At 40.5% G+C, this 256,592-nt stretch overlaps 14 protein-coding genes and 3 long non-coding RNA genes across 28 annotated transcripts in view; 8 read left to right on the top strand and 9 right to left on the bottom strand.

Moving 5' to 3' along the window:
• Positions 1-15,807: 15,807 nt before the first annotated feature.
• On the top strand, positions 15,808-24,430 carry LOC127371972 (bactericidal permeability-increasing protein). Its single transcript, XM_051415241.1, has 16 exons — positions 15,808-16,011; positions 17,512-17,619; positions 17,699-17,813; positions 17,898-18,029; positions 18,120-18,275; positions 18,407-18,470; positions 19,668-19,728; positions 19,808-19,899; positions 19,992-20,168; positions 20,253-20,312; positions 20,393-20,560; positions 20,643-20,710; positions 20,815-20,857; positions 20,937-21,000; positions 22,229-22,305; positions 22,466-24,430. The coding sequence occupies exons 2-16, from the start codon at positions 17,517-17,519 to the stop codon at positions 22,505-22,507; spliced, it is 1,422 nt and encodes a 473-aa protein (XP_051271201.1). The 5' UTR covers positions 15,808-16,011; positions 17,512-17,516; the 3' UTR covers positions 22,508-24,430.
• cdk5rap1 (CDK5 regulatory subunit associated protein 1) lies at positions 22,339-29,208 on the bottom strand. Its single transcript, XM_051415240.1, has 13 exons — positions 28,547-29,208; positions 28,358-28,461; positions 28,242-28,276; positions 27,660-27,760; positions 27,370-27,580; positions 27,108-27,228; positions 26,748-26,978; positions 26,519-26,616; positions 26,347-26,402; positions 25,577-25,707; positions 25,310-25,459; positions 24,471-24,611; positions 22,339-23,430 (listed from the first exon to the last, which is right to left on the bottom strand). Exons 1-13 carry the CDS (start codon positions 28,830-28,832, stop codon positions 23,281-23,283), a joined length of 1,815 nt encoding a protein of 604 aa, XP_051271200.1. The 5' UTR covers positions 28,833-29,208; the 3' UTR covers positions 22,339-23,280.
• A 1,192-nt stretch (positions 29,209-30,400) lies between these two features.
• ghrh (growth hormone releasing hormone) lies at positions 30,401-33,502 on the top strand. Of its 2 annotated transcripts, none has more exons than XM_051414010.1 (6): positions 30,401-30,583; positions 30,793-30,880; positions 31,675-31,779; positions 32,913-32,981; positions 33,115-33,234; positions 33,340-33,502. In XM_051414010.1, the coding sequence occupies exons 1-6, from the start codon at positions 30,418-30,420 to the stop codon at positions 33,350-33,352; spliced, it is 561 nt and encodes a 186-aa protein (XP_051269970.1). In that variant the 5' UTR covers positions 30,401-30,417; the 3' UTR covers positions 33,353-33,502. The 2 variants fall into 2 exon arrangements, with proteins under 2 accessions (XP_051269970.1, XP_051269969.1); XM_051414009.1 differs by having other exon boundaries at positions 30,403-30,583; positions 32,877-32,981.
• A 3,334-nt stretch (positions 33,503-36,836) lies between these two features.
• rpn2 (ribophorin II) lies at positions 36,837-44,652 on the bottom strand. 2 transcript variants are annotated; one of them, XM_051414002.1, is made up of 18 exons: positions 44,546-44,652; positions 44,014-44,207; positions 43,791-43,886; positions 43,406-43,581; positions 43,221-43,296; positions 42,969-43,103; positions 42,701-42,877; positions 42,493-42,611; positions 42,057-42,162; positions 41,483-41,574; positions 41,273-41,387; positions 40,856-41,050; positions 40,659-40,745; positions 40,450-40,545; positions 39,909-39,984; positions 38,636-38,765; positions 37,951-38,050; positions 36,837-37,484 (listed from the first exon to the last, which is right to left on the bottom strand). In XM_051414002.1, exons 1-17 carry the CDS (start codon positions 44,556-44,558, stop codon positions 37,999-38,001), a joined length of 1,935 nt encoding a protein of 644 aa, XP_051269962.1. In that variant the 5' UTR covers positions 44,559-44,652; the 3' UTR covers positions 36,837-37,484; positions 37,951-37,998. The 2 variants fall into 2 exon arrangements, with proteins under 2 accessions (XP_051269962.1, XP_051269963.1); XM_051414003.1 differs by lacking the exon at positions 37,951-38,050.
• A 501-nt stretch (positions 44,653-45,153) lies between these two features.
• Positions 45,154-51,785, bottom strand: mybl2b (v-myb avian myeloblastosis viral oncogene homolog-like 2b). Its single transcript, XM_051414004.1, has 15 exons — positions 51,613-51,785; positions 51,089-51,185; positions 50,922-50,993; positions 50,729-50,821; positions 50,418-50,638; positions 50,140-50,272; positions 49,986-50,045; positions 49,599-49,811; positions 48,557-48,829; positions 48,326-48,468; positions 47,950-48,049; positions 47,737-47,847; positions 46,454-46,552; positions 46,225-46,356; positions 45,154-46,108 (listed from the first exon to the last, which is right to left on the bottom strand). The coding sequence occupies exons 1-15, from the start codon at positions 51,630-51,632 to the stop codon at positions 45,980-45,982; spliced, it is 1,896 nt and encodes a 631-aa protein (XP_051269964.1). The 5' UTR covers positions 51,633-51,785; the 3' UTR covers positions 45,154-45,979.
• A 713-nt stretch (positions 51,786-52,498) lies between these two features.
• Positions 52,499-53,557, top strand: LOC127371291 (uncharacterized). Of its 2 annotated transcripts, XR_007886387.1 has the most exons (3): positions 52,499-52,632; positions 52,728-53,369; positions 53,464-53,557. It is a non-coding gene; the product is annotated as an uncharacterized LOC127371291 (long non-coding RNA). The 2 variants fall into 2 exon arrangements; XR_007886386.1 differs by lacking the exon at positions 52,499-52,632 and having other exon boundaries at positions 52,643-53,369.
• On the bottom strand, positions 53,538-57,699 carry ift52 (intraflagellar transport 52 homolog (Chlamydomonas)). Of its 3 annotated transcripts, none has more exons than XM_051414005.1 (14): positions 57,495-57,699; positions 56,959-57,128; positions 56,778-56,865; positions 56,501-56,630; positions 56,317-56,392; positions 55,336-55,407; positions 55,125-55,251; positions 54,952-55,035; positions 54,788-54,856; positions 54,546-54,700; positions 54,382-54,469; positions 54,129-54,237; positions 53,884-54,029; positions 53,538-53,803 (listed from the first exon to the last, which is right to left on the bottom strand). In XM_051414005.1, the coding sequence occupies exons 1-14, from the start codon at positions 57,558-57,560 to the stop codon at positions 53,762-53,764; spliced, it is 1,422 nt and encodes a 473-aa protein (XP_051269965.1). In that variant the 5' UTR covers positions 57,561-57,699; the 3' UTR covers positions 53,538-53,761. The 3 variants fall into 3 exon arrangements, with proteins under 3 accessions (XP_051269965.1, XP_051269967.1, XP_051269966.1); XM_051414007.1 differs by lacking the exon at positions 57,495-57,699 and adding an exon at positions 57,249-57,488; XM_051414006.1 differs by lacking the exon at positions 57,495-57,699 and adding an exon at positions 57,263-57,488.
• Positions 57,700-58,572: 873 nt separating this feature from the next.
• acot8 (acyl-CoA thioesterase 8) lies at positions 58,573-64,457 on the bottom strand. The gene is made up of 6 exons (XM_051414008.1): positions 64,232-64,457; positions 62,837-62,973; positions 62,444-62,669; positions 60,230-60,387; positions 59,906-60,097; positions 58,573-58,880 (listed from the first exon to the last, which is right to left on the bottom strand). Exons 1-6 carry the CDS (start codon positions 64,429-64,431, stop codon positions 58,762-58,764), a joined length of 1,032 nt encoding a protein of 343 aa, XP_051269968.1. The 5' UTR covers positions 64,432-64,457; the 3' UTR covers positions 58,573-58,761.
• A 5,401-nt stretch (positions 64,458-69,858) lies between these two features.
• Positions 69,859-73,275, top strand: LOC127371782 (uncharacterized). The gene is made up of 3 exons (XR_007886453.1): positions 69,859-70,301; positions 71,105-71,180; positions 71,283-73,275. It is a non-coding gene; the product is annotated as an uncharacterized LOC127371782 (long non-coding RNA).
• Positions 73,276-73,555: 280 nt separating this feature from the next.
• On the top strand, positions 73,556-126,117 carry phactr3b (phosphatase and actin regulator 3b). Of its 2 annotated transcripts, none has more exons than XM_051415465.1 (13): positions 73,556-73,804; positions 94,164-94,322; positions 94,456-94,530; positions 94,685-94,825; positions 96,487-96,717; positions 96,799-97,006; positions 97,910-98,100; positions 100,203-100,356; positions 121,940-121,995; positions 123,729-123,790; positions 124,005-124,145; positions 125,018-125,094; positions 125,568-126,117. In XM_051415465.1, the coding sequence occupies exons 1-13, from the start codon at positions 73,696-73,698 to the stop codon at positions 125,581-125,583; spliced, it is 1,620 nt and encodes a 539-aa protein (XP_051271425.1). In that variant the 5' UTR covers positions 73,556-73,695; the 3' UTR covers positions 125,584-126,117. The 2 variants fall into 2 exon arrangements, with proteins under 2 accessions (XP_051271425.1, XP_051271427.1); XM_051415467.1 differs by lacking the exon at positions 73,556-73,804 and adding an exon at positions 89,050-89,269.
• LOC127372096 (uncharacterized) lies at positions 112,332-120,170 on the bottom strand. The gene is made up of 2 exons (XR_007886538.1): positions 120,092-120,170; positions 112,332-112,826 (listed from the first exon to the last, which is right to left on the bottom strand). It is a non-coding gene; the product is annotated as an uncharacterized LOC127372096 (long non-coding RNA).
• A 1,262-nt stretch (positions 126,118-127,379) lies between the features above and the next one.
• ppp1r3db (protein phosphatase 1, regulatory subunit 3Db) lies at positions 127,380-132,677 on the bottom strand. 2 transcript variants are annotated; one of them, XM_051415468.1, is made up of 2 exons: positions 132,373-132,677; positions 127,380-132,173 (listed from the first exon to the last, which is right to left on the bottom strand). In XM_051415468.1, exon 2 carries the CDS (start codon positions 132,151-132,153, stop codon positions 131,272-131,274), a length of 882 nt encoding a protein of 293 aa, XP_051271428.1. In that variant the 5' UTR covers positions 132,154-132,173; positions 132,373-132,677; the 3' UTR covers positions 127,380-131,271. The 2 variants fall into 2 exon arrangements, with proteins under 2 accessions (XP_051271428.1, XP_051271429.1); XM_051415469.1 differs by having other exon boundaries at positions 132,427-132,677.
• Positions 132,678-133,739: 1,062 nt separating this feature from the next.
• On the top strand, positions 133,740-151,576 carry LOC127372223 (solute carrier family 41 member 1-like). 3 transcript variants are annotated; one of them, XM_051415728.1, is made up of 10 exons: positions 133,740-133,868; positions 141,743-141,850; positions 142,847-142,918; positions 143,912-144,056; positions 144,156-144,302; positions 144,671-144,815; positions 144,985-145,064; positions 148,390-148,524; positions 149,291-149,439; positions 149,561-151,576. In XM_051415728.1, exons 1-10 carry the CDS (start codon positions 133,740-133,742, stop codon positions 149,738-149,740), a joined length of 1,290 nt encoding a protein of 429 aa, XP_051271688.1. In that variant the 3' UTR covers positions 149,741-151,576. The 3 variants fall into 3 exon arrangements, with proteins under 3 accessions (XP_051271688.1, XP_051271686.1, XP_051271687.1); XM_051415726.1 differs by lacking the exon at positions 133,740-133,868 and adding an exon at positions 138,447-140,158; XM_051415727.1 differs by lacking the exons at positions 133,740-133,868; positions 148,390-148,524 and adding an exon at positions 138,447-140,158.
• Positions 151,577-151,675: 99 nt separating this feature from the next.
• On the bottom strand, positions 151,676-172,109 carry LOC127372224 (carbohydrate sulfotransferase 11-like). Its single transcript, XM_051415729.1, has 3 exons — positions 171,626-172,109; positions 160,768-160,847; positions 151,676-153,124 (listed from the first exon to the last, which is right to left on the bottom strand). Exons 1-3 carry the CDS (start codon positions 171,717-171,719, stop codon positions 152,279-152,281), a joined length of 1,020 nt encoding a protein of 339 aa, XP_051271689.1. The 5' UTR covers positions 171,720-172,109; the 3' UTR covers positions 151,676-152,278.
• A 9,820-nt stretch (positions 172,110-181,929) lies between these two features.
• On the bottom strand, positions 181,930-196,196 carry txnrd3 (thioredoxin reductase 3). 2 transcript variants are annotated; one of them, XM_051414699.1, is made up of 16 exons: positions 195,840-196,196; positions 195,112-195,172; positions 193,169-193,278; positions 191,440-191,547; positions 191,139-191,211; positions 190,847-191,029; positions 190,624-190,766; positions 190,006-190,121; positions 189,143-189,368; positions 188,904-188,996; positions 188,334-188,410; positions 186,985-187,141; positions 186,796-186,903; positions 185,628-185,723; positions 185,387-185,521; positions 181,930-183,169 (listed from the first exon to the last, which is right to left on the bottom strand). In XM_051414699.1, the coding sequence occupies exons 1-16, from the start codon at positions 195,954-195,956 to the stop codon at positions 183,107-183,109; spliced, it is 1,866 nt and encodes a 621-aa protein (XP_051270659.1). In that variant the 5' UTR covers positions 195,957-196,196; the 3' UTR covers positions 181,930-183,106. The 2 variants fall into 2 exon arrangements, with proteins under 2 accessions (XP_051270659.1, XP_051270660.1); XM_051414700.1 differs by having other exon boundaries at positions 190,910-191,029; positions 195,840-196,193.
• A 2,139-nt stretch (positions 196,197-198,335) lies between these two features.
• bin2b (bridging integrator 2b) lies at positions 198,336-211,840 on the top strand. 2 transcript variants are annotated; one of them, XM_051415509.1, is made up of 12 exons: positions 198,336-198,803; positions 200,628-200,708; positions 201,801-201,855; positions 202,297-202,391; positions 204,532-204,627; positions 204,764-204,871; positions 204,960-205,045; positions 206,240-206,315; positions 206,410-206,492; positions 206,665-207,340; positions 209,320-209,412; positions 211,290-211,840. In XM_051415509.1, the coding sequence occupies exons 1-12, from the start codon at positions 198,711-198,713 to the stop codon at positions 211,398-211,400; spliced, it is 1,653 nt and encodes a 550-aa protein (XP_051271469.1). In that variant the 5' UTR covers positions 198,336-198,710; the 3' UTR covers positions 211,401-211,840. The 2 variants fall into 2 exon arrangements, with proteins under 2 accessions (XP_051271469.1, XP_051271468.1); XM_051415508.1 differs by having other exon boundaries at positions 198,338-198,803; positions 211,287-211,840.
• Positions 211,841-222,468: 10,628 nt separating this feature from the next.
• LOC127372480 (integrin alpha-5) overlaps positions 222,469-256,592 on the top strand; it is a 43,880-nt gene continuing 9,756 nt past the window's right edge. Inside the window, exons 1-19 of the mRNA XM_051416213.1 lie at positions 222,469-222,885; positions 232,346-232,470; positions 234,388-234,488; positions 235,815-235,938; positions 236,684-236,745; positions 236,894-236,939; positions 237,128-237,253; positions 238,459-238,503; positions 238,828-238,871; positions 239,080-239,136; positions 242,691-242,743; positions 244,549-244,757; positions 245,539-245,730; positions 245,822-245,867; positions 245,955-246,068; positions 247,849-247,904; positions 248,517-248,674; positions 249,904-250,041; positions 253,373-253,440. Of these exons, the coding sequence (XP_051272173.1) occupies positions 222,686-222,885; positions 232,346-232,470; positions 234,388-234,488; positions 235,815-235,938; positions 236,684-236,745; positions 236,894-236,939; positions 237,128-237,253; positions 238,459-238,503; positions 238,828-238,871; positions 239,080-239,136; positions 242,691-242,743; positions 244,549-244,757; positions 245,539-245,730; positions 245,822-245,867; positions 245,955-246,068; positions 247,849-247,904; positions 248,517-248,674; positions 249,904-250,041; positions 253,373-253,440 (1,964 nt within the window). The 5' untranslated portion in view covers positions 222,469-222,685. The remainder of the gene's footprint in view (positions 222,886-232,345; positions 232,471-234,387; positions 234,489-235,814; positions 235,939-236,683; positions 236,746-236,893; positions 236,940-237,127; positions 237,254-238,458; positions 238,504-238,827; positions 238,872-239,079; positions 239,137-242,690; positions 242,744-244,548; positions 244,758-245,538; positions 245,731-245,821; positions 245,868-245,954; positions 246,069-247,848; positions 247,905-248,516; positions 248,675-249,903; positions 250,042-253,372; positions 253,441-256,592) is intronic.

Genomic DNA, 256,592 nt, shown 5'->3' with positions numbered 1-256,592 from the left:
ACACTGGCACTATAGGACCTACATGTTAAAGCAATAACAACCTTTTAAAAGCATTTGCTATTTCTGTCAATTTACAGTATTACTCAGATGATGACCTGTTTACACTAAGTTAGTGATTTTCTAGAGAACGGCCTAGCTGGCAAGTCAGCTTGCGTGAGCAGCCTTGTTGGGTTTAAAGCTAAAGAGGTTTATTTACAGCAGCCTCTAGCCGGATGATTCAGAATTACTTTTATGTTGCTTTATCTAACGGGAGCTAACTGGCCAATTCTGGCAGCAGTTGTTGAGCTTGCTGGAAAGCGAGAGGTCAGTGACAACACCACTGTCATGAAAAATAGAAACAGTATGAAACCGACTTTAAAAAGTTCATTTTGAAATAAAAATATTGATAATGAAATAAAAATATATCCAATAAATCCAATTATTATGAAAATGAATGATGAACATTATGCAATAAGTTGAGTTTTAACGATTTCTTCAATTATTTCACAAATTCCCAGTTCATTTGTAGATTTTACACAATAAATTCACATCATTATTTCATAATCTATGTTTTATGTATCTAATATTGAATAGTGAAGCCAGCTCTTTGGTAATTTACTCTCTTCTCATTCTGTGCTGCCTGTTTTATGACGGCAATTGTTTGAAGCCAGAATAAAATCTAATCAAATAAAAATTAATAAGCTTTCAAATGTTTTGCTGTTTCATGAACTCACCGTTTTTCATTCTGCCCAGTGGCAAACTGTATTCGCTTCAGATAAGATGTCACACAGGCCAGGAATCAAATCTGGGTCCTTCTGGCTGTGCACCTTCCTGCTGAGCCACCATGCCTTGAATAGCATCATCTCTCCAGGATATTAACTCCACTTGAACGGTCTCTATTTAGTTATGCAGAATATCCATAAAAGAGCTGTGTTTTGCATAGCACCTGGGAAAATATCCCATTTTTTGCCAGCATTCTCGCTGCTACCATTTGGCACTCAGTCCATCTGTTTATGTAAAACAGTCACATCCCATACAATTTTCCTCCCTATGTGACAAAGTCTGCCGTGAAATGATAAAATAGGCCCGTCCAAGTGATTTACAGTGTTTTTGAAAAGAGCTGCAGCATCCTGTCTCTTCACTGTCTGATCCCTTTACCCCGCCGTCCCCCCTGCTATCTGTTGGCCAGGACACGGCTACTTCCTTCTCTTCATTTGTTCCATCACCACATGACCTTTTCTGTGGTGGTGGAAGGTGCTGTGGCTAAAATGCAAGCTTAAAAGGTTACATTTCAAGTGCAGTCATGAAAATGAAGGAAAAACAAACAACTCATTAATGGGACATACAGTGAGTGTCGACTAATCGTTTTTGTCTGTCAAGAATCATTTGGCGGCTGCTTTTATGCTTGTACAGGTCTGATGGGTTTCAAACAACCAACAAAAGAATATGAGATCCATACTTTGGCAAAATGATTGATGGTATAACATTAAAGCAAATGAGATTCTTTTTAGCCCTTCAAAGGAAGCCTTTGACTGATAAGAATGATACAACTACAAAGCAGATCTTCTGTATTTCATAGATAATAAAATTTGACCTTCAAGACATTTCAAACAGACCTAACAACCTGAAATTAAATGTAATTTTAAAAGGAAATTCAAATATTAACTTTGGCATGAATTGTCTAAAACTATAGTTTTCCATCTCTGCTCATTTAACCAGACAACACTGAGATGCCCAAGTGTTGATTTCCTGTTTATTTTGGGGGCTAAACTTGCTGCATTTTTATTCTTGTGCCATCTGTAGCCTCACCCTACACGTATCTGTGCAACATCGAGGGTCAGAGGGGAACCCGCCTGTCATGCTCCACCACGCATGTGTGTCTGGACAGGTCTGATGATTGCAGAAGGCAGCACAGCTCCCTCGCAGCTGCACAGGAAACCAGCCGTGGCATCCTGAACCTTGCGACCCCTGCCCACATATGGCCATCACAACAATAATAACAACAGTCTGTAGACTCCAACAACATCTTCACTCTCCACGGACATTTTGAGGCACCAAAAGAGAATATTCACAGTATGACAGCTTTCTCAGCAGTAGAGGATGTTTTGGAAGTCATAACACAAAAAAACAACAACACACAGAATCAATCCAACATGGACCTGCAAAAACACAATCTATAAATTGTACATTTTTTACATGTTTACATGTGTTTTTAAAAATTGTAATAGAATCAAATCGGGAGCTGTTCCAAACTTTATCCCCAACATAATGAAGGGATTTAGCTCCAAAATTATGCTCAAACACCTGTACATAGTCAATTCCTGGCCATTTAGGCATTTGTATACATGATTCTCTGAAAAATTAAACCCTGTTGTCAGTGTTGAAATTGAAAATGTTTAATATTTCAGTTATATTTTGTTTTCTATTAAAAACATTTTAGACAGACACTAGACTTCTATCTTCTAACTATGGAGTTACCAGATAAGTTTTGATCTAGTAAGTAAATCTAGGTTGTTGAAGGGTGGCGTTTTTTATCGTAACAGAGCAGCAGGTGACCACTCCTGGATCTGAAAACCTGCCTACCTATCTACACGATTATTTAGGTAAGATTTCAACCAGCTACTAATTTATCACGCCCTATAGCCCCCAATCTATCACAAAAGACTGATTATGTACTGTAATCTTTGAGATAGTAGTAAATGTATGTAAACCCATCAGTAATTGTGTTGGCACATAAAAAATATTATTTTGTAACTGAAACCATTTGACCTAGTACATCTGAAATGAGATTACCAAGTCAAAGTTATTTAACTAAAATAGTCTTTCATTGCACTTTTTCGAAATATACTGTATATATAATAGGAACAAAGATAATGTATAATGTGAATGAACAATAAAGTGTACATAAACTGTCTACATGCTTGGGTAACGCCTTTCTTTTCAGTTTATGACCATGTGTGTACTGGCTGAGGGATAAGTGATCTGATGAGTCATGTATTTACATACTCTCTCTCTCTCTCACACACACACACACACACACACACACACACACACACACACACACACACACACACACACACACACACACACACACACACACACACACACACATTTAAGAATTATGGTTGAATTTTCGCAGCACAAACGCTTGAGTGAACTGTGTGTCCCTCTAAGTGCTTCTTTCTCTGCATTTGCTCCCACAGAGTCTGACTCATATTAAGAAGTCAATGGTAATGTTGTATGTAATAAATGTCATAATTATCCTCATACGTTTATTAGTAGCTTTCTCATTTCAATGTTAGTCAGGCACAGGCTCGTTTAATACATCTGAATTGAGAGGGGGAAGGGCATTTCATGATCTGAAAACCAATTTCATTCCACTCTTTTCATGATGAGGTCCTCACAGTAGCATTTGTATGGTACTGCTTTTTGACCATTAAAAGAGTACTGAAGATTGAGAATTGCACTCCTACAGCATTGTCGGACTCAAGATGGGCAGTTTGATTTTCTTTATCCCACACTTTCTTGTTCCTTGTGAAAACCTGGTCCCTCCATCACCCACACTGCAACGTGACTACTGGCAGCTCAGTCAGCGGTTCAGGTGTGTTATTCTAGTAGCCTAATGTAGCCTTGACCCTCAAGCAGAGATGAGTAGCGAGCTACAGAGGTTTCTAACTCAGGGATTTTCATTTTAAGACTTGTAGTCTTCAATGCTGACTCAAGTGACATCACTTGAGTCAGCGTAGGTAACGCTATTGCGAGCTTGTTAGTATACAATTCCTCGCTTTACACATCTATCAAGAAGGAAGCAACATTAGTATTTGGAGTCATGTTTCTGGCCAACTGTCCATTATTTTCTGCTTTTTGATATGTGTTGATCTGCAACCCCTCTAGGGAGAACATCTGGCTCTTTAGCCTGCTAATGTTCTATCTGTTCACCAGCTAGTAGCTAGCTTCGTCTGTCTGCTGATTGGTGCAGGGCGGGGAGTGCACATAGGACTGTTTTTTAACTGACAGCAGCTGCTTTCTGCAGCTGGAAACATGGTTGATGAGAGTGTTTATGGGCAGGGAAAACAAAACAATAAACTAAAAGATTCTAAAACTCTGTAGTACAAAGAGGAACTGGGAAACTCAACAATTTCGTGGGGGGGGGGTACTCAGGCTGTGAAAACAGTTGGAGCTATAATGTTTCCTGTGGATCTTTGTCTAATTGGGAAATTAACCCTGATGATGTAATCAGGGATATCTCAGTTTGAGCTTGTAGACTACAAAGTTATAACAGAAAGCCTGTGTTACAAACTGGGCCTGTGGAGTTGAGTTGCATTGTAGGAAACATAGGATCAAGCCTTTTTGGAGCTTCACCTATAGGGACTAAAAGTCTGCTGAACCAATTTTGACCATTCTGTTGTTTGCTTGTTCGCCTAAAGGCCTTGTTCTAGTCCATTTGCCTAAGTGTTTTTCTTCAATGAGACAGACAGCAAAACTATTTGAAGTTGCATTTGATCTCAGACTCACCATAACCATGTTCGTATTTGTCTTGTCCCAAACAAGGAACAGCTTTTGTTTACATCTGTGTCAGTGTTTTTCAAAAAGGTTTCCACCCCATTGCACTACCATACCACAGAAGAGATATAGGGAATAGCGAAGAATCTAATATGTAAGATCAAAATCCATATGTGTCCTAAAGTGGACTAAAGAGGTCTCATTGTATGTGCTATTGAGCATGAAGCCCTGTGGTCACAAGAAAGCCCCTGCCCTGCCTCTCATTCTGCAAATACTCAGAGATTTCACACGATAAACGGATGAAACAACTGTAAAAATTCTGGATACAAAAATACATCTCCCCCTGCTCTTGCCGCTCGACTGGGCTCATGTAGCAGCCTTCGTAGAAACAGAGAGCAGTAAGTCAAACATGGGTTAGAAAGTTACTGACTCATGAGCTGACACATGTCATTTGCTCTTTTGCTCTAAACTCTGGCCCCTCTTCTCAAAAATCATCTATTACACCTCATAAAACACCTTACACATATAACAGTGCATTGCAGTAGCAGATGTATTTCCAGTGCAGTCCTCTATGGAAATAATTTTACAGCTCGCAGTGTTTTGGCCATAGAGGGAGGACTAACAGTGTATGGAGCAGGGGGCATGGATGGGTGCCCGGGTCCCACAGCTGCATGGCGCTGGGGCACAGACAGCCCTTCTCTCTGGGGCACATTGCTCCTTTTATGCCCAACACACTGAACCATTGATCTGAGGCTCCCTCGTCTCCGCTGCACCAACACAGCTCAGGTCAGCACAGGCTCCGGCAGGGCTCAGTGAACACAATATCTGACAACATCTCGCATGCAAACATTCATTTGCTTAACGCCTGTCAAAGAAATGAGTTATTGGGGATGTGAAAGTTAAAAACGTTACCACTGTAGCTTCTAGGATTTCATGAACTACATTTCAAGAGGTAGGTTATTTTAGCAACCATGCATAAATTAGGGAACATTAATATCAATGCTATTTATGAGCTATAGATGATTTGTTATGATACAAAATCTAAAATCTTTGATAAAGTCAGTGAGATGCATGCATCCATTCTGACTGTTGGGTGTGTACACCTCTGAATGGTATGTTTTTTGAATGTTTTCAGGCCAAAAATAAAGTGCTATAAGCCCACTGTACGCTACCTGCCCAGCACTAAACTATAGTAGACACACAAAGTTAGGAAGTGAACTTGTTAGAGCATTTAGCAGCTTAAGAGCTAGATATTTCCCTTCAGGAGTCCAAAAATGAGCTAGATTGAGAGTCAGTATTGGATTTATTCATCAGGTAGCTAATGTGCAATGTGTAAATAAGCAACTACTTGTTCACAAGTTAGTTTGTTCCAGTGTCTAGTCAAAAAGTCAACACAGCTTTAAGTGAGATTTAAGATCTTAGAAATGTTCTCTCTGATGTATTTGTTGGAAAATAGCTTAATGTCCACAAGGGTATTAAAAATATACTTTATATGAGGCCTAAAAAAGCAATCACACTATTTCTGCTTTGTAGTCACAATTTAAAGCCACAGTGTGTAGAATTTGACTATTTCAGACTTTAGCAGGTGCGTTGCTTCACCCTCCACTTCCAAGCATGAAAATGCAAAAACCCCTATTTAAGTCAGTGTTAAATAGGGGTTAAATAGCCCCACAGTTGCTGTAGATAAAAACAGCTCATTCTAAGGTAACAAAAACACAATTCCTTTATTCAGGTAATTATACACTAATGAAAACATACCTATGAATAATATATTCCATTTCTGACAATAGATCCTCCTAAATGTTACACACTGGACCTTTAATGGATCCAACACATACAGTAAGACTTGTTGCCATTACAAGAAAGAAGAAAATAAGCAGTAATTTTAACCATTTTCATGAATTTTCTTTTGGATTTTATTACAAATATTTATTACTAATATACTACAACTGACTCAGTAATGTCAGTTAAACAGCAATCGCTATGTAGTTCATAAACAGCTAACCTTAGCCACCATAAGCTATTGGTTATACCATGTGAGGCTTGGGCACCAAAGCCCCCGGTTGCATTAGGAATTCAACTTTTTGTTTGTGAGAAGAATGATTTAGTTCTTCTTTAAAAAGTCACATAGTCTGACTTTAAGTGTGAGTATGTAGGCCTACTATATCCCATCCCTGCCTAATGTGTTGCGTTCATCTTCACAGACACACTGAACACTCTCTGATAAATTATTGAAGAGAAAGTGAGGGGGCCTTGTTACCAGATTGTGGATTAAAAATAAAAATATAATTTATAACAGTTGTCCAGAAAATCCATGTTAATCAGCGTGTGCATAACTGTTTATAGGTCTATGCAATAACTGTAAAACGTTATTAGCTGTAAAACTACACATGGCAAACTATCCAATTTGGAAGTTGGTCAATTCTCTACAGGGCTGGCATATTCCAAACTGTTTCCGATTTAAAAAAAAATCAATCCACCCCCCACCAGTCTTTCTTTCTTTATGCGTTTGTTTCTCTCTGTGGTCAGCTATCACTCTGCTGGCTCAGAGTCGGCTGATTGATATTCACTGCACTTCTCTGCTGGCTAATGCACTGACCAGTTTACAACCTCAGTGGGAGGAAGCCTGTCAATACAAGGCTGACACTCTTTTATGGTTTTGGAAAGCAACTTTTCTAACTCCACTATTTTGTTGTCCCTACAGTGTCCTCCACTAATGTGTGAGTGGGTGGAATTAGTGAGGCTTGATTTAGCTCTTTAACAACTGAAATTTTCTTTTGATTCTTACAGTGTGTCATGATGTTTTAAAATAGTGAAACTGAGACCTGATCACATCTAGTTATTCTGAATTAGAATCACTGCCAGGAGAAAAACACGCACATTAAATTCAATATCGTAGGTTCAGCAAGTACTACAGCACGGGATAAAATATTAAGTGACCTACATGGTGCAAAAGGTAATTCAAGACACAACACATGCATTTAAAATGATTCACATGTGTGATTATAAAATACACTACATTCAGGTCATACAGATAGCTCACCTGGCAGAGCTGGAGCCCCATGTGCCGGGGCTGAGTCCTTGCTGATGCAGTCCAGGGTTCATATCCGACCTCTGGCACTTTGCTGTGTGTCATCACCTCTCTCTCTCTCTCTCTCTCTCTCTCCTTTCCTGTCACTATTGATTAAAGGCAATAACCACCGCCCTTCCCAAAATAAAAAATAATACACTACAATTAGCACTAATGCTCAGTGTCAGTGTGTCCGTCAGTTCTTTGCTTGGTCCAGCACTTTGATCTAGACTGAAATATTTCAACTATTGGATGGACTGCCATGAAATTTGGTACAAACATTCATGGTGCCTAGAGTCTCCTCTGAGTTTTCATCTAGTGCCAGAAGAAAGACAAAGTTTTCTCTTATCCAGTGAAACATCTCAATATCTACTAGATTGATTGGCACAAACTTTTGTAAAGACATCCATGGTTCCCACAGGATGAATCAGATTGTCTTTGGTGACCCGCTGACGTTTCTTCTTCTAGCACCATAATGCGGCTGAAATTTGTGGTTTTTGAGTGAAATGTCTTAACAACTATCAGATAGGTTGCCATACAATCTGGTACATACATGATTCAAGATCAATAATCAACTAATCACTGTGTAATCTTTTTATCTAGCACCATCAGGTCAAAATTCGTCCGATACTTAAGTCTAGCTGTACTTTGTGTTTAATGCAAATTAGCAAATGTTACACGATAAACTACGATTGTGAACATGGTAAACATTAAACCTGCTTAACATTAGCATGTTAACATTATCACTGTGAGTATGATGGCATGCTGCCATTAGCATTTTGCTCAAAGCACCACTGTGCTTAAGTACAGCCTCACAGAGTTGCTAGCATGACTGTACTCTTAGGCTACGTTCACACTGATCAGCACTCAATTCGGATTTAATGCTCAGGACTGATTTTATTTGTTTGGCTGTGGCCCATATCATGGTTCGTGCAGTTCACACTGTCATGAAAATTAAACTAATCTGATCCGTCTCACATATGAGACATAATAAGAATACACTGGTCTCAACAGGGGTGTGACTTCGTAAATGTTCTTTTTCACTTGCCCAGTTGGACACATGGGTCAGGAATCTACTTGCCCGGAGTCAATTTTTACTTGCCCCTATACAAACCGTTCTATTTATTTGCGGTTATCAAATAACAACAAAGACCCTTTTAGCTGCCAATCAAGTGAGATTGCTGTCTGCTCTCGTTGTGGCGCTTTTTAGGAAACTTTGAAAAACTCTCCTATTTTATCCACTTGCTCTCTAACTTGCAGCAAATACATTACATAGTTGGAGTTTCGCCCACATCCTCTAATGGTAAATGGACTGTACTTGTATAGAGCCTTTTCTAGTCTTCCGACCACTCAGAGCACTTTTACAGTACATGCCACATTCACACACATTCAGCCCCGAAACTAGCTCATTCATTCACATTCATAGTCTGATGCACAGCATTGGGAGCAATCTGGGGTTCAGTATCTTGCTCAAGGATACTTCAACATGCAGCAGGGAGAAGCTGGGGATCGAACCGACAACCTTTTGATTGGTGCACGACCTGCTCTACCTCTGAGCCTCAGCTGCCCAATGCCACCCAACTAAACTCCTGTTTACAGGATAATTGAAATGCTTGTTAGTGCTTCAGCTCATAAAGTCTTTCTTTACCTGCCAGCATATTCTAGCTTTACTAGATAGCTCGCTGCGTAGCTACTTCCAACATCATCAAAAACAATGTGCTTCGTCGTTCTTACTCACCCGATTGGGCAAATGAGTTACTAGCCTGACGTTGCAGCCCTTATTGCTGAGCCCTGATTATTAGTTAATAGGAACTCTTTGACAAATGGGAAATTAAGATTAGAAATGTGAAACATCAATCCAAACTGTCTCCTGCACAGCAGTGAGCAGGCATTCTGTTTTGAGAAAGACAAATTCATTCATGTTAAAACTTCCCCTCTGGCATCTTTTGGTGTTAAGCCATCAAGGGTGGTAATCATGAGCACGCTGTGTGCATTTTACTGATCCCCCACTGCATGATTTCAGGATACAGTTTGAATTAATTCTCATTGCCATTTGGAACCATTCATTTAAGAGGTTACCAAAGGAGAGCAAGTGGAAAGTGCTCATTTAAGCATTTCCCAGTGTTAAACCTCTACCCTTGAGTTATTACTGGATAACTCACACGACTCATTAACCAGTAGAATGAAATGAAATCATCTCAACTGTTAGTTTCAGTGGCGTATAATTGCTGCTAAGTGAGTCTTGCAGTTAAACATGGAGATTTTCTGGGATAGTGTTGATTCTGTGTCACATTCTTGCACTGAACGAGACTAAATAAAACTGTTCATACAGTCAAACACTGACTGGTGACCTGACACAGCAACTTTTTTATGGTTTCATGTGAACTTGTAGTCTGAAATGACTCAGCACAGACAGGTTGCTTGTGTCGTATTGTTACTTGTGTTTAGAAAAGAAAAGAATGTGTGGTCGAACATCCTTGAGGCTCTTCCATCCTCAAGGAAAGAGTAATGGATTTGCCCACAGTGTGACCACAGGGTGCCAAGGCCATCTGAGTCATCCCATTAGTTGACTGCCAGAGCATATACAATGTCTCGTGTCCTTGGTTTACCTTTAAAAAGGTCTAGTGTGTAAGATTAAGGGGGATCTTCGGCTGTAATGGCATATAATATTCCAAGATATGTTTTCATTGTGTATAATCACCTGGAAATAAGAATTGGTTTTTTTTGTTACCTTGAGCTGTTTTTATCAACAGAGGGAGTGGATCTTCTTCTACAGTGGCCGCCATGTTGAACCGCCATGTTCCTGCAGCAAACACTGACTCTAGATAGGGCCTTGTGCCATGCAAACACAGTTTCTTCTTCACACTTGCAAGTGGAGGGTGAAGCGAGTGACTTGTTATCTGCAATTACACCGCTAGATGCAAATAAATCCGACACACCTTTAAGATACAGAGTTCATGGAAAATGTAAAAAAAAGAAAGTCAAATAGGTTTGTTCTAAGAGTGTTATAACGTACAAATGCAAAATAGATCTTTTAAAACAAGTCAAAGCAGCTGCTCTCAGTATTCTTTGTTTTTATGAACACATTTGCAGCTGGTCTGGCTGCACACTGCAGCAGAAACGTGCAAATCTAAACAAACACAAATATTATCTACTGCAAATCCAAGCTAAAGTCCAACAGAGCTTTTAATTAATCCTTTTTTAAATCAAATTGATTTGTTAGTTTGTTTTACTGTTTATTCTGAGTGCTCTGTGGGAGGGTTATTTTTGTTGCATGTCTGATTTTATTGTTATTATCCTGTGTGCTTTTGATTGCTTGCTTTTATTGTTTTTATCATTTGCTTCTCGTCTTGTTTGTGTTTTTTTCTAGTCAGCTCTGTGAAGCCCTTTGGGTTGCCTTGGGTATGAAATGAGCTTTATACAGTAATTCGCCTTGCCTTGCCTATAATCCTACTTGTTTATTTGGATATATTGATTGCTGGAAAACAAGAAAATGTTTTTTATAATTTTTCAAGGTCTGCATTTTTTTTTATGTCAATACTTTAACTAAGCAAGCAATCAGGTTACCAAGGAGTTTTGCATCCAGCTTCTGCTCAGCCCTATATTATATATAGGTCTATATGTGATAATAAAAAATTCATCACCACTGGGCCCATAAAACAGCTTCCTTATTGTTTGTGTGCTCAGCAGCTCTTGATTCAACACTTTGATGATAACACATTTTTGAGTATTGGACCAGTCATTCTTATTTATAATAATTTGTTGTAGTTTGCTTTTTCATGTCTATAGCAGGGTTATTATTTTTATTACCTGAGAGGTCTCCCTGGAATAGTTTGTGTGATGTGAGAGAGTAAGTGAAAAGAGAGGAAGAGATCAAATGTATGGCGACGCAAAGTGTTCATAATTAAAGCTCCAGTGTGTAACATTTAGTAAGATCTACAGTAACTGTCAGATAATATTCATAGGTATGTTTTCATTAGTGTATAATTACATAAATATAGGAATCGTGTTTTCGTTACCTTAGAATGAGTTGTTTTTATCTACAGAGGGAGCGGGTCCTCTTCTATGGAGTCTGCCATGTTTCTACAGTAGCCCAAAACGGACAAACCAAACACTGGTTGGTTGCGCTGCCCCTGTAGTTTCACCAACACGCTTGGAAGGCAAGTGGTATTCAAATGGTTGCAATCTGCAACTTCCCTGTTAGATGCCACCAAATCCTGCACACTGGTCCTTTAAGCAAATAATTAAGACATTCTGAAATAAATAATCACATGAATGAATAAAATGCGCAGTGTGAGTTTCAAATCATTTGTACAACACTCTACTGTTATAATATTTACTTTACAATACTAAGAAATGAGTAATACTTCATTGGCAAACACTAATGTCACTTCGGAGCTGAAAAAGTACTTAAAAGCTCTCACTGCAACGGTTGTCGAATTGAAAAGGGTCTTTGTTTTAAGAACAGTGAGGAGGCCCTGAGGGACACTAGACCAAAATATTAGGGGGATTTTCGCAGCAGATCCTAGAAAAGCCGGCAGCAATTGTGGTTGCGTTTCCGTAACAACACACTGTATCAGAGACAGTGGGATATTAAAGGGGCCTTCCTCTGCTCAGTCAAGCAGTCATTCTAAACTGTTGTAGTGGTGCCGCCACTCAAGCAAGTTTGATCTCCTGGATTTGTATTGTCACACAATTTGATGCCATGCTGCTTTCAGCCTCAAGGGGGCAGGAGTGCACTACTGGTGTATGTTTGAAGAAATACTCCAAACAGGTCCAGGAGGAGCTTCCGCTTGATCTCCATCTGTGGCATTAAGATGGAAACCATTAAACAAGGGAGGTGTATAGATCTACATGCTATAAAAAAGTTCAGGATGGTTTATAAAAAATGGACTGCACAGGATATAAATTTAAAACATTTTGATTCATTTTATGACCGAATTTAAAGGGTCTTATTGGAATACCAATATTTCAGTGATCGTACAAATTCAGAAGGCATAGTTAAAATTCAGTTTCGGCAGGATTAGTTAAACTCACTGCTGAAGAGAAAAAGGAAAAAGGCTCTCTGTTGTAGGTGCGTGTGTGCACAGCAGCAGAGGAGAGCATGATGATAAAATCTGAACTCTGTGTGAACTCCTCCTCGGACTACACTTCCACCTCCTCTCTAGTTAGCTGCAGAGCATCCTCAGCCTCTGTTTAACCCCCCCCCCCCCCCCCCCAAGGAGCACAGAGTGCTCTTTGTGTTTCGACAGGCATCAGGCTTTACAATGCTGTGTGTCAAATGGCCCCAACAAGTAGGAGAGATCTCAGGTACAGTGTCTGTGTGGATTAACTGACTTGCTCTTTGGTCTCACCCCAGACTATAAATGTCACAGCCTTTCGTCATTTCAGTCTGTTTCACAATGATATTTCTGCATGTAGGGACAAATATACGCACTAATTGGCACATATGCAGTGAGCTATCAGAGGTGCACTTGAAATTTGGTCAGGAAAAGGTCATAAGTGGCCCTAAAATTGAAGCTTACTTGTCAGACTATAAACAGTTATAACACCACGAGCAGGCACATCAACACCTCCCAAAAAAATCTCAAAAGAAGCAGCTGTGATTAGAACACTGATGGAAAGGGTCGTGGTTAAAGACCTTCCACACAACCGCAGGTGGTTTCCGTTCCGGCCGAACAGGTTTACCAAAGCTAACAGGAGAGAGAGGCAGATGTCAATCAAGTGCACGCCCACGCGGAGACGTCTTATTCGTCAGTGGGGTTTACCCAAGCGGCAACCTTTGGGGATCAAAAATTAGGCCAATGCAGAAGTAAGAAACACTGCACTTCCTTTAACAGTCACTTGAGGCTGGTTCCAGAGTTGAGTCAATCTCCATAAGGCCCCATATTAAAATGGCCAACTTTACAGCAGAAATAAACATGTTTACAGCCTGGTACAAAAACAGTTTTGATCTCTAAAGTTAAATTCCCTGTTGAAGACAACTGTACAGTGCATGATTTTTTAATATAAGTTACCTGTTTCAATTGTATTAAGGCTAAAGTAAAGCAGAATTAAGGGCGTGGCCACTTTGAGTGACAGGTGGGTGCATCTCAGGTGGCTTTTTTCATTGTTTTCATTCAGCCCGCCTCAGCTCCACCCACGCCTTGCCCATTTTTGGATTAGACTACTTTTCTTCTTCTAAGAAACAGAAGACGTCATTGTTACCAGAAAGTCAGAGTGGGTTTGGATTTATCACAGAAATACACTGCAATAGTTCAGGCAGCAGCTCAAACTTAAAGACTCCAATTTAAAGTTCTCTCGTTATGACATCCATTTGCTTTCACAAACAATGTGTCGATGATGCACAAGCTTTAGAAAATATGCAGCAAATCTGCTTCATACTGTATCTTTAGGGAAATAGCTGAAAACAATGTTGATTATGTCAGTGACACACATGCACACCTGGAAGCTGCCCAGTATATATATTTTTATTTTTGTTCAATTTATGAAATAACACGAAACAATGCATGAATGTTTGCTGCAAATCCTGTGTTTTGTGTTCCATACCCTCCGTGGCCGTGTCTTTTCAATGAAAGAAAATCACCAAAATGTGTTATTTGTTAGGGGGGGGGACCAGACTTTCGCATTACAACAGTAAATACTTTATTCATCCCCTGGGGAAAATTCATTTATCCAGTAGCCCAAACACTTAGTATCAAAATACAGAATAAAGACAATAAACAATAGAAGATGCTAATAACATGGGTTATGGTTATAACCCTGTTTTAACCATGTCCCCTCCATGTTTCTATCATGACCTCTCCCCAGGTGTCAAGATGGAGTTTTAAATCTTTTTTTTCTTTGGATAATAAATGTTATCTTTGTGATCATTTCTTCATGATTTTAAGAGATTAAAGTAAATTAACAGATTTATTGGTAAGTGTATCTCCGCTTACACCATAATTATTTTTTAAAAGCTACATCTGGAAATTAAAGGAACAAAGTAGATCAAAATGTACGTTTTAGTAACTCACAGGATTTTGAATGAGACAAACAAACCTATATCCTATAGAATTATACGATTATAATAATGTATAGTTAATAATAATAAAAGTATCACATTTTGGAAGTATATATTTATTCTATAGGATTGGTTTCAAAGTTTCTAAGTGGAAATTCCTTTTGGAATCCAATAGGACTTTGTGGCTAGGGTGGTTAAAGCAGAGTGTCATATAAATAAAAGAGATGAATAAAAGTTGCCAATAAAATGCACCACCCAGTTCTTGACAGATTATTGCACAGTACCTTGGGTGAGGGGGAGAGAGAGAGAGAGAGAGAGAGAGAGAGAGAGAGAGAGAGAGAGAGACATCAGCGTCATATAAGCATCCAAGTCAAAGAGAGTAAAGTCTTTATGACAAAGCAAATGCTTGATATTCACTATGGTACAGAAACTAGTCTTAGGTATGTTTACATTAGCGTATAAATAAGAATTGTTGTGTTTTCATTACCTCAGAATTGCCATGTTGAACCGCCATGTTTCTACAGTAGCCCAGAAGGCCAGAGACAAACCAAACACTGGCTGTAGAAGGGAGGTGAAGCGAGGGAGTGTTGATATGCAACTGTGCTTTAATTAAAGGGCGTGACAAAAGAGATTGAGATCTGAAATTAATATATTCAATGTTTTGAAATGTTTTAAATGTTCAGTTTCTGATGTAGTACCTTATAATCAGCTAATTGAAACACATAATAATGACAACAAGTGTGGTTTATCACCATTATGCTGTCCCTGCTGAGAGGAGGAGGCAGAGAATGATTGGATTTTCCATCACCACTTCGCTTTGTGTGTTATAATGGCAAAGACTAAAATAATAAAACACTGTGGCCTTTTATTCTCAATAGGATGGAGATCATTTTGTTCTGCTACACAGTTAAATAGCAGCAGAGGTTGAATAGCACAGTTATGGTGCTTCTAGTTCCCCTAGCAGAATCCTGCCTAATATTTGCTGTAGTTAAGATTGTCTGAAGTGTTGTTGTGGTGCGTGTTTAGCTGATTTAGCTTTTAACTGATTTAGGAACCACCTGCACTCTCACACTGATTGTTTAAAAGGAATATGTTTCCTTGTTCGGTGCTGAGTTCCTGATGCATTACACTTTACTGGAAAGGAAAGGAACTAGAATGTCCCTGTAGCTTTGTTTTTCATGCAAACAACACTCAGATAAGAACAGTTAGTGGTCTGTGATTTTGAAGAGATTATAAAGAGAGCAGGGGAGTAAAGTAGAGAAGAAGTGTGAAATAGCAAGTTTGCTGGTTGCTCTATCAGGGAGAGTCCACAAACCACGTTCAGTTCCTGATTGAGTAAGTGAATTAGATGCCATGTCCCTCCCTCCCTTCCTCTTTCACTCTGCCGTGTTGGTAGAGACTGACAGACTGACTGACTCTTCAGAAACCGCCTGCCCCTGACAAACCGCTGCTTCAGGTAAGAGTGGGTGTATAGTCACTGGAATTTACAAATATATTGTATATATTGTGGAGATTCTCTTAAGTTTGTGCTCAAAGCTTACTCTCTATCATGATGGTCCATTTAGCACTTTAATCACATTAAATTCCAGCAGGGATAAGTTGTCCGAAGTGATTGTGATGAGTTAGGTGGGAAGGATGTGCTTATCAGCTCAACTTCAACTGCAGTGTTATTTGGGTGGATATAATCTGACTTCAATAGTTCAGTTTTTCGTACACTGAATGTGCAAAAATAGTGCACGCATTTAGAAGCAGAGTTAAGAAGAAGTATTACATGTTAAGAAATTGTGCTAAGAGGTTGCGATGTCTATTGTGCATTCAAAATCTGAAGAAAAAAACACACCTTCCCCCCTCTATTGCACTTCTGAGCCACACAGAAATGTCCTTAAGCTTTCCACTGAAAGTCACATGTCTTAGATTTTGTCAGTTCAGTCTGTCTGTAGCACTACTCAGTCTGTTCTTAGACACAGTCAGAGCCTAAATATGCTACTTGCACTCGCAACATATTGATCCAAGTTCAAGCAACATCACCAGGACAAAGAAAGCATGAGATAAACCTGGTTAGATGTTTTTCATTCCTCAACCACTGCACAAGCTCTTGATTTTGGAAAAACAGCATGTGACAGCCATTAAACCTGAAATACTGCTCTTGCTATTGTAAATGTGTCTTGAAATGACTTCAAGCACGCTTTCCTTCTGTAAAATCTTGAAGATTTCCACACTGATTGAAATATCCACATTCAAAATGGACAAAAATGGCAGCCTTGCTGTTTCATCTCTAATTCAATCATGTGGTCATGTGGTTTCATGTGGCACTGACAGTCAGCTCTTTCACAAGCCTCCACTGAAGCAGGAATCCCCAGCCTAAGGCTGTGGTGAAAAAATAGGGAAATAAGGCACTTTTCACCCCATTACATTTACTTTTCATATCATGATTTTATATTTTTTAAAAATAACCCTAATCACCCACGTAACTGCGTCTCTGTGTAAACACACAGCTGGCTTAATGCTAAGAAAACAGTGCTGAATTGTCCTTGTTGGAAAGGACAAACCACTTCCACCACTTCTGTAAATGTAACTTCACTGTGGCTCTTCAAGTGTTCACGTCTTTACAGTGTTTGAGGACAGAGCATAAATCTCACATTATCCTGATCATGGAGAGCAAGTGGACAATAATTAGACAAGGAAAAGAAGGAACTGTGCTTTAAGGAGAGGCTACTGACACAAGTAAGGTGTGATGATGATCCATGAATGGTATATATCAGTGAAGAATAAGAAACCAGTAAAAGTAACTTATAATAAAAAGTAAAAACACTCTGGTAAAAGAGGAAGCCTTCATTTACTGCTTCCCAAATATTCTTTGCAGAACAGCATACAAGCAAACCAGAAACTTTTCCTGGTTTATTCTCATGGTCAATTTAAAAAAAAAAAAAATCTTGTCCTTTTTATCTCTCGACAGTCAAGATGTTCCTGTGCTGTTGGCTGGCTCTGGTGGCTTTGATCCCTACGACTGTGAGCATCAATCCCGGGGTGAAGGTCAAACTAACAGAAAAAGGGCTTGAATATGGTAAGCACCAGTTTCCTATTTTAGTTAAAAGCAACAACCTTTCAGAGATTGATCATTAAATGTTCTTGCCTCTTGCTAGGCAGAGACCTGGGGATGGCTACAATTCAGCAGAAACTCAAAACCATCAAAGTGCCAGATATGTCAGGGGAACAGAGGGTGTCTCCCATTGGCAAGGTCCACTACAGTCTGACAAAGTAAGGCTCCCCTTAATCCAACACTCCTGTCAATTCTCTCAGATACTAAAGAGTTCCTTTACAAACAAATGTTGTTTCTTCCAGTATGCACATAGTGAATGTGGGATTACCAAAGTCTGCAGTGGATCTGGTGCCAGGGACTGGTGTCAGACTGTCCATTACTAATGCCTTCATCAGTCTGCAGGGAAACTGGAGGGTCAAGTACCTCAGAATAATGTGAGTGAGAAAAGATTTCTTCCTTATGCAGCGCAGTTAAATCCATTTTGTGACATTTCTGGTGCAGCAGTGACTCCTCTCTCCCGACAGAAAGGACAGCGGCTCTTTTGACTTGAATGTGAACGGACTCACTATCACTTCAAGTATTGCCATCAAGAGTGATGAGACTGGCCGACCTGCGGTCAGCAGTGTAAACTGTGCGGCCACTGTCAGCAAGGCGAGCATTAAATTCCACGGTGGAGCCAGGTAAAAGAAACCGTGCTGTGCACTACGTTTGAATCCCCATGTGGGTGAATGGAATGTGAGTTTTCAGTTGTACTTGTCATGCTTGACGTACTGCACTCTCCCCTATTGCCTGTGTTTGCTTTTTGTTTCAGTTGGTTATACAATCTCTTCAGTAAGTTCATTGATAAGGCTTTGCGAAATGCACTGCAGAACAAGGTGAGAGCAACGCAGCCTTATACCCACTGTTTGATGATAACCATTCCTCTCTAGGGTTGCACAAGTCTCTTACTTTAACACAAGGAATCCTCCTAAATGCAGCTAAAAAGTTCCCAACTAGGAATTTCTTTTTTGGCTGATGTAAAACTACTCAATTCAAATTCAGTTGAGCTCAGGTTTGCAGAAAAATGGCCCTTGTGAATTTCATTCCATTATTAGATTGCTGACAGTGCTGCATCAATGTGTAAGCAGCATTGTGTGTTCTTTATACAGTTTAATTGTATGGTCCCGTGGTTCCCAACCCTAGATGTTGGGCTCCCTCCAGAGGGTCGAAATACAAATAGAAGAGTCCTGATACACAAATTTGTGTTCATTTTTAGGATTTTTTATTTATTTTTTTGTGAAACATTAGATACATTTACCTCGTTGGGTCTTGAACAGTAATTTAAATAAAACCATCAGAGAAATTTAGAGGGGAAATCAGTCTTTGAACTAGTCATCACAAGCCAAAAACACTGGATATCACCGGTTCATTCTTCTTCAATTTATTGTATTTATGTTATTTTAAGTTTATTGAGTGTGTTTAGTATTGAGAAGTATTTAGTAACTAGTAACTACATATGTCAGATAAATGTAGTGGAGTAAAAAGTACATTTCCCTCTGAAGTGTAGTGGAGTAGAAATATAAAGCAGCAGAAACTGTGACTCAAGTAAGGTAGTAACTCATAACTGTACTTGACAAATGCTTTCCACCACTGGCACATAGGTGTAATGCAAATATGCTCTGTGAATTACTCTTAAGACCAAAAACCTAGTAGAATCATGAAGTCTCAAATTCCTCTTAACTTGGGGAACAACTTTTTGTCTTAGGATGCTTAGTGAATACAGCCACTCCAGAAAATAAGCTGAGTGCAAAGAAACTGCAATCGTACTGATCTGACAGAAAAATTTGTCTGAATTCAGTAACATTAAACTCAGTCAGACATCATCACAAAATAGTAGTAACTGTGGATGAAACATTCTTTTAAAGGAATACATTCCCCTGCTGTTGGTTTACTGAGAACAATTTGATTCTGAAGAGCTCTGTATGTCCCTGGGGGCTTTTAAGAGTTGTTTTCTCCAGTCAGAAATGACTGTGTTACATCAAGTTTCTTCTGGACTCCAGGAATAAATGTTTCTCTGTTCTTTACTGTTGCAGATCTGCCCTCTGGTGGCTGACGCAATCTCTGATTTGAACCCTCATTTGAAGACTCTCAATGGTAAAACATTCTCTTTATGTCAAATATTGGGATGTTTCATTGATGCTGAATATCTGAGAGACTTTCTACCTTTCTGCAGTTTTAGCCAAGGTTGACCCATATGCAGAGATTGAATACTCCATGGTGTCATCGCCCACAGTTTCTAAATCTTCTATAGACTTCAGCTTGAAGGTAACAAATTGTATACTGTACATTTTATATATCCAGAGTTTGGTTAATAAAGAAATAGACAGTCATGGCACAACCTTTCCTTTGCCATTTAGGGTGAATTTTACAACATTGGGAAGCATCAGGAGCCTCCGTTCTCCCCAAAACCCTTTACCCTGGCGCCCCAGATCAACAACATGTTGTACATCGGCGTGTCTGCCTTCACCACCAACTCTGCAGCCTTCGTCTACAACAAAGCTGGAGCCCTCAGCCTGGCCATCACAGATGACATGGTGAGCTTCATCCTCTTGATTATTCCCTAAATGAATTTATTTTCATGGCATCGTACTGACCTACAACCTTTCTGGCTCTGTCAGATCCCGCAAAGTTCTCCCATCCGACTCAACACCAGAACGTTTGGAGCCTTCATCCCGCAGGTGACAATACATTATGATGGTTTTATACGAAGCGCTATCTTCTTCTGCAACCTGTCAGCTATATCTGGGCGTATTTTCAGATTGCCAAGCGTTTCCCAGGTTTGATGATGAAACTACTCGTGAAGACGGTGAAAGATCCCATCATCACTTTTGAAACCAACAACATGACGGTTCAGGCCATTGGCACAGTGACGGCCTACGCTATCCAACCCAACGCCACACTTTCCCCTCTCTTTGTCCTAAACATGGTAGGTTACACAACTGGGAAAAAAAAGGCATCTGTGTTGTTTAGAAAAATGCTAAAACTCTCTCACTATATTGCCTTTACAGGACACCAGTGTCAGCGCCCGAGTGTACGTCAGTGGAGTGAAGCTGGCTGGAGCTGTCACCCTAAACAAGTGAGTTACTAAAAAAACACTTTTTGCTCTGAGAAGAGAAAAATGGGGCCAAAAGGTCCCCGTAAAGATGAAGATCACGGTCTAATTTTGCCTAATTTGCACAGAATGGATCTGACCCTGGGGACAAGTTATGTGGGAGACTTTCAGGTGAGCAAACTCTAAACACGAGTTGCAGTGTGTACAATCTGTACCAACCTAACTGACTAATCCTAACCCTAACCTGCAGGTGGGATCCCTCGACAACATCCTCCAAATGGTCCTCAAAGTGGTAGTGATACCTAAACTGAACGGTGAGTGCTTTCATTTTCAGTTTGTACTGTCATTAAATGCTCTACTGGCAGACTTCAGTTGATTCTGAACTCTGCGTGCTATATAAAACAGAAAAGAGAGAATATGTTAAGCCAGTTGTGGTCAGGCTGCACTGGCTTCCTGTAACTCTTAAAATTGATATTAATTGATTTCTTATATTCAAAGCTCTAAATAGCCTTTGACAAAGTTTTCTTTATTATTTTATGTCGCATCACACCCTCTTTGATCATCCTCAATAATTGAATTAATTGAGTTAATTGAATAAATGTCCTTACACCCCCGTCAGAGGAAACTGGGATTGTGGCTTTCTGTAAAGCAGCTACAATAGCTACATTTATTAATAATAATAATAATAATAATGTATCAAATGACAATAGGAAAACAATGTGAAAGAGGTCACTCATAGTGTTGAACTTACACCTTCAGTAGTGAATTTCAGCTCATTGTTTAGCTGTTGGCCCACAACTTTACTGTTTTGATTCACTTCCACCTTAAGAGTTGTTTTCAGCCTCAGCAGGAAGCTGTTTTTAAAGAAGAACCCAGCGTACACTACCTGCTCAGCAGCAAACAGCAGACAGACACAGTTAGAGACTAACTGGTGAACATAGTGGAGCATTTAGCAGCTAAAGAGCCAGATATTTCCCTCAGGAGTTGGTGAAGACCAAAAACCGAGCTAAAAGAGAGTGAATATTGGACTTCAAATGAATGATAATGTTGCACTGTGACTGCTGGATGTGTAAATTAACTATAGTTTTGCTATAGTTTGTAATATAAACATGAAAGGTGATGTGTCAATGTTGCGTTCAAAACTATATTACATTTTTAATTTGTTTGAATTCAGGTTTAATTAAAAACTTTAGAAAGTCAAACTAGTCTTTTTTAACCACAATGTCTATATTTATATTGCTTTTCATCTCTTTTTTAATTTTTTCATTGTAATTAGATTGCACCAGTTTTAAACTCATTGATTCCTCTTAGATTAAAGTTTTATTTGAACAGCGTGTGTTGTACTTCCTGGTGTAATTCTTTTTTATGTTTATCCATTTAATGATTATCTTTTTATGCAAAGCACTTTGAGCTTCATGGCAAGGCATTGTTCCATGTAATTAAAATTAAACAGAAATCCCCTAATAATAATATCACTATAATGTTTGCCACATTGGATTTTTGTGACTAGTTTGACCAAATGTATGATTTTCTTCATCGCAGTTCAACTTGCCAAGGGATACCCACTTCCTACACTTGGAAAGATGAAGCTTGTGAACACTCAGCTTCAGGTCCTGAAGGTCAGAGACTGGATATCTGCCATAAAAGCCCAATTTTTTGAACAAGCTGCATTTATTATATGACATGGATTTTAATGAGGGCAGTGTAGTAGAAAACATCAGCATTCATCCTTTTCAAAGCTGTTACTAACTGCTATTGCTGTGCTGTATTTGTCTCTAGGACTATATGCTGATTGGGACAGATGTTCAGTTCACGGGTTGAATGGAATTTCTGGAATCTCCCAGGATTCATTTCTGCACTGGGGCATCCCACCATCAAGACACGATCACAGCCTGTACAGCTACCTTAAGAAACAAAAAGAAATGATGCTCTCCACGCCTGAGAAATATGTCACAGATATCCTGTTTGTATCTCCTGAGAATTTTATATCACTCTTCTGTTCTTTATACTATTTTTCTTTTTCTTTTAAATGTGAACTCAGACAAAGTTTTGTAAATATAAAATGCAGATGAGGGCAGTGAACGGGGATAACTGCAGTTGTGTCAGAACACAGTCTGGAGGACAGGGTTTGCTGTTTGTCACAGCAATCATCTTTTTGTAATAACATACTCCTTCCAAAGCAGATCACGGCACTTTCTGCTGCTGACTTTGGGCAAATTCTTTCTCAAACTTTCTGACTTTGTAGCTCACAGAGCAATTCTACAAATGTGCTGATCCATGACATTTTTACTGCAGTTTGGAGAGTCCCATGAAAAAAAAATGCCAACACATCAATCAAGCAGCCCCGCTTCAGACAAAACAAATCAGCCACAGTAGTTTGTACTAAACAAACACTATAATTTACATCATCTTAACAGGGTTCAGTTCAATACGTACATACACATAGGTAGTACTGACTGTATAAATAACACAATGCGGTTTTCATAGTTAATAAGATGACCAAACTTCACATAGAAACAGTCTCCGTGTGTCAAAGTCATTCAATAGAAGAAGTCAGCGTACTACTTTGTTTCCTGTGGTGTCAACTGCGTCAATCAGGGGCCCGTTTTAATGGCGGTCGCGTCTGAGTCCACATGTTCATCAAGCTGATGTCTGGGTAGAGCCTCATAGTGCTTCACTGTCTCTCTCAGCGAGCTGTGACTGTGGGCTCGGCCTCTCAGGCTCTGGGAGTTGGCCGACAATATCTATATTAAAAAACACAAATCATCAAAGAATGGATGAGTGGATGAGGAAAGCTTTGAAAGTGTCAGATAAGGCCTTCAAGTTACTGACTGTGACGATCCTACTGTACCACTGACAGACAGGAAACAGGCAGTTTATTAATGCTAGAATCTTTCACCTTTTTTGTGATGCTTGGTGTGTCAAATGTCAACATGAGATTTACATGATTTTATTAAAAGGCACGCCTAGACCCAAACACTTGAGCATGAGCATTACTGGATGTTTTAGAGCGATAGCAGAGAAAAATCTGATAACAAAACATCAACAAAGAAAAATGTAAAGCCACTGAAAACTTGGCCTTAAATCTTAAGTATGTATCCAGAACATTACATATTTGTGACTAAGCAACAATCAAAGTATAAAAAACATTGCTAGGTATTATTTATTAAGAGCTTATGAACACCTTAACCCTGTATAAGGAACTTTGCGTTGATTCTGGGGCCCCCTGTGAACAAAAGCGGTAGTGATTCCACCTCCTCATTTCATTGATTTCAAGGGGAATCTGAAACCCCTTGTAGTAGGTTGGAAAAACTCAGCTAATGCTTCATCAGGACTGCGTGGGTGTGGACTGATCAGCTTTGACTGACCCACCAACAAGTCATCAGAATCTGATTAAAATGTTACTCATTTTGATTGATGCATGGAAGTATGTGACATCAATTTGTCCCCACTGAGCTCCGCCCACATTACACCAAGGGCATACAGACAAAAAGAACAACAAAAACGGCCCTAACTTATTGTGTCCGTGTAAACGGTGAGACATTTTATATGTTACATTCTACAACTTATCAGTGCTCTCCGGTGGAGAAACTATGTATCAGTAACAGTTCCTACATTACCATAAACCTGTCTGCGGCATTTGTGTACTGCAGTTTCTCATTATTCACTATCAGCCAATCAATGCCAATCTATCTGTGATAAACTAATATATAGCTCTGTTTTGAATAAAAACTTAACAACGTGTTGATTCTTTAAAGATGTACTATCTATAACCAAAGCTTACCTTCACCAGCACATAGTCTCCAGCATTGACCGGTGCAGTGTTGGATTCTGCATTCTGAGCAGCAACATCCTCTTTGGGGAAAATCACTTTCATATTACCGTCAGTTCTCCCACACAGGTCCTTGGCAGATCTTTTACTTTCCTAAAAGTAAAATGGAAACCAGAGATGAACGTTGTTGCCTGGTAACAGGTTACAGTAACCCAGTACAGTTATACAAGACTACTAGCCGTATCCATGGTGAGCAGTGTTACACATTACTAAACCAATTTCGGTATATCTATAGCAGCCAATCAATCCTCCCCTCAACGATCATATCATTTTCCGGTAGGCCTAGTTTTGACTCTCTGTTATTGACTTTGGAATGATGCAGGGTTCATGATGATGTTGTACACTCCACATTAGCTCACTTTCATGTGAATCATGTGAATCTCATGGTGGCGCTCGAGGATCAACAGAGACATTAGGAATCACCCTTAGGGCAGCATTAATATATATGTAAGTTAAATGGAAATCCATCTTATAGTTGTTGAGACATTTCAGTCTGAAGCAAGGTGATGGACGACCAACACACCGTTGCTGAGCCAGGCCATCTTTAGAGCATCGCCACGGCCAAAAACAATAAAACTATGGTTATTCTTCCCTTTCTTCCATTACAGCATTCTTAAAAAAATAGCTAGTGCCATCTCAATCTGAGCTATCTTTAACACAGGCAGCTGTACAGAGAGGCAGCAGTACCCTTTTCTGGGGAAGATTAATAAAATGTGTGTTTGAGCAAACTGTCAATTCATGCATTTTCTAAGGGAGATGAAGGCTGTATCAGCCATGCATGCAGTACTCACTCCCTCCACCAGGACAAGCTGCATGCTGCCAATGAGAGCAGCGTTGACCCTCGCAGCTTCCTCTCTGAATACACGGATGCACTCCGCCAGCCTCTGCTGCTTCACCTCTGCTGGCACGTCATCTTGTAGCCGATGGAAGGCGTGGGTTTTCTGAGCGAGGAAACCAGCAGAGCAGTTACAAAACGAACTACCTGACCGACTGAAAAGAACGCTTGATAATAACAGCTTGGTTTTTATTCTAAGATACAGAACATTTTTTGTGCCCACCTTTCTCATACTGTAAGCAAACAGGAAGCCCACGTTGTAGCCCACCTCTCTGATCAGAGACAGAGTCTGCTGGTGGTCGTCCTCTGTTTCACCACAGAAGCCTGAGATGAAGTCACTGCTGAGACTCACCTCTGACGCACAGACATATTAATGTTAAACAGAGATCACACACTACTTTATCAAGTTGATAATACCAAAGCAAATGCCCTTAAAGTCAGATGTAAGGAGAAGTAATATTCCTTACTGTGTGCAAGTGCAGGAGAGCAGTGATTTTAAAAAGGAAGTCAAGTTAGAGAAGTTACTGTTAATCATAAACTATTGATTAAAGTGAGACCCATAAACAGGTTACATTCCACCTTTTAATACTGATCTACTTTTAAGATTTTTTACTTCTTCTTGAGTAAAATACTCGAGTACTCTTTCTATCTATGCAAATTAAAGGAACAGATTAAAGCTGGGGCCGGCAGCTTTTTTGGGGGCATCATTGGGCAACAATCCCATAATAACCTTTCAGCATATTGTAATTCTGAGTGGTCTGAGAAAAACCTAGACTTGTGCACCTCCTGTTGGCTCTATTTTCAGCCTTTCGAAAATCTAGCCTGTGACGGAAGACTCTGGCCAATCGCAGATCACTTCAGAGAGAGGGCGTTCCTATTGGCTGCCGTTAGAACTTGTGGGTTGAGTGGGAGGGGCTTAGCAGAGTGATACGAGGCAGAAGGTTTTGCATAGGTTTGTCCACTGCATCTATGATTCTGGTTTTCACAGCCCACCTGGCATAATCGCCTTGATGTTCTTCACCAGATCAAGGTAGGCCTCTCTCGTGTAGCTGTACATTTTATAAGAAAAGCACATGTTAGAATACTTTAAGAGACTCTTAAACAAACTTTACAGACTGAATTACTTTGGCGATTTAGTTTGGAAACAAGCATAGTCGTCTCTTACCCACGGCGCATTGCTTCTAGGACCTTGCTGCTCCCACTCTGGGCCGGAAGGTGGATCTGCTGACAAATGTTGCCTCGCTCCGCGATCAGATGCAAAACCTGTCGACACCAGCACACAGACCAGGTCAGGAAGCCTCGTTCATCCATGTTTATACAGAACTGTACACGGAAAGGGGGCCATCTATACGTGGAAATCAACACTGGGTTGCAATGAGGACTGAATCATGTACCTCGTCAGGGAAATCTTTGGGATGAGGGGAAGTGAACCTGATCCTCATGTCAGGATCGATGCGGGACACTCGGTCCAGCAGGTCGGAGAAGCGCAGGCCCCCCTGCTTAGTTCTGTAGACGGTCTTAAACCCCCGGCTGAGCTGGGTCAGGTCTGAGCTGCAGAACTGTTCTTCTGACGTGTCTCTGTAGCTGTTCACGTTCTGACCCAGCAAAGTCACCTCCTTCACACCCTGAACAAAAACACCCACCGCACACACACAGTCAATACTATTCTAGTATTGCTATCAGTGCATGTCTTATTGTATTAAACAGGTGTAGCAGTTTAGCTGACCGACTTTAGTGTTGAGGTTATAACTTGCCTGTTCCGACAGCATACGAACTTCCTCAAGTATGGAGCTGACAGGTCGACTCCTCTCTCTCCCTCGGGTGAAGGGAACAATGCAGTAACTACACATGTTGTCACAGCCTCGCATGATGGACCTGGCAGCATAAAAGACGCACACTAAGTCATCAGAGGTCATAATATAAAGACAAATGTGTTGCAGTAGAAAATAGGAGGACAGGAGTTGGTGATATAGGGTGAGTCACTTCCTAAACATAGCTGCTATGTGAACAACGTACACAAAAGCACTGCGTCCCTGAGGAGCGTGGTGGACAGGCATGACGTCAGCGTAGGTCTCCTCTAAGGACAGCAGTACGTTGCTTGCCTGTTGACCTCCGTCAGCTACAGTCAAGAGGCGGGGAAGGTCCCGGTAGGCGTCTGGACCTGCGAGAACATCTACCAGCTTCTCCCGCTCCAAAATCTCCGTCTTCAGCCTCTCTGCCATGCACCCTAGACACACACAACCACCAGTGTATCTTTGTAGCCTCCGTTGAGAGTCAAATGTGTGCATGTTTGTGAACTAACTTACCTAAAATCCCAATTTTCATTGGTGTGTGGGTCTTTAACCGTCTCTTCTTCATCGCTTTCAGTTCTTGTAGTCTATTCCAAATTGTTTGTTCAGCTTTTTCTCTGTTAAGAGAAGAGTTGGAGTCTCTCCGTTAGCTGGTGCACCTGATTTTGTTTGTGTGGTCTCATGAAAACCTTTTAAGGCCAATTTTAACTGGAAAACTGTCAAGCAAAACAGACGTTTTTCAGATTGTTGCTGAGTAGAGCTGAAACAGTTAGTCAATTAATCAATTACTTGTTGATCTTTAAATGAATCACCAAATATGTTAGTAATCAATGAATTGTCTTGGGTTATTCTTTCAGAAAAAAGCCAAAATTCTCAGATTTCTGCTTCTCAAATGTGAATATTTTCTGTTTACTTTAGTCCTCTGTGACAGTTAAGTGAATATCTCTGGGTTGGGGACAAAACAAGACATTTGAGGACGTTCGCTTGGGCTTTGGGAAAGAATGATCAACAATTTCCTGACGTCTCATAGGCCAAACAGATGCTCAACAGATGAATCTATTATGAATAGAATCGTTAGTTTTGAAGATATTCTCTTACCTTATGGAGCACGTTACCAGAAGGACAACATCTGCCTGTAGGCACAATGATTATCTGAATTAACGGTTTTGACTGAAATGATGTTACAACTGTATAAAGATAAAGTTCACCTGTACCTCGCGTAGGTCAACCGTGCGCTGATATCCCTTCCTCTGTAGGATGGACCAGGCTATGTCTGTGTCGTTTACATTCATTTGACATCCGTAGGTTTCAAAATACACTGCAATATTAAGACAGAACACAAGTTTAGCATTTGTCCCAAACAATCAAAATGAATGTCAATGCTGTCAGTGATGCAGACTAACCTTTCCTTGAATTCCCCATCTCCAAGTCCTCAGAAAGATAGCTATGTTCTTCACACTCTCCATCTGCAGCATAAGTCTTGTTATTAACTGAAACTCCTTTGATGAAATCCTGGAAGCTTGGACCAGAGGATATCTGGGACTTGAACTTGTCTACAGTTGTCCTCCTCTCTCTTGATGTCACACTGGTGTTCGCTAGATTAGAGCAATATCTGGGTTGGATACACCTGATGGGTACCCAGTGTGGGGGAATGGTAAACAGGGGTTTTAACATCCTGAGGTGTCCCATGTTTAGTTAGGTGGTAGTCTCTGTAGCTACCTGTCGGAGTTAGCTCTAACAGAGCAACCATATACTGTAGTTAGCTACTTTTAGCCTCCAAAGTGGCTAACGTTTGGTCCCTTGTTTATCTTACTGTACAACTGCTGTATGTGCTAGCTACGTTGGCTAAATGTCATTGAGGGACTGTTCTCATGTGGAGCCAAAGATAATATTAATATCAAGAGGAGTATCTCCCCGTTTCAAAGTGACCGTACAGAAACCCGGGAAAAGCGTCTGGCTCTCAAAACTACGACTGTTGCTAGGTAATAACTGGGGACAGTTGGGGTGACGATGGAAGACGTCCTACCTTACAGCAGCTAATGTACAACTACCACAACAACTACCACCACAACAACTACTACAACTACCACCACAACTACCACGGAGAGGATTTCGTGTTTCACGTTAACGGAGAGTCAGAGGCCCGTGCGTCAAACAGTTGTGACTGTTCCTTTAAACAACCACGAGCCACTTTACCCAGACGACGTTATTAGTTAGTGCACTGTTGGGTTGAATTATGAGGACCGAGACAGAAAACATCATGGTTTATTACTTCACTATGTCCCGCTCAACAAACATGGAAGTAGACGACAGATAGTCCTCTCACATCGCCGACAGTCCGTTTGCCAAACCATGTCCCCCGGTACGTCCAATTTCTCGGTCCGTCAAAAAGAAAAAGAAAACTAGTTGACGTTATGAAAAACGTTCCGGACGCGGACGCTGAGCACTTATTGGTGGGAGGTGCGGTAAACACTTATTTTTCACGTTATGGTCCAAAACTGGGTCCGAGGATGGGGGGAGATCAAATAAAGAAACAGTTCCACCATTTTATGAACCTCTCCAGATAGAAATATTCCCAGTGCCAGTCTGTGCCCCTGCAATCAATAGTCTAACAGTCAATGAAACATAATGTCTTTTCCAAAAATGTGTCAGAGAGCTGTTTATTCAAATGTATGAGTATGTATATGTAAATATGAGGCAGTCATATGTGTTTTTTCATCACTTTTGTATGTGTTCCTGTTTTGTTTTTGTTTATTTCTTTGTTTTTCCCACCAGGTTAATGGACAAAATCCTTTGAAATGAAGGTCAATAGATGTGTTTGTATTTCCTTAACAATCAGCGGCTGTAGTCACATTATTTTAAGGAACAATTTGCATACGGCTGCTAATGTAATTATGTTCTCAAAGTTACATCTAATTTAATTTTCAATACTATAAAATATTTGTTGTATATTAATTGTTTGCAATAATTTGTTTTTCTTTCAATATAGTATGTATTAGTAGTATGCCAACCTTTGTTTTTTTTGGTACCATTTTACCACCCTTTTTTCTACATTCTATATAATTATACTTATATCGTAAACCCTGTTGTTCATGCCAATAAAGCAAACTTGAATTTGAGAAAGCCAGACAAGGACAAAAAGAAAGAGAGAGCATGCAGACAGCTCAGCTCAAGGAGAGAGAGAGAGAGAGAGAGAGAGAGAGGGGAAGAGGGATAGAGAGATCATGTGTGATGTGGGAGTGACTGGGAGCTACAGGTTCAGTATAAACTGACCATGGATGCAGGGGTAACAAACAGAACTGTTCCACTGTTTCTTTTGTCCGGTCCTCTCCTGGCAGTGAGAGATGATGAGAGTGGAGGGCACCAAATAAAGAGGAACTGCAGGGGCTCTCAGAATCCACACGGAATATCTCTATCTAACTCTTCCACCACGTGTAAAGGTAATGAGTATATGAAACATTTTTCATATATTCTGTTCTTTGACCAGTTTTAATATTTTAAATGAAATGTTGGTGTTTTCCATCATGTCTCAGCCTGCTGCAACTTCAGTGCCTTGTGCAGAGCGATGAGGCTGGTTGAGAGGGGAACTGTGGTTTCAGCGTTTTTTCTAATGTAATTTCTACTCCTGTCATTTATTCTCCGGGACCAGCTGTGAGGATGGAGAAATCTGCACTGCTGCTGTTTTGTTGCCTGGTCATGTCTTTATCAGGCTCCCCGCTCTACCACCCATCCATTAGGTAAGTCTTGACAGATTTACTAAAATTCTTCATGTCGTCTTCATTTCCAATACTGATTTTTAGTCTTCGTGTTTTGCAGTGTTTTTAAAGTTATTTAAATCCTTTATGACTGGTCAACCCAGCCGTTCAGATCTGTAGACACCTGAAGCTGGCAGCAGAAATACTCAAAAGTGGCTAAAGAATATTATTTTGAATTTCTGATATTATTAATAGAATTCTGACCAGGTCAAACACACAGAATCCACTGTGTGGATTCTCTGTATCGTTAAATGTTGCTGAGCTTCTGGGAACAGCTGAAATGGTTAGAAAGCTCTAAATGGAAAACATAAAGTGACGTTAAAAGAAAGATGTTTGATTTGAGAGTTGGTTCCAGTGTTAGGGCTGAAAGAATGGTCGCATCCAACATCCGTGCACGTATCGTATGATGTTTTAAACCTTTCACTGATTACTTTGCATGTCAAAGCTGTGCCCTCTGCACTGTTATGCTAAAAAGGGTCAAGATGTCCGCATTAGTCACCATGTTACATTTACACATAGAACCTTAATCACACTGTCCTCTGCCGAAGCAGCAGAATTTCTCATTTTACAAGAGCTAGAGCATTTTGTAGTAAATTTGGGCACATATACAGTATATATATTATTTTATTTAAAACCCATCTTCACCGAACTAAAGTCTGTAATAATTAAATCACTTTCTGTTCTAGGTAGGAATTAAAATGTATTTACTATGGTATAATGTGTGTGGAGATATTGGAATATTCTACACTCATTTAGTTAACGGGGATATTTCTCAGGTTCGGCCAGAGGGATACATCCATCCTGATGACATCTTCTATAAAGAATCCAGCAGAGCAGCTGGAGGAAGACACGAGCCCCCCCAGGGAGCGAGCAGAGTTACGGTCAGTTTGTCAATAGAGAGGCTGATCTAAAATACAGCTTAAGCAGCAGTTTACCTAAATAAAAAAAAAAAAACATATTTTTTCTCACTTACCAGTAGTAGGATCTAACAGTGCAGACAGACTTGGTTTATGCCTCCAAGGTTCCTGCCTCCACCACAATACAAAGGACGTGAATGGATCTGCTTTTGTGGTGCTCACAGCAGTGAATTTACATACTAAAAGAATTCAACAGCAGCATGTCCAGTTATTCCGGATAATTCACAGACCTGACTGGGTACAGATTTTATAGGGACTGTTTATTTTTTACAAAGAAAGTTGATCACAAGAAGGTAAGATAGAAGGATATTTCAACATCTGGGCGAATAAAACCAAAATGATCTGCACATCTGGACCATTGGTTTTAAAGGACCAGTGTGTATGATTTAGTGGCCTCTAGCGATGGAGTTGCAGATTGAAATAAACTGAACACTGTTCATGTCTATATTTGACAACCTGGGAATGAGTACGAGCTGTGAAGTGTGTAGGAGAAACTATATTGGCCATGAAAAACACAAACGTGATAGTTCAACATGGCGGACTCTGTAGAAGAGGACCTGCTCCCTCTGTAGGTAACGAAAACACAACAATTCTTATTTTCAGGTGATTATACACTAATGAAAACATACCTATGAATATTATATTCCAATTCTGACAATATATCCTCCTCAATGTTACACACTGGACCTTTTAGTGAAGAAATGTGTTTTATTTTTTTATAATTTGGTGAACTGATTCTTTAAGCTGGACAATGGACCTTTTTCACAGCAGCCATTTTGACATGAAATAGTAGGGTAAACACAGGTGTTACCAATGATACTAATTAAGGTTCTATTCCATTTAGTGTAGCAGGGCTTTTTCAGCACCCTGACTCTGTTTGAATGGAACAAAACTTCAATTACTATCACTAGTAACGTATGTATGTATGTACCCTACTATTACATGTCAAAATGGCAGCTGTGAAAAAGGTCTATTGTAAATTGACTTCAATATGAGTCTTTTACTAGCGTAGTAACTGTAGACAGTTGTCGTGTAGTAAATTCTCCACCTTCTGATTTTAGCTCAGGACGACACGCTGATGCCATCTTTACAAACAGTTACAGGAAAGTCCTGGGCCAAATCTCTGCCAGGAAGTTCCTTCAGACGATCATGGGCAAACGGCTGGGGTAGGTAGCACAGGAGGAATGATATAACTTCAGTCTGCGTACCCAACAGAAGCAACGCTGCGTGTTTTCAGGGCACCGACAGGAATACACAATCAAACATACTGTATATAACTGATGTTTTTTGTCTCCACAGAGATGAAAGCTACATGAAACGTCAGTCGGATATCTATGAAGGGACCTATAAAGAAGACCTTACATCCATCCAGAGCAACCAGAGATATAGAGGCGTGCGCGGGGATGTCATGAGGTCAAGGTAAATAAATACCATACCTAACCTGTACACCGGGGAGCTAAGAGGTCCATTGAAAGCCTTCAGAAATAACAAGTCCTTCACTAACTGAGTCTTTCCTCTTTACAGGCTGCTGAGTTGAGATTGGTGGATCAAACACACTGAAGCTCCTCGCCACTGCACTATTCATAACCATCACTGCTTGTTTTCTCATACTCCCTCCGACCTGTTCTTTACACATGGAAATGATATTGTCATTTTTGTATTGCCAATAAAGCTGTGAAGAAAACCAGCAGCCCAGCTCATCACTGTGGAAGAAATGCCACTGAGGAACTTTAGTTGTGCAATCTTTCTTTAACAGACATACTGTAACTGCTGCTTAAACCTACTACAAGGTATTTTTAAGTGGTTAAGAAACAGTCTTAATTTCATACTGATACCTCTGTACGACCTACATAAACAAACAAGACCATCAGCAAGTAGATGGCTATTTCTCTATAGTTATTCTTAATGCCTGCTACTGGATCGGATTCCCCTTGAAATCAATGAACTAGGCAGTAAAAACACTACCGCTTTTGTCCACAGCTTGAGTATTTCTATTTTATGATTTACATAATAAACTACTACACCACCTTTCATAGGAAAATATTGCACCTTTTTACACCACTGTGTGTGTTTGACAGCTGCAGTTATTAGATACTTGGATGGATTAAATTAGCTGTGGGCCTCCTCTTCAGTCACCCACTTTGCACAATTAGTCAGCCTTGAAAATTTATAACCACATAAATACAATGTATTGACATTTATTAAACTACCAATGGTATACATGTGCTCCCCCTCAATCAGCAATATTGTTGCTTAGGCAGCAATGCATCAGTTATAATTATCCAGTAATATATGTAATGATGTAACACTGAATGAGCCATTCTGCACAGTATTTTTACATGACTCATTGTGGCATATTCTGCTGATAAAACATGTACTTCAAGGATAGCGTGGATATTTTAAAACCTCTGGAAACTTGGATTTGTTTATTACTACATATTTCTGAATAAATAAGGAGCAATCAGAGTTTAAACAGCATGTTATGGCTCTATTTATTAAAACTCAGCTAATCTGCTTCATCAGGGCTGTGTGTTTCTGGTTTGACTACCCACAGTCATCAGATTAGGATTCAAATGTGTTGAATTCTGATTGGTGCATGGAGGTACGTGACATCACGTTTTCCATCTGAGCCCCACCCACTTCAAACCAGTAAAAATAGCTCACACAAAAAGATACAGAATTCTCTCATGTGATAAATCCCTCATAGTAAGAGGCTGAGGAAACGTGTTTTCAGGAGCGTTACAGGTGTTCTCACTTGTGTAGGCTGATTAGACCACTCCTCAGGATTGCGAGTGCTCACAGACTGTGCTTGATATTTTCCCCTCACTCTCCTGTTAGGTTGCTGGCACCTGTTTGCAAAGAACCCCTAATTGACCTTTTTCACAGCAGACATTTTGGTTCGTCACAGCTGGAATTAAAGTAGAAGAAATAACCCCCTCTGTGCTCTCATAAATGAGAAGTTACATTCATGAGCAGTAAAACACACCCTTGCTCAGTTTAATACCCTCAGGTGTTTTACTGCTGCAGCCTGAGTTGGTCAGGTGTTTTGCTGAGTAACAGGTATTATAAGTCAGTTTGCTAATTGCTCTACATTCCACTGTTTCAGTACACTGTAAAACACGTCTGTAGACTTTACAGTGAAAAACTGTCAAATCATGACAGTAAAAGACTGTAGACTCTAAATAGATGAAATGCAATTAAGTAAGTAAAACAGTCATATCTGATGGCAAAACCTTTATCTATACGGCATTGTAAAGGAACTTTTTTTTTTTAATATTAGACGGTTAAATTTCTGTTAACAGAATGCCACCGTCTCATGGTAAAACTGCTTCTGCTGATGGTAAAAACTTGTATTTATAAGGGTAGAATATGATATTAAACTCCAACTTAAAACCAATCCCACTTCCCCGGGCACCACTGTAACACTGCTTACATATATGTTACAGATACAGCGGGTAAAATAAGTATTGGACACGTCACCATTTTTCCTCAATAAATATATTTCTAAAAAGGTGCTATTGTCATGAAATGTTCACCAGATGTCGGTAACAAACCATGAAATCCACACACGCAGAGAAACCAAAATAAATAATTTCAGAAATTAAAGTTATGTGTAATAAAATGGAATGACAGGGAAAAAGTATTTCTTTCTCTGAAACCAACTGAGAGTTTCCTTGCTTGTGTGTTTGGGATCATTGTCTTGCTGAAATGTCCACCCTCGTTTCATCTTCATCCTGGTAGATGGCAGCAGATTTTTATCAAGAATGTCTCGGCACATTTTTCCATTCATCCTTCCTTCAATTATATGAAGTTTGCCACTGCCGTATGCTGAAAAACAGCCCCACACCATGATGTTCCCACCTCCAAACTTCACAGTGGGTATGGTGTGTTTGGGGTGGTGTGCAGTGCCATTTGACCTCCAAATATGCTGCGTATTATGAGATCCAAAGAGTTCAATTTTGGTCTCATCTGAACAGACTATATTCTCCCAGTATTTCCCTTCCCTTCCCTTATTGTTTTCTTTGAAACAATTGTACCTGCTACTTCCAGGTCTTTCTGAAGCTCTCCACAAGTGGTCCTTGGCTCTTGGACAATTCTTCTGATAATTCTTTTCACTCCTCTGTCAGAAATCTTGCGAGGAGCACCTAGCCGTGGCCGGTTTATGGTGAAATGATGCTCTGTCCACTTCCAGATTATGGCCCCAACAGTGCTCGCTGGAACATTCAGAAGTTTAGAAATCCTTCTGTAACCAATACCATCAGTATGTTTTGCAACAGTAAGGCTGCCACGGTCTCTGCCATGGTTTTACCCAAGATGTTTCTTGGGACACCTTGGTGATGAGACACCTTTTTATAGGCCATCAGTTGGGACTGAACCAGCCGATATTAATTTGCACTGACAAGTGGCAGGATTGCTTTTTCATCATGTGTTCAATACCTTTTCCCTATCATTTCACATTATTACACATAACTTAATTTATGGACATCTATGGTTTGATTTCTCTGCATGTGTGGATTGTATGGGTTGTTACCGACATCTGGTGAAAATTCATGACAATAGCACCTTTAGAAATATATTAACTGAGAAAAATGGTGATGTGTTCAATACTTATTTTACCTGCTGTATGTACAAGAGTTGTTGGTTGTGCCATGGTTCTCCATACTGGCCACAAAGAGATTTCCTCCTAACACAACTGAAAAATAGGGACAACACAATTTCAGTCTGTGCAAAAATACATTCCAAATTACGCTGAAGTTTATGTGATGCTTCAGTAGTCCAAGTTATGGTCTTTTGAGTACAATATGTTACTGATGCTCCTCAGCAGCTCAGCAAGGAAACACAAAGAGGGAACTTCAAGTAATTTATAGTGTTATTGATATTTGAAGAGTCTGAATAACCTTCTTCCTCTACTGGGTCAACGATTAGATTGCGACAGATTCTCCTGTCTCCACTCAACTGTTCCAATCCCTTCAAAAGAAAAACGTTGTAGGTTTCTACTAAAGAAAAACAATATACTTAGATTCACCTCAAATTCTTTATTTCCTCTTCTTCATTACAAAAACCTCATATCCTCAAAATTGCCCATATTTTATTATTAACCATTTTTCTGGGGGGGACGCTGACGCTGTATCAAATAGGAGACTACCGCTCCTCCTACACATCTGATGCACCAAAACAGGCAAACACACTGGCATAGTGACAGTGCTGCTGCCAACGGTGTTTTACCAGCTGAGACATGGTGACTAACAGCTTCTGTTACGAGGTGAAATGGGCACTGAGCGAAAAAACAGAGGGGAATGTACAAAAAAAACCACACAAATCAACCAAAAAGAAACCTCAAACAAAAATCCCAGCTCACTTCGAAAACACTGGCATGTTGGACAATAAGAAAACAAATCTCACAGGAAGATGAAGTGCAATGATCAGTAGCTTTACAGTGCAGGGTATCTGTCAGTGAGCGTTTGTCCTCGGTAGGCGCTGCGATATCTCAATTTCTTCCGTTTTGGCAACACAGACAAACTGCACGTTTAAACTGTTGATTGGATTCTTGAACTGCCACGCCGTGTTTAAAGTCCGATTTGATGCATCGTTAAATGACTCCTTGGAAACAAAAAATGAGCTTCATCAGTGTCTTCTTTTTATTTTTTCTCTCTTATTTTTTCTCAATTCTGTGGAAGAGATAAAAAAAAAAGCAAACATTAGTTGTAACAAACATGAGATGAATTAAAAACCTTTATTTAACACCTGATCTTTGACATGAAGTCATGTAAGGGGTCGATCATGCATTTCAATGTGCACCCCCTCCAGGACAAACAGAACGGGGGACACACTCTCATGACAAATGTCTTAAGATCTGGACGATGCACACCTTGACTCATGAACACAAAACATGTCACTAATGGCACAACCAGGACCACGGGTGTTAGACCACAATGGAGGGATTAGCAAATGCTGGTATGGCTATGGCTAGCAATGAACATGGTGGGATGAGTAAGAGGCAAACTGTGGGGAGGGGGGGGGGGGCAAGTACATGTGAACACTCTGGAGTTAGAATGAGTGAGCACCACACAGCCATGCACATTGCCAGCCACTATGGAAATGCACTGTGGATGCAGTCTGTGAGGATGCCCTTACTTCAGCCTGGATGCACGACCGACTCATTTGTTACAAATGGGGGGGGGTCTATCGTAGGCTCCTATACTTTGCCAACCTACTACTTTGCTCTGCGGCAATCCTGAAAAAAGGAGTAAAGAGACAGCGAGGTGTGGATAGAGGGGTTAAAAAGACACAGGCACCAGCTGCAAGGAGACAGAGACTAGCATGAAAGAAGGGAAGTCCTCACTGGAAAAATGACATTTTGTGAAATCACTAATTGCTAAATTCTATGTGCTTAAAAGGGTTAAACGGGCTGTCGTAAGAACAAGAAGTAAAAGTGAACAATTACAGAGTGACGTCTTGAGTCAGTGACACAGGCTACAAATTGCTCACTCTGGCCCTCTGAGGGCTCTACATATTGATGGTGAAGAAATTGCCCACTTAGATCATCACTCTTGCTGATCTTGCCGCCACGCTTCTCTCGTGGTCCAAGTAGGCACGAGCTCTCCTCCTGGCAGAGAGCCTGGCATTGAAATCAGCCTCTGGGGACCAGCTGAGGAGCTACTGATATGGAAAAGGCACTCTTCCTCAGGTTTAAGGGTAAGAACTAACAAGAGGCCTCAAAGCATCCGAGTCCTCATATTCTGAAAGGGGGCTAGGCTTTCTCTCTGGGATTAAGGACTCTCTAGGAACCATTTGTGCCCGGCACCATCGGGAGACGTACCTCTTCACTGCTTTCTGGGCCAGCATGCGGTTCCCGGCGAGGAAGGTTACGCCGCCGATAATCGCCAGGTACTTCAGAGTCTGGAACATGTTCAGGTGGGTCCAGTAGACGTACATCAGGCCCAGCAAGGCTGAAATGAAGCAACAGAGTGGGTTTGAACATTAACATCTAAACAGAACAGCTGCTACACTGTCAACATATACAATCCAATGTAACATACTGTATGTCAGTGGCTGCCCAAGTGGGTGGGGTGCTTTAAGGACAGGCCAAGATTTTTCTTTTTTTAGAATTGTATATTTTTAATAATGTCAATTTTCATTAATATATTATGATTTTTATATTTTGTTTTTCGACTCATTTAGGATACAGGCCACAGTGGGCCAAAGGAAAATTAGACTGTACAGTGAAAGCTGCTTGGTTTATAGCTTTCGTAGAGAGGGGAAGCTAGCTGTCGCCTGCTAGCTGACACATCAGCTGCAGGGAAAACTATCACATGGTGCCAAGTAAGCTCAAGAGACATCTTTAGCCAAAAAATGATATTAAATACTTCAAGTCAAGAGAGGTTGAAAAAAATCCAAACAGAATCAATTAATGCCATGAAAAAGGGGATGTGATGGTTTTAAAATCGCCCCCTGCAATATAGTCTTCAGTTATTAAGAAATATTTGTGGAATCAAATTAACATTGTTGTCTCTTTTTTGTTTTTTGTTCAGGTATTACAATCTGAATATGGAGGTTTTTTGTGCCATTTTAGAGATAAAAATTACAGCAAATGAAAACCTCAGCTCTTGTGTGGAGCGATGAGGAGTAACCTTTCTCACAATAATACATGAAACAAAATAGATGGATAAATAGATATTTCATCATGTTTTCTATTGTTTGTTTATATCATCTTGTTGAGCCCTCTTCTTCTGCAATGTTTTTAAATGGCACCTACATGGAGAATTAGCCACTGACGCACCAAACCCCTAATGTTCATAGAACAGTAGTAAATGGAGACACACATTAGTTCCCCTTTTCTTTAACCACAATTTGGTCAAAAGCTTTGGATACAAACTTGGCTGTGACAAACACAAAGCTAACTTTATGTTCTTATTATTTCATATTGAGATTTTATGTGTGGAATTTCACGAAGAACGCATTGCTGAAATTGATCAAACACAATGTCACACACAGTCATTACGGCAATGCTTATCTTGGATAACAGACAGATGAGGAGGCTGTAAAGCAATCACATCTGTGATCAACATTTCACTTCAAAGACTGGGACTAACCTGCGTGTCCTACGTGGAACAGAATGGTGCTGGGAGAGAAGCTGAAGTTGGAGATGTTGGCTCCGAGCTTAAACCACTACAGAAGAGAGGGAGAATAAAAGACAATGTGATTTTCATCCCCTGCGAGAGCTGCAGACAAAAGGGCTGAAAAACTGTTTACCACCTCACACACAATGCACTGATCCACTGCAACAATAACTATTACTCAGCACTGCAAATGCCAGGGAAAAAAAATACACCGTAGCTTTTGTGATTTCAAATTAAAACAAGCATTTTATTCATTCTGTACTGGAGCCTCATTCACTGCGTACGAAGGCCTTCCACTGAAGAGCTTTTCTGGGGGGAAAAAAACTAGATCACTGTGCTTACAACAATAATATATAACAAAGCTGAATGCTCTATTGAAAAAGGTTTTAATTAATAATGGAAGTAGGTTGGTTTTTAGGTGTGCCTTTAAATAAGATTAATAGTTTCTAAATCATTTCCATAAATAAGTTGCTCTACAGTTAAGCTGATAAAAAAAAACAAACACCAATATTACCAGGATGAGCAGCAGCAGGAATGGAGACAGGATGAGTGCAGTGAAGGTATTGGAGACCACCGTGGGAGGCTTCTTCTCTGGTTCCCTGAATAAGTGCTGCAGAGACAAGAGGAGAGTTTAAACTGCTGGACTGAGAGCTACAGCATGCTGCTTTATTTCCCAGCATCAAGCAGTAATTTGGATCTAAAAAAGGAGTACACGAGTATTACCTGGATCTCTGGTTTGGGTACATAGAGAGTCTTGGGCTGAATGGTAGCAGGGGCCTCCTCATCCACAAACTTCAGAATAACATCCGCCTTTTAAAAAGAGCCGAAAAAAAACATTAGAGCCGAGTATCAACTTTTCACTGGCTGAGCACTTAGTAAATAATCTTCACTACCACCACCGAATCTGAACAGACACTCACCACATTCCACAGGATGGGATTCTCCAGGGTAGCGTCCCCAACGATAAGGTAGAGGGAATAGGTACCAGAGATGGAGTCAAACTCGGATTTCCGCTCTGCTGTGTCCAACTCAAACTTGTATAGATTCTTGCTGTCGGGTTCAGCCACAAACACAACCTCTTGGCCAGTTTTCTGATTGTGCAGCCGGACAAAAGTCTGTGAAAGAGAAAACAAATGGTGTTCTTTAACACTGAGGCCTGAGAGCTTTCTAACCGCCCGCAGTGGTTAGCTGTTTGCATTATTGTTTTGGCTAGCCAGATGTATAATGAGAACAGTTATATGGTCACAAAAGTGATAATGAAAGCAGATGAAGTAAGCAACAATGAACAGATTTTGCCACAGCTTGACATGTGTTCTTGTCCCACCCTGATTACATACCTGGTGTGGTGTAAGCTCCACTCCAGTGTTGACGTCAACCAGCTGGAAGGACATAGCAAAGTTCTGGTGGCTGTCTGCTGTGAACGGGCTCTTGGATTTGGAGGGATAGTCCACCCTGGTTCATTTAAAAGAGAAAAGCAATCAGGATTGTATTGTCATGCTACTGAGGCCCTGAGAATAGTGCTTCACTCATCAAACTTGTTTCCTAACCTGCTGGTCTTTGTGCCGATGCTCTGGTCCTTATCCACCACAGAGAGGTCCATGTTAGTGACAGCCACCTCAGTGGACACCTTCACTTTGAGCTACAGGTGGACAGAGTCACAACACAAAGTTACATCAAGTTACAGCAGCATACAAATCCCTAAACAAAGAGTGACTACCATTATGTTCAGATTGGCACAACCTCCCACATGTGACTCAACAATTGCACATTTTCATTTGCATCACTTTCTCCACCAAGGCAAATAAAGCCAAAGACACTTTAAAAAGGGATGAGTAGATGCATAAACTCACTATGTAACCCAGTTCAAGTCCCGTCACCCCTCTCTTGTGGCTGTGTTACAATATGGTTGTAGCTGTCACTCTTGGTGTCTTTACTTTCTTTGCCAATAATAACCTCATTCTACAGTTTTCTTTTTCCATTTAATTTATCCGTGCCATAAATACAATGGTTTATTTACTGTATTGTTTTTGTGTTGAAATCCCATAAATAAATCATATATTTAAAAAAAATTATTAATTTAAAAAATAAAAGTTATGTCTCCAGTACCGACCGCCACCTCACCTCAACATGATTGGCAACCAGCCGGCTATCTCCGGTCACTGCAACGGTAAACTGGTAATATCCACTGGCTGGCTGGTTGGACATGAAGTTCAGTTCAAAGACCCCACTGAAAAAAAATAATAATAATACAGTGAATGTCCTACTTAAACCAGGATGAAGAAATACTGCCAAAGAAAAAACTCCCAACTATATATATATATATAGTACATCTTGTAAAGAAACTACATTTAGTATATAGATCAACAATTAGACTTGTGTGATGTTATTATTTGCGTTAACATTCAGACTGCAATTCTGTGAACATTCTGTGGGCTGAACAATGATTTAATGAAAGCTCATGTGCCTGTATTTCTTCCAGCTTTTGGGATCATATTCAAGCGGCGGGGAAGCTGGGTAAATAACGTCAGCAAACACTTATCTCTCTAATGATACATACTCATTGAGTGTGAAAGGTGCTAGGCTGAGTATGATGCTCTTGGAGGCCACAGCGTACGCAGATTCCACCAGCACGTTGGCTGAGGTCAGAGGCTGAGACATGACGTCAGTAACGAGGAGCTGTGAATCAGACAGAGAAACAGCATCACTGCGAGGTAATGACTAAAGAGCATGCAGAGGACTGTAGCTAGGTTAGCTAACGTCTGTACCTGCAGGGTTGGCTGGCTGTGGGACACTGTGGCTGGGCCCTGAGCGCTGACAATGACCGGCACGTGGAAACGGTTGTTGGAGAGAGCGTCGGCGGCACTTGCAACACTGAAGGCTTCAGCCAGAGAGTCCCAGGATTTCTTGCTGAAGATAGAGTTCACCAGCTGGATGACCTGGTCCTGTGGGGAGAGCACATCTTCCATCAGTTTCAGGGGGAAAAAAAACACATGAAGACAAAACCTGAAAGAACCTGAGATGCAGAAACCATACCTCCTTCAGAGGAGGCTCCATGTCCACATGATCTGACAGGGAGTAAGCAGCTGTGACAAACACGGCAGTCGCCTCAAGCCCCTCTTCAAACTGGAGGTAGATGCCACCAAGATCATCCAAACGAGCTGTCAGATCCTGAGAGGAAAAAAAGCAAAACATGTGTTAAAGCTTCATTCTTCAGAGTCCAGTGTGTCTTGCTTTGAGCCAAAGAACAGAGACACAGCACCACCTGGTGGAATTTAGAGAGCTCACCTCAATTTCCTCCAGGATCCCTCCAAGGTCTGCCTGCTGGGAGAGGCGGGCTGCTGTTTGCAGAGCTAAGGTGATACTGTCCAAACAGAACATACATTGGTTGTTAATTAAACTGCTCATGACCCCTGCAGGACCCTCCACACAGAATGCAACTGCACCCCTTAACCAACACAACTAACACTTACGCCATGACGTTGTCCTCCTTGTTGATGCGACCCGTCAGGGCACCAACAACTTCCTGGGAAGCCAGAGGAAGCCCCAGAGAGCTGAGTGTGCTCACGGCCCGGTGGATCTGAGTCATGGTCGAATCTTCACTAACTGCAGCCAGGAGGATGTCCCGGGTTTCATTGGACACAGGGATCTAGGAAGTGAACGAAAATCTCATATAAAGTTTGGCACTTGAGGGTTCACATTATAATACTGCATCGTCCACTCAGGTCAAACTAATGCTCTTATACAGTTAATCTCCTATAACTGTGATCATATGCAGGATTGTTTTTAACATCTTGACCATGAGGCAGTTATGTGTAATTCAGATACCAAACAAAATGATTTGTAGAGCTTTCTTACCTCACATCCTGAAATGGCTCTACTGGTCTCAGCAGCAAAGAAGAGAGAGTCTATACTGGTTGGGTCAAGCTGAGATTTAAGGAACTGGCAGACTCCCTGCAAACAAACACACATTTAAGCAAAAGAACATGGATGATCAACATGTCATGTAATATATATAAATCTGATTATTGAATTGTCCCTAGATGCTTATTTTAATACACATTGGAGGGGGTTTGCTTACCTTGTGGTCGGGAACAGTGGCTCCAAGCTTGGTCAGACCAACAACAGAGTAGTATGCGGACTCCAGGTCGGTGAACTGTTGGCTCAGGAGGTTCTGTAGTCGGCCCACATCGGACAGGGAGAGGTAGTGCGCCGGTGTGAGCGCCTGAGCTCCAGCAGGAGCCAGGCTGAGGAGGAGGAACAACCCGAGCAGCCCTGCGGACACACAGCAAACACAAGTTAACCTGCCGGCTGGTCCAAATGTGTATTTATCTCGTACCACCGAAGAGAGCAAACAATACTACGGTTTTATAGTTCACTGTCTCTTGTGACGATAGGTACTCATTCATTGAGATAACGCTCGCGCCTCCACTGCAGCTAACGAGGCGAGCTAGCAATCGTAAGTAGGAAGCGACACACTGCACGCGCCGTGTGCTATTTTTTCCCCTAGAATTTTCAAACAAACAATTCCTTAATAACATACTAAACGTCCATAACGCCAGGAACATTCATAACTAACATTATACTAGATATTTCAGCAGTAATTCACTTACGAGACCGGTCCATGTCTTGCAGTCTAATGCAGCGTCACCAAAACCGACGAACGCTTCCGGTGTCTCAGAGAGCGAGCTGTCATCAAGAGTATCATATCCGGTTGTACAACTCACATTTCAAAATAAAAGCAGTGGTTTTTTTTTTTAAGTACACGTATACACAAATTCAGTCAATGTGCCGTTTCATAATAGTAATGGTGAGTTCATTACAATTGTATTGCCAATTTATTTACATAATTATGTTAAATGATGACGATGTTTGTTACACTTTACGTAAATCGTGATATGTAACAAATGCTCCTAATAGAAGGTTCTGAGCTTCTGTGCATTTAATCATAGCAGATAAAGTTGAGATTGATATTTCTGATAATCTCAAGCAGGCTACAGGTGCCCAAGACATGATAAAACATATTTGCCCATGTGAAGGTATTTCCTAGTTCCAGCAGGCTAATGGATTATAAAAACACCCGTTATCATTTGCAAAGATGAAATTGATAGTACACTATTAACACAGACACAAATACATAAAACTACAACCAGTCAAATGTTCAGTGATAGATATACAGTACAGTGTAAAGCTGCTTCGAGCTGTAGTAGTCAGGAGGAAATTGTGTATTGGAAATATTATTGCCATTTTATTACATCTCTTAACAAAATGTTGTAAGAAAGTAAAAACATACAACACTTAGTATTTACAAACAGTGCCAAATAACAATATAATACCCTTACCATCAACGCTGGTACACCTTCATGCCTCCATTACACCTAAACTACTTGGATAGAGTATAAAACTTTCCCAAGTATATTCATCACTGTGTAGGTAGTGTGCTGCAGATTTCCAGCAGATGTCTAATTGAACCCAGATCCTCATTTTTAATGTGTACTGAGATGTATATTATAAATCTATACACATGCTTAACCAATCTTACAAGACAATGCTCACTTAACATTTTCAACATGGACACTTCATCTCTAAATACACTACTGATCAACCTGTCTGAATTCACTCCATATTCAAGTTATACAACCTGAGTGTTTGTATTCTTCGCAACTTTAAAAAAAACTGTTACAGACACATTATGCAATGTAAAACCATGTCTTTTCAGTGATAGCAAAAGTATATAGCCGTGATTTTTTTCAATTTTACATTCATTGTTCTTTTTAAACATGTTTAAGTGACAACAATACAATTAAATGTGATCAATTGACTTGTTTTTAAAGTCTTGCCTAAGGCCACTGGAGTGGGACTACATCTAAAAGCACCATTCTCTCTCAAATTGATAGGACTGTATATTGTTTTGATTGCTAATGACTTGTTCAAAAACTGTAGTAAACCTACAGATGACATGTTCTTTTTTCCACCACAAATAGCAAACAGTAAGGGACAAACAGCAACAGCAACACTAAGTTGTGCATGTGTAACATGTTGGTGTCTCAGGACAGAATCAGGGCCCGATTGGGAGCGTGGGATTTCAGTGAGCGAAGGTAGCGCCTTGCTTTCTCCGTCATTATGAGCTGGTCTTTAGTTTGGCCACAAACAACCGTCTCCCATTCTTTTGACATCTGAAGAAAGAATTAAAAAAAACGTTACGATAGAATCAGGTCAAAGTAGAAAAGCCATGTTAGAAGACTTGATGAGGATGTTTATTCCTTTTTAGGGTTAAAAAGGTGGAACTTACCGGAATCGGGGGCACCGTGCTGGGAAATGGCACACTGTCACTAGGTCCCAGAAGGAAGCCCTGATCCAAAATATTTTCATGCTGCTTATTGCAAAATGATGGGGAGCTGAGACAAACTATCACGGGTTCTTCCTGTGGCCAAAAACAGAAGGACAAAAAGATTTAGTATGGGTCAAATCTAGGGACAGGCTAACAACACATTTATTTTTTTATTTATTTATGTTTTTACCTTGATGTTGTGTTTGGCTTCGGTTTTGAGGCATTTGCGTTTGGACTGGCAGTCATCTAGGGCCAATGACTTGCGCACTTTCTTCATAGGAGGCCGATGCTGGGAAGAAGAAAATAGAGTCTGTGTTAACAACGGCAAGTACAATTTCTGTCCAAAATAAAAGCAATAACAATAGGTGAGGGGGAAAAATGGCACAAGCAAGCAAACATTGAGCTTTAGGTTCTGTTTCATTGCTAAGGTTCTAGCAGGGAAGCTCCAGCATCCCAGTTCCAAGCATTCTTTAATGGTGGTGGCAGCAGAAGCTTAGACATTTCTGGTTGGGGGAAGTGAGTGAAGTAGAGATTTCACACTGAGTTGCTCCTGAGCCGCCGCCTGCTGACCAACAGTGGAAGACTGTCATTGTAATGCACAGCTCCAAGGTGTGAATCTGTGAAGCTGTGTGAAAACTGAAAACAAGTACTCAACATTCCCAAGCAGTTAAACAGACACACAGGCCAGTTACATCATATAAACGCCTGCGGAGAAGTCACCCTGTCCATGCTCTTTATTATTTTCTATACTAGGTCAAGCTTGAATTGTACACTAAATGTTCTAATGTGTCAGCATACACCATTACAGAAAGCCAATCCCTGGCTTCTCCTGTGGACCAGCTGCTGTTACACTAGCTTCTGTAATTCAGTACATTAGATTTTTTTCCAGTGTTCTTCCTGAAAAATTGTTGTTCCAAATATTTACTATCTATCTATAAATATATAAAATAAATGAGTGTGATCTACAGTACTTGGTATTGGAATAAAAATATTTAAGTTTGTCTTATTTTCTTATATCAGTTGGCTCTCTATGATCTCATGTGCGTGTTTCTGCAACCATGGTCACTTTTAACTCCCAAATGAAGTCCTCTGCTTCTATGAATTTTAATTTAACCACTATATTCCAACTATACACTAAATTGCATATAGCCATTAAGATTTTAATCTGGAAGTTTATTTTATAACTCGCCTTCAATTTGTCTCTACTGCGACACAAGGTCTTTATGCTTAAAGCTGCTGCAGTAAAGACATGTTGCAAAAATCAACCACATATTGTAGATAAATGGCAGCTAGTAAGATCTGCTACATCAGCCTTGAAGTAATATTAATACATTTTAAAAAGTACATCATTACTAAGGTGAATGGTAAGAACACAAGGAAGAAGAAAATTCACAGGACTTAAAAATGCAGCAACACCAACAGAGATTGAAGGATTAAAGAAGGTGTTAAATATTAAAGTTGACCCGTAGTTACCATTGTTTTGCGTCTTTGCTCAGGAGGAGTCGAGCAGACGACAACCAGGTCCATCCCAGCGTCTCTTAGGATGACCTCGTTTATGTCGTCTTCAAGGTTTGGAGTCTGGGGCTAAGATTCCACACACACACACACACATTATAGTGTTAATGCAGTGTTGATAAAGGCATGAACTGAACTCGTTGCTTTTCACTGACAGCTACAGATGCTCACCAGTGGCTGCAGAGGACCGTACTTCTCCATGGCATTTTTGAATGGTGTCGGGGTCCGTGGAGTCGTACAGAGATCGGACTTGTGGTTGGGTGTGACAAATCTACATAACAAAAATCAAATTCAAATCCAGTACTGAATCAGAATCATTTTGAATAGCTTATTATTAGGTTAGCATTTCCACATCTGCAGCTAGCTAGTGTTCACAACCTCAAAAGGAGATAGCTTGATGTATGAAATGTTCACTGAATGTATCTGACACATTCAGTGAACAGTTGTAGCCTCCTGTACATCACAAGCAACGTATTCCAAATATCCTTGACTGGATCCGAACATGAAACCAGCTATCAGAACCCATTCCTATTTCGAGTCCACTCACGCTGAGTTTTCCTTCTGAGTGAGGGGGGTCTTGTCACGCTGTAGCGGCGTAGTAACAATGGCTTTCTGGCTGCACACCGGCGTGGACGTGAGGGACGGGTTCTCCAGGTCATGAGTGTCCTGCTTGGTCCACATGTTGAGGAACTGGAACAACACACGTTAGTTGGTTAGACCGTCTCATGTGACATCGCGAGCAGCACCAAAGTCACAACGACGGGATCAAACGACTTACTTGAGACGGGGAAAAGGGCAAGATTTTGACAGGAGTGCTCTTGGGAGTCATGGAGTTATTGGCGTCGGGGGACAAGGCGATGCGTCTCCGGCTTCTGCGGTTCAGTATGGAGGGCGGCGTGACCCCTCCAGGAGAGATGGGGATGAGTTCCCCCTTGCTGCCTTTGCTCAACTCCTGCAAGGCGCTGCCCTCCAGGCGGAACTGGTGGCGCTCGGGACTCGGACTGTCCTCCGGCAGGTCAAAGGCTGCGAGGTTGCACCAGCCATCGATGTCCTGATAGCAGAGGAGACATTTTAGTTGGATGTCTAGCTACGACTACAGAATATGACACTTATAGCTGCCCTTTAAAATGCCTTTTTTGCCCTTGAATCAGTATCGGAGGGGTAAGACAGTAAAAGGTCATAAAGGTTAACTTAATAGAAAATAAAACAAGGTAACTAGTTAAAAGAAGGTTATATCATATAATAATGACAATATATTAAAACAGCACAACTGAACTGTGTATAATTCAACCAGGGATCCCATTATTTTTCAAGAAATCGTTTCCCAGGAGTTTTTCTTGACAATACAGGACTGCACTTGGCGGTCAGCCATAGATTCATCATTTATGGGACACTCCACTTCCCAATTGACTAGTTTCCCTCCAACTGTAACATTAATTTAGCCACAATGCAGGCTAAAATACAATTAAACATTTCCAGGACAACATAGATTATTTCCAGGATATTTGGTCACCCTGTAAACTTTATGTTCAACAGCACTGTCTGTCACTGGTAGAAATAAGAGGTTGCAATGCAGCAGCCAAGATGAGTAGTATGAGTTATTAAATACATAAATGAAATACTATATAGTCTTTAAGAGTTTTTAAGACCATAATGAATGCAATCTAAGACCTATCTTAAGTCCATACTGGCAAAAGAAAGTAAGAAGGATATGAAAATCACTTAATGATTGCGATACAATCAAAATTATATATTTCAGACATTTTAAGGCCTAACATTCAGATTATTGGATTTGAGACTTTTTAAGACACCCTGCTTACCCCGTCCACCATGTCCAGCACTTCCTTCAGTGCGGGGCCAGTAGGGGAGAGAAAGCCGGAGCTGTCCACCACCCAGCTGGAGCAGCTCGTTTCTCCTGTGCTGTCTGTTTCTGTCTTGGGGCTTAAACTGTCCTTTGGAGAGGACGCAGCCTTCAACGGACCCGCTTCGCTGGAGCTGACTTCACCAGAGGCTGAGATGGGCGTTTCCTGCAGCTGGTGGAAAAAGTAAACATCTATTACACTGATATTGAAAATATGATCACTGCTGTGTCATACAGATATTGCTTATGTAGACTTTATTCAAGTCAATGACAGAGATTTAATTATTCAGAGCCACACTGTGTTTAAATTGTGACATTTTTCAAAACGATGCGATTGGTTGCTTACTGGAGGTTGTGTTTTCTGATCTGATTCTTTGTCTGCACCATCCTGAGAGCAACTGGGCACCTGTGTGATCAGAAAACTGAATTATCAATACTGTTCGTACAGTTCAATACTGCATCCATCTTTAAGGAGAACGTCATCAAAAAAGACTGCCCACCTGCACGTCTTTATTGACGCGGGCCAGCAGCTCTTCAAGCTCATTTGGCTTAAAGACCTCCCCCGCATAGAAGCCCATCTCTAACTTGCGTTTGATGGTGGAATTCCAGTGATTCTTCACTGCGTTATCCGTCCTGTGAATAAATACTAGAACATGAGTCCACTAGAGAAGACAAGGCTTTATTTATACACACACACACACACACACACACACACACACACACACAACTATGAGGACAGTTTCAAACGCATCCTCTAGCGACGATGGAGAGTGTTTACCTTCCAGGGAGCAGCTTGGCGATCTCAGCCCAGCGGTTTCCGAGCAGGCAGTGAGCTTTGTAGATGACGAGGTCCTCCTCTGCCGTCCACGACGACTTCTTTACGTTGGGATTGAGGTGGTTGTGCCAGCGCTCTCTGCACTGCTTCCCGAGTCTGCCCTTCAAATGCTTGGCCACCAGTGCCCACTGTTTGTTGCCGTAGAGATTCACAAGCTCTATGACCTGAGGAATGAGGGGTACACAGCTGAATTACAACTCTGATCAGCCACACTGTTCTCAAACCCCTGCACTACTAGATAACACATCACCTACCTTCTCATCCTCCTCTTTGGTCCAAGGACCTTTAACTAATTCTGGATCCAAGACCTTAAACCAGCGGTGCTGACACTGGTGTTCAGTGTGACTCTAAGAAAAACAAAACAAGTTTAAGAAGTTTAAAATCAATGAATGGTATTATTGTTGATATATAAGCCATAAACAACAACTGAAAAGTTATCAAACTCACTGGTATGTAGCTGGCAATATATTTCCAATCATTTGGTCCCAGTTTTTGAACCAGCGCCTTGAGCTTGTCATCCTGTAAACATAAACAAATAAGCATGTTTATGCACCCTGTCCTGTAGAGCTCATTGAGACTACATGCAAATCACTGGGACAAGTCCTGGCACTCACCTCCTCTTGTGTCCACTTCACCTTCACTTTCCCACCGTCTCTCTGCTCTGCCACATCAGAGTCAGTGTCCTGATGCATGGCCTCCTCTCCATCCTCACTGAGAAACAAACAGCTGTTATGTGGACGAAGAAGGCTGACAGTGAACGCAGAAAATAGCTCCTGACCCGCCCTTGCGGTGGGGCGAGGAAAACTTGACTATCAGGTTTGTTTCTAATAGGCTCATACAGGCATAAGCGATCGTTTGACACAGTTATAAGCTGGGTACAGTGTTAGGCAGATGTATTTTATTGCTGGGAGTTCATAAAGAGAGTGTCCGGCGTTAAAACCTGATTATCGTGATTCTCCGGAAAAGGGCGGCAGAGGTCCGTGAAGTAGTCACAAGTTCCAAGATTAGGCCAAAAGCTAACATTTCACCTAAATGCCATTAATACTGTAACCTTAAATGTTAGCTTTAAGTCTGCCTCTGACTAAATAAGTATTGCTAATGCTACTGTTGATTCAGATAACAAAGCTGAACATCTTACCCGCGCGGCCACCAAGACATTTCCCTCTGTTTCTGTTGTTTACGGTCAGACGGTAATTTGTCCTAATTCCGTTGCACGTCATGTGCATGTATATTCGGTGTTCTACCGTTGTATCCCGCCTCTTTATGGTCTTTATGGAGCGGTCGGTGGCGGCGGTGGCGGTGGCGGCTCGGTGCTGTTGTATTGAATGGTAATGTTGCAGCTCGTAACCAGCTGGAGCGGAGCGCCCGAGTTGTCCGCGCTCCTGGATTTCTATCTCGCGCCCTTCTCTATCGTAGAAGCCGGAGCGTGACGTAGTGCGCATTAGATGTGCGCGTAGGGTCGAGGAGCCGCAAAGACCATTTCCGGCGGGAGCTTCAAAATAAAGCCTTGAGAAAAAAAGCGCCACTCGTAATCAAACAAAAACGGAATAGAATAGAAAATAAAATATTAAACGGATACAAATGATAACATTTATTATAAAACAATAACCATATCTTGAGATCAATTAATCCAACAACAGAAAATTTAATTAATTTTCAATCAAAATTATTAAATATTCCGTGGTTCCAACCTGTCAAAGATTAAGATTCACTGCTTTTTCCTTTGTTGATTCATTGGTTTAAAATTGGCAATTTTGAAGTGTCATCTTGGTCTCTGGAAACATTTTTGACTCTTTTATTACATTTATATACCCATTTAACAATTTATTGGAAAATAATATTCAACTTAATATAACTTACATGATAATGTAAATCTTAAAGGAAGATTAGATTTTTTGAGTGCTCTTTTATTCTAACTTTGTTTGTTAGAACAGACACTAAATATACATAGTCAAAATACCACTTTGTTTAAATAACATAGACAAAAGAAAAAGAGATCACAAATAAAAATGTGTCTGCACCTCCACCAGACTGATGACTGCTCAGCCTCCAGCTGGGTCAATTAACAAGCAGCTTCAACTGATTAAAACCCCACCTGGAGCTCAGCTGACACTCACTGGCTGAGAGGAGACAATGGAGAAAGCTTCTGTCATTAAAGGTAAGAAAACTGGTTTTAGTCTCAAAATAGATTTATTCATTTAATTCTGATCAGATGATGTGGTCACAGGTGGCATCTTACATTTTACCTTGCAGATATGAAAAGCTTTGAGTGTTCGTCTCCATCAGAGCTTGACAGGAAGTTTTTTGAGGAACAGAGTTTGCTGTCTGCTTTGTCGCTTGAACAACTGTCCACATCAAGGGCTTCAAATGACACGGTAGCTGATGGGTCTGACACCAGGCTGTCCATCCTGGCTTCTCTATGCCTGCCGTCTGACCCCATTTCTCCCCTTCAGGCCTTTTCAATGAGCAGCTTGAACACTCAGGAGCCGGACAATTGTCACCTGACTGTGCCTTTACATGGGAAGTCCTCCACTCCCCACATGCTCCTTCAAAAGCAGAAACAGGCTGCCTGTTTTGACCAGATGTACAGTGATCTCGCTGGCTCTCAAATGTCATGGGATGTGTCTTTGATTAAACCGGAGAGTAACAGCCCCAAACCCTACATGGAGTTCAGCTCACTAGAGCAAACCTGGAGTCCAAAACCCCAGTTTACACTAGAGTCTACACAACAGTCACCAGCTGAAGTTTCTCCCTGAGGTGGCCTAGAATGTCTCTCTACACACACCCAACATGGAGAGGTTTGGAAGGAAGAAATCTGGGGTGTTCAGCCGTGATTGCCTACCTCTGCACCCACCATGCATCAAGGATGGATCATTGTGAATTGTTCATGTGATGGTAAGATGTTCAGCTTAGTTAGCCATATTTAATCATCATTAAATGCTCTGGCAAACTGCAATTCCATGTTCTAGCTCTTCATTTTGTCTTACAGGACCCATCTGTGAGGATTAATGCAGAGAGCTTTGTATGCCTCAACAATGTTTTTAAAGATGTGGAATATTTAAATAAAAGTATCAGTGACTTTATTTGCTTAAGTGTTACAATTCTTCAAAAAATAAACAGTAGAAAGATACAAAATATCAACTTTATACAGTTTCTCCACCTTAGTGCCATGTTGTTACAGCAGTCCACAACTACTGTAGCAGTCCATTTACCACCTCCAGTAAATACACTCTCACACGCTTGGTCAGGGTTCAGTAAAAGGCAAGAGCTGAAAATCTTGAATCCAGTTACAATGGCGTGAACTGTACCTCAGCATCCATATCATGCTCCTGTAATGGGGAGAAATTAGTTTTTTAGTTTAGACCTTTTCGATTAACAATGTTTTGTAGGAATCTGAAAGGTGTCTCACCTGGTTGAGTTTCTTGAACTCCACAACCTGGAAGAAAATGTGTTCCAAGATGTGCTTTGCATCCCTCTGCTCTTTGTCCAACTTTGGAGTCACCCCCAGAATTTCGCCACATTTTCGCACGTAGAATTCAAGATCATCGTCTGTGCCTGTGAATGGAACGGGTTGAAAAACATTAACACAGATATAGCAGTACATTTATTTTAAGATGCGGTTAATCATTTTGTTTAGTCAAGTGCTGAACTCACATTTATTGGTGAGCTGTGCAAGGCGCACTTTCTCAGAAGAGAACGTTTCATCTAGATCGAACAGGTCCAGCATGGGTGGAGGCAAATCGCTTAACGCGGGTGGAAAGACCTTTTAAAAAAAAAAAAAAAACACCAACTTCTGGGTTTAAACTTGTGGGGCTGAATGCTTGTCCCCTTCACATTTCAGCTGCATATGAATCTTAAGTATGTGGGAAAACTTTGTCTGGGACAGGAACACAGGACTCCCACTTACAGCAGGCTGAAGCTGAGGCAGTGGGGTCTCAAACTGTGGTGTGATCAGCTGAAGGGGCTCGTCTTTGACGTTAAGCTGCTTGTAAGCACTGCAAAAAACATTTTATTATATTTAGCAGAGAAATGCAGAGCAGTGACACACTAGGGCGTATTTTGCATTCTCACCTGATAACTTGGGGTAAAGTGTCAGTCGACAAATTGAACAAAGACATATCAAAGAGCGAGGTGAAGTCTCTGGGGTTTTCATCACCCTCCTGTAAGCACACTCGGAGCTGTTCTGACAAGCACCCTGTGTCTGGCAACATGGTGTAGTCTGTGATCTGAGGGACGAAAGGACAAGTTGGATGTCAGCTAGTTTAACAAACAATATTAGTGAGGCCGTTCCCCTGTCAAGTACACTTCCTCACCTCGGGGTCCTCGGCATCAATCTGATTCAGCTGAATATTATCAGTCATGAGCCACTGGAGCACAACATCCTGGAATAAAAAGTTTAAAAAAAGAACTCAACAAATTCCACAGGAGAGCAGAATACTCATTAGCTGACTAATAATTAAATGTCAAGCGGACTCACCATGATTTTACTGTTCTCCTCTTTGTCTATGTATTGGTCACTGAACATGTGGCAGGAACCCAGCACTACCAGTTTGCCAGCCTCCTTCATAAGACACAAGACATCTTTCAACATCATCTCCCAAGTATCATATGGTCTGGGAATGAGTAAGAAAACTACATTGTGCCTCTGACCTTTCCTTGATGGAAGGCCAGGACGGGCCTGTTGAGGGGGAAGCAGACTGAGCCGGTTGAAAGAACAGCCACAGCAGGCTTTATCACACTCAGCGTGGCACCATACGGGTACACAAATGTGAGAGCCCTGCACAAATAAAGACAGAACATTTTGCATTCAAAACACTAAATGCTGTACTTAGTGTAGAAGATAGAAAAGTAAATCTCTCACTGTGCATTGTTTCCAACATTTTCATCTTCAATGATTCCCGTGACCACTTTGCCAGCAGCCCGACTGATCTCTCTAAATAAGAAAATAGAGAATTATGACTTGCACCAGCTTACAAACTGATTAAGCATAGTATATCTATCACAACTAAATTTGAATGCATATACATTAGGGATAGACCTATTATTGACTGATTAGAAAAAGGCGCTCTTTTGCCTCAGATGCAGCATCTTCTCACTGTCTGTAGTCTCAATCAATGTCCCGCCCACAGTACTATCTGACTGGTTACACAATGGTAGAGGTGGAGCTTTTTTATTTCCATTACTTAATGCTGCTTGGTAGATTAATCTATGATAATATTTCATAATTTCTATCTTGGGTTAATAATGTGAATCTGGGGCGCCCAGTTAGCTCAGTGGGTAGAGCTGGCGACCCATGTACCGAGGTTGAGTCCATGCTGCAGCAGCCCAGGGTTCGAATCTGACCTGCAGCTCTTTGCTGCATGTCATCTCCTCTCTCTACTCCCCTTTCCTGTCTGTCTTTAGCTGTATCTATCAAATGAAGGCAATAAAAGGCCAAAAAATAACTTTAGAAAATAGAAAATAAAAAAATAATGTGAATCTGCTTAATAACTATTAACTAAAGAGATCAAATAAATGCAGTGTGTAAAAAGTAGAATATTTTCTTCCAAAATGTAGCGGAGTGCAAGTATGATGTAGCATAAAATTAAAATACTCAAGTAACTTACATGTATCTCAAAATTGTACAGTACACTCCACCACTGGTTAGATCCTAATTTTTGCTGCAAATGTATGTCGGTTCCTAATACCAGATATATTTTCTTTGATTAATAGTAAGTACCTGTGCCTGCCCTGAAAAAACACATTGGTCGATCCCTAATATAAACATATATAGGCTACAAATACTCCAGGACTAATTGGAATATACTGTATAAAGTGAGTGTGTGATAAATCAACAACATACCTGTTCAAAACACCATTGGACACAAGTGCCTCTTTAGGATGGAAGTATTTGTAATACACATTCCTCACGACAGCATCTGCAGCAGTTAACGGTGAGAGAGAAAACAGACACCACAGAATTCAATACGATTGTGACAACAAACCCTGTAACTTCACAGATGATGTCAACAAACTTCAATATGCACCATTGTTGACCATTATTCCAAAGTCCTCCAGGAGAAAGTTGATATTGGTGTCATATTTCACTTCTCCTCCTTCACCAAGCATGACCAGGACATTTCCTCCTCCGTCCAGGTAGTGCTTCAGTACCTCCAGCTGAAATAAAACAGAGCGGAAACGTGAGTGCAGAATTTAAAAGCAGCACAGCAAAGGTTCATTTAGCCATTTCTACCATCTCTCACGCCATGAGCTTTTATATGGAAATGAACAAATCCCAGTTTACTTTAAGATTTTAAACATCACCTCTGATCCTGTGAACTTCTCCCTTGGGCCTGCTGTTATCCACAATCTGACACCCTTCAGCTTCTCCGAAGACAGCTCTTCCTTCATACTAGGGGAGACAGCATTTATTTTGCAACTGAGGGGTTACTCAAAATGACTGCAAAAGTAAGTATAGTTCAAATAAAAAGCCAATAACCCTCACCTTTGAATTTTCCATTGAGCTTTCAGTCTCGTCTGCATGGATTTGTAGCCATTGTTCGCAGTAAACAGCTCTCTTTTCGAAGCGTTGAAGACGACAGTGTTGTGTTGTTCTTTCTCCATCCTTGAATTAGATTCACTCACCAAAGCAGGCCCTTGTTTACATCCGTACACCTAGAAACAGGTTGTGACTCGAAGTTAGACCCGTCTGAAGTGTCTTTAACACATTATTTCTATTTTATCTAACCGTGGCTCGAGTTAGCACGGCCATTCATCGGCTATAATCGACATTACCGTGAATAACTGACCATATTAACTCGCACACGATGTCATTCTTGGTCACTGCAGTAATAATGTAAGCTAACTAGCCATGTAGCTAATAGCCAGGCGTCGTTACGTTCGAGTTCGAAGCTTACAGTTAATGTTTCTCTAATGACTCTCCATTAACGGGACATTCAATAGAGAGCAACGGTAACTGTTCGCCTGTTACATTCTGTTCTACCTGTAACGCTCTGTTATATTAACCGTTGCCCAAGTTACCTCTCGAGCTCTCCTAGCAGTGATGCATGATGGGTGGAAAGTGGTAACCAAGGGCGCTAACTGCATAACAACCAAGCGTTAATGCAGCAGTGTGGCAATAAGTAGGGGTGTTTGAAAACACCGGTTCACACAAGGCTGGTGATTTCTATCGTACACGATTCTGTATGGATTCATAAATGGCGATAACCGTTTATTGTACTGACGTTAGTTAATAACGATGTGATCACGGAACGAAAATGGTGGAACTCCTGCGACGGCACAGTGATTCACCCGGATGGTGTGCAGCGCGCACGTACTAGAGTGATCTTGTAGTTTATCTTCATGAAAGGCAAATGTTTGACAAATGTTTGGATTTATTCACGTAGTAATTCTCTTTGCATACAGACTTAAAGACTGCCCCACGTCCAGTCAGTCAGTCCTCTTGTGTAGTCTCTGACTGTTCGTTGTCCAGGCTGTCCTGCTGACTGCACTCATTTCATCTTCCATTGGTGGATCAGGTTGTACATTTCCCTAGCTGTCCTATTTCACAGTAATTTCACTCTTCACTCTCCACTGGGGGATCAGGCTGTTCCTTTCCTTCGCTGTCCTGCTCTACATCCCATTCACCGGATTATTCCTCTTTTAAAACAGACACATATTCACTTCCCATCAATGTAACTCACAGGACAGCTGCTGGTAGTAGACAGGCATACAGATGTTATGCCATCTGAGTTTCTATAGTGTGGATAGTGTTGGCCCTCTATTTGCAATGAAGCATATGTTCCATCTACCTGCCCAGGGACTACGGCTGGAAAATAGCACCTTGCTAAAACCCGGTGCAATGCATCTCTCCTTGTTGTATACAGGGTTAATGTTTTATTGTGCACTGTCCCTGTTCAAATAAGAGAAATAATAATAATAATAAAGCTCAGTGGCAGGTATTTTTTTATTTAAAATGTATTATTTTTGTGTGATGCCTTTCAAGAAGTGTGATCAAACACAATTCCATGCTTTGGATTTCTTATTTTGTCATCATGACTGTGGCACTTCTGACTATCAGAAACTTCTTAACATGTCAGAAAATGACAAGAATCATCCATTATAAGTTTTTTCATTCTTTATTGACTGGAAATAAAATTAATTTCTGCATGTTCAGAATGAAGCAATCATGAATTTGTTACTATATAACATTATATATATATATCATTTAATGTGTAAAAACCAAAGGAAATGTATATTATTAGGATTACAAATAAATTAAACAGGAAAAACAATCTCAGGAATGTGCTTATAGTTTGCTGGGCTGTGTGACAGGTTTCACTCTCAGGACACCCTCCTGGGAACACGAGGCAGCCAGCACCCCGTCTCTCCTCCACAGTCGGCCTTGAACCAGTCCCCTGCTTCCCCCTGTGGGACAAAACGTAAACCACATGTTAGGATTACAGCAGGAATGCTACTGTCCAAACTTGTGACGAGGTCGACTGAAATGGGTAATCTTTATTCTAAAATTGGATCCCAATTAGTTTTTGTTAATAAGCACATGCATGTCAAGAGGCACAAAATGCTTGAAAGTTAGAACCAATTGTACAAGTTACCCAAGTGCAACCCAATTTGTAAATGGGTGAAAATATATATTAGTAAATATAAAAGTACATTTTCAAAGTAAATATATTTTATATTTTCATTATTATTTTATGATTTTAAGTATTTTTAAGCAAATACTTCTATAGTAAATACAACACCAAAATGTCCTGATTGCTTAAGTTTCCTTATTCTAATGGTTGTTTAGCAAATGATCAAACAGTAGGTTGAGTTAAAAATCCAAAAGAAATCAAATCAAGTCCATTTACCATTTACCAACAGAGCGCTGTGAAAGCATCTGTGGCTGGGTAAACCAACAACCAGAACACTGTGGAAATACATACAATTACATGTGCTTGTGTAGCAAGTGTGACCTCCATTACTTGTAGACCTTTTTCACTAAAAGAACTGAACGACCAGTAACTTCTGCTATTGTCTCTACTGTACTCCCCCAGCTCTGTGGGTGAGTACGGGAACTTCAATTTCAGCACAGCTCAGAATGTGGTACTAAATCCAAGTTCCAGGTACTCTCAGGGGAAAGTAACAGCTAGTTTGCAACACAGCACCACAATCAATAAAGTATTTAGACAAACACCGAAGGAAGTTTGCATCAATATACAGGCCTACATGTAAACTGTAGATTGTTTGCAAGTGTTGGGGAGTATGTTAAAAGTTTATTACACAGTAACTTTCAGGTAACAGTGGTATGTTTACTCCTCTTAGCAGCAGGGCAGCACTGTTATGTTTTCTCTTGAAGGTTCAGTTTAGGAGTCTTTGAAGTTCCGGTAGTGGAAAAAGGCGTATTTGTAACAAATGAAGCACAGCAGACAGGAGGTGAACAACATACTGACCTGCCCATGGGCTCTCGCACTCATACAACATCCACTCATCGCTGCGGAACGTGCTGTGGAACCACATGGCGTGGTCTAAGGAGGCCGAGAACATGGCCCTGTAGTCGGGATAAGGCAGCAGCGCGGTGCCCAGGAATGCATAGTCTGAGACGTAAGCAGCAACGCAGCAATGCAGCTTCATGTTGCCTTCACCTACACAAACACACAAATACAATAAACAGATGGAGAATGGAATGGAAAAAGCAAGAATATCCTACAGTTACAAAGTTTAGTATAAATGCTGTTCAATATCTGTAATGTAAATGTGCATTTAATGTGTTTTACCAATATATCCTCGTGCTCGCACCCAGAACAGTTTCTTCGGCTCGGATGCAGCGAGTCTGTAGAAGTGTGGTGGGTTGACTGGCTTTATCTCAATGGGGACCTCATTAGCCAGCAGTTTGTTGAGGCCTTGTTTTGCATTCTCTGCTAGGTCTGGTTTGCTGTAAAACCGTACAAGCAAATACAGATCATGACTGAGGAAGCCCATCTGCAAAGTACTTAATAACCCTTCGTGGGACATTGGATTTGGATGTTTGCTGTTGGTGGTACAGCTCCACCTAGCATGTTCTGTTTGTTTTGTGTTCAGACACAGTTCAACCTGTGTGATTGTGTGCTCTACAGCAATCTGTGTGGAAAGCCGGATAGGTCATTATTTGTCTCCTTTTCCCTGTTGTTCGATGGTTTATACCTCTTTTAATCTATTTTTATATCACCAGCTGGTGTTCATGCATACTACCACGACAGTGTGCGTCTGCTTACACCGGTCAGATCTAAGGAAATACAGGTGGAGTCAACTTTCCGCCTCACTGTACTGAATATAAAAGGGGTTTAACACACGGTGCGGAACAGTGGGTAAAAGGAGACAAATAATTACCTGGCTCTCCATAAATCTGTAAGCCTACTCTGCTAACTCTGCTTAAATTATAACTGGAGCCAACTCATCATTTATTCATCCGATTGCTCCTTTGTCGTTATGTATTGAAAAAAATTAAATAGTTTAAAACTATTTTTCTAATAGAGCTTTGAGCTGGTTCCCACACTAGCAGAGTGTATCAGGATATCTGCATATCTTAAGGGAAACAGTAAGTTAGTTACAGTAGTAGTTATAGTAAGCTGGTACTACAATAAGGGGGTAACAAACTGCAACTGAAGGCCACAAGATGGCACCAGAGGACAGAGATGTTGTCTTTATGTGTCCCATTTGAAGAATCAAGATGAATTCACTCTTCTATATGTTTCAGTTTTATTCTTCTTTCACATCTGTATCTTTCCATTTATTAAATCTTTTGTGATTTGGGTAAACTGACCTTGTAGCATATTTTTATAAATATACATTATTATACATTACAATGTGTTCCAAATTATTATGCATATACTGTTTTGGTTCTTTTTTTCCTTAAATAGTCGACATAATTGGCAGTCAATAGGATTTTTTATTCCTCAACAATTATATCGTAATCTGGATTTTATTAAACACAATTACCAATGATGACAATGGCATTTTTTTGCAAAATAACTCAAACTGCAGTGTTCCAAATTATTATGCAAAAAAGAGTTTTTTGCAACACTTAATAGTTTTTTTCTGCATATTGCATGAAACCTGTGACTTGCTTCATAATGTGGAACAACATCCTTAAGTAGTTTCACATTAATTAGGCTCACCTGGCAAACTAATTAAGACAAACCTGTCTGAGATTGATGTCAGTGATCTAAACAGAGATGGGAAGCAGCACAATTGAAAACTTTCATTGAAAAATAAAAAATCTAATGTTTCTTTAATTAAAATCATATTTGCATAATAATTTGGAACAGTGTATATACAAAACTGTCCTCTGTTTTTGTGTTTCCCAGATATACTAAGTTCTAATGTAGCCCTCTAATCTAACCCACTGAATATACAAATTACATGTAGGCCTTGTTATGTCACTACTTTTGTGTCTTTTCAAGTCCCTTGTTCATGTTGCTTTGTAATTAATAAAATAAATGGTTATTCCACCTGAGATTAGAAATCCAACTATTTTCTCGATTAGTCGTTTTATCTATAAAATGTCAGAAAATACCCTTTAGACAGAGGGTCGTGGTGAGAGGCTGGAGCCGATCCCAGCTGACAGTGGACAAGAGGCGGGGTTCAACCTGGACAAGTTGCCAGCCAATCACAGGGGTGACACACAGGCAAACAGCCATTCACTCTCACATTCACACCTACAGACAATTCAGAGTTGCCAATTAACCTAACCTGCATGCCGCTTGACAGTGGGAGGACACTCACACAGGCACAGGGAGAACATGCAACCTCCACACAGAAGGGCCCCAGCCGGCCTAAAGCTCTGAACCTTCTCGCTGTTACATGACAGTGCTAACCATGGAACCCCTGTGGCACCAAAGTCCAAGATGATGTATTCAATTCTACTTGCAATAAGATATGATGAACATATAAACATATACATTTTCTGTTTAATAACTGATCAATGAATTGACTAATCATAGCAGCTTTACCTGAGATAAAGGTGAATAAGCTCCTCTATAGTGAGGAGGTCTTCAGGCTGAGGGACTACTGGCATGGTGAACTGGTGCTGCAGGGGGCTCTGCTGCAGCATGTGGAAGGATGCCTGGCAGATCAGTATAGGCTGTCCATGCTGGATGGCCTTCACAGAGCGTACTGTGAAACTGCGACCATCTCTTGTGCGTTCCACCTGGTACAGCACTGGAACCTTAGGATCCCCTGAAAAACACCCAAAACAAGAGCTGTGGGGACTCGGTAACTGAACTGACTGTGGCCAGTTTCCTATGTTTATGATCCAGATCATTTGCATTATCTATGAGCCCCCATTATATTATTTGGGTTGCACAATCTCTTACCAGCACCTTTGTTATGATGCTGCATCTTACCTGCTCGTACAAAGTAGCAGTGGAGAGAATGGGCATAGAGATTATCGCTGACAGATTTGGCGGCAGCTACAAGGGCCTGACCGACTATTTGACCCCCAAACAAACGCTGACTGCGGGGCACCCAGTGGTGTGTCCCTCTGGGGAAAAATAGAGAAACATTCTAAATATATGCAAAGCGGTCTCACTAGATAATGCTTATGGAGCTGTGACAGTGAGGGTGATCAATGTTTTTGAGTGGTGTACCCGTATTTATAACAATCAAATACAGTAGCTCTCCAACAGGTCCTACGTTTGTCTTTTGGTGTTTTCTTCACAGGTTCAATCTTTGAACCTTTATTGGTGTTGTATAATTAGACGTTATATTGATCAGTGTGTCTAATATTCTCTTATCCTGGTGTGCAGTGTGTGAAAATGTAACATTATAAGCTTAAGCATTATAACACTTAAGTACTTAAGCAGTAAGACGGACACTTTTACAGTTTTGAAATTAAATATTATGTATATTGGTTTAAGAGCCATAGAGGTGGAGGAAGTATGCAGATCCTTTAGTTAGGTAAACATAGCAATACCACAATGTAAAATGTCAAGTTACAATTCATAGTCCTCTATTCAAAGTTCAGCTTCATTTTAATTATATTTTTCCCCCACACAATACACCTCAAGAACAAAAGTATATAAGTTATACAGAATCGCCCCTTTCGTTCTTTTATATTAGATGTAATTATTGATGTGTTGAAACACCTCTGGAGACCTGTGGAGGCTCTTTTTTGTGATCAAACTGAATTTTGGTTTACATTAAGTGTTACTCCCTAACAAACATGCAGACCTGTTCTGTTTCTTTTTTAGTGCGTTGGTGTGGGACAAGTTATATCCTTAGCAGTCACTCACATAAATCCCAGCATAACTTTGACCAATTTCAAAAGGAGCTACAAGAACTGAAAGCACATATATCGGTGATCAACACAATCCCCCTCTAGAATATAGTTAAATATTAGTACAAAATACCATTTATTAGAAATAAATTAGAATTCAGTAATTGAATAACTACTGGTATAAGACAATGCAGCTGGACAGTGAATCATCTGGAACACAATAAAATAAACAGTGTAATAGCAACAGCTTTCAAACTCAGTGAATGCACCACGTCTTTAACCAAGTAGTTGTCGCTACCTGACTAACTAATTCCACTGTTTTCAAAACACACTAGGACAATGGTTTTAAGGCACATACGTACTGGTGAGTCAGATATATCATAGCTCAGACTCCCAGTCGTAATTACGACTTGAACACTATTTACAAGATGGAACATCTTAATTACAATACCTCCGACAGCACATGAACGCAGCATATCACCGCTGCCATAAGGTAAAGAAGTGACAAACTTGAGCCAGGTACCTGTACAGGTCCACATCCAGCTCCTCTAGGTTTAAAACGCTGGTGACCAGGACGCTCTTGAGGTCCTGGTCATACTGAGATGCAGGACTCTCCGACCTCTCAACTTCAGGTGCAGTCAGTGACACAGTACCCCCTAAATCAATACAATTATCCGCTGACCCGCTAGCGCCATTGCTAGTATCCGCTTCTCTTTCCGCCATGTTTGTTTGGCAAAGGTAACTTGTTCTTTGTTGTTCAAAATAGGTTACCTATTGAACGTTGACACTCATTACCGCCACCTACCGACTGTCAGTAGCACGTTTGTGATGCGTTTGTTCTACACTTTGACATTGTCACATACAACTATGTTACCTTTACCTACTTATACCTATTTTATGTTTTATTATTTTCTTTTTGCATTGTTATATCATAGCGTGCTCATGTGCCACGTGTACCAGAAGGGGCAGGCAACCTTAAATGGAGTGCAGCCGGTGGCACCAATGGGTGGCATCTGAGGCTGTAAATTTAATTCAGCTGGGTGGCTGGCAGTCTTTTATATTTCAGAAGTATAACAAGAAGCAACCTTATTTAAGTTTTTATTGTTTTTTTAAAGAATGGTACATGGCAACAAGAAAACTATCATTGGAGAGACAAGACATGACGTAGGAAATGAAAATAAGTCAAATAAAAAGGAGAGGCACATATAGAGGTCAAAAATCCAGTCCACAAAAAATTAAAGAAAACACGCCACAGTCAGTAACGTAGGAGTCAAAGGGACTGTTGAACCAAACCAACGACAATAATTCAATAATTTGATTGGTCTCACAGGCGTACATTCCCATATAATGTCGGAACATTCCCACTTCCATTCTGCACTTCCAACACAAATTATCTTTCATCAGTTTCATTCTATGAAGTCTTACTGTATGATAATATCTATGTAATATCTTATATTGTGTAAATCTTTTCTTCCTTTACATAGTTTTCCTGTCTTTCAACATATTTAACCATTTCCCATGTTCCAGTTGTCTTCTGAGATCTCTCTGTCAACAGTTATTAGATGAGTCATTACTTGTAAACATATACAATTTTGAAGCTGTGTGGCGTATCCAAATAATCCAGTGTGGTTGTTTTCCCTGTGGAAATAGCAGGATTGTGCCATAATGAAGAATGTTTCTGTACATAGCGACACAACTTATACATTTGGTGGAATGAATAAGAATGGGATTTTAGTGTGTTACCTGTTTAAAATGTTCTTGCAGAAAGCCTAGAGGAAGTCAGGTGACATTGTATAAAGAGCAAGTGTGATGGAGAAAAGAGTGTTTGTTATTCCCCAATGAGTATTAACTTCAAAGAATGATCTGATTTTGCATGAGGCTTCTCTCCGTGTGATAGGTGCGTTCCATCAAAACTTGATCCACAGTCCCCAGATACATTTTCCACCTGGGTGCCTGCCAACCAGTGCCAGCCCATGATTCATTGCACAGTGACCCAGTATCAGTCTAGTAATTACTACATTTTATAATTACATTCTTGTATTCTTTGTAATTCTTTGTTGTGGTAAGCTCTTACACCTCACTGTTCCATACAGTACTCCCAATTAACTCTTTTCTGTTGATGGCTCTTTGCTTCATTCCACAATCTCTAATGTTCAAACAGCAGCAGGTTGTGATGATGCTTAACAACTATTAACCTATACTACCTGTAAATGCCAAGTAGGACAACATATTAAATAGGTCAAAATAATAAACTATCATTCAGGTCATAGTTTTATAGCCTTTGGAGAGCTTACAAGTTGGCAAAGTCAACATTCTTTTGGATTCAGTTACACAATGCAAATTCACCCATATGTGTCTATTGTTCACAAAGCGGTTGGTGCACATAGTGTCATTTAATTGTTTCACAATTAACACAATTATTATGTGCCATTTCCTTTATGGATTCCACATATGGTACAAAGGGAAGGCTACTGTTTAACTGCGTTATAACAAGAATGGGGCTTTTATTGCCTTTAATGGACAGTGACAGCTGAAGTGTGGACTCAACCTTGGTACATTGGGTGCCAGCTATACCATGTGAGCTATCCGGAAAGTATTACATGGCAACGAAAAAGAGCGAAAGAAAGGAAGGAATTCAGGCCACAATGAAGTGAAAATGAATGCTGCAGTCACTGGAAATGTTTGGCTGTGTGTGCAATCTAAACTGGCACTCTATTGATCCAAAAAAAGGCCCCAGGAGGAAGTCCCATCTTCCAATCAACCTTTTAATCTACTGAGCACAGACTGGCTCCAGTCTCTACCATTTACCAGATCTGGAGATTAGGCTGTTTTCCAATGCCTCAAAATAATTCTGGAGGCTGTAATCATACCCACTATAATTACTGAAAATGCACATTTGGATATTAGTTAAGACTTCCATTCTGTACTTTCAACACAAATTTTTCATTCTGTGAAAACCTCCCTTTTCTTCCTTCACATATTTTTCGCAATCTGCCAAACATTTCCCATGATCCAATTCTCTTCTCAGATCTCTCTGCCATAACAGTGTTTCATCAGATGAGTCATTACTTGTAAAATTGATTTTAAATGTATAAAATTTGGAATCTGTGTGGCATATCAAAATAATCCACAACGTGGTTGTGTGTAACCTCAGTGAACCTAGATGTTACACAATTTCTAATTTGTTACTATTTCCAAAAAATGTTCTTTACCCTTCAGACTGAATTCATTAATTAAATCTCCAAAGGACATACATACACAGTCTTTATCTCCAATAGTGTGTATGCTGTTAGAGTACTGCTTATAGTATACAGTTGTTATTTCCTGTACAAATAGAACGATTGTGCCATAATGAAGAATTTGTATAGTGGCCCAATTTAAACATTTGCAGGATTTTGGTCCTTCCCTCCCTAGAATGAACAAGAATGGGATTTCATTGTGTTACCTGATTAAAAACGAAGCTGCATTAAGTTTCCGAGTCATGGAAACTGAAACTGACATGGATGTAATATTTCACAGCATGAATCATACCTCAGACCAGTAAGATAATATAGTATTATATCTACATAATATAATATATCATATTTTTAGTATCCCAGTTTCCTTATGGACCAACTCCATCAGGGATTTTGATTTTAGTTTTGATATTAGTCATTCAAATCATCAGATTTCTTTTAATTAAAAATCTGATTTCAGACAGCTCATAATTTTTTTGGTACAATTTTGGCTCATGTTTTCATTACATTTTAGTCGTGTTAAATTCAGTTTTTGTCATGATTATTTTTAATCATTAAAATGTTGGTTTTAGAATTGACAATTAAAATGACCTCACTCCAAGATGGTCCATCCTTTTTGGACACCGCTAACTGTTTTTACTTCCAGTTAAGGGTTTTGAATCAGACATTGCCAGAAAAGGTTATCATTTTCTTCTGCAATATTATTCAGAACCTTGGCAGAAGAGCATCTCTTGCCTCACTGCAACCTCATTAACATTTAATTTGCAGTTTAAGTGAACTGATTGTTTGTACTGGGAGGCAACTGCATGGGCTTTTGCAGTCACACCCACAACAAACAACAAACCAGAATTTGCTACTGGAGCTTAATTTGTTTCCCTGTATAATACAGTACAGTACAGTACAGTATATAAACATTGTGCTAAATTACTGCCAGGGAGGGTATGTGTTGTGGAAATCCTCCCAGCATGCACTGAGGCAACAGGTTTATGGACATAGTTTGACATTTTGCTCTATGTTGCTCCCACCTTTACTACAGGTCATCGGTGGTTATTTCAGTCATCATTAGGAGCAAATATGATTATGATTGTTGTTTGGTATTCTCAGATATGAATGCAAAAATGGTCTTTTGCTGTGCCAATCACGAATGTAAGAAGGGAATAAAGACGTGCTGATGCTCTGCTCTAACTTGGCACATTGCTGAAAGTATTTCCCTGTAATGCTATGCAGCCTAAGAATGGACCACATTTACCACTAATTTACCACAAAACTGATTTGGAGACAGATTCATTTTTATTTTATTTTTTATTATTATTTATTTTGGCATTGTGAAGAATTTCTGACTAAATCTACATGTGCTTTTATTGATGAAAATAGTGATGAAGACTTTGCCTTGCCTTGGAAGAGTATTTTTTGGTCTCCTGGAAAGGGGTTGTACGGACAAAAATGAAATGGAAATGACACTCTATAAAACAAGAAGCAATTAAAACTATAGCAGCTTATAATACGTTATATTTTTCTCTTTTCTTTTCTTTTATTTGTTTCTTTATGTTTCTTATTTTATATATTTCTGTCATGTGTTCCTTTTAACATGTTCTTGTGTTTTGTAATTGTAAACTGGCTTTATTATAAGAAATAAAGAAGAAGTAGAAAAAGAATCACTTGGAAAACATGGCTGACAGGTATGGGTGCTGAATTAAGGGGGCTGGGGGGGCTGCAGCACCCCCTAAAATCTGGCGTAACAAGAGGCATTCATTCATAGAAATGTTTAAACCTATAATGACTTTCCCCCTTTTTACTGGGATTTACGTGTGTACACTAGTATAATGGCAGGAAAGAGTTTTATCCACTAAAAGGTTAGAAATTGTGTAAAATGTTAATAACTATTACATTAAAAACAATAAATGTCATATATTTAGTCTGAAGTCATTATCAAGTCCCTGCTTACAGGGATCCTAAAACATTGTTAGAATATAAGGTATTTTTTAAATATTAAATTATTAGTTCGTCGTCATTAATAGAATACTTTATGAAATGGTTCAGTCCTGTCTGCAAACCTGGTGCGAATAGACCGGAAGGTACTCGTCAAGTCTCAGCTACTTAAAGAAAAAAAGTGGCTTTCAAAAACAAAAAGAAAGGAAAGTACTGAAGAGAGAAAAGAAAGGGCAAGAAAGAGTGTGACCTGGTTTCTCACAAAGGATGGTGGGTAACCGTGAGTGGTAGAAATTAACCTGTTAGCTTATATTGTGAAATAAGCTCCTTTTGTTCCCCTGACATTAAGTAGCTAATATTTATTAATAGCTCACTGTCAGTAAATATCATTCAGTAAGTACTAAACCGTAAGAGAATCTGCAATGGTAGACTTGATTGGGCTCTGTAGGTGTGGTGACAGCAGTTGTGCATGGTTGGCATGGCCTGGGGTGGTAGTGCCCCAATGTGAAATTCGGTTTCACTGCTATGCTCCCAAATCTTTTTTGATTTAGTACAAAGAGTATTTGAATGGTGTACCAGGACCCCCAGGTCCAGGTTATTTAGACATAGGAACTATTCTTCTTAGTTAGAACTTTAATAATCCTCTACAGTTTATTTTACTTAACAAAATAATTAAATGCAACTGATTTACTTTTTGATTTACTTTTATTTATTGATTTATTTTTATTTTAACTTTTATTTGTTCTACTTTGAGAGGATGCAAGGACTTTGTTTCCTTTCCTGTGCAGTCTCTACAACCGCACCTGCTCCAACATCACCAAGTTCGACAGTTCAACTAAAAGCGGTCACAGTTCCTAAAACCACCAACACCAACAAGTTCTACAACTCAGCCAGAAACTGACACCACAGTTACACTTCCTACAACCACACCTACTCCAACAACAACTTCTCCATTGAGACTTGTCAACTCTAACAGTAGCTGCTCTGGAAGGGTGGAGATCTTCTACAACAGCCAGTGGGTGACGGTGTGTGACAAAGGCTGGGGGACCGATTTGGGTCGATAACCTTCAGTGTTCACGACTCATCAATAACTGACTGTGTAAATCAGGGAATGGGCTCCCACAACTGTCATCATGGAGAGGGTGCTATGTGTCATCTGTGAAGGTAAACATGTATACAATCAATTTAACCTTTTAGTTTGTTAGTTTTAGGTTTAGGTTCTGACATTATACAATAAGATCAAAGTTTATCTATAGGCTGCTGAGCTTGTTTGTTCCAGTAATCAGCTCGAAGTTGGTGTGCGTTTGGGCAGCCCACGGTCATCTGGTTTGAACGCATTCTCTGGTCACTTGGCAGCCCCTTACTGTTCCCAATACAGAGTGCATAACAACACCACGGCAGGCTGGCATCTGTGGAAATGTACTGATGGTGAGATTAACTTTATTTTAACTTCATTATTTGTTTAATAAGCCTATTGATAGGCACAGATGTTTTGCTCTGAAACTCACTGTGCCTTCCTGTTAATTTGCAGGCAAATTCCTGTCTTATTGCATATTTCCATCAACTTCAGAATTGAACATAATATGCATAAATATGTTTTCATTAATGTAAAATCATCATGAAAATAAGAATTGTGGTTTTTTGTTACCTTCGAACGAGCCGTTTATAACAGGCGGAGTGGCTTCTCTTCTACAGTGTCTGCCATGTTGAACTGCCATGTTCCAGATAGGAGCCTTTTGTGCGAGTTTAGCAGCCACTGTAGTTACAGACTACATGCTCACAATGGGAGGCTGAGGCAAAGAGTGGTGTAATCTGCAACTACACTACAAGATGCCTCCTACTCACATGCTGATTTGTACTTAAACTCAAGATGACCTGATTATACAGCTGACCGGTCATTCATTCATGCTTATTCTTTCAGACCAACAACACCCATGCCATCTACTCCAACTGCTCGTTTTTCTACCCTCCAAGCACTGATGCTTTGGTTCAACCTGAGATTATTCCGTTCTCCTGTACCTATCCCTTGGAAGCCAATACCATCCTGAATATTATTATCATTAATATGTGTCAGTGACTGAGAACGGCCTGTCTCTCCGTGCTCGTTTCTCTGCCCTGCTCTTCCCTTTTAAAGGGTGACAACCCATGCATCTTCCTTCACTGCAGGCTAAGGATGTGTGACAAGAGGAGCAATTGGTCTCTCATCATTTACCCTGCTCTTACACTTACAGTTTTGCAGAATGAGGGCATATCGCTCTGTTCCCAACACAGCCGAGCTGAATCCCATCACCATTGGACCAATCACCTGTGAGTTTAAAATACAATCTGTATCAGAGCTAATGTCTATGAACTGCAAACTGTGTGGAAGTCATAACCCGGTTTCCTTTTTCTTTCGTGTTTTGTCCTTAGGGGAAAGTTGACAAGGTGGGGGACTGAGCTGAGAGACACTTTAAAATGACGCACACACATTGTTGTGTTGTTGTTTTTTTTTACATATTGTATGATTTAATCATTTAATCACACACTTAACATCAATCATATCAATATTAGTATCATCGCTATTAATACAGTATGTAGGATATTCTCAATTTTGGGTCTATTTAAGCTTGTTAGCAATAATGCTGTTTTCTCTTTTAGCCAGGATTATTTATTTTAGGAAAGGAATGTTAGTAACTAAAGCTGTCACACAAATGTAAAAAGTAAAATATTTCCCTCTGACATGTAGTGGAGTAAAAGTATAAAGCTGCCTAAAATGGAAATACACAAGTAAAGTAAAAGTACCTACCAGTACTTAAGTGATCGTTTGAAGCACTCTTACCCTAGCAGAGACTACCCCCATGTGGATTGACAGGTGTACTGCATGCTTGCACTCGACAGTGTAAAACTCCCATATTGCTCCCTAGTTAACCTCACCCTGGTGATTAAAACCTGTTCATATAGCGTATTGTCCCAGACAGATGTCTTAATTTCTTCACTAAGTTTCTCCATAAAAGCCCAACTCTTCATAAAGCCACTGTAAATAGGGTATGAACATTTCTGTAAATTGCCTCATATAATATCTTAAGTTTTGCTCCTCTTGTGAAAGTCTACCTGAATGTTATTGTTGGAAACCTTGCCTTTTCTGTGTTCCTACAAAAAGCTGTTTTGTCTCAACTAGGTTTTTTTTTTCATCATTAGAAGAAGAAGATTGTTCTAAATTGTTCTTCATCATTATATGATTACAATTATTCTTGTAAATGTTGTTGATAATGTCTGTCCGCCATTTTTTAGTGCTGGGCAGGTAATGTGCAGCTGGTTTATTGGAGCTTTTTTGCTGGAAAAAGCTGCCTGGGAGTGTTGAACCATACATTATATTTGTGGCTGTGATCCAAAACATTCAGCTAAAAGAGGCCACATCGCTCAGTTGGTTGATAATGCTCTTTAGCAAGCCTTACAAATTGCGTGTTGTCATTTGATTTGAATAATATTGTTAAGCTTTTAGCTGTAACTGAACACTAGAAACAGACAATATATCGGCTGTCTGTGAACAGGTCAAAGGCCTCCACCAGGAGTCAGTGGATGGCCGTCAAAAGTCCAGCCTTGAACAGAGACATGGTTATGTCCATATGTGACCAAAATTCCACACCTAAATCAAGTACTGACTGAGCAAACTCCATTTACTGATGAACTGCAAGCTACAGAACAAGGACCAGTGTATTGGATTTAGTAGCATCTAGCAGTGTAGTTGCAGGTTGTAACACCGCTAGCGTCCGTATCTGATGACCTGGGAATGAGAACAGTGAACTCTAATCTCAGATGAACATAGTGAAGCAATTAGCACCTAAAGAGCTTGTTATTTTCCTTAGAACACAGTAGAGAACTAAAAGAGAGTGAATATCAGATTTATTCTCCAGGTGGTGACGGATATGACTTTGAATGAATGATAAGTGTTCTGTAACAGCTGGATGTGTAATGTGTGTGTGTGTTAATGTGGTAATGATATGTCAGAGTTATGTTCACAACTTCTTTGCGCTGCCCCCAAGTGGCCAAAAAATCAGTTATTGTAAGTTTAAAGGTGCAGGGAAGACAGAGCAGAGAACCCACTGCAGTATGGTTAGGACAGACCCATTCCAGTGGGGAAGTGTCATTAAGAAAGTCCTCACTTTCTACCAATCCCAAGAGGACGTGAATACAACGCTGCCTTCAAGGGCTGTAGGACATATTGAATTTTAAAGTTGGTGTCCCATATGAGCTATCAAAGTGCGAAAGTCTCGCTTACAGCCAGAAACATTAACTGTGCAGTTCAGTAAACAGCAGATTCCTTTAGCCTGGACGTTTTTGCCTGTGTGTAGATATCGAAGATGTAAACCATTGTTGGGTCCAGCTTTCTGTGGACTCAGCACTTTTCATTTTTGTTAATTTTTAAGGTTATTGCTATTGACAATTAATACACTGTAATGATATAAAACTATGTCTGTCAGCAGCATCTTGGTCTGATAAGTTGGAAATTGCTGAATATAAATAAAAGGTAGGTATGTGTTCTACCGACATTATGAGTCTGAGTCTTTGCATTATCGGGGCAATTTTATTTTTATTTTTTAAACCAAAAACACGCGAAAAACCATCGCGTTCAGATGTTTAGAGGACAACTTTCCGAGCAGCACCTGAAGGCGGCATGATGCTGCGCGCGTAATGGATTTCCCCAGCACTGCTGCTTATCGGGGACCAGGAGCTGCAGCTGCAGCAGTCCAACCACGTTAAATCTGCTCCACCACTTGATGCCGGTGACCTTGTCTGACGGTGGTTACGCCTTTCAGTCTTGCGTTGCTCTTTTCTACCCACCATGGCATCATCGGACGGGCTGGATGAGGATTGCGTGTTGCAGCGGGGGAGATCTCAGAGTGACCCGAGCAGCATCACCGAGGTCCGTTTGGGTGAAGCGCACAGAGCAGGTAAGAGGAGATGGGGGGGCCTTAACGCATGTTGGACATCTGTCACATGCTCATTAGCTGTTGCTTCTGGCAGGTGGTTGGATGGGGGACACATGAAGATGTCGGGGCTCGCCTGCAGCCGATCACATCCGCGGTGATCCCTTTGAATTTGTATGCAACAAACGTAGGTTGTGTTGTAAACGTGCGTCATTTACTATCCCCTACATGTACTCACTGCTTTGCCTTGCTGTAGGCCGAAATTGCGCTAATAATAATGTCATTGCAATGACAGAGTGAATTTGGTGTCATGCAACATACGAGACCAACTGGTGTCAGACAGGTTTTATGTTGTTTATTTTCTGATTGTGGTCATTTGCAGGCTTACTGGTATATTACCTCCTGCCACCCACTCATTGCCCAGTTCATCAGTTCATATCATCAAGCTGTGGCAGGCATCCCTCAACAAACATTGTTATTGCCGATTATTTGCAGGTGATCAATGAAAACCCATTGACTGATCCATTTTTTGTATTTGTGAAATAGGATTTTTTTTTTTGCAGCATGGGACTACAGAATGGACAACTTGCCATCATCACACATGGACTGCAGTATGTTGAGTTAAAGCTGATGAGAGTGCTGGTTGTGTATTTGGCTGTTTCCATGGTGATCCAAATGGCAGAAGGCAGCGCTTGGCTCTCCAACTGTGAGCCGACATGGTGTTTGTCTGCTCCACTTACTGGTGGGTTTTTTTCAGTACACTCGGTGATGTACAGCAGCCAGCCATTCAAAGTGAAATGCCACTTAGGCTGTGAATCGTGTTTATTTGTGAGATGGGATTCACATTTTCACTGTGAATCCCTGGGCAGGCATTCACTGTTGCTCAACAGCTACCAGGAAGCAGTCGTAAGATATGCTGCTTTGAAAGATATTGATTGATATGAAAACGTGATAAATGACTCATTTGAACTTGCAGGGCCTTGACGCTGCTGTTTGCCAGCCATCATCGCCCACGTACTGTGGATTCAACTGGTTTAATGACAGAGTGGCTGCATGAAAAGTGAAGCAGAGAAGTTGATACTGTACAGCTGTTGTATCTGTACAAATAAGGGGCTCAGTTACTGAATCACAGTCTGATGTGCGTGGGGGTTGCAGTATAATATATGAGACAGGATTCTTGGCTTTATATTATAACACACATAGTGCACTACACTTTCATTTTCACTTGTGTGTGATGTTACAGTCTGTTTGAACATCAGACCATTCCACAGGGCCAGCTATCTTTAGACACGAGGGCCACAGCAGAACTACAGAAAGGATCTTCAAGTTGTCTTGCCAACAGTGGATACTGTTGTGTTCCTGCCGTCGGTTTCGAATCCAGTGCTTGTCACGTTGTCGTGGTTGTTATGGTTACGTAACAGCGTTGGTGTATGTGCAACTCTGAGACAACACTGGCAGGATTGCCCTGCGATGTACCGTTCATTGTCGTTTTAAACTTCACATCAGATTCCCCCAGATCTTCCTAAAGCGGCGCAGCAGATTTCCTCCAAAGCTGACGTTTCTTGTGCAGCATCAGGCAGACAGGGCAATGCAGCATTGAAAGCCTGCCTGCCCTCCCCCACCCCTCCATTCCCTCTGCTGGGTAAGGCTAACCCTTTCGTAGCCCTGGCACCCCTACTGCGTCTTTGATCCTGTCACTTGAAGAACCATCTCCATTAAAGGGGAGAAAAGAGGGAGTGACAGATCTCTGATAGTGGCATTATCATGGCACCCAGCTGGGCAATGTCACAGTGAATCAGCTGCACAATAGACTGGACTTAATATACAAATTACTTGTTCTTCTGTCAGGATGCTTTGATAATGATGTTGGAAGAAAATTAAGTATTTTCCTCTGCGGCACATGGCTACAACCTAACAGTAAAATGCTGTTAAATCAGATTCTCATGATGCTCATATTATGCCATATAAAGAACACAGAGCACTGAGGACGCTGATTTAACCTGAATACATGTTTTTCAAAACTTTCCATCTGATAGCCTGGCTGATAATGCTTTACTGATATAAATTAGAGGTATCAGACTGAGAACAAAACACTGTGCTGTCGATTAAATTGTCTTTACTGTATAGGACTACTGTAGATGGTTTCATTTGGAGCCACCTTGTTCAGCACGTACAGGTTACATCACTAGCTCTGCTAGAGATGATGCAGAACTGTAAGTGCAGCCAAAACACTGTAGCCCAAAGGTGGAACTCATGCTGCATTCAAATTTTGGCATATGCAGTAGCCGGCAAACCGGATATTCATTACTTTCAGGAAAAAGACGGCGCGGGTGCAATGTGACACTTATTAGAACTTGGCAGAATGACTCCAATTCTTCCAACCTTTACAGTCAGCTGGCAGTGAAGACAAGTGTGATTTTGAAAAATGAAGCCAAATGGGTCTATCCACATTAGTTGTTTCATCAAGCAATAACTAAAGTGTATAATGTAATAACCACAGAAGATGTACCCAATTAATGAGTTTGAATTAAACTTGAAGTTGCGGCAATCAAGCATTTTAGATTAACAATTACGTTTTAATTCAGTCCCAGTGTTTGCATTAGCATTATTTTCAACCACATGAATCAGCTGTTTTCGGTGGAAAGGCTCTGATATACCCATCAGCCAGCTGCCCAGCAACAGGACAAGGTTAGCAACTAGCTGGTGAACATACTGAAGCATTTAGCAGCTAAAGGGCCAGGCTCTTTACTCAGTAGTTGGTGGAGACCAAAATGCTGGATGTAAATAAGCAACTGTTTGCTAACATGTCAGTCATATTAACTTGCAGTTTTATGCTTACAGCTAGTTGCATTTCCCCCAAGTTCCTAATAAAACCAGTAAGCATAGGCTTAAAGGCTAATTTTGGTTTATTACAACAGGTTATAATAGCATTGTAGTCACCAAGTTAATTGCTCAAATATGCAGCGACATTGGCAACAAGAAGTCCAGTGGGATTTACAGTACATCTCAGTCCTGTGGATAATTCCATACAGTTCGTTTGGGGCTTGGTTGGTGTCAGTGTGTGGTCGAATGTACACCACCGTGAGAACCACTGATGTAACTCCTCAGGAGATGATGAGGTCGGCAGCCTATCATAAGTTGCTCTCCTGAATGATCTCGACGTTCCCAAATCACCATTAGATATATACACGAGGCTCTGGCGTGATTTGAACACACAACCTTCTTCCCTGCTATTTTAAACGAGTATCACAATAACATTTTCACCTCATTTTGACTCTTGACTCTCAACACATATTTGTGTCGCGATTTAATTCTCGTGACATATCTCTACATACTGACTGCTCATGTGTTTTACCCCTTCAGACTCGTCAGCATGTTCCAGATCTCAACAATTGATTTGGTGAGTACGATATGAATATGAATTGTAAAACCAACCAATACAAAACGCATTAGTTGTCATTAACTGGAATGTTCCTTTAAATTAACATGAAATAGATTTGTTTTTATTGCCCTAATCACTGTAAACAACAGTAAAGTTGTCTGAAATCCTCATAATATTGAAGTGTTTTAGCTTCAGTTTTAGGCCATAGCTTGAACAGAGCATCAAACTGCGGGTATCTTGCCTGGTGTTGCCTGGAGCCTGAAGGAGTCTCTTCTCTTCCTCCACTCATCTCCCTATTTGAGCTGGTGCTGTTGTACTAATCTGACATGCTGCTCTAACATCAAAGGCTTTCTCCCTGGACTCTTCCGCTGTCCTCCAACCACTGCCCCCCCTCACACCACAACGCTCACCTCTCAGCTACAGATAGGCCTTAGATTAGTCAGAGGGGGCCTTATCCAGAGATTAGTATTCCCTTTATTTGAATCAGGGTGCCTCATGTTTTATTAATCAGGAAGCCTATGCATAAGCCAGTTTGTCTCGTTCCATATTCAGAGCTGTGATTGAAAGGAGAGAATAACCAACCTGACACCTGGCAACTCACTCCTACATTCATGTTCAGCTCAGTATGGAACTACATTTCTTAACAGCAGTCATTTCACAGACACTGGTGTTAGAGATAAGATGGTATGAAAGGTGTGCATAATTGGTTACAGAAAAATGTCGCGATTGTATACAGTTGTCAGTATGGAAATGTCAACTGCAAAGATTGTCACAAAGTTTAGTCAATGCATGGCGCAGACTGGAAGCTGAAAATCTACCCTAGTGTTGTGGGGTTGTTTGGAAAAAATAAAAATGGCACCAGCTGCATACAGTTGTGATGCATCTATGGTGAAACATTTCCAGACCTTATGTGATCAGATTTAAAGTACTACACCTCTGTAATAAAAACACAGGGAGCTATAAACTATTTAAACCTGCAGTGCTGAACTTCAGCCTCCCCCTCTGGCAGAGTAATTACACAAACACTGTTGACGCATGCTTATGATGTATGCCTCCAACATACTGTTTGCCTGTTTGCTACAGTTACTCTCCGCATTAGAGAAACCATTGCTGGCCACTACCAGCAGGGGAATATCGCCACAGACAATGGATGTAGTACCTCCAGTATCCTGCAAAATAAAGACAGATTTACTTGGCGGGGATAGACTTAATCAGCATTTTGTAAACTAATTTGGCAAGGGCTTGAATGTAATTCATTTATACGTAAAAGTCACATATGTACTCGTCGCATGTAGAGGCCAGCTAATTTTCTAGCATTCTAGGGCAGTGCATTTTCATTGCATTGCATTTTCCACATTCCAAGGGTACCCATGTGCTAATTAGCACAAAACACAGTATCGCGCCATAGTCATGAACCAGTCATTTGACTTCATGCTCAAGAGGAGCAACAAAGTGTTTATAATCCATGCTAAGGTAGACAAGAATGTGTGTACCAAATTTCTTCCAGTACAGTCCACAATCCATCCAGTAGTCGTCGAGACATTTCACTAAAAATAAAAATTGTGAACCTCATAGTAGTGCTATAGATGAAAAGTCAGGGGATTACCAAAATCAGTAGGATTCATCTTTGGGGAAACATGTACTGTATTTCGTGAATAGTTGTTTTTAATTTAGTATGTATTTAGTAGTAATTTTTATGTTTTGAAGGCAGTATGAGTTTAGGGACACATATTTCACTAAAACCAACAACTGACATTGACAACAGAAGAGGTTTATGTTTTAATTTTTTTTTTTCAGATGATATATGAGAATCAGTTTGACATGGTATTATAGGATTAACATAAATGTTGGATGTGAGGTCTGCCCAGCAGAGATGAGAATTGTTGAAAGACCTGTTTAACACCTGCGCAGTAGGCTGAAAATGCTGTTAAGTGGTGTCAAGAGCAGTTGAAAGTGAATCAGTAGGTGAAACTGCCACAAGAGGGCTCTACTTGGCAGATAGATAGATATTTCATAAATGAGGTAAGCTGTCACTGTCGCAAGGAGTCCAGCACTGCAGTCACCTGACCTCTCACGAAGAATAGGGACAAATGGTTTGTCCAAGGTCGAGCTGCATATAGAGTGGGAATGGACAAACTCTTACTAAGGATTACTCAGCACTATACTGCAAGGTTTAAGATGAGTTGGACGATGAATATTCCCTTTATGCCAAATCAACCCTCAGACTGTGAGACAGGGATGAACAGTGTGCAGGCAGCAAGAAGCTTTGAAAGCTTTTGAAATTCAATCAGAGGAGGTTAAAACAGAAAATTCCACATAGAAAATCAAACTTTGCTTAACTTCATGCCCCTCTGTGGGTATTTTTAGAACTGATGCAACTCCTTCGAGTTTTTTTGGATCTCATGTCTATTTCAAAAGTGGAACATCCGAAAGCAGTGATGAAGGATTTAGCATGGACAGCATGGTGATGATTAATGTGGAACATGGTAGAAGTGATGTGACTCTAATCTCGGACTATAAATGAAAATGTGACTTTGCTGAGACGGTAATAGGTTGTTCCATCAGTGGGTTTTACCCTTGAGTCTTTGGTGCAGCATTGATTCTCTTTTATGAGCCAGCCAAGACACAGTGGTACAGTGGCTAAGTCAAAAGCACCTCATTTTTTTTGTGCCAACTCATCTCTCATGCCATTATGCACTATGCAGAGACGTCCCTGGGTCCCACTGACTACAGGGCCCCGGGGAGCAGCACACAGGCAGGACAAAACGATGACAACATGACGTCATCCTCCACCAGTGTAATGAAAGGACATAAATGGCACTATGTAGAGGCGTTCCTACTGTAGAGACAAAGCTGTAGCAACCATTTTAGAAATACTGAGATCCTGAGTCAAAATTCTTCCAAGAGAACCCCAACAACTGAAAGATTTTTTATTAACCCTGATCAAAACACAGATTTTGCTAAAAATTTAAAGTCTTGGGGAGTTGTACTGCACATGTGAAAAAAGTTGTATAAGGCATTTTGTTAAGTTTGCTAAATTGCCTCAAGTGATTTCACTTGAGGCAGCATCAGTTTGTGCTGAAGTTAATATTGCTGAGGTCAAGATCCGCCAGTCAACAATACTAAGAGATGCAGAGTTCACTACAAAATCTACTGGAACTCGTTTATTTCTGAAACATATTTATGAGCATAAGAAACTGAACGTGATACTGGTTACTTGGTTACTGATACTGATCTAATCAGCTGTATGGCAAAAAATGTACCTTCTGAGTAGCCACAACTTCCACTGGCTGCAATCAATGAATAGGCAATTAAATGATTCAGGATTTTAGCTTTTGTCAGTTTCTCTAAATATGTAGATTTCTATACATACTTGTTATAAAGCCATTTGATTGCTTGTTTTTATGAAATGTAAAATTTGTCTACAAAGTTTTACTGGACAGTTTCCTTTTAAACAGTCATTTGTAGCCTACCATGTGTTGATACTTTATGCAACACATTGTTTTCATCCTGTATTTTGGCCAATGTGCTGGTCTGCCTTGCACTGGTTGTTTTCTTGTTATCAGAGCCTGTTTTGAATATTTCTTCTGTTTCTTCATCCAAATGCTGTACAATAGCGAGTGGTGACTCTTGACTGTTTTTTTGGCATAGATATGATTAGATCCGCCCCCAGTGACTGAAATAATTCCTACAAATAACCAGTATCACGTTTCTCACATTTATAACAAACCAATTTTCATGAACATCGGTTTAGAATTAATCAAGTTACAGTTGATTTTGTTGTGCAGTCTGAATCTCTCAGTACTGTTAACTAGTGAAGATCTTGACCTCCCCAGTATGGCGACCACACAGACGCATGTCAAATTGAGGACGCGGCATCTAGGTCTCTATATCTGTGGTTTTGACAAGGAGAACTGTTAAAGAATTCCTCATGAGTCCCACAATGCTGTAGGAGTACCATGCTAAATCGGTGGAGGAAAGGTGTATATATATATATATATATATATATATGTATTTTTTATTGTTTGTAATTATTACTCTCATGTTTTGATTACATTTAAGTTATATTTACTCTGTTTCCCGCAATGTTTATGAAAGTAAAATTGAAAAATAGAAATAAAGGAGTGGTTATGATTTTGGGTTTGAAATTGAAATCCTGAAACAGAGGAACATTTCAAATGATGCCAGTCGGCTACTCGGCTGGTGCCAAAGTGTCCTCAAAATGAGTTGCTGTTGTACATTTTGTTTAGCTTTGTAATGATTTGACCATCTGCAGGAATCAAGAATGACTTTCTGTTATCATGGGATGTAATTAACATCAAAGGAGTAACGTAATGAAGTGCTAATTCTGTGCCACGGCGGGTTTTCCCTTTCAGACAACAGAGGGAAAAAATGATGATAGATAGATAGTCTTTGTCTCCTTGTACAGTCTTGATTGAATGGCAGCAACAGAAATGATGAACTGTACTACCCTCTCCCCTGCTACACACACACACACACACACACACACACACACACACACACACACACCATCTCCCCTCCCCCAACAACTAAACATGGGCTCTCTAAACAACAAGGATGTCGCACATACAGTAGGATTTAAAAATCGCTGCTCTGCTGTGTTCAAGTTCTCAACAATACAGGCAAAAGTAAAAAAGGGAGTGGTGCTGAAGCCATGGCCAAAGAGATGAATGGCTTGTGGCTTTTGTTTACTGCTCTGCATGTTATCCACAGCCAACTTACTGTTTTCTTTCCCAACAGATCTTTGCTTTTATACTCCATTGTGCTCTCTATGTGCATGATTTGTACTTGAGTAGCACTGCCTTTATAGATTTAAATGGATGTTTTTCTGCATGTGTGCCCTTTTGTCTTGTGTCCTTATGGGGTTTAATATGCTGGAATTGCAGTCACATGTTTGTAGTAGGAGTGCGTGCCCTTGTGGATGCCATAATATAATACATTTTAAGAAAGAAAGACAGTTTACTATGTATGTTGCACAGGCGGGGATCTACCCAGCGACTGGGCTAGGCATGTTGGGGGGAGCTACTTGACTTAAGCTGTCAGCCATTTACACATAATGTATCTTTTATGAATGTTTCATGTGCTGACCTAATTCCTTTCAGAGCCGAGTAAAAGCAATATGTTGCACATGAGAACACACCAGAGCATCCAGCTGATCCCTCTGACATCCTCATCCCACAACAAGGGGATAGGAAGGGCCGGACAAATGGAAACAGAGCTGTGATATGACCACTTGGATGCCCTGGGAAAGCGAGGAGAAAGGCTCTAGACCACCCCAGTCATTTGTTTTTACACAATGTACCCTGAATCCCACAGAGATAAGGAACAGAAAGAGCCTAGTGAGAGCTTTATCACAAAAAGAGATACTTTGCACTCTGTGGCAGATGTAATTAAAGCAAACGCTTAAGCCCACGAGTAGGAATGGAGAGACTGATCACTCTGACTGACTTGAATCTGTCAGCAGTGTAAAAGAAGAAAGAGGAGGGGCGAGGGCAGCAGCTGCAGAAATCTGTCTGCTGAAACTGGTTGCTGGATTTGAGGCACGGAGCTGATGTTCTGATGTGACTCCAGCTAACCCCATGAAATGAGGTGAATGTACCCCGGGTTTTGACCGCTCTGAGGAAGACTGCGTTTTCTTACTGTGCACCTTGGTCATAATCTGTGAAAAGATATACAATTAGACACAGTTATATCCATTGATGAATATAAGTGCATCGCAAAGAATGTGGAGACGGAGGCATATGGTTGTTTTTCTTGAGAGGCCATTGTGTTTAAATAGTTGTTCTGTTTTATTGTGGATTTTATATATATATTCTGCTACTTTGGCCAGGTCTCTCTTGTAAAAGAGTGAAAAAGCTTCCTCTATCAGTTTTATATGATTATAAACTGAAGATTATTTGGAATGATGGTCGCACAGAAACAAGCAATCTGAACACGTCACCTTGGGCTCTGGGAAAACACGATAGGCCTTTTTCACAATTTTCTGACATTACATAAACTCAAAGATAAATTGATTGATCAAAAAATAGTACCCTCTTGCCAAGTCCAGGCAGCACCTGGCCTCCTCCCAACCTTGAAACATCCCCTTCAGAGGAATCCCAGAGACTATTTAGCTTGCAGCTCACACACAGAGTCGAGGCTGTGTCTTCCCCACTGCTAACAGTCCCCTATCTGTCACTGTGACGCTGCATTGGCTCGCAGGCTGCGCAGGCTGTGGCTGTACCTGATGAATGATTCAGCAGATTTTAAGGGGAACAGTATACTGTAGTGAAGCAGCAGCAGGGTTTTATGAACGTAGAATTTATGCCTGTTTAGGAGTTAAATGTCAAAAACGTCACGAAAACACTGCCAGTCTCCCACTTACTGCCTGTAGAGTACCTCCGAGCCTTACATGACATCCTATCACACCCCTGGGCAATAGTCTGCGGATCCCAGCTTTAATGTAATCACTTACCCATTGGGCTGCTGTGTCTTGGGGCACATGCTTACAATATTTGACATCTTGTCATTAATAAATGTCTTGTTGGCTGCTCCAAATGCTTATTGATATAACACAACAGACATTCACTGTATTCATAAATACTGTATTTGATGAACAGAAGAGGAATGGTTTCTAGCATGAGTAGTGGCAGCCACCATGGATGAACAGCTACAGAAAGGAGTGCCACCCTAAGAGATGAGAAAGAGCATCACAGAGCAGACACATGCAGAGGGATGGTTCAGGTTGTTTGTGCGGCCCTGTCACATCCACATTTTATTATATAACTCAAGGTCTGGAGGTGAATCAAACATTGTATAATTCTAATATGATGACTTTTAGATGTAATTGCCGCAAGGGGTTTCTCACATCAAAATAATGACAAAAGTTTGATGACATTGTGAAATAGTGTGGAATCATGGGAGTTGTTGTCTTCACCATCATTGCAATCAGTTTCTCCCAGTTAGGATTTCTTCAGTGTTCGTCGTTCAGGTTCTTTCTATTGAAAGCTAAATTATCTGCAGAGGTCTCCTCCTCTCCACAACAAAGGGACCCGCTGATCAAAACCAGTAAAAACACTGAGTTCCACCTTAAAAGTCAGTGTTTCTCCGAGACTTCAAAGAATGTCCCGGAGGGGCTACCAGCCGAGCTGCTGCTAATGTTAGCTCAGCTTGTTTCTCTGATAACTTAAAGGTCCAGTGTGTAACATTGAGGAGGATCTATTGGCAGAAATAGAATATAATATTCATAGGTTTTCATTAGTGTATAATCACTTGAATATAGGAATTATTGCGCTTTGTTACTTAAATATGATGCCTTGGGGCAGTTTCCATGGATTCCACCACATTTAACTGCCATGTTTCTACAGTAGCCTAGAACAGAACAACTACTGTAGTTTCTCTCTCCTACACACTTCACAGCCCAGTCTCATTCCCCGGTCATCAAATACAGACACAAGTGTTGATCAGTTAGTTGCAATCTATCACTACCACTAGATACCACTAAATCTTACACGCTGGTTCTTTAAGATCTAGACTAAAATCCGTCATCTGGTTAAAATATATAGTTAGATCTAAAACGTAATAATGTGGCTTAGAACTGGATAAAAAGTCAGTTTATGACATTTATGATCTTTGTTGGAAACATTTGCTATAATATTATATCTATAATGCATTTATTTTAGATCATCGATGCCTGTAGTTGTGTGCCACCATTATCCAGCTTTCTTGGGTTCAGCTCTCCTCCCAGGACAGCTTGTAAAAAAACAGAAAGACAATCAAAGCAATAACATCATACCAACATGGAAAATGAATTTGACATCGCAGACAGTAAAGCGGCATGGATCACAATATGATGTGGCAGCAAAAGGCTAACAAGCAGGGATGACAAGCAAGTAAGTGAATGCCGATCTAAACAGACAGTAACTTGGCCTCAACAAGATGAAACAGAAGAAATGTCTTGCAAGCAGGCAGAACTATATAGAACAACAATTAGTGTGTGTGTGTTAACAAGAGAACGTAAAGAGAAGACAGTGAGTTTTTTGGGAATTGATGAGGTTTATGGTGGACCCAGGGTTGCTTATTCTCTTATTCTTGAGCTTTAAATATGACTTTATGCTTCCGTGGTCATTCTTTGAAAGAGAAATTTGATTGTTAAGCATAAACGTAATGATGTGTGTGCCAGTTTCAAATTCTATATGCTCAGTATCTCATAATGTTATAACTACAGAGAGTGCTTTTCTTTAAGGGTGCTTAATAGATTTTACATAAGCTGTACATTTGCAGTACCTCATCGTTCTTATACTTAATGCGTAGGACTGCAGTTTAAACCACCATTGCAGAACTACTGAGCTCTAATATGTCCAACATTAATGAACCATCTTTTGTCAATTCTGAACATTACGTCCGGCTATCCATAACTGTCCTCTGATTCAGTTACTTTGTGGCAAGTCCTAGAAACAAAGAGGCTCTCTCCACCATCACTTAGAAAGTGACAGCTTTGCGGCTGAGGTTTGCAATCAATTGTAAAGTGCTTTGGTGCAAATCGTTCCACAAATGGACTCTATAACTGCAGGTTTGAGCTATTATACTGCTGATGTAGAGCGTGTTTTCTCCATTTTCTGTCATCTCCCTTGTGACTGCAAAACACTTAAATAAATGATGCTTCAACCGCCTGAGCTAATCAAATGAGTTGTTGCAAAATTCTGTCTTAGTTTCTTTGTAATTGTACATGTAATTTCAGATTATGCATAAAAAACTGCACAAAGCATTCCTGAGCTAGGTAGCTGGTCTGCTACATGAGGCGAAATCACACAATCAAGTGTTAACATTTTCCACCATATAGTCAATTTTAGTCATTTTTTAAGCAAAAATGTCAAACATTTCCTGGTTTTAGCTTCCTAAATGGGATGGGAAGGATTTGTTGCCTTTCGTCGTCATTTATGGTTCTCGACTGTTGGTTGGGACAAAAGAAGCAATTTAAAGATGTTATACCCACTGCTGGCATTATAGTCATATGATTTCATTTGTGTAAATCAGCTTCTTTTGTTGTGTTACATATTTGTAGTGGTTCTTGATTCAAACAAACAGTGTATAGATTGTGTTACATTAGCTGAACTGATTCTTTTAGTGTAAATTGGATTTTACTGCCAGAGATGTTCGCTTTACAGTTTGATGACACCTCTGTAGTTGTTGGTTTTTACAACAACTAGGCAGTCCTTCCAGGGGGATTGTCGCAGACTCAAATGCCTGCTTTCTAATGAATTTCTTATTTGGCATTTTTCTGCAATGAAATTGCAAGAGACTGGAAAAATAGTTGGGATTAATTTGTATAGTGGATTAAAAATGTAAGGCACCTTGACCGTGTTCCAATGAGAGGATGAATGTGAGACGTTCACGGCACACGTTTGCATGGTCTGCGATTTCACAACAAAAACAAAAACTTGCACAGCAAACTCAAGTAATTGGTCAGATTTGGGTAAAAGTTGTGGTGACGGGACAAACTTGCAAGTTGGTGCGGAATTCACAGGGATTGGTTGAAGCCGCTTTAATTGTTGCGGTCACAAAATCGTAACTTCCTGGAGGGATTGATTAGGAGGCTGGTGTGAACAACTCTCACTCAGCCGCTCAGAATTATGGTCTATGTTAGGTGTGACGTGAACACAATATGAAAGCAGAGGTGTAACTAACAACATTAATGACTCAGTACCAGAGTCATTCGGATTAGTGTCCATGCCAATGAGCCTGCATGCACAAAAGCAGGCTCTGACACAAGCTAACGGGGATGCAGACATCATTAATGTCACCAATTACAGCTGTGTTTGATATAAAAAGTGTTTGCCAAGAAAATGGTCTTGTTAGTTAATGTGAATGCCAAACACTGTGCCTGTCTGGCTCTACCTACTGAGGCACTGCCTGCTCATATTATGTGAACGTTGCATTACTGCAGTCGCTACAGATTTCATCATCTTCGAGTTGGCAAGCTTGAGGTCATCTGTCAGCTTTTTATTAACTGATCACAATTTGTGCGCACACCCTCCTGGCACGCCCTCCGTCTTCGGCCATATTAAATGAAGTCTTGTAAATATTGAATGAGATTCATGTTCACCGAGTAGCCCACACCGTTGTTTATATTCTTTGCTTACTGCTTGCGTGTCCCCGAGGAGAAATCCAGCCACTGACTTTTATCATCTCTGATGGAGTTCGGCCCTTCCTGCTGTCAATGTATGAGTGGCCTTCTAGAATATCGATCTGAAACCACAAAGGGCTATGTTTACACACCAAGTAATGTTGTCTGAATAATTAATAATTTGTGCCCTGTGGCGATGGAGTGTACGCAAGTAGAGGGGGGAAATAAGTGTACGTTTTAAAAAGAAGTATGTTTTGTGTATAATCCTCTGACCGTACGTAGAGCCGGATTTTTTTTCTGTTAAATTGCTGTGATGTTTTTAACCACATCCCCTGACTTCCTCTCTAGCACAACCATGAGGTTGGTATTGGATGGATTGCCATTAAACTTGGTACATACATTCCTATCCCCCCTCAGGGTGAATTCTATTAACTCTGAGGAAGTATAAAAAGCAAATATCTGCTGATGAAGATACCTTAAAATCAATTATTAAAGAATTATGACTTTATGTACTGAGAAATTCACTTGCCAGTGCTCTCTGGTGGACAAACTATATACGCAGATGCCGACATATCTGGAATAAGCTTATATTGGCCCCAATAACATTATCTGTCTATAATGCTGATCTACAAAGCCATATGTACCTCTGTGAAGGCTTCAGTTTCTGGAAGGCTGGGCCCAGTTTGATCTTTGGGAGGAATCATGTGAATAAGTGCTTGAAGAGGACACATGCCCTATATTTCTCTTCCTTCTACACAGCTGACATTATTTATTTATTAACTAGCACCCAGTAGACTTGAATACATTCACATGTGCTGTGTTTTAAACCGGTTTTTGATAAGGAGCTTAAGAAAATGTTCTATATGAAAAATACTTTTCTTATCTCTTCAGCTGATGTTAATTTGCAGGTATTCACATTTACACTCAGCTGCCAGTTTATTAGGTATAGCTAAAGCTAATGCAGTCCAATACAGACGGGTTTATTCAACTTGAGGATCATTTTGGAGGCTGTAGGTTGTTGTTGCACTGCTAAAACAGTTAGCTGATTAATGAATAGGAAATCAACAAAGAAAGGCATTTTTCAAGAAAGTATGCCAGACATTGATTATCATCAACCTCTCAAGTGTGTATATTTGCTCTTCTTTGTCTCATGTGATGTAGATTGCATATGTTTGGGTTTTGGAGAGCTGGTTCGATAAAATGTGTAAATTCATGTTGAGAATTGTTGTATTTTTGTTACTTTACAATGAGGGTTTTAAAACCCCTTTTTACCAAGGACAAACCAACACGCCGGGCCAAGCGTTTTTTTGCAACCTCCAAGGTTTGTCCTACATATTCAAAAAGTAACTCAAATGGTTGCAGTCTGCAACTTCAGCTCTCGATAGCCAACCACCAAATCATACACACTGGTCCTTTAAACTGTGCTGCATTACACTGAGAGCTGTCTTTAACATTTTGCCCACCCCATTTTATATCAGTGATGGTAGAATGAACATTAACAGCTCTGTGAGGTACTATTCAGCACAAACTACAGCCTCAGAAATTACAATCAACCTCAAATCCAACAGGAAGGGACCTTTACTTGATCAACATCAACCAAAAACATATCATTTATATTTATACAAAATATTACCTCACCCATTATCCCCGTGTGTGTGTGTGTGTGTGTGTGTGTGTGTGTGTGTGGGCGTGCGCCACTGTACTACTACTACTTTGCAGTGGAGGATGAGTGTGTGCCAGTTTGTTTGCCCTCCTCCTGCCGTCCGGAGGGGCGGGGTCCACATGGCACATCAACACTAGCAGCTAGCCGCAGATGTTCCCCGCTCTCCGCTCACTCCGGTCGCTCCCGTCGCCCATAAACTTGTATTTGATTGGTTTCTGAGCTCGGTATCGTCCCACAGAGTGTCTTCATCCGTCTTTTTATTTCCCAAAGTCTCCGGCGGTCAGCGTGAGCCCGTCGGCTCTTTGGGGAACATATGATGTGAGTACCGACTGATAGCGATGTGTGTGTGTGTGTGTGTGTGTGTGAGAGAGTGAGATATGTGAGTGTTATTCTGAAACTTTAGCCTTCGGCTCAATAGTAGCTGATTTATTGTCCATTTGCGGCGATGTGTTTGCCCCTAACACAGTGCTGCAGATGTAATGTGCCTGCTGGGACTGGCAGGCTCTGCCTTTAGGGCCGTGTGTACTAAGTGCTGCTATTTCCACCTATATGATATCACTGTAATATTCCCACAGTGACTGGTGGTGTTCAGTAGAGTTTGTAGTGAAGATGTCTCTCTTTTAGCCGTGATGTCACTGTGATGAACTGTAATGTTACCGTGGGGACTTTGATCATGGACATTCATCATGTCCTTAAAACAGGACTTTTCCCTTGTGATATAAACTTGTTCTCGTGTCATTCAGGAGCAGTAATCTCATGGCAGGTTATAGGAAATGAGTGATGAAGGTGCTCTGTGTTTGACATCCTCAGCTGGCTCATTATGTGCAGTATTGGACCTTTGCTTTAGGTTACAGTACACTGTACACTGTCTGGCTCTTCCTGCTTGAACACATGATTCTCCCTGCATTGGCAGAAAGAAACATTTAAGTGTTCACTCAAACCCATTACACATCCGCGAATAAATATTTCAACATAACTTGCAAATTAAAAATACAGCCGCCCCCCCCCGCCTTACATTATGCATCTTTACATGCTCGGCCGTGATTGGCTGCGGCTCTCCGTTCTCTCTGTGTGGCAACAGCCTTCCCATCCACCCAGCAACTCCCTATTCCTCATGCCGTGGTGATTCTCTGCCTCCGAGGGCCTTTTCTGCAGCATCCAGCGTGGTAACCATGGCAACGGCAGCCTGACCCTGGGCGTGCTGCTACAGTTACTACAGGCTTGACCTGAATTCCTCACCGCATCCTATGCAGCCACACATGGCTTGGGCAGCTGACCCGCTTCTCATTGTTGGCGGTCAAGAAGCTTTGGGTGTCGGTGAAAGCCAAAGCGCCAATGCACCACTGTTCACGGATCAGTGAGCTCAGATATTGGCCTTGTGCTGTTAGCCGTGTCTGTATGTTTGCATCTCTTGTGCATCAGTCACGGGTCTATTCAGTTGCATTTGTAAACACAGTGAAAAAATGAGGCGCCTGCAGATGGAACAGCTGGATCAGAGTCTCTAGATTGCTGGAGCAAAAATGGCCAAAATTGTCTGGTTTTTACTCCTTTAGTGTGTGGATTTGCTGCTCTTCTTTATCGTATGTGCTAGTAAATTGAACATTTTTGGGTTTTAGACTGTTGGTTGGACAAAAAATGACTTTTAAAGACATCACTTTGGGATCATTTTTTTTTTACTGTTTTCTGACATTTTATAGACCAAACAATGAATTGATTATTAAGAAAAACAATTGTCAGATTCATTGATAATGAAAATAAGTTAGTTGCAGCCGTAATGAAAAGCCTCTTTGTGAACATTTTGATGTTGAATAGTTGCTGGCCTGCATCTGCGCTGGAAGCCAGTGTAAATATAGCACCTGCTTGATATTGACATCCCTGGCTGCTACCTGCATCACTTTTGCACAACTGGACAACATTTTTCCAATGTCAGTTAGATTTTGACCTTGTTTTTAATGTCACATTGCGAATGTGTTGCTGTTAAGTTGGCCACCTTCCACATGCCGGCACCATCGCCGTCAAATCCCTGCCAAATCCATCCTCACCGGTGGAGCGTCCCAGTATAAGGTCACAGTACACTTTTTGTCTTCTTATCATGTGACTGGGGCAGGTAATAATAAGTGTATGCAATTAGCTTCTTAAGGGATATAAACAAGCAGATGTTGTGGATTTAGACCCTGCTGACTGAAAATGAAAGTGTTCACAGAGCGATCGCTGCGCAGCCCACGGCTCAGCTGTAGGCTCCCTGAGGTGTCAGCTTGTTGTCGGAGCCAGACTGTGTGGGAGTGCCTATTTCTGTCCTTTCTCCAAGGAATCTCTCTCTCTCTCTCTCTCTCTCTCTCTCTCTCTCTCTCTCTCTCTCTCTCTCTCTCGCTCTCTGCCACTCGATGCAGAAGAAGTCGGCTCAGTCGGCCTCTGTGGTTCTTCTGCCTGTCTGTCTGTCATCGTGATGCCTCTCCTCTGCAGCTTAGCCCCGCAGACTTAAGAGCGCTTTGAGTAGTCGGACTACCAGCTCAGAGGGATAGCCAGACAGTCTTTAAGAAATCAAAGCTTCTGCACGCAGTAAGGCTGCAACTAGGGATTATTTTCCATATTGATTAATCTGTCCATAGTTTTTGTGATTAATCAATTATTTGTTTGGTCCATGAAATGTTATGGAACATTTTTCAGCCGATAATAATTTATTGTCCCCGATAATTACTGTTCATTCCTAATTTTGTCTTAAAAAATGACTCAAAATGATGAATCAGTTATCAAAATAGTTGTTGTTTAATTTATTAGCTGACTTATCGATTAATCAGCTAATCGTTGCAGCTCTAGCACGCGATTAGTCGAGTCATGTTTCAAGCAACAATGTCAAAGGTTCTCTGGTTCTGTCTTGTGTGATCGTAAACTGGATATCTTTGAGTTTTATGTAACATTTTTTGAATATGTCACCTTCAGCTTTGGGAAACTACGATGTTCGATTCTCTTAAAATGTTACTGACAAAATGGTCAATCGATGAATCAAGAAAATATTCAACAATGAAAATAATCGTTGGTTGTAGCTCTTATTGCAGACACCTGCTGTGAGTTATTGTTGAAGCTTTCTGTCAAATTGAAACACACACAGTACCAACAAAGTTCATCTGTTGGTTGTTGTTTTGATTCAACGATTAATACATCAGTTACAGTAAGGACATTCCCAGAGACCACAGGGTCATCTTCAGATTTCATGTTTGTCTGACCAGCACTCTAAAACCCAATAGGTACTCAGTTTACGAAGTTATAACAGAGAGAAAAGCAGCAAACCTGCTCGAATCAGACAATGTTTGTATGTATTTATAATAACAATGTAGCAAATGACAGTGTGAGAGGAGTCTCTGGTAGTGAGGAATCTACAGAGAACTATCAGCTGGATCTGCAGCTTAGGCTCAGTCTCCCACTGTCTGCTTTAAAGATGATGATGTGTCAATGTTGTATTCACAGCTTGTTTCTGCTGCCCCCCAGTGGCCAAAAACATCAGTTATTGCCCAAAATGTTGTTTACACAGTGAGAAAGCAGTAAACCTGATGGAACCACACTGTTTAGTACGGAAGCGTATTGCATTAACTTGATTTTTTTTTTTTTTTAGTTTGTTTTTCTGAGTAATTTCTTTTTTGGTTTGTTTTTCTGAGTAATTTTCTTTCTGTTTTTCAGAGTAATTTTTTTTCTGTTTTTCAGAGTAATTTGGGTTTTTTTCTGTTTTTCTGACACATTTTTTTTTCTGAGTTTAGAGAGCATTTGAAACAATAGACGCATTAATTCCTTTATTGAGAGCTTGATTTAACGGAAACAAACATAACCGGCTTGTTTAGTTCAGTCAAGTTTTACTTTGATCTGGGTTTCAGACACTGGGAGATAGTCCTGTCTTTAAGTCATATAGATGGTATTATCATTAGTTTGTCGACTCTCAAAATTGACCCGGTACGGTAGATAGTTGAAGATGGGGCATGTATGTGCGGGCAGGAGTCACCATAGTTCCATGGGAGTCACTTGCAGGTTGGAGGTTCTCGCGGGAGTTCAAAGTATCTCGATAATTCAGAAAAAGAATTACTCCGAAAAACAGGGAAAAAAAATTAGTCAGAAAAAATTATTCAAATGAAATAAATTACTGAGTTTTTTTTTTTCTTCAAGTGAATGCAATACGCTTCTGAAGTTTAGTGTGTTTTCTTTCTTTTTTTACTTTTACAATAAATGTATTGTAACAACTGCTGATCATTTATCTGTCAATTGGTTAATGTAGAGCTGGAACGATTAGCTGATTAATCAGTTAGTCAGCCTATAAACAATTCCAGAAAATTCTTTGGTACCATGTGGGTTCAGGATATTTCAAAATTCAATTCAAACGTGGGCATTTTTCATTGTTATCTGACATTTTAAAGAACAAAGAATTCAATAAATGAAGAAAAGAATCAGCAGAATTATCGATAATGAAGAAAAGTGTTAGTCGGAGCCCTAGATAAATGTACTATTAGTTCCAACACACACACAGAACATGTGTAGATAATAGAAAACTTTGTGTGTGTAAAGGATTTTATTTGTCAGTACCCAGAAATAATGACCAATAAAGAACAAGCAAAGACAACAAAAATAAACAATGGAGGCAGCAGGATGCTCTGAAAAATACCAGTATGTCAGTAGCAGCATATGAGATTTGTATAATTCTGTCACCACTGTATTATGTCAAATTGTGCTGTAGATTGCTGTGTACTTCAAGTACATCAAGTACGCAACCTAAAATAGTGTAATCTCAGTGGGGATTGCAGGCTGCAGATGTCTGCATTGACCTTAGAAAAGGCAGTTGTGCTGAAGCTGATTTTATTTATTCTCTGTGTGTCTTTTAAGAGGTCTTTTAAAAGCCTGCTATTGTCAGTGTGTTTGGGGCCAGGAAGGTCTGGCTGCCCTGAAACCATGTGAGTCACACACAAACAATGTGATTCTCTGTTTTCTCCCCACCGCTCGCTTCTCCTCAGAAATTAGACTGGAATCAATAAGGCATTTACAGCGGGTGACCCACATTTGCTGCTCTCACATGACGACGTGGTGTTAGTAGTATTCAGCCACTTGCGTTAGAAGTGATTTGGGAACTTCCTTCAGTCTTCGCCGTGCCGGAGCGCCGACTGATGTCACAGGGATGGATTTGGGTGCCTGTAGCCTCTTTTAAGGCAGCTCTCTGTTTCGTTTTGTGCTGTAGATGTGATGGACCAGCAGAGGGTGCTGCACTCGGGTTGCCTGGTCTCAGGGGTTCGTACGCCTCCCGTCCGCCGCAACAGCAAGCTGGCCAGCCTGGGGCGCATCTTCAAGCCCTGGAAATGGAGGAAAAAGAAAAACGAGAAGCTGAAGCCCTCGGCAAGTGAGTGTCACGTTAAGACCCGTGCTTCCATCGGTGGCGGTAAACGCGTATTGGCGTTCGCAGATCGACCCAGGCTGCTTTGCATGTTTTCATTTTGCGTTGGACCAGTCTCATAAATGTTTGTGTTGTTTAGCGGCGGAGAAGAAGGCAGCTGTACGACAGAAGAGAGATGACCTCGTCAGGAGGAACCCCGGGGAGACGGAGACAGGTGCAAAATGACAGAACACACACACACACACACACACACACACACACACACACACACACACACACACACACACTCCAGGCTGATCTCGGTTCACTTGTTTAGCCACATGATGCAGAAGTTCAGACTCACTCCTGTCCTCTTCCACTGTATGCAGAGTCAGATCTTGCTTGTGGGGGTAACGGTGAAGATCCGGACACCCCGACTCACTCCGACGGCGAGGACAGAGACGAGGAGCCCGTGGCACCTCTGGCCAGCACCAGTGAAGACCTGGGCAGCGATTTAGAAGCCTCGACAGGTAGAGTGCAGTTCTGTTGTCTGAGAAACATCCAGAAAGTAGACAAGTATAAAAAGACACAGCACTTCTTGATTTTATTTTATGTTTTAGGGTTAAAGCTGCTAAAGAATTATCATGTGACTCTGTAGTTTCTCTCAGCTTTATGGATTATTTTAGCACCTTTGAGCTCAATGTTTTGGTTATATGGCCCACAACTTTACTGCTTTGGTTCAGTCTCACAGCTCTCACCAACCTTGTTTCCAGCTGTAACAGGCAGATGCTCTGATAAACCCACTGTACGCTACCTGCCCAGCACCAAATGGGGGATTGGCAAAGTTAGAGACTAACTGGTGAACATAGTGGAGCATTTAGCAGCTAAAGAGCCAGGTATTCCCCCCAGGAAACAGAGCTAAAAGGTGAATATTTGACTTGCATTGGCCAGGTGGTGGTGGATATGTAAATAAGCAGCTGTTGGCTAAAACGCTCAACATAACCTGTTCCCGGTCGTTCCGCTGGCTGGGGATTATCCCAGCTCACATTTGGTGATTGATGGTGTACATCCTGGATGGGTCACCAGTGTATCGCAGGGCTGCCACATATTGACACTCGAGCTAGGTTGTTATATCGCTGACATAAGCTTCAGTAACAAGAAATTGACTATTTTTTGTGTTTCCTGTCAGCGACCATATCTAGTGCTAGTTTTGTTTTCAATTTTCAAATTAAATTGAATTTTTATGTTTTTATTTATTCAGTTTTTAGTATGTAGACTAGATATTGTATATACACACACCAAACACAATCAAAGGAACCCATTTAAAAAAGGAAAATAATAAAAATAGGTAAAATATGAAGTAAAGCAGAAAAGTAAAAAAGAAACAAATCAGATAAATGCATAGGAAGATACTGGTGGAGCACATCAGCTGATGCTTTACTGCTCATATTTTAGAGGACATATTAGGGATGCATCATAATTATTGGGGCAGTTAAATTATTAATGGGAACTTTATATTTTTATGAATTATCTGGATAATTGAATTACAGCCAATAAATTATCTGTCCCTAATAATAATAATAATAATAATAATTTGTATTGAATTCTAATGCAAACCCATTGATAGTGTGTATGTTCTATGAAAGCCAAAGTATGTGTGTAAAGTTTTTATGTGCTAGAAATAATAAATGAACGTTTGAAGAGTCAGAGCAATGGAATATTAAATCAGCCATGTTTGCTCACTACATCTCAGCCTTTCTTACCATCAGGTGATACAGGTTGTGAACTTCTTTTTAAAATACAAAAATGTGAAACTATCGGTTGTCTTATCAGTGTCAGCCATGAGAAGAAGATAATTATCGACATATTGTTGTCGGGGGATCCTTCATGAATAAACCGGTGGATTTTCCCTTTTAACAAACAGCCACTTTTAATTGGTGTAAATCAGGATTGGATACTCTTTATTTTATCTCCTGTTTGTGATTTGAGCTGATAAAATGATTGCTAAAATAGTAATAAAATGGGTGATTCTGGTTGCAAAAAGCTAAACTTTGACATGAATATCTTTTACCAGTGCAGCTATGATGGTGGTAGCTTTAGTTTGAGACACCATGTCTCTGATCGTCCACTAGGTGGAGACAAAGACTTCCTAATTGAACCAAAGCTTTGCATTGCTGATGTTTCATTTCAGTACAAGATATGACTGAAGACTCAAAGACAGTGGGAGATCCCAGCCAGAGTGAAGATGGAGAAGATGAAAGCACCTCGCTGAGCGACCCCAGTGACGAGCAGTCGATGGGGAAGGTGGAGGCCGTTGAAGGGAAACAGGAGGCGACAGCGGCGCAGCCTCCGAGACGAACCAGCACCTCTCCTCCACCCAAGCTGCCAGTCAAACTGCTCACCAGACTGGGCAGCCTGGACAGTGAGTTCACCAGGAGGACCCTGACGTAAAGACCCTCCATGGTGTCTGGCAGTGTCTCACTTTGATGCCTTTCCTCCACAGGTGCCCCTGCAGTGCCAGTTAAGAAGTCCCCAGCTACCTTACCCAGGAACTTCACACTTCCCAAAGACCCCCATGGCTCCCTGTTAAGAGGCAGGATCTCCACACCTACTGGGTCGCCCCACCTTGGGGCACTACACCCACAGCTGCCCCCTAGCTGCATCATTGAGGAACTGCACCGCGCCCTGGCCACCAAACATAGACAGGACAGGTCAGATGCAGAATTTTTACTACATTTACTTGAAATATTAAGATGCTTTTAGTTTTTGTAGGTGTTATCACTTTTGATATATGACATATGATACAAATTATTTTAACAAAATGATTAAAAAATCCATCAATAAATGATATGGTATAAGTCCTGTTCACAGAATATGTTAATCCAATTCCAAGAACAACATTTGTGCATACCACACACACAAAATATAGACATACATATGGACAATATGAACCAAAACAGACTGCTGATACCAACTGTTCTGTTTATCGATATTATTCTTTCCACACTTACTTTACATTAATGGATTAAATGTTTAATAAATGTCATAATATAGTGACAAGTCCCAAGTTCTGAGAGCCTCAGTCCATTTTCAGATGCCTTGGTTGAAAATTCTGTTTAAATTCCGTTTAAATTGATATAAAACACAAACCTTTGAGAGAAATGTGCCATTTTTGCTGTGACTTGATTTGTGAATTCTCTGAAGTTTTACAGGTCTATTTTCCATCATGAAAAATTCATAATAGAATACAAGTAATTCACATTTGTTCAGTCCCACCTGTGCATAACGCATGTATGTTAAAGAAGCTACTTAAAACTAAAATCAGGGCTACATCAAATGCCAGAGAACAGCCGACATGCCAAATAAAATATGTCCCTTTTTCTCACCATTGTGATCCTATAAATTGTATTCACTTATAGCATTTATTAGATTTATTATTTATTATATTTTTAATTAAATTCCGTATTGTTCTGTAAGACATTCATTTATAACTGCAAACAAATACATCATGGGTGTCAAGTTATACTGTCTGATTATTTAAAGTCAGAGTTCTCAGTGCCATGGTAATATAAGGTTGTCATTGACAGGCTTTGTTTTGTGATGTTTGATCTCAGTTTCCAGACGAAGGAGGCACGCTCGTCCCTGAAGCGCCGGCTGGACGGCCGCCTGTCCCGCACGTCCAGCACGGAGAGGGAGCCTGCCGGGGAGTCGGAGAGCAAGAAGGAGTCTGACGAGAACAAAGAGAACTGGCGTCTGGACGAATACTTGAGCGACCAGGACAGCTGGAACGAGTCTGTGATCTCCGGTGGGTCTGCTGGTGCGATATTTGCTGCACTGTTATCTGCCTGTTAATGTACAAAGCCAGCAGAATCTGGGCATCCTGTCAGTGGATAATGAAGCAGTGTAATCTCTGCTGATATTTGTTTACAGTGAGAGCATGACAGGGGGATTTACAGCGATGACGAATAGCAGCCTTGCTGGTGTTAAGTTTCAGCGGCCGTCAACATCTGCTCCGGTGGCCTAATTCTTGGCCATTCATGTGGGTCATTGGTGCACGGCCGTCTGCGGCTGACATGTCTGTGGCTCTGCGGGGTAAAAATATTTAAGGCCGTAGACTGTGAAGTTATGATGGATGCGACAGATGTGCACGCCACCAGCGCGAGCCTGACCTGATACGAACATGTGATGACCGCAAAGAGGGTAGATTTACAAAACGAATAAATGCCTTATGAGTTTACAGGACTAGAGCTCAAATTGAATTCTTTACACTCTTAAAATAGTTAGTCTAAAGTAGGTGCTGCTTATATCTGAGGCTGAAAACCCCTCAGCAGTTGCTGATGACAATCAACCAGTGACATTTTGTAAACAAAATAATCTTTTAACCCCCAAGTCTGACCATGTCGATCTAATGAAAAGGGCAGTTTAACACCGTTACATTTAAAGAAATCTTCCACTCATTAAGAATTGGTGCGCCAATGTGCCAAAAGCATGCAGTAGTGCTCCAGTGAAGAGGAGAAGAAGGAGATTGTTCGGCAATGTAATCAATGAAGGTTTCAAAACGTCCAAAAAACAGGCTTTGCAAGTGTTTTGTGAGATAAAAAATACCTTTTAAGTGTGCAAATAACAATACTCACAATTCATTTTGAGATTTTGAATGTAAACTACCCCACAAGAAAATGCCACAGTGTCCCTTAAACTGTGTATACATATCTATAACTTTATTTACATTGAATCCAAAAAAAAGAAGATCATGTACTGATGCACATGTAACTGAATTCTAGGCTCAGTGATTGGATGTTTCTGGCCAAAATGCACTGACTTTTTATCACACAAGCACATATTTTCTAACACAGTTGTTAATCTTAAGTACTAGCAATTCCATGGGGGAAAGCTTCATGCATAATTTCTGATCCAAGACATGAAAGAGCTCCAACTGTGAGTCACCTTACATTGTCTATGGGAAAAAATGAATGCGCCTGAAATAGCTCCTCCCACTTGGCAACACAATAAATGAGCTGCAGGTTTCCATGGCTGAGATGGGAGACACAACTGGGGCTTCACCTATTGTAGCTTTCTTGCAGATTAACATAAGGAGGCCATTGAACCTCTGTGAAGGTCCAGGGTAACACGGGTGCAGCAAAATTAGATGAGAGAACTGCAGTTTGGGTGAAGATTTACAGTATTTTCCAGCAAACCAACCCTAAACATATACGCATAAGCCAAAGCTGCACAATAGTGGCTTAAAATTAACAGCTTTAGAGCCCTGCAGTGGCCAGACCTCAGTCCAGAACCAGAATTTGTAGCAGGAGCTGCTGTCAAAGGTTCCTTTACAAAGACTTAAGTAGTGTGTATTCAGTTTTATGTTGTTTTTGTTTTAAAGTTGTTCATCAGTAACAAAAAGTTAAAGATCCCTTCCAGTCATGTATTAAGACATGTATACAAACAGTCTGCTTGGAACCATAATATGTGTCTGTTATGTTTTTTCTGCAAAAGTATAATTTCCACATTGAGATCCTTAAAATCAGATTTTCAATGAGCACAGAGAAACTTTCCACTTTCAGCAGATGAATGTGAAAATCCTTGTAGAGTCAAACTCTGCACAGACAGCATTCAAACAGCACGCTGTAGGAACAAGAAGAAACACTGATTTCTGACTGGAGTTACACATAAATAACATTAAATGCGATATATAAATAAGCTACATAGGAACACTCTGTGCATACTTTAAGATCTTGAAATAAGTATGTAGACGAGTATTTAATTAAAAAGGCGTTAGGTCTTATGAGAAAGCACAAAAGCACACTGTGTGGTGCTTAGCATTTGTAGGGGTTTAGCTGGTACACCATGTTCGGCAGCTCAGAAACCGCTGTGTCGTTATTGACCTTAATATGCGCTCCGCACCGACAGGGACCCTCCCGCGCAGGATGAGGAAGGAGCTGCTGGCCGTGAAGCTTCGGAACCGGCCCAGCAAGCAGGAGCTGGAGGACCGCAACATCTTCCCTGTCCGCAGCGACCAGGAGCGGCAGGAGATCCGCCAGCAGATAGAGATGAAGCTGGCCAAGTGAGTCGCTCTGCCCGCATCAGCCCGCCACCAGCCCCCCCCCCCCATCAGCCCTCCCTACCCTCCTCTGCCCCATGTATGTCTGTTTAGTCACTCAACATCACTGTCTACACGTTTACTGCTTGTTTTTTTCCCTTCCCCCATCCCCTAACAAATGCTCAGTCTTAAGACATATTACAAAGTTTTGGAATATTGTCTTGAAATATATTTTGAAAATATATATTTTCTTCAGCGAAGACACAGATTTCGCTAAATCTATCCAAATAATCGCGATATGATGTTCTTATGCACCATATTGTGGATGGGATATATTTGGTAGGGCTGTACCCAAATCAGGATTTTCCAAGTCTGCACTTGAAGCCGGCACAATTCATCTACAATAATGAATGAAATATATTATTCACAGCCTCCGCCCAGTTACAGTACAGCTCCACCTGTAGAGCAGCCGCCCCACACTAAACTGCTACAGTCTTTTACCTGTAAGACTCTCATCATATGTGGAATGAAAATGGAACTTTCCCACACAGTCAACCCAATGAAATGTGTGTATCCTGGTCATAGTTCAGTAATCTCTCTCCTGCTGCTGACAGGCTGTCAGCCAAGCTGGACGGTGTGCTGTTCTGTGTCACTCTGCCCTCCATTTCCACCGCCCCTCTCTGTTTCCATCACATTTTGTATTTTGGTCATTTTGAAACATGTCACATGTTTGTTAAAAGGTTATAGCCTGCCAGGCTGTTGATTTGTGTCCAATGACGAAGCTAAAAAAAAACAGTGCAGTGATTCGACTGACAAAATATGAGCTGACTCTGAAGCTTCCCAACCGATGATTTGAATCATCTGCATTTAAAACTAATTGTCGTTTTTACTTTTCTGTTTATGTACCGGTTAAACACACAAGCTGACAGCACGTTAATTACTGAACTTGAGGGGATTTTTTTTTACTTTGCTGCTGAGCACGTAGTGGTGCTGGAAACAGGCGTTGGCTAGAGGGAAACTAAATAATAAAGCTGCAGCCATAAAACCAAAACAAAGAAAGACAAATGTATTGTAGCTGTGTTTTTTGTTTTTGGGCTTTTATTGCCTTTTATCAATAGTGACGGCTGAAGAGTGACAGGAAAGGGCGGGAGAGAAAGGAGATGACACACAGGGCTGCAGGTCGGGTTCAAACCCATGGCCGCTGCAGCATGGATTCAGCCTTGGTACATAGGGCGCTAGCTCTACCAGGTGAGCTAACCCAGCGCCCTGTGGCTATGTTTTTTTTTTTACTAGCGTCAATGGATCAGCCTCTATAATCTATAAACCCTCTGTACATAACATTTTGTTTTCTCTCTAACTAAGATTTTGACGCATGCTGTCTAAAATGCAATCACATGTCAACGGCCTGGCGTAATAAGTGGGAAAATGTTATCATGAACCAGTTTGATATTGTTTTTCCACTCCTTTTCCTTAAATGTAGTTTTTCTGGGTCAAGCGGTCTGATTTTTGGAGTGTGGAACAGGATTTTCTGAAAGGCAGAGGAGGAATGCAACACGGAACATAATCGTATTTGTCGTGTTATGTAAAAGGCCATAGGCTGTTATTATGGTGACTTTAATAGGATTAACAGTCAAATCAGGTTTCTTTTTGAGTGAATAATACAGCGACAGGGTGTGCTGGTAGGCTTATGCAACGCTCAGAGCGGGAGGAAGGGGCCATTTACTCCTCTCTGAAAATGCAGTCACAACACCAACTGTATTGTTTGGACATACAGTAACTTTATTCTAAAGCAATGTGGCCGCCTTCTGGTGTGTGTCAGGTGTGGGCGCTGGACAGCGAAACAGTGAATAACCATTTGACTTTTTAGACTCGTACAGAGTTGAAGCTGCTTTTGTTGCCGTTTGCACTTTTCCCCCTGTAGACTATTAACACATTCAGTTGTTTTTCATACCTTTGTTAAAACAGGCAGATGTGATAATAGCCCGTTAGTGAAACATTGACACATTCACTATGTGCCGACTGCTTTAATTGGAGGTTGACCCGCTTTCACATGCCAGTGTTGGTTGAAACAGAAGCTATTCTTCTCAGAAAGTGACAAACAAACTGCAAACTTCTAATTAGCATGCATCATTACCTTAAACGACTCTCAGCTCTGAAGAATGGTAGGCCCTTTGAATTTCACATTTGCACCTACATCTGTTTATATTACATCATAAGAGTGTTTCAAACACATTAGAACTGATACACAACAGTGTATCATAAATGAGTGTGTATGACATATATTTGTGTATTTATGATGAGTTTATCAGTGAAAGCTATGCATTTATGGAATTCATAACCTAATTTGACTGCTGAAATAAAAGATGTGTTCTTCAGATTAACACAGAGGTTGGAACTCTGCAGTTGCCCTCAGTTACTTTACGGAGCATTGTAGCATATTTCAGCTCATTGTTTTGGTTTTGTGACCTCCAACTTTACTGTTTGGGTTCAGTCTCACTGCTCCTGCAGCTGTTTCCAGTAAAAATGCTCTAACAACCGTGTTTAAAAAACCGTTAACTACTTGCCCAGCACCCAGTGGCACACAGAAAGACGTGGTGGCTAGCTGGTGACATTGGAGCATTTACATACACATTTTTTACATTCGCAGTTTGAGGTTGTTGAACAAAGCTTCAAATGTCTGACCTCATTTTATCACGTCATTACCCTAAAAAAATGAATCAGTTCTAAAGCCCAAATGAACACCCCCACACCTCCACACAACCCTGCGGGGTTCAATCCTGTGCGCTGTGTGAAGCTCAGACCTGCTCAGAGAGCAGAGGAGAGAGCTGCTGTAACTATTCGTTACAGCCAAGTGTGAACCTATCATGATGTCATCCATTGGTTTGTGGAGTACCGTTTTGTGTTGTTGTTTTTTTTATTTACATATGACAGCTACATCATTACTTGCCTACAGTATATAGCCTAGCATTAGCTATCGTAACTTTGCAAAACCCCACATAGTACATTCATTGAGCGGCTCGTCAGGAGTACACGTACAAACGTCACGTCGTACCAGACTGCAACATGTGATACAGCATGTGAGGCATGAAGGTATGTAACCAGCCTTTCCATTTGCTGCTCGCATTGTGTTTGGGTTGTTTAGTCATAGTTTATTTATAGGGGAAATCACTCTCAAAAGTCAAATAAACAGAACAGTGCATTCAGTTCCTCGTAAAAGGTTTGCTTCAGGAGGTTGTCTTCCGTCGAGCTGAAGAGGAATTCACAGAATTCTTAGATAAGATATGGATAAAATGGCGGTAATAACCTCCCTTGTGTCTGTTTTTCTTTCTTCAGGCAATGGTATGAAATGCTTTCTTCCAGCATGAACGTCTGTGTGTTCATTTACAGTGCTGCACAGTGGACAGGTTGTAGTAAAAAAAAAAAAGAAAGGCCTGAAGTGTGTATTAATATTCTTAATAAGACACAGATGAAGAATCAACAGTCTTAATGAAGTATCATGTGTAGAAAATAATCTGCACTTTTGTGAAAAAAAAACACCACACTCATTGATATCTTACTTATAATGTTAATTACTGACTCTCCCCCCGTCCAGTTAACAAGAACACTTTCTCAGTGGTCCATTTTCTCTGCTCAGGACCAGACCGGTCAATGATCAGAGATACATCAGCACGAAGACAATGTGCTGATGTTTACAATAGAGTCTGCTTACAATGAGTATTTAGGATAATGGGATAATAATAAAATGTCAAAGCAATAGTTACAACTGCTTTTTTGATACCTGAAATAATATTGCTGTAGAAAGTCCTGTGTTACACAGTATAAAAGTCGTTGCATAGGTTTTTTTAGCATAAAGGTCACCACTGGAGTCAGTGAGCTCCAGGGAGATGGGACCCCTGTGTTTCCTGGGTGTGGTTTCATTACATACCCAGTACCATCACAGGTCACAGCAGCTAATTAGAGAGATGAAGACATTGAGCTGAGAGAGGAAGAGAGCTGGTTTCCTGTCCAACCACACTGCGAGGGAAACAGGGCGGCGAGTGTTTGACGAAGCCCAATTAATTAACAGCTCAGCGTTTTGCTCCCCGCTTTGTAACTTAGCTGTGAAAGATGAGTAAGGCAGGATGACATTCAGACAGGCTAAATAGTAATGCTCATGAGCTTCCTTGAGCCCGGCATCACGCTGCTCCATGTGCCTTTTTCCTACGCCCTCACCCAAGGCATTTCACAGCTGCGTGTCAATCTGGATAGCCAGGAGTAGCTGTGCGTGTGTCTGATGTTTGTGATGCTATCATAAACCAAAGCTGTTCCAAACACGCCTCGCTCCACGTGAGCGCCTATATTTGCACGTGGACAAATTCACCAGCTAATTGCAGAATAGCAAAAGGCGTAATACAGCATGAACTTAATTACTGTACATGTCAGCGAGGATGCTGGCAACATTTTGGCCTGTAGTCTGCAGGGGGCGTTACAGTGTGAGACCAAGCTACATCCCAAACACTGCACTTATGTAAACTAAACTCCTGATTAGTCTTGCATAATAAAAACAGGAAATGATCAATTATGTGTCATAAGCGGCAAGTGTGACAGTGGGATGCTGGGTTATGGACAGTGTACACACAATGCTGGTTAAGGACAGAGGTCAGAGCAGTTTCCCGCTGGTCATATAGTTCGCTCAATGTGTTACATTACTGCAGTGATTCATCCTGTGACTGGAGCATCTGTGCCAAACTGCACTTCAGTAATGAGAGATCAATAAGAAATGACATTATTTCCTGATATAGACTTTAGTGCTCAGACACACAACTGTCAAAATAAAAATCCAATCCATAACCAACAATCAATTCATCCCACTAACAAGACTTGTGTGATATATCTTAGTCCTCTCTGCCATAGAGCTCCATTGTTCAAAAACTAACTAAAAATGCACCTGTGAGCCACACTACACTGTTGCATTGGGTGACATGTTTCCGTCATCACCATGAACACACACACACACTGTAGTTTATTTAGACTCACCCCACATACACAATCCTGCTACTGTGAATACTGACTAGAGCACCAAATGTGTATTAATCTGCATCTGAAACTGGTCCCCCAAAAAAGTGCTACAAACTACAGTGGCCAGCTCTTAAGACACGACTGAGCCAGGTTTCATAAACTGAAACGAAAGGGGCTGGAAAAGACAGACGAACACATTGTCTGACTCTTAATGGGATTTGTTGACAATAGGAAAAAAGTATCCGTTTTCTTTTAAAAAGTAGCGTACAACAGTCAATGATGATATGATGACTGAAGAATTAGTGCATGAGAGGATCTCTGACAGTATGGGAAAGCAGATGTGACAGAGAATTAAAACAGTGGAGGTGGGGAGTGGGATGAAATATCAGAAATGAATTCATAGAGGAATACAGGCAAAATGACTGTCCTCATAGGCCTTCTTCACAGGAGACATTTTGAGTTGTCAGAGTAGGAAAAACACAGGTGTCACTACACATTAACAATGGCTCTGTGCCAGTAAACCCTGGCAGTGTGACAGTGAGTCAGCGTGCACAAGGATCCTGAAACTGAAGGAGCTATGGAATTCAACCATCACTGATTTTATTATTTACACCTGTGTTACTGCTGGGAAATGTGAGCTAGGGTTGGGAGATATGTTAAAATTTCGAACTGGCCACCGTCAGTCAAACAATCGATGATTGCCGATTTGTGAATGAGTGTTTGCTGTGCCAGCGTCGCCTGAGCCCCCCTAATCACCACCCCAGTAGTTGTAGCTCGGAGATGAGCGGTGAACACCTTTTAATAAACTCACCACGTGTCAGAAAGCAGTATTTTTTTGCATTAAGCAGAAAAATACCACCTTACACCTTCTAAATTCAAGTTTCTCTCTTATACTTTGAGCTATCTTAAAACCCACTTCATTCAAACTCGATAGAAACAAAATAAATCTCCCCAACCGTCTTTATTAATCTTTACATTGTTCCAAAAATCACCAACTCTAGTGTCTAACCATCTAACAAAGTTAGAGGTGAAAATATTCTTGCTTTACTCACTGTCGCTGACTGTCTGATGCCCCGACACGGATTACATTGATAAATTACTCTTATTTGCTTTTTGTTTGCGGGGCTGTTGTGGTGAGTGTGCGGCTCTCCACCGCTCTCTGTCTTGCCTCTGACCACCACACACACAGACACACACACACACACACACACACAGCACAGCAACAGAGACACAGGTAGAGGACACTGTGCACGAAGTTTCCAAAGTAAATCACCTATACTTGTCGGCATCTTCTGCTTGTTCTTCATCCTTCTGTGGCATTTAACGTCAGACTAGAGTATTTGTGGGTGTCCTACTCAACCTCTGATTGGCTGTGTTCATTGATTTGGTTGGTTAGTAAAACTTTTTAGGGTCGGGGTTATGTTGTGGTTTGGATTACTGGCACCGTTTGTGGTCCAATTCAGGCACTGGTTGTACCTCTCTTGGTCTAGGATAGAAATACAGTGAAAGAAATTCAGTCTGCTAGTGAATGTCCCTCGTGACGACTGTGAAGGTTTTTCCAGGAGTAAAAATCCAGTTCAAACTATTCAACTTCAGGCGTCCGGTTGCTTCTTCTCAGGAAATATCCCATGACACACAGATGGTGCTGTGTTCTAAGAATTAGATAGTTAGTATTTGCAGTGATAGCCACCACTGATGAACCAAAAAGAGAGCCGAATACAGAAACTGAAACTTCTAAGCAGGAAGTCCAAGTGGGAGACATCACATCAGGGGACATATCGTGATAGTTTCTTGTGATCTCTGGAAAGTACAGTCCAACAAAACTGCGACAATTGGCATCCAAGATGGAGGCCAACAAAATACTACCTCATAGCGGCATTAGGGATCGTTTTCATGCTTAAATAAGACAATATAAACAAGTGTCCCCTGCAAAAAGTGAAAGCTGTGGCGGAGTTTTGTGTGAATGTCAGTGTGGGGTCAGGCCCTGTGCCAGACGCTGTGGCTGCAGCCCGGCTCCGCTCTCTCAGGTGCTGCAGTGCTCTCGGCTCTGACTGTGACTGACGGCAGGACTGGCTGGTTAACAAGAGTCGTTCACATGAACTGACTCAGAGCTGCGGACAGCTGAGATGCCCCATTGTTCGGGGGTGACGGCACCGTGTGTTCGTCTGCCAGCGTCTCTGTCCTGCTGACCACATGGTCTGCCAGAGGACATGACGAGCCCCTCCTGGCAGCTCCGCACAGCAACAACAAAAGCTGAAGGGACCCTCTCTAAACTCTGCTCTGTAAACATCCATCCAGCACCAGTGATTGTGTACACACTGAATGAATCATACTGAATCTGTCGCATTGAATGAGTCGTGCTGATTGGAACAGAGCATTATTTGTGGAGGTGGCTAGCACGCTGTGTCCTGTCTGAAGTACTCGTGGCAGTTTTTAAGTGCTGTGGAGGGCCTTGTGTGGCGCAGCTGTTTGTACAACATCAGGAACAGAACAGCCTCCATCTCGGACAGAGAACAATCAGTTTTCGCCTTCATTTCTTTTGCAGAGCAGCAAACATGCAAGGCAACGTAATGCAGAGGCATTCATCTGGGTTACCCTGTGCAGTCATCATCAGGTGATAATGAAAGGAGGCAAATTACTCAGCCTTCAGCGGTTCATGGTCGGTCCTTTCTCTGCGAGCCTTTTGGAATGAGATTGAAATATGAGGATTTAATGTCGATTTAAAATTGAATTCATGAAGTAGAGGCTTGTTTACTGTCCATATACAATAGATCCCCTCTAGACATGTTTTACGACATATACAAATACTCTGCTTGGAGTAAGTATATAGTATAATTTTCACATTAAAATCCTTAAGAAGTCATCTACTTTTTCTCACTCGTCAAAAATGTCAGGATCTATGAATAAGTCCATTCTCAGTGGATGTGCACTGGGGTTTCTACATCACACTGTACAAGTTGCATACTGGACCAGGACTGACTTCCAGACTATTTGTGATGTCGAAAAGTCCCGTCCCTTAAAATCAGATTTCCAATGAGCACAGAGAAACTTTCTACTTTCAGCAGATGAATGTGAAAACATCCTTCTAGTGTCAAATTCTGCACATACATCATTCTGCAGTGACTGTACGGACAAGAAGAGAAGGAGATTTTTGAGTGGAGGTGGACTTAAAGGTAGTTTTTAAAGCAGCTAGATTAGAGCAAGAACAGAAAAAAATTAATTTTGTGAATTATAACTTCTATTATTAAAAGTATTTGATGACTTTTTTCAAAATATAAAATGTTCTACAGTATCAGTTGGACATATTTCTCGGGAAATGTGCTTAAAAAGTGAAATCCTTTACATACATTACATTATTACGTTATACATCTCTTTATAAACACCATTATCATAATTTCTCTCCTCCAGAGCCTCAGTAAGTGTACATTTCTGCATTGCTGCACTGCAGTGACATTCTTGGGTACAAACACTGTGTTCCACATTGTAACCATAACTTTATAAAATGATAATTTTAATCCTCAGATGGTTCTCACAAAACTTCATTATGCAGTGCTCTTTTCATTTGTGCTGTGATTCAACCCGTCCACTAATGTTTATGGAACAGCACATGGTATGTTGCATTGATGTTCAGCACTTACAGCTGCACTCTGCAGTAGAATGCAGAGCAGTGGGCTGGCCCAGGATAGCAGAAGGGAACCCTCTGTTTCTAAATTTAGCTCTCATTGGCGAAATACTGCAGCAGCAGCCATAATCAATTGCCTATCTACGTCACAGCCCAGCTTGCCTTCTCTCCTCCCCGGCCCCCGCTGCTGATGGAGAGATTGCATTTTCTCTTCCCCTGTTCCCCTCCGATTGAACCGTCCCCACTGCCCTGCGGGTCTCTTCTGGAGAGCTGGACACAGTTTACAATGATCTCCATCTCTGTTCTCTGTTACATACTTTTGTGCGGGCATCCTCAGCTCATGCCCTCAGCTGAGGACATCGTTATATAAAAATGTCACTGTAAAGACTTAAAGACTGTAAAAACACTGCTGGGATTTTGCTGCAGCCCGCCTGATCCTCTGTGGAGTTGTGAGAGGGTAGTGATTGTGCATCTGATGACTTAGTAAAAACCCCTGAAGCATCAAACCCCTGAATTTTCTGCAGAAACGTGCCTTCTATTTTTAGAAGGGCAACTTCATTCCATCCATTGTTTGTTACCTTCGACCTGTCATGTAATGGGCCTGTGGGTGAGCCTGCAGGAGAGGCTGGGGAGAGAGTGAGAGATGAGAGGAGCTGGGGCTGGCAACAGCAGTACAAAAAGAGGATAAGCAGATATTTTGAAGGTATTCTTTGTTAGCGTTTCGGTGCAGTTCGGAGGTTTAGGTTTAACTTGGTGGCAGAGCTCCTCTGGGGGGAAAGTAGTCTAACTGGGTGAATTAAAGTTAAAAGAACGAAGCCAACTACAGTTTTTAGACTTAAAGCCACTGACAAAGACAGGGTGATAAGACAAAATGTAACAAGTATTCTGAAGCCTATAGCACACTTTCTTGGCAATTTTACATGCACCTTAGTCAGTTTTACCTAAAAGTTATGACAGTCGTCCAACAAGATTGGACCAAGTAAGAAGTCTGTAACATTTTGAACACATTCGCTATGTCACAGATCACTTTCTAAAAAGGTGCGAGGCAAAACCACAATAATAATCAGACAAGCACTTTTAGCTTTCCTCATGTCAGCTGCATAAATAAATAAAAGTGAATGGTGCAAAATGGTTGCTATAAGCAACTAAAACTTTCCGCCCTCTCAAAGGTCAGCACTGTCACATGGCTTGCTGTTCGTCAACACCACAAATTTACAGTTCAGGTTTGTTAAATTTGAACTTGACTTAAGTCGTCCCATGAGCGAATTCTCACAGTGATTCCATTGGAATGACGTGAAATCACCACAAAATGTTGTCATTTTAACTGCAGGTGTGACCAGTTCTTCAGGCAGCACAATTATCTTTGCAATAAATGATTAAACTGACGAATAGAAAATTAAGTTTTAAAATCTGTCACTACTGCAGTCTGTGAAAGAACTAAGAACACTCTTACTTTTTAACTCACCGCTGCTTTTTTCTCTCTGCTTTCGGCTTCCTCTCGTGCACCAGGTGCCAAATATTGTGCACACATTGTGGATCTTTCTGTAATTGTCCCATCATGTCTGAATAAACTGCCATAGCGAACATTACTTACCTGACCTAACTAAAACTTTTAACACTTCAAAACAGCAACAACTGTGACGGTTTAAAAAAAGGATTGGAACCAGAGATACGTTTTTTATATTCCATTTATTCTGCTTCTTTGTCATAACCATGCGCCTGCATTATCCTCAATGCAATGTGACCACCAACAGTTCAGAGTTTCCAGTGTTTTATACAGTTTTCTTCACATAAGGGTAGTACTCCCTAAGACCTGAAAACAGACTTTGATGTGCAAAATGTGTAAAATAAGTGGTGTTCCCCTTTAACAGATAGATCAAGCCAAAAATGTTACCTATTCCATGTCTGATGAGGGCTTGTTAGACAGTTAACTGTAGTCTTCAGAGCTTTCAAACATGGCAACCGCTTATAGCAGGGTGTCCACAGGGTCTTAAAATGCCTTAAATAAGATTTTGCCAGGTCTTAGAAATTGATTGGATTAAGGAAGTTAAAGTTATTTGTATAAAGTTGCAACACAAATAGGCCTGAAATACAAACACACACACACACACACACACACACACACACACACACACACACACACACACACACACACACACACACACAGTGATGGGGTTTCTATCTGTGATGCACTTAGTTTCTTAACAAAATGTATGTTTTAGTGCCATTTCAAAAGTGTGAAGTACTTTTTCATGATTATAGTGATAATATCGTGTACCACAGTTTTGGCCACAATAATCGTGACATGAAACTTGCATTCATAATGGTTTCAGCAAGGTCTTAAATTTAACCAGTTGAAACCCTATATAGATACCTATATATATGGGAGTGCAAAGGTTGAGGAACAACTATTTAACAGAAATAACTGAAACCAGTTGTGTTGGTAGTTTCATTTGTGAAAGGGGTTTAACCAGATTAGCTTGTCTGACCTTGTAAGTTCAGTCTAGACATATAGCATAAAGCTATCAATGTAAGCTATCTACCATAGCTGAGTGATGTAACAAGAGTATGAAAGATCATGTTAATGAATTCAGGAATTAGACTTATATCATTGCTACAATTGTGTTTTATTGACATTTCTACTACAGTTCTTTGCAATTCGAGAGCAGCAAGAGATCTCTCTGGCCGTGCTCATTAAAGTGGAACTCCACAAACAAGACTAACTAACAGTGAAATATCTGTGTGAGTAAAACTCCAGTCAGCAAGTCTGGGGTGTTGCATGGTAGAAAGCTGCAGGAGCAATGGTAAAGGAAGAGGGAGACAGAGGAAAGAAGACACGCAGCAGTGATAATGATGATGATGATGATGACAGGAGCCTACTCAGTATTGGCCACAGTCCGCTGAGCCATGGAGGAACCAATAATTGGATATTTGTGGCACAGAGACCAATTTCTGCTGACACAGCAGCTCACTGTGCGAAGCAGGACAGGGCGACTAACCACAGCTGCTCTCCACGACCGCTATTAATAACTCAGTATTGCTCCGTCCACACAGCAGCTGACAGCAATATTAGCATTCAGAAATCCCAAAGCTTTTGAGTGCTGAGACAGATTTTCCTCTTTCTGCTAATGAGTGCTCCACAAAGGCAAGAAAGAATTGTGTCTAAAAAGTGTAGAAATGAAAGGAGGTTGGGGCTGTATTGATACTGATCATCTCACGGACTTCAAAAGGAACTGTCTCCTTACGTGTCGTTGAGGCATGATCTTTAATCCCCTTTATAGTCACTCTCCTTTTAAAATTATATTTCTATGAACGGTCTTCAGCTCAATAGCAGTTTCCAGGCAACCAAGGCTGTCAGATGGTGGCTGGCTGCTCTCCCTTGCAGAGAATATTTTCAGTTTCATAATCCCTTTCACCCCAGATGAAATATTAATGCATGCTCTTCTTGGGTTTCCCTCCCTGTTTTTTTCCCTCCCGCGGGCAAGAAACCTCAGTGATCGCTTTCACAAAATGCAGAAATGTCTGAGTGCTCTGCTTTCACAATAGTGAAGAGCACAGTCATGTCTGATACAACAAAGAGTCTGCCTACTCGGGGCATAACATTGAATTCATTAAATAGGATAGACAGTGTAATTGATGCAGAATTTAGGCCCAGCAGCCCAAACTGCGCCACCTATGGGCAAGAAAAGTAACTTCAGCATGTAATGCGACAGCATTTGGTCGAGACAGATGACCACCCACCTAGAGCCGAAGGATCTGTCCTAGGTTTCTGCCTTTTAACAGGCAGTTTTTCCTTGCCCTTGTCGCCAAGGTCTTGCTCATGGTGGTACTGTTGGGTCTCTGTAAATAATGTTATAAGGAGTTCGGTCTAGACCTGCTCTATTTGAAAAGTGTCCTGAGATAACTTCTGTTATGAATTGGCACTATACAAATAAAACTGAATTGAATTGAATTAAGGTCTGAGGGAGCATTCTCCTTTAGCTGCATTTTGACCCTCTCCCGACCTGCAGGCAATGACTGTTGTACTTCAGTTTTTTTTCTTTTATATAATGCTGTTTGCGTGTTTGTTGTTGTGTGTTTGACCTGCAGAAGGTAAGTGTTTTGTTAACTGGAGCATATTTTCTGCTTAAGAGTGCAGAGAGTATCAGGGGCTGTCGGCTGAGCCCCTGGTCACTTTGGAGAGAGAAGGAAGCTGTTGAGCTACGGAAGCAGAGTGCTGCCGCCATTCCAAAAAATAACAATAATGAATACGACAAATTGCTCGGTTGAAAATGTTCAATATATTACAAGACCCCTTTCTCGTTATGACATTTTCCTTGTTAATATGTGCAAAATGATTCTATAAGGAAAGATTATTCTGTTTAAACAAGACTTCTCGTTAGAACCACAGGTCACTTTATCTTGTCATATCGCCACAAAATCTAAAATATTACACAAAATCAAAGTATCTTTGTCAAAACAAGAAACATTTCTCTTCTGACACGATCACTTGGTATAGCAACATGATGTAAAAAGATAGTGATATGTTGTTATGACCATTGCTGATGGTCATAACAACATATCACTATCATGACCACTGTAGCAAAAAGTGTTAACTACAGCAGAATGGTAAAATCTACAGCACGGTGTAGCATTAGCACAAGTAGGGAGACATAAAGAGTCATAAAGCTAACTTTAGCCACCATGCGCTACTGTAAGTAACGCTGTAGCAGCAAAACCCCCGAGTGTATCAAATTGAGTAAGGGTGTGCTCATCATCATTCATCGCTTATGAATTCAGTTTTTCATTCTTTCTTTCTTTCTTTCTTTCTTTCTTTCTTTCTTTCTTTCTTTCCCTTTAAGCCTTTCATTGCCTGAAGGTGGTACAGCTGTTAGGGTTGCTCCATCTCTCTCTGTATTTACCTGTAGGTGGCAACATCATTAAGTCCACATCTGTATGTCTGGACCACTGCAGCTGTTCGCTTTACCCTTCCTGTAGGTAGCTTATTTGATAGGTGGTCTGACAGTAAGCAAACAGCTCCGCCTTGCAGAGAATGTGGTGTTTTTGAGTGAATCTCATGCTATGTATTTTATCATTTAGATGTTATATCATTTTCATGTGCCAGTGTGTGTGTGCAATTTTGCAGCAACACTCAAACACACAAATTTAAAGTCCCTTCTTCACTGTTTTAAAACAAAGAGCAGTGTTCAGTATTGCTGCACGTCTGTAGTCAGCTGAGGGTTAAAATAATGAAGACAGTGTGTAATTTTTGTCTCTGTGGTTTCACACAGAGGAACGTTTCTCTCAGGATGGGCCTCTCCGGTTGCTATTTGTGCCTTTATAGTGAGCAGCATCACAGCCGGGCATCAATCCAATTACAGGACTGGAGTTGGCAGATATTGTGAAGCAGTTGGAGAGACGTAAGCACCGGATGACACGGCCTGAACATATATGGCATAAAGCGAAATCCTCAAATTACATGTTGTCACCACTATAGACCATCCCTGTCCCACATGCAGTAATTAACGTTATACAATGGCTTTTTTTCGAGGGATCTGGCTGTGAGTACCCTCTAATTGAAATGTCAAAAGTCTCAAAGCCTCTGCACCCACTCACTGAACACTGGTTGTTTTTCTCTCCTTTCTAACCTTGTGCCAAATTAGGGTTAGATCCCCAGTGATCAGAGACGTGACCTGTGACATATGTTGCTAATTTTGTTTGCTTGTCACCTCCTGCTACATTTGTGAAGCTATAAATAAATAGATACAGTAGGGTGTACATTTGTTCTTCCAGTCTGGCCATTTTCCATCCCCAGCATTGATTCTGGCTTCCCAGTAAGAGTTTTCATTATGCAAACAGAATCAGAAATGGATTTTTAAATAGGTTACATCTGCTACGTTGGCTAATGGATGTCCATTGTTTTAGGAAATCAATGTTTGGTTAGTTGTTTCAGGGAAGTTAGTGTACTTCGAAAGGACAATAAGTCAAACTCAGATTCTTAGCCGTGCACTAGCAATGTTGGTCTGTTGGTCCATCCGTCTATCGGTCAGTCCAACCCTTTGGTCTAGACTTAAATCTCTCTACAACTGTTTGTACAACCTAATTTTGTACAAACATTTATGGGCCGCCTGAGTTATTTTTGTCTTTTGGTGGAATATCTATTAACTATTTGATAGCTTGCAAGATGGATTGGCATGGAGTGAGACATTCATGGTCCCCACACGTTGAATCCTGATGATTTTGGTGATCCCTCTTTTCCTCTAACGTCACCATGACATTCACATTTGTGGTTCTGAGTGAAATATCTCCACAACTATCTGATGGATCGCCATGCAATTTGGTGCAGCTATTCATGTTCCACTTAGGATGCATTTTAATTGCTTTTTGCCTATGACATTCCCATCAGCCTAAGCATGCTAACTTTCTTAACACTATACTTTCTCAACATCAGCAACATGTTAGCATTATTATTGTGGGCATGTTAGCACCACAGTGCCCTAATATAGCCTCATAGACCCTGCTAGCATGACTGCAGACACTAAGTCTTGTTCTTTTGTCTTTGTTTTGTATTTTTGGATGATGGATATGTGCTTTAGCTCACAGAGCCACCTGAAGTTTGTTTAGTGTGAAAGTTTATAGCTTATGTTACCTATAGTTTTCCAAGCCAGGACCATGTTATTTGAAGTCACCTCCTCCACACTGTGCTCCCAGCGGGTTGTTTGAGAGCCAGACATGATCCCCACTTGATCTGTGGACCTGTGGTAAAGGGCAAAGCCTCAGAGACAAACAACTGGCTAGATAAAGAATTGATTCTTGGTTTCATGTCTGAGTCTTTGAATGTGTCCCCTTCATCTATCATCAATAGCACAGCGAGCCTTTGAACAGAGGGAGTTTTAAAAGGTAGTTGGAAAGCTCTTGAGTGATTTACAGTACTTAGCGTTTTCATAACTCTATATCTCCGTGTATATTTCGAAGCAGCAGAGAGCTCATAGCCACAGTCTTTCATATTCATGTGACCTAGTAACAGTGGGAGACATCCAGGTCAGCACTTAAATACATCCAAGTCCTGAACCACAACCAAGTTACATAAATGCCAAGCTTCTGGTAGGCTACCATTAAAGAGGTTTTCTTTAATTATCTCTGGCAACTACCCCCCAATTGCCCCCCTCGTCCCCCGGGCCGTCCTGGGCTCACTCAGACTCCACATCCGACCGTGGCACTGCTGTCCTCGGGCTCTGTCATAGAGGGGAAGGAGCGAGAGATTAGGACACACCTCAGTGGGCAGTAGCAGGCAGTAGCAGGCCGCCGCCCGGCCCGTGGCGCCTGACTCATCCCATTCTCCTCCAGTTTTTCATGGGCTGACATTCCCATCAGCCCCTGCTCTTACAGGCAGCTCATTGCTTTGACATGCTGGTGTGTTCTCCAACAAACGAGGAACTTTTACCTCTGACCAAGAAGAGTGGGTGAGTACTTGTGAAGCGCACATCGCTGCAGGAGGCTCTGACTAAAGGCCCAATAGGTTTGTTTGGCAAAATAGAAACAGGCTGACTCACTCTGGCTTTTATGGTGTTTGAAGTTTGCGTTAAATCCACAGCACTTAAATCAATGTTTGAATGTAAAATACATCTGATACATCTTTTTGGGGTGAGAAGCAGGCCAAATCAGATTTGATTCACTGTGTGAACTGAGGCAAATGCTATTGACCTGAAATGTTTTCCACTGCAGACCACACATCCTACTATAGCTCTGCTCCATTTAGCACATCGACTCTCCTCAGCTTCCAATATTGCCAAGTCTGTGGTCCTGTTTTATAAGCCCTCAGTGGTCCCAGTTACAGCTGAAGCTGTCACAGGGCAGGAGGCTTATTTTAGGGATGTGCCATCCGCCCTGGCATTATTCTCAGGGCTGTGGACAAAATGCTGCCACTTATGAAAGGTTTTCCATAATTTTGTCTTTGACATAGTCTGAGCTGAACTGATTTGAAGTCATTTGCAAATTGGGTTATTATGTCAGAATAATGCATCATCTCGTCAGAACAGTGTTACAGAAGGCTTTAAAATGGTAAGTCCATTATTTCTAGGAATAATGTTAGTATTCAGACAATTCTGCACCTAATGATGTCCAGTGCCAATGTTCTGACTGCCATGCAGGAGACCAGACTACACCTCTGTAACAGACCTGCAATTAAGTCCCCTGTGGAACTACTACTATGTCCTAATCAAGTTTTCTTGGCCATCCAAGTCCTTTAATATTGAGTATCTGCTGATACCAACTACCTGATATGTGCCTAAAAGACACAGTTGCTTATTACACACTCAAAATCCAACCCAAAAATGAGACAAGATGGAATGGAAGGAATTTTTGTGCCAACGATGCTCAGTATGCATTATAAAAATAAATATATACAGAGCAGATGAGACACTCTTACCGCTCAGGACCTGTGCAGTTTAAATAGTATAGCTTAAGGCTGCATATGGTAAAAACATAATTTTATTTATTTTTTTATATTGGAATATTATTCACCATTAGTGTGGGAATCATCATTTTTGCATTACAAATTTTATTTGAACTAAAATTCAAATTATTTTCACTAAAAATTATAAAAATCCTGAAAATGTTTAATTTGTGACTTTTTTGGGGAGACATAAAACACCTTAAATTTGTAGAACAAGATTACAGTACTTCATTATAATGCTGTTTTGTCACATTTTATATCCATCAAAACACTGCACCTCTTGTGATTTGCATGTTGCACTTAACCATATTGCGATTTCAATAATATTTCCATTAGTTGTGCGGCTCTAGTATAACTTAAAAACAGACTAGTTTCATTTTGGCCTGTCAAGTTACTTACTGAATTAATGTGACCTGTCGCCAGCAATGTTGAGAAGAGACATTAAGCTGTTGCCTGAATGTTTTGTACAATGCTCTTTGCTAATAACAGAGAGAGATTTGTTACCATGCAATCCCTTTATTTTCTCAGTCTAAATGTCAGAACTCACACGCACAGCCAAAATCCTTTTTTACAGTCACAATCTGTTTCACTCTTTCACCCACTTTTGTTTGTATTGTGCACAGGCATGATGTGAAAAATTCATGTGACAATTGTCTTGGCCAGAATAATTGCAATGCACAATATTTTCACGATAATCATGAAAATAAACTTCATACAGTTAAAATGGCACTAAAGCATACTGGAATCAGTTTATCTTACATTTAGTTAAGAAACACATATATTTATTGTATTACAGACAGGACCTTATCTCCCTGTTCTGTATTTTAGAATCGATACTATTTCCACACGTCCGGTTTGAAGCCGGGAAAGCCGATCCTTCAGCCTTGGTGACAGGTTTAGGATACTGGAATGACTGGAAAGATGTGAGATCCCCATTGTCCACTTGCTCTAAATAAATCAGGAAATGAATATAGGACTGTATGCTGGAGAGCTAGACAGCTTTTTAAAGTCAAGCCGTGTGAGGATATTCACAGGATTATCACAATAATGGTAATTTAGTGTTTTTATAATGACGATACGCAATAATATCGTCCCATCCCTAATTGTGCATGAATACAAGCATGCACAGTACAAATAAATCTCCATTCCAGATATTTAAAAAAATCAGCTTTGTAAATGTTTTAGAAAGAAAAAAATGCATTAAACAGGTGTTAGATGTCAAGGACACACAGTGGGTTTGGTTAGAAACATTAGATGTAAACAGAAACTTTGTTTTCAAGAAACCTGCAGGAAAGCTTGAACATTCGTGTTTTTATTAACCATAGCCACAATCTTAACCTTGTAGTTGTCTAACCTAACCATACCTCAGCGTTGGCATTGGACATTTAACAAAAGTCACTGAACATTATCCAAGGTTTTGTTGCATTGTCCAATATCAGCATTCTGTTCTGTTGGTAAGGTAAATGCATAGTTGTGCAGTAGTGTCAATGCCTAGTTTTAGTAACACATAGAAAGTAGTAAAAAAAAAGAAAGTGAAAAGTTTTTGCGGTTTAAAATATTATATTTAAATATAAAGCCTACAGTATCAAATTCATTCTTAAGCATAGATGACAGAATCCCTGTCAATGTTATTCTAACTATACTTAAAGAGCAGTTGCAGGGGACAGCAAGTACTTCAGAGATCATTGTGACAATTTAAAGATGATGCTAGCTTGCCGTGCTGTGAAACCAGACTAAAAGACTGTCCACCTCAATAATTTGCAGGATGCGGGGGTTGTCCTGCTCCGAAAAAGACACTGTGTTCCCAGTAAATGTAATGTCCCTTTTTGGTCAGCACTTTAAGCTCCTGTGCTGGTCAGAACAACATCTGATCTAATTTTCTGCTCACCAAGTCTTCTGTACATTGTCCCTGCCGCTGGTGTGAATCATAGTTCCATCTCACAACACTTAGAGTGTGAATACGTTGTGGTCTGACCCTTTTCTGGATGATTATAAAAGTGGATTTTATTACAAGCTTGCACCGTTTTCTCAAGTGAGTCGTGACTGATTATCTTTATTTAAGCTCTGTTATTCAGGGAAGGGTTGTTCTGTGCTCTTATGCTGTGATCAGCAGCACTTTGCATCACATTAGTGTAAACGTGGTTACATCTGGGGGGCTGCCCAATAAAGCTACTTTTTTTCTTTTCTTTGGGCAGCTGGACAGTTTGTGATTAATTCTGACCTAAAAAGCAATAGTTGAGAAAAACAAGAGTTTAATTTCAGGCTGGCTGGCGAACTGCATAACAGAAAGACAGGTTGTGATGCCTTCATCTCATGCCTTTTTAAGGTGATTATTTTAACCCCAAAAATCATTGTGTAACCTACACTCTAACTAAAAACTGCTTATACAACACTCTGTCTTTGGATTATTGTGAGGAAAGGCTTTGAGGAACATCAGTATACCAACAACATGTGTTCTTTTGGCTTTCTTGTTCATTTTAATAGTTTGTTTAAGGAATTTAGCTTTATTTGAATTATTTATAGTGCAGAGCTGAATGAAATGTATCTCTGTTTTGCTAATTATACTAGAATCAAAAGCTATGATGGCCGCTACTAAGATCTGCTAAGCTAATTAGCTTTAGCATTAGTTTGGCTGGGGGCTTCTTTCTTCATTATGAAGCCACCCCCCTTCCCCCTCATAATGTTATAAGGAGTTCGGTCTAGACCTGCTCTATTTGAAAAGTGTCCTGAGATAACTTCTGTTATGAATTGGCGCTATACAAATAAAACTGAATTGAATTGTTGTGGCGATGCAGCATAGTATCGCACAATCAGAGCATTTACTGCAAACTAAAAAAGAGGTTTCCACAGAATTTCTTGGCCAAAATATATATATTTGTATATTAAAATGGATCAAAAAGTCTAATTCAGGTCTTGTGATTAAATATATAATGGCTGCATTTTGTCTTTATAAGGCAGAATAGTCAAGAGTCTAATTATGGGGTTTAGCATTATTTTGCGTGCTCATATTTTCCCACCTGGCCCATGGACTTCAACCTTCAGTGTACATGTGCCATTCTAAGTCAGCACTATCAGTTTTTTCCATATCACCCTTATAACTAAAGGATCAAGGAAAGGATTGTCGTTTTTTTATGGATAAAATGCAGTCTAGTTTGAAAAAAAATCAAAAAATTAAGCTCAATATGGCCTATATTTCCTAAAAGGAAATGTAAGAGGTTTGTCTTTGGAATCCAGCGCTGTCTTGACAGCTGCGTGGCAAATTTAGTGGCAGTGAGTGTGTTGGGGGCGGGGTCGAAATTTATCTTGGAAAGTCATGTGAGGAATCCTAAAATTCAGGTAATGTGGAATGCTGAGAACTAACACAGGCTAAATCCGGGTGTGCCAAACCCCCCTATCCTGTATAACATGCAGGCTGCGTACAATTAACACATAAATACAAAAGTGCTGGTATCAGCAACAGTACCTCTGTTTTCATTTTCTCTCTGTCCTCTCTGTGTATTTATATCATCAGTTCCTTGATGGTGCTGAAATGGTAGGTTGATTAATCAGTAAGTATCGTCAGTTAAAAAGAAAAATCAACAAAAATGCAGAACACTTGCATACTCACATTTTGCTTTTCTCTGTTATATCTTTTGTAAATGAAATATCTTTGGGTTTGGGGACTGTTTGGACGGATTTTGGACAAAGTAAGCATTTTGAAGACTGACAGAAAATGAAAGTCTAACTCTGTGCAGAGCAGCCATTAAACATTTATGCTACCTGTCCTGCTGATGCTCCACTCCCTACCATCAGATGCTTTAAATCTGTTGTTCAGTAATGCAGATGCTGTATTTGCTTTATGTGAAACGTTGTTGTAAAGAATGCTGTCGATGAAGAAGTGAGTTCAGGTGGGTTTACCCTGACTACCAGCCCGGTTATACTTGTGTTTTCCTGATAAAGCTGTCCCACCACAGTACAGAAGCAGCTCCCTCTGCTGCAGCAGGGTTGTGTGTTCGTGTGCGTGCGTGCGTGCGTGCGTGCGTACGTGCGCGCGCATGGGGAATCTCCTCCTCAGTCCCACCCCTTCACATTAGTGTTGTGTGGTAAAAGGCTGCAGCACCACTCACTCCACTCAGAGAACAGCTCAGAGCGCTCAGCATCCTCCACACCTCCGCCGGGACTCCAACCAACGCTCCTCTCTCCAAACTTCCCATCAGCGCTCCTGGAACATTACAGCAACCGAGCTGCTCCTGGAGGGGAAGTCTCCCTCTTTTCATTCACTGAGCTGGCCCTGACGCGTGATTTTAAACGCGCAGCCTGACTTTTTTCCCGATGTGGAGCCTTAAATGTTATAATAGCAAAATAAGCCGCTTTTTGGACTCGAGGTGGGACGCGGTGTTTGCTTTTTGGATGTGCGGATCTTGGCGCTCTGCGCACCGGCTCAAGCATCTAAAGTGCTAGTAGTAGTGAAAAGACTGAACAGACTTTGTGGAGGGGGGCTGGAGAAAGAGACCCCGGGCAGCAGCGTCGGGGGGAGACATGGTCCAGAACGTAATTCTGGTGTTTTTCCGCAGGAGACTGAGCCAGAGGCCGGCCGTGGAGGAGCTGGAGAGTCGGAACATCTTAAAGCGTGAGTAGTTCATCCATCGATACCGGTTTATAGCTCCAAACGCCCCAAACTGAGCAAACCAGCGCTATTTTCTGTCTGTGACACATTTAAATAGATCTCACTGTGGGACTGTGGGTTTAGATATACTTTTAATTTGAAGGAAAAAAAGTTAAAATCCAAAATGTATTTCGACTGTATCAGTCATCCTATCAGCCGTGGTTAAGGCTATGTTGACTTTATTGTTTCAGTCTGCATTAAAAAAACGTTTAAAGTTGACTTTTTAATAAAGTGATTATAGACTGAGACTGGGTATTTCAAAATAAGACAAAACAAAAATGTTATTTCAAATTGTGATTATTATAATATGTGTTGTTTTTTAGTATTTTTACAGCTGAAATAATAAGTCTAATTATGAACCAGTGGATGACAGGAAATTGTCAACAATTTAATATATAACTGAGTCATTTTTCAAACAAAAACTCTGTTTACATCATCTCAAATGTGACGATTTCCTTCTTTTTTCAGTTTTATATTATTATTATGGAATATCTTTGGCTTTTGCACTGTTGTTTAGACAATACAAGTGAATTGGAGATGTTATTTTGGCTTTGGGCATTTTTGATGGACTTATAATTTGTATTTTTTGACCTTATGAATCAAGTGAGAAAATAATCGGCCGATAAACATATATTTATTGTATTACAGACAGGACCTTATCTCCCTGTTCTGTATTTTGGAATCGATACTATTTCCACACGTCCGGTAGCAATAAAAATATATTTTTTGCATATCTTTATATATACATATATTTGCAGAAGAATATTCAAATATAGACATCATGGACAATGATAGACCCCCGCCCACAAATCCCTAAAATCAATGTAATACTCCACTATTATTTCTATAGGGGTCCTACTGAGCAGTTAGTTGACTGTAGTGCCCTCTTTTATCTGTGGATCTGGGCTCATATTTGAATCCTCATTGAAGCGACAACACTGTTTTATTCAGAAGAATAATAGCTCCTCGTCTGCAGGGAGAAGGTGTCAGATCGTAGCACTTCAAAACTGTGAAACTAGCCGAGCTGTCCCCACAATACAGAACAATTATAAAACAGCCGCGTGGGGGATAAAGTCCCGCATTCGTAGTGAACTGTGTCTCCCAGCTGAGACGGGCCACCTGTGATCCCTGAGCAGCTGCCTGTTTCATCACTGACCCCGTCTCTCTCTGCACAGCAACATGTGTTCAAGCTAAACACTTACCCTGAACCACAACACATTCATTCACCCACTCTCCCAACCACAAACTGAAAGCCTTCTGGAAATATGCAAACAGTTGAGTCATGCCTTCCTGTGAAATATACTCGGACTGTGACACGTGCCCGCCTCATTGCCAAATACCTCAAAATTTGTTTGGAATGAAAGAAGGAGATTAAAAATAAATGAAGTGACATCTAGTGATCTCTCTGCTGCATCTAATAAAGAGAAATCCCATTAGTGCTCTAATCTGCTCGTGTCACATTCAGCACTGATCCACTGCTGAAGTCCTGTCCTCAGCACAGTTGCAGACCCGGCTCACTTAGGAGTATTGATTGTGAGGGGGATAAGAGATATTAGCTCTGTTAATCACAGACTTAATCAACTGTCCAGTGCCATGATACAAACAGTGACAGTGTATTTACCCAGTTAATACATGCAAGTGAATGATTTGGACTTGCTTTTTGGTTATAATATTTGTCTTTTTTTTTGTGTCAACAGAAAGAAATGACCAGACGGAACAGGAGGAGAGGAGGGAAATCAAACAGCGGCTGAACAGAAAGGTAGGCAGCTACACTGATCCGAGCTGTTTCTTTGAATTTCATCCATTTAATCCCACATTTGACTGGGAGTCCCTCACGTGGACCAGCCACAACAGAACCTTAATACCCAACCTGCTGCTGTTTTTTATTAATATTTACCTTTTATCACCAAGCTCTTTGCTGATTGAATGCATTGATAAGCTGATGAGCTGACATTTATTTGTATGTTTTCCAGCTGAACCAGCGGCCGACAGTGGACGAGCTGCGGGACAGAAAGATCCTCATTCGTTTCAGTGACTATGTGGAAGTGGCCAAAGCTCAGGACTACGACAGGAGAGCTGACAAGCCCTGGACCAGACTGTCAGCTGCTGACAAGGTAGCTTAAAAAAATCCATCCCCGGTTTTTAGGAAGGATCAGCAACACTTTTATATATTAAAATGGTGCAAGAATTTGATTCAGTGGCCACATTCTGCGTCAGCCTCTCTCCAGGGTTTCTGCAGGTCTTTAAAAGTCTTAAAAAGTATTGAATTCAGTTTCCTCATAAAGGCCTTAGAAAGTACCTTGGCAAAAGTCTAAACTGTTTTTAGATTGTGGGCTGTTACACACTGTGCTGCAGGAGGCTGTTTACTCCTTTTTCAGTCAGCACCATCTCACCTATAGCAACTGCCACTACTGTTGCTGCAGCAGCTACGACACTCATAGTCTCATAATAGGCATCTGAAGCCACATTGGATAAGAATAAGAGTAATTCTTCATTGGTTAATCCATCCATTCATGTTATGCCACTTATCCAAGTACAGGTTGCATTAATTGAATTGAATATATCATTAGGAATTATTGTCATATGCAATTTAGGAGTAGTGAAAATATGTGATATAGTAATAAATAATCCTAGGGTATATTTACCCCTCTGGGTTTTCATCATAAATGTGCTGCAATGATCATGAAACAGGTATCACATTACATTCTCTGTGGTATTAAAAAGGACTTTAAATGTCTTTGGGGATGCCCTGCAGAGACCCTGCCTGTCACGATAAACATTTCTAATACAACCTCCTGGTTGTCACAAACTTTGATTGTGGGTGTGAAAGATTAAACCCAGTTAAGCTTACATAATCGGCGCCTAAACGGCAGATGTTTCTCCGCTTTCATAACATCCTCATTTGAGCTTCACCACCTGAGCGCCTGCATCGATGTATGAAGGGGACGCACCTGGGCTTACGCCTGTTGTTGCCTTTGTTCCGCAGGCGGCGATACGGAAGGAGCTGAACGAGTTCAAAAGCAACGAGATGGAAGTTCATTCTTCGAGCAAGCATCTGACAAGGTCGGTGTGATATTATTATCTCCCTTTTTGCTCTTTTTTTTTGCCTGCTTTATTGTTAGCGGGTGATGTCTAAGAGGGTCAGTGTGACATTGTGCGACTCAAAGATTCAAAGGTGCATTATCCGACAATTTCACATCAATGAGTGCACACCCTGCAGAGTAAGGCTTAAATTTAGCTGCAAGCAGGCCCCCTGAGATGAGAAAGTTGCACCCTTTTGCACCACCTCTCCACTATAATAGATGTTCGCATATATTTAGCTTACGTTTTGCTTATGTCAAGACTGTCTGTAGCTATAAAAAATATCCTGAATTAGCCAGGGTGGTGCTTACGCAAGACCCCATTTTTGAGGAGAGGCCATTGGCTGCTTTTAAGAGCACTGTCCATTGGGCTAATAATAGGACTCATGATTGATGAAACCCTATGTGAATATTTCAGCCCACGCTCACACTTTTCCCCTCTTTCCCCCTTTGCAGGTTCCACCGGCCTTAGCAAGGTTTCTTCTGTGAAGAGTTGCTGATATCTGGTTCTGTCAGTGAAGACCTTGCACGGAGTCTTCCAGTGCCCTGGCCCACAGTCAGTGGGCGTCCTGGTGTTTTTGTCCAGCGAACCTTGGAGGCTATGTCTCTAGAAATGGAGCCGCCGGTGGACGGGGACGCATGCGGCGAGCTCCACTTCTGCTCAGAGGAACATGACCTTAACCCTCACTTCACCTTGTCGGAGGAGCAGGAAGAATGGAGGTCATGTGTTCGCCATAGACAAGCAGAGACTTTTTTTCGTAAACAGACTGTTTTGAGCAACGTCCTTTTTGATGCCACATGGGGGAGATGTGCATGTGACCGAGTCGACCAGTCCCACTCCAGTATCAGTAGTCACACCCCCGAGCTGTGTCTGAGTCTCATTGATTCAGTCGATGGTGTTTCATATCAACAGTGTAAACAGAAACCTTGTCTGTGTAGAAGACAAAAATCCCTTTGTAAGCACTATTTATTGTCTGCACAATACAGGTTTTCAATTTGTAACAAACTGTTTGCTTGTCTTGTGTGCAGTGTGATTTTGGTGTGTTTTTCAAATCATACTTCAATATCACAGCATGCCAGGAATGTGTGATATTTAATAATGTTCTCACTAAGGTCAGAATTTGGTGATAATTGCTGACTACACATCCTAAATGGGTTGTAATCCCTTCAGATTTATCTTGTCACTTCTGCGCTTTAGTAAGCAGATAATAAAACCGCAGTGAGGTTCACCTTCATCAGATAAAGCTGTGATTAGTTTACGAATGCAGGCAGTGACCTGTTTCTCCTCATTGTGCTGTGTATTACCGTCTTACGAATGAGGACAGGCATCATTTGTAGGGCATTAAGAAGGTTAGTTAGGTTAAATCCGATCATGAAAACAAGCTCACCTGACTGCGTCTAATATCTAATAAGTGTTTGTGTGGCTGGGTCACATCTGGCAGAGGAACAAGAATGAGAGAAACCAGCCATTGTGTTACACTTATCCCTGAGCTTGTTCTTTCCAGACAAACATTAAAATGATAGGCACTGTAGGTGCAAGTGAGGTCATTGGAAAGCCTCTTTCAGAAGGTAGAAATCTCTTACCTGATATTAAATTTGAAAAACAAAAAAGTAACCCTGGTGTGGTAACATCTCTGTCAGGCACGTTCAGATTGGCAGTGCAGTTTTTAGCTTCTTTACTGACATCAACACGCATGTTATGTGAGTCACTCACCGTCCTGGCACTGGTGGAGGAACAGATGGCAGCTCCACTTTAAACTGTACTGTCCTCCAGGACCACTCGCTGTCTGTAGTAATGAAAGCAGCGGCTACGGGCGGCGGGCCGGTAGTGGTCAGTCCGGTCCAGAACTGCCTGATGACCTGTGGAGCTGCGTGGGCAGAACAAGGGGATGCTCTCATGGGTGTGAGGGGGATATCCTGACTTCCGGTTATCCCTCAGAGGGGTGAAGGCCAAGTGTGTAACACACACGCTGAACATATGTTCAGCAGTTTTTAGCCAACTGTAAGCGTGATATGACTTTCTGGTTCAAAAATAGGCTTTGGATTATAAATCACGTCATGTTTTGGACCATTTTCCTTTTTCCATATATTCCTGAGAAACACTCATTTAGCTGCGTTGCATAAGAACAATACACCACGTCACTGTTGCTCTCCAGAGCTGTTATTTTGAACCACACATTAGCTTCATAGGAGCAAAATGTTTCTTCTGCAAATAAATATTCATATGAGGAAATCAGTCATACCCACGAGACTAACAATGAACAAATATTACAAGCGACACAGTTCTTTTATTCCAAAACACACAGGCCATAATGGTGTTTTAATGATGCAACTCATAATCACTGGCACCCAAAATGAAGCATCAGTTGTTACATTTCAATTCCAGCCAGTCCCTGGAGCAAACGTCACTATTGAGCATCATGTTGGCTCCTAATATGGTGGCTTCTTATATAACTACCGGCAATAAGCACAAGATGACAGCCCCAAATAAAGGCACAGCGCTGCTAGGCTGCATGGATGTGTGCCCCAGCAACACGCTGGCATGACAGCTAAGACTGTTAGTGAAGAACATCCATCCAGACAAACAATGAGAGCAATGAAACGCAGGCAGCCCCGGAGAACAGAGGGGATGTTTGTTTTTGTTTCTGGTGCAACTGTAAAAGGTTTAGGAGAAACAAGTAGAGAGGGCACGCTAAAGCCTGGCAGCACAAAGGCCATTCTTGCAGTTTACTGCTATGTTCATGCCTTTATCCACCGCGCCTCACAGTGACTGCTACAGTGGAATAAGTCATCGTCTGTGAGTCCAGTAATTACAAACAAGCTACAGAGGCAAAGTGTAAGACACAACAAGAAAGGGTTGCCAGGTTATGAGTGCCCTCTGAGAGCTCTGAGGACAGTGCACAGCTCTCCGGGGAGTGTGATTACAGAATGTTGTGTTACTTTTCTAAATAGATTGTTTGAAAAAGTTTCTAAAGGCAGATGGAGTTTTGTAATAACGCTCTCAGGAATCAGTGATGGGATAATGAGGGTAAACCAGTTCATCACTCAATCCACAACCAGTATACACTACAGCAGTTTATTATCATAACAGAGGGAAGCTGTGACTCTCTTTTACTATAGTTTAGTGGTGAATTAAGAAAAGCTCAACAAAAAGACTGATATCTAAAATGTGCATTCATAGGATTTGTGGAAACAAAACACATTTATGTTGCATGGATCTCAAATAGTGCGAAGTTAGCAACAAACAGCAGTGGGATGTTCAAAAGTACATTTGCTCAAGTACTGTATTTTACACATTTGAGGTACTTCACTGGAGTGTTTGCATTTAGGATACTTCCAACTTTTATTTGACACCTATTATTATGGTACTTTGCAGGTTAAGATTTTATTTAGTTATCATTTTACAAAATATGCATTGTTACAGATTAAACTGCCCAACAGAAACTTAGCTCTACCTCAACATCAGTAATAATAATCTGATGATCTTCATATCTCTGACAGGCTATTGTGTTGAATGCAACATTGTTACTTGTAATCAGGGGCAGATCTGGAGAAGTATTCATGGCGTTGGGGCATGGAGACTTCAAGGGGGCAGAAATAAATGCTGATTTAATCGCAAACAATCACATTAATCAATATTTGCATGGAAAAGCCCCTAAATAAAGATATTTGAACCCAAAAACATTACATGATTGTGGCACATTAGTAAAGGATCAAATAGAAATACCTAAAGGTGGCATTAGAAATCAGTAAATTGTTTTATTTTTAGTCAAAGTCAAAGTCTTTTTTCATTGAAATTAGTCTAAAAAATGGCCATAACCAGGCATTTTTCCTCTAGATCCGGCCCTGCTTGTAATAGGGTATTTTTACATTGTTGTGTGGCTACTTTCACTTGAGTGTAAGTTCTGAATACTTCTTCCACCACTGGAGACAAAAATCCAACATTGCTTTACTTTGTAGGGTCTTAGATTTGAGCAATGATGCCATCTAGTGTCTGTCAACTGCAACGTCTGACTGCTTCAAATTACACACAAACTTATCAACGTGCCTGGAGAGAGGGGTTTAGTGTTTCGTGTTGTTGCAGAGTTGCAGTTCAATCACTCATGTGCATGTACAGTTTTAAACAATCACAGGAAACCCCCAAACTGTAATTTAACCCAAAACTGAAATTACAGGCACATTCATACTTAATATAAGGAGGAAGAGATTTACTTTAATCTACTTTTAATCTATTGTTTTTTGTTTCTCAAGAGATCATAACTGATAATACTGTATGAGCTTGTGTAACAGATCATTCAAAAAAATTGAGTTTAGTTAGATTTAAAGTCCTGTCAGTCAGTTTAAGGGTCATAACAGTTGTTTCTATTTTTAGTGGTAGGGCTAACTTTTTGTTCACATTTGGATGACAGACTTGTGTCTTTAATAAACAACATTTTATTTTTCTCTCATTGATTGATTATGGATAAGGGCTTGACATGCTCCGTAATGTGTTTCATGTTCAGATATCTGCTATCATGTTTAAAGCTTGCCATACAGCTGCAGTGACTAATGCAGATGGAAGAACGCCCGCCTATGAGTCAAACGTTGCAGCCTGCCAGGAAGTTCTGTGGAATCTGGCCTCTCATATCAGTGGAAACTTTTTGGTGAAAGGTCAGTGCCGTCGGGGATAACCAAGGGATCATAGTGCAACAGAGGAGCTCGCACTGCTCCCGGTAATCCTCCTCTAAAAACAAAACAAGCTCCAGAAGAGTGAGGTCAAGCCCCCTTGATCGTGACAGAAAGTGCAGAGTAACAGCAAACACGCTGCTCGGGTTGCCAGCAGCTCATTAAGTGCTCTCATTCTGTGTGAAATCAGCAGAGAATATGGATTTGTCACCTTGTGCAAATTCTGTGTTAAGATACAACAATAACTCAGACTGTCGGTCATTAAATTGGGTCACCAGACTTTGCTGACGTGCAGAGTGGGCAAATTCTTTTGTAGATCTGTACAGAGGTGGCCGGGATTTAATCTAAATAAAAGCCCAGCAGGAACACAGGAATCCTTCCATGACTCAGACTGGAATATTTTAAAGGGCCACTGCACCCGTTTTACATATGAAGTTTAGCTTACTCGTACTGAGGGGATGTCATCTGGGTTGTCTTGACTCCGGCTTGAGACTTCCAATTTTCAACAGAAAGCCATTGTGTTAAGCTGGAAGTGTGGGTAGTGGTGTGCTATTAAGTTGCATTATGGGAAATGTAGGATCCTGCGTTTTTGGAGCTTAAGCCATACTAAACTGATGGCTGCTACAGTAGGTAACCTTTAGAAAAATGGGTTTTTTTTGGTAATATTTGCTGAAACTTTATATGCTGACAGTAGCACATGAGGTGGTGTTGGCATTTGATCACCTGAGAATGAGACCCAACAATCAACTATCTTTCTCAGCTCTGATTGGTTGTTTTTGTTCAGGCCCGTTGGATTCTTGCAAATGTCATTAGGAGCACTAGGAGGAGCCAGAGGTACCTGATTTATTCTCAGATTATCTGTCAGATCACTCAAGGAAGCAGTATTCACTAAATGATTTTACCTTTTTAAACTAAAGTCTTGACCTCCTTTGACCATTTTAGTATTTCTCTAGTGTTAAATTTGAGTTCTCCCTGGTTAGAACATCTTCTTATCTGAGGTGGAGCGAGTGTTGAGATCCTTTATTTAAGTAAAAATAACAATATTGTAATACTTCATTAAAACTCCTGCATCCAAAATATTACTTAAGTAAAAGTGCAGTAAATAAAGTATTAGTATCAGATAATGTACATTAACATACAAGCAGCATTCTAATGTTGTGGCTGGTTGCGGCGGAGTTCATTTTAACTACTTTATACATTGTTGGGATGATTCTACAAAGTTTCCAACTGATCGTTTATTTTGCGTGTAAACTTTAATTCTGAAAGATAGCTGCAGCTGTCAGATAAATCTAGTGGAATAAAAAGTACAATATTTACAAAGTGGCAGTTGCTGAAGTACCTCAAAACTGTACTAGCAAGTACTTGAGTAAATGTATTTAGTTACATTCCACTGCTGAATATAATAAGCAAAGGGAATTATGGGTAGTTTAGGTGGTACTTTTTTGCCTGTCACCCATATCTGTGTGCAGGTGTTCCAGCTCCCCTGTGTGGACACTCAGGTGAAATGCAGCATGCTGTCCTCACACTCCCTCGGCACAGTCACCTTGTAGCTGTGGCATGACAGTTTGTAATTGTGTCCATTGTTGTTGTCCCAATAATTAGATCCTTTTACGCAGTAGCAGATGGCAAATTCTAAAATGGCTCCTGGCAGCAAAATGAAGGGCGGCACAGGCAGACGAAATCTGAAGATATCTGTCTCTGGAGCATCGCACTCCCCACGGTACCCACTTGATACCCAGGATGCTGTTGTTTCTGTGAGTGTTCTCCAGTTGGTGAAAGAGTAGTGCACTGTGACCTCTTTCTCATAAGCTAAGTTTAGTACTTGTATAGTGCCTGTTATCCCCTGCTCTGAACACAGGACCTGCTGCAGACACACGCTCTGAGTGTAGAGACGCTTCAGGAAGTCTGGCTGAGCTCCCATATTCTCAGGGAAACAAGGTTTGAAGTAAGGCAGGGACAGCTCCAATGATTTCCCGAAAGCCAGTTCAGAGCTCATCAGTAGTCTGAACATAACATGTTGGGGTATCAGGGGGCGCTCTTGAACTTTGAAGACTTTAACTTCCTCTAACTCGAGGCCCAGTGAGTCCACAAAGCGTACCTGCAGGCTCCTGAGCTCCTTTTTCCTCTCTGCTGATGAAGGTAGAGACTGAGCTCGTCTCCTCATGATCGTCTTGGTTGGAGGATCACTGGGAGAGCTGTGCTTTAAATTGAGTTCCTTTGCTGATGGAGCTCTCGGACCCGGAGGGCGGATCCGGACTGGGGCTTTGGGAGGTTGAGGCTTGGGATCATAAAGGTCCCGAAGACGGATGGTGGTGGATACACTACTGGAGCCACTGATAAACTGAGGCCGGGGCCCGCTCTTCTCCTTGTTCGCCATGTTTGTCACAATAAACACACCTTGAGAAACAAACCAACCAATGCATGACCTAATTATTTCGTTTTTCAAACTTTACATGCTATCCTGTTACAATCACCAGATTTCTAGACAAAACTGCAATTATTTGACAAGATCAATGTAAAAAAATCAGTCAAATGCTTACAATCTAGAGCAATGCAAATGTTGCTGCATGCAAAACATGTTCAAGAAGGACCAAACCTTTACTGCAGAGACGTGTTGTGTTCTGTTGCTGAACTGGTCTCTTGCACTGACCTTGTGTTCACTGGCTGCAAGCAAAGTTGCCGTGAACCCAACTGCCACCAGATGACAGATAAGAGCCTGCCTCTGCCAGCAGATGCCAGTAACGCTCCACAAGAAACCAAACACAACATCTTGAGCAAAAAAAATAATGAAGCTATTGCAAGCCACCCACAGCAGATGATCCCGTAAGAAGACTTAATAAACAACACAACCAGCCAACGAAGCCATCAGTGACTGCACGACAACCAGCTCCGGAGAACTGTAATCTATGGCTCCCACCCTTGACATATAACATGAGACCTAAACTGGGGATGGGAGGTGCAGAGTGAATATTTATAGCAGATAGAGGTGGGCTGTGTTTCTGTTCTCTGGAGATGCCTTTCTGGCTTCTCTATAGTTACTGACATGAAACCTGTGCTTGTTAGAATCTTGCAAATGATTTATTCATGATTAAGACAAACCTTTTCTGTGTAGCATTTACATGCATAAATGCCCATACATCAAACCATTGATAGAAAAATGTTAAATTTCTTAATAGCTGTTTTTTTAAAACAGTATAAATATGCAGTATTTTGGTGGTACAAGTCTTTTGACCTCCTATTCATATTTAGTATTTCAGAGTAAAAGTGCTGATTTGTGCCATCTACTGGTTCACAAAAAGCCATTATTCATGTACCCAAAGGAATAAACAAAAAGGAAATCCAGGCACTCCAAAAAATAGCAACAAGGAAGGAATATATTAAAAAGCCTTTATTGTAATGGCCAATTTTAATTATAATTATTAATTTATTTTATCATATATATATTTAAAAAGGACCTACAGGAGCACCTGGTACATCTTTTGAGTATTAAGAGCACTCAGTCATTTTCCTTTAACCACAGGAATATTTAAATTGATTATAAAGTCAAAAGAACAACGACGCTGCGGCCACATTGTTGAAAGTGGAAAGTGACCTCATTGAAGCCTCAATGAAATTCTGATAGGCCCTGTGATTGTTTGACTTAATAGGAGGTGTGTTTATAGTCAATAGACATCTTACATAATATTGAGTAATATGGAATCTGAAAACAATCCAACTGACCTTGAAAAAGAGATCAGTGTTAAAACATTCTAAATGTAGTAAACATGGTTAAATAATCATTTATTTGATTTTAATTCTGATGTAATATTGTCCTGAAGTGTCAGGCCGATATAGGGCAGGGCAGGTTGACAGACTGAAAGACAAACAGTTTTGGGCTCTTTGGCAGCAGCTTGGTTTGAATGAGCACAGAAAGTTGGCAGCTGTGCAGACCACACATGAATGTCAGCAGTAGTAGTTGTCCTGATGGAGGAGGAGAAGCTCCACATTTCCTCCAGAGAGTCATCCAGGGTGATCTGCCTCCAGGTGCTGCCTTCATACCTGCTGGCCGGGCTGGGCATGCTGACAGCCGGCATGCTGCTGGACCAGGTTCAGGTCAGTCACAGTGGAATTGCACAGCTCTATGACAGACAGCAGTACAGATTATACACTGTAAAACAATATTAAGTTAATTTAACTAAAACAAATGCTGAAACAGATTACATCAGTTGTGTAAGTAAAAAAAGATTCTTGATTAAGCAGCTTTAACCAGTAATTTAAATTTCTTTTTAACTTACAAACTTAATTAAAATTTTCAATGTAATCAGTTTCAACAATTTTTAAAGTTAAAATTGCTTATTAGATTTATGTAGACAGTATCTGCACCAAAAATGACATTCAAAAACATTAACATTGATATTTGATTGAATTGTTATATTAACATTATTATAGTAACTGAGTGACTGAGTAAGAGTCTAGATCATTTCCAAAGTTTACCTTATCCAAAGAGCTAGTAATAACAGGAATATGACCAGATAATTACTCCAGCTGGAAGTAAGACGGCCTAAGTCCGACAAGGTAACCTTATATGTCCATCCATGTCTTCCTCTCTCTGACTCTTGATGTCTGTCCATGTGTCTCTGAGGGGAACAGACTGAGCTGTGAGCTGATGGTGCTGTGGGTTTTGAGGTCACAGTGACATGATGGGTCTATAAAGTGACCTTGCTCCATGGGAACAAATTAACAGGTCTTGGCAATAAGGTACAACTACACGTGATTTTACAAGTTCATTTTGTAGTATGCACCTATGAAGTGGGAAACAAGGCCACATGGCAAATATAGAAATAGGTCACATAGCATAGTGTGTAGTTGTATAATATAAACAGGTTCTAAATTTTATATTAAACTCTATTTATGTGAAACCTCTGTGGTCAATATGGAATAAAGAAAAAATACATTATGAATTTATATTATAAAATATTATTTCTTTGCTAAACTGCTACCACATTTAGCCAGCTAACAGTTAGTTAAGCCAATGGGAAGGGCAGAGAAAGGTCCCCATACATGGGTTGCAGCACTTATTTTTTTTACTGTATTTCTACTAGAATTCAAAAGTCAAATTTCTCTGCTCAAGACCTAGTGGTGTTAATGTAATGTTTTATATCTGGTAAACAGAAATAGCTAAATATTTATCTTAACCCATCTTTACCTAAAAGATACAACCTGGTCAATGATATGTAAAGTGCAGGTCAGGGATTAGGGCTGTGTATTGGCAAGAATCTGGCGATATGATACGTATTACATTACATAGGTTACAATTCAATATATCGCGATACTGAACTGAATTTGTATTAATCACAGTAACATCCAACATCATAACCCTCGGTTTACATTTACAACTCTGCTATTTAGTGGTTGGGGGTTTAAACACACAAAAAAGGGAACGCAAACATGACAAGCTGCTCTTTGTTCAGAAAAATATGTGGAGACTTTTTTCACAGGGCATCCCATTGATTCAAATGTTCATTGTTAATTATTTCCCCAACTTCAAAAGAGTCCTCACACAACGGAAACAATACCAAGTATGGATGCTACGTTGTCACATGACGGGGCATAGGGCATCATTTTATCATTATCATCATATTAAACAGTAATAACAGTTGATATGGCAATTTACTTTGGTCTAACTTTAGTAATTATAGACTACTCGTAATTTATTTTCCAGGGAGGCAGCTCAGCTAGGGCTGTTGCCTAGGCAACTTTAGCCTGGCATTGAGCACATCCTTGGTACAGATTATGTTGGTGAAGCTAACATTTAGCTTATTTTAGCCCTATAAAACCATGAAAAACAAATATCCTCTGGAATAAACCTGAAAACATAAACATCTATTGTATTAGTGTCAGGGCAAGTATTTAATTTGAAGGCGAGGGAAAGGGAACGCAAGACCTGGGGAAGCTTGGGCTGGAAGCTGGGAAGAGTGTGGATCCATGGCAGGGAAGTAGGACTGACAAGATGAGACGGGGGGATGGAAACAGGGGCTGGAACCAGACCAGGAAGGAAACAGGGGACCCTGTAACATGAAAAAAATGGCTTTCAGTGCAGACTGATGTGATGCAGAGACGTGGATCTGGCAGAGTTTGTTGAGGTCTTGATTATCGATGAGGTGCAGCTGGAGTGGCTCTCTGACTCCAGCACACCGGTCTCTCTCTCTCACACACACACACACACACACACACACACACACACACACACACACACACACACACACACACACACACACACACAGGGAAAGGGGACTGTCAGTGTCTGTGTTTTATTTGACTGAATTATGTGTGCCTGAACTCATTCTGCCTAAGAAACTTCAGCTATAGAAATGACAAACATATTTTCCAGTATTTCTTAACTCCTTCCTGCTCAGGACAAAAAAAGTAATATTATGGTTACTTCACAGACAAAATAACAACAAGTTAATCTTTAGCAGCACATTAGCTTCCTAATGCTTAGGGTTGTATCAAAATGATCTTTAGGACATAAGACAAACAACTTCTCTCAGTTTAGAAGTTTATTTAGAATTGTATAATTAAAATAATACTTGTACAAGGATCTTGTTGGATTGAGAAGCCACAGTCAGCGGAGTGCTGTTACTCTGTCTTTTCTCGCCCCAAAAAGAGTAGCGATCAAAGGTTACAAGAGGTTATATCAGTTTCACATTAAGCAATGTGATTGGTGGACTATGTGATGGGACGCAACCGTGGTTTAGACTTGGTGCTTCCTTGTTGGTGCACCGGCTGGTCCCAGCCTCTTGGCACACGACCCAACCAATTCCGAGAGACAGCGCCCTAAAAGAAAATCAATTATTCCACCCTGCTCTCCCTAATAACTAAATATTATTTATGAAACTAGAGCCACGGTCAGATCTGGGGGCCTTCAACCTTGGAGATAACCACTCTACCTCCCCCGGCCAGGTGTTTACAGCTAGATGAGACTGTGTCTCTGTGCTTGGGGCGGCTATGGCTCAGAGGCAGAGTGGGTTGTCCCCTAATTGGAAGGTTGTTGGTTCGATCCCCGGCTCCTCCTGCCACGTGTTGAAGTATCCTTGAGCAAGATACTGAACCCCAAATTGCTTCCGATGCACAGCATCGATGTATGAATGAGTTATTTTCTGTTCAATGGACATCACTGAGTGAATGTGTATGAAATGTGGCACGTAGTGTAAAAGCGCTTTGAGTGGTCGGAAGACTAGAAAGGTGCTATACAAGTACAGGTCCATTTAACATTCTTATCTTTGTGCATTAGCTTTGAGAAATGCAGGCTTTCACATCTATGTGTATTATAATAAATTGAAATGACTAATACCTAACAGCTTAACGTTAGTTTGTGGATCCACTCTCTACCACACCTTGCTAATGTTAATATTATTTATGAAATAGTTATATCTGCCCAGTAATATTCAGACATTTTACTTTTAGGTAGCATGTGCAGCCCTGTTTAGCTAAATCCATAAACTAGATAGCTTGAAGGTCCAGTGTGTAAAATGTAGGTGATATAAAAACGTTATATAATATTAATAAGTGTTTTTTCATCACTGTGTAATCACCTGAAAATAATAACTGTGTATTTGCCTTAGAATGAGCTTTTTATTTATCTACAGACAGGTTTCCTTCATGGAGGCCACCATGTTGAACCGCTACAGAAGCCCAGAACGGACAAACCAAACACTGGTGCGGCCACCGTAGTTTCAACATTGCATTTAGAAGGTGTGAAAGTGAGGGGAGGGAGTTTAACCTTTAAGAGATCAGGAGAAATGACTATCAAACCAATTTATGATAAATGAAAAGAGTGGCATGGAATTGGGAAAAACTCCATAATGAAATAAAAACAGTTCGTATTTCTGTAAAAGGGCATTTTAAAATGAAATGTTCTATTTTATAATAATGAGTAAAATTTCAATAATTTCCAAAATATACAGCAAAAAATATACTTTCAATCATATATTTTACACACTTTTTTCCATAATGTCCGATGGAAAATGTGGCACAGATTAAGACCAAAGGAAAGGAACTTGAATCAAAAGACTTTTCCCATTTTCTTTTTGTGATGTGTAATTCAGCACTTACTCACAGGAGAGCTGCAGTGAATCATCACTGACAGAGACACTTGTTAACAGAAGCTGCAGCTGCTACCGTATTTGGACAGATACCAATACAGGCATTGTAAGAAAAGCAATGACAGGTTCAGGAATTGGAAAAAGCTCTGTTAGCCTCACTATAATGTTTGACAGTGATGAGTTCAGATCCTGCCTGGAAACACTGATACATGCCTCCCCCTGTCTTTCTAGCTTCTTTTTTTCGCCAAAAAATATGACAAAAGGTCGATTTTCAAGAGGAGGAATTCCTCTGTTTCCACTCGAGTGATTTATCTCCTTAATGTGTGTGTGTCCAAACACCATAAATCTTTTGCAGCTGTTGCTTCACACTTCAAATTCCAACCAAAAGTCAGAAGGGGGAGCTGCAGAGAGTAGAGCACCCATGTCTCAAGGACACTTTTCAGCTGAGTCACTGCCCTTGCGTGTGTGTGCGTGTGTGAAATGGTCTTAAGTATTCTGTACAGGCGTATGTTCCCCCATGTGTTACTTTATATAGAGTGAACATAGGAATAAGGAGAGGCCACAAACACCTAACTAGCAGCTCAGGTGTACATAAAGGCTACTGATTCTAATCTCTGTGCCAGATATTTATGGAATAGCAAATGACATGAGAAAGACAAGAAGAGACAAAAGAGTGACGTAACCAACTGAACAGACTGAAAAAGTCCAGGGGGTGACAGTTAGTGGCAGCCTGTGTGTTTCTACCAATCAAAGAGGATAAACTGTGTCCTTTCCAGGCAGCAGCAGCACCACGTGTTAGTGACAGGTACAGCACCTGCTGCTGCTCCGAGTGCGTCACCCACTTCTAGTGAGGACATCGAAGAGCAGGGAAAGGAGGAGCTATTAAAGAGGGGGAGAGCTCATCTGCAGTATCCTCTGAACTGGCTTAAAAAGAGACCAGGAGGAAAAGAGGAAAACTGAAGAGAGAAGAGTACTGATAACAGTCGGGTCACCTTGTTTATACTCAGACGTCTGCAGCATCACCCCCCCACCCTCACACACACACACACACACAACCGCACACACACTGTCCTCCGTCTTGTCCCTCCCTCCACCACAGAGCTCTGTCACGACTCATCTATCCGTCTGGAATCAGAGGGAAGCCCTGGCAGCAGCACGGACACAGACAAGCGTCCGACATCACACCGTCCATCAGTGTCCCCTCACACAGCTCGCAGCCTGGACGGACATCCCGGCGTTCCCCTGATCAAAATGAGGAAGGGGCTCCAGAGTAGTCAATCTCACACAGGGCATCAGCACAGCGGCGAGGAGAAAGAGAAGGAGGTGTGGAGGGAGAAGGAGGAGAAGGAGTGGCAGCACAGGAGGGCTGAGAAGAAACTGCTGGCCTTCTGGATGTCCTTGTCCTACAGGACCTGGACCTTCTTCAGGCCCCGCGAGAGACCGGGCTTCCAGCGCTCTGCATCGGCCGCCCGGCTGCTGAAGAGTGAGGCATGAGGAGAGGGAGTGTGTGTGCATGGCTGTAATGAGTGTGTGTGTGTGTGTGTGTGTGTGTGTGTGTGTGTGTGTTGTGTGTGTGGAGGTCTGTCAGTAGCAGAGTGTCATAAGAGGCCTCACAGACCTGCTGTCAAGTGGACCTGTGTGTGTGTGTGTGTGTGTGTGTGTGTGTGTGTGTGTGTGTGTGTGTGTGTGTGTGTGTGTGTGTGTGAATGAATACATGTATGTGTGTGCTCCATTCAAGTGGATGAAAGCAGCTTCCTCCACCTAGTCCACCATTTGCAAAAGTACTTTGTGTTGCTGCCCTACCAGCACTGGAGTGACAGGTGAAGGGCAAAACAAGCTCGTTGAATCCCTCTTTGTTGCTGTTTTTTGCTAAACTACTCCAAGGAAAACCCTTTTCAGAAATAAATCCCATCTCCTGTGACTTTTGAAAGAGTCACAGGTGAGGTGAAGACAAGAAATCTTCTCTCTGAAACGGATCATTCTCAAATCTGCCTGACTGACTGAACAAAAAAGCTCGGAGGCTGATTTTTGTGGTGCGGACGAGCCACCCCTCCCTACCATACCAACAGTTTCCAGGCAGGGATGGGTTAACAGGGATCAGCCATGGTGGTGACCCATCTGGCTCTGGAGCTGCGTTTCCAGGGCAAGAAGCTGAGGGGCTTCTCATGCAAATTGACCCGCTCGGCCCACGGCTTTCTGCCAGAGAGCTCGTGGATCATCGCACTCCAGGTCCTGCTGCCGTACCTGGTGTCGGGCCTGGGCATGGTGGCAGCTGGGATAGTCATGGATATAGTGCAAGTATGGGAAAAAAATGTGCATGTGAAATTACATACAGATATCAGCTTGTTAGGAATGCTAGGCTGGTATATTTGATTCTTCTAGAAATGTGACAAGTGAAGCTTGGCCATGTTTTATGACTTTACATGATCACCACTGTTTTCTGTAGGGTTCAGTGGTTCTTGTAGCCTTGAGCTACAGTAGTAGTGAGTTGCTGGAGGACAGACAGAGACAGACGGACGATGAATGGGATGCTTAGGCAACAAATCTGTGATCCAATAGTTATGGAAGATCATTGCAAACAGTACAAAAAGCCCTTGAGAAATGCAAAATAATCAAGCCATATTTCAAGCAACTTTTGGCTAAAAGCTATAATAGCTGTCTGATCATATCTGGCCTTTTCATATTCACAGAACATGACTGATCGGTCATAACACAGGTTAGATAGAAGAGAGCCACCTAATAGCTCTGTCCCTGTTTAACCTCTTGTAAATAACTCACCAGCGGCACATGACTGACACCTTGAATTATGCAGCACGTCGGCCAGCCGCTAGTCGAAGCATAAAAAGCTGACGGATCAGGTTTCGTGAGATACACAGATACATGAAAATACAGACACTTATCAAATCACTGAGCACTCACCGGTCAGATCATTCTGACTGTCTAAATTCTCTGCTGCCTGTGAGAGGGGGTAAGAGACATGGTTAGTCATCTGGAGCTTGTTATACATTTATATATATTTATATACAATATAGTAGTAGTTAAAAGCTGATTGAGCAAATAGGTTTTAAGAAGGTCTATTTCTATCAGCAAATGTTCTGAAGTCTCATTGTGGCGTATTTCAACATTGAAATGGACATTTTCAGTGCACTGAAAATAAGAAACACTGACAGTGACTGGCAGGTTCTTTCAATTTCTTTAAGGCAGCTTTAATTTATATTTTTATAACAATGTATCAAATGACAATGTGAAACAGTGGAAGTGTCATAGTAATGAACCTACAGAGAATTAGCAGCTGAATCTGCAGCTCCGCTCTCCTTTATGGAGCTTTAAAGTGACTTTCAGCTCATTGTTTAGCTGTCTCGCTGCAGCTCACTCTCATCAATCTCATAGTGTTGTTTTCAGCCGCAGCAGGCAGCTGTCTTTTGAGAAAGAGCACTAAAAACCCACTGTACACTACCTGCTCAGCACCAAGCAGCAGACAGACACAGTTAGAGACTGGCTGGTGAATATCATGGAGCATTTAGCAGCTAATGAGCCAGGTATTTCCCTTTTTGGTGGAGACCAAAAACAGAGCTATGATAGAGTGAATATTGGACTTGCGTTGGTGGCCAGAGACACAACTTCAAATGAATGATAATGTTGCTCCCTAACCGCCAGGGTGTGTAAATAAGCAAATGCCTAATATGTCAATGTTGTGTTCGGAACCTCTGCTGGCCCCAAGTGGCCAAAAACACATTATTGCAGCTTTAAACAAGAAGAACAACCATAAGCTGAATGTTGTTGAAAAGTGTTTTTTGCAGCGTAATTTCATTGTGTATTTGAACAGCTCATTGGGAGCAGAAGGTTCAAGGAAGGTTAAAAGAGCATTGTGGTGTTTTTCAGCACTGGGAGGTGTTTAAGGAGATCTCTGAGGTGTTTATCTTGGTGCCAGCCCTGGTGGGGCTGAAGGGGAATCTGGAAATGACATTGGCATCCAGACTGTCAACAGCAGTGAGTGGAAACTCTCTCTCTCTCTCTCTCTCTCACACACACACACACACACACACACACACACACACACACACACACACACACACACACACACACACACACACACACACACACACACACACACACACACATACACACACACACACACACACACAGCAGGAAGACATGCTGACAATTATTTTCAATGTATACAACTGTAAAACTCTCACTTAATATTGAATACATTTTAAACTTATAGTATGGCACCAACTTCCTAGCCCAGTTGGGTAATTGTGTACATACTGTAAGTAGAGTTTGTGTCTCGTCCTTAAACATCCCCTCCAGAAATCCCAGAATCTCTGAATATGCAAATGTTGTTTGTTTCTAAAGTTTCCCTGCTGGACACAAGATGTCTCCTACTTCACTGTAAAGTCCATTCACAGTGGATGTGCACTGGTGGCTTCAAGTTTCTACATCACACTGTACAAGTTGCACACTGACTATTTGTAATGTCACAAATCATGATTGTAGGCCCTGCCCCTTAAAATCTGCTTTTCAGTGAGCACAGAGAAACTTTTCACTTTCAGCAGATGAATGTGAAAACATCCTTCTCTGTACAGACATCATTCAAACAGCACACTGTAGGAACAAGAAGGAAACACTTATTGATTATTGAGAAAACGTGAGGCTATATTCAGTCTCTCAGCAAACTGTTCCACACAAAAGGAGGGGAACTATATGCTTTGGGAATCAAGTGCTATAACGTCAGCATCCATGGATAAGAATTCATTATCAAATCATATGACTTCCACTCTGCAGGCAATCTCCTGACTGCAGTCGGAGTGATAATTACTCATTAGCTACGCACACTGTGGACAAATCAGAACATTTGTCAGGGTAATTTGACATACTGTTGAGAACTACTAGGAATTACATTTCCACCGTGACACTCAACAACTCATTCCCAGTACCACGTGATTGAGCAATGTGATGACGTCAACCCATTTCCGTCCACAGGCCAACATGGGGCAGATGGATGAGGCCCAGCAGCAGTGGAGGATGGTGTTCTGTAATCTGGCTCTCATTCAGGTGACACACCGCTCCACCGCACACTCTCCATTAATAACACTCCATCACTTTAGTCCATCTCCCCCGGCTTCAAGGCAATTCAGTTTAACTCAAGAAGCTTTGCTGGTGTGATAACATTGTCCTCCCATTCAAAAGACTTCACTAATGCTTCTCAGCCAATTACACACACAAGATAACGGTTAGAGATGGTTCCAAACGGTAGTTATGATAAGATATTAGAGCATGAAATCAAAAGACAGGGCTGGTTCTTCCATTGCTTGCAGAAACATTATTTTTATTAGGTAACTACATATATTTTGTGTTTACTTTTAAGGCATTTCACCAATATCCTGGGAGTTTTCAAATCAGTAGTACCTCTTAGTCTAAAACCATAGCAGATGGTAGATGGCATAAATAGTTTTAATTTTGAAATCGAAAAAGAGGTGAGATTAGATCAGGTACAGTATGTTACTGCTATCTTGTTAAGATTCTTTATTTTTCATTATGAAATGTTATTTTATCATTCATTCAACAACGAACAACAAAGGGAATTTTAAAATGAAATGTGTTTTAAAAGGACTGTTTTTATTTTATTTTTTTGGCATTTTACATTTTAATAATACTTTTATTCCATGTCCCTTATTGTTTCATAATGTCACTTTTCATGACTATGTCATGTCTCACTCTAGCAAGCTCAATAACTGCTACCAGAATTAGCCAGTTAGCTTCTGTTAGTTAAAGTAATAATGCTTTCAATGCTGTCAGTGCCATTCTGAATCAACCAACTTTTATTTATTTAGCTTAACAAGGCTGAGGCTCCATTCACGTTGTATCATTTTATATATATATATATTTTCTCTTCTACTCTCTTTTAAATCTTCTTCAAAATGTTTGGTCCACTTGCTTTCTTTTCTCTCTGCAACAGACGGAGAGATACAGGAGTAAAGAGATGGGTGGATGGACAGATAATGAGATATAAGCCTCACATCCATTCCCTCTGTCCTTCATCCCCAGGTCCAGGCCACAGTTGTGGGCTTCCTGGCAGCGGTTGCAGCTGTGGGTCTCGGGGGTCTGACCAGGGGAAGAGTGGATGTCACCCAGGCTGCAGTCCTGTGCGCCAGCAGCGTCACCACTGCATTCATCGCTGCACTGTCTCTAGGTCAGCCAAAGGCACACACTGCTGCAGAGGAATGCAGTACAACGCAGAGGACAGGAGAGTTTATGAGCTCAGTGTGTTGAACATCTTGTGCTTTGTCAGGTCTGGTGATGGTGGCAGTGATTATTGGATCCAGGAAAGTGGGCATCAACCCGGATAATGTGGCCACGCCCATCGCCGCCAGCCTCGGAGACCTCATCACTGTGTCTCTGCTTGCTGGGGTCAGCAGCTTCTTTTTCTGTTACAGAGGTCAGAGGTCACACATGATATTACATCAAGAAAGCCTCATGAGTCTCTTTAAGTACATTGTTTGTCTGCACCAGTGACATGCATGGACAAAGAGGTTGAAGCCTAATTCAGATGGTTTAACTGATACTAAACCGACGTTAAGAGCAAAAGTTGAACAAAACTTGATGCAACTGCATACATAGCAGCAGTATTATGGTGACGACTGAGGAGGATTTCAGCCAGAAGAGGGCAGCATAGTCCACCTTTGATTCCAGACAGCAGCAGTTAATCTTGAAGACATCTTAAAAGTCTGAAACACCATTTTCTATACTATTTCAAGAGTGTTATCAAAGATTTTGACACGTGTCCTGTGTTATGTTGCTCTCCAGACATGTGGTACCTGCCTCCTGCCGTGTGTGGCTTCTTCCTGCTCCTTATCCCAGCATGGGTCATTATTGCCCGTCGCTCTCCACCAATCAGAGAGGTCCTAAAGTCAGGCTGGCAACCTGTCATTTTGGCCATGTCCATCAGCAGGTGAGTCGACTTGTGACACTATCGACGGTCCAACAACTTTATAACATTTCTTGCTCTGAAGTGTTTTAAAATATTAAAGTATATGTCTATTTCATTTAGAGAATGTAATAGATATAGTTACACAGTCGTCCCACTCAGACTCACCTACTGTTTGTTGTCCTCTTCCCAGTATTGGTGGTCTGATTCTGGATAAGACGGTGAGCAATCCAAACTATGAGGGTATGGCAGTGTTTACTCCAGTCATCAATGGTGAGTGGAAGATAAACTCTATGCAAAAATTATTTCATCCATCAGATTTACTGGTAACACTTTAACTCCCTATTTAAAATTCATAAGCAGTACATAAAAAGCACTATATAAACACATAATAAATGGTTTATGGGGCACCTGAATAGCTCACCTGGTAGAGCTGGCGCCTCATGTACCAAGGGTCCTTGCGGCCACGGGTTCTGTGGCCCCTTTAAATAAATGGTTTATAACACATAATGTTCATAAAATGTAATTGTCAACAGTTATAACTTTGGTGGTGGTAATTGGTGTATAGTTAATGAATGATGAAATAAACGGTGTGTAAATGCCTCAAAAATAAGAAATTCATAATATATAACAATATAACACTGACAGGGCCATTTATAAGTATATTTTTTATAGTACTTCCACATTGTTAATGAATAATATTTTGAATGCATGATTTTTACTTGAAACAAAATATTTTTACACTGTGATCTCCTCATTCTAGACGCCTTAAGTGATGAAATTAGGATGATAACTTTGATTATTATTGCCTAAAATAGATCTTGTTGCAGATATAATCCCTTTAATTGAGGCTGAAACAATTTGTGACATTTCTTCCACATGCTCTGAGCAAAGAAATTAACACTGACATGTTTTCCTGAGGGAGTGAGCAGAGCTGGGATTTGGGGTTATGCTGTTTCAACAGTCTTAATCTTTGAAGAATGGCATTTAAGCTTCATAATTAGCTTCATTATTATCAATCAATAAAGCCTCATGCCAACTGATGTAATGTGGAAATTGTTGGAGCATGCAGACGCCCAGCAGCTAATCCCATTATCATTTAAAAGGGCCTCAAATTTAAGCTTTTAATCAATCATTGAGCATTAAAGTGCTGCTGAAGTTAAGCAGTCTCCTCCCTGTCAGAGGAACCTCGGAGAGGCATATATGGCCAGATCTTCACTGACTGAAGTTTGTTTCCCACAAAGCATACTAAGTAGAGAGGAATAACAATGGTCTTTACATAAACCACAAGCCTGATCAGAATGCCAACTATGCATTCACTGGCTCCCATTTGTGCAGCATCTCTGCCAGCCTCAGTGCTACCAAAGACTCTGGCATGTATCGCTATCCCAGTACAGGAAGTGCATTTGCATTCCAATTCAGCACTCTCCCCTCCTGTCCTGGTGACCAGAAATCAGTGGTGGAAGATGTGTTCAGATCTTTTACTTAAGTACAGATAAAAATACCATAGTAAAAATACTCTAAAAGTAGTCTAACAAAGTCCCAAATTCAAAATGTTACTTAAAGGGAAACTTATGTAGTAAATGCAAATGAACAACTATATGCAAAGAAGCATGTTTCCTGGACCCAGTGCTCCCCACTTCTTTGCCAGAAAAAGTCATTAACTGCAAGACAACAAGTGATTTGGAAGAACTTTGAGCAGATTATTTCCTGTTGAGGGAAATTTTATAAAATTGTCTGTTATCTGTATTTTTTTAATCCTTTTTAACAATGATACACACTTCTTTTGTGACGGATTGTGTTTTCTTGTCCCTGGTGCTTGGATATTGTTCTATTAGATAATTCATTGAACAATTTTCTTTTCTTCACAGAACCAAATGCTGAGAAATAGTAAAGTTTTCTTACATGCCCTAAGGTTGACCACTGTTACACTGTACTGTTTCGGGGGAAAATGAGAACATTTGCGACAAAGTTGCCATTTTTTGCCGCGGACTCAGTATTTCACCAGAAGAGAGTTTTTAATGGTGAGGCCCAGTGCATTCTGGTTGTTGTTGGATTTCTACCATTTGAGCAAAAGGGAATACCTTTGTCGAGTTTTATGAAAATACCTCCTTTCCAGTGGTAAAATACTTCTTTAAAAGTCAGAATTTTAGATTTATTACTTTATATACTTTAGTACTACCGGGTAGATTATAGTACTGCATCATATCATATAAACGTATCATATATATATCTTTTTTTTTTTTACAGTTGTCAGATAAGAGTAAAAGGTACAATATCTCCCTCTGAGATGTAGTGGAGTAGAAGTATAAAGTGGCATAAAATGGAACAAACAAGTACATAAAATGTATACTTAAGTACAGTACTTGAGTAAATGTACTTAGTTACATTCCACCACTGCCAGAAACCCCCTTCCTGTTTTGTTTCAATGATCCATGTGCTTCAAAGCTCTGAAAGCCAAGAGGTTTTGTTCTGCTATAATGAAATCAGCCTGAGGGGAGAGCAGCAGTGTTACAATGAATATGGAACAACATCCAGATTGCCTTTTCCCAGCTTTCAGAGAAAAAAGACCCGTGGGACCCTGTGAGTCAGTAATAACTGTGGAATAGATTTTAAGCAAAATTAGTGAAGAATGTTTACTCATTATTCAGTACAGTAACTGCTCAGCCTGTCATATGGCTGCCAGATGATAAGAGAACAATGGATAAACAATGGCTGATGGAGATTCAATTTGTGCTATATGCTATGAGAGGTTCACTTCTGGTAAATATTAAAACATACAGAGCCCTGGAGTGGCCACAGAGAGAAAAAAACAAACATTATATCAAGGCCACATTTTACGCCATCGAGCACTGCTATTGCTGGTGCACAAGATACAATTCGTTCTCACGTTTCCATTAATTCATGGGCACAAGATACAATTCGTTCTTCTTGGACAAAGCATCCAGTTGTGCTTCATAGCAATCATTCAGGTAAAACAATATGACGATGACCTGACAAGTGTTAGCTGCAGTTAAACACCAACCATGCAATAACCCACCGCCCCTAATAATGAATGTTTTTGTTGTGGGTTGTTATATGTGCAACTGTGACAGGGATTGCAATGTAAACCTAAATATAAGGAAATGGTGAATGTACTTTTTAAAATCACAGGATTAGTTATAAGGAGTCAATATGACATTCAGGCTATCAACCCACATTTTGCCCAAAAAACCTCACTCAATTTACTGACAACGTGCCAAAAAGATCCAAGCTTATATCAGCCTTCTGCCCGAAGGCATATTAGGGCTAGTTATAAACACTGCAGAGTAAAGGTCCATGTCAATGAATTTAGAATGGGTCTGGTCTGTTGTGCTGGCTCACTTGTCTCATGCGCACAAAGAATTAAAACATGGGAATTAATTGTATCTTGTGCACACACAATTCATTTGGGTATGAGAAACAGTTTAAAAGTTCCAAAACATATTTATCTCCTTCTTACCTTCCACTGTGCTATGTTCAGTCCAATCTTGAAATGGACTTTCCTCATCTGATTCCTAGTTTTATTAAATGTTTATTATGGAATTGATCAGCGCTACACTTTTCAACATCCATGCAGGTGTAGGGGGAAATCTGGTGGCCATCCAGGCCAGCAGGATGTCCACCTACCTCCACTACTGGAGCGTTCCTGGAGCTCTGCCATTTAAAATGAGTGGCAACTGTCCTGGACCCTGTGCCACCTTCTGCTCCTCAGGTCAGATACAGAAAGAAAATACATAAAGGTGCTAAATCAAGAAATAATTACCAAGTCAAACATGAGACAGTATCATTAACAAATATTTTCTTAAATAATGAATCAAATGACTACACATGTGATATGCAGTGGCTTTAGCTACTGTCCATTGAAAAACACTGGTAATACTGTCTGCAGTCCAACTGAGTCTGTTTTACTAATTATTTTGGTTTTGTGATCTATTTATAGTCATATTTCCAGCAGTAAACTGCCCAACCCCAAACGACAGACAAAGGCAGACAGACCGATAAAGTTAGTGGATAGAAAGTGAATAATATAGGAAGTATTGAACAGCTTAAGAGCCACATCCAGTATTTCACCTAAGGAGTCAGTGGAGACCAAACAAGAGTTAAAAGGAGGGAGTTATTAACTTACATTCAGGAGACCAGAAACACTTAGCTTAGCTTAACATAAAGACTGGAAACAGGGGGAAACAGTTAGCTTCAAACAGAGCTAGGCTAGCTGTTTCACAGTCTTTCAGCTAAGCTAAGCTAAGCTAACGAGCTACTGGTTCCAGCTATCTGCAGACTGCACAGAAATTACTCTCTGTAAGAAAGCCAATAAGTGTGTTTCTTTTGAAAGAAGTCTGATTTGCACCAGAAAGTTTATGTGAAGTGTTGTTCATTTAATAATACCACTGGTTTAAGATACACATAGCACCTGAACTGAATCCAGCATGCAGCAAAAGTGCATACAGCTTGTTACTACTCATTCTGTGTTTCTCCAGATGTGAACTCCAAATCAGCCAGAGTCCTGGTCATCCTTGTAGTCCCTGGTCACCTCCTCTTCCTGTACACCATCCACCTCCTGCAGGGAGGCCATACTGCTATGACGTCCACGTTTATCATCTGCTACCTGTCTGCAGCTCTACTTCAGGTCAGATCAACCGATACAAGTTTGTGTATTCTTACAACACTTAATTAAAATGAGTTTTGAGTCTTTACGTCAATCTGAGATATTCTCTTCTGAAACGAATCCACCTGTTGTCATTATCCAGGTGGTGATTTTGCTTTGTGCGGCCAGCCTGATGGTGCGATGGCTATGGCGAAGGGGACTGGATCCAGACAACTTCTCCATCCCCTACCTCACAGCTCTGGGTGACCTGTTGGGGACTGGCTTCCTGGCTCTGAGTTTCAGACTGATTTTGATGGTCAGTTCTACTGGCACTGGAGTTTGACACAGACAGGTCGTGCACACCATAAATGTACTGTTCTCTATATGCAAGTGGCTGAAACATACTGTTCATTTCATTTATAAGTTCATTTGATTGAAGAAGGAACGTGAGGATAAGATCACAGGTGGTAAATATGGCATTATAATTGTGCCTCAGTACTGTGTGTGCAATGGGACAGAAACATTTTTTGCAAGCAAATTATCAAATTATAGCAGCATTATATTCATGGTTCCTTTTAAAAAAGTACCCTTCAGTGTTTTAACTCTGCAGCAAAAGTGCTTGTAAAACATGTTTAAAACCCTGACTAGTGTGTATTTCTAAAGCTAGCTGACTTACTACTAATCACCTCATAGCACGCTTTTAAAATGCTTAGTCAACTAGCTTATTTAGGCTAAATCTGGCAGACAATTACAGAGGAAATGGGTAGACTGGAGTGACAGAGGTTATTATTGTGTTCTTGCATAGATACTGTAATAGCAAACATGCACATACATTTATTGAGCACAGTATTTTTTTGTGTGGTAATAGTTTCTCCAATATGATAATTTAAAGGTCCAGTGTGTAACATTTGGGAAGATCTTTAAATAAAATATTCTAGTATAACATAATCTAATATTATATTATATGTATTTAATATATATAATAGTAATATAATATGTTGGTATTTATATCTAATTCACATTTTCATTAGTGTATAATCACCTGAAAATAAGAATAATTGCGAGATGTTTTTATGTATCTACAGAGGGAGTGGGAGTCCACAATGTTTCTACAGTAGCCCAGAACAGACCAACCAAGCACTGGCTATAGATAGGGCATTTTCCATCCATATACTATATGTTCTCCTACACGCTTGGTTGAGTCAAGGGGTTTTAGTTGGTTGGAATCTGCAGACCCACCGCCAGATGCCACCATATCCTACACACAAAAAAATCTGTGCTCTGAATATCCTTTTGTGTTCAAGATTGAGGCTCAAATATAACAACATAAATAAGTGGTTGCAAAAACAGAGGCAGAAACAAGCAGGATCAAAATAGAAAGAATAGGGTGAGGAAAGTGTGGACTTCTTTTGCACTTTGGTCTCCATATTTGCCAGCTCACTGTGATCAGTAGTTGCACACTGTTCCCTGGAGCTGCACTCATCTCAATACCAACACCACCCAGCGTGGCACTGTACAAACAACATCCATCTAAAAGGGATACAAGTGGGAATATTGTAGAACCACTGTATTGTTACCTGTTGACACATCTGTATACCTATTGTCAGCTCTTAAATGTTAGATGGCAAATGATTGTATTAAGGCAATAATAATATAGAATTGAGTGTAAATGTATTCCACATAAATCACATGCTGCACTGTCTGGATGAATGCTAGATTTTATTGTGTTTATTTTATGTAGATGTGTGCCTTTAAACCGTGATAAGCCTTCAGTTCTCTGATGTGTTCCTATGGCCTCTAAGTTTGATGTTGCCAAATTTCTACAGGATATTCATTTTTTGTGCAGCATAGTGCCACTGAATATAGCCTGTTGTACTTAACTGTCTCTACGTTAGTATGTGTTCCAGGTATTGACAGTACAGATATTTTCTTTGTGCTATTTTTGTGAACAAATAATTCAGTATGGATCTCTCTGTACTTGGCCTTTTCAATTGTTTGATATGCACTTTTAGAAAGATTGTCTTTACTGATCTGAAAATAGCATCCAAAGATGGTAATAATCCTATTTTCACAGTGACATCAAGCTTGATCGGACTTTGTAGTGCTCACATTTGTAAAAACTTGTAGATGACATCTTTGCAACCATGATTTGTCATTGAAATAAAAGACTGACATGTGAGTCATGATTGCTGTCTTTTGGAGAATATCAGTAAATCAGGATTGTTGCCTTCAGAACTTCTGAACATTAAGAACTCCAATATTCACACCAACAAACAAATTCTTGCTGAAATGCATTTATTTGAAAATTGTGAGAGAAACTATATACCTATTTTGGTTTGTCTGACTTTGTAGAGTCAAAAATAACACAATAAATTAAGACAATATCATAGTTACACAAAAATCTCTTCCTACATCAACAAACAAACAGTCACAGTTACAAAAGTTGTCATTGTCTGCTGAAGTGAAAAAAAGGCCCATGTTCAAAGGCACATACGTTTGGAGACATTCACTGTCTAAAAAGGATTTTAATATTTTAATTATGCTACTGCACCTTGTAGAGATTACATTTGTTGTGCAAATTACATTTTTTTAACAGCAGACAACAACCGAAATTAAACCAAAAGTTGAATGGCATTACACACATTCAAAGGCAGTTACCGACATCCACTGGATCACCGTTTACAGTAAAATATCATCTGCCTTCTTTAGGCAACAACTTTCATCTTGAGATGAAAGGTCCTCTCCTGTCCACAGAAGTTCTTCAGCCTGATGTTCTGTCTGCGGGGCTCCTAATCAATATACAGTTTCAACAGTATTTGCAGTGTCTGTTTAAAGCCTACAAAGAAGTCCAGGCTCCACAAGTTCAAGTCAAAACCCAGCCTCATCTAAATTTGAGGTAGGCTGGTATAGAGTAGTTGAAGAGCAGGAAGTCCATTCGATAGAGGTTGTACAGCTTCTTCTGGTAGAAGGGGCTGATGTTGTGGAAGAACTGGGCCGCCATGTCTCCTGTAGTCCTGGTGCTCTTGGACGAGGTGGGGAAGCTGACCTGGTCCTCCACCCCGGCCAGCTGTAGCACGTAGCGGGAGTCCTGCTCCAGCGTCTCGTATTTACCCACCACATCGTAGTGGATGAGGCAGGGGTGGCACAGCGAGTGCACCCGCTCCCAGTGCTCGTTAAACGGTTCTTCTCGCTGGGTGGCGGGGTCCACCAGGTAATACACAAACTCCTCAAAGGAGACATCGTTTCCTCTCTCCAGAGCTTCTGGCTGTGGGTCCGGCCTGTGACGCCGCACTATCTTTGTGCCGTATCGTTTATGAAAAGCTGTGTTGTAGCTCCGTGTGAATTTGTTGCGGTACGCAGACACCAGTCGCTCGAAGGGCTCGCGTACAAACACGAACTTCAGGTAGGAGCGCAGACGCTGGTTAATCTGGGAGGTGGAGTACTCCGACAGAGTGCGGAGGTTTCCTGGGACATGGGCCTCATTGGCGGGGATCGCCAGTGGGTCTCGGAGGGACCCGGTGACACCTGTCAGAACCATGAGCACCCGCTTCCAGTTGGTGCAGGCCACTTTTGGAACGTAGCAGTACAGCAAGCCGTGCTGGTCGTCCACGATGACATGTTTCAGGTCCTCCGGGATCAGGACTCTGCGTTTGCGGGTGTAGGAGCGGCAGGCTTCTTCTAACACCTCCCGTCGGCCCTGATGGATCACCTGTACTGGTGACTCAACCTACAGGGAGAAGGAAAATAAGAATTAGACGAGGAACTATTTATCAGTAATAACAGATGAAGCTATAACTAGTCTACTTTTAAAGGATAACTCCAGTTTACACAGTTTGGGCCATAATTTATAATATCACTGTACTCTTCAAGTTAATTGCTAAGATTTGGAAATGCGTCCAGAATGATGATGAAAAAAGACTAAGGAAAAAACACGAGCAATCAGACAGGTTTCAAACAAACCCTTAGGCCCAGCGTATCTGTTGGCAAAAACAATGACAATGGTAAAATTATAAGCCCGAACATCCATCTGACTTGCTTCATCTTTGATTGACCACACGTGTGCACATTGTTTCCAAGTGCAATGAAGGTCTGCTACTGATATTCTGGTTAGGTTCTCTTTCCTTTTTAACTCCAAAAAACAGTGTTGAATTTAGAGCTAAAACATTCAGTTGAAAATGAATCTATGACTATTCTGATAATTGATTAATTGTTTGATCATTTTCAAGCAGAGAAGCTAAACATCTGCTAAATCCAGCATCTTATTATTATCATAACTAATAGAAATGATGGCCAAAACAATGAAAATAAGACCAAAGTTATACAAAACAGAATTAACATGAGGACCTCTCAGTTTGTTCAGCTCAGTCTTGGTACATGGGGCACCACCAAGTCTTCAGAGCCAACTGCCACTGACTCAAGTGATATCAGTGGAATTTCCCTTTAAGCATTCGTGATATGAGAAAAGCTCATGTCACTTTTGTGTTACTTTTAAGTCAGCCCTAGGAGGCCATACTGAGAATTACAAGCCAGAATGTATAATGTAAAAGTTATCCAAGAGGAACAGAAATCCTGCTTCTACATAGGGCCAAGACCTATTCAGTTCCCTGAATGTGAGAAAGTATATTTACAGATACTTCTCCTCTGGAGGTCTTAATCATGGTCCATCCCTTGCCATCCGCATACTGCCTTAATAAAACCACGGGTCAGCCAGTTCAGCTTGGCCTCGTCGTGGCACAAACGCCTTATTTACTTCTTTCATTTACTCAGCCTGGCTCACCACTGCAGCGGTCGGAGCCCTGAGTCGCTCGGTTTGACTCGGTGCCTGACACTATGTGTGGCTCTCTGTGTTTACTGGCAGACACTAGAACATCAAGGATACACCGGACTGGCCAAAGACTGTCGGGCCAACACTGCCCCTTCTCTGTCAGCAGAAGTTTGTGTACTATATGTGTACAACACTGTCTTTCCAGCTCCGACTTCAATCCCTTCATGTGAGCAATATGCTCAATTTAATAGCGTTTTCTGAGTATGTTTAAATAGCCACCAGGATGCACCACACAACAAACATGCCATTCAATGAGAATGCCAAAATCTTCGTAAGTGTGTTGGCTACATATACATGTATCAAATGTAGCAAAAAGCTGCACTTTAGTTTAATCCAAGATTTACAAGGTAGCCAAATCCATGCGTTCTGCTTTTCACTAAACCAAAGGCAATTAGTCTATGCAAGATCCTTTGAAAGCAGTGTAAAGACAGAAGAGATCGTTTGTACTATGATTTGACATTAGATTAAATAACACTTAAATTAAAGATGTTTTGGTGCACAAAGATGGTACGTACATAACATAAAACGCAATCTGAATTGTAATTTGTGAAGGAGTTATTTGTTTTTCAAGAACTTCTTAGGGTTGCATTCTCTCACTCTTGTTAAAGAAATGTTTGCAATAATCAATATTTTAATATTAACAAAGAATCAAATGATGTGTCAAGTGAAACTTGGTAGTGACAAAACCACAGGGAATTTTCCCCCAACTCAGCCAGTCCCCTCAGCTTGATAGCACGTTTTGGCGACTTTCAGCTCATCATTTTGGTTTTAAGGCCTGAACCTTCTGTTCTGGTTCATTCTCACCGTTCTCATTGACACTGTTTTCAGATGCTGCAAGTGGCTGCAATAAACCCACTGTACAATATCTGTCCAGCACCAAACAAACACAAAGATATTTCCCTCAGGAGTTGGATATTACAACCAGGCTAAAAGGACAGTGAATATTGGACTTCAGGTGGCCAGAAACACAACTCCAAATGAAGTTTAGCAACCAAGGTTTGAGATTTGAATCTGAATAGAATAAATTTGAGAATCTTATGTATGTATATTCTCTGAATGTCTGTCTATATATGATCATCTTACTGTAGGTTAAATGGTTTAGGCTGTAAACCATCTAACCTACAATATTTTGAATATTCTGACAAATTATCTTCTATCAAAATGTCTTCATTATGCTATAATCCTGTTTATCAGTCAAATCAAAACCATTGATAACTGGTCAAAAGATGAAATCAATAATAGAACATGTTCAATGGTCTATAGAGCTGGGTTTATTTTGTCAAAATAAATGGGATGCCGGTCTGCAGTCCATTATGCTCCATTTCCTTCACTTTCACTTAATTCCCTGCTGCACATCCAAAAAGCTCAGCATGCATGAGCAAAGGAGGACAAATACATGCTGTATTTACATGTGTAAATAAATAATATTGCATTAATCCAGTTCACTGCCCGTTTCCATCCAGACAGCTTAGCAGCTTCCTCCCACTGGGGAATCGTTTAAGTGGAAAGGTACAAAGAAAATATCACAAGCAATTAAAAGTAAATGATGTCTGCTGGAGCTGCTTTGTTTTCTGGCATGTACACCTTCCTACTCCTCACAGGGAGATTTAACTGGAAACAGCTGCTGCACTGCCACTTTTACTGCTCCGTGTCTCCAAGAACAACTCCAACATTCACATGGATGAATATCTGCAAATATGTATGGATTTATAGAGAGACAGTGATTATTTAGAGCCCCACCCAGGGGTGTTTATTAGAGAAAACCCCCCTTAATTCTTTAATTTCAAAAAGCAAACACTGTAATAAATTGAACCACAACAGTCCTTTTGTGCCGACAAGCTATTATTTTTTGGCACTTTGAGTCATCTGTGTATTCAACATAAAATGTGCTTTTGTTCCAAAACACAGTTGGGGTGGAAACGGGGAACTTTAAATCCTAATATCTCAGCTGCCAGTGATGCAGTGTCGCTATTGTTGTTCAAAACTCATGACAACAATGGAAAAAAAGGTTGTATGTGGTCGGAATTCTGTGTAATGAGCTCCAAACACATACTATTTGCAGATTTTCCCTGGAGTGTTCAGTGCTGTATGTATTCTATAAAAGAAAAAAGTGCCTCCATAAACATAACTGTTCTCTTGCTCTCATCAAATGCAACTCTAAAGTTACTGAGCTCCCTGATAGTGTCCGTTCACACCCATAAATCCTCCTCCATAAATGTCACTAGTGTAATCCAACAAAGATGGCTGACCATTCTGCAGGATAAAACAACATCAAAGCAGCTGTGCCTGATATGAGAAATATTACAACGATAAAGACATCACAAAGGTCAGGGGTTACAGCCACTTAGTTACTCAGAGCAGGAGATACTTTCCTCAAGGTTTCAGCTGAGATGGTTTATAAGGACTGGTGCCAGACTGATGGATTTAACTGGATTGGGTTTAAGATGCTGACAACTTAAAGTCATACACCTATTTTTCCTGCATACCTCTGCTTACTCCTACTCAGGTTCAAACATGGAAGCAGCATGGCTTTTGTACTGTTGTGCCGTCCCCCGTCCTCAATAGCTATATGCACTTACGCTGTTCAAAATGCACATATATTGCACAAGTCAGGCTATTAACAAACCTTTTGAGTCCAAGTCAAGGCCAAGTCCAAGTCCAAATGAGAGAGTCAAGGCCGAGACAGAATAAAAATAAGGCTTTTTCCATTGCTTATGAGATGATTGGTTGCCTGGTACCATGATTACCAGGCAGACAATGTCAATGTTCTAGTTGTGGGTGAACAACTCCAAGAATAGTCAGAGACAAGTCCTCAAGTCCGTTCTCAGACTTGAGCACTATAGCACTGCTGTGTTTATCCTATTATTTAATGTCAAGGTGGCTGCTGTGAAAAGGTCTTTACGGTCTATAGACCCTTTATCACTTTAACATCACATTCTTTTCTTCAGAGTGTGTCAGAACTGGACATTTCAATCATTCTGATTCAGCTGCTGTTGTGTGCTGCTTTAGAATCAGCTTTGTACAGTTCTTCCATTCTGCCTCCTCTTTTTAGACAGTACTGTCACTGTAAACGCTGTGCAACACCAGCTTCATTAAAACCACATTAATGCCAGCTTACCACACTCAGCAGCACTGTACTTAGCTTACAACATAGTTAAACAACTGTGGTTTCCAGGAAATCTGATGCAACATGAAAAACCATAAAATAAAGCTCTAAGGACAATGATGAATACATCGGTTGGTGCTTGTCACTGTGCGTGGATATTGTAATACATCGACATGTTAATGTATAATGTGCTTTCTTGTATTTATTGTTGTTTTCTCGAACGCTTGTTGCTGCTGTCCTGGAAGAGAGATTGTTGATCTCAACGGGTCTTACCTGCTTAAATAAATGTTTTTTCCATAGCATGACATTTGTCTGCTGCACTTCTAGAGAAATTACTAAAACCTTCCCCAAACCTTAAAGATTCCTAAAGGTTCACCCGAATTTCACCTAGTGGTAGCTTAATGTGGCATACAGTCTCAGTTTCTTTTGCTTTTTAGCTGAGGTTTTGACATATCTGTGTCTATAACCTCTGCTTATACTTCTCCAATCGAGGGTAATGGAAACAAGTCTGGAAGGCCACACCTGTATCTTTTTTATTATTACTGATGAATGGACAAATTTACACAAAAAAAACATGTTTACAGCCTGGTACAAAAACTTTTTGGTCTATATAGCAATGTCCCTGCACAACTGTATAGGAGGATAATCCACAGGAGTCACTGTGAACAGGTTTGGGTATTGGCCTGAACTAAATTTGTCCATATATACTACAAAGTCCTTAAAAAACACTTCTAGCGCCCTCTTTGGGAATATTAACAAAGGGTTTTTTGTAAAAAGGTTTTTTTGGCTTAAATTAATTTTCCTCAAAAAACCGCTCAGACAATGATGTCATCCCTCTTTAAACAGGAGGATGGTGGGTAATTCTCTCATAATAAGAATTACCATAATAACAGCAGCAGCAGCAATAATACATGCAATAATTGTAGTTATTATGTATTTATTTGGTCCAGAGGGGCACATCATCCTACAGCTACATTTAATCAATTAGGCCTAAAATAAAAAAGGACTGCATGAAATAACTTTATACAACTGGAGAACAGTGCATTGCACATATTTACAAAATCTCTTAATACTGCTGTGTTTTTTCCGCCGGTGCAATTTCAATTAATTTTTATTTTTATTTTCATTGGACAGGGGCCAAATGTGCATGGGACGTGCAGGAGGCACATCACCGGGCTCATATCTACTAAAATGAGAGAACATGTATACGCATACAGGAATAAAATACAGTGTTTCTTTCTACAAATATTCAGTGTACAGTCTCATCAGGCGTGTTTATAGATGCTTTACAAATATGAAGAGGTGTGCTCTGGTGTGTTCTTGCCTGTGCCTGCAGCAGTGCACTTCTTAGCATCCACTGTCTGATCACATTTCATTTCAGGAAAGGTCCTGTTTGTTGAACTGACTGCTGACAGAACTGCAACCATCAGCCTCTCAAACTTTCTTTTGTTTGTAAAACTGTTGCCATCCTCCCGGTTACACAATATTAATAGTCATGAGGGCTCTGCATTGACCATTTATGGTGGACTGTGGGAGTGAGAAATATGAGGCTTGTCTTAGTGCGCACATTTTAAAGTTGATTGTGAAAATTGCATGCATAATGTGTACAGTACTGTTTTTGTCACCAAAAACCTTTGCTATGGATCCTATGCACAGTTTTATAAAGCCCTCTGGACTGAGATTTAAAGCCAGAACCCTCCTTGTAAAGGGAAAATCACTCTTCAGACACTCTAATAATAATATTTAATAATAAGACAAATAAACTCAACATTATAACTAGTCATGCACTCACTAATGATAGCAAATAGCTGTAATCCTTCATCAGCTGACAGCAAAGAAATTGTTCCCATTTGTTCCAGGGTTTCTGCAGTTGTTAGCCTTGAAACCACACGAGTCTTGTGAGTTGATCACATTATAGAAATGTCATTACAAGTCTAGATGCTGCAGACACAGTATCCACCAAGTAAGCTGGGAAACAATGACACAGTTGACCGTGAATGCAAAACAGGGGCTGGACAACATAATGTAGACCTCATGTAAACTGCATACACTTTAAAGGAACTAAGTCGCCTTAGAAAACACTGCTACAAAAGGAGGATTACATTAGGTTTCACAGCAGTTAGCAGGATTTATCAACCCCCTGTACACTGAAATCTGGGCAAAGATCATTTAGACTGGTTTTTATGTTTCTAAACAATCCAATTACAACTTTACAATTTCTGCCACCACAGGAAATACCTGCTGAAGCTGATAATGTATTTTATACTGAAAATGGGATTTAAAGCATCTATTTGTCAGTCATCATTATCTCATTGTATCAGTTTATTTTCTATCACAAATACAAAAACACAAGTTTTAGTTTATGACAGATGATGATATTTTTGAGACAAGTGAGCTCATCTGGAAGGCCAACACCTGTATTCACACAGTTTTATTATTACTGATGAATGGACAAATTTACAGCAAAAATAAACATGTTTACAGCCTGGTACAAAAAACTGTTTTGGTCTATATAGCTAAATTCCCTGTTCATGACAACTGTATAGGGCGTGAATTTTTATAGAATATAGAGTTTAAATTATATTAGGCTTAAAGCCGTCACAGGTGCTTCACAACGGCTCTTCAGAAACCTATGGGTATCACAGAGACATCTATTTTTATCTATATTTGTCCATATATAAACTACACTGTGATAAAATGTTTTCTAACCCCCTGCTGCATGCTCACTGTGAACTATTTTGCAAAAAAACAAACATATTAGCTTTAAATTCATAATAAATGCATTCATATAAACATGCATGTTTAACCTTTCAGTATTACCCTGGCCTTTTATTATCATTCACTAATTGTTTCTCATTCTGTCACTACTGAAAGTGACAGAAAGCCATTCCCCTCAGTGAATAATATTTCATCATAATCCAATCTCATGCCACTCTTACACTGTAAATAAATGTACAACTTTGTATGTACTTGAATTCAATTGCTCTTATGGGGTCTGTCCAATATTATACAATGTAGGAAAACCATTATAAAATATAATGTGTATATATATATATATATATATATATATATATATATATATATATATATATATATATATAAGACCACTAATCATCAATAAACATTTGGCCAAGCTTGCTTGTTGTTAGCGTTGTCTGCCAGTTATTGTCTGAGTCTCTCCACACACCGTCCTTACAGACCAGGCATCAGTGCCAGGAACACACAAGGATTCAGGGTCATAAATTGTCCAGCCATCATTACCTCTGCCAAGAGTACTTAATTTATCCATCAGAGCTCAAATAGAGTTTTCATTCGAAATGCAGTTAAGCCTGAATAAATACTTACAGATAAATATTTAATGTGTGGGGAAAGAGCTCCGGCTAGGCCTTAATAAGGGCTGATACTACAGGCTGAGGGATCGCGGCTAAAGAGAACTGACCTGGTCACCATCATAAAGCGTCTGTAGAGGACTCCTCCTTGACTTCTGCCCACTGCTTCTGTCACCGGCCGCCTCCAAGACTGAGGAAACACAACACAAATATCATGAAATCTGACTGAAAGCGATTCCAAAGCATAGATGTGTTTGGCTGAAGCAACAATCAGACTAGTGCATTATGAAACAATAGCACTTTCTGCATATTCAACACCAATACAAGGTTAACAAATACTAATAATTATGGTATATCCTCAAGCAGAAACCAGTTTTTTTGACCGTGTGTGACGGTCAAAAAAGCTGGTTTTAGCTCGTTGTTAATTTTACAATGTTTTAGCAAAGACATGTCTGGAACAAAATAAGTACATGGATGGACAGTGGAGAAACTGGTTATGCTACTTTTTTCCACAGTAAATGTAGGTCATGAATAAAATCCAAGTGACTAGAATCCAAACTGACCACAGCCTCTGTTCTTTGTGAAGGAGAAAACCTTTGGTATGCACCTATCAAGTCTATAGGCTGCAAAGACAGATACTATGTGGTGTACTATAAACACAAAAAAAGTAAATGTAAAACAGTAGAAACTTAGAGAGCAAACTACTTTTATTGGTTTGTAATTGCCACAGTTTTATCTGCTCCAGTGCTCTTGTAATGGTGGATAAAAAAAAGGCTTCGGCAGTCCAACATTCAACCGTCTATATTTAAAAAGTGACTTTTGTCAGACTTTCTGGGTTGAAGAGAAGCAGAAAGAGAAGCCAAAGGACCAAGGAGAGTATGTTGGGAAGCATTGCTGTGTACAAGCTTGAGCTCTTGTTTGCAGGGATGTGCTTTCACTCCAGCATCAGATTACACAGCTTCACAGAGCCACAGTACACAGTTTCACTACCTGGACCTAGAATTTCATTTGGGCAAACATTGTGAACAAAGCTGCAATGCTACAGATTGCAGCTGTGAAATCGAATACATTGTAAACTTCAATTTAAATCAAATGTTGCCGCAGTCACACAACAGAACAGGATAGAAATGAGTTCTGTGTCTTCTGTGTCTATTTTATACTAAAGGAATAATTTCCCATTTTTTGAAATACACTTAAACTCAAGTTACATCTTGTTTATTTTTAATCTGTACAAAAACTAAAGTGTATGTGTTTAACTGACTATTTCTCAGCTGGGAGCAGTGAGTTTGTGGAGTAGGCTATTTATGCAACGCTGTCTCCTGGCTGCAGTTTCATATCTAACAGACAGATATGAGAATGGTACCAATCTTATGATGCAACTCTCTGCAATACAGTGAATATACAAATTTCTCAGGATGTTGAGCATGTTGCATTAAATGGTATCTTTGACAGACAAGAGGTATTACATCCATTTCTTATATTAATCCCCCATTTCCTCTTAAGTATTCTGCAGTTACATTTACAACGATCAGTCTACCCACAGATGAGCACAGCTAGCACTCAAATAAACTACTGGCTGGTCTCTGACTCGTACACTTAGGAACAACAGGAGTCTTTCAAACACTGCCAAGGCACATCTCCGCAGGAGCTCATTTTTTAAAACAATTCCTCATTCTTCGAAGAATCACATTTTGAGCCACAGGTGTGTGATGTTAAATAACACACAGCTGTGTTGTTCAGAGAGAGGCGTCCAACAGATCTGTGCCACATGTTGCAGCATTGTGGATACAGATGCTTTTTAAATCTAGATATGTGACAGTTACATGCTACTTATGTCCAAAAGATAAAAACAGGCTTTAAGTAACCTGTACATCCCATGGCAGTAATTATTTCTATCATGTTTATGGTCCCTGACTAAAATAAATTAATTTAAGATAAATTGTCTGGTGCTTTTACTTGTTAAAGGAATGTCCGCCGTCTTGCCTGCTAATTAACTTAGCTTGAAAGTTCAATATTACTTTCTTTCTTTCCGGGCTTTCTTTCTTTTTAGTTTCCAGTCTATACCATTCCAAATGGTTGCTTCCTTTAGAACAGACAGACATCAGAGTTGTATTGATCTTCATCTAACTCTCAACAGGAAAGTGAATAAGCATTTCTCCCTAAAAGGTCCAACTACACCTTTAACAGTTTAAAGTGGTTTAAGCCTCCAGGTGTCTTCATGGCAGTACCCACTTCTTCCCCAAAACAGTATTTACTAAACTGTGAGACATTATTAGCCAATAGATAGGAGGCCTTACAGGGTCCACACATCAACATGTGACAGGCAAAAATGGCTGGTATGATATCCACTTCAGCATTTGGTCCTGCAACACAAATGTTCCTCAGACGTGCCTTGACAGTGACAGCAGTTTCCTCACTGAGAGAAAAAGCTAGTTTTCACTGGAGTAAACATCTGTAAACATCTGTAAACATCTGTAAACAGCTCCAAAGCTGCAAGTCAGGAATCAATCCAACTCAATGTCGAGCAAAGGAGTGAGACATCTGTTTCAACTGCTCACTTCACAGATCTCATGACTGCCATTCTGTAGTGTCATCAATCAGACTAATGTAGGAGTCCCATTAACTTCAGTGTGTTTTTATTGCTTTCAGAAGAGCCTTATTAAATAATACATATCCTCTCTGCATTGTATTAAGCTCCAGAGTTGCTGAGGCAGCAATAACATCTGTCATCTGCTGGAGGCGACTGCATTTACAAATACACAGGATATGATGCTAATTAGTGGCATATAAGAGCCCAGTTATTATTGAATGAAGCACTGACACACAATTTTGAGACTACAGGAAGACTCAGCTAAGTTACCGTGCGTGTGTGTGTGTGTCTTTCCACACTGTGGTGTGATCGGGCCAGTCATGGGTGCCAAGCAGCTTATGAGCTGTAAACCCACTGACACACTCGTGGTGGAGACTGCCAGTGTGACTGAATGTGTAGTTATGACCAAACTATGAGGAATAATTGAGTGTATGAAGGATACAAAGTTGATATTACATGCGATTTTTCATACTGAGTGTTGAAGGAATGAACCTGTGATGTGTTTGAATTACCCATCCTACTACAGATCACATACTGCGGGCAACTCAAAAATACTGCCGACTGCTTTCTGTCCATCCCAGTGAACTGCCTGGTGTTGTGCTCAAGGAAACTTCAACCACAGAGATTTAAGGCACACCCAATTTACATTATCAGTTTTAGAATGTCCACGTGTGCTCATTGCTTTTATTTCAAGTTTAGTTTTTGAAAGTTTTTCAGCCATCGACTCTTTCAGCGTTACCTGAAATCAACATTTCACTAATAGAAAATTAGAAAAACAACCCCAAAATCTTAATTATACATTGATCTGATAAATGAAAAAAGGAATTTTAGAAACTTAAATTCACTTTTCCAATTTTCTATTTTTTATGTGGTGCAAAGTGACTATACCAACAAGTGTAGCTGGCAGGCTAAGTGCTAACATGTTAGCCAGTCACAATAATTCCCGGAGCTTCTCTCTGTTCGGCTATTCTGCTGTTCGGTTTATTTTGCCCATGGCATTTGTACATGTCTTCAATTGTACATCATTTTGTTATACAAGAAGTTCACACAGTTTAGTCAAGACATATTTGCAGCATTGACTTCTGTCCCATAACTGTTTGCAGACCATTGGAGGAGGTTACAAGTTATGGTCAAGCACAACTAATAGGCTAACCATAGCTCACTCTATTTTGGACTCTCTGGCTCTCTGTATCATAAAAGGTCAGCACAGTCCGATAGCTCACCTGGTACAGCTGGCGCCCCATGTACCAAGGCTAAATCTGTGCAGCGACCATGAGTTCAGATCCGACCTGTGGCCCTTTGCTGCGTGTCATCCCTTCTCCCTCCCCCCTTCCTGTTGATCTCTAGAGCTGTCCTGTCTAATAAAGGTTAAAAGCTTAAAATACATATATATTGGGGGAAAAAGGTCCGCACAGTCCAGACAGCTTTCTATTGGTCAAAGCCACAAATTTGCAAGTCAAAGTTTACCAAAGTTGAACTCAATGAGAAAAAGTTTTGCATATTTTAATTTGCCCACCATTCATTGGAATGGAAATATCGCATTTTAAACGCTGGTGTGAGTAGGCCTCAATAAATCATTCACAGTGTGCATCATGTGGATTTTGATTACAATGAATTTTGATGAACATAATTAATAAAATACTTTAAACCTGGTAAGATATTATGATGCAGAGGAAACCTTATGACGGCACGGCCATTTGCTGGCCAATAGCTGCTCGGGTGACTGTATGCAGACAGGGACAGTTTCATTGAGGTTAAAGCTAATCATTGAGACACATCCATAATCCTCTCATTCAGGGGACTCACCTCTGTCACAATGTGCAAACTATGGCTTATTACTGGAATGAACGGAGTCAGAGATGCTGCTGCCAAAGGAAGGTTCTGTCCTCTGCCTTGAGCTGCTGAGATGGGGTGTGCATTCTGCTACAGTACACTGATTTATTTCACTGTTTTCTAAACAGGCTACCACTTCCTTACTAACAGTGACTCAGGAGCACGTTTCCAACATGACCCTCCCAAAGTCATCATTTCTTTCACCCCTCTTAAATGAAACACCAGTCAGCAGAGGTAATGTCTGAAATAATTTAGGAACTGACAAATACCTGGCAGACTGTGAGTGCTTCAGCAACACGCTGAGATGGCACATTGGCTGGGCTGAAAGAGTGCATTGTGTATCATCACTGCGGTGCTAATGTGGCATTACTCAGCAAGTAGAGGAAATTTACAATCCACACTTTGTCATAAGGCATTTAATGGAGAGGCTGATGAAAAGATCAGAGATTTAACTGATTGAATTGTTAAAGCTGAACAGCTGGAGAGAGGGACTGCACATTGTGAAGGAAGGACAATATTTTTGTGTGCATGTGTCTCCAAAAGTGGAGGGGAAAAAAATGCTACAAAGACACACACAACTTCTCAAGCTATGGACTCGATCCATATGCTGTTCTAACTAAACACTGTCTCAGCTGTTAGCTCAAATTCCACCATTGGGAAGATTCACCAACCCCACCTTAGGCCTATTCAAAGGAAGGAGTAGTCCTGTTGGTTTAACCCTGTCTAGACCCAACACTGCAGCATTCCTCCTGGCTCGTATAGAACCGAGGGCTTAGGAAATGCAAAATATAGAAAGGCTAATGTGTGTTCCTCCTGTCCAGGCCATAAACGGAGCTCTGTTTAGGTCCCACTGGGAAAACTGGGGCCCCCTCCCCCCCTCCTAGGCCTCTCCTGCCAAAGAGCAGTTTTACTGAGAGACACACTGTCCAAGGGAAAGCCTGATCCTTTTAGGCTACAAATGTGTGTGTAAAGGGTGGCAGCGCAAAAGCAGAGGCATGTGGGTGGTGTAGTGTCTGTTTATTGAGTCTTACAAGAATGTATGCAGATGTGAGATATGAGTCTTCCTCATCCTGTTCAGAGAAAACAGGGCTACAAGGGTCTGGTGTACACTAGTTGGTTAACTGAAATATTAGCTGGTTATCCCCTTGCATGTTCCAGCACGCCTGCTTTTAAATGTTTGCAAGTGCAAACATTTCTCTGCAAACTAACAGGGTGATGATGATTTAAAAAAAACTGAGGAAAATCAAATGTTGTTGTTCACTGACATATGCAGCTGTTGGATGTCACAAGCTGTTCCTGCTCCCCTGAATCCTCTCCAATGTTTTAATCATTTTACTGGAGAGTTGACGTGCTCTAAACTCCCTCACAAGCCATGTGGCAGAGAATACCGATCGACAAGACACATTGCAAGCCTTAGCACTCATTTCAGATTTATTGCTCAGATATGATTGTTTTTTTTTTGGGCTGTTCACATTATCTTTTAATTATTATCTCCTGTATCAGATTCCAGTGTTAACAGGTCACAGTCCTGAAGTGACCCACATGACAAATGTGAGCAGTGACATAAAAGTTTCATTAATTCTGATACAACACACTGAGGTCACATCAGACAATCAGACCTGATTTGGACCACATATGAAAGTGGCCCAATTAAGAATTGAACAGATCAATTTCGGACACTTTTCAAATAGAGTAGGTCTAGACTGTACTCCATATAAAATTATTTACAGAGACATTATTTACAACAGATCCCACCACGAGCAAGCACTTGGCGATGACAGCAAGGAAAACTTCTTTTTAAGAGGCAAAAAACCTCGGACAGACCCCGGCTCTAGGTGGGTGGCTGTCTGCCTCGACCAGTTGGGGTTAGATCAGATTCCATGTGATTTGTGCTGTTCACACTGTCATGAAAAAGTCCAATCTGAGTCAAATATTAGCAAAAAAAATAATATTAAGTGTTTACCATGTTGATCACCTTATTATTCTCCGCAATGCGTAAAAATAATAAGGTGTGGTGAATTGTGGTGGAATTGTCCAAGACATGAAAAAAAGTCAGAAAGTGTCCAACTGTAGATGTAGTGATATTTGACTGGATAATTGAATACTTTGACCTGATGGTGGCACTAGAGGAAAAGCCAGGGGATCACTAAAGTCCTTGGGATTCAATCTTTGGGGACCTTGACTGTCTGAACCAGATTTGATGGCAATCCATCCAACATTTGTCAGTCCGGACAAGTAGACCGACTGCCACCATTAGCTACCAGTTATTACCTGAAAGTCTCCGACTGAAAGATTGAAAGTTAATGAGATTATTTTTACCTTATTGAGCAGCCAGTGTGGCTAAAAACTATTTTGGTACCACATGGCAGCAGACAGATTTTAGTGAAACAACAGACTCTGTAGAGTGGAGGTCTTATTGAGCAATGTCAACAGTGAGAGAACAAATCACGCTAAAAGCAGATGGTTTAAATGGAATAAAAAAAAACATGCACTTGCTTTATCATCAGCTCCTGCCATTCTGTGCCATGAATATGCAGCTGGCGGGAGGACAACAGGTTGGAACAGCAGGGCCATCCTGCCCTGTCAAAGATAGCCCCGGATGACTGAGGATCTGACAGTAGTGAGGACAGAGGACTGATTTCAACTGGCAACTGCTGTTCCAATCAGGCTGGAGTGCTGACAGTTCATCTTTATGACTCTTGTGGCCTCCAGTCAAGCCCAGACAAGGAAGGTATGAGGTGGGGGTACCACTCCAGTATGAGGATAATGACAGCAGCCGCAAGGCCCAAACCATAGTCTCAAGTTCAGCTTGTAATAGCTAGAACATCCTCAACATCTGTATCTGTAAATGTTACCGCCGACATATAAATCAGTGTTCCTGGGTTTCATTTCCAGGGGGACGTGCAGGAGAAGATCCTGACTATAAAACACAACATAGCACATTCCAGACCAAGCTTCACCACATAGCCTTTTTCCTCCTCAGCTCTTGAGCCTGTGCAAACTTTATAGAGAAACAGCTGCCCTTGTAGTAAAGACCCCACACATTGGGAGAAATGCCCATCATAACGAGTCATTTCTTCTGGAACAGAGCGACAAATTCCTGTTATTCTCAAAAGATTGACAAAACTCAAGATTCACTGCCTTGAGTCAGTCTAACGTATGAAATATGATCTGTATTGTCAGCCCAACAGACAGATTTTAGAGTAATGCCACGACTGGTTACACTGGTCCGTTTTTGCAGTGTGGGAGGCATCTCATGTTCTGTAAAACTACTATTTCCATCCTCTGTGTCTTTGACAGTGCAGGATACATGTACAGCGAACCCACTCTGCGTCTATGTAATTAACCTAAATTTAGATTAGCGCAGAGAGTACAATTCAAAAACAAGACAATTTTACACTGTGCAACTCTGACTTGGCAGTGCATTCCTTTGTTATGTGGCTGCTCTATTGCAGCTTTATATAGTCTTGGAACAAACAATATGACCTTTACCCCAGATGGAGCAAGAGAGGGAAGGTGAAGGTGAAGGTGTTCGAAATGCAAATAGGACAGACTGGCTGCATATCTGAAACCAATTTAAACTGATTTAATGCTGACATGCAGCTTTGATGCCTGAAACATGAGATGCATTCCAATCTACATTCAAGCTTCTCGACACCAAGATACCAGAGGCAACCTCTTAAATGGAAAATAATAACCTTCAGATGTTTCACCGTTCACTTATATAGCGCTAAAATAAGTGCTTTGTGTCCTGTGCTTGGTTGTGCATGTCTTCAAAAAATTACCTCTAGACATCTGCAAAATGCAATTAAGCACATGAACACGTGTACGGGCAGTGCATCAGGATTTGAAGCAAAGTCAGCAGAAAGTTTTAAAGAGAAACTAACATAGGTTGTTGCCACTGCCCCTTTTGTTGCTCTTAATATTAACAATAACAATAAATATGTGTAGCCATGTTTTGTTATGACTACTTTATGCAAAATCAGAACTTTTGATTTGGATCTAATTCTTCCCTTGGCAGATATACTTTGTAATCCTCCAGGGACATATAAACTACACAGTGAACTATCTGAACAGTGCTGCTTACAGTGCAGCCACTACTCTGTTGTTGCCGCCTTAGTTTAAAAAAAAGAATACTGGACCTTAACATCCCAGCATTTAAAACTAAATGATTTTAAAACAACATCAGTTCATTTTAGTGGAATCACCATGATCACTAGATTGCTTTTCCGTCTAATTCAACTAATGCAAACTTAAACATGAGAATTTGTTCCACTGACCATCTACAAATCGTCTCAACACTGTTGACCTTTGAAGGAACTGAGAATCGAAGTGCAAAAGGGAGGAAGCTATCATATTAACTTGATCCACCATCCATTTTTCTATTTCACAGTTTGCAATCAGTCATCATTAGTTTCCTTGAATTAACTTTCAAGGTCCAGTGTGTAACATTTAGGAGGATCTTTTTGGTTAAATCACCTGAATATAGGAATCATTATGTTTATGTAACCTTAGAATGAGCTGTTCTGCAAGCGTTTTGCAGCCACCGTATAGTTTCTCCTTCACATTTGGAAGGGATGGGTGAAGCAAGGGAGTTGGACCTTTAAACCTACACTAACTGATTGTTTGGCCACGGGGGCACTGGTATCAGCACTGATTAGATATGAACTTTTAAAGTGATATGGAAAGCGCATTATCAATCAGCTGCCTATTGACACCTATCTGACACAATGATCCACTTTTATTTGAATGAATCAAGTCATCTACACAGGCGGCGAAATTAGGTTTTCAGGTTTTTGCAACCTGAAGACCATGCCAATACTGTGCTTTTAGTTCTGTTTTAGTCTCCAAGCACTCCTGATGGAAATATCTGGCTCTTTAGCTGCTTAATGCTCCACTATGTTCACCAGCTATGTCCGTCTGCTGTTTAATGCAGAGCAGCTGCTACAGCTGAAAACAACAAGATGAGAGCCAAGAGAGTCAACCAAAACCGTTAAGGTGTGAGCCATAAAACCGAAACAATGAGCTGAAAGACTCAGTGTCAGAGGAGCAAGCATTTCACATATAACTAGTAATGTGATCCATGTTTAATATAAAAACATTGATTACATTGATATGTCATATCTTGCGAATGATAAAGCTTGCCATGTAGCTAGCTACTTTGTAGTTTTCTAACTGGACATTAGCAAGACACAGCCGATGGTCGTCACTGCACAACCACGAGATGTGAAACAGGCCCAATATTGACAACAGCGCAGATACAGTCAAATTTAATATACAGTAAGAACGTTAAATTGTGATCGGCATCACATTATGTCAACGCTGACTTGTATTGTTTCTCCTTCAAAATCAAAGAGAAAGTCCTGCGTGAAGGGAATATATTAAATGGAGGAGGACAATTCAGGGGGAAAATGGTCCATGAAACAGCTACTTAAAATAAATCATGACCACTAAAGAACTCCTGGAATGAATTGAACATTACAGTGATGAACGGTGCGCAACCATCCAAGGGACTTTTTGTTTTACCTTGACTGCTTCCAATTGCCCCAAAACTTTACTTTAGTGGTGTAACGGCATATTTCAAGCAAATACTTCTCAGAAGTATGACAGTATGGAATCCCTCTGGTCTCCACAAGAGGTTGGTCTTTCATAGGTTCCTATAATTACTCCGAACAGTCTTTGCTCCATGTCACACATCACACACATCCAGAACTGACTGACCTCTCTCTTAAAAACCCAAACGCCCCTCACAGTATGGGCTGTATACGCTTCTTTGGTGCATGATATAGCTGGGTCTGAATGAGGCCATTGTATGTGGCAGAGAGGGAACCTGGAAGAGGTGGAAACAGATCTCAGTGAGGGCCAACCCTGCTATACCAGCCAGCTGCAACTTCTCCCAGCCTCCCTCCACGTAGCAGAGGAAGCAGACCACTAATCAGTTCTGTAATGAAATTGTTCCTCAACCGAGATCTGTGGTTCTCTGGGAAATCCAGACGCAGGGTGGGAGTGTAGAAAGACGGACACGATGGTAGGGAGGGAGTCAGTAATTCTAACTGTACACCACTTTCTCCATTCACATACTAGCATCAGATTATCGCTATGGCTTACAGTATTGACAGTGGGTGAGACCAGTGGGGTTGATAAACAGGCCATACTGTTAGACAACACAGACATTCATGTTTCCATGCCAAAATATATTTCTAATGTCCAAAATATGTTTTAAATTAATGAAGAAAACCTATATATGGCTTATGTGACTTTGGTTGGTTAGATCCTATGAAATTCTAAAAAAATGGGGTATTTCTCCTATGCTTGTGTGTATATATTCCTACATCCTGAAACAGATCTAAATTCTCATTTTGTTAGATGTATTTTACTGCCGATATATGGGAAATACTTAGACTTAACGACTTGAACTAATTGGCAGAGTGGTGGTGATAAACTGATGGAATCAACCGTAATATGTGACATTTTTGAATGAAGTTTGGTGGAGACTTTCTCCTCCTTTCCCCACTGCTTAGAAACAATGTATTTTGTCTGCTCACCTGGCTTGAGACTGCTGTTGAAGTAGAGGATGACCATAATGAAACATCCCAGACACAAGGCAAAAACCATCCGGATGACTTTGGGTTTCCTCATCCTGAGTCTTTGGAGACGACCAACAAGGCGAGCCGAGTCCTGCCAGGGTTCATGCGAAAAAGGAGCTGTTTTCGTTCTAACGGCGGCGTCTACTTTATCACCGATAAGAGCATCGAACCGGCTCGCTGACCTTCGCTGCTCCTTATCTCCCTGTACATCGTTGGATGTCCAGTGTGCAGGTGGCAGCGGCGGTAAGGGTTAGGACCGCGGGCTTAGCTGCTGTGCTGTACCTCACGGCTACCGTACATTGCTGCGGGCGGCTGGCTCACACTGACTGGCACAGGCTGCATGTCCGCGCAGTCCGAGCAGAGGCCACCGGTCTGTTTGTGGAAGGGGGGTGGGTTGATTCGTTAACCCCTTTCTCCCCAAACCCGAGCAGCGCCTCCACAGTCGAGCTCGAGCCTTTAGAAGAAGAAAGATCCGCTCGGACCTTTCAAAGTAAAACTACTATCCAGTGGATTTAGGTGACCTCTCACAGCATCAGTCCAAAATGATAAGGAGGAGATTGCAATAATATAACAATAATAATAAAAGACTGATTTCTTCATGAATATGCATAACTAAATGATATCATTTAAATCCGTACAGTGTTGGGTCAGACCAGGAGCGGATCTAGTGGGGACTGCTACTCCTACAAAATGCCTGGCCACCCCAGTTTTGTGTCAGTTGCTGTCAAATCTAACACATTCATTTATTAAATGATTTATTCAAGTTATGTAAAAAAAAAAAAAAAAGTATAAAATGAATGTAATGATCTGTTACTGTCACATTTTAGACTAAGAGATTTACTGTTTTTATTCGGCCACAATAATGTTTTTTTGGGCCAGATTACTTAATATATAGTATTACTTCAATATAGTCAGTCAGATGTGTGGCAGCTCTGACCTCAAACGCATTGTACACCATTCGCCTGGTAAGATCTACAGAGCCCAGAGACCATGATAATTGCTTATCATGAAAAAAAAAAAGTTTTTAAATTGACATTTTTAAATACAAAATGGAAAATGTAGTCAAATAATTCTTGACAAACTATGATTTAAAAAAAAGTTTTTTAAAAGTTTTTTTCAAATGTAATCCGAATATAGTTTTGGATTATGTAATCTCAATTATATAAAAGGAGTTACAACAACTTGCTTAAAATAGGTTCAGCATTGTTGCTTTATAAGGGCCCTGTGTGTTTTCATATTTTCAGTAAATTTGTTTATATAATGCTCACTTAATGAATATCTCCACATCTATCATCTTCATTTGTTTACTTAGAGATGACAGGATACACAACCAATGGGAGATATATGGTGGACCCTCATAAGGGTCATAAGATCTGAACAAAATGAAAGAGTGCAATGAACCCACTGTTTACTGACCTTAAAACAGTACAGATAGTATATAAAGTGAAAAACGAATTACTATATTAAAGTATCCAAAAGTTATTTCAAATGAGAGAAAATTAAAGTGATTTAAATTGAATGTAGGCTACATGTTTGAGAACCTAAGGGTCAGATTAATGTGAAACATAATTTCAGTTGAATGTGTGAAATTGATGCATAGTAGGTTTGATGGTTGAGATCTAAATTCTCACTTCACACTTTTCCCAGTGTGAAATTCAGCGATACTTTTATTTTGAAGTCACAATGAAGACACAGCTGCTGTTATTCTGTCTGTGGTTGTCTTTATGCAGCTTTAGTGTTCCACATGTTTGGCCAAAATGTGACAAGCTGATGGATTGGTCTGTAGTCAGTCATCTGCTGTTGATTTCTCCTCTCATTTTTTCAACATCACTTCATTACTCACAAGAATTACTTTATTTATTTTATTTTTTTTCAGGAATATAATCATTCATTTCACGTACCCCCCTTAGTTAAATCATTGGCTGGATTCTCCAGTGCAATGCCGTCCCACCACACTCAACTGAAACAAAAACAAAAGGTAGGACAAAGGTCAGGTCACAATAAACCCAATACTGAGCCCCATAACAGAGCTGTATCCTGATAGAAATACTACAGGTGGATAAGAATTATTAATATTTTAATTAGGTGGTATGCTCGTGTATACAGATTCAAGAAAGTTTTTGATGATTCCCCCAACACATAAATTCATAAATGCGATTACACCTTAATGTCGACGCACTTCTGGTGAAATTCAAACATTTTCCCAGTTATCATAATATTTCTTCTGTCAGTCCTCATCCCCAAAATGTTCTATTTGGAGCTGTATATGAAGCAGATGTGCCCTGAACAGTCAGTCTAGGATTATACAGGAAATTCTGTTCTTTCAGTCTTGCCAGTGTAAAGAAAGAAGATCATCTCATGGGATGAGTCTAATGGAACAAATTTCAATCAAATCCCAATCTCTTGATCCACTTTGGAACTTGGACTCTTGCGCAATGTGCCGTGCATCAGTAATTAAGAGACTAAGATAAAAAAAAAGTAGCTACCGAAATGTATTTGACACTCATCCTATCTGACTGAGGCATTGCAGGGAGTTGAACCTCCGCAGGAGAGAGCACATGACTGCGGCAAAGCTTTCAAAGTTTGATTGTAATCCGACGTGTGATACGACTGCTCCCATTCTGAACCTTCAGGTCCAGAGGGGGTCAACCAGATGGCGTGTTGTAACTCCATCCATCGCAGGGTAGGAGCTCAACTTTAGCTTATTAGAACAGAGAGGGCTTCCTGCAGAGCTGCTTTTGAACTCTGACCTTTTCCACATTCCTCATGTTCATCTTCCCAGGCATCATGGATCAGATCCCTGGGAGAAGTCAGGTTGGGTTAGGAGCCACGCGACTGATCAAACCCCAAGCCTGATGGCAAGACGGTGTGAAGCCTGTCAGTGTTTACTGTCTGAGAATGGAATGATGGGTAACTGTCGGTGGGTTATGGCTGGTCAGGAGTCAGCGCAAATTCCCTCAGCGGCTGACCAATCATGCAAGCAGAATCAATACATGATCAAAGGTTACAGAGATATTAATTTGAATCAGGAGCAAAGAGACACAAAACAACTGCAAAAAGGTGCAAAACAACTACAAAGAGACAGAAAACAACTACAAAGAGACACAAATCAACCACAAAAAGATGGAAAAAGACTACAAAGAGATGGAAAACGACCACAAAAAGGTGCAAAACAACTACAAAATGACAAAGAAAAAGATGGAAAATGACAACAAGGAGATGCAAAATTACTTTAAAGGAATGCAAAACAACTACAAAGAGTGTTTTTCCAACTGCTTACCTCCTGACAGATAAATGAGGGTATACAATCTCATGACACTCAGCAATGACCTGGCTCAAAAACAGTCTGGAGTCTCTGGTGGATGTAATAGTTTCACCTCAAAGGCAAAATATTTCTCCATTTTTACCAAGTCATTAAATGTTGCTCATATTCATGCAGGAGAGACAAAACGAAATTGACTAAAATGGGAGTAGACTGTAGTTTTGCTAGAAATCCTCTGAAATCTCTTCCATCCAGCTTGATAACACTACTGTTTACTAATGGAGGAAAGCAGGCGGACCACAAGGCCAAATCAGGATCAAAGTACCAAATCTTTAAACAAATAGAACAGTTTCCCAAAATCATAACTTAACTGGAAAAAAACAAAGAAAACAGTGAAGTCTAAAAATGGGATGTTTTTTTGTTGTTGTTGTTGCTTTTGGCATCCGTCATATTGACACAATTCTTTCTGCCAAGTGGGTGATTTCTTAGAATTTTTTAAATCTCCAACTTGGAATAAAGGTTTTTTCCCGCTCAGCTACTCGTAATTACAGTCCGAACGAAATCACATGATTACAACATCTGGTTTATGACCAGTTGCAAAACTAATGACATTCCCATCATCCTAAGCTGTACTTTGTTTTGTGCTAATTAACGAATATCATCAAGCTAACATGCTTAACTATCTTTTATTTGCCATTGTGTTTAGCTCATTACACCACTGTGCCAATGTACAGCCTTACAGATCCACGAGCATGGATGAAGGCTCTTAGGCCCTGTTTAGACAGTTTTTGCATAAAACTATATTTCTGTTGCAGTTTGGCCTTTTGTTCAATGCTTTGAATGCTTTCGAGTGCAATCTTTGTAAACACCACCGTTACTGTCGCTGTGTAAACTGACAAAATGCATTTGATGTGAAAACGGTGATTTGCACGGCTATTACGTTTTCAGTCAAATAGATAAAGATGGATGCCTTATAGTCCAAGCATGCATTCGCCATCTTCTCTTCCTATTTCTATTCACCGTGCTGTGCTGGGGAAAGTGTTTTAACCATTGATATATTATATATAATGGACAGAGCTTCTGGGTCTGTGAAGTCAAGCCAACGCTGAAGTGTCTTAAACCTGCATTCTATGTGAAGGCCAGCAGGGGGAGCTCCATTGGCTGCAATAAAAAACTATACCAAAGGAGAAATGGCCCAGCTTCTCATGCAATGTCTTCTTCATACAGCACAATGTTCATTTAGTAAATTATGGTCCCATTTAGAGTAAAATAGACAATACACATTTTTGTATGCATTTGTGTGGTGTTCGTCTGTGGTCTTGAGTTGCAAAGTTATGCCGCCACCCACTGGCCTGGCATACATACTACAACGTCTTTGATAGTTTTTGTGGATCAGTGTGCAAACCTTTTTAAAACGCGGTTTATTAAGTTATTTTTTAGCAAAATTGTTGTTGTGTAAACAATGCCTTGGTCTTATGTGCACAGTTATGCATCCTAAGTGTTTGTTTGTTGCACTGCTTTACTCTTGTCTATATGCGCTTGAAAGTGTCTGGTTTATGTGTGCTTTGGTGTTGTTTTTGTCTACATGTCTTTGTCTTAAAAGAATACTGGTACCCACATAACCCCCAGTGCAACGTCGACCACTTGGGTGTGCTATGCCAGAAGATGCTAACCTCAGGCAGCAATGAGGAGCCGGATGCAGAGGTCTGGTAAGCCCCGATCAACACCTCAAGTGACATCATTCGAGGTAATTTCTGAACCTTTGAACAGCTCCCTCTTGAGATATAAAAGGCTTTATACAACTTTTCACATGTGCAGTAGAACTCCCCAAGACCTGTAAACAGACGAAATATTGAATAGTCTGTGATAAATAAATACATAGATAAAGTCTAAAGATAAAGTAAGTAAAGTAACAGTAAATAACAGGACAGTACAAAGAACAGTGTATTTGTTGTCTCACAGCAGTGTGGTGGTACTGTGTGTGTGTGTGTGTGTGTGTGTGTGTGTGTGTGTGTGTGTGTGTGTGTGTGTGTGTGAGAAATGAGGATACAGAAAGAGCAGAGGTGTGTTCCCTCTCAGACTATCCAACAGGCCATGACTCAACTCAATATGCTGCAAGCCCTATTCTATTGTGTAAAACCTGATCTGAAGATTCATTACAAACACATTTTCTGCAGCAGAGGAGCAGGAGGAAGAGGAGGAGCAGGAGGAGGAGGAGGAGCAGGAGGAGGAGGAGGCACATGCTGGTTTATAGGGAACATCATGTACCTTAAAGTAGCAGACTGTAGCAACGCTTATCAAAGCAGAGGAAATAAAGAGATTTTAATATAAACAATGATGCCTTGTTTGTGTGCAATATGTGTGTGATGAACAGAAACAAATCAATCATTTAAACCCATTTAGATGCAGAAGAGTTGGTGTGGTAGCTCATTACAGCGGGAAGCATTTCTAACTTTTCTGTGGCTACAGAAGGTGCCTCGACTTCTGAGGATGTAATGGAATGTAATGGCACATTATGGTGCAAAGTCAATCATGCAGTAATAAAAAGTATACTGTGTCCTCTCAGTGCGTAAGGCCAGAACAAGAGGCAGATATTTGTGAGACTGGGCTGCCCTCTAAAGGCCAGTGACTGTAAGCAGCATCAGAGTGCTCACAGAGAGGTTCACAAGTTCAGGGCATTGAATCAGAGTAGTTGGAGATCATTTAAGTGTAATCTAAATTTGGATATATTTTGTATATCTCTTTTAAATGAACACAATGCACAATCTTAAATTGCATGAGCTGATGACTACTACAGGGAGAGGAGCCATGTACTTGTTGAAGGATTTCCAGATTTGTTTTAAAACTGAATGGCCCAAACCTTATTCTATAACACATAAGAGTTTGTAAATTCTGGAGAATGCACCCTTAGTTTTTCTATTTAATAATAATAAAGTGTAAGTAAAATGAATTTGTGTTATTGTGAAATGATTCATTATGCAATAAAGTTGTGTCCATATAAAAAAAAAATAGAAATTTCTTTCTTGCCTCATAACCAACATACATTACACAGAGGAATGCATCTATTTTGATGGACATCCCCACTTTCTTTAAATTTTTTAAATTTTTTTCTTTTTCCAGATGTTTTTTTTATTGAAGTTCTGGCAACAATTACTTGTACTTGCAGTTCTTGATATGTACAGAACCAAATTTTTTTCATTGAACTGCCTTAACAAAACAAAAACAGCAGGGGTCACAACTTTACAAACATGATACAGCACACACACATTACACACACATTACATTTAAGTTACTAGGATATGCCAGAGTTCAGGTCCAACCTGTATCTTAATTCATCCCTGGACACTGTCATGAAGAACTGCCTTATACCAATAGTCCAGTGCGGGGATGTCATCTGAAATCCATTTTTAAAAAATACTTTTATTGCAGAACATTGATGGTACCTCAAAGTATTCTGTATGTTTACATGTTTTTGCATTTTTATATATATATAATCCAAACACCCAGTGCTACCAACACAAAGAAATATACAAGTTCATCTAATTTTTATTAAGAAATGAGTGATCAGAATCAGAAATACTTTAATAATCCCTGTGGGGAAATTACTTTACTTAAGCACATGTAACAAAGAGAGAGAGAGAGAGAGAGAGAGAGAGAGAGAGAGAGAGAGAGAGAGAGAGAGAGAGTATAAAATGTATATTCTCAAGTAAGTCTATGTTTGTTTCCCTAAGATCTTCCTGTTTGTGGTGTTAATATTAGTTAGTGTGAAAATACATTTCATAAATGAATGAATTTCTTTCATACTTCATTTCTCTTTGTGTACGTTGTTCGCTCCATCTCTGAGATTTCTTATAGTGTCTATCTTTGAACTGATGGGCTTAACAGATTTAGCCAGTTCTTGTTCGCTTCATGGGGCACAGGGGGGGTTCTATTGGTGATTGTCCTATCCAAATCCAATTTAAAAAATATATATTTTAATATATAATGTTCAATAGTTACAGGGCATTAAAAACACCAACCCCCCTCCCATAACCTGTAACAACAGGGGGAGAAAAGAGTAAATTATTATAACAAGAATGAAAATAAAAATTGTTTAATAGATAAATGGTAAAAGTCATAAGAGGCACCGTTTGCTGGTAGTGGTAGAGGGAAAGTAAGCACTGAGCGTAGCCTTAAGCACAGAATTCAACATATTACAAAACTGTCCCTCATATAGTGATAAACTAAATCTGAGGGTGACATAACAAATAGGGAGGCAAGACCTACTGGGGTCATATGTGGTAGGGATGTAAAGCAATAAATAAATACATAAAAAAGTATAAATGAAATAGGATTTGATAATTTTTGTATCTTTAAACGTTTCCAGAACATATGTGCCAATTTCTGAATTGCCTTTAATACATTTAGGAGAGCTCGCTCCAGCAGCAGTTTGAACTGACTTGAACTCGTTCTATTTTATGTATGTTAATCATTTCCAACAAGCACAAAACAAAAGGAATTTCCAGTCATTCTATGTCCACAGTTGTGATACATGTGAAATTGGATTATGTAAGCATGAGTAGTGTGCTGTGAAACTAGCAAGTCATAGTGAGACAGGGATGACTTTTGACTTCTCAGTGATTACACTCCACTCCAGTCAGCAAAGGCTTGAGTTTCTTTCTGGCATCTTCAAGCTTTTCCTGGAAACTTTATCCTGAACTACATCGCCCACAAAGCTGCCATCTGCTTCAGAAGTCAAAGGAAGCTGCCTGGTCTTTCAAATTAAGGGTTACATTGGTGTCAGTTTATAGCACAGTGGTGTCAATTTACTACAGATGATATCAGTCATAAGCAGGGAAGCTAATAGATTTAAATTACAAGACAGAGGAAGAGGGCAGACTGAAGTCCACTGTTTTCTCTAGTTTCATCATTCGCTGTTGCAAATGTAACTTCCTTATTGCAGGGTGGTTGAATAAAAAGACTGAACAGTTGCAGGTTGGTTGTTGCAAGATATTCAAAACACTCTTCTGTACCTGCTCCTTTACCATGTCCAAAAAAACCCAATGTACTGGCATCGCAAACGCTGCCTCCAAAATCAACTGATTTCCCATCCACACCCAGTCTGTCAGACATAAAGGACAGAGCTATCACATGCCTAGCACTCACGATTGCAAATCACAGTGATCCCCCCCCAAATAACACTCCACATTACTGCCATCTACTGTAAATTACAGGATTTATAATGGAGAAGAGCTCGCTTTACCACAGAGACATTACAAATACAGACCCAAAACAACCACAGAGACACAAAACAAACCCATAGAAACACACGATTACAAAGATACACGCAACAACCACAAAGAGACACACAACATGTCACAAGTTGTTTAATTGGTAGTTTCAGAGAAATACATTCAGTGGATGATCAGCCCCTCAGTGCAGCGTGACCTGGTGGACTAACACTGCGATCCTTCCTCGTTCCTTTGGTCGTATGAGGGTGGAAATAATGTGGAGATAGGTGCCTTTCAGCTCTGAGGCCCTCAGCACGGCCTCACCAACATTTAAACAGAGCTCTGTTTCTGTGCGCTGCTGGAATAACAAACACCAGCGAATCAATTAGCCTGCTCATATCGCTGATAGGCTGTCCTCAATAAAAACGGGTATCAGCCAAAAGAAAACTCATCAAAGCCTGAGCTGTCATGGCAACCCGTGCAGGTGACAGTGTTTTCAGATGTGAGCCGGTGAACCCAACAAAGGCTTCACACCAGCCCAGACGCTATTGATCAAGACCGCCACTTGTGGAGGCTGAATAGTGGCACAGAAACACACACACACACACAGAGGAAATGATGCTATTATTGCTCCACGGCGCTCTGATGTAGACGCCGTGAATAGGCTGCCTACTCAAACGAGATCATTTTGATCCACTGTACCTGTGTATGAGCAGAACTCAACATATCCTCCCACCATCTCTTTGTTATTTCAACTGTGCTGCAGCGGGAGACATGAGGGCCCCCGGGACTAAATGAATATTGCGAAATAAGTTAAGAAACTCCAAAGATTATTGTTAATATCTTCACTGCAGAATGAACATGAAGAGTAATAATCCAGGCTCACATCCAAGCATAGGTATAGCTAGGGAGCATGCTATAGCTGTGGATGTATAAGTTATAACAAGGTAGCAACCTTGTTACAAATGAGAACAACCAATCAGAGCCAAGAGAGATATAAAGACGCTCTGGATTGGTGGCTTGAAAATAGTTGATTGTTGGGGGTTATTCCCAGGGTCCCAAAACATCTGTATTCAACACCCTGTAAAAGACTCAACAATTACCAATCTCTGTCGCATCCGATTGGTTGTTTTCATTCAGGCCCGGTGGATTTTTGAAATACCATTAGGAGCACTAGCAGGAGCCAGAGGAACCTGATGTTTTCACAGATTATCTGTCTCATGTTCTACTGTCAGGATATAGTGAAAGTTTCAGCAAATATGACAGACATAAAAATGACCTACTGCAGCTTTAAATAGTTTCACAATGTATTGGGTAATGTATATATTTTGCTAAATGCATTCATTTGAGATTATTAATCCCATGATGTCTTTACTTAGTACTGAACACTGATATTGGGCTCCATAAAGGACAACACAAAGACCTGGTCTGAATGTAATTCTTTGTAATGTTAAAACTTATGAAAACATGTATTACCACTGTTAATGCAAATCCCCATTTACAAAGAAAGTTGGTTCAATATCAGAGCCGAAAATATATTCAGCTATTTTGTGTTGGAACTGTTAAAGGGGTGCATGGACAGTCTTCAGTGGTTGTTAATGGAAATAATTGCAGCAATCCAGTTAGTGTGATAAAACCCACTACGCAACACAGGTTTTATTACAAGCACACAATATAAATATGAGCTATGAGCAGGTTGCTGATAACTATTACTCTGTAGGAAACTGATGACACAAAAGATGTTATGACTGCAGGTCAATTTCAAACTGAAAAGTCTGAGAAAACTGAAGGGGAATTAATCCTTTATTAAATCTTAAGAGAGTAGTAATCTACAGTGGTTTGACACCGACAAACAAGTCATTTATACAGATGACCAATGTCACTCACTCACAGCAGCCAGAATACTGTCCTCTACAAGATTGAATATATATTTTACATACACATAATGCAGAGGCAAACAGCAAGATGCAACATACAAGCATTAAATTATTTGAGTAAAAACTTTTTTTTTTTAAAAACACAACATCCAGTACATTTGAGGCTGTGTTTTCCATTCAATTCTGTCTGATAGTGTTGCAGCACAACAAGGTTTGAAAGGTGTACATCTGTCGGCTCTTTATCTCTGCAGACTTGTTTAGATGATCGCTTTTGTAGAGATAAAAGAGTTCTCTTTAAAAGGCAGAAACCCCTGGTGCCTCCACACAGCAAAGACAAATATTGACAGCAACATGTATACACCTCAATTTCATCTTAAAGACCTGGTAAGAGGATTGTGTGGAATGACGAAGGCTCAACACAGGAGACATGGTAACATTTAATCTATACACATACATACACACCAGATTAAATCAATTTCTCAAGCTGGACCAGAGTTCAGAGCCGCGCATCCATTCAAACCCTGGTTGTATGCCAATTGAAATCTGCCATCCGTACAGTGGGGGTGAATGAGAAGTGTTTGAAGTCGGGGGTTTGGACGAAGGATTAGAGCCACCACCAGGCGCTTCTGCAGAGGTACATCGATCCTTGCCCGCCTCAGTATTTCAGGTTATGGGCCAGGACGTCACAAATAGCCCAAACTCACGCACATACTCAACAGTAGAGTGTGTGTGTGTGTGTGTTGGTGCTCCTCTGAGAAAGACACACTGGTGGAGCCCTGTAAAAATACCAGCAGAGTAACCCCGCTGTTCAGCAGGCTGCCCTCGTATCAGACTACCTCAGCCAGAGCTGGAGACTCTCACATCTTCCGCTCTGGCTTCTGTCAGTCACCTCTTAAGCTCCCAGCGAGCCTGAATGAGCGCTTACACTGATTCAGGCGCCGGCCACGCTGTTCGGTTTGTCCTGAGAAACAACCGCCCTGTAAAGTGAGCGGCTGAAGGTGAGGCTGAGCTTAAAAGGTTGACTCAGATGAGAGGTGATGGTAGGAGAGTCCAATATGAGAGCAGCCCGCTAAACGAGCAGGGTTTAACCTCAGCAACCGGACTGGGCGATGTCTCCACCGGAGCTCTTGGTCACCTCCAAAGTGGTAAAGATCTAAAGGATTAAGAGGAAAACACATGTCAGACAGTGCAGCTTTATTATGCAGCTTTTACAGGATGTCTGCAAGGTAGAAACACACATTTCTTATTTAACACTACCTGCAATTAAACCATTCAAAAATACTGCTGAGTCACTGGATGAATTGAGGCAGTTTCTGAGTGAACATTTTAAAACTATCTTTCCATTAAAGAATATTGAACACTTGAAAAGGAGCATGAGTCTGCATTCATTTAAAATGTAGATATGTCGCCAAACTTACAAAATGGAAAAATAAGTGATGTAAAACATCAAACAAGAGGTAATTGAGCAGCTTAATGAGCTGCAATTATCACCACACTACATTAACATAATGAATGTGCAATATTGAGGTCTCTAATTAAAGCTAATTAATGCACAGCATGTGTCCCAGTAGACAGAAAACTAAAATATTCATTCAGCTTAAGATCAGCAAAAAACAAAAAACATGTTACACAAACACATCAAATTATCTTCCTGCATGATAAAAAGAAACTCAAGCCTCTAAAAACAGACATGTTAATACTTTAAGCCTGTGCCTGCTCCCCTGTTGTATGTATTGTGAAATCTGTGCCTGGCACAGCAAGGCACCAATCATTCACACAGAATTAGACTAAAAAGATAGAAAAAGGAGGGAGGAGAAAGTATTTCAACAGGAAGCAAAAGGTTCACAACCATCGCAAAGCCAATCCGAGTGAAGTGATTTAGACATTTGTTTCCACTTTCTTGTGCTGCATGTCGTATACAGGAAGTGTAAATCTTTAAAAAAAAAGGTGGCAATGTTGCAATATACATTCATACACTACACAGTTCAACATGTTTGTTGTGCACCTATACTGATAAACCATGTTCCTGTACAGCATTTGGACATTTACTGGTTAGTCAACAGAAGCCTGTGGCAGAAAACATCAATGTTTTGTTATACTGTGTAGTGTAGTATTAGGGTCTGTTTCATAAGGATATTTTAGACCCGTCTGTAGTGTTAGGCCAGTCTTCATGTTGCTCTTAGATCAGTCTGATGCAAGCTGGACAGTTACAAAAATAAAGGCCGACTTATTTTAAGCCTTAAAAGTTAGCCACCCTACTCCCTGGCTAACTCTGATCCAAGCGCCATGTTTCCAAGGCAATGGCACCCTGATGACCAGTGGTGGCAGGAAAGAAAAGATAGGAAAACAATTTGTGGCTTTCCAACGGTGTTGTGGAGTGAGTAATGAGGGGAAAGAGGTTTCAGAGAGCTCAGTAACCAGTTGAAATATCCAGCAGTGAGGACATCAGTCGCTTCTGTTTGCACAATGTACTGAGCCACTAGGGATGTCCTCAAGGTTTTTTGTCCCTGATCCTGATCAGAGTCACTGAATACTATCTGCTGATACCAAGCCCCTGATCCAACACTTGTATTATCCTAGCCAGGACAGATGCACAATGCACATTAAAAGATATCCAAGCTGTTTCTTAATGTACATATAAAAGTAACATACCCTCTGTAATCTTCCTGGCCCTGTCGTTGTCTCTGGGGAGTTTCTCACCAATGTTTGGGTTCAGTGCAGACTTTGCCTGAATGAACTGTATTCTGCTGAGAGTTTATTTTTGTTGTATCCACATCTTTTACCCAGAATACATTAATTACTTACTTCCATTAGCTTTTGTTGCACTTGCAGTGGCGTGGTGAGTGTGGTTGTGTCGGCTTTCCACTGCTGTCTGTCTCTAGTCTAAGCAGAGGTTGAGCCCCACCCCCACCCAAACTCTGCCACGGGCGGGGCTCAGCCATTGACACACACAGAGCTTATTGCGTTGCTGTGCATGAAAGCTTTGCTAGTAACACACTGATGTAAAACAAAGGATCAGGCTCAATAAAAAAAATAAAACATTAAAACATGCCTTGACCGGCCCTGATACCAAACTCTGAGGTCGGATTGGGACATTCCTACCTGCAACATTAGGAAGCACTGCACTGAGATTGTATGCTATTGAAACTCTTTGTATTGGTACCCTCTTTCACAGTAAAATGTTCTTGAATATGTTACATTTTCCCAGAAGGCAAACATTTTCTAGTCAGCCATAGTCAAAGTCCCACAGCTCAATCTGACTCATCACTTGTAAGAACACAGTGAATCAAAACAGACGGCAGAGGAGATTGAAGGTTCAAGATAAATAAAACATAAATTCTGTCATATAATGACAGAGCTGACTTCCTACCTCAGCACAGGTTGGGTGGATGCCGATCGTGTTGTCCAGCTGCTCCTTGGTGGCGCCACATTTCATGGCTACGCCGAAGCCCTGAGTCACCTCTCCAGCGTTTGGACCCAGATAGTGGAAGCCAATGACTCGATCCTACAGTGTTACAGGAACACCAGAACACGATCACTCATGTGACAGAACACGGGTACAGGCTTCTGGTTGCTACGGACAGACAGTGTAAACGTAGAGATGGTCTTACGTTGTCCAGTTTATTGCAGATGATCTTGGAGTAGCATCTGTTGTTGTCTCTGCCGGGCACAGTGAACTCTAGAGGCCACAACAGACTGTGGTACACCTGAACAGACAGACCAGAAACACAGTGATGCTCTGCGGTGTCAACAGCAGTAATATCAGTTCAACATCAGTCCCATTCATTATATTAAGGCAGGCACTAATAATGCTCATCACTAATGACACAGCCAAAGACGAATCTACTGTCTGCCATTTCTTCTGAATCTTTAACATGAAAATTTAACTAAATCTGCAGTCAGTCTGTCTGAGTGTATGGAGGAGCTCATATTACAGTTGAATTATGCAATAATACACCATTATCTGTTCTGGTTGGAATGCTGACTGACCTGCATGAACAAACAAGTATAAGTAAAAATCACTATTTGTACACAGGCAAGCTGCAACTAGAAGGAAACCGCAGACAAAACAGATCCGACTGGACAAGTTTTTTTTAAACTGCTCAAAGGAAACACAGCCATGATGGAATGGACTGTACTTTTACTCAGTTACTGTACAGCAGTATAAATGTGAGGAACTAGTACTTTCATTATTCCTTCTCATGCCTCCTCCTACTTTACTACAATTGTGTGACAGCTTTAATTACTAGTTACTTTACAAATCTTGCATACATAACAAATGAAGAGCTTATAAAATATGATGTTGAAATAGAAATTAATCAATTTACTGATTAGTCCATTAACAGAAAATTAATTAGCAACAAAATTTTCTGTATCTCATTTTAATGATCTTCATTTATTTGTAATAATTTTTTTTTCCTTTTTAATTGTTGGATGGACAAGCACTGTTGAAGTTTTACTTTGTGCTCTGTGTAATTATGACAGCATTTGTCACGGTTTTCAGACTTTTAACAAACCAATCAATTGATTAATGAAGAACATTGACTCTTTGACTCTTGGTCAGCTTTATTTATAATGTGAAACTTTATAAATTAAGGACAAATTCTGCGAATGAGTTTCTAGTCAAGTCTACTGACGTTTTACAGTATTATATACATGCATTGTTTACAAAGTATGACTCTTATCTTTGAGATACACTTCACTCCAGCCTGTCACAAGGTTCACAGTCAGTGAAGCAGACAGTTAAATTATTCAGATGAGTGTGAATGTTTGCGTTACCTCGATGTTTTCCTGCCCGTAGAGCTCAGTGGCTCTCTCCTCCGACAGACCACAGGCGCCGTACTCCAGTGGGGTGAAGACAGTGGTGGGAACGTTGATGTAGTCACACTGCACAGACACAGACAATGAATTACTGTTTGCTATATAAAGCGTTTTGTAGGTCCACAGTGCAAGTGTCTCTTGATGTACCTTGAGTTTTGAGCCCCCGTAGAGGCGTCGCGCCAGCAGCTTGCCGGCCTGGATGGCTACAGGAGTCAGCTCCCACTTGCCTTCCAGAATGTCTCCAATGGCGTAGATGTGGGGCACATTGGTCTGCTCTTCATCATTCACTGGAATTTTTCCATTCCTGGAGGAACAAGGCATACTTTGTTTAAATGCAATGCCTTTATTGTAGAGTAAAATGACATTTACTTTAGCCCTACTAAATAGAGAACATTCTAGAAAGAGCGATTCCGATTAATGATCCTGATCTGATCACAAAAGGTAACATTTAGGCAGAAAAACAAAACAAGCATTAAGAACAACTTGAATGTACGTTTTTTTCCCCCCCTTTATGCATTGCAGATCACTTTAATTGTGCACTGCACACATGCATTATTTAGGTAAATACAAGTATCTAGTTAGGACTGGGCAAAAAACTTCATCAACAACATCCCTAATTGATGATCTTTTCTCACTGTTAGCATTTATTCCAATGTATTCTAAATATCTTTGGTGTCTACAGGTAAACTAGGTATCTGGCACATTAAATGAAGCAGAAAATCGTCTTATCCATCAAAAAGCAGAAATAAATTGAAGTGGGTAAGGTAAGGTCATGTTGGACAGAAAGGAGAAAGACAACTGTAGTATTTTTATAAAGCCCACTGTATTCTACACTGTACAGCAGCGGAACACAGAGACCTGCTGATGAACCCTGAACCCAGTGGCTTTCTGACTGTCGGCTTCATCGGAATACTACTTAGGTCATAAGACCGGGGCATATGACTCACCCGGCACTCCTTTAAGCTGGCCTCATGCCGTCTTAATCTCTGTTGGGCTCTAAGGCTGAACCATTCATTCACAAAATAGTGGAAAGACTAAGAAAAAGCTAGAGTTTCTACAAGTGTAATAATGGAATAAATCAATCAACTGCACAACATATGACTTTATAAGATTGGTTTATAACTCTACATTTCTAACTTCAGCTTTGAAATTATAAACAGGCATTAAAAAGGGACAGCAGGATATGTCTGAACCCTGACTGAGTCTTATAAAATAAGAGCTGACACCATGTAGAATGCTTACATTTATATCAGTGATTCCACACCAATAAAACACTGCTCATACACCATACAGGGGCTTTCTCATAGTGCTAACAAGACAACCCCTCTTCCTCCCTACCAAATCCCTCAACGCACTCACACACCACCCCTGCAGAGAACCATGGGACGGCAATAATTGCTGAATCACCATGACTGTACCACGAGTCTTAAAGGCACAGGACGCCCCACCTAATGGGGTGATGAATGTAGGGAAAAAAAAGAGCTAATAAAACTTACTTGGGGTTGACTTTGACCCCGGCCTTGTCCAAGCCAATCTTGTCTGTGCATGCGTCTCGGCCCACCGCTATTAGCACCTGAAGAACAAAGAGATGGCTTGTTTAAAGGAAGTCCTCGGGTCAGTCCTGCTGGGAAGTTGCTGGTGTTTTATTTATGGTGAATGGTGAAATGTAGACCAAAGTAGTAAAAACAAGAGAAAAGAAAAAAGGCACTGCAACTTATAAATGTAATAAACTAATTATTTGCACTTTTAGACTTTAACAGTGTGCGGGATCAACCCTGTGTGAACATCAGAACAACATGGCAGCTCTGTTGATTTTTGAGGCATGAAGACTCATTTGTCAAATGTCAAAAATTTTAATACCCAAACTGCATCACAAACTGAAATGTCGACATTCAGCCAATGAAAATACAACATGAACCAACAAGTTATGGTGGCCTAAACTATTAAATCTAAAAAAAAAAAAAAAAAGCAGCCCTTGAAAGCTAAGACTGTAAAAGAGATGTGGGGAAAGCCAACAGTAAGACCAGTAAGAGATGGGAGGGTTAAGGGAATCAATCAGTACGTACAGTGTTGTACTCCCCCTCGATGATCTCATCGCTTTCTGTGGACTTGGCTGTCACCTTCAGCCTGCCTGGAGTGCCGGCTTCCAGCTCCTCTACCTGACACAAACAGACACAGGTCAGTCCGAGGAAAAAAACATTTCTATTGCTGAGAGATTCAATTTTAACACGTCATACACAACTTTTTCTTGCAACTACAACTACATACTGGAGCGACATGTTTTAACACTCTAGTAAACGCTCACCTTTACTGGGACATATTTGCGGAGGAACTTTACACCGTGCTCCTCCATGTGCTCTCCGGCACGGTTGGCCATGTCCTGGTCGAAGCCCCTCAGCAGGATGGACCGGACCATGACGGTGACGTCGAGACCCAGGCCGGCCAGGAAACCGCCGCACTCCAGAGCCACATACGACGCCCCGATCACCAGGGTCTTCCCCGGACAGTAAGACAACGAGAAGAGGTCATCACTGGTGGACAAACAGAGACACGGAGGAGTTCAGACAGAGCAGGGGTAGAGCATGAAGCTGCAGTGCAACAATAATGCAGGGAACAACAACATGTCCACACACTTCCACATAGATATTCCTCTCTCCAAAGGGCCTTTCCTGTAAATAACAAATATGCCTACATATTCGAAACACTATGGGACACAATAAAAAACAGTGTCAGTACTGAAGTCCCTGGCTCTGGTATGGAAACAACCTTTGCTTTGAGGATTTGCAGGACTGAGTGAGCAGCATGAGACCATTTGTGGGTTGCCAAAACAGCAGAATAATCAGCAGAGACACCTGAGGATAATCTTACACAACATTCACCAAGCTGGGAGATTAATGGGTGCCCAGAGGCAAAGCCACCTGCAGAGGACACAAGAGTCCAGATCATTAAAAGGGTGTGTTTGTGTTTTAGGGATCACACGCACGCACGCACGCACGCACGCACGCACGCACGCACGCACGCACGCAAGGCAGACAACTCTTCAGACAACTGCTGAACCCCCCTTCTGGTCTGAAACTGAGCTCTGGGTGGGGCCTTCAGGAACAAGGCATGTCATTAGATGGGGCTGGTGGTGTTAGAGCCACCATGTAGCTGGCATTGTGATCTCACCTGGTGATGCAGTACTCCTTGTCTCCAGGGATGCCCAGGTAGCGCGGCCTCTCGCCTGTGGCCAAGACGAACTTAGCCGCTGTGTAAAGTGTCTCCTTCCCTCGTTTGTTTGTTGCCTGTCAGAAAACAAACAGAAGCTCTGAGATAATGTTGCAGCAGGCGCTCAGAGGAACACAGAGCTACAATAAGCTCATTAAAACAGAATATTTTGTCAGTGCTGTTTTAATAATTTTAAATCTATTTGCTTTGGGTGCAGCCGCTAGTGTGATAACAAGTACGAAAACCAACAACAACTATGCTGAAAGGCAGCCAAAAAAGGGAAACTAAAAGTTAAGTCAAGCCTGACCAAGACAAACAACCAAAAAAATAGGTTGCCACAACAGATTAGACACCATTTTAGGCATACAGCTTATCAAGATTAGTTTAGGTGTGGCAACTTGGCCAAGAAAAGAGGAAGACGTTAGGCTTAGTCTATTTGAAAATAAAAAGTTACGTTACAGTTAGTTATAGAAATTCCTGTATGTCAAGTCTCCTTAATCTGGAACCTAACCAGCAAACCCAGCTAAAGACCTGTACAAGTACATTTAAGGTTCCTTTGTATCACAAGCACTCATTTACCTTGATTTTGTGTGGTTCAATGAACTCTGCATAGGCATTGACATAGTTAACATTCTTGTCTCTCAGTGCCACCCTGTAGCCCCAGTTCAACGAGCCAATGTAGTTGTTCACTGCCGTCTTCATCGTCTCCCAGTTGTGTTTCACTGCGTACATACAGACAGCCATCAGTGGATTCAGTGGAACAACAAAGAGTGACTACTGATGAGGCTTGCCTCTGATTTACCACGGCAAGCCGGTGTGATGTCACCCCTCCGTGACCTCCTGGGTCGGTGCTCTGAGCCCTCACCTGTCTCCTCAAACTCCCAGCCGAATTTGCGTGCGTCCTGCATGGCTGTGCCTAGCAAGGCCGTCTGGTGCATCAGCTTCTTGGGAATGCAGCCCACATTCACACATGTTCCACCAAGGCCTGATCAACACAACAGAGCGCGGAAATGGTCAGTTACCAACCGGATTACATTCAAATAAATTTGCATCACACATATCTGTCTCAGTATGCTAAAGTCGAAGCATCTTACCCCAAGAGGTTCCCTTGGGTGTGGGCACAACATAGTCCAGTACCATGACCTTCTTTCCCAACATAGCAGCTTCCTATTGTCAACAGAGCCAACGTTAGTGCAACATCACACAAATCTGTAATGAGTACAAACAGTAATTAGCTAAAACATAACTGGTTACTGATTACTGATTATCTGTAGTTTCACTCTGACTCTCTGAAAACCCCAAAATTGCACAACAGAGCAACATTCACTACAATAAAGCTTCAACAGGAAACACTGATTGTGTTGCACTAAATTCTGTCGCACTAAATTCTGTCACCTTTGAGCAGGCAAGGCCTCCAGATCCTCCTCCGATGACGATCAGGTCGTAGTCATAAGCTTCATTGTCTCCGGTGAGTAGCTGCTGCAGGCTGCCGTCTTTATGAGCCTGACAGAAACATTAACACAATTTTGTATCAATATGTACATCCAACATGTATGGAGGGTTCTGCTATTGTTTCCACCTTACTCCTCCCACTCTGGGGGCAATTTTCTGAACCTAAATCACAGCACTGCTCAGGAACTCTAAGGAGAAGGAATGAAACAGCTGCTATGCAATACAACAATCACCAAAATTAATAACACGTGTTTAGATAAACACTGAAGGAAGTTTGTTTCAATATACAGGCCGTACTCTCCTCCAGAATACTCAATGTGTGTTTTGTTGCAATGTCCTGCGTTTGTCTGTTTAAACTGTAGATTGTTTGCACCGTGTGAAAGTGTCCGTGAAAAGTTATCTTTAAATTTGTACATCTGTATTTGTATGTAACATTTCCAGTAGTGAGCCATTTTTTCCACTTAGTAGCGAGGCAGTATGACCAAACATCTTTATATTTTCTCTTGAAGAAAAGAAAAAGGAAAGAAAATAGTTCTCCCCCTGGTTCCTTCACTGCCACTTCCCTGTGGTTTTTGATATTACAGAGCAGAGAGAGCGGGACCGGCAGCTGTGCCTCTTTACCGAGGGACGTGCCCGGCTCTGGAGAGCTGTTTAGCAGAGTGGGAGCTGGCCCATTGCTGGTCTCACACACTCTTTTTGCTCCATTCTGTGGACCTCCTAGCACAAGTAGGACTCTTCTTTTAATTTATCGATACAGACGTTTCTCGTAAATGTACAAGAAAATCTGTACTAGCACCACTTTCTCCATTGATATCTGCCCCACAGCTGAACTGCACACTTGCTTACCAAGCAGAGCATTAAAATGCCAATATCTGTGTCAACTTTTTTAATGACATCAATCCAAAGCATTCTGGATGGTAAAATATACAGTGGAAAACAAAGCAGAACCTAGAACGAAGAAGACTGTTCAAGGTTAGAGATCGTGTTCCTGTAGAACTTCCTGTAATGAAAAAAGAGCTAATAGCTTGTATTCAAATGGAAAAGTTACTGTGCGCTCCTGTCAACACTTAAAAGCTGTGGGAAGATGCAATTATAGTTTACCACAGCATCTACACTACCTGCTGCTGTTTGACTATCAGTTGATTGAGATTCAATGTCGTACCTGCCAGCTCATGCAACTACGTTCCAGCAGCTGTTTATATAAAGACAAAATATGAGCTCCCTCAACCAAGCGCGCCATCTTCCTGCATCAGGACACCTCAGAGTGCATTATCACCGCCGCCATTTTCTCACGTTTCCAGTATTTCCTCACAAAGAACATGCGTTGCTCACTAGCATGACCTCTTGGCACAGCTAGAAGTTTTTGGTTGCACCCATTCTTTTCCTGCTATGTCCACTGTGACAAAGGTCTAATGAGTGTTTGTTTTTTCTGTGCTTGGGAGGGAAGATATAGTGCACTTCATGAGTATATTTTACACAAATTAAAACTAGTGGGTCCCGCTCCAAATGTAACTTGAACCAAACTGCCGTTTGTACAGTTTCTGGCAGCTGAACAAACCAACTGACTGAGCAACATTTCATGGCGATCATGTGCTGAGGAAATATACAGCGTTTACACTGATGTGTAACGCAACCAAAGAACAGCAAATATTTACACACCCTTGTTCCTCACCTGCATCGTTTTGTCACAGCCGCCAAGGTGCGTCTTGTTGATGAAGACATTGGGAACCGTTTTCTGTCCAGTCATCTCAAGAAGCATTTCCTGGTAGTTGGTTCCATCCTCTGGACAGAAGGGTTTGTGTTTAGGTTCACAGGGTTTCTGAATACTAACCATACATTCAACACATCTACTTTTCATACGCCAATACTGTACTACCTCTGAATTATGCATTTGTTTTGAATCTTCACCCAAATGATCACCTCACAGAGTGCTCGATAATACGCAAACAATATGCAAAACTAATAAAAGGAAGTCTGACATGACATGGAGGACTTACACTGAGTTCATTTCTGTGCTTACACCATGGCCACTTCCTACAATACGAACATGATCTGCTCATATGGTCGCCTACTTTTCAAAAGTCTGCATGTTTAAACAGTCAGAGTTTACTAGTAATACAAAGCTGCACTGTTGCTATGGTTACCTGCAATTTAATATACCCACTAATTTAAGATATATTCTTTAGTGTATTTACTAATCTAAAGGTCAAGCAGATCTTTCCTTGAGGCGTCCTGTCAGAGGATTTTAGTGAACACAAGCCAATCAATCTTCCGGACTACTACTATGTGTTGTAATGATGATGAGGGTGATGTTTTCACCACCAGCTGTGCCAGGAAACATGACATCAACAGATTTGGGAAAATGTATACATTCCCCTGGGGGTTTGTGATACATTTTATTTTATTGTCAATTCCAATTTAGTTTTTTTAAGTTCAATAAATGCATGATGTTTCCACAGTCAATAAGTAAAAAACAATCATTGCTAGGATTTCTGCCATAATGGAGCCGTCCTACCTTCACTAACAGTGGACATACTCTGTTCTGCCATAGCAGCAAGATGTGACTCTTTAAATGTCAAAAATTCAAATGTTGTGAACTTGAACTTTATCGCTGTCAGATCTCAGTTGATCCGGTTTGTCCATCCACTGACTCACCATCTCTATATACTACCATCTAGGGACAGGGATTGAGAACCATTTCCATGTTGTCAGATCCATGGTAATTGTATGCCACTGATCTTATCAATTCCTTTTATCCCTGCCAGCATGGTTTCTGACAGTTGTGCATTGCGTAAGCGTGGATTCATTCATAGAGAGACTCAAACTACTATAACTTTACTCTTTTTCTCCACTGTGTTCAGACTCAGCGATAACACAACAGCTGCACTGACACTGAATTCCACACAGAAAGTTGATCAGGAATCAATAAGGAAATCAACAATGAATCGGACCAATAAGCCGAATCAATAATGGTACTTGTATCTTATCAATTCTCATCCCTACTACCTTCCACATACAGCTGAGACTGTCAGAAATAACTAGACAATACAGAGCAGAGAGGGTGAGTTTACTGAGATATGGCATGGGGCCAAGATATCTTCAGTGAGTGACTCAGCATGTTTTGTGCTGCTGCAAACGACAACATCCCTACAGTATAATGCAGAACCACTTTCAAACGTGTTAGCAGAAAACTTACTGGATTACTATCATATCAATACATGGTTAGTAACAGCTGTAGGGACATGTGTACAGGTTCATTCATGTATTACAAAGACATTAATAAACACTGATATAGTCTGTTATCAAACACTTGTTCAATGTTCATATACTGCTTAAAGATGCTAATGTGAGCTAAGATGTTACTAATATCAACAAGAGAACATTGTACTGAAGAAAACACCTCTTTCAGTCCTGTGTGGACCCGACACCATTGTGTGCCATATTGAGATTGAATAAATATGAAACAATGGACTGAACTTCATCTTGCTTTTATAAGCCATACGTTTATTGTATCTCTGAGTTTTAGACTGCGTCTCCAATAGAACAGTATCTCCAGTATCTTTTGAAACATGGCAGGGAACATTCTACTGTATGAGCAAAACATCTCCATCTTACCTATGAGATCCAACTCCACCACATTACACTCGACCTTCAGCTCTTTGAACAAGTCTTTCACCTACAATGACACAGATGTGAGAAATGATTGATCAGTTTCACCAGTTACAGGGTATAAGACACAAAAAGCTCTTCCCTGTTAGCAAAACATCGAGTTCAAATTGCTTTAAACACTTGAACAGTCCACACAGATGATTTAAAATGGTCTGTTTCAGTGAATGCTATAATCCTGCTCATTGTCTGTTACCCTCCTCTGTGTGTATCTTATGTAGGCGGAAGGCAGCTAACTCACAGAAACAAGTGCTGCTTTGTGAACAGGATGTGTGCCGAATAGACAGCGCGTCCGATACTTGAGGTCTAATTATGTTACTAAGCTACTATAGCTTAGTTAGCTGTGAACTAAGTTACACAACTTTTCATAGAAGTGCGTCCACAATCAGTTAAGCGGCTAACGCGTTTGTGACCTGATAATATCTCGCCCCAATATCAACCTACGGTAAACTCTGTTAAACGGGTTGACGTTAGCTAACATTTGTATGTAATGTGGTTATTTTATATTCATTTATAGTATTCATCCGCTGAGGAACCGCAGTCGCTGGCTGCGTTAACTAACGTAACTTAGCAAGCAAACGCCAGCAATTAGACCAAGCCCGTGTAGTTCGCGGGAGAAGATGGAAGTTTCCGACCGGCATAAGCAAGGTCTCCCTCTTCGACAGAAAGTACCTTACCTTGACACAAAACGGGCAGTAGCTCTTACTGAAAACCAACACTTGGTTGGAGTCAATAAGCAGCTGTATCCGGGATTTGAGTTCATTCTTCCCGGTGTCATTTTCGATGGGAGGCATTTTGAAGGTATTTCCGTCTGCCTGCGCGGGGCAAGCTTCGACAGACGGCCGATGAGAGGAAGAGGAAAAACCCGAATTAAAAAGCACCAACTCTGTCCCCAGTCAATGTACGAATGTCTGCCTGCCCTTTCTCCAAGAGAAAACACTAGAAAGCTGATTAACCGCGGGCTCGTCCTCGGTTGCTCTCCCTCCGCTGTCAGCCGCTATCTACCGACCGCGCCAGACGTCTTTCCCCATTTCTTGCCTCGCTAGTTTGGGTGCACTCGGTATTATCCACCGTCTGCACCGCATATGCCGTTGCTCTTCATTAATAACAAGAAGAACCCCGCCCGCGCGGTCAACCCCGTGCTCCAAAACGCACCTACCTATAAAAACGTCACAGAGTTACATGCCGTATAGCACTAAAACTATTATTACCGTGAATATTCTAATTAAAACCAAAGTATTTTATTAGACCCGCCTTTACATAGAACAATATAGACCTCATACTAGTGGGTGCGACGATAACAGAAAGAAGGGGGCCTACAGGCGCCTATGGAAGACAGCTTAACCTAAACTAAGAAATAAGTGAAGTGTAGAAGAGCATGGTGTTAACGTTTAGGATTAATAGCAACACAATCGATAACTGATAATGTGGCAACTCTGACAATTTCAGATTTCTGTCCTTCCGTTACCTCTACTTGTCTGAGTGTTGCTTCATGAGCAAATAGTCTGTTATCTAGCGCCATCTGCCGGTCACAGTTGATGATGACAGGTAACAGGTGCAGTGCATATTCATATTCCTATACAACCTTTAACTGGCGTTACTCAGGGGCTCTGCTCCTCCGGGGCTCAACGGCGATTCCCATGATCATTACATTATGTTCTTATCTTTAAACTTAAACTTAAATTTGCTGACGGAACCAAAGACTATGGGCTTAGTGTGATCTTGATGGATTGGATGAGCTGGATAAATTACTGAGACCACTTAACAACTAAATGGAATAGTGATGAGGGTATCTCAGTTTATCCACCTCTTTGAAATGAGGCTGAGAGTTTACTCATCCATTTTTTTTAAACCACAGTTTACCCACCTCTGTATTTACCACTTCACCCCTGTTTATAAATCATATTGTCTGTTTATTGTTAACAATGTCACTCAAAATAGTCGAATGAGTAAAAAAAGAAAAGACAAGGGATTCTCCAGTGATACTGTACTTTCATAATGTTGGAGGATGAGATACCAGTTAATAAAAAACTGATCGAAAGCAAAGCAGCAGAGATATCCTGACTTTTAGGCCCTAATCAAAGATCAAGGTAATTTATTTGTCATTATACAACACAAGGTTGCGTAACAAAATTGTAGTTCCTTCATGCTACACACCCCTAGAATATAAAATATAGCCAAATTTAATTCAATTATTAGATTAGAATAGTAAATAAAATAATAAAATAAAATAAAAATATGGGTCATGTTCCTAAAATGCTAGATCCTTCCCAGAATGCAATTTGATAGCATCTTTCGTTAGACTCCAAAACACAGCCCTTTATTTTTTTAAGCCTCAGGCCCAAATGGAGATGTTATTATTGTTAACTTTAGATATTTCAGAGCCACAGAAGACATTATGCAACTGTTTGCAGGCTGAGCCTCGCTCAAGTAAACTGATCTATATGAGTAAAGGAGAAAACAATCAAATATATAATCTCAGTGACATATGAACTAATCTTTGCTTCTTTTTTATTCTTTGAATAATGTTGATAAAATAAAATAAAAACACACACACATACCTTTACTTATTTCACGTTTGGGGTCATTACATAGACTCACATTCATTTTCTGGAGACTTAACTGACTAAAATCTACTTTTTCCAAATTTGTCCCCAGTTTGCGGTCATCTTGAATTACATTAAAAAGGTTATATCGTGTATGTGTAATGAACTGTAGGCCTAACCCTTACTTTTACATATTTCAATTCCTTTTACATCACAATAATGAGTGTGTTTTCCACTCATATTGACATTTACACACTTTCAGCTGTACTGTCTGTGGTAGCGCACATTTCTTTCAAACAGTGTCCACGTTAAAGTGAAGAATGCCACATGGGTTAGGACATTGACCCGTTAGTCATATTACTATTAGAAGCAGATGCGTCAACAATGGCCAACTCAGCTTTTACCGATGAGGCAACATGATATCGTTATCAGAGTTATGAAATAGGGCAATCATAGAGCTCTACATTAATATCAGATCATTATGAGGCCCATTTGAAGGCAGCACGTCAATCACTGCCGCTAACCTGAGGCTCCCCTGCTCACGTCACGCTGCTGCATCAGGTCCGCATCATCAGAGAGACGCAATCTGCGCACATCATTTCCAGGTGAGTGTCGTTGGGGGACTTCCACCTTTAGCAACAGTCTACACGATGAGAGCTGAACACATCGGGACACGCAGCCACGCTCCGCAGACATTCCTCTAACAAGATACAACAAGAGTCCCGCTGATGATGACGAGGAGGAGGAGGAGGAGGAGGATGATGATGTTATGAAGGACTTGATTCCCAGCTGTGGTTTAACAACGCCTGTTTGTGTGTGTGTGTGTGTGTGTGTGTGTGTGTCCCCCTGTGTCTTGACACACTGTTGCTCCACCTCCGTTGCCTTGAACCGAAGCCTGCGCTCGGCGGCCGCAGTGAGGCAGTGAGACAGTTCCTCAGGAGGAAGCAGCAGACAGGAGGCGGACCGCGCTCGTTGAGGAGAAACCGAGGTAGAAAATTGACGATGGCAGAGAATAAGATGGGCCCAAAACTTCAAGCTGGAGCTGGATTCCTCGCCAAACGGGTCCAGAAGTCTGTGAATCGAGCCCAGGAGAAGGTGAGCCGGGGGCATCCACTTGGTAAAGTTCCACTCGGTCTGTTTAAGTTCAGAACTGTACACTAGAGAAGCACTGTCATCAGCTTGGTAAGCCACGACATAGACACCCAGCTTTATATCCTGAGGTTTGGACTCATTTGGAGCCTTGCTGTAAGATTAAACAGACCTTACTTCTTCAGAGTTTCTTTGGAAGCAGTATGATTCATATGTGAAGTGGGTGAAGCTTCTAGTACATTAGTTATTTTCCCTGGAAGACATAATAGCTGTATTACTTATGAAATATGTTGCTCTGTAGCTCCTGGTACTTTGCCTACCTCTAGTCATGTTATCTAGTTCTGAACCAAACTGTTACTCATAATAAGATGCTCCCATGTAAAAGGGTGAAATCAGGTCAAGCCTGTTTGCTGGACCTCATCATATCAAAGTGGAACAAAACCTGCGAGACTGACCATGAGAGAGGAGGAAGCACTCTCTGCACAGACCGTCCAGTGTACAAGACCGTAAAGCTCATGATCTGAGCCCTGTCTGCTGTATGTTATAAATATCTGCATTTGAATGATTGGCCCTTTGGCTCTACTGCATTCATAAAACAGTAGCATGGACTTTCCCTGCCTGAGCATCATGGTGTTGTTGAGCGCTGTACAGCTGTGTGCGGACACAAAAGCTGCCACTTCCTGACTGTGCACTTCCTCTCGCTTGCTGAGCCTTTCTCACTCAGTTTGTGGTTGACTTGTTTGATTTCGCTGCTCCACCTAAAAAACAGCAGCTAACAGACGGTTGCATGTACTCTGAAGCTGCAGGATGAAGCCTATTTTGGGTCTTTTTTTTTTTTTTTTATCGTGGAAAATGGGAGGATAGACATGATAATGAGAGCCTTTGTTGCAGATTTTAAAGGTCATTGGCCGTTGGCTTTCAAACAGCTGCAAGCAGTGGACTGTGAAAGGCACTGTAATAGTTAGCCATGTGTGTCTAGTTTAGGGGAGGCATAGGAGTATGTGGCACAGTATGAGGAGCCTTAATCTGTTAGGATTAAAAGTGCGAGGCCGCTAAATCAGCAGCCAATGTATCTCAATGTATCCTGGCAGTAGCTTATTGCAGATACATTGATATCGGCATATATGTTGACCAGTAAGTAACAAGAAAGTACAGAACAGAAATGCCAAAGAGATGTTTGAGGTAATTTAGAGACAGTGTCACGACTACAGAATGTATCCACTAGAGGGCGCTGACAAGAGGATTTTTTTCTTTTCTTGTTTTCAACTGCAGAATGTTCAGTTCAGTACATATCGTGTTCATAATACATCATCAGGTGTTTTAAAACTCCCAAAGTGTTTGTAATCATAAAATCTAATAACGATATACCTCAGATACTTTGTGGGACGTTTGTTGAAAAATCAGCTTGTGTTCTCTGATGCTGTATCTTCGTCACCAGAAATATTCTTTTGCATGTCTGTATGCAATTTTTTGCGACTTAGCAGCCCACATAGGGGTTTATCTAGCTCTGAGCCGAGCTGAGGAATGGCCTGCAGAGGTCTGATAAGCTCATTTAATTTTAACGCCACATCCACAGTTTTTTTTCATTTTCAATCTTGTAGTCTTCACCCCCAACTGACATTAACTCAGGCCCTTTCACAAAGTTACCTCTGAAGCCACAAATAAAGGTGTTCTACAACCTTTTCCACATATGCAGTTGTACTCTTGAATACGTTTAAACACACTTTAATGGTTGCAGTTCCCCTTAAACTATTTTATATCTAAACACTAATGCTAGAAATCTTTGTCTATCTAATGTTGAAGCTGACTCTGACGGTTGTCCTCTCTCAGGTCCTTCAGAAACTGGGCAAAACCATGGAGACCAAGGATGAACAGTTTGAGCTGTGTTTCCAGAGCCTCAACAAACAACAGGTACGCACACACGTAACCTTTTTAACATGAGATGGTCTCCCTACACGGTAGTCCTTTGCTATTCACTGCAAGGTGATTTTTGCTTTAATGCTTTTATAGTTAAACAGCTCATTTTACTCTCCGTACTTACAAAAATCTCTTGTTAAATGGAGCACTGCAAAATCTGAAAAAAAGAAAAGAACAGTGGTTTGTTTTTGCTGTTGAGATGCCAGCCCACAAGTTCAGATGATCAGCCTTGAAAACAGGAAATACTTGAAACAAGATGCAGGTTTTTCTTATCAATTCTGCAGATATTCTGCTTGTTATGGCTCCCCTAGATACCTGAACACAAACAGTATCTTTAATACTAAAAGAAACAGGATAGTGTGTGCTCCTATTGAAGAAACTATTTTAAGGGTTCCTCACATACCCACAACCTTGTGAATTAACAACTTTTTTTAAAGCAATGTAACATTTGACAGAGGAAATGACACAATCTTCCTTTTTACTAGTGAAAGGTTTGGTTAAAAAGCAATACAATGCACCCTTACCCATGAATACACTAAGGTGTTGCTACAGCCCTATTTGGTCTGCTATGACCATTGTGTCCTAATGTAAGCAAACTTGACATTTACATTGCTTTAGATGACTGAATCGCAACACTTGTTTTAGCATTCATTGTTATCCTGTAACCAACTTGTGGCCATACTGCTGCTGTTTAAAAAATGTGCATAGCTTCATTTTAAGCTGCTCAAGGATCATTCAGTAAATGAAGTTGTTGCATTAAATGCACATCTTCACAAGGAGCAACAGGAAGGAAGTCTACACCCCAACAAGACACCGCTTTCACTTCACTGCTACCTTCACCACAACAAATGTTGTGATTGTCATTTAATTTAAACTCGATGTTGTGGTGCGACTATCAGGTGTCGCGGACTAAATACAGTTTCAAAGTTGATGCGGAAAAAGTTACGCTGCAAGAAGAAGCACGCTGATTTCATCATTTCAGGCCGTTAAGGAAATGATGAAGCATTGAGGCTCAGATCAGCCATAGAGATACTGCTCCTGGGTCTAACTCAACTTTTCTGCTTTGTGTTTTGCTTCTGCACCCAGATCGATGGAAACAGGTTGTTTAAAGATGTCAAAGCCTACCACGCAGCAGTGAAAGGTACGTTTTGAAAGCATATGCAGATCCACAGTGTTAACCGAATGCCACACTTGGCTGAGGAGAAATAATAGGGAAGTGAATTTCCTCTATTCTTGGATCCTGTGTCGACTTTTGCAATTCTGTCTGTGTTGCCAAGTTGTACAAGAACAAATAAAAGCAGTGAAAACAGCAGACTCAGCATTGCATATGTGATTCATATGCAAGAAACCGTTGTGTTTCTGGTGTTGTCAGCTATTACTCCTGCTTTGTGAGCTCCAGTCAGGAAACCAGTGTTGTTTTGACCTTTTGCGGGAGTGGGTGTAGCAACAGTCCCACAAACCTTAAAAACAATACAACCACAATGCGCTGCTGATGCTAGATGATAACCCAATTCTTATGGAGTCATGATTATATTTTGATTCTTTTCTTTTTTGTCCTGCAATATCCTGATCCTTTCCACAGCCGTGCATGACGCGTCCAAGCGGCTGTCCCAGACGTTGCGAGACGTCTACGAATCTGACTGGAATGGAGTGGATGACCTGGCTGTCATTAGAGAGGTACGTCCATTATGTGTTTTTGTGAACGTTTGCTCGAACTGTACTCGGAGAACTGGTCCACAACGGGTCCATAATTTGATAAAGTCAGGCTTATTTTCAGAAAACCTGGTTTCATTAAGCTTTGAAGGTTTAAAGTAGAAAGTTGGAACTAAGTAACCATGAACATATGCATCCAGGCTGGAGTGGTCTCCATTTCGCCAACAGACATAAATACAGTACAAGTTAAAGCTGCATCAGTCTGCCTTTGGCAATCTGATACCTATTCATAAATCCAATATTAATGTTCATTTGGAATCATGTTTCCAAGGCACTCTCCTTTTAGCTCTGTTCTGGTCTTGACCAACTCCTGAGGCAAATTTTTGTATCCTCAGCTGCCAAGTACCCCACATATGTTCACCAGCTAGTTGTTAACTTTGTCTGTCTGCTGTTTGGTGCTGGGCAGGTGGCATACAGTGGGTTTCTCAAAGCTTTTACACTGAAAACAGCTGCCTGCTGCTGCCAGAAACAAGGTTGATGAAAGCGTGATGACTGAACCAAGTTGTGGGGCCATAAAACCAAAGCATTTAGCTGAAAGATACTAAAATGGCTTTGTAGAGCTGAGAGGAACCACAGAGTTAGATAAAAAATTGCCCATGGTTCATATAAAAATATATATAACTGCAGCTTTAAAGCCCCTATGTTGATTGTGGCTGCGATAGAGGTTTCTACTGCCTCGTTTCATTGATTTTAAGGGGAAACCGACCGAGTCTGACCAGGCAGATTAATAACTATATAGAAATAGTCTTCTCACTGATGGTCTTGCTTGCTTATGTAGGTCATACAGAGGCAACAGAATTACATTTAGACGGTTTCATAACCAGTTAAAAACTCTTTATATACAGAAGATATAATTGATACTAATTGATCATGAAATGCTGGAGACAGTGTAGATTGAGGCCTTATTACCGTACAGCCAATCAAATCTTGCCTACAGCAGAAGTGTCAGTGTTCTGTAATAGGCAGATGGTCACACTGAGCCAGACAGCAGCTGCACAACAGCCACAGACTCAACAACCACATTAGCTTTCATGGTAAAGTCTCCTCCTTATCGGTACGAACATGAACACACATCTTGTCTCCGCACTAGGATTCAAACAAACATTCACCGGGGTGAAAAAAAAAGTTTGCATGAGTTTTCAGGCTTGCTAGAAAATTAGCTCCTCGGCTGAAGCCCATTAAACAGCATTTAAACATACATGTAAATTATAAATACTTCCCAAATGCCATTTCTCTTTTTAATTATAAAAAACGGTTAACAATATATTTATGCCTGCAAAAAGGGATGACTAAATTTAATTTCTGTTGGACTTTCTGATTAACTTTTGTATGTATTAGGCAGTATTTCCTTCATCACACTAACGTTAATAAAGTAGTGGTCAGGATATTGATTCACACTGACTTTAAAAGGAGGATCACAACACATCTCCGTTATAGCTCAGTTGCTGCATATTGTAGCTTTTGCTGAAATGTTTGTGGCTTGCATTGCATTTAGAGCAATGGTTCCCAACCTGGATACACGGTAGGCCTATAAGTATTGAGTTTTGTTTATTTCTGTGAAATAAAAATAAAAATAATAATTTGTAAAGTTTAGATTATTATTTAAGAGCTAAACTAAACGTTAAGTCCTGAACACAAGCTACATTTACAGAGCCTTCCCTTTCTACTGAACAGCCTCATCCTGCATTAGAAAAGTTACAGTTAAAACAACCAAAGAGCTAATAGAAAATGGCCAAGCATCAGAGAGACTAAAACACTGTATTTGTCAAAAAGGGCTCTATTAAGTAGTTATAATAGTTCAAAATAGAAATAAAAATACATAATACAGAGAGACTTAGAGAGAATTGTATGAAAAGTCTGTCATTTTACACAAACTTCCTGCAGTTATTGTGTTTGGGTTCATTGTACAGTTTGTCAGCTGTTCTCTACTGTTATTGTTATGCACTGAATATAATATGAAATGTCCATAAAATATGTCACTTAGTCAGGGGTTGTTAACACAATGACAGAAAAGGGATCCCTTAAGGGGAAATGTTGGGAACCCTTGATGATTTACAGAAACCTGTCACAGTTGCATTGATGTGGTTCAAACTGTGTCTCTTAGAGTGAAGACTTGCTGTGGAACGACTACGAAGAGAAACTAAGTGACCAGATAGTCCGCACCATGGAGAACTATACAAGCCAGTTCCCTGAGGTCAAGGTAAGCTGATGCTTATAAACCTGAATACTTGAACGGCCTGTGGGCCTCTTGGATAGCACCTGTCTGATTTCTGACTCATTTCATCCATCCTCTTACTGCTGGACGACACATTAAGAAACTCTGGTCTGTGTTTTAGGAACGAGTGGCTAAACGTGGTCGCAAGCTGGTGGACTACGATTCAGCACGACACCACCTGGAAGCACTACAGAGTGCCAAGAAAAAGGATGAAGCCAAAATAGCAAAGGTTAGCGTTTCAGTATACGTGGCACAGAAAGTGGTTTCTGTAAACTGTAACAGCTTTTTAAAAACTACTTTCAAATCCTCTTTATCAGGCAGATGAAGAGTTCAACAAAGCCCAGAATGTCTTTGAAGAAATGAATAACGAGCTGAGGGAGGAATTGCCTGTTCTCTATCAGAGGTAGGTTTGATCATCCACAGCCCTATATAACACTGGAGTCTCATAGTGGAGTTTTGGATCATGACAAGATGAGTAAAGGTTCAATATCTTTGTATGAATAAACGGGTTAGAGTGTGTTGTTGGGTATTCAAGACTAACAACATGTATTTTGAGTATACTGTATGTTAGAAGTGTGTGCAGATGTGTGAAAAAAGTTGTTGCATCAGAAAAACTTCAGATGTAGATTTTCATAAATGTGTTTCCAAGTTTCAGCTTTTCGAAACCTTTTGGGTTGGTTAAAAAGAAAAATCACACACATTTCTTTACTATACGTTTTCATTTTTAATGTGTGCAGAAATGAGTATGATTTTGCGCTACTTATTTTTTTTGGGGGGGGCTTTAATGCAGATGACAGTAAATGAGGGGAATGGGCGATGGACAAACTCAACCTGTGCCTGATTAATCTGAACAAAAAGACACCGTGATTAAAGGTCCAGTGTGTAGGATTCAGTGGCATCTAGCGCTGAAGATAAGACGTTCCTTTGTTGATCCCCCATAGGGGAAATTCAAATTGGCACAGCAAGAGAATGAAATACAATAAAAAATGAAATATATACATAAGTTAGAATATGGTAAGCCTGTGTATATCTATACATGTGCAATGTTTTTGAAGTATTGTGCAGAAAAGTGTCTCATTCAGTGGAGGTAGGAGGTACTGGCTGTTGTGGAGTCTGATGACTGATGGCACAGATGAGCCTCCCACACGCTTTGAGGAACAAGGCTGGAGTAGTCTGTGGCTGAAGGTGCTCCACAGTAGTTGCGAAACTTGTGAAAATCCCAACAGGGCCCTATCTAGATCCAGTGTTCGGTTTGTCCGTTCTGGGCTACTGTAGAAATGTGGGCCTCAAGAAGACCTGCTTCTAAGATATTTTTTTTTAATTTTCAAGTGATTATACACTGAAAAAATACCTGTGAATACCTGTTTTTTTTTATTCTTGACTGAAAATTATGGGAAAAAACGGAAACTTTGGGCTCATATGTGTAAATGTGCTTTCTAGGCCGTTAACATAACCGACTGAATTAGTCCAAGGCAATGCAGACATTTTCCAGAATGTGCATGATAGGACAACATAACTGAATTTGACTTGCAGTTGATTCAAGGTCCTGTGGATGACAAACTAAAGGACAAACTGAGAACTGTCTTTATCTTTGTAGCCGAATAGGTTGCTATGTGACGGTGTTCCAAAACATATCAAACCTGAGAGATGTCTTCTACAAGGAAATGAGCGTGGTAAGATATGCAATCCATCCTTTCCATTTCCTCACACTTACAGTGTGTAAAATATTCAACTGTAGCATTGAATCTCTTGCACTCTGTGTTGCAGCTGAACCGTGAGCTGTACAATGTGATGAAGAAACTGGAGACTCAACACTCGGGGAAAGCTTTCATCATCAAGGGTCTGAACAGGTAAGGTGCTAAATGTTTCCTCATCTATGGTTATATCTTATCTAGTAAGTAGATAGGCAGCATTAGGTATGCTTCTTATCTGCCATTTCTGTTGGCACAGAGTAAAAGGTAGCTAGATTAGTAAAATGCTGAATGCAAAGTCCGAAAATAACAAATGTACTTCTTCAAATAGCTCGTCAAGCAAGTCAAAGAAGAGAAAGTCCCTGGTCATCTCCAATCCCATCCCTTGCAATACAGCTTTCCCAGCCGACCACGTCTCCCTCCATTCTTCTACCGAAAACGGAAAAGACGCCGTCCCCTCTCCCCCTCTCCAACGAACTGAAAGCATCTCTGAAGAAACCAGCCTTCCAGAAGAGAGTGGTGTCTCGTCCAAAGATGTCAACTCGTCGGACTCCGATCTCAGCTCCAGCGGCACAAACACACCGAAGAGGCAGTCGGTGTGTGACAATGAGAGCAGCGAAAGGAGCACAAGGAGTCAAAGTCCAGAGGAAGCGGAGGTAGCGGCGGAAGCAGAAGCAGAACTCGCCACCAACCAGTCGGATGACTCCGGGGTGGGAGTGCCAAAGTCGGAGGCTGCGAGTCAGGAAGTGTCCAATCCCTCTGATTCTGCAGATAGCGACGCCCCACAGAGTCCAGAGCAGGAGAATGTGAGTGATCCACCATCAGAGGAGGCCCGGTCCAAACCACCACCGGTTCCCGCCCCCCGCGTCTCCTTCCGCTCCACAGATAAAAGCCCCCTCTTAACCGCTAAGGAGCAGGAGGAGACGGAAGAAGCATCAGCCAACCAGGAGACAGTCGACTCAGATAATGAGTCCAGTTCCTACGATCCACCAGGCTTCCTTTACAAGGTACACTAATATGATTTAACAAAGACTACCATTTTAGTGAATACGTTTATTGGCTTTTTTTCCGAGGGTGAGAGGAGAAGATCGATTCATTTTATGTCGCGTCTGTAAGAATACTCCACCAATGTAGCTTTACACCCTGTAGGTCAACAGATTAGAAAGAAGGAATCAAAATCTATGCAGGAGAACCAGACTGAGTCTTTTTGTATTCAAAGCAGTCATCTTCCTTGTCTAAACCTGGTGCCTGCCTTACCCACAATGCAACCCAACGCAACTGAACCGCAGACAGTTTGGTCAGAGATTCGGGTGTGTTATGTCATTGGCAGCTAATGTGGCCTTAGCTGCTAGCCTCAAGCAGAGACAAGGAGTGGGCTACGGAGGTCGGCTATGCTCACCTCTTTCTAACACCGCACCTCCAGATTTGTTTTCATTTTCAAACTTGTAGTCTACAGCCCCGACCGACGCTGACTCAAGTGACATAATTTGAGTCAGCTTTATACAAAAAACAAGTCATATATACAGTAGTACTCCCTAAGACCTATAAACAGACTTTGATGTGTAAAATCAGTTGCGCTCCCCCTTAAGTACAGGGGTCAGTATGTTAAAAACCGAACATAGAGGGGAAACAGCTAGCCTATCCTGGCTAAAGTTAAAAAACAGACCTTGTTAAAGCTCACAGATGAACATATCATATCTCATTTCTTTAATCTGCTTGTTTCCCCTGATTCCAGTTTCCAACTCGAGCTCCGTACCAACATAAGATTGATGCCGACTTTCTCCTCTCACTCTCTACAGTAAAAATGAGCGTATCTCCCAGAATGTTTAACTGTTGCTTTAAAGTAAGACTGATATTGTGACCACAAGTGACAATTATAGGATAATGGTAAATGCTGCTACTAGTAGAAAAGTCAGTGAGTTGATTCACACAGTGAGATTACAATATCTAGCTAGAATTTGCTAGCTAAAATTAGCAGCCATAAGTTATTGGTAATACCGAAACAAGTGAGGCTTTAGTTGGAAAACCCCTGAGTGTGTTGAATTGCTAATGAGTTCAACTTTCCAACTTTACCTTTTTATGTTCCCTTTCTAAAAAGTTTTGTAGTCGCATTTAAATACACTGAAAAAAATGTTTTAGCCTACATACCTGTACTTGGCCTAACAGGTTTTTTTTAAAACTGCTGTATATATTTTAATCAAGTGTGCTCATATGGAGATAAAAGTAGATAAAGGCTAATAAAACATTAAAAGACGAAGGCAAACTAAGTTTTTTTTTTTAATATATATGTGAATAGATTTTATACTGTAGAGTGAAAAATCCTCTGAAGCAGCATTTATAACAAAGAAGTATACTTAATAATAATATTAATAATCATCATCATCATCATCATCCTACATACAAGTGTGTAATTCATATGACTGAATTGTGCTGCAGACTGCAGATGGAAAGTATTTGGTTGCTAAATCTTGTACAAATAATAACCATTGTTATAAACACATTATCTAATATCTGTACAGTTTCTTTGATCAAATTATTATTGGTAAAGCCACTAATTAATGCATTATTAACATACAGATATCAAATTTCCCTTTTGCTTAAAAAATATAAAGTGAAGAAAACTGAGACACTGAAACACTGTTGACTATTACGCAGTGGTATTTTTAGAGTTTTTGACATTTAAAGGAAGACAACATTTTCTCAGTTAGCTCCAGTGATATCTAGTTGTGTAGACACATTTGGTTTCATTTGTCAAGCTTCTAAAAGATCTTGCACATATTTTGAACTGTGAAGAACTACTGTTGAAAATTTAAATGTCATTTTTCAAATCTGTGAGACCACAGACAAAACACATTTACCTCAACTGTGTAGAGTTGGAAGAAATCTCCAAACCTGGAAAATGTTATTCAGTGTTTTAGCTGACATCGGTGTAACATGTGATGCTCAGTATTAAGCTTGCATTAATGTGACTTGTGTTTTACACCAGGGGGTGGCGTTGCAGAGCCACGCAGCGTCTGAAGACGGCCTGCTCCAGTTCGAACAGGGAGACATCATCCTGGTGCTCGCTGACACTCAAGAGGTTAGTGTGTGTTCTTATAAAGTTCATCATGGGGATTTGTTGTTTTCTGGTTGAGCTACGTGTGCATCCTGCTGGTGATGGAAAAACTACATTGCATGTGCTGCTTTTTTTTCTGTGGGTGAATTTGTATTTTTCCTGTGGGTGACCGACCAAACAAATGTCACTCTGAAATATTTCCACTGCAGATGAAATGCAGTCTGACAGCAGGAAATGTTTCAAAAGTCAAAATGAAAATATCTCTACTCGACATCAGGGGCCGTATTCACAAAACGTCCTCAGGCTAGGTTTTTGGTCTTGGAGTCAGTCACCACAGAGGACTCTAATCAGTTGTTGCGGTCTGTGTCACAGCGGCGTGTAGTTACATTTCTGGGGAGGTGCAAGTCAGGCTACAGCGTACCCACGGCACAACTCTCCACTACTATTTTGATGCTGGAGTAATGCCATTGGCAGTCCCGATGAACTTCTGTCTCAGCTGTCTGTGAGAATTATTCATCAGTGGGTTCTCACAGGTGCTGTTGGGAGCGCTGGAACAGCCGGAGGGACTGATTTCTTTCACGGATTGACTGTCTCATGTACTGCTGTCCGAGCGCGGTGAAGCAATAATGACAAGAAGTTATTTTTGTGGAAGTTACCTGCTGCAGCTTTAAATCTTTTTGTACAAAATTGATATTAGGGCTGACGTTGAGGGCTTTTTAACAATTTGGAATCTTCAGTTATTTTTATGTGTGCAAAAATAACTGCAATCTAATTTAAGTAATGTTCCTTTTAAAGGGAGCCACAGGAGAAAAAATAAGTTCCCTTGCCAGAAACATCACCAAGTCGGCGACCTACACCATAATAACAGTTGACAAGCACAATCTAAATCAATACAATACAACTGCCCTACAATAAACCCTGCTCTTACAATGCCATCACATTCATTGACTGCAGTGGGTTAAGAGAGGTGCTGATCTGTCTTTGGTAACAAACTATAAATATAAATAATAACAAATAATATAAATATGCCAAATCCAAAAATAAATAATTATTCATCAAACCAACCGTATTCAGATCCACATTAGTTTGACAGTTTATTAAGTGTACACTGAATAACCAGCAAATTAATTAGATGAGTAAGATTTGAATTATTCAGTTAAAAAACGCTTCAATATGAAATTTAATTTGATTTGATTCTTAATCAAATGTTTGATATGATTTAATATTTTTTTTTATATAGTTACAATTTTGAATTAGTTAGATTTAAGAACATTTTAAATTAAAATCTTAATATAATTTATTAATAAAATGCATGTATCATTTAATTTGACTTTTAATGTTAATAAATTAATTAATTATGTTTATTTTAATTTTCTTTAATATACTTTTTTAATATGCTCAGCCTCAGTACATGGGTCACCAGCTCTACCCACTGAGCTAACCGGGCACCCATTTTCTTTAATATACTTTCTCCAATTTAATCCAGTCTAGTTCCTTTTCACGCTCCCATGTATTGATGAATATTTTATTTTACATTGACGCAAACCAATCCCCAGTCAGCTAATCACTGCGGTCAGTTCAACATGATGTCATCCATAGCAACGGGGTCGACCCTGTCCATTCGGGGCCAGCTTATTTCTCTCTGCCCCTCAGTAAAAGTGTCTCTCAGCGGCTTGGTGTTTGGCTAAAGAGGAATCTCTCAGCTATAGTGCCATTCAGGAGGACCCCTAACCATAAGACTCTCTGTAAATACGGCCCCACATTTCTTTTTTTTTTTTTTGTAAGTCCCCCAGAAAACAGGAAATCACACCAAAAATCAGTGCTAACTCTCAAGTATTTAATCAGTGTGGATTAGTTTACTTAACATTTTACAAGTGTTTACTGCCTGTGTCTCACAGCAGGAGGGCCTTCTGAAGGGGATCAGGGAGGAGAGCTGGAACCAGCACGGGGATCTAGAAAATCACTCTGGGATCTTCTCGGAAAAACTCATCCAGCCTATTCAGGCAGAGTGAGGCAATAGTCGCTCCTCAGTCTGTAATACTTTCTTCTTCCTTCGAGCACTTGGTGACTCACACACACACACACACACACACACACACACACACACACACACACACACACACACTCACACACACTCACACACACAGGGAGTGAACCCATATGTTTTGGGTGCAGAAGCTGTACAAACAGATGACGTGACAAATAGACAAACACGTGGTTACTCACATGCTATGATGTTGCAACTTGTGGAACAAAAGTGCCTGAGCTTTAGAACATTTTGTAAGAGATGTTTGGATTGTTACAGTATTTTACTATTTTTGTATCTTCAAAGTCTTTATGTTGAACAATGTGAAAGCAAAAATCTTTTATACTGATGCTATGATCTTGTGTAATATTTCCTAATAAAGTTGTAAATAAAAAAGAGGAGGATGTCGTTCTGGTATGAACAGAAGGTTCCATATTGTGCCATTTATTCACTTGATATCGAAAGTCCCAGTCTAAGAGGAGCAGATAACTACAGTAAATTAGCATTTTGTTGAGAGGGCTGCAATGATTCACCAGAATGGAATGTGAAAATATTGTCAGGACCTGGAAACTGAGACATGTTGACTGATTGACTGTGAGGATTTTATGGAAGAAAGGTCTGTCTTGTATAAGAACCTACTGAGCCGAGGCACACTTACCCTAGTTTGGCAGTTCTGCTCTGAGGAAATGAGAAAATAAAGTGTTTTGGAGTGTCTGCGCATCAGCAGACTGTTATACATACAGGCATAACCAGCTGGTTAATGAGCTAACGCCAAATGGGAGAGTTAAAGGACAGGATACAGGTGTTTCATGGGTGTCAGACGGTTTGCTGGGATTTGCTGGCTGGGTTTGTTGTGGTTACAGTCGGGTCAAACAGCTGGAACTGTCAACATTCCCCCTCTCAAACATCATTTAGATGCAGTTTCCCACATATCCAAAGGACTGATACAAGGCAATATCACACATTTGGCCTGAAAAAAAGAAGAGGGCTGCTTTTGAGCTCATTTCAAAAAGCATGAACAGTGTTGGAGCACGGATAGTTATCGTGGAAAGCTGAGGTGACAGAGCTATTCTTGTACCTCAACGAGAAATTGCATGAACTCTGCAAACATAATTGTCATTTTAAGGCAGCTCTGCCAAGCTTTATACACCAATTGCCAGATGCAAACTGAGAGCAGCACTTGGTAGAGCTACAGTATTCATTGTGTGGCTGATTGGGAGTTGTTCATGTCTGTTGCAGTGGTTCCTAACGTGGGAGGTCAGGACCCCCACCAGAGGTCGCCAAAGCTTCATGGGGGGTCGTGAGGCTGTCTTAATTTTAAGGGGTGTAAGAAAACTGTACACAGTAAGGCTATATCTCAGCATTTAGTTCAATTCTGAGAACAAAACTAAATGAAAGTTGTTTTTAAAATGTAGATAATGATTTAGGATCTAAACTTTGAAGACTAGAATAGAAGATATGTTCAGAGTATTCACTCTCTGCTAACAGCCTCATCCTGCATTAGAACAGTATGCCGTTAACAACCAAAGAGCTAATCATGGCCAAGCAGAAGCCTATTAAGTATGTATGATTGTTAGTATATATAAAAAAAGTTCCCTCTCACCCTCCTTGGGGTGGTATCTGTGTCATCCTCAAGCTCGGGTCCTCTACCAGAGGCCTGGGAGTTTGAGGGTTCTGCGCAGTATCTTAGCTGTTACTGGGACTGCGCTCTTCTGGACTGAGGCTTCTGATGTTGTTCCTGGGATCTGTTGGAGCCACTCCCCCAGTTTGGGGGTCACCGCCCCGAGTGCTACTACTACCACGGGGACCACGCTCGCCTTGACCTTCCACATCTGCTCCAGCTGTTCTTTCAACCCTTGGTACTTTTCAACTATATATATATATATATAAATATAATAAACATTTTATATTATTTATAAAAAATATTAGGAAAACTTATGTATGATGTCATATTCACAGGGAATGATTTGCTCAAAATTCATCCAAATTGCTTGTTGTACACTCACACACAGAGGTTGTCAGTTCAGGTAATGATAAAATAAGAGTCCCTTAAGGAAATGGTTGGGAAGCAGTGGTCTGTGGGTATTGTAGTGCCATGAAAATGCAGGGTTCCCACACATCCAAGAAAACCTGGACATTTAGAGACTAGTTTTCTAGTCATGGAAACACCTGGAAATGTATCAAAATGATCAAATATCCTAGATATAATCTTTGTTGTCCTGGAATAGTTTGATTGTATTTACCCTGCGTATACCTAGATGTGTATTCTTACACTAGACTAAGCTGCACAGTGTTACACTTCAGAGCGGGTTTATCAGACACAAATGGGAACAGAAAAACACGCCCTTTTCATTTCTGCTCCCAAGAGCTGTTCACACCACTTGCAGTGAACTTTTGGCATCAAGTCCTTTTTGGAAATGCTGTATGGTCATATGTACTTACAGTGTACTAATGATCAACCACAACAAATCCAAATTTGATAAGTACAAGCACAGTGATGGTAACTGTACATGCAACACTTTCACTACCTCTTCTTTTAATAGTCTAGTAGGTGAAAAGATGATTTCCTGTAAAAGAAACTACTACAAACTCATTTTCCTCCTTGATTTGAATAGTTATTTCTGGGCTGTGGCCAAATTAATGTTACAGTTAGAGGAAAACTATAGTCATTTGGCTGGAGACCACAGCTCTGCTTAGTTGTCTGTGGTGAGAACAGCCAAGAGGACCATGAAAGCGAGCTAACATCCACTGGGTCTGAGCGAGTACTGTCCTGTAATGTCAAGAAAAGCTCCTGAAAAATGTCCTTAATAAGGAAATTATTTCTGCAACCCTGTGAAACAAACCGTTTTCAACACACTTGACAACAGCTTTTCAATCATCCCACATGATCATCAGCAGATGAAATTGTACATTCTAATTTCCACTTTCTCAGAGTACTATAACCCCTACACCACTAGTGACCTTTACATATTGATTTACTACCTAAAAATTATGACATATCGCATTTGTTCAACTTATAGAGTCCATATAATCTCTGTAATTACAAACTCATGCTGTGCAGCCGAAAACTCTTAACCCACAAAACTTATATTTAGATTGAATTGACGTAGTATTTCATCATTCTGACTCATGAGTGTTTTTTTTATTTTCCCCTAACTTTTCCTTATTTTATTTCTTCTGGCATAAATGGGCTTCCATATGTTTAAGATGTTAAGGGCTTTGCATCCATGTCGACTTATATGTTGAGCTTCAAAGTTCCTCTACCTACAAAAACCTCAATATACAATTCCATAACTGGTGAACTCCATCTGCTGAAGATCATGTGATATGATTGAAAGCTTCAGGAAAACCACTAAATAGACTAATAGAGGTGGGATTGTTACTCTCAACTGCTATTTTGAAGGTCAAGGATGAACTTTGAACGTCAATTTTTCAACACAGATTGAAGCGTTTGGTAGTTACTCCCTGACGTAACTGCATTGATCCTTTTGAGGAAGCAAGGTGAAGGTAAGTTCTTACATGTGATCTTGTTTCTCATGACTTAACCCTTAAATGGGCAATACATATACATGATACAAATGAATTCATTGCTATTTTCTAATCTATCTAGATTAGATATTTCCTCCAAATATGACTTTGACTTTCTAATTTACTCCCAAGAAGATACATTGCCCATTTAGGGTATACATTTACATTTTTCCCTACTTTTAGTTCATTAGCCAACTTAAAGAACATTTTCTAAATAGGGAATTTGCCACTTTTGTATAAAAAGGTTTGAAATAGTGTGTCTATGGGAGTGTGTCTGAGAGAGAGAGAGAGAGAGAGAGAGAGAGAGAGAGAGAGAGAGAGAGAGAGAGAGAGAGAGAGAGAGAGAGAGAGAGAGAGAGAGAGAGAGAGAGAGAGAGAGAGAGAGAGAGAGATTTTGTTCAGATATGCTGCCATTCTGGATTTTTACACAGATGAGAGTATGTTTTTGCATGCACGAAGTCACATGACCTGACTACTTGAACCGCCCTTTATTGTTTTTCATGAAATAAAGTGCACCCACTTAATGACCTTCCCCCCACAGCCTGTAAAATGACTGCATCCCCCAGGATACCGAAACCATTTAAGAGGGTGATCAGTTAGACTTTTGCAATGTGGGAGCAGTCCTCAAAGGCCCATAAAGGTGCATCTGAAGGTTATTAGTGACTTAAATGCAATAGCTGGAGTTGCTGTCTTGGAGGCAGGAATAAAGGTTGGAGAGAAAGCGTGCCTGGGCGCTCTTGTATTCCAGATGAGATATACTGCTGCATGTCTCTGTCAAAGTCTCTATTATTGGTGTAATCCTCATTCTGCACCATTCCTGCTAAATGAAGTCACCACAGTGACACAGGGACTTTGTGTAATACTGGCCTGACTTGGATCAGACTCCTCTTCACCCCTGATTCCTGGAAGAAGAGCATGAGACCAGTTAAAGTAGCTATGTTTTTGTGTGATTCTCATCCGGATGTTAGAGCTTACATGGCCTCTGATTTACAGCTGCCAATGAAGCGGGAAAACATTTTTCTTCTTTGGAACATTTTCCAATGCTCAGACATTGACTGATTAATACCTCTTTTAACCTACAGGAAGCCTTTTCAGGTGGATGTAGGCATGGTTGCCGTTTGATAACAGCGCTCTACGCTTTTAAATTTCCTTCTTAAGAAAAACATAATAATGAAGTATTTATGTAGCATTTCCTCCCTGAGCGTTACTCCATCCTCAACTTCCTCCACAAAAACATTCTGCTCTTGCTTTCTCTCTTTGTGTCGCAGTGAAAATGTGCCAGTGACTGAGGGATTGACAGACATTACTGCAGATTACTGGAGACATTTCTGAGTGGAATATTTTTCAGGCAGCCTGAAAGATCAGGACAACCACACGCAAGTCTCCCCTTCTGATAGAAATCCAACATGAACAGAGATACTGTTATTTATAGAGTTGCTCCATCACTGAGAGGTTAATATTGAAAGGTGATATTCACAGTGGAAGACTCTGGGCTCTGCTCCAATATGAATATAATGAATTGTTACTTGTCTTTTTCCTCAATGAGGGGCCTTTATATGGGCGAACATCTCAGAGGCCTGGTTCTTCTCCGCAGGCCTCGTGCTGCTCTGCTTGTTTGTGGTGTGAGTTTTCCTCGCGGCTCCTCTGGGGAGTAGGCGTGTAGGTTACACGGGGCTAACTGCTGTATTAGCTCGGGTCCATTAACAAGTAGTGTTGTGTTGACAAGGCGGATGATAGATAAACTTGTACAAGGTCTCTGGGAGGGCTATAGAGTTTCAACCACTGCTCGGTCACATTCATGCAAATGCATTTATAGTTTTACTGTTCATACTGCTGTGTATTTATGAATGTTTTCAACAAATTGAAAAGTTGAAACTGACAGATTATAGATCACACACTTGCACTGTGATAGCAAAAAGATTGCAGGGACACAGGCATGAATCATGTCGAGTTACTCCCTGTGGAAAAGTAGAGAGGAAGTCTTTAATCTTAATTTCTTCCTGTAATGATATTCTTTTTCCTCTTCCCCGGTTCTCAGGAAGATTAGAGGTCAGACAAAGGTCAGAGGTCGTGCTTAGCAACACAAAAACATCCCTGGTTGCGACTCAATGACACTTCTGCAGGGTGGATGCTTGTTGACAGATGAAGTCAATGAGAGACATGCTATTGGCTCACACACAGCTGTATTTACTGAAAATGTCTTAATAGAAACAGTAGTTGAGCATCTTGAAACAGCAGTCGTTGTTTTGTTGGTCACTTGGGGGCAGTACGTCACAACACTGACGCAGTGTATCTTCACCTTAAAGTTGTTATGTTGAATTATTAGCTAACTGTTGCCTATCTACAGCCACCTGACGAATGTTGGTCTGATATTCACTCCCCCTTTAAATCTGTTTTTGGTCTCTACCAACTCCTGGAGTCTCTTCAACTAACTACTAAATGCTCCAGCTAGTCACCAGCTAGTTGCTAAACTGTTCAGCCATTTGGTGCTGGACAAGTAAAGTGGGTTTTTTTAGAAATTAGTCCTAGCTTTTTTCCTGAAAACATCGGCCTGCTGCTGCTAGAAATGAAGTTGATGATAGTGGTTAAAGATAACCAAAACTTTTAAGTTGAGGGCAGACCAAAACAGTGAGCTGAAAGACGCTAAAAACCCTCCATATGGGAACTGCAGAGTTGGCTGATCATTTCCTTTGGACTGTCCCTATGAGTGACATCTTTCACATTAAATATAGCCATTTGATTCATTGTTAATGTAAAAATATTGATTATTGCAGCTTTAAAGGTTCCTTTTGGAGTTTGTGACCTCTTGTAGCGCCATGGAAGAGTGCCCCCGTTTTGTTTATCTAGTGCACGCGCACCAGGACGAACCTGTGCACAGGTGGTGGTAAAACACCATGATATGCTGCATTGCACTGATGAAGACAACTATCACTCCTTGTGCTAACTGTTACTTACCAATATACTGAAAACATAAGAGGTGCTACTCACCAGAAAAGACATACTATACTATACACTGGTGTTAAGAACAACAGATGGAAAAGCTTTTTCATAGCTTTCATTTTGATACACTGTAGGTTGATATTAAGTACAAAAATAGTTCCATAAAGTCATGACCCTAGGTGTCTGAACGTCTGAAGGCAAAACAACGTCTGCTGTTGTTTTAATTGTGGTAATCATCTGGCTTCCTGTGTGTGTAGGTGGTGAATGTGTGTGTGTGTAGGGAAGAGTGCTCTTTCCTCCATCTTTCAGTGCTCGAGACGACATGCAGACACTCCCTAGTAGGTGTGTGTTATGTCTCTTATCACCTTTACTCTGACACAATGCAGACAGTGCTGTGTTTGTGTCTATGTGTGTGTGTGTGTGTGAGTGAGTGTGTGTGGGGGTTGGGAGGTAATTTTGGCTCTGAAAAGACATAAATAAAATCCCCCACATGGCTGGCGAGTTGACCAGTGGAAAATGAAACCCTTTAAACTTTACAAGCATCCACATAGCAAAATAATTGCAGAAACGCTGAAATAGGTGTTCCAGTATGCTTCTTTTCTCAGGCTTTTCCAATTAGCCTGCAGATGTAAGTAGCACAGCAGGTCTTTGAGCTTTTGCAGTTTCAGCGTGCTACTTGTAGCTTGGAACGTGCTCTTTTTTCCACAGACTTGAGCCAAATGAGTAAAGATCATCCGTGTTCACTTTTTCCTCTTTTCTGTCTTTGAAAAAAACAGAACTGAGGTAGGGTCCATGCATCAGACAGAAATATCACTTCCTTTCAAGTCTGATTGATCATTCTTTAATGTGATAACTGCCCTTTGGTTTGTGGGCTAATGTTCACTGTAGAATAAATGTAGAGAGCCAACGCTGCACAGTCTGCATATTTAGCTCCACAGTTTGACCCTCTGTGAGGTTACAGGTGTCATTCATAGCAGTCAAAGCTAAAGCTTCCTCTGATGCGAGTCCCACCAAAATAAAACCCTGGTGCTTGATTTGGACCAGGGAAAGTATTTGTATCTGATAAGTAAGTTTAAATACACAGCCAGGGTTTTCATGTCATAAGGAAACAGCATGTGGATCTATTGCTACTGTAATCTGGCATACTTTATATGGAAGCCCATTTCCGCCAATGTGCTGAAAACAAAAAATAGAACCTGTAACACATAATAAAATGAGATACTAAGAAATTACAATATAAAGAAGGATGCTGTTTTAGCCCAGCTTTAAATTGCCCATTTAAAACTTTAAAGGTGAAGCCATTGAGCTGGAAAGTAAATCAAAACAGTACAAAACAACAAATAAAACTGGTATAATACTGCTGGGGAACTGGCTTTGATTCCCCTGGCGCTTCCCCATTTCCTGTTGTGAACCATTTTAATATAAAAGCAGTGGATGTGCCCAGCTTTAAATTCTTTACTTTAAAGCAGCCTCAAAAACCTTTTGTCTTTATTCTGGCGGCCCCTGTGGACATAAGCAGTAGTGTCTCTACTGCCTCATTTTGTCAGTCTCAAGGGTAAACCGACGGAATCCACCCCAGTGGCATTAAGAATTACTACATAGAAATTGCCAATCTTTTTGCTGATGGTCTCGTCTGTAGGTCATAGGCATATTACATTTAGACTATTAGTTGCTGGTATCAAGCTGGTGCATTCAATTTTCAGTTTCCTTTCAGGAACCAACTCACAGTTTCCCACAAGCTCTTGAACAACACAAAAGCTGTTTCAAAGTTGGCTGCTCTTTTTCAGTTTTGCAGCAAATTGCACAACTTTGACTATTTTAAACAATTCTTAATTTTTAAATCTTTTTGGGTGTATGTTCTAAATGTACACAAATATGACTGCCTGGGCAAAAGGAAAAACACCACTCAATGCCATAATTTGTAACTATTTACAGTAATGCTGACTGTACATGGTTTGTAGTAGGATAACAAAACTCTTGCTTTAGAGGGACATCATATGCTATTTACTGTCCCTTAGAATAGGACTGCTCATTGTAAAGATTTTTCTCAGTGCAAAACCAGCTGTTACTTCACAGAGTGGCTCTGAAGTGACAGATAATACAGTATTACCTCATAACTAGTGTTTCTGTATTTGCTCTAATAAGCTAGATTACAGGTTTACATTATTAAAATGTGACATTATTGTTGGTCTGTGAATGCAGCTGTAAGGCCATCTTGGGGCTGTAGTACTAACAACATGTACTGAATGGTTGTTTAATGTTGGGGCATGGCATATTGCAGTTCTTACTTCATGCCAATAGAGGCCAATAAAGGTCATAGATTGACCGATGTCCTTATAACCACAAATAAATCCTGGGGAATGTATCTTGCATATTATCATAACTATTTCCCCAAGCCTTTGTTTCACAACTATGACTCTAATTGTAATCATTTATAACCTATTTTATAACTTTGGTGGGCAGGTAAGAAATAATATGATAAAGACTTCTGTGCCCAATTCAAGTGTCCACTTGAATTAACTATTTTATTGTTAACAATGTTGCTGTTTAAACCTCTTAATGAAATAAACTGCTGAATACAGTAACACCCAGCATCCAGCACATTGGCTGGCATTGTTAATTTATGAGGGGAATTATCAGTTGCTAGAAGGCACAGTGTACTTCCTCTGCGCCACGGGAAAATATGTTCTTACAGAGAGAAAACTCTCTTTGTCCAAACTCTATTGCCTTTGGCAGGTAACGCTTCTTGACTCACGCTTCTTCAAATGTGGGGCCCTCTTTTCCTATAGGCTACGCACACACGGAGCCACACACACATAACCATGAGGAGACCTACAAATAATCACGTACTGTATGCTTGCCTGCCTGTCAGTCTGCCATGATAGCGAGTTCAGTTCCAACAAAGTGATGAGAGACAGAGCTGAAGATGGAAGTCTGTGGGTTTTCCAGGTTTAGTCACACTGAATTGTGTCTCGACATGTAGAGTATGTCAGAACAAAACCAGAACTTTCTAACAGTGTGTGAAGCATTGCATTCCCCACTGTACTGTTTCTGCAGGGAGATATTTCTTATTCTATTTACATCAAACAGACTGAACATGTGACACACTTACCTGCATGACATAATGTCAGTTGTTCAGAGTATCAAAATAAAAGAGGGACAAAGTCACACACACAGTAAGTCTCAAGTATTGGCTGAAGTCCTGAGTAAAATCCTAAATGTTGTGGTTTGAGTCCTAAATCAGTCACCAAAATGCTGTTTTTAATTTTCTAACAGAGTCAAGGTAATAGTAAATGCTTTTCAATATTTGCGTTTATTACTTTCAAACTACATAACATCTAAAGGTAGTATGTAGTAAAGGTATGTAAAGGTTACTCTTATAACACAATAACACTTTTATACTTTTTTTTTCTTGACCACACACATCAGCATTTACATAAATGTGTTTATCTGGGGTGTCATTTTTGGCAAAAAGCACTAAAAACCCAACGGTTGCACAACCATCGGTCCAAGTGGATGCAGGATACACAAGGCAGCCATCATGCGAACACGTAGTTATAAGCAAGTATATTTCCAGCTTTAGCCGCAGAGCGACAACTTGAGTGACAGTTAAACCACAACATTAGTTACATTACCTTCTGTGTTGTTGTTTGCACTATATCAACATCAGTTTTAGTTTTAAAATACTCTGAGGACACATTTTTGATGCTAAATCTTTTGGTTTCCATTGTCTTTTCTAAGGTTACAGGTTCTGTTGTCTTATAGAATACACGTCATCTTACTGATATTTCTTTTCTCTTATCTTTATTTGGTGTTGAGGTAATCCAAAAGTAACGGAAAGTAATCAAGTTACGTTACTGAAATATTGTGGATTGGTAATTAGTAATTGCATTGGATTACATTTAAGTTTTAAAGTAACTCTCCCAACCTTGTATTTGTCATGGTATTGGATTTCTCCAGAAACACTTACTCCACCTTTAAGTCAAACTTCATTACATTGTGAGGTCGATGAAATAAAACTTTCTTTCCAGCACACATTTTGGAAGAAAAAGTGTAACGACACGGAGGATGGCTCAGCTCTAGTCCCCGAGAGACTGCAGCACTGGAACTGGCAGCCATTGTTAATGATATTAATTACCCATGCACATTTCCTGTCGTGACATGTTAAAATGTCTGCCATGAAAACCACTGGAAAAGTTTTGTTATGTAATACCACTCATCCATATTGGGCTGCAATGAAACAAAAATAAATAAATATATCATAGGAAGCTGCATGTATGGTTTTCTCAGTATGTTTTCTATAATCTCCTTTTATTTAACATAGTAATCACAATGTGTATGTAATACTTAATGATGAGTTTGAATTGACTGTATCATATTCTATTGTAATGTTCTGCCACCTTTAGCATCGGCCTAATAAAAGATTGCTGTTATATCTGTGATTCTTTGTCTTGGCTTGTTTTACTATATTGCAGTCTTTTTTTTTTTTTGGGGACCAGACTGCCTGGTAATATTTAAAGCTCCACCCCAATGAGGTTGCAATGATTCCCCACCTCTCTCTCTCTCTCTCTCTCTCTCTCTCTCTCACTCACTCACTCTCTCCCACTCTGTCTAACTGTCTTGCCTTTCTTTACATTTCACCACTCGCTCTGGATCAGTACACCGGACCTATTGGAGCTGAAGGGATTATTTCAGGACACCGATTTATGACCACGACCCGGACTGTCCTACAGAAGGAACAGCACGGATGATGCGTGTTGCGCTTCAGCCATTCAATGAGAGAAGAGACGCGCAAAAGAAGAGATGGGCACCGTTGCTGGACTTTCACCTACCCGGTCGTGGGGAAAATGTTGTCAGTACACCGTGTGGGTTGTACCTGTAGTGGTGGTTCTGCTCCAGCTTTGCGCGGCTTTTAACTTGGACACGGAGAAACGCGTCGTTTTCTCCGGACCCCGGGGAAGTTATTTCGGCTATTCAGTGGAGTTCTTCAGTAACTCATCCAGGTAAAGTCTCCACGCATCATCACAGTAAAGCTTGATGTTCTCCCTCGCTTTAGCAAGTCACTAAGAGACAGTTTATGGACTTCTCTTCAGTTCAAAATCACTACTTTATAAATATTACTATAGGTTTAAAGAGTAGCTGACCTCGGCAGTGGTAGTGGCCTTACAATCTTGTCCCTTATGGAATCACCATTGTCTACCGGGTCTATATGCCTACCTTACATTATTTTTGCTCTCTCTATAGCATTCCCAATATTAAACTACAATATTTTAGTTGTGCCTGTACTTCTGCAGACATAGGCTACTTAATAATTTTTTTGATTTTACCCTAGAAAAACCAGATTTATTCATTTAACTAAAAAAGTTGTTGAAACTGATCACATCAACATTTCGAAGGAACACAAACTCAATTTTGTATGTTAAAAAAAACGTTTTTACTTGCAATTGTAAGCCGCACTAACTAGTTTTGTAAGTTATTGAAACCATTCTGATTAATTAAGTTTTACTAGGTAGGCTAATTTGTTTTCGCAGTACAGTAGTTTTTTTTACTGTGTACTCTAATATAGTGTTTCTATTGTTTTTATCTAGTAATAGCATTTAGTTTAGGTTAGATTTTCTCATGGTGGTATTTATCAACATTAAAGTCCCCTCCAATCAAAAAACAGTTTGTCTTCTTGTTACTACAGTTGGATGTTTGAGCTTCACTGTTTGAATGCTGTCTGTGCAGAGTTTGACACTAGAAGGATGTTTTCACATTCATCTGCTCAAAGTGGAAAGTTTCTCTGTGCTCATTGAAAATCTGATTTTAAGGGGCGGGGCCTACCAGCATGATTTGTGACATCACAAATAGTTTGGAAGTCAGTCCTGGTCTAGTAAGCAACTTAGACATCGTGATGTAGAAACCACCAGTGCACATACAATGAGAATGGACTTTACAGTGAAGTAGGAGACATCTTGTGTCCATTCATAGATTCTGGTATTTTTAATGAGGCAGAGGGACTAGTTACCTTTTTAAGGATTTTAATGTGGAAATTATACTTTTTTCACACATTATTGTTCCAAGCAGACTATTTGTGTATATGTCTTAATGCATGTCTGGAGGGGATCTTTAAGTCAGTGATGTGTTTGTACTGCAACCTAAGTTGTTTTATAAGTCTTCTATAGATTTTTAGACCTTGTCATTAATGTCCAGAAAACAACATTTCAAAGTTTAACATTAGTCTTCTGAATATTTTTCAAAGTGATACAGTGATGGAAATGTTAGGGTATAAAGTTAAATGTCACTCACATATACCATAAAGCTCTCTCTCTCGCACGCGCTCGGTCTCTCTCTCTCTCTCTCTCTCTCTCTCTCTCTCTCTCTCTCTCACACACACACACACACACACACACACACACACACACACTCTCTGGATTCCAGCCAAAGTATGATTGGAAACAGGCATGCAACTCTGTCTGTGTGTGTGATTCAGAGAGGAGGGGGTTAACCTACAGCAAAGTAAGAAATGCTAATCACCTCTGAATATATACTAAAGGGACAGTAGGGGTTTCCTGCTGGGTTTTTTTTGTTGACAGATGAGGACCTGCTGAGTGAGCTAAAGTCAAAGATCAGACATGTACCATCACCTGTTTTTGCTCACTGAGAAAACTCTCCTTTGGGACCAGTGTGGAACACACACAGTCATCATCCAGAAGTATCTTAGATATGAGTGAGGTGTGAAGTATGTCATCTCATGTGTTACCATTAGGCTTGATAAAGTCACAGAGCTGTGCATACCCGATGACCTTTGAAAAAGGCAGAAGGTTATTTAATAACACTTACTGCTGCTCTTAGAGTATTTCAATAATCCTAAAAAACTCTCTTAAACACTTGGAGGAAAAAATATTATGTTAACTAATTGTGCCTCTCTTTCCTCATCCAAACAAAGATGGTAGCTAGAAATGATGAATCTCCTCTCTCAATTTGTATGACATAAACAAAAATTTGAAATGTGATTATCGGTGTGTTTTAAGAGAGGTCATATGTCATTTTGGATTACTTGGAAACAGAGTTGCAACGTAATCAGCAGGTTGAAATATTCTTGTATTATTCAGTAGACATAATATTTTTGTATCCAGATGTTTAGAAAAGTCTTTGAGGATTTTGGGAATACCTTTAGAACAGTACAAGCTTTGTAAAATGACCTTCTGTTTTTTTCAAAGATCACAGGGTACTTTTTGGAAAATCAGATGCTTAGCTTTGTGACCTTAATGTAATGGCAACATTAAAAAAATAACTGACTATTGATGATGTTGTAGGTTGGTTCAATATAACATACAGGGCTCCTTTTAGTTAAGGTAGTCTGTGTGTTTCAGTGGATGTGTTCCCATATGTATGCTACTGTGATACAGCAGACTGTCTGTAGTTTAAAACCTCCAGTCTGAATTGAGGATTACAGAAAACTCTCTCCTTTTCTGCGGAATCCACCATGTTGAACCGCCATGTTTCTACAGTAGCCCAGAACGGACAAACCAGACAATAGCTCTAGATAGGGACTTTTTGCATTATTCGCGGCCACCGTAGTTTCTCCTACACGGTTGGACAGAGTAGTAACAACAAATTCTTCCTCTTAAAGAAATTTAAACAATACAATACTGTGTAACCGACATAAGTGAGACTGTTAGCTGATGTAACTACTTTCCTCTACTTGTGTTACACTGTGTTTAACTATTTACCATTATCCCATAATTGTCAGTTGTTGCCACAGTGGCCATTGTTTAACAATTATAATAGTCTGACTTGCTAGCCAGCTCCAGTAATATTACCTGCAAGTACAGCACTCTGCTAGCATAAGTCAGACATGGACACATAAAGTAGGATAATGTGCATTATGATTAATAAATACTGGTACTTTACTTGAGGCTTTACATTTTGACTTGACTGTATTTTTTAACTTTACTCCAGTTAAAAGATATTCTCATAGAATATGTTGCTGTAGTAGCCATCAATAATGGAGTAGTTAGAGTGGACAACATTAATGTGGCCTGATTACAAGTTAACACATGAAGAGTTTTTTTTATCACTTCAAGACATTCATGGATAGCTGACGAGATACTACAGTAGGCCTACAGTTACTGGCTGATAAGCTGATTGACACGTAGGACAATCTGACTGATCAGTGCATTTATGTCTGTTGAGACAGTCAAATACAGCACTGGTCCAGCCAAAACGCCAGCTGCTCACAGCTGCTGTTGTTCAAGAGCTGATGACCTCTGCAGGATATTACAATACCTGAAACCCTTTATAAATAATAATATAATGATATTATTTTATCTTTATGACAACTGGGGTAGAGCAGCTTGTAGCAGACACTATTTGGTACAGCTGCTCCTGTAAAAGGTCAAACTGCTCAGATCTTTGCCATATAAATCCCAGTTCGGCCTTATCAGCTCTTTGTGTCTCAGTTTTTCCTCACTAACGTCCTCAAGGGCTCACCGAATATTTTCTTGTGAGGAAATTGGTTTAGATTTTCTCAGTTTGCTTAACTAAGCTTCTGGCACTCAGAGGGCATGTTGTCGAGTAATTACTGAGATGTTGATTTAGACCAATTTGTACAGACCAAGCCCCCTTTTTGCAGTAGTTTTGCTCACACTGAACAATACGTCTTTTTGTTTTTGACCATATTTATATATGTTGACAACTTACAATTACTGTTGAACATCTGTTCATGTGAATCTGGTGGTTCTTGTTCTGTGGTGGGAAAACGCAGCAGGAAGAGGATGCTTTCCTGAATGAGGGAGATGTTTTCCTTCTGCTGATGGGATTGTTTCTGCTGGTTGTCATGCATTCTGACAATTACTAGACTGTTTGGCTGTAGGGAGCCTTGTTAAGAGTTGCTCCTCCTGTTGTTTACCATGCCATCTCTGTTTTCACTCTCTCAGCACACATCTAGTTCAAGTCAGTAAAATCTAGTTTAGGAGGTGGGCATCAAGTTTTGGCAGAGCTGGTCCACTTTGACCAAGTTGGAGATAATCACGACTAAGCAAGAAATGAGTGAGGTTTGGAACGTTTTAGGTGTTAATAAGGGACTCCGTGATTTTCTTTTGCAAAAATAGACATTTTATGTTTATTTTTTACTTTCATTGTCACTGTTACATGTTTTAACTTTATCTCAACTGACCTTCCTTGACCTGGATTACCACTAAATGGACTTTATTTAAATTCTTTGTAGCTTTGACTAGCATTTCATTTATGCATTGCATTGGGGAACAATAGTACATCAACAGTAAACTAAAAAATCTAATCTTTTTTTAGTATACATACATACAGTAGCATCATGGCTCAGGGATGGCAATGTGTCGGTCCACTGCTTTGGTCCCGACTGAAATATTGGATGATATACAACAATTGGATGAATTGCCATTAAATTTGGTACATACATTGGTGATCCCCTCAGGTTGAATCCTACTGACTTTGATTATCCTCTTTTGACTTTTCCCTCTATTGCTGCATGAGGCTGACACAGAGCTTGTTTGAGGGCACCTGATTGTTTCCCATTGTGAACACACTACATAGCCTACCCACAGCCTGCACAGAATGGGCCTATAGTATGGAAGGGGGACACAGCCATTGAACCTGATGTCAGTGAACTTTGTTATGTTTACCAATGTATCTGTGATCTCTACACAGAGATAGGCACCAAATGGCTAATGTTGCTCGCAGAATTTTACTGCAAAGCCAGTCACAGTCAGTGCTGTGTTAGAATATACTCTTATATTTGATTATTTATATATAAAAATTACTTATTTGTGAGCAGAGAAGTGTCTGTTCCATAGACTGTATAAATAGAAATGGACGTAGTCTTCATGAGGGCACCCATAGGTTTCTGAAGAGCCATTGTGTCAATTTTGGTAGTCCTGACTCGGCTCCCGGCCAATCCAAAGATGGGCATGCGGCCATGCCCTTAATTATGTTAAGTTTAAGCCTAATATAATTCAAAGTTAAGTGAGTTGGGCATTTCAACATGGGGGCTTATGGGGGCCGACTCACTTCTGTAGCCAGCCCCAAGTGGCCGTTCCAGTAACTGCCGTTTTTTTCCCTTCCGTGCCTGCTTCATTTGCCAGCCAAGGAGGTTGCTACTTGGTCCGTTCCTGACATCAGAATTTAATTTGGACAACTGAGCAAATGTACAGTGTTGAACAGTGGGGATGAGACGCTTTTTCTACTGCCGCCTATATCTTAGTGCATCTTTAATGTAAGTTAAGTTACCTTGCACATTTGGATAAAACACGACATAATGTATCTTAGCCACTGACAGCAGGAACGAAAACACTCTAATTGTGTTGGGTCAGAATATTCTGGGCCACCCACATATATATGCGTTTAATGAGTGTATTTACATGTTAACCAAACAAAGCAGATATTTGGGTTTAGAATCTGGCTCATATAAGAATCATATCCTGTTTATTATAACAACCCAGATAAAATATTTAGAAAACTGAAGAGGGTTACACAGAGGCTCTGTCAGTTTCATTTCTGAATGTAATGGAAGATCATATCATTATACCTGAGTGGTTCTTAACCTTTTTAGCTTGTGCCCCTTAAAATGACCCCTTGTCACACGTTTAATATAACGATATACCATGAGCAGTTCAACCAAAGCCATTGTCACTTTCTTAAATAGTTTTATTTAAATAAGTTTAGAGGCCTGAGTTATAGGAGAAAGGAAATGTCTGTGTTTTGAGTATGTTATGATGCATCTGAACAGTTAAACTGAGCAACACCTGCCATTAGGACATGACTTGCTTCAGAATAATGTGGCTATATAAATGCATTCACTGGAGCTCATAAATCCTTTAGTAAAAATTACATGTTGCATCCTTGACCTCACCATGCCTCCAAGCCATTTCACTGTTCACAGATGTCCCTTTTGAACGTGAGTTACAGGAAAGGAATTCTTATTTCAGGTCTCAACAGAGGTGTCCATCGTCCCACTCGTACACATCGTGTTGTCATGGAGGCTGTTGTTGGCTGTTAAGTTTTCATTATGAGTGCCTTTAATTGACTCAGAACCACATGTTACAATCCACACGTGCAGACATCACAGGGGGTGGAAGTGGCCTAAAAGTCCTGTACCTTTGAAAGAGAAGGCCACTGAAAGCCTGCACCCTGGTCGGCTGAGTGGCTGTGGAGTGAGTGGTTTATAAGGAAAGCTCATCCAGCCATGTAAATATTCCCCTTGTGCTCTCCAGACAATTTGGGGGATTGGGGGGGGGGTTACTGTCTGATCTCTGCTAATGTCATCAGTCACCAATGTCTTAAGTTGTGCCATTCGCTCTGGGCCAGGCCTTTTTAGCAGGGCTGTCTGAAAACCTTGAAAGTGTAGCTGATTTGTAATACATGCTCACATACTCACACACGCTTGCACATGTATGTTTGCATGTGGGTATACATCTATGCAAACAAATGCTGAGATAATGTTTAGCCGTACCACATATTTTGTATCTCTCTCTTGAATATTTGTCATTCATTCATTTCCAGACAGTGAAAATATGCATAACTATCCCTGATACTTCTTCTTTAGTCTCCCACTCTTCCTTGCACATTTTCTTTTTTTTTTTTTCTTTTGGCTTTTATTTGATAGTACAGCTGAAGACAGACAGGAAAGGGGGCAGAGAGAGAGGGGATGACACGCAGCAAGGGGCCGCAGGTTGGATTTGAACCCTGGGCCACTGCAGCAAAGACTCAGCCTTGGTACATGGGTCACCAGCTCTACCAGTTGAGCTAACCGGGCGCCCCCTTGCACATTTTCTTATGAAACCTGTTGAAGATAGATGCTTAACTTGCAGATAGCTATAGTAGCTTGCATGGCGATAGCAGTTATGACATGAAAAACTTTATGGATTTTGCAATGCAGTTGCAGAAATAGGTTTCAGTTGAAAGAGCCTCTCTTCTTTGCAAGAACAGTAAAATGTTTACATCTTTGTCTCGATGACCGTATAAATTATAAACTAAAAAGAAACCATCACCAAACAAGCAGTTTCAATGAAGGATTGCCATTCATTTCACCAGAAAGAGCTACAGTAATTGCACTCATGTCACTACCACTCAAGTTTCATAAGAGCCAGCTGTTGCTCTTCTTTCAGTATAGCAACTTTGTGGCAAGCTTACTTTAAAGCTGCTGTAGTCAATATTTTTTATATTTAGGCCCCCTCTACTCAAAAATCTGTTGGATGGTGTAGGTTGGATCTTCAATGTTCAGAATGATGTATGTGCAGAGTTTGACATTAGAAGGATGTTTTCACATTCATCGGCTGAAACTGGAAAGTTTCTCTGTACTCATTGAAATCCTGATTTTAAGGGGCGGGGCCTACCAGCACGTTTTGTGACAGCACAAATAGTTTGGAAGGTCAGTCCTGGTCCAGTATGCAACTTGTACAGTGTGATGTAGAGTTGAAGCCGCCAGTGCACATCCACTGAGAATGGACTTTACAGTGAAGTAGGAGACATCTTGTGTCCAGCAGGGAAACTTTAGAAATGAACAACATTTGCACATTCAGAGATTCTGAGATTTTTTTATGATGTAGAAGGAGTAGATTACTTTTTAAGGATTTAATGAGAAAATTAACACACACATTATTGTTCCAAGCAGACTATTTGTATATATGTCTTAATACATGTTTGGGGGGGATCTTGAACAATGAATTAAACAATTATTTAGAATATAAAAGGGATCAAAAGTGACAAATCCACAGAGAATAAAACCGCTCTGCAGTCCCCCTCAGTTTTTTTAACGTCTTTTAGCTCATTGTTTTGGTTTGATAAGGCTTTGATGAAATGAAGATTTATTTACTTGCCATCATGAAAAAACTACACTGCTTCTTCAAAGGCACCTTTGGAAACACTGGTTTTGAAATCATACATTTACAGAGGATAAATGATTACAATGATGACTTAGACCTCACGCTGAGGATGCAGAGCATTGTTGATCATAGATACTGTAGATGTTTAACTTTGAGCAGTAGTGTTGGACATGGAGTGTATCAAATATTTAAAAACCTCCATGACCAACTGTAATGACGGATGTGCAGAAATACAGTCCATATCAAATGAGTGCAGTGTACCTTTTAAGCCCCCTTAAACAGGAGCACAGGACGATAATGAGCCTTTGTGCTACTTCTTTATGGTAGAACTTAGTAGTAGTACGTGATTCTCAAAAATGTTTTACTCTCTTTATACCAGTGGTTCCTAAACTTTTTCCTTGTGGGACAGGCTCATTGATTAAACCAACAACCCCTGACTTAGTGACATATTTTATGGCTATTTCAGTACAGAACAACTGTTAAACTGTACAATGATTCCAAATAGTGAACCAAATAACAGCAGGAAGTTTGTGTAAAATGGCCAATTTGGATGAATTTTGAGCAGATTATTACATCAGAGATGTATATTTTTAGGAACTTTTTATACAATTCTCTGTCTGTGTCATGTATTTTCTATTTGTTTTACCAATCATACATACTTAATAGTTATATATACTTAATATAATACTTTTTTGGGACAAATTTAGTGTTTTCTTCTCCCTGACAGTCATTGTTCTATGTTCTGTCCCTTTGGTTGTTTAATTGTACTTTTCCAATGTGGGACAAGACTGTTTAGCAGAGAGGGAGGGCATGTGGATTTACCCTCTGTTCAGGTCTTCAAAGTTTACATCTTAAATATATAATAATCTAAACTTTAAAAATATATATCTCATTTAGTTTTCTTCATAGAAATCAACGAAATGCTAAGATATAGGCCTACTGTGTATAATTGTCAAGAAAAGCTTACATACCTTAATATCAAGAAGGTCTTACGACCCCCTGTGAAGCTTTGGTGACCCCTAGTGGGGGTCCAGACCCCCAGGTTGGGAACCACTACTATATACTATGACTGTTTAACTAATGTTACATTTAAAATATATGCGATATATTGCCTTGCTTACATTATTGCAATATATTGCAATATATCTAGTGGCAACCCCTGTACCGTGATACTTATTACTTACATATTGCCAGACTAACACAATTTGGTTTAGTTCTGATTAAACAAATATTTTCAGATATTGGGAAACGCACTGATTTGCTTTCTTGCTAAGAGTTAGGTGACGATATTAATACCAGTGTCATTTCTATACGATAAATATGAAGCTAAAGCCACGAGACTTTTCTTTAACGTTTTTAATCAAATAAAAACAAAATGATTATGATAAATCTGAGGCATATGTAAGGAAAACTTGTTTGGATCAAGAATCCAACCAGTCACTTGCTCCACATTTACCTTTCAGCCCCTTTTTACCCTTCCTATGTGTGTGACATGTTTATATGACAAGTTAAACGCATGTAATTTTAGATCGAAACCATTGTTTCTTGGTGTAATGATGGACTTTTAATGGACTCAGTCCTAACCACAATCTTAAATGTTGTTTTCCTCTCTGCTGTCTAGTATCAGTATTTTGATCGGCGCTCCGAAAGCCAACACCAGCCAACCCGACATCACCGAAGGAGGAGCTGTGTACTTGTGCCCCTGGAGCCAAGCTAACTGCAGCATAGTCAACTTTGACAAGCAAGGTAGGGTGTCTTGTTAAATCCAAATTGACGGTCTCTTTGTATCCACACAGATGAAAATGTGATCTGTGAGACATCAAGCTCAATATTCAAAATTTTCCCTACATCATAACAACACAGCAGCAGTTGGTAACTCAACATTGTTCCAGGATATAAAAATGTCACTTTCCCTAATGGCACTGTTAAACAGCTGAGACAGGAGTGTGCAGTAAAATCTGCCTCTAACCAGCCATAAAAGTGGTGGAGAGAAGCTATAGGTAGCATCCCGAGTTAAGCACCACTGTGCTTGACCCTGAGGTCAGAAGTAGGGCTCCCTACCATCTTACAGCTCCTAATCCAACGATTCTCTGTTTTGATTGAGACCAGCCTTTGATGCCCCCCCCCCGTGTTTCAATGGTGGCTGAGGATGTTAAGGTCTCCATTTTGGGACATTGGCGGTGTTTGTAGTGTTTTCACAGAGCTTTGATTTCCTGCTGGACTCGGCCCAGTGTTGTGAGCGCTCTCTAATTAGGGCCAAGTCATTACGGGGACAAGGACCCCAGAGGACCCGGGCTGCCCCCAGCTTTGCCAGAAAAATAATCACCTCCATCAGAAATACAGGAAGCGATAAGGACCACAGTTTGAGGATCACAGGGTCTGACTTATCGTACGCTCTCGCATGCCGATATCAAATGGCGGTTTACACAGACCGAGAGCTGCGGCTACGCAAACCCTGTGTACATAAATACACACCTACCAACTGTTTACTAACTGATCTGCAGACAGCCTCTGAAACGTGATACACATATATGTTCACACACGTACGCGCGTATATACACACACATGCTTTTACACTCAGTAGTCTTGCTTTTCCCATTACAGGCCTCAGGATTCATGGTGTGTTTGAGGACACAGCCCAGACTCCATTAACATAACAGGCCCACTGAGTTGCAGCCAGGAGAGTTTAATGTCACCACTCTGCTACAGACAGCAGGCACATATATCAGAAAATATACCACAGTAAAAAATACAGTTACAGGCATATTTAAGTATGATTTTGATTTTGTTTTAGTGCTTAAACTGGGAAAAAATTAACGTCAAGCTTTTTCACTGAGGCACATTGAAGGCATTAGGTTTTGTCGGATGACTTTTCAAGGATGCTGAATGGCAAAATGTTGGCAAATCCCGACATCACACATTTTTATTTAGTACCTGGACCATGGTTTTCCAAATCAGAAACTTGTTTTTACAGTGTTCCATAGGACATAAAGGCAACCTGGCTCACCTACCTGGCTCTAAAACAAGGTTTGGAATATCAATCAGAGTAGAAATATTACTGTCGTGTCTTTCCAAATTAATTATTATAGCAGCATGTTGTTGAAAGCAAAAGTCATGGAGGTGTAATGCTGCTGAAGTTGCAAAAGCAAAACCTTTGGCAGGCAATCACACACACACACACACACACACACACACACACACACACACACACACCTAGTACTCCACCACCCCCTCCCTCATCACCGTTCCTTGCCTTCGTACTGCCAGGGCCTCTTCTTAAAACAGACCCTGACAATGAAGTACAGCCGTTTGGGTTACAGTAACAACAATGTCCAAGTCCCTTTGAGCTGTTTGATGTCTGCCATAGCATGGAGGATGGATTAAGACTGCAGACCTCGGGAACAAGGCCATAAAATATCCATGTAAAAAGCCAGGAACATGTGGGGAGCGCTCTCAAATGAAGTCCTGACAGCACAAAAATCAAACACCAATGACAGTGGGATCTTTCACTCAATTAAAATAGCAACTTCTGACATCTGAAGTTCACAGTTTCTGAGGAATGTGTAGCAACTATGAGTTATTCAGTCACAAACGTGCGTAAATAACAATTAAATATGATTAAATATGCTCTTAAATATGTTTTTCTTCTTTGTTTTCTTCTAGGTGATCGATATTTTTATATAAATGATGTGAACACTCAGGTTGAGTTCAAGTCTCATCAGTGGTTTGGCGCAACTGTGCGTTCCCATGGTAACAGCATCCTGGTAAGAATGGGTCAGGGTCTGTTTACCTGCATTATGCTGTGTGGTTACATGCTGTGAAAAATGTTTTAAATTCATCTGCTACTTAAAGATATATTTCAGTGCACAAAACAACAGGCTTAAATTGTTGGTGTGCTAGCAGGAGGTTTTCAATATGGAGCTGTGGGACTCCATGTGGGGTCGCTTGATGTACAGAGATGAGAAACAAAATAACAAGGCGACAACTCTTTTACTATATGATTTGATACTACAAATATTGCCACTGTCCAGAAAAGGTTTCATAGTTTGTGTTAAACCTCCGATTAGCTTTCTTTCATAAGTCAGACACAGTAAGAGTGACCCTTTGTTTGCATGTGATGGCTACATTCATGATATCGTGCTAACTTAGCTGGATGACATGGGCATGGAAATAATAGAAGAGCATTGTTCTTGTATTGCAGGGTAGACTAGTTGGCACTGCTACCACAGCCTTGCCTAACAATCACCCATGAGTATGGCAAATGACAGATACATTTCCGCAAATTAAACAGAGCAGCACACAGCTGCTGCTTAAAAGTTGGCCGATGTACAATATAGTAAACATCTGAGACTGGCTCCCATGTGGTGGATATGCCATTCTTGAACAGTGCTATTTCAACAACTATTATTAACAACCTGTTATCCCACAAAATCTAGTTGGATAATGCTATGCTACCCCTCGGCCATGGAAGTAGGCACTTCAGAGCACACATTGTTTCATCCATAACTCGCACTTGTTCTTGTGTTTTCCACTTTGGCCAAAAAATGAACCCACCCTCCACCCTTAATGACATGAGTATATTTCCTACCGGTTCAGCCACTTCAGCATGTTTAAAAGACTGTGTCTAGTTACAGTTGCTAGGCTATGTTTTGCAAATGTTTGAGGGAAGAGTTTAGCAATGGGTCAATTTAGCATATGGGAGAATTATGCCTTCAGGGCTTCCTTCCAGAGCATCTTTCTGACCTTTAGGAAGTCCGTTGAAGTAGTATAGAGCAACAAAGACTGCGTGGGTAGGAGGTTAACAGTCGCAGTGTGGTTAGATTTAGACATCAAAACCACTGGGTTAGGTTTAGGAAAAGATCATGGTGTGGGTTAAAATAAGGGGAGTTGAGTTTTGGTTTCACAGGGGCCACAAACAACGGTTTCCTGTATGACCCATCCAGCCAGACCTCCTCGTCAGCACTGACTTATTATTGTAACCCAAACTGTAATCTTTTCCTAAAGATCATGGTCAATCTAACACTTTTCAGCCAGCTAGTTTATTATGGTTAGGTTCTTTTGTCATTCATCTGTCTCTCTGTGCTCCCCAGGCTTGTGCCCCCAGGTATTACTGGAGGACCGAACATGACACACCCTTCGCCGATGTTACAGGAACCTGCTACCTCTCTGTAGATGGCCTCAAAACATTTGTGGAGTATGCCCCCTGCCGAACAGGTGATTTAATGCAATGATATCCAACCTCCGGGCGAGGTATGGCCAACATGATAGCAAAGTTACCCTAATCCAGGGGTTAGCAAAAATCAGACTCCTTCTCAGAGTCATAACTTGGTCAAATCTGAACACACAGACATGATACACATATTTTACAATTCTGCGTGACTTAAACTTCCAAGATGTCATTGTCAAAACATTTATGAATGCTCTTAAAAATCATAGCACAAATATGCCCCTTATTACTCCAGAACTTGCCTGAGAATCATCAACAAAATCACAGCTAACTGAATCCATGGCAATGTTATACTTCCTGTTTACATCCTCCAAAGCCCCCCGATTATTCCAGGACCTAGTGTAATTATTCCCCAAATCCTAGTAAGGCAAAGAATAATGAAACAAAAAAAACTAAACCCATTAATATGAACTCTTTTGGCATTACACTATCAATGGTTTTTGACCATACTAAGACTCTAAATGTCTTAACAGCATAGTTCACTGACACTGATATTTGCCCTGTGATTCAAACCTGTGAACAGTCTTTATTTTAAGTTCTTGTTTTCTTGATTTTTTTTACAGTTGGTATAAAATGTGTTTGTATTACATAGAATACAGTGTTTGTCTGTAATTCAGGTTTCTCACACTGGAGAACGCTGCCCTCAACAGAACTGGATGCTAATTGTTTTTTTAGATTTCATGAAACAGAAAATGTATTAGTGTTTCCCATGTTTTGTGCTGTTCCTTACAGAAAGACATGGGCCTGCTGGACAGGGCTATTGTCAGGGGGGATTTAGTGCAGATTTCACCAAGGTAAGACAAATATTTGTTGGGGTTTTTGCTGGTTTTTACATCACACAGTCATCGTTTCTGTGGGGATTACGTGCATCAGATTTGCAGAGTTTGTTTGAAACTGGTGACACACAGGCTCCTCAGCTCTGGCTACTGATATGTGTTACAGGATGGGAGGGTTGTGCTTGGAGGACCAGGCAGCTTTTACTGGCAAGGTGAGCTCACAAGAATGTCGAACGGCATGGATTTTTACAAGATATCTTCCAATAGATTTTTCCTTTGAACGAATCAATCCAGGGTCTCTGTCAGTGACAATGGAACAATTCACGAGCCAGAGTTCACAAGTCATGTGTCTTATTTTAACCTCTAACCTTTAACCCTTTGTTACCCATCCATCCTACAGGTCAGCTGATCTCAGCCACCACAGACGAGATTGTTAAAGCCTACTACCCCTCGTACTTTCTGCTCTCAGTCGCCGGGCAGATTCAGACACGACAGGTGCAGGGAAGCTATGATGACAGTTACCTGGGTGAGGAAATACACTTGAGTCCAACAGGATTATTATGATGTATTATTAATACTGTGTTGTTGTATTGCTGTTGTACATTTTTACATTTTCAAGCAGCAGGACCTTGATTTAAGTCAGCTTGTTTCTCTGAATGCCTATTCATTGTTCCCAGAGGATAATATGTGAGCAGTTAGTGACCCCCTAACCTTTTACCTAGCAGGACTTTAGTAAGAAAATCAAGGAAAAATTAAACAACTTGAAAACTAATACTAATACTTGAAAATTCTCTCATAGCATTCAAATTCCCCAGAGAAAGAATTCTTTCCAGTTTGGACACTTTGTGAGCTTTCCACCAACAACACCCTCATATCAAATTGTCATCTTTGTACACAGAAAACAGAAAAAAATAGTTGGATGGCGATAGATTTGCTGTCGACATTCTGTCTCCTGCCCTTTCCTTGTGTTAAAATATCAGGCCAAAACACATGACTCATGACATGACTCAAGATATGTCATAATCTAAGGCAGATTGCCAATTAATGTACTGAGCGCAATCATGCTCCCAAGGGGATCAATTTATGACTATTACAACCTCATGGCCCATTCTCTACTGCTATCCTCAGGACAAACCTTTTGCATTTTTAGCTCACTTTAAGTAGCAAAATCAACAATATGTGATTAACTTCTTCCAAATGTTCAGGCTTTTGGGGCTTTATGAGCTTTTTCAGCATCTGGTGACTGCTTGCAGAGGTTTAGGGGCCACACTGTTGGGAAGTAGTGTAGGGTAGCTGACAGATTTGGGTGTGTTATGCTAGTAGCGGCTAATGTAGCCACGAGCAGTTAGCTTCAAGCTGACATGTGGAGCGGGTTACAAAGGTCTGATAAGCTAACCTCTTCTAACTCCACACCCACACAGTTTTTCATTTTCAAACTCGTAGTCTTTAGCCCCAACTGACGCCGACTCAGGTGACATCACTTGAGGCAATTGAACATATTTTGTGCAGCTTCCTCTGGAGCCACAAAAGGCTGGGTACAACCTTTTTCAAATACGAGTAGTACTCCCCAAGTGGAGGCTACCTGCTCGATGCGGTTGTGTTGCATTGTGGGTGATGTAATTAAAAAGACACTATCTCCAGTCCTGCTGTATCTATTGTGAATGTTATTGTAGTGCAATGGTACATTTCTGAAGTACTGTTTTCACTCTTCACTTTTCATGTCTCCTGCAGGTTATTCTGTGGCTGGTGGCGAGTTCAGTGGGGATGATGAGGAAGGTGAGGGTCATATTTACAATACAGAGAGCCAAAATGCATGGCTGAGTACAGGGCTTGCTTACCCCGACCTCACGCTCGGTCTAATGTTTAACTGCTCAGTCTTAACACACGATTGTATTGTGACAGAAAGGGATTATCTTTCAGGGAGCAAGAACATTTAGAGACCCAGAGAATAACAAAACATAAATCGGTGTATTAATGTGTTGTTGTTGTTGTTAATCAGTCATACGCTTTTTAAAAAAATGTGAGGTAGTTATCAGTGTTTCTCTGTCAGTTTTGAAATTACCCCTCCTAACCTTTTGCCCTTTGCTTTTCTTGTTACAGATTTCATCACAGGAGTTCCAAAAGGACTCATGCTGTATGGTGTAGTAAGGAGTCCGCACATTTTCATTCTACACCATTTCACAGCGCAAATAGTCTACGAAACTTAAAAATATATACATGCAGTGTACTCAGACATGCAGTACTAATGAATAAAGCTGAATAAATCTTAGTAGTATAATGCAATATCATGTATTTTGGGATTATGAATCACAATTTATAATCAGTAATGAGAGTTTGTCTGTCTCAACATAGGTGTCCATATTAAATGGAAGGGATCTGAAGTCTCTGCTCAACTTGACAGGGGAGCAGGTATGTGCACATCTGGCTAGAGATTTTCTGTAAGAGCCTGGCCCCTATTTTAATATTTGGGTACACATTTAAAGTGGCATGTGTGAAGGGGGGTTTGAAGATGAAGGAATTTGCCCCATGGAGAGGGGGCCTATACCAGGGTCAGGGGTCTAGCTTACTGTATACACCGCTCATAGCCTCTAAAAGCTGCAAATCAAATCCAGAAACAGCAGACCAGGATAGTGTTCATGTTGTCACTGTATTGATTCAGCATGTGCTTTTGAAAAGGGAAGTACTGAAGCATGGCAGGGTTGGTCAGTCATACACTAGCTGAGATTTTAGTCATATTGCTTTAAATATAACCCACAGATGAATCACAAAACCTTTGTTAGCAGACAGATTTATTTTTGGAAATTATGTGCAAAAGACTCATTATATATTTTAAGTTGTGAATTATCTACAGCTGACCACCAACTTAACTTCCTGTGGAATTCCATAAAAATATTAAATGGTAAAAAAAAAGTATGAAGAATCACATTAATAAATTGTGTAAAATATATATATAAGTTATATAAGTTATCAACAAACTGTGAAATAAATGTTATAATTATTCAGACCAACTCTCTATTATAAAACCGATTAATATATAAATTTGACAATAACTACATTTTGTGAGATAGCATTTTTATTGAATTCTAGATATTTTATTTCAAAATGCCCTTTCCTGGAAGTCTGCTTTCATTTTATTAAAATAACAAATTTTATTTTAATTATGCCACTTTTCATAATGTTATGAAATATGTAACCAGGAAAAATGCCATACTGAAATAAAGGCAAACTTATGTCTTAGTTTGCATTATAAACGCATTTTTTAAGTCTATCTTAAAAGAATAACGACATGGTCATGCTACATGTGTGTCAACATTTATTCATTAGGTGTGTTTCCTTTGCACTTTGTTACATTTTATCACACCAAGCATAAAAACTTTGCTGAAATATATCCATTTTTGTTTCCACTTTGTGTTCCTTATGTGCAAATTAAAAACACATAAAAACTGGAGTTTGGAAACCTTAATTTTAACTGAGCTGTGGCAAGCAAATTGGTAATTTGATACTATAATATGCATGTAACACTTGGTTTTTCTAACTCATACAGCTGAAGTGTCAAATTAACTTTTGTTGAACTAAGTTGGGACTTACCAGCTAGCTGACTTGTCTGTTACCTCTTTGTATAATTTAACAAGGCTTCATATTGAAAGATGTAGGAGCATGTGACCATGCACACAGGGGAAAGCATGTGTCTGTGGTTGTGTTTTCAGTGTGGGAGGTCATCAGTGACTGTTCAGAGGTGTCACTCTCAGGGTGGAGGGCGCTGAGTAAACTGTGAAGTCACAGTGAGAGTGATCTGAGGTGCTCTCTCTGGGTGTATGCTGGTGCCTGTGTGGTTGCTTGGACTGTGTAGTCAAAGTCAGCTGCAAAAACACACCAGAGACTCTTAGTGCAAAAGGCCTTGTTGACTTGGTGATTGAAACCTTCAATTTTGTCACTTGTATTGCTATTTAACAATATTTTCTCTGTTCAGCCTGTTTCATTGACTTAACACCTCATGTTGTGCTCACATTTGGACACTTTATACTAGTTGTGTGTTTATGCCAAGGTAGCTTTTTATCCAACATCTCTGGTGGTATCAGACCATTGTCGGCAAAGTAGCAAAATCAATGAGCCAGAATGCTTTGGTTATTTTATCTATACATTGTTTCTGAGTGCAGTTGGACCCTATGGTCAGTTTAATTTCTTGTATATCTATTCCTAAATAGTGTTTAATTGGTGTATAGGGCCCATAGTGTACTATGCAGAGGCTGTGTATAATTTGAAATTTGGACGAAAGCCGTTTTGTTTTTAAATAGATGTGGACTGTTAAAGTTGTGCCTCAGTTTTGAACTCAGAAACTTGGAATTCTTACTGCTGTTATGTTGATGTTAGTGGTTTCTGTTAGCATAGTTAGCGAGCACAATAAGTCTAAAATCTTTTGGCCACTACGGAGTGGCAGACTAAAGCGAACACAACATATTTTCACCCTAATATGGCAAATATTAGGGTGAAATAATATCAGACCAACAGCATTCACTGTCACGTTTCTCTCCAGCTGACAAATGTACGTCCAATATGACTCTCTTTTAGCTCTGTTTTGGTCTCTATTAACTGCTGAACATGTCTGACTAGCTGATAATGTTACTAACTTTGTCTGCCTTAGCTGCTAGTTGCTAACCATGTCTCTCTGCTGGTGCTCTGTGAGCCATTATTAGTATGAGAAATGTTAGTATTAGTAAAAAAGCAGCTTAAAAAGAGGAAGCAGATGCACCCCAAACAGTTTTATTTCTGGAGTCCTTCAGATAAAAGTCCTTAAAGTGGTTACAATCAATATTTTTATAATATCCAAATCAAATGAGAACAATGTTCGTATGAACCTACAGAGAATTACCACCTGGATATGCAGCTCCTGTCTGTGTTATGGAGCTTTATTGTGTGTTTCAGCTCATTTTTTAGCTGTCTGGTTGCCACGTTTAGATTTTTTAAATTCACTCTAACTGCTCCAGTGTCATTTTCTGCCACAGTAGAGCTGGGCACAGTTAGAGACTAGCTGGTGAACATAGTGGGCCAGATATTTTCCTGGAGTTGGTAGAGACCAAAAACAGTGCTAAAAGAAAGTGAATATTGGACTTACACTTGCTATGAGCAGACAGAAACATAACTCCAAGTGAATTTTAAGGTTGCTTCATAACTGTTGGATGTGTGAATAAGCAACTGTTGCTAACAGGTTCACCATATCAACTTAAAAGGTGATAATATATTAGTGTTTTGTTCAGTTATTGCAAGTTTAATAGCCACCGCTGCTACTTTCATGAAAATCTGATGACTGTGAAAATTGATCTGTGGTCAACTTTTCTTAGCTTGCTGATCACATCACCCTTCTCATTAACATTAAGCTCTACAGGAAGTGTTGATCGTATTTCTCAGAGTATGAATGCATCTGGCAAAGCAGTGCTCCTATAGAGTATCACAATGAATTTGAACTTTGAGCCTCAGTTTGATTTATGTTGATATGAGCTGTTTTGCATGTACGATACAGGAAGACAACCCCAATATTCAGTCTCCAAGGGTCTCCAAACACTTCTGTGTAGCTACACTACAAATCACTTTGAAGTAAGAGTTACCCAAGGACGTAACATGACCCTAATTTATCATATGTGGTATGAAATTAAACCGGAAAAACACAAGCCCCATGGGACTTTTCTCAGAGTGAGTTTTAAAGGAGTTTGAGTCTCCGATCCTTAGACCCCCTACCTTCTCCTCGTGCTCACAGAAGCTCAAACACTGAGCTCCATGAAAAGGGAGAAGAGGAGACCCCGGGGGATTGTGGGATTGAGAGATTGAAGAGGAAAGCTTCTGGGGGAGGCAGTGGAGGGTACAAAAGAGAAAATGGACATGGAGGAAGAAAATGAAAGAAAAGAAAGGGATCTATGCACTGTGGTGTGATTACAGGCTAACTGGGTCTTGTTTGTAATGTGTTCCAGATGGGGTCTTACTTCGGCTACGCGGTGGCAGCCACTGACATCAACAACGACGGGTGAGTGAATGGAGTGACGGTGAGGCAGATGATGGCACAAAATGGGTGAAGGGAGGAAAATTGGGTGAAATGACAGAAGGTGGGGAGAAATATAAGCTAAAACAAGACTGAAAGTGAGCGTTGAGGTCACTGAAACAGAGATAACATTTTTTGAAAGTTTCCCACAGTTCTTCAGTAACCCTGTCACTCATTCTCTGTACTCTCTTTCTGTGTATAGTTCCTATAGTCAATTTCACTTCCTTAACCCCGGTGGAAGCACACCCTGACAACTTTTGTAATGTTTTTAGTGTGTCAGTGTCAGTGTCAGTGTATGCTTTAAAAATGATTATTTATCTTCCATTTCAAGTCTTTAGTGTGTTATATGCATTGCAGTTATTTAAAGTGTAATTAAGACCTTTTACTGGTAGTTGTACTGTATATACTGTTATTTTGACTTTTTATATTGCTTTTATATATTGCCACTTTCTTCATTCTGACTCTCACATCTTTCAAAAGAAAGTTATGAAGTATTCACTTTTATTTAATAACTCAACTACCCTTGCTCCTGACCCCAGTTTCAAACACGATGTGTGATTTAGTGTTAACCTCTTAAAACCCACTGCACAAAACTCTATTTTCCAGTAAATAATAGTGGAGGTCCTTCGGTTTTCATTTCTATGGCTGGCTGAATTAAGGCGGTATATAAAAATCGAGAATATATTCCTTTCCTTCCTTTTGATTTTGATTGTCTTGACTGTCTCTGTCCTTCTGTCGTTACATCTGTTCTCTCTCTCTTTCTTTCTGTCTCTCTCTCTTTCTCTCTCTCTCACCCCAACTGGTCGAGGCAGACGACCACCCACCTAGAGTCAGGGTCTGTCCGAGGTTTTTGCCTCTTAACAGGCAGTTTTTCCTTGCCCTTGTCGCCAAGTGCTTGCTCATGGTGGGAACTGTTGGGTCTCTGTAAATAATTTTATAAGGAGTACGGTCTAGACCTGCTCTATTTGTAAAGTGTCCTGAGATAATTTCTGTTATGAATTGGCGCTATACAAATAAAATGTAATTGAATTGAATTGAATTTGAGTCTTGGGTTTGAATATTTGACTCACTTTACCTGGCAGATGATTGTAAAACCCATTTAAAACTGGACAGAAACAAAATAACTCACCAAAAATGTCTCTGTTAGTGTTTCCACAGTCTTCAAACAATCATCCATGCTTGTTCACTGAGTAAGATGTGAAAATATTCACAAAACAGGCTGCAATAGCCACAACCGTCAAAATACGTCCAATAAAGTTCTTGTTTCTGCCACTGACTCACACAGGCTCAGATTGTTATTTTAAGTGTCTGACAACATCATGGAAATATATATATTAGTCTATCCACTGTTCCAACAGACACCAACTCTGGTTTGGTTGAAATAAATCATTAATTCACCCACGTACATGAGAAACAACAGAAGCTTCAAGAGTCTCAGTTTCACCCAGAGCAGACTGGCTTTGTAAACAAACCACAGAAAGGCTGCAATAGTAACACTAGAGGGAGTATGATGTCATTCTCTGTTGAGGACACCATTACCCAATATATATTTAGCAAATAGTTGTTTCTATATTTATGTTTTACATCTCATATATAGACTGTAACCTTTAAAGCTGCTTAAGGGGAAATACTGAAAGAGGAAAACAGAATGTTAAATCATTGCTAAATAAGATACTTTGGTCCTAAAATATCTCTTTTTCTTTTGTGTCTATATCTCTACCCAAATACTTCTTCTTTTCCTTCCATCTTCATCCCCATTATTCGCCTCCTGCCTTTGCTTGCTTCCCTAGTTTGGATGACCTGGTGGTGGGAGCTCCAATGTTCATGCGTCGAGGGTCTAATGGGCGTCTGGAGGAGCTGGGTAAAGTGTATGTGTACCTCCAGAGGGGCCCTCTGCTTTTGGAGCCAGGCCAGTCCCATCTCCTCGGTCGACAGGCCTTCAGCCGGTTCGGCACCTCGCTGGCTCCGCTGGGTGATCTCAACCAGGATGGATTCAACGGTAGGTGCGCTAATTGCAGCGTAAGTTAAATGTTGAATAATAGCCTAGATATTACTAGTACTATTACTCTACTATTACTAGATAGCAGTGATTTTTATTATGTTTGCATATTTTGGTATTTATTTAACCATTAAATACTTTCTCAGACTGTAGATGAAGGTCTAATGTACTCCAAAGTTAGCTAACCTGCATTAAAAGTTTGGTCTGTCTAGGTTCACTGGAGGGTTTTAGTGAGCCATGATGGTTTAAATTAGGGCTGCAAAATTACTTTAAAGTTTTTTGCTTTTGTCCGACCAAGAGTGTAAAACAGTAAGATATTCCATTTACAGGTAAATAAAGCAGAGGAAAGCAAATCCTTACATTTGAGAAGCTAGAACTAACACGATTTCCTTTTGAAAAATCTTATAGATTACTTAATCAGTGATCAAAATGGTTGTTGAATTTTCAGTCGATCTACTAATGGACTAGCTCAGATAGTATTCCAAATGTGAGAGATATCTCGGCAACACCAGCTGATTTACTGACCGAGTCTTTGAAGTGTTTTATTCAATCATGATTGAACCAGAGTCTAAAGAAGTAAATCACCACAAAGTAATATCTCTGTAACAATCAGTAACTTCTTAACCAGCCCACAAAACCACTGTTTGTCCAACTCTGGTCCATGTCAATTGTTTTAAGCTGCTCTGCATCTGCGTACTGTGCATACAATTCAAACACATATGGGTATACAGGTTGTGAGAAAACATGAGATTCTTCACACAGTGTTGCTGTGTATTATCAGACATGGCCATCGGCTGTCCCTATGGAGGAGACGACCAGCATGGATTGGTTCTCATTTATAACGGTCATGCCGGAGGACTGATGGACACGCCCACCCAGACGCTCTCTGGCCAATGGGCTTCCAGCTCTTTTCCTGCCAGTTTTGGCTTTGCTCTGCGAGGCAACAGAGATCTGGATCAAAACGGCTACCCAGGTACTGCAGAAAGTATTCCAACACCAGGTGTCTATTAACACCTCATGCTCCTCTTTCATGTCTTCATTAAAGACACTTTCCCTTCTTGCAGATCTGATTGTTGGTGCTTTTGGGGTTGACAAAGCAGTGCTATACAGGTATGTTAAAGCATGTGGGAGTGTGATAACAAATATATAGATCATTGTTTCCATTTTTATTCTTTCATGGCCTATGTCTTCAAACAGGGCTCGGCCAATAGTGAGTGCCAGTGCGTCTCTCATAGTGCAGCCGACCATGTTCAACCAGGAGGAGAAGACTTGCGAGCTGTTCACAGGGAGTGAAACCATTGCTGTGTCTTGGTATGGATGTCAACTAATTCCAGCTCCACTTATATCTTAATGGGAAGATTATAGACTGTGTGATCCAACATACAGTATTTGTCATTGTAAGGGAAATATCCTTAATGGTTTTACAAAGAGCTTAAGAGCAGTTAAAGAGCTCTCTGACAGCAACAGAACATGGAGTCTTGCAAATGTTATGTAACACACATCTTAGTTTAATTCCAGCTTTCCAAACTTTACTTCACGAGAATGTCAAATGACTTCATGTTTGCCAGTTTCCTGTCCAATAGAGAGTGCCAGTGTCCACGCTGCTCTGAACTACAGTAATCTTAGCTCCAGTGGGAAAAAAGGGGAAATTCACCCCACTTCACTTCAATCTCAATGAAGCTCTTTCCACGAGTTCAGTTTAACTGTCGAATTAAATGTGGAACATTTTTAGACTGCTGTGAGAGGCATTTGCCAAATTGGCTGGCGTTTCAGTATCTGCTCCGTAGGTTGATACAAGTCTTTTTTGGTGTTTATTGGTGTTTTTGCTGCTGTGGAAACAAAAAAAGATGAAGGGAGAAAGTGGTTGTTGAAAAGGTTGGAAAAGGGTTGTAACTTTCTGGACATGAATGAGTTACTGTTGGGCATCAACAGCACTTCTTAGACAGTAGGAAGTTACCCTCCCTTCATGTGAGCATGTATACGACCACATACGGTACACATATTTACATCTGAGCAGAACCATTGTTTTTTGGTTCCAGCTTGGAATCAACTTTTCAGCTTCTGAATCAATTTATTTTTGGTCGATATGCTCAGAACGGTGAAGAACTAGGTGCATGAACTGGAACAGAGCTGGTTCCCTGTTGAAAAGGCCTAAAAGTGCAGCGACTGCCTATGTTCTCTGAAAGCAAACTGGAGGCTTGTTTCGTGTACTATTTATATGTACTGTATTCATTGCTCCTGTTCTTGTTTTTTTTTAGTTCAGCCAAATGTAACAAAGGGGCTCTTTCTTGTTGTTGTGAGGTTGCCATCTTGTTTTGTACTGTACACGTGTGGAACACAGCCACAGCTGTCCACAGGTAACGCTTTAGAGAGTTAACAATAAACCGTGAGGTTGATATCAGTAAGATAAAATTACAAAAAGTATTACATACTGAATAGTTTTCCTGTGAATCCCTCTTGCTTATGTAGGCAATCCGAATCCAGTGTGAGAATGGTGGACTCTGCCACTACCAATTGAAACAACTATTTAGTGAGAAAATGAATGAATATAGATACAGTAAATGACCAGTGTGTAGGATTTAGTGGCATCTAGTAGTGAAGTTGCAGAATGCAACCAACTAAATACTGCTTGCCTTCCAAGCATGTAGGAGAAATCACAGCAGCCCTTCCTAGAGCCAGTGTTTGATTTGTCCATTCTGGGCTACTGTAGAAACATGGCAGTTCAACATGGTGGCCTCCTTAGAAGAGGACCTGCTCCCTTTGTATAAATAAACAGCTCATTCTAAGGTAACAAAAACACAATGATTGTTATTTTCAGGTGATTATACAGTAATGAAAACATACCTATGAATATTATATTCCATTTCTGCCAATAGATCCTCCTCAATGTTACACACTGGACCTTTAAAAGGGTATTATATTAAAAAATCTTAAAAAGTTTCATTGTGTTTGAATTTCGGAAAATGTTAAAGATTAAAGCTGAAAACTGAAAAATTATATACAGAATTACCTCAAATCAGTGTAAGGAAATCTCTATAAGCTCAGTGTTTTGTTTTTTTTCTTCATATTTGTGTCTTTGTTCAACCTCCAGTGTCAGCATCAGTTTCTGCCTGCTGGCTAATGGGAAGCACCTCCCCTCTCATCTAGGTGAGGCACGCAGACACACACAGACAGCCACACACAGACAGCCACACACACACACACACACACACACACACACACACACACACACACACAGAACACAGAGAGAGAGAGAGAGAGAGAGAGAGAGAGAGAGAGAGAGACTCATACACAGATGGTCTCTATTACCTTGCTTTCTTTTTGTAGCCACAACTATGCTGGACCTCACTGTGGTCAATTTGGCAGTTAAGATCAAGATAAAAGAACAATCATGTAAATACAGGGTAACTTGGTGGGCTCCAGCAGTTTAGAAAAGTGTGTGTGTGTTTATTTGAAGTGTGTGGGTGTGTATTGTCTGTGTTCTCTGTGTAGTTTTTGTCATGTGGGCCACAGCAATGCTCTCTGTGTTTCACTATACTGTGCAGAGAGCAAAATAGCACATAAAGGCAGTTTACCATAATAATGTTTACCACTGTGTGTGTATGTATTTGCATGTGGTGAAGCATGCATATAATATGTCTGTGCAAATATGTTCTTCTGTGTCTATGCATACACTTACATGCATTTTTGTGTTTAATACAGGCATGTACAAACTGGTATTCACTGTTTTCTTGCCTTGTGTGTGTGTATATTCTCAAGGCTTCGTGGTGGAGGTTCAGTTAGACAGTGTGAAGCAGAACCAGAAGGAGTCCATCAGGAGGACTCTGTTCTTGGACAGCCAGCAGCCCAGTTTGCTGAAGACCTTCAGCCTCGCCAACGGAGAACAATCATGCCATGACACCAAGATCTATCTGCGGGTCAGTCATATCAGTTGTTTTTCCAACTCCTTGTCGAGCAGATTGGATGTACATTTTTGTGCATTTCTTTTGCAAATAACAAAATACTATTTTGGCTTATTTCTATCAGGAGGATTGACTAGAATGTTAAACTGGACACGAGCAGCTCTGTGAGGCTATACTTAGGCGCAGCGGTGCTTTGAGCTAAATGCTAACGTCAGCATGCTAACCTTTATTTAGGACTGCTTAAAGCTTTGTATCTGCTTGAAGTCCACTATACAGCTGTTTCCAGATGCACATGAACAGTCCTATGATAAATAAACAGATTTTGCCTTTAATTTCAGTCAAATTTTATGCTGCTGTGTTAAGACGAAAAACAAAGACGAAAAGTGTTGTACACTTAACTATTTCTCAGGCCAATCATCTCAAGCCTTTGCCTTTTATATCGTTAACAAATTTTCCGGTTCTTAATCCTGGCCCTCCGGAGCCGGAGTCCTGCTGGTTTTCATTCGAGCCATCTAATCCGAGACTATGTTGCACCTGCAAGGCCAGGTGAATGTAATTAGCTCGCTGGTAGGACAGAGGTTAACTTCATTTCCTAATAGTCAGGGTTTGATGTTGCTGTTTGAAGTGCTATTTGAGGTGAAACTACTACAGTACCAATCTATTCATCACTCAGTGGTGACCTGATCAAAGTGAATGTCTGCCAAAAACACTTAAGTCATATGTGTAGATGTTCTCTGTAAGGACATAATGATCAGAGCACTTTGCTCTTTGACTGGATAAGAGATGGTTTGGGTAGAAACTCACTTGTCAGTCAACATTTATCTGTTTGTACATCAATTTTTCTTCTTCTTACTCTCTTTAAAGGGGCCACATCATTGTGGCTGGTCCAACAGAATTCATGTCACATCTTAGAGAAACTTAAAACAGACAAAATCCTACATTTAGGCCAATAGTTGCTCTAACATCTGCTTTTCATTTTGACCTTTTTTTGTACATGCAATTGGAACAGGGTTTCACAATAATCGGTACTAAAAGTCTGGAAATGTCTACCCTGACAACAAATCTCTAACCATCTTTTGGCCCTCATCAGAAGTGTCAGCTTCTTCCAGAAAATCGAGATCTGACAAAACAGCACATTAATGCACCAGACGAAGGTTTACCAACCCATGGACACGATAGACAACATGTGCATTTGTGTCTTTCACATCAGTTCTTTATATAGTTGCATCTCTCTCTCTCTGCAGAGTGAAGAGGAGTTTCGTGATAAACTCTCTCCCATTTACATCAGCCTCAACTTCAGTCTGGATCCTCATGCCCCAGTGGACCAGCACGGCCTCAGACCAGTTCTAAATTATCAGACAGAACAGTGTATAGTGCAGAAGGTACGTATATTAACTCATGACACCAAATAACTCATAAAACCACATAAAGGATCACACAGTAAGTTACATCATGTCCTGTAGATCAGTGTGTTCCAAACCTTTTTAAACCAGGGCACCCTTTCATCAAGACTGCATGGCATCAAAAGTACACTGTTGTATGATTTGTTTGTGTATTTAGCCCACTTTAGTATTAGTAATGGCAATATGCAATGTGACATTAATCTGTTTTTGATAGAAAAACAGAATTTGTGTTACTTACAGACACCTTATCAGCATTTCTTTGGATTTACAGTGACATATATTTCCATCTCTCGCTCTAACAGGCACTATTTCACCGGCTGTGAACCTTAAAAAAAGAGTGTTGTGTTACTATGACAACCAACAACGTGAGATATTACGTCATTACTCTTATCCATGGTATAACTGCTTATTTAAAAGGATTTCCCCTAAATATCCATCCTGGAAATCCGTGAAGCACTGCTCTGTTTCAGCTTTTCTTGGAAGTCCAACTTCCAAAACCATGGAGTGTGTCTCAGCAGCGTTGTAAACTGTGTCTATATATTACATTACCACACTAAACATCCAGACCACGCCACTTATATGGCCACACGCCTTGCATTTTATGAACTAAACAGATAGTCACCACAACGATTACCAGTGGAGGGAGAACAGATGGCGTGATGAACATTTTCAGGAAACTTTTACCAGACAATCTCAAATCATGTACAAATGGCTGTTACACACACACACTTGTTATGGAGCTTGACTTTATCTCTTACTACAGTCTCCGACTGTTTACATTATGCATGCAGGAAATATATTGGAGGTTACAGCCCGACATTTTAAAACTGACATCAAAAGTATGTCTCCTCTAAAGTGCCGAACCCCATATGGTTAGAGGTTGAGGGTCAGCCTTGATAGAGCTAGAGCTTATTACTGCACTCTGCTCTCCATTGGTGGGGTTTTTTAGTTGCCTATATGACAACTTGGAAGGTTTATGGAGGACCGGCGAGTCATGGCTGTGCAAAAACACAGAGGGAGGACTGACAGCTCCGTTTGGGTGGGGCGGCGCCCAGCTCTTAGACATCTGGTTGTGGTTTGTTTATGTATGTTGCCAGTGGTCTCCTCCACCAGGCAAGAGCCAGAACCTGAAAACGTGCAGATGTTTATGTGACTAATATAAGGTGAAGTGAGTGTGTGATGTGGGCGTGTGAATGTGTGCATCACATACTTATAAGTGGATGTTTTTAACAGAATATAGCCTGGAATCCTTGAAGACAACACTTCAAATTGTATCTGTGGAATTAACAGGCTTTTCGTCCATTTATCAGTTAGCCTAACATAGTGCAACAAATAGTGCAACAAATATCCATTTTTCCTGTAGACTTTGGGTCCTAATGCTTCATGCTAACTCTTTAGCTTCACTATATAGACCACAGTTGTGGACAGCCTAGCTGCTGTGTCTCTCCAGTTGAGTGTATTTGAGGGATCTACTCCATCACTACAGTAAAACAAAGGATTGTAGGAAATAGTGGTTTTGTTGCTATCAAGCTGTTACATTTTTGATCATGTGGCAGGGATGTAGCATTGTATGGTAGTGTAATGTTAAATTATTGCTGGGTGTGGTCACAGTGCTACAGGCCACAATTCTGACCACACCTACAGTTAAAATTATACAGCGTAAGATTTTCATGATGTCAAACCCCATTATTCACACTATTAATGGGGTTTTCACTAATAGCCATTTAATGTATTTATATTCTGTAATTGCCTCTCTATATGGTAGTTTTTATTGCTAATGGCAGAGTCCGCCTTGCTGCTCACAAATTGCACAACCACTTGGTTTGAAGGTTTTTCCAGTGATTTTAAATTCAGACTTCCTATATGTCATTCTTTTCCTAAGATTCCCTTGGATTTCTTGCCACTATGTAGTTTACATCAAGTAAAACAACTATGGGGATCATAAAATTACATTTATTCTAATATTATTTTATAATAAACAACAATTCTTAAAGTTTAATATCTTTTAGGTAGAAAAACACAATGTACAAACATACAGAGGCAGTCGATTCAATTTACTTTATCAAGTTTCCCTGCTGGACAAAAGATGTGTCCTACGTCACTGTAAAATCCATTCTCAGTGTATGTGCACTGTTGGCTTCTACATCACACTGTACAAGTTGCATACTGGACCAGGACTGACTTCCAGACTATTTATTAAGATTCTTAATTTGGTAGCGCTTTACCGTCACTGAACGTAGTCTTGGCATGCAGTGCCACAGTCAATGGTCTAACAGGTATGATTCTGATGTCTGTGTTTTCAACAGTGTGCTGTATTCCTTTAAGAGCTGAAGGGAAACACAGGTTATGTGGATCAAATGTATGGGGAGATGAAGAGATGAAAGTGAGAAAGAGATGAAAAGTGGTTAGAAGGGAGGGAAGATAAGCTGGGACTCATCACTTGATCTTAGTAAGTCTATTACAGAGTGTGTACGCTCCTGTCTCTTTGGTGTTAAATGGCCGATAGCCGTTTGAGTCCGGAGTGAATATAAAACCAGGGACTTGAATGAAGAGTCTCTACTGAGACACTGTTAACCATTGCCAGGCTGATTCTTTGCTCTCTGTAGCCCTGCGTAGCATTCTTTTGGAATCTAATGTTTCCCATATGTTGGAGAGATGAGCGTATGGCAACAATGACATTATGGAGCTACATGGAAGAAATGTTGGAGACAGAGAAGGAGAAAAGAGAGAATAAAGCAAAAAGCTCAAGGGACACGCTGGAAAAGACAATACAGTCAAATCAAATCACATTTATCTTTTACTGTGGTTTTTACCAAGTCATCTGTCACGTAAGACTAAAGAGCAGATTAAGCACTATTCTCTTTTAAATGTGAGGTTTTCACTCTTTTTGATCGAGGCTTTTCCGCAAAAATGTAATAATTGTTTAGATGGAATTCATCATCCTTTCATTCTCCTAAACCTTCACCATGTTTTCTCTGTTCTCCCTTTTCTTCTTTCCCACATGTGAAGTGCACATTTCTTTAATCCTGCAAACATGAAAGAATGCTGTTTTCACACAACTTTTTGGCATCTGGTTGTTGCAAATATTGTTACAGTTTTGTGCATATGTGGAGGATATGTATAGTCTATATCCTGTCCTATCCTTTCATTAAATCATGAATCTAGTGAGCTGGCTTCTGTAAACATACACTTCCTCGAGACCATACCTTTTGACTCTGTTCCCTGGATACCTCTCTCTCTCTCACCCATCATAACCATCCCTCGCTCCTCCCTCTTCCTCCGTTTATCTCTATCCTTCTCTCTCTCTCAGGCCCAGATTCAGCTCGATTGCGGAGAGGACAACATCTGTGTCCCTGACCTCAAGCTGGCTGTTTATGGGTGAGAGGAAATCACCTTTCTATTGCTTTACCTGATTCAACAAACACAACTTAAACCCTGCAGTCATGCAATGTTAAGCTGCCACAGTCTGTGACTGATAAATGCAACAGAGATTCAGCCTATATCAAGAAAAGCTCTTATATTTGGCATGAGAAACACCCAGCATGACTTTCCTCTGCTGAACTTTAAGTGATGCATTCTATGTTTTTGGTTAGTATGGAATAAACACAAGAAAAACTGCATAGTTAACATAAGCAGTAGTTGCAGTCTTGGCTGAACAGACAAAGTAAACAAGACCACTTAGAGGAACCACACAAAAATAAATGGCCACAGCACAGGCCACGCTGTTTAAAGCAGTATAGTTTAGTTGTTTTGGCCATTTCGGGGAAGCAGAACCAGCTGTGAACTTAACATTATCATAAAGGCTAACATGTCAGCAGACAGTTGCGTGCACATTCAGCAGAGATGGAGCAGGATTCAATTGGAGTCGTTTTTCTAGCCATCCAACTAATTTAAGTCTATTCGCTCTTTTTTTTGCTCTGTTTTGGTCTCCACCAACCCCTGAGAGAAGTACCTAGCTCTTTATTTGCTAAATGCCATATTTCATTCACCTGCAGTGGGTTGAAAACAGCTGCCTACTGCAACTGAAATCAAGGTTGAATAAAGTGTTCAGAGTGGACCAAAACAATGAGCTGAAAGACACTTAAAGGGTGCATACAGCTGCAGGAAACTTTAGAGTTGTGATAATGTGACAGTTGGGACAATTATTTGTGGGTTAAACACTACAATTGACCAATTTCACATTGCACATTTAATGCATGATTAATCAAAAAAAGTATTAGTGCAGCTTTAACTGTCTTAGTGGTAAGTGCAGAACAGCAGTGCAGTAAAACCTTGGAACCAAACAACACAGAATAAATATACAGTATTATAAAATAACAACATAATAAATACAGTAAATAACAAAAATGACTGTATAGTGGTGAAGTCATCCAGGATTTTTGCCACCTTTACTTACTGACAGATATAGTGCATTATTTTCTATATTGGATGTATGTAAATCTTCAAAGGTTGTTTTTTTGTATCAATTAAATGTACCCTGTGAGGTTTTTGACCACTAGAAGTGCGATGACTTTTTTGGCAGGTCCCTGTTTTGATGTACCACATGCCCACACATCAGTAAATAAATCCTAAAATAAATGTTAAATTGTACCTTAAATTAAGCGTTAGTTTGTCCAGTCGGTTGACTAGTGATAATGAAGTGTAAATATTGTTGCTGTGGTTATCTGCACAGTTTACTTTATCTGCAGGGAGAGAAAGTTAGTTTGGTGAAAGATAATCAAAGAGAGGAAGCTTAGGAATGAAATTCCAAGGAATAAACATGAATCTTGGAATCATTTAATACACCATGATAAGACACCGTTTACAGCTCAAAACAAGCCTACACAGGAGTACAGATATGGAGAAAAGATTGCTGACTCTTGGCACACCCACTTATTACTGTTAATTGATCATGTATCCTTGTTTGTGAATGGACGTCAGCCAAATATTTGGCACTGTCTCAGTCCATTCACAAAGCACACGCTCAGTCTCTCTCCTTCCAGCCAGCTCTATTATGAGGAATGTTTTGCATTAGATGGCCATGTGATTTCTCTTAGCTGCAGAAATACAATCAGAGCGCAAAGTCTCCCATGAAAACTCAAAGATCTGCATTTGTAGTTGCCACGGGACCAAACTCGAATGATTCAGCACTTTCGTTAAACAGAATTTCCCTTCACTGGCATACTATAAGACATAGCACCTTTCACTCGCTAGCCAAGAATTTGCAAACAGTGGGATGTTTAACATTCACAACCCAGAGGTCTGTCACTGGTGTTTGAGTTGTATCCTCTGGCTTCAATTATGCTTTTATGAGCTTCATGATCCACTGTTATATTTTCCCAACAAATGATTCTCCACTATATGCTGCAGACTTCTGTCCGTTCTCAGCATCTGCTCAGTGTTGGTGTTAGGATATCAGTGTTGCTTCCTCTGCATTTGCTAAACTTGCCTGGGCTTAATTGAATTCATCTGGTGGTTGTCTTACCTAGCGAGGGGTCACTGCGTCCAGACCCTCTGACGGCGGGGGGAGGGGAGGAGGAAGCAGGGGAATGAAAGAAGAACCCTGATTCAGACCCTCAACCAGACTCCTTTCTCCTCTTTCTGCTCAATAGAAACATGAATTTACTACCACAAAGTGTAGCTGTTGGGGGAGGGCTGGATTCGAAGGGTGTCGAGAGGATTTATCACTACACCACTGAAAGTGTGTTTGCACACAGGGGCGTCACTGTGAACATGCAGAATAAGGTGGGGGTCGGTTTCCTGAGACAAATCACAGTGATCAGATTTGGGTCATTTCCCAGGTCGGTCATAGACAGATATGCAGGAGAAAATGGCCTTTGGGGATTAACTAAAACAGAGATGCATTGTCTGCAAAGACTTCACGTCCCTGCTTTTCATTACATTTTACAATTGCTTCTTGGGCATTTTGGACATGCCCTGCACCAAATCACTTCAAATGAACGCAGCACAATCGAAGCTGTGCCAGTGAACAGAGGCTGAAAATGGAAGCTGCTGTTTTCAGTCATGTTGACTGCAGTTGATAAAGAGACTTTTCAAGACTGACAATAATGGCCGTGTAATAGATACTCATGGGAAATGCCAAAAATAAAGACTAAAAGTCTACAACCATCCTGATGGCTCTGTGAGGCGTTGCTTTGAACTAAATGCTAACGTCAGCATGCTGAGATACTTGCGGGGTGGCAGTAGCTGGTTGGGAACTGGAGGGTCGCTGGTTCAAATCCCACAGACCACAATATGGAGTGTGGACTGGTAGCTGGAGAGGTCCCAGTTTCACCTCCTGTGCACTGCCTTGCACAAGGGCACCTAACCCCAGGAAACTGGTCATGGGCGCCGGTAACGTGGCGAGCCCATCACTCCACCATCTCTCTCCCTGCTTGAATGTCCACAAGTGTGTGGGTGCAGCTGTTACTAGTTTTTCAGGTATTTGGTCGTAATGTGTTGAGTAAATTGGTAAAGGAGGAAAAATTAAGGCATCATCAGTTACAATTCAACCTCGGGGTGCGTGTAACAAATTTCATGACAAGCTATCT

This window comes from Dicentrarchus labrax, unplaced genomic scaffold (assembly GCF_905237075.1).
Source record: "Dicentrarchus labrax unplaced genomic scaffold, dlabrax2021, whole genome shotgun sequence".
NCBI lineage: Eukaryota > Metazoa > Chordata > Actinopteri > Moronidae > Dicentrarchus > Dicentrarchus labrax.
Note: the sequence above shows the minus strand (reverse complement) of the source record. Positions and strands in the feature narration are given on the sequence as shown.

Excerpts from the sequence above, each read along its gene's own strand:
- LOC127371972 (XM_051415241.1), top strand. The coding sequence starts at position 17,517 with ATGTTCCTGTGCTGTTGGCTGGCTCTGGTGGCTTTGATCCCTACGACT. Across the intron at positions 17,814-17,897 it reads GTCCACTACAGTCTGACAAA|TATGCACATAGTGAATGTGG; the intron begins GTAAGGCTCCCC and ends TGTTTCTTCCAG. Across the intron at positions 20,711-20,814 it reads GGAGCTGTCACCCTAAACAA|AATGGATCTGACCCTGGGGA; the intron begins GTGAGTTACTAA and ends TAATTTGCACAG.
- cdk5rap1 (XM_051415240.1), bottom strand. The coding sequence starts at position 28,832 with ATGGGACACCTCAGGATGTTAAAACCCCTGTTTACCATTCCCCCACAC. Across the intron at positions 26,403-26,518 it reads CTAGAAGCAATGCGCCGTGG|CTACACGAGAGAGGCCTACC; the intron begins GTAAGAGACGAC and ends TAAAATGTACAG. Across the intron at positions 25,460-25,576 it reads TTGCTTACAGTATGAGAAAG|AAAACCCACGCCTTCCATCG; the intron begins GTGGGCACAAAA and ends TTCCTCGCTCAG.
- ghrh (XM_051414009.1), top strand. The coding sequence starts at position 30,418 with ATGGATGCAGGGGTAACAAACAGAACTGTTCCACTGTTTCTTTTGTCC. Across the intron at positions 30,584-30,792 it reads CTCTTCCACCACGTGTAAAG|CTGTGAGGATGGAGAAATCT; the intron begins GTAATGAGTATA and ends CTCCGGGACCAG. Across the intron at positions 32,982-33,114 it reads ATCATGGGCAAACGGCTGGG|AGATGAAAGCTACATGAAAC; the intron begins GTAGGTAGCACA and ends TTGTCTCCACAG.
- rpn2 (XM_051414002.1), bottom strand. Across the intron at positions 41,051-41,272 it reads TGGAGCTTACACCACACCAG|ACTTTTGTCCGGCTGCACAA; the intron begins GTATGTAATCAG and ends TCTCTTTCACAG. Across the intron at positions 40,546-40,658 it reads TACCCAAACCAGAGATCCAG|CACTTATTCAGGGAACCAGA; the intron begins GTAATACTCGTG and ends TTGTCTCTGCAG.
- mybl2b (XM_051414004.1), bottom strand. The coding sequence starts at position 51,632 with ATGTCTTGGTGGCCGCGCGG. Across the intron at positions 48,830-49,598 it reads TGCTGGACATGGTGGACGGG|GACATCGATGGCTGGTGCAA; the intron begins GTAAGCAGGGTG and ends CTCTGCTATCAG. Across the intron at positions 48,469-48,556 it reads TGCCCTTTTCCCCGTCTCAA|TTCCTCAACATGTGGACCAA; the intron begins GTAAGTCGTTTG and ends GTGTTGTTCCAG.
- ift52 (XM_051414005.1), bottom strand. The coding sequence starts at position 57,560 with ATGCAGTTAGCGCCCTTGGTTACCACTTTCCACCCATCATGCATCACT. Across the intron at positions 55,036-55,124 it reads TGGCCTTCCATCAAGGAAAG|GAGGCTGGCAAACTGGTAGT; the intron begins GTCAGAGGCACA and ends TGTCTTATGAAG. Across the intron at positions 54,030-54,128 it reads TGCACAGCTCACCAATAAAT|GCACAGACGATGATCTTGAA; the intron begins GTGAGTTCAGCA and ends TTCCATTCACAG.
- acot8 (XM_051414008.1), bottom strand. The coding sequence starts at position 64,431 with ATGGCGGAAAGAGAAGCGGATACTAGCAATGGCGCTAGCGGGTCAGCG. Across the intron at positions 60,388-62,443 it reads CTTATTCACCTTTATCTCAG|CAAACCAGACCTAGCAGAGA; the intron begins GTAAAGCTGCTA and ends ACGGTTTTACAG. Across the intron at positions 60,098-60,229 it reads GCGAGCACGAGGATATATTG|GTGAAGGCAACATGAAGCTG; the intron begins GTAAAACACATT and ends GTGTTTGTGTAG.
- phactr3b (XM_051415465.1), top strand. The coding sequence starts at position 73,696 with ATGGCATCATCGGACGGGCTGGATGAGGATTGCGTGTTGCAGCGGGGG. Across the intron at positions 94,531-94,684 it reads CCCCGGGGAGACGGAGACAG|AGTCAGATCTTGCTTGTGGG; the intron begins GTGCAAAATGAC and ends CACTGTATGCAG. Across the intron at positions 124,146-125,017 it reads GACTGTCAGCTGCTGACAAG|GCGGCGATACGGAAGGAGCT; the intron begins GTAGCTTAAAAA and ends TTTGTTCCGCAG.
- ppp1r3db (XM_051415468.1), bottom strand. The coding sequence starts at position 132,153 with ATGGCGAACAAGGAGAAGAGCGGGCCCCGGCCTCAGTTTATCAGTGGC.
- LOC127372223 (XM_051415726.1), top strand. The coding sequence starts at position 139,964 with ATGGTGGTGACCCATCTGGCTCTGGAGCTGCGTTTCCAGGGCAAGAAG. Across the intron at positions 144,057-144,155 it reads CATCGCTGCACTGTCTCTAG|GTCTGGTGATGGTGGCAGTG; the intron begins GTCAGCCAAAGG and ends GTGCTTTGTCAG. Across the intron at positions 148,525-149,290 it reads TGCCACCTTCTGCTCCTCAG|ATGTGAACTCCAAATCAGCC; the intron begins GTCAGATACAGA and ends GTGTTTCTCCAG.
- LOC127372224 (XM_051415729.1), bottom strand. The coding sequence starts at position 171,719 with ATGAGGAAACCCAAAGTCATCCGGATGGTTTTTGCCTTGTGTCTGGGA. Across the intron at positions 160,848-171,625 it reads CAACAGCAGTCTCAAGCCAG|TCTTGGAGGCGGCCGGTGAC; the intron begins GTGAGCAGACAA and ends GTGTTTCCTCAG. Across the intron at positions 153,125-160,767 it reads CGCTTTATGATGGTGACCAG|GTTGAGTCACCAGTACAGGT; the intron begins GTCAGTTCTCTT and ends TTCTCCCTGTAG.
- txnrd3 (XM_051414699.1), bottom strand. The coding sequence starts at position 195,956 with ATGCCTCCCATCGAAAATGACACCGGGAAGAATGAACTCAAATCCCGG. Across the intron at positions 193,279-195,111 it reads GGTGGAGTTGGATCTCATAG|AGGATGGAACCAACTACCAG; the intron begins GTAAGATGGAGA and ends CCTTCTGTCCAG. Across the intron at positions 191,030-191,138 it reads ACCCAAGGGAACCTCTTGGG|GCCTTGGTGGAACATGTGTG; the intron begins GTAAGATGCTTC and ends TGTGTTGATCAG.
- bin2b (XM_051415508.1), top strand. The coding sequence starts at position 198,711 with ATGGCAGAGAATAAGATGGGCCCAAAACTTCAAGCTGGAGCTGGATTC. Across the intron at positions 198,804-200,627 it reads TGAATCGAGCCCAGGAGAAG|GTCCTTCAGAAACTGGGCAA; the intron begins GTGAGCCGGGGG and ends GTCCTCTCTCAG. Across the intron at positions 204,628-204,763 it reads GCCAGTTCCCTGAGGTCAAG|GAACGAGTGGCTAAACGTGG; the intron begins GTAAGCTGATGC and ends TCTGTGTTTTAG.